The sequence below is a fragment of the Mirounga angustirostris genome, unplaced genomic scaffold (genome assembly GCF_029215605.1).
Source record: "Mirounga angustirostris isolate CCGP_5_RB_7025 unplaced genomic scaffold, mMirAng1.0.hap1 SCAF_15, whole genome shotgun sequence".
NCBI lineage: Eukaryota > Metazoa > Chordata > Mammalia > Carnivora > Phocidae > Mirounga > Mirounga angustirostris.
Genome location: NW_026991723.1, coordinates 45,071,140 through 45,359,497, shown reverse-complemented (window position 1 = coordinate 45,359,497; position 288,358 = coordinate 45,071,140). Strand labels below are relative to the sequence as shown.

At 41.4% G+C, this 288,358-nt stretch overlaps 1 protein-coding gene and 1 non-coding gene across 2 annotated transcripts; one reads left to right on the top strand and one right to left on the bottom strand.

Moving 5' to 3' along the window:
* Window positions 1–11,203: 11,203 nt before the first annotated feature.
* On the bottom strand, window positions 11,204–11,310 carry LOC123850393 (U6 spliceosomal RNA). Its single transcript, XR_006792329.1, has one exon. It is a non-coding gene; the product is annotated as a U6 spliceosomal RNA (small nuclear RNA).
* A 63,103-nt stretch (window positions 11,311–74,413) lies between these two features.
* SLC24A2 (solute carrier family 24 member 2) lies at window positions 74,414–279,553 on the top strand. Its single transcript, XM_064579887.1, has 7 exons — window positions 74,414–75,343; window positions 221,075–221,113; window positions 223,692–223,800; window positions 275,679–275,777; window positions 278,717–278,835; window positions 279,236–279,242; window positions 279,501–279,553. The coding sequence occupies exons 1-7, from the start codon at window positions 74,414–74,416 to the stop codon at window positions 279,551–279,553; spliced, it is 1,356 nt and encodes a 451-aa protein (XP_064435957.1).
* Window positions 279,554–288,358: the final 8,805 nt, after the last annotated feature.

The window sequence follows — 288,358 nt, the reverse complement described above, 5'->3', positions numbered from 1 at the left end:
CTGAAGTGTCAGCCAGGCATTGGTCATCTTTCATGACATCATTTGGGACAAGATAGAGAAATAAACACTGGATAAAATTCAGCTGGGAGGATTATCAATCAGGCAATGAAGAAACCCAAAGGGATATAATGCAAAGGAAACTCTAATGTAAGCTGAAAGGCTCTAATGCAGTCTCGTCTTTGTGAACTTTTTATAAACTGTGTGGATGTAAACAAGAATGATTTATTTATCCAATTTATGAATAGCACAAAGGTGGAAAGAATCACAAGAAACTAGTGTGGCAGGGTGAGGGTCCTACCTGAATTCAGTGGAAAAGAGGAGGATAACTTGGCAACTTACTGAAGCCCTTGATTTCCAACCCACACCTCAGTCAAATTCCTGCTGATGGGATGGAAACAGAAAATTCACATTTGTAACCCTTTCTCCAGGACATACTGCTTCCCAGCACTGTCCATGGAACACTGAGAACACTGACTTAAACCTCTAATGGGTTTGGTTTCTGAATCTGTAAAGTGAGAGTTCAACAAAAAATCCCTAAGGTCTTTTCCAGCTAGAACATTTGCATCTGTGCACATGTAAGGAGGATGTGGATTTCCACAGAGGGTTTACCCAACATCTAACTGCTGCCCTCAGTCCTTGCACTGGGCGTTTGAATACCTTCATGACACCCTATAGTAAGCATTCCCATTCTGTGATCAATCCTCATTCTGTGAAGCTATGTGGTAGTTTTCAAAGGATGCTTAAAATGTAAATACACATTTATATAAAATTAATTGGATAAATGGACAAATATAACCTTAGGTCTCAGACACTGAAAGGCTCAATGGCATGTTACACACATGGTTTCTTTCTCAAATTTAGCCTTATCTGTGTACCTAACTCCCAAATTCACCCTTAAATGTCTGATTTTATTCTCAACGGAAAGAGAAACCAGTGTGCTGGGATATGATCTAGGCAGGAATTAAAAACAAGTGATAATGAATGTGCATCATGAGTGTTTTTCTTAGAGCCATGGGTGAAGTACATTTCCCACCATAAGACAGGCTTAATGAAGCAGTGAGTGGAAGGCTAAGGTAGGGCCATTAACATCTCATCTCTCGGTGGAGATGCTGGTTATCCAAAGACACTATGCAATAAAACCAGTTAGGACTAAGTTCCATGTCTATAGTCCCGGGAATCTCATCCAGTGATGGAAAAGCGCAGATCATGCCTCATTCCACAAATATTTACTGAGCTCCTACTATGCTCCAAACACTTTTCTGAAGAACCTCAAAGCTTGGTGAGAAAGACGGAATGAGTAGTTATAAGATAATAGCATAGTGATTCTAACTGTAGTGATACATACAACCACTATGGGAGCATAGAGGAAGGACCCCCATCCCTCCCTTCAGGAAGAGGAAAAACCAGGACGCCTGGGTGGCTCAGTTGGTTAAGCGCCTGCCTTAGGCTTAGATCATGTCCCAGAGTCCTGGGATCAAACCCCGTGTCGGGTTCCCTGCTCAGTGGAGAGCCTACTTCTCCTTTTCCCTCTGCCTGCCACTCCCCCTGCATGTGCTCTCTCTCTCTGTCAAATAAATTTTAAAAATCTTAAAAAAAAAAAAAAAAAAAGGAAGGGGGAAAAACCTGGAAAGACTTTTTAGAGTAGACAGCAAGAAGCCAAAAAGCCAAAACTTGAAAAATGAGGCTAGGAAACACAGCCAGGTGTCCATGGGCAAAAAGAGCCCAAGAAAGGATGTTCTTGGCAGTTATGAGCTTAAGCAGTTACACACACTGAACATGCTGTATGCGGAAGCTGCAAGGACAGAGAACAAATCAGGGAGGGGAGTTTAGTGATGAAGGCAATGACAAAAGTGTGAGGCCCCACTGGGGAATTTGGACTTTATCCTATAGGAAATGGAGAGTCTCTGAGGGGTCAAAAGCATCGGAGTGACCTTTATAGCTGACATCTGGAGGAGGGATCTAATGGAGCTGAAACCAGAGGCAAGAGGACCAGTTATAATGACCACTGATGAGCAAGAGATGATCGCGGCCAATCTAGAAACCTGACGGTAGGGATGGAAAAAGGGAATTATTAAAAAAAAATATTTAGGGGCACCTGGGTGGCTCAGTCGGTTGAACATCTGCCTTCACCTCCGGTCATGATCTCAGGGTCCTGGGATGGAGCCCCACGTCAGGCTCCACGCTGAGCGTGGAGTCTGCTTGTCCCTCTCCCTCTGCTCCTCCCCCTGCTTGCACGCACGCACACTCTCTCTCTCTCTCAAAGAAACGAATAAATCTTAAAAAAAAAAAAAAAAAAAGGAAATGAGATTGGACAACAGACTATACATTTCAGGAGGACAAGGACTGTATCTGCATTATTCACCCACAATGTCCTCAACACCTAGATCAGTGTCTGTGCTTGTAAACCCTGAATAAATATTATTTTGAATGAATGTGGAAGGGCCACTAGAAGGATGGATCCTTAGATGAGAAAGATTTGAGCATGTTTACAAGCAGAGAGGAATAAGCAACTGGGGAAGGAAGTGAAGTTATAACATTGGAAAGGTACGCTTGATACAGTGAAGAGATCCAAATACGCCACCCCCAAAGAGGCCAGGTTGGCATAAGGATTATTTCAAGCTGACAGCAACTGAGAATCAACAGATGCAGGAAGAGTTCTCTGCCCTCTTCTTATCGGCCTAAAAAACAGGGCATAAATTTCTCTTTGTGAAGCTGCCCCCATCACCATCAGGAAGAAAAGAGCAATTCTTACCATCAGAGATAGACAATCAATAGCAAGATGAGTTTTCATAAACAAACTTTACTAAAATAACCTTTATATTCTATTAGTTTCCCCCATAGATTTCATTCCTTGACGCTCAATCTTCTCTTGATGCTCAAACCTCCTTTCCTTCATTAAAATGGTATATAAGCCCCCAGTAGAGTCCAATAGCTTTCTTGAATTTCAATTCTTTTCCACGAACGCTTGTGCAAATAAATATTCATAAAATATTGTGCCTTACTCCTGTTAATTTGTCTTTTGTTAGTTTATTTTGCATGCCTCCAGACCCGAACCCAAGAGGGGTAAAGGCAAGGTTGTTCCTCCCCAACAACAGCCAAGCCCCTAAAGAGGGTGAGAAGGGATAGGGTCAAGGGCGAAGGTCATTTCACAAAAGGTGCAACATCACATGCCTTGAGACAAGAGAAAAGTTGCTGAGGATGGGTAATAAATAAAAGTGTTTATGGAGAAAATACTGGGAAGTTGAAGGAGGTTATGCCTGATGGGCTCTCATATCTTTGAACTGGTAAGAGGCGGTCTGAGAAATACTCCTCACCTCTGATCCTGCATTACTCTCCTTGAACCAACTGAGCCAGAAAGGCTGGGCTTTGCTTTCCCTCTCTGTCAGATCCTGGGTTGTGCCCCTCTAAGTATAATTGAGACCCACAAGCCTGGCACTTTGTGTGTGTGTATATGTGTAATAGTTTATTTTAACATTAAATAATTCATGCATATGGCTAAAAATAAAAGACACAGAATGATATAAAATAATGAATAAAGTAGTCACCAAATGTGTTGCAAAACAAGGGTGTGCATGCTTGGAGGGAGATGAGTCGGATATACATACAACTAGTTTTTCAAACAAGTCTTAACTCAAAACTTTATTTGAGGCCTGGCACTTTATTGAATAAAATGTTGAAAAAGTTCAGAAACTGTTTTACCAAAAAAGCGTAATTCAAGACTTGCTATATATACTATGAAACTCAGTGCTCCTTTTGTCCTTTACTTCTACTCTTTTCCCTTAAGATGAATTCTCTATTATGAGGATTTTTAGTTCCTCAAATAAATAGAGTCCTGCTAGTCTTCTCTAGCAGTTGTGCAGAAATGTCCAGGCTTGACTGAATCTCAGGGCAGGGGGAAAAAAAAACAAAAACTGGCTTTAAGCGGGGTCTCCTATTATGCAAATTTACAAAAATATTTCACATCATAGACCCATCGATTCACTCATGTAGAGGGGAGTCAAAAAAGTTTAAATGCACAAAAGATTATAAAAGGAAGTGAGCAATATGAAACAGCAAATGAGAAACCACACAATGTGTACATTATTCATCTGGTCTGGGTGAGAAAGAATCATGACTAATAAAAAAAATGAACACCATTACCCTCAAAAGGTGCTGATCAAAGAAAATGTAGTTCTGTTATTTTTCTACTGCTGATTTAACCTTAGGGGACCAGTTTTGGTCCAACCCAGGAAACTTGACCCAATTCAGGAACTCAGAGAGTCTCTTCAGATAACTGAGTCTATTTTGGATAATGCTGAGTCTTTCGCATTTTCTCCCCCTTCTTTTGCTCTTCCCTAAGACAGCACATGGCTGTAGAGGGTGACTGTGCTATATACATCTCATGGTGGATTGTAAAGGAGAGGCAGAGCCCTTGGATTCACCCAACGTCTTCTAGATCAAGGCTTCTGGAACTTAAATGTGATGTGAATAATCTGTGTACCTTGTTACGGTACAGATTCTCATTCACAGAGTCTGGGGTGATAACCCAAGACTCTGCACATCTGACAAGATCCCAGGTAATATTGATGCTGCTGGTCTTTGGATACATTTCAAGTACTGAGGTCCTAGATCCTTGCAGGTCTCCGATGTCACATGTCTGGTCTGCTTAGCCTCCAGGCCAGCAACCCCTGAGGTATGACCCAGTAGACATTTTGAGATGACATGCTGCCTCTCACAAATGATACCCAAAGTCTCAGCCATCTTCCTTCAGTTACAAAGTCTTGGCATAGGGGCTTCTTTGACCCTGCACAGCTCTGGGGCTCTCTCAGAACATGCGCACCTACTCACTAAGACGTGAGGGAACGTCTGGGTTCCCTGAACGCCAGACAAGTCATGGAGCACCTCACAGAGTACAACTTCACACTCCTCAATCACCTTCCACCACTCTGTGTCATAGTGGAAGAGGTCACACATGAGATCTCTTCAGGCTCACAGCTTTCCTCTAGCATCACGTCGGAAGCCATTGTAGGGGAGGAAAAATTCCTTTTCTTTCTACCCTGCTGGGTTCTCCCTCTGAGGCCATGTAAATTGGTTGACAAAAGACAGATTAATGAAAGAAAAGCATACACATTTATTTAATATAAATTTTATGTAACACCGGAGCCTTCATAAGGAAATGAAGACCCAAAGGAACAGTGAAACTTGTGCATGTTTATATGAGGGAAGATGTAATAGGACAAAAGGGTATGAGCTAAAGGTAGTAAGCTGTGGGGGAAACTTAGCAAATTCTGTTCATCCAGATTCTTCTCATCACCCCTCGTCTGCAGAGACAAGCTTGCTGCTTTCCTCCCGGCATAGGGAAGACACCTCTCACATGAGGGTTTAAGGACCTGCTTGGGTAGAGACGCGGCAGGTCTGAGAGTCCTTCCTGCTTCTGCCATTTCTCAAGCTGCTTCATCTGGAAATGTTCATTATGCCCAGGCACCACATTTCGGCGTGACATATTCTGACCTGCATCACTGGCCACCTCTAACTCCCATAATTCTCCCATACCTAGCTGGACATTTCTGAGGTCCCCTATCAGAGTGCAGCTTTAAGAAGGGAAAACGGAATCATAACATGCCTCCACCTGGCTCCATCTCTGCCTCCCTCCCGTTGCAGCCCACCTGAGCAAGAAGGGCTGGACGTTTTGTTTCCTCTCCATCACATCCTGAGTAACGCCTCCCTGTGACGGTGAAGCCCTAGATTCATATGTTGAATCCCTAATCTCCAATGGGATGGTACTCACTGGGGCCTTTGGTAGGTAATTAGGTTTCAATGAGGTCAGATGCCATTAGGGCCTTATACAGAGGTGAAGCCTCCAGAGCTCACTCTCCCCCGTGTGAGGATACAGCAAGGAGGAAGTGGGCTGTGAACCAGGAGGAGGGCCCTCACCAAGAAGCCGACCATGAAGGCATCCTGATCTCAGACTTCCCATCTTCAGAACTATGAGAAATGAATGTTTTTTGCTGAAGCCATTCAGGCTATAGTATTCTGCGATAACAGCCCAAACTGACTAAGAAACCCCCTAAGCAGAATCAAGTCTCAGGAGGCTTGACACTTGATCTGTTGAATGGGAGTTTAAGAAATTTAGAAACTCCCCTATTTGTATTTATTATTTATTTTGCAAGAACAAATATTTCAATTTGTTTAATAAATGCCTAAGTTTTTTCTGTGCAAATAAGCATATCATAAATAAACTAAAATCACACTTCTCTACAAATATAGATCATTAGGCATCTGAAATTTTATGCATTCCATTCCATTTTTTTAAATTGAGGTATAATTGACATATAACTTATATTCGTTTCAGCTGTATAACATGATTCAATATTTGTAAACACTGAGAAATCATCACCACAGTAAGTCTAGTTACCAACCATCACCACAGACAATTATAGAAAAAAATTTTTTTCTTGTTATGAGAACTTTTAGATTTCATTCTCTTGGCAACTTTCAAGTATACACTATGATATTATTGACTATAGTCACCATGCTGTATATTACATCCTCATGACTTATTTATTTTATAATTGGAAGTTTGTACCTCTTGACCCCTTCACCCATTTTGCCTACCGTCCAACTGCCCTCCCCTCTAACAACCACTGTTCTGTTCTCCTTCTCTATGACAGAAACATTTTTATTTAGAAAAAGTCTTATTTTCAAGGCTTGCTATAGACTTTGAAACTCAATGGCTCTTTTTCCTAGGTAGGATTTGTTCTGTCTTCTAAAGCAGTGAGCCTTAAGGTTTAGCCATGGAGGCAAAAGACTGTACAGGAACATGACTTAGGGAGGAAATACAACTATACTGGTTTACTATATCGGATACATTATAACTATACTCATACATCTCATAAATACTAATTCACATAGCCCGTTTCTGTTCCTCCTTCCCTTCTGACTTAATTGTAACAGAGTGATTACCTTACCTTACACTCTTGTCCTATTTTTGAATTCTAGACCTTTCTAGAGACCCAGCTCACCAGTATAAAGTTGATTGGTATTATGATATTTACAACAGGAGTGTGACAGGTCCAGGGACCAAGGCAAGTGACCTCATCAATATTCTCTTCCAGAGTGAGCCTTCATTCTGTAGAGAGAGCACCTGTTCTGCCCAGACCAGATCCTGTGAACTGACACTTAACAGCTCTGGTGGTACTCTGGTCATTGTCACTGCCGCTGCCCTGGATGATAAGGAGCTTTTTGTTGTTAAAGGCTTTATCCATTAAAAAATAGCTGGGTATTGATTACCTAGGCCCTCTGATTTCTGTAAGGTCAGGATTAATCTGTTGTAAGGGGAAAGTCTTTTCTCCTTGTCTAGAATGTCCTTTCCCCACTGTCTGCCTTGAAAATTCCTACTCAGTTTTTAAAACCCAGCTGTAATGTTACCGACTCTGTGCGGCCTTCTCTGAGTCCTTCCCTGCACCCAGAAAGACTAAAGTTCTCTGTTACGTGCCATTGCTCTAGCTTGTAAGCACCCTTATTGTCACACCATTCACGGTGAGTCAGGAGTATTTGCCCCCACATCGGTCTCCCTTACAGAATTTTCTGTATTGTTCACACCAGTCCACAGTCTGGCACAGAGATGATCAATAAGCATTTGTTGACTGAGTGACTGGTTGAAAGAATAAGTGAGTGGGTCTCAAGTTCCAGTGCCCAAGGCCCCATAGGTAGTAAAAAGTAATGCTGGAATTCTACGATGGACTGGGACCCTCAGGCCCAGTTTGGCCTGCCGCCACACTGCCTTGCACTTTTGGACTTTCAGATTGAGGAAGCTTGTCATCTACTTACGATAAATAGGAGGGAACTTGAGCCTTCCATATTTTTCCAGTCCTCTCTCTCCTCCCTGCCCCCCCTTTGGTGAAGAGTAGACTTCCCAGAATTGCCACTGGAACTTAGTTTTTGGGTGTTAGCAAAATAACACAATGAACTATCATCAGGTTGAGCCCTAAAGAGTCAAGAGCAGGAAAGAACTTTCCTTGAAGTCTTCTTTTAAGAATCACTGGCATTTCTCCTATGTCTATTGTGTGCTTGACATATTGGTAAGATTTTGCATACTTTCATTTAATCATGACAACTATCCTTTGAGAGAAGCCTTCCTGGTATGGGGAACTGAGACTCCTGAGATCATGCTAACTGCCCAAGGCCACAGTGGTTTTAGCAGTAGCCAAACTGGGACCCAAGCCTGTACAGGCATGCCTGATGTCAAAATCTACTCTCTTAAGGTCATGGAGTCCACATGGAATATGCCAGTAAGGAAGAGGAAAGGGGAATGAATTAGGAATCGGTATGTATTAGGGTAATGGATACCTGTCAGGCTTTGTGGCCACCCAACATCTTTGAACACCTTTCCCGTATTTGGGTAATTTTCCACATGAAGAGTCCCGCCCTCCCAAAGGTGGAAACCGACATTTGCACTGGTGCAAAAAGGGAAAATGCCACTCAACACACACACAAGGACTGACTGAATAAGTGAATAGACCTCACAAAAATAGAAGCAGGTGCGTGTTCACTGGTCCCTATTACCCACTGCATTCTGTTAAACTCATTAAACAAGGAGGCCAATAGAGAGGAGTGACTCTAACACCCTGGCGGCCAACATAAGCAGACCAAAATCTACACCTTAACCTTCACAAATGCCTCAAGGTTATGAAATCAAAATACTAAAGACAGCCAACCATAAACAGCCAAACAGGCTTTAAGCTATAGCCAATCACATAATTTCTACACTTTCTCTATTAAGTGTTTCCGCTGGTCTCTGTGGGCAGAGTGCTCCTCACCACTTCCCATTTGGCACGGCCCAGTTCAAATCAATTCTTGCTCAAGGAAACTCTTAAACATGTTGCATATACCTCAGTTTGTTTTTCAGCAGTTCTAAGGCATTTGCACAAGATTAACAAGGCCAGACAGGAGAATCCCAGAGAGTGACCTTAATCTTGGGCCATGGGGCTTTATGAGGTACACGATTAGAAAAGCACTGGCCGCTCTCATCAGGTAATTAGGGGTCAGTGGACCGTAGTAACATGGCATGGTAGAAAACTGGCTCCAGCCCTACCCTCATCTTTCATGGCTTTGGGGAACATCAGGCCTTCCTCTGGTATAATGCGGAAGCTGGGGACCAAGGCTCACAGTTGTAGTTGTAGGATATGGTGAACTATTGCCTGAACCCCAGCAACCAAGCAGCATTCAAGACTGCAGAAGTACCAGCCCTTCCCTGGGTATGATCAGAGTGCTAGCGTCTGAGCTCATGGCTGGCCAGAGTTGACTGCCTTAAGCCACTGGGCTATAGCCAGTTTCCAGCAAGTTTCCAGGGGAGGAACTCATGGTGTAGAAGGCAATCTGCAGAGAGCGTCAGTCTTAGACAAATTACCCCTTTCTCTCCCTTGCTTTCCCAGCCTCCCTTGCAGTAAGGGCACAGCTGTGTGATCCAGGCTCTGCTGGGCAGACACGCCCATGTGAGATTTGATTTAGAAGAGGGCAGGGTGAGCATACAGGAGCATGAAACACATTTCCTGCGGTGGCCAATAACACAGGCCTCTGTTTCTGGGAACAACGGGGGTGGCAATTCTGGAATCCAGGGCCCAACATCAGCTTTGCTTGTTATGATATGTGCCTATGATATGTGCCTATGATATGTGCCTAGAAAAGGCTGCAAGAGGGCAGCCTCTGATACAAACTCATGGGTAGTTTGATATTGTTTCTGTCCATGTGCCCTCCAGTGGATCCAGCCCTCCCAGAAATTCTCTAAGCTACCTAATGACGTGCAATAAATTCATCCTCTGCTTCAACGAGCTGAAGCAGGTGCTGTTGTTTACAACCCAGAAGTAGAATGATCACTGATCATCTGTTTTGTGCCAGGCACTGTGCTCAGCACTGTCCCATTCTTCATCCCATTGGATTCTGACACACAACCTACAGGACAAATACAATTTGAAGAGCTAAAGAAAAAGGGGGTAAAGCTTGGGCTGAGGCTGACAAGATCGACCCTCCAGAGATCATGAGGGCTCCTGTCTGTCAGCTGTTCAGTGTGCCTTCCCCCGTAAGCATGCTATAATACACACCCCAAGTTGTAGGTGAGATGAGCACCACGTACCTGGCTGCAGATGTGGGGGTGACAGCTTCCACAGACCCTTCCACGAGGTTATTCTCTGCAATCCCACGCTGGCAGCCAGACGCACAAAGTGTTTTAGATTCTCCCACAAGCTCTGACTTACCGTGTGTATTAACAGTGCTTCCGAGAAAGTGCCTAGAGATTGTTTTCTGACCCTGGGACCACCCTCCCCTGGCCTCCACCTAGGCCTTCCTTTGCAACTCCCCACAGTCATGCAAGCTCTAATCCCTCAACCAAAGTCATGATTTCCAAAATACACAGCTCCTCTTCCCCTGCCTGGACTGTGACTGATATGATCGGTACAATGAGAAGTGGGATGGGAAATACCGTGTATGGTAAAGATAAATCTCAAATGCATTTTGTTCAAAGCAAACTAGAATAATGGAAAAACCCTGAGCTTCAGGAATCATAAAGAGTCGGGTTATAATCTCAGCTTTGCCTCTTGGAGCTCTATAATATTCAGTAAATTAATTACTAAACATCTCTGAGCCTCCATTGTCTCATTTCAAAATGGGCATGATATTTGCTTCATGGGCTTGGTGATGATTAAATAAGAATGTTTTAAAGTGTTGAGAACATAATAGATTCAAATCTCAGGCCCTTTCCATTTTGTGACCAATGTTTAGAAATCAAATATAATGAGGATGTGTGTTTGTTGCCCATTTTAACTGAGAATTCTTGGGTTTTTTAAAGATTTATTTATTTATTTGGGAGAGAGAGAGGGCACACATGAGTGGGGGGAGGGGCAGAGGGGGAAGGAGAAAGAGAATCTCAAGCAGACTCCAAGCCAAGTATGGAGCCTGACATGGGGCTCGATCTCATGACCGTGAGATCATGACCTGAGCCAAAGCCAAGAGTCGGACACTTAACCGACTGAGCCATACAGGCACCCCAAGAATTCTTGTTTTTAATAGTTATTTATAGGACTTGCAAGGAAAATGAATACCTTTATAAAACCCAAAGCTTTAAATAATGTATATCAAAACAGAATTGTGATCACTCTAGATTTGCTCTCAAATTGGTTTTTAAAAGTATTCTGTATTATGTTTCTTTTATTTTTTATTGATTTATTTTTTAAATACGGAATGCTTCACAAATTTGTGTGTCATCCTTGTGCAGGGACCATGCTAATCTTCTCTGTATCATTCCAATTTTAGTGTATGTGCTGCTGAAGCAAGCACTGTACTATGTGTCTTTTAATATACTTCAGAGAAAAGGGTAAGTTTTCATAGGCTATGGGTTTTAAGTTTTCAGAAAGTAAAAATTTCATTTTTCACATTTATAAATAGGAAAAATGTTAGACATAGCATATATTTGATTGATAACTCATTGTTGGTGGCACATTTAAACAATAAAATAAAAGAAAAGGAGCTAAGAGTTCATTGTACTCACATGGAAAGGCTCATCAGTAGCTTTGAAAATAGTTTCACCAAGGGCATGGTTCTCCCAGTCTACGACCCCAAGGATGGCTTGGCTCTTTGGGTCTCAGTTTCCTCATCAGTTACTACAAAGGCGGCTTCCTGTGGAGTCTTCCAAGTTCTAGCATTCTGGAACCATGAATGTGAGCTCTGTTGGCAATAAATAACATTTACTCAGTTATTCCTCCTCCTCACCAAATGAGAAAAGCAGGTGATAATTAGATTCTTCCCAACCCTCGAATGTGATAATTTAAAAGAATAATAATAGCATGGTATGCGGAATAAGGCATTTTTATATCCAGTATATAATTCAATCCTCACAATCCCAATAACACAAAATTATTCTTGTTCCCTTTTGCAGACCAGGAAATTGAGGCAGAGAAAGAGCTAAGTAACCCTCAAATTGGCACCCAGTTAGAAGGACAAAAGCTGAGGGAGTGCTGACGAGTGGTAAAGGATATTGGCTCTGGGAGTCAGACTGACCTGGGTTCAAATCCTGACTTTACCTTCTTTGTGGTTTAGGGGCAAATTACTTAGTTCCTTCAATCCTCCGTTTTTGTTATCTGTTAAATGGTGATAACACCAGTTTTGTACTTCCCTCCAAGGATTAAATGAAATCATTTTTTAGTGTTCAACAAGTGAGAACTATGCTAGAGATGATAATGATTTATATTACCTCCCAAAGTATTTCCTTTTAACAACACCCAGTATCTTGAGCAAACTGGCATTTCAAAACCCAAGCACCGTGCACTAATGTTAGACAAATGTTAACCTTTTCACCAATTAGAAAGACTAATGCAACACAACTCGCTAAGCTGTTTCACATTTCATTTGTACTCAGAGACAAAGTCCAAAAAATTATGACAGTTTGCTGCACATCATATTACAGACCTATTTCCCACTATTCATAGGAAGGGACTAGGCAATCCAGAAGGAATTTTTCAACATGCTAATTAATGCAGATAATGTATCTTCCCTGCAATCAAAAAGGTCAGAGGAATGTTATTAGTTCCCTGTTTCATTGATTAAAAAATATTTGCATCCTCTTTTGACCTTCCCCTTATTTTACCCAAAAGAACTCACGATGACCACCCAGGAATTATTGGATAATCCTCCACCCCATTGCCTAATGGCGAGGAACATCTTGACGCCTTTGGGCTCAGCTGTGCTCATTAGGTACAGAAATGCCCTGAGAATACAGCGAACTTATTCAGATTTTTGTTTGTCGGCAGTTTGATGTAATAGTGTTTTATTTTTGGCCCCCAATTGCTCAGCAAAAAAAAAAAAAAAACAAACCTTGGTTAAGCTGCTGATTTCCTCTAAATCGCTGAGCACAGGGATTGTAGCTTGATAAAGTCATTTAGTTGCTAGATGTTTATATTCAGACCATGCCAATGGCTCTTGCTGGAGTTTTTCATGAGGAATGTGATGATGTTTACTTCTTTATGGGGTTGAAATAACCGTGAATTTACCAATACTACCTCGTAGGGAATTTTTAAAAATTTATTTCATCTTTAGGGCTTTGAAATATAAAATTTTATGTAGTGAAGAAGATGTCACAAGCGAAAGTATGTATGCCTTCACTGAACAAAATTAGTTGCGACTTCCCCAAATATTCCTAAATTCTGAAACATTAATACATTGGCCATTCAGGCTTGAATGTGGCATCCTCAAGACATTTCCCAGGACATATTATCAAGGTCCACTTGAATAGAAAAATTCATAATTGTGGCATCAATACTAAAGTGAGTGAAGGAAGTAGGGAATGAGAGAAGTTGTATAAGTATACCTCGTCTCCTTTTCCTGTTTTCTTTTTTCTTTTCTCTCTCTTCTCCCAGCCCTGAAGGCAAAGGGCTTAGCTGAGCGTGTGGACTGTACTTATCTAAAATAAGAAAAAATGTTGAATTAGGAAAGCTGTTGATTCTCCATCCATCCATCCATCCATCCACCCATCCATCCATCCATCCCTCCATCCATTCGTCCATGTATCTGTTGAATATCTGTAAAAGGCCAGACAATGTGCTAGACATACAGAAACAAAATTGTGTTGTTCATTTAGTCAGTTATTCATGTAATAAACATTACCAATTAGCCCATGTTTGATTCATGAAAACTGAAAACAAGTAATTATAACATATGAGATGGGTATATAAAAGTATTCAAGGGGCGCCTGGCTGGCTCAGTCAGTAAAGCTTGTGACTCTTGATCTTGGGGTTGTGAGTTCAAGCCCCACATTGAGCATAGAGCTTACTTAAATAAAAAGGCATTCAAAATCCTGAGGGAGCAAGAAGCTGAGGAAATAACCCAGCCCTCACCTGTAGCATATGTGACAGAGGCTGAGTTTCAGGGGCACACGGGCTGCTACAGGATACATGGTAAAGTGTCTCTGGAACCCTCAGTCACTAAGGTATTCAGAGGCAGAGTGTGGGATGACAGAAAGGTTGTGATCTCAAGAACCACACAGCCCTAGGTTTGCATCCCTATTGTGGCAGACTACATTTCCGGTCTCCCTTGCAGCTGTGCAAGGCTTTGGCGATTAAGTTCTAGTCAGTGGTTGCAATAGATCAAATGTTTGTGTCTTCTCAATTCACATGTTAAAATCCCAACCCACAATGTGTATTAGGAGGTGGGGACTTTGGGAGGTGATTAGTTCAGCAAGGGTGAAGCCCTCCTGAATAGGATTAGGGCCCCTATAAAAGAGACCGCAGAGAGCTCCCTGCCTCTTCTGCTACATAAGGACACAGCTGTCTATGAACCAGGAAGAGGGCTCTCACCAGACAACAGATTTGCTGGGACCTTGATCTTAGTCTTCCCAGTTCGCAGAACTGTGAGAAATATTGTTTATAAGCCACACTGTTTATGGTTAAGTTGCTAGAGCCGCCTGATGGACTAAGTCAGGTAGTGTAACTTCCAAGAACTGTCCTTAAGAGGTTTCTCTCCCCCCCTCTCTTTTTGCTTTCTGCCAACAGAAAGCTGATGCTAGAGCAACCATCTTTGACCATCAGATGGAAACACTGTGTGGAGGACAGAGAGCAACATGAGCCACAGAGTCGGATGGAGATGAAGCCACTGTACTAGCCCCATGTGGCCTGTGGGAGGAAAATAAAGCTGACGTGTTTTAGTCACTACTGTCACTTGTGTTGAACTTAATCCTAGGTGCTACCAACAATGAGACCTTAATTAAATACAACCTTCATGAAACCCTCTCAGACTCAGTTTCCTCATCTACAAAATGAGGATAATAGTACCTATTTTTATAATTGTTGGAAGGACTACATTAAAAGAGTAAATAAATTTAATTCACCTAGAATAATGCCAGGTATCCAGTAGTATTTTTATAAATAGTAGCTATTATTCTAGTAATGTTCTTTGTCTTTCCAAAGCTCATGCTCCACAAATCTCTAAAACTTGAACAGAATCAGAACTCCCATTCCCTGACAGGTGCATCCACTGTCATCAAGGTCAAGCACCAGATGAAATCCAGGATGTTTATTTGAGCAGTGGGGGATGTTAGGGTAGGAGATGATGGGAAAGGAAGGCAGAGTTGGGAGAAACCAATAGTACTTCTTTAGATAAGTGAAGTTTGAGATGCTTATCAGACATCTAAGTGGAAATAGAAATAGAGTAAGCAATTGGATATATAATTCTAGAGCTTTTCAGAAAGGTACTGGAGCACCACAGATTTGAGACTTCTCAGCACCTAGATGGGATTCAAAGCTATGGGGTAGAATGAGATCACTAAGAATGTGGATATCAAAATTAGAAGGCTAAGGGAAGAGCCTTCAGGCATTCTAATATTTAGAGGTCAGTAGAGAAGAAGTCATTAATGAGGAAAACCCAACCAATATGCTGTCTCGGAAACCTAGAGACTCAATGTCTTATGGAAGAGGTAATCAGCTGTATCAAATGCCACTGAGAGGTTCAGTGAGCAGAGGACAGAAAATTGCCTGTTGGTATTGGTAAGAAATGGGTCGCTGGCAACTTGGATGTGGTAGGCAGCCTCTAAGATGGCCCCCTGTGAGTCTTTCCTCCTGGTATCCATGCTCTTGTGCAGTCCCCCCCGCCCCCTTGACCATGGACTGGACTTACTGAAATGCATTCATTCATTTAATGAAATACCACAAGAATCAAAAATAAAAAGCTTACAGATAAAACTAGTGCCACTAAGACTGAATCACTCTAAACTGAGACAGTCACATTACATACTCAAGGCTGGAGACATTGAATGATATAGAAGACAAAACTGAGCTGCTTAATGCATGCTCCTCATTCACTTTAGGTTTTGTCAGTGAGCAAGAAAGATCAAGACATTGGGAGTCTGTAGAAGGAAAAATAGCAAATTTGGGCGAAGGGAATGAAGGAAGGTTATGAGTAGACATTTTAAGACATTTGCACCTGCTTAGGAATGAACTTTAATGATTTATTTATTTATTTGAGAGAGAGAGCAGGGGGAGGGGCAGAGAGAGAGGGAGAGAGAATCTCTCTCCACACTGAGCGCAGAGCCCGACATGGGGCTCGATACCATGACCCTGAAATCACGACCTGAGCCAAACCAAGAGTTAGACACTGTGCCACCTAGGTACCCCAGGAATGAACTTTAAAAGAAATACTATTTTGTTATACAAACATTTTTCAGAAATATTAAAACACAATGGAACCACATTTGTCTACAGGGTGACAATGCAAAAAGCCCACTTAAAGTTTGGAAGATACTTTTAAATTATGTTAACTATTAATTAAGCACTTAATCACCACTACAACACATGCGAGCTGGACTCTGAGCTTGTTTTCACATCTGTAAAATGGGAATAGTAACCAAATTTCATGGGATTTCTGTGAGAATCAACAGACATGGTGTATGTGAAAGTGTTTTATAAATTGTAAAGTTCTCTACACATAAAAATATCTTCATCATCATCTACAGGAAACTGATTATCATGTGAACATCCATTATTTGTGTCTACCCAGGCCCCTACCCTCCTTCCAGTAATAACATAGCTTCCCTTCCACTGAAGAACTGTTCTTCCTTATTATGGAGGAAGTGCCCACTCCCCATCCTGACCAAGCGATTCACCGCACCCCATGCAGCTGGCCCTAGTGATGGGTCAGGACAGCCGTGTCCTTTAAGTCAGTCCAATCACAGTTCTTCTTGGCTTCTTCTGTCTTTTCTTGCCAAGAACTATAAGAATATGTCCCCAGAGACACTGGCGACCATATCCTCCCCTATTCCCCGCAGGATAAAGTTGACATGTAGAAAGAACGAGAAGTGAGAGACAGAGTACTGAAAGAATTTCCATCATCCTATATGGCTAGCCCCAGCCCTGTCTATCCCATAATTTCCTTGCATGAACTTTATGCACACACACACACACACACTCACACACACACATATATGTAAGCATTTGAGTTGCATTTTAATCACTTCCAACAAAGAGTCTGGCTAACATAGGTTGCACAATAACAAACTTTCAAATTAAAAAACGTGGAGAGAGGAGAACTTGCTCATTATCTCCTTTTCAAACTATAGATAGTGTTCAGAATAATGAAAACACAGAACATATATATGTATAGCCTCAGCATAGTGTACACGGAATGAGAGGCTATTCATCCTCCAATATCATCAGGTGGCAATAATAACTACAACATTTTGTAGTATGTGGTAGAGGAAACAAGCCTCTTAAGGAATATTGTTCATAAACACTGAATTCCTTAAAAAGAAATTTGTCAGTTTTGGTCAGCTATTCTAAACTAATACACGTTGTTGCCATAAAGTCCTAAGTAAAAAAGACCATTACAGATAAATTTCTAAATTAGGTGCATTGACCATCCCAGACTTTTTCTAGAATAAGTGGTCCACTTTACAGAGGATAGCTCTAACAAGGCCAATTTCTGTCTATCCGTAGTACTTATGAACCCCTGAGTGGGAGTAGCCTTAGAGATACATCTAGAATGATGTAAAGACACATCATTTTACAGATGAGGGAACTGAGCGCCCCAAATATGAAGCAACTTGAGCAAGTTCACAGTTTGCCAATAAATTAGGTAAGGACTGTTTGCTCATAAAATAGTTCTTTGTGGGGTACCTGGGTGGCTCAGTCAGTTGAGTGTCCCATTCTTGATTTTGGCTCAGATCATGATTTCACAGTCCTGAGATCAAGCCCCGCATTCAGTGGGGAGTCTTCTTGGGTTTCTCTCTCCCTCTCCCTCTGCCCTTTCCCCCAACTCACATGTGAGCAAGGCATGTACTCTCTCTCTAAAAATAAATAAATAAATCTTTAAATAAAATAAAATAGTTCTTTGCTTTACGAAACACTACATTATATTTTTCATTTTAATTGATGGTTACAATATAAATTTCCTAATCTATGACCATGTTTAAAAAAACTCTATTAAATTTGTAAAACTTTGATTTGTACACAACTCAGGAAAGCATTTATTGCATCTATATATAATTCCAGTCTGGACACACTATTTATGATATCAGAAATTCAGAGTCATTTCCATGAGTCAGCACTGGGATAGATAAAAAGTTTAGATTGGCAAATCCCAATATCTTGAAGAAGTAGAGACAATTGCTTGGTGAAACATGATACTCCTATTAAATGTTCCGGTGGTTCTTAAAGCAATTGATGAAATCCTTATTGCTGTAATTCTTGTCTTATGTAATTTTAATCATTTCATGTTCTAAGTCACAACTGTTTAACCAGTTTCTCTTAGAGCGCAATTATTTTCATCAATCTTTCTGTATATCTAATGGAACTGAGGGAGCCCCAACAGGAATCATATATCAGCTGCCTCCGTGAACTATCCTTTTCGTTCAATGAAGCGCAGCTCAAAATAGGATTTTCAAGGGTGTCATTTTTCAGATGTTATTCAGTGTTGTTTGCTGTTTGCTTTTATTTGAACTACTGAGGTCAATGTTCCAATCTATGGGTTGGCTTTTTGTATATCTTTACAATGTGTATATCTTCTTACATACTATTCTACACTATGTATTTTCTTACATGTCTTCTTATATACTATAACATATATAACTTATATATCTTTACTTTTGCCCAAGAAGGACTGGGTGGAAGCTGATTCTCAATTTTTTGCTACCTCCTATCCCCCGTCGCTGTCAAGTCCCAGAAGGTTCCTACAGAGGGACCAAACCTCTAGTGGGTTAAAACTGACAGTGGGCAATATTGAGTCTTCTACTAAACTCAGAACTATGATTTATGTATGCTTTCTTATGCCAACTTTTTTCTCCCTTGCTTTTTCAGGGGACTAAGGAAAGTGTAGGGGATAGATGTAGTGCTGGTCTTAAAAGCTACCAGTCACGAGGAAGAGATGTCATACTAATATCAAGATAACATATAATCATAGATGCCAAAAACCAAAGAGGTGCAAAGGAACAGAAACATAAAAGCCTCAGAAGAAAAAAATGCAATGCTTACTGAGCAAATAAAGACATTAACCTTCAGGCTGAAAATTAAAACAGCATCGAGATACCTTTTTTCGCTAATAAAAACAGCAATGACCTATACATGTATGTTCAATACTGGCCAGAGTGTGCTGGGATGGGCACGCTCTCTCTGTTGGCATATCTTATAACCGTATAATATTTCTGGAAAGCTATTTAACGGCATATCGAGAGTCTTTAGAATATTCACACTTTATCCCACTTTCGAGAACCACCACCCCCTACGAGAAAATAATCAGAGCAAAGGCAAAGATTAATGCGGGACAGATTATTTTGGTGGTGCTTGCAGCAATTAAAAAATGTAAACATCATCAACGTGCAAAAGAAGAACAGTTAAATGAATTATGGAACAGTCATGGGTTGAATTATTAAATGGTTATTAAAAATGATGTTTCTGAAAATGTGCCAAACATGGAGAAATTCTCATGATTTCACACCATGAAGAAAGGAGGGCACGCGACAAATGTACTGTGGAAGAATCTGTGAAACTGAAAGTACCCGCTACTCCCCAACCTCCATTTGAGGAAACCACCCTGAGCGGTTGCTTATGCCGAATGTTGCCTTAGCTTGCGAGAATAGTGGTATCACAGCATTTAACTTGTGCAAATTTAATTCTATGACCCCAGCAAAAAATAAAATGAGAAAAATAAGTTCTGAAATGGCGCTGGCAATTTCCACTCGATAAGTGTGTGCCCCCTAAGTGAGCATGGCATGGGAATTAGGAATTTGCTGTTCCCTCAGAAATTTCAGTCTTTATGGAGCGGTCATAGTGGGGGCATCTTGCCAAAATGTGTGTAAATCTGGAGTATAAAGATACAATTCTACATTCTCCTTTGCATATGAGCTCTTTATTGCTCTGGTCGGCATAGCTCCTATAATGTTCCCTAGGGTCTCTATGTTGCCAAACTCAGCAGGTTGTTCTCAGGCTTCATCTTATTAAACTTCTCAATAGCACTTGATACATTTATCTGCTTCCTTCTAGAAAAGGTTCACTTGACTTCTGGCAACATTATTCTCTCTTCCTTCTCATCCTATTCACTTTTCAGTCTGTTCCACTGATCCCTTTTCCTCTTCCTTCAGTCTATGAAGATTGTAGTGTCTCAGGTCTCAGTCTTTCAACATCTTCTCTGGCTAGACTCGGGTGATCTCATTGAGAACCATGGCTGTAAATATCAACTGTAGTCATATGATATTAATAAGACTAATGACTGACACCACTACTTTGTGCTCCATTCTAAATATATTACATATATTAATCAACCCTCACAATGGTGCTATGAGATGGCTCATATTATTATCACCATCTTAAGAGAAAAACTGAGGCACAGAGAAATTAAATAATTTGCCCAGAGTCACAGCTAATAGAAGATGGAGGCAAGACTTGAACCCAGGCATTCTGGCTGCAACTTGCCTGCTCTTAAGTACTATCCTATGTTATACTACACCACCTCCTCAGTGATTCCTAAGTTATACCTCTACCTGTTACCTCTCTCTAAAACCTAAGATTTGTACATTGGACATCTTTGGTTTGATGTTTAATGTAAACTTCAAACTTAACATATCCAAAATAGTATTCTTATTCCCCTTCAAATCTCTTCCTCCTGTAGCTATTCCAATTGCTCAAGCCATCCTTGACTTTCCTTCTTCTCATTTCCCATATTCACTTAAATACTGTTGGCTCTGTCTCCTAAATAAATCAAGAATTTTTTTTTTATTTTTCATATTTTTCATAGCTACCACCCTAAAGCACATCAACTTTTCTCACTGGACTCCTATATAACCTAATCTCTACATAAATTGAGAATATACTATGTGCTAAGGGAAGTCAGCCCCACCACCCTAGCCATGACATACAGGTCCAGGGATCAGTGTCTAAGCCGGTGTTAACTATACAGAAGTGGCCATAAGGAAGGTTAAACCTCTTTAGCCCAGAAGGATGCTCCATACGAGTGGCGGCTCACCAACCCAATCAGATGATAACTTTGGGGGATACATGATGTAAGTTTGTAAGCCGGCCAGCGCTGAGTTATTGCCCTGGTTCTCTGAGGCCTGTTATGTAAGTCTAGTCTTGGAAGCCTGGAATCCCTGCATGCAGACTAAGAAGAAAACGTCTCACCACGTCGCACATTTGCCATATGTGCTCCTTTAAAAAAGTAATCCCATTATAATAGCTCCTTTATAATTTTAAATAGGAAAATGTGCATGGGAAAAAAGCAGAAGAAAATAAATCAAATCACAATTAGTATTCACTCAACTCTAGGCACTCTTCATATGGGGTTTTGTTGTTGTTGTTTTGCTTTTTTTTTTTTCCTCTATTTTTCAGAACGATATTTTATCTTGATAATCAAGGAAAACAATGTTAAGAGCCAGGTGTAAGAGGGACTGTGGAGAGAGCACGTTCATATTCAAAAAGAATGGGATAAGGTAATTGTGAAGTCTATTATTATTTATTCACCATTATTATTTTAAAAATTCACTCATTCCTCTATACAAATACTTGAATCCTGAAAGCAGAGAAGAATATAAAAATTTCAAATGCTGACCTTTGAATCCATATTTGAAATACTTCTTACGCCTAAGGAAATTTTAAAAAAAGAAAGAAAAAAGGAAAAGCAGTAGACTCAAGTCACTTAGTTCTAATCCATGCGCCCTCTGCTGGCTGTCTCTTGGCTTTCTACTATTGCATTTTTAGTTTTGGGGGAATGTTTTTCTGATACTACTATAAGACAAAAAAATAAAAAACATAACTATTCAGATACACAAAACTAGGAACATTTTAACATTCAAGAAGTCTTTGTAACAAGGCTCTGTTGGGCCCCAAACAACTTGTTATTTCCTTTAAAACAAAAGTAATAATGACTGCACGAGGCATTTATATGATGTTCTCAGTAGATGTACTTCAACTCATAGCTATTTGACTTATCGTGATTTCACCTTACCAGGATTCACATGTACAGCACTCAGCTGTAAAATACTCCTTTGCAGACTGCATACAAATTACTTCGCCCCAAGCAACCTCCTCTCTGGGCTCCAACTCATTTCCTTGACCCCCAGCTGGTCCTATCTCACAGCCCCCTTTCCCAGCACCTCCCCTTCTATGCCAGTACCAGCCCCAGCATGGCCTCTCAAGATGTTACTGCTGCTTGTGTAGAAAACAAGGAAGAGACAGAAGAAGGAAAGAGTGCATTCAACAGGAAAAAGAGAGGCAAGAAGGAATAAAGATCAGCAGCCTGAGAGAGCATGTCCAGTTGGCATAAAATAATGATGATTTTGTTCTGTGCTCAATAAAGGGCTTTGGAGGTGGTTTCCAAAGAGAAGTCCACGCATGTACTGAATTATGGAGACACTGTTGCCTGCAGTCTCTAAAGAGCACTACTTCAAAGGACAGTATTCTTTTTGGTAGTATGATTCAGGTTTTTGGGGAGTGGGGTGGAGGGGATATTGTCAGTATGACTATATTTTTATTTTATTTTATTTTATTATTTTAGGGATAGAGAGAAAGAGGAGGGGAGGGCAGAGGGGGGGGGAGAGAGAGAGAGAGAGAATCTTAAGCGGGCTCCACACTTAGCGTGCAGCCTGATTCAGGGCTCCATCTCACAACCCTGAGATCATGACCTGAACCTAAATGAAGAGTCGGATGCCTAACCAACTGAGCCACCCAGGCGCCCTTATTATTTTATTTTTTAGTTAATTTTTATATCCTGCTTTCCTCCAAAAGGGACTTAAGATAATTTCCAAAGATATTGTAGAGTAACGAGGAGGATTAATTTTTAAAAATTCAGGTGCTCCTCCTGGATTACCAGATGGTGAGCTGGCTGGAACTGCCCCTCCTCCCTCTCCCAGTGGGAAACTTGCATCCAACTCCAACTTCCCCTTGCAGCAGGGCCTCAGACTTCCCACTGGTCTCCAGGTCTCCAGGTGATATGCAGATGTATTCCCAGGGCTGCTGCAAAAGCAGGCACCTAAACGCTGGCAGCCTGGCAACAAGGAGTCCCCACCACTGACAAGGGCACTCGCATGCTCACTCATAAAGGGGAGAGCAAGAAATGCTGTTCTCGCTTCCCTGGAGCACTCCAGATCTGCCCATCCCAAGGTGCCTCTGCACAGGGTGGTGGCACATCCGTTGCCTCTCTGACCATGAGTTCTAGCCAACGCCATCCACCCCTGCTGGTGTTATTCACAAGACTCAGTACAATATAGATTCACAACACAGAAAAATTAAGTACATACATAAATTTATAGGAGTAATTAAAAAAAATAAGGATAAGATGGAACTAGGGTTGATGACATACACTGAGTGCATGCCATGAAGTGCTACGCTCTTGTATGCTACAAGTCACAGTGACTTCAGCACTTGTGTGTCCTTATTCCCTGTAATACCCAAAGCAAGAGTCCAAGTGCCCACTCCATGGGACCACAGGCAGTCCACTCTTTCTCTAGGTTCCATTCACTGAGTGTATCTAGAGCCCTGCAGAAAGCCTCCATAATGCCACAATCCTGTCTTGGTAGTCATGGTCACGTGGTGACTATCTCTCAACCTGCCATCTTACTTTATCTTTAATTTTCTTAAAGATTTTATTTATTTATTTGAGAGAGAGAGAGAGAGAGTGTGTGTGAGCAGGGGGAGGGGCAGAGAGAGAAGCAGTCTCCTTATGGAGCAGGGAGCTTGATGTAGGGCTCAATCCCAGGACCCCCAAGATCATGACCTGAGTCAAAGACAGACGCTTAACTGACTGAGCCACCCAAGTTCTCCAGCCTGCCATCTTACTTTAGCAGGTCACTTCTGGCCATCTCAGAACCATCCTCATGCGAAGACCTCTGCTATTTTCCCCGTACTCCTTCCCTCCAAACACTCGGCAATTCCACACTAGAGGCTAATTTCTAGAATATATAAGACTTTACTAAAAGTAAAGGAAATATCACAAGAGAATTTCTATACAGAAAAGGTAAACTAATTAGATATTACAATGGTCACAACTTCTAGAATCCATAGGCCAAACCTAATGCAGTTACTCCCTTATCCTTTGCCCCAGACTTGGTCTAGTGGCAGGTTCCAGCTTATCACCCACAAAGGAATATTTTTTTTAAGATTTATTTATTTGAGAGAGAGAGAGAGAGAGAGAGAGAGAGAGCACGAGTGGGGGGGGCAGGAGGAGAGAGAATCTCAAGCAGACTCTGCTCGGAGCATGGGGCCCATGGGGGGCTCAGTCGTACCACCCTGAGATCATGACCTGAGCCAAAACCAAGAGTCGGATGCCTAATCAACTGTGCCAGCCAGGTGCCGTGCAACCCTGCCCCCCTTTTTTTTAAAGATTTATTTATTTACCACAAACGAATTTTTGACTCTGACTTCCCTATTGAAAGTGCAGGACCCCAACTTTCACTGGGGCCTGATAATAGGGAAGAAAATCATGTTCCCCCCACCCCTCCGTGTCAGGCCCTTTTTCCAGACAATAGCATAAAAATCTGCACAGATATGAATACCCTAAAGAAGGTCAATTTCAATTTCACATTCAGAGATACTTAGTTCCCATAGTGTCCAAAGTTCTCTGAAATAAGATTTTGGCTTTACCTTTGCAGAAGAGAAATGAAAATATTTTTCTTAACATAGAAAATAGTCCGGGCGCCTGGGTGGCTCAGTTGGTTAGGCGACTGCCTTCAGCTCAGGTCATGATCCTGGAGTCCCGGGATCGAGTCCCGCATCGGGCTCCCTGCTCGGCGGGGAGTCTGCTTCTCCCTCTGACCCTCCCCCCTCTCATGTGCTCTTTCTCTCTCATTCTCTGTCTCAAATAAATAAATAAAATCTTTAAAAAAAAAAAAAACATAGAAAATAGTCCTTCTCAAAAATGAATCAGAAAACAGCTGTTTAAAATAGCAGCTCAAACTGACTTAGTGCCATCAAGATTTCAGAAGTACTGACTCAGTATTTTTGGTGGACCACAAACATGGTTCTAAATCTTGAAAGCACTGTGGAGGGAAACATGACTCGCTCTGTGTTTCAAGATAACAATGAACTTTCCTTGTGGCTACCGCAGAGAGAGAGAGGGAATTGTGCAGGGGCGCCAGGGTGGCTCCACTGGTTAAGCGTCTGACTCTTGGTTTCGGCTCAGGTCACGATCTCAGAGTCTTGAGACTGAGCCCTGAGTCGGGCTCTAAGCTCAGCAGGAAGTCTGCTTGGGATTCTCTCCTTCTCCCTCTGCCCCTCCCCCTGTTCATACACGCTCTCTCTCTTTCTCAAAGAAATAAATCTTTAAAAAAAATACACTTTAGGGCGCCTGGGTGGCTCAGTTGGTTAGGCGACTGCCTTCAGTTCAGGTCATGATCCTGGAGTCCCGGGATCAAGTCCCGCATCGGGCTCCCTGCTCAGCGGGGAGTCTGCTTCTCCCTCTGACCCTCCTCCCTCTCATGCTCTCTGTCTCTCATTCTCTCTCTCTCAAATAAATAAATAAATAAATAAAATCTTTAAAATAAAAAAAAAATAAATAAAAAAAATACACTTTAATGTCAATCTATAAGTCGAGATACTGATTCATTCTAAATAAATGCGAGTGAACATGCTCTGGCAATTATGGTTACAGACATCTTTCTACATTTATGAGCACTCTGGCCTAAACTGGAAAATATTCAAGAAAAAGAAGTATAGTAACACTAATGTGTCCTTTTTTTTTTTAATTTTTTATTGTTATGTTAATCCCCGTACATTACATCATTAGATTTAGATGCAGTGTTCCATGATCTAATGTGTCCTTTGAGTTGGCTTTCATAAATTAAGTTTGTAAGTAAGAGAAACCTCTCCCCTAGCCAAAGAGTGAGGATTGTTGTTGTGGGGGTTTTTTTTGTAAGAAAAAAGTTGGGATTCAACTAAATCTTGAAATTTTTCCAAACACAAAACCTTGTTTTGAGGCACTGAATAAAGTTGTTTATCATTTACCAGGCACAACTGGAGAAGCTTTTTGGTGAATCCATGTGTCTTGGGAAACAGTCACGCTAGGATGTCACTTGAAACAGAGGAAGAAATCTGAGGCAGTGTCTTATTCAAGTGACATAATCCACCCCCAATTCTCCTATTTCTAAGCCCATCTTAGAAGACTTGGCAGCTATTCGTCCTTTTTCTTTCAACATGCCAGTGGCTGAGACCCCTACATTTCTCACTGCATTCCACACTGCCGTTTAGCTGCTGGGGGGCAGGCCTCTACTTCAAAGAAGAATTCCCTTTCCTGAGCCCTGGTCTGAAACTTCAAAGGCCCTCGCTGTCTCCGAAATGGTGACAACTTTCCTTGCCAAGAAAACATCCCCATGAGGATAATCTTGATATTCTGGGCACAGATGGAGTCCTTGCAGGACTTGGTAACACATCTGGTTTGTGGCTTTGATGAACAAAGAGGCTCCGTATGTCATCATGACTCATCGCTGTCCTCATCAGCATGCATTTCGCTCAGAGACTCTGCCAACAGACTTGACAGAAGTTTTGTCATCATCTACTTAAAGCAAGTCCTCCATTCCATCAGAGCCTTGGCTTTCTTTCACCTCATTTTAAAATGACTGTGTTAAGAAAGGAGAGCAACATAGAAATGTTGTCTACTAAATAGAAGATCACTGGCTTTCTTAAGTGTTTTTGAAGAGTTGATTGAAACATCATGGGGAAATTTCAGCTTCCTGAGAGAGAAAAGGAAAACCTCCTCAGTGTAAACTGACAGGAAGGTATTCATTCATGAGGTGATTTTCTTGGCAATACTTGTGGCCATGGGCAAGAGTAAAATCTTTCCATTCAAAACTTCAGTCACCAGTAGAGATGCTGGCAAAAACAAAACAAAACAAAAACTATTTTGGAAAAGCTTTTTTTTTTTTTTTTCTATTCCGGAAGATAAAATTGGACATCGAAAGCTGAGCTAACTTTTAAAGCCAGAGGAAGTGCTTCTGTAAACAGAGGAGAGAGGATAAAGCCTTAGAGTTTGGTGTAGGCAGAAATCTGAAGACACAATCAAACATGGCAGAAAAATACTTCTGCTCAGGTTATTTGCTTAACATTTTGAAACGCAGATTCAGAAGACATCCTTTCCTTGATGAGAGAGGTAGCCTCAATGATACAGATGAGACAGGGACACAGAAGGGACCCCATGAGGGAAAAAGCTGCATTTTTCCCCCTTTGCTTCTCTTCTGGCTTCTATTCTTACTAGAATATGAACCCATACCCCACTTTACACATGCCTGGTCATGCAAATAGCCTACATCCTCCTTGTAAGGGACAAGGAGTTAGTGATTCTCTAGGATAAATAACATTTAAGGAAGCACCAGGTGACAGTGACCCAGAGGAAGCTATCCTATGTGCATTCCAGACCACTGGAGCTAGACATCTCCATGCCAAGACCCCCTGACTCCAAAGAATAACACCTGGGCCCTTGTCTTTGTTCTAACTGGTTCTTGGATGCCTGAGAGGACACATATACCAGACCACTGTCCTCAATAAGAACAGCCAGACCCCAAACAAAGATAAGACTCACGCTCTTTTCCTTTCCAAGTCTCCCGGACATTCCGTCAGTAGCTCTCTCTCTCTCTCTCTCTCTCTCTCTCATATACGTTGTATCTTCAATAAACTCTGCTTTCCCCCCCTGCTGGGTCATGCTTGATTTCCATCCTGCATGAAGCCAAGGACCCTCTTGGCTGGTCCCACGGGACCCCCTACCTTTGGGTCCTCTGACCTTGCCTGCAGGCATCACAGACACAGACAAAGCTGACCTCACTGACTAAGGACAAAGAAGGTGATACAATGTGAATTCAACTGGAAGAGGGAATTCAAGCACCCAGAAATAAGTCTGTCCTTGTGTGGCAAAGGGAGCTACTGATACCATCTACATTTCTAAAAATTTTCGGCTATTCATGTAAAACGTTAGAAAGCATCTGGGTCAAACTCATACATATTCAAGAACATTACACCATTTCCAAGTTCTCGAACAGACCAAAGACAACCTCCTTGATCCTGAAATAAACTATTAGAATTAAATTCTACTTTTAATTTTGTTTGCATGTTTTAACATTTTTTTAAAGCAAGGATTCAATTATATTTATATGAAAAATGAGAATGGAAGATATAATTTTTTCGGGGAAACATTTTTCTATTCTAGGTGAAGGAAATCAATTTCCAGTGCAATAAATTATATTAACTGAAAAACAATGTATGCACAAGTTTATAGAATTTTTGTCTGGAGTTGGAGTCTACAGTTTTTGGCAAATGTTCAAAGTAGTTCATGACTCCAGAAAGTTTTAGAATTGCTGATCTAGAGAAACAGTTGCAGTAGTTACCCTTAAGGCAGGCAATAAATATTATCCTTGAACCAGGACGTTGATGGACATTGGAGGCAGTGATTGGGGTACTGGGCAAGTGCATGGTGTCCAGTCAGACTATTCTGCAGCTTGAATCCTGCATTATATCCTTTACCTCTCAGCATTACTAAGTAGAATTAAAATCCTCATAATAGAACTGAGTTGCCTCCAAGAATTTGTACCTGATAAATGCCATTCCTCCTCCTATCAGGTAAAGATTCTCTTCTGAATGTAATTTGGGTTAACTTGACTGCCAAGAGCAATGGGTACTTAAAGCCCCAAGTTCCACATCATAGAATACAATAATTTCAACTGGGAAAAAATTTTATGGTTTTCCATTTAAAAAAAAATAGAGTAAATCTCTCTCTATCACAGAGACTAAAACAGAGAGTCTAAGAACTCGTGAGGATTAGGAAAAAAGTCAGCTTTCTATGACCTTTTGAGTTTGTCTACCTTGAAAATTAACACTTAGAAGCTTTTAAAAACTGAAATGTGAGATTGTGGTCAAGTTCAAAGGAAGGAAAATGAAATTCAAGGAAGGGTTGATTTTTCTGTGGGAAATGCCAGTTCAGTCTGCATAACCTCCAGGTGTTAGATGAGGCCCTGGTACAAGTGGGAATAAAATAAAAAATAAGGTTGAGATGGTTTACTTGGTGTTGAGAGCTACATGTGTGTTATTTCATCAATAAATACTTCTTAAATAAAACCACAGCTATCTGATTCCACCATCCAAATCTTCCCACTAGGAACATACTATCACTTGAAGCTTTCTGATTCCAAACAACTTTATTTTTGTTTTGTTTTTTAAGATTTTATGTATTTGCTTGAGAGAGAGAGAGCACAAGCAGGGTGAAGGGCAGAGGGAGAAGCAGACTCCCCGCTGAGCAGGGAGCCCGATGTGGACTCCATCCTAGGACTCTGGGATCATGACCTGAGCGGAAGGCAGACGCTCAACCAACTGAGCTACCCAGGCACCCATCAAACAACTTTGTTTGCCCTGACTCATTCCAGGTCTCTGCATTACTCATCAAAGGGGTCTTCTCCCCAGACAGCAGTGGGCGGGAGTGAGAGCCCAGGCGCTTCCAGAGCCAACTACCTGCCGGGATCTCCCGACAGTCCCTGTTCCTATATGTGCCAGGGTTTGATTTGCCTTCCTGTTGCCACATACTGAGTTTCTCCACCCGGTCCCAGCCATCAGATTCTACAAATGGGCCTGTCGCTCAGGGAACCGCACCAGGGAACTGCCACCACCTTGACATTAGTCCAGTAAGATTGATTTCGGACTTCTTGCCTCCAGAACCGTAAGATAATATGTTTGTGTTGTTTTAAGCCACGCAGCTTGTGGTCATTTGTTACAACAGCAGTGAGAAGACACTTGTTAAGATGACAATCTTCCAGGGGCGCCTGGGTGGCTCAGTTGTTAAGCGTCTGCCTTTGGCTCAGGTCATAATCCCAGGGTCCTGGGATCGAGCCCCGCATTGGGCTCCCTGCTCTGCGGGAAGCCTGCTTCTCTCTCTTTCCCACTCCCCCTGCTTGTGTTGTCTCTCTCTGTCAAATAAATAAATAAAATCTTTAAAAAAAAAAAAAAAAAGATGACAATCTTCCTAAATTGATTTTCAGATTCAACAAAATCCCAACATGATTTTTTTTTTTTTAAGAAACTGACAAGCTGATCCTAAAATTTACATAGAAATGCAAAGGAGCTTGAACACACTAAAAATGGCTAAAGGGACTTTGGGGAGAATGATGGATATGTTTTAAAACTGGATTTTGGTCATGGCTGCACAATTTATAAATGGCTAAAAATCATTGACTTGCACTCTTAACACAGGTGAATTTTATGATACGTAAATTATACCTTAATAAAGGTGTAAATAAAATGTATGCATACTTACAAGGAGGTGTAATTGCTTGTACATAATGCTTTTTACATTTAAAAACTGTTGACTCTAGATGATGAATGAATCTAAAAGAGTTCAGATGATCTACTTCCTCAATTTTTCTTTGTTTTTAAAAATGTTCTCAGTACAAGAATTCTTTGGATTTGTCATTTATTGCAATATAAACTAAATTATGGAGAAAGAAGATGAGATCACTGAATAATACCTTATACTACTATATCATATTAAATATAATTTTAAACCATTACTCTGATGCCTGCCTAACCGATTTTTAATAATTTAAAAGTCTTCATAATGTACAAGCATTTATTTATATAATCTCGGTAGAACATTCTTATAAGGAATTGAGAACCAGGCCCTTACTCAGAAACATAACCCTATATTATAATTTTGATCCTATGAGAGAAGCAGGTTTTATTAAGATTTAGATTTGGGGCCTCTTCTCTGAGAAAATAACCTGCTGGGAAGTTTAGCCAACTGCTTTTAAAATTTGTTCACATGCATCAGCTCTTCTTTTCCCCCACAACAATCCTTTAAGAATTTTGTGTGGCTAAATCCATTATAGAAACATTCACTTTAAATATCCTTGATTGTTGATGAAATATCACATCAGTGTTTTGGTCTTCACAGTTTAGACTGGTGCCTGCTATGTTTACATCTTCTTAGAGTCATAACATTCCAGACATAGAAGGATAAAGATGTTTGCGTGGTTGCATGACAGAAAGTCTAGAGCCCAAAAATAGACACATTTTTATGCTATAGGCTATACATTGGTGAGTACATTTTATTGTCACTCATATTCACAACTATTTCATAATGAATTCCATTTTAAGAACAGACATAAATCGGGGCACCTGGGTAGCTGAGTTAGTTAAGCAGCCAACTCTTGATTTTGGCTCAGGTCATGATCTCGGGGTCCTGGGATGGAGCCCCAAGTCAGGCAGGCTCCGCACTCAGCAGGGAGTCTACTTCAGGATTCTCTCTCCCTCTCCCTCTGCCCCTCCCCCCACTCTCGGGCACACACGCGCTCTCGCTGTCATTAAAATAAATAAATAAAAAAGAATAGACATAAATCTTTTTTTTCCAATGTTGCTTTACCTTTCTAATGAAACATTTGCAAACTACTGTTATAAATGTAATAATAGTGCAATGTTCATTAGCCAATGTGAACAGAATCTCATCATATGCACATTTAAATTAACTGAATTTAATGTTATAACCTCAGCAAGATAACACTTTTTTAAGCTAAAATACTGCAAAATATTGCTTGTATACTTACTATTATATACTTTACATTAACAGAGACATTTCACAGGTACACAGATGTGTATCTGTACAGAATTTATTCTATACATACTTAATGGGCAATTAAGAGATTTTTTTTTAACGGTACTCTGGCCCTAATACTAGTTCAGTTTTTTCTTGCCTTACTTGCTGACTTTAGTACCTAATCCCCAAACAGAGCAGATGCAAGACTGCACTACCTGGAAAACCTCCTCTGATATCCACCCTGCCCCTGGGGTCTCAGCGCCCACTTGATGCCCGCTAGGCCCCTACACATTTTTACACACGCTACTTGGCTAGGGATGCAGCTGTCTCTTTCCACGTCTGCCTTCCCCACTAGATTGTGCTTCCCTTGCATGCAGAATCCATGTTTTATTCATCTTTGTATCCCCAGTGCCTGAGACATCCTTGGCACTCAAATAAATATAGTCTTTGAATAGCTGCTAGTCAGAATGCAGATTATTCAGGTCAACGTTTATTAAACATCTGCTGATCGATAAGTGCTCTGGTCAAGTAGGGAACACAAGAATGAGTGGATCTGATTCTGTGGACTGTAAGAACTTGAAGCATATCACAATTTAAAGAATCTTTTGTGGTTAGAAGACTTTTACATTTTTTTGATCTCACCTACTGCCCTTTAAGTGAAAGTGTATGTAACATATTTAGAAAAGTGTTTAAAATATTTGTCATTCTTATTATCTATAATTATATCTCTATAGTTCTTAAATATTAATAATAGATAACTCTCCCTGGGGCCATTATAAGTGCTTTACATACAATACTGTATATCATTTACACTCAATACTTCATATACATTATGTATATATAAATAATTTATATACAATATTTTATCTACATTACAATATATCATTTATTCTCCACCCAATTACTCCCATTTTGCCCATTCTATAGACGAAGAAACAGAAGCACAGAGAAGCTAAATAACTTGCACAAGTCATTTAACATAGAATATGGAAGAGCCAAAATTTTAACCTGCTCATTTTCTCCCCTGAGTTTTAGCATAACATTTTCAGCAAATCTACAATTTAAACCTCCTCCTCTGTACACACAAAAAATTTAGTGTTATCAAGTTAACTTACATCTAAATTCAGAAAAGTCCCTTTGTTCTGAATAATTTAAATAACAATGCCAGGGATTATAACACAATCTGATCCCACACAAGAACGGCTGTCACAAGGGAATCGCTGATAGCTGACAAATTTGAACCGCAGCTTCCCATTGAAAAACAGAAGTCTTTGGAAATCCAATTGAAAGCTGGGATCAAGCCTTGCAGGCAACCCAGGTTGGGAGCTCCTTCCATCCAAACATAAAATGACCAAATAATTAGTGCAGGCCCCATGAATTCACTATCTCTCTGTTCTAAGCAAAGTAGGCTACTTGTTTACTGGCATGAAGTGAAAAAAGGAATTACTCAAAATAAATTAATGGGGATTAGGATGGTGTGCAAGGGCTGACATGGGACTAGCAAAATATGTGTTGTGCTTGCCTGCTGTGTAAGCTCCGAGCTTCTCTGCCACTATGGGTCATTCTACTCATTGGGGATGTATTTATTATTTTTGTAATTGAGACCTCAAAAACACATACATGTAAGGGCAGTTTTTTAAAAATCTGAAAAGAGAGTAAGTCAGAGAGAGGTGGAAGAGATTTATATCAGCAACCACTGAGAAAGATAGGTTAACGCGACCTACTGACCTACCGAGTTACATTTAGCACACTGAACTTCTTGGCAGCCAAGGCTAAAAGAGAAAGAGTATAAATTATGTGATTCACATTATCTGATACAAGATAGCAGTTTGTTCTTTTGGGCACACAAAATTTTTCCTAACATTCAATTCTACAAGAAACTTCTCTCAGGGATATAAAAGCAATAGGCAGTATTAAAGGAACAGATGGGACAGCAGTTTCGTAAAAGAGGCAGAAAGTTCTATTGTTTCTTATCTTCTGAATCATTCTCTGTTTTCTCACATCTCTGTTTACTTGCAGCTGTGTAGCATTAGCCCCTTCCCCCCAAATAATCCAATGTAACAATTGTGTAATGTCAAATAATTAGAAAAGCCATTTCTCCCCCACTAAATTATCTTAAAATCATATGAACAGAACCCAAGCCAGATCTGCGCTTCTGTTCCAACATTTAATACAAGTGGAAATTTCTGAACAAGAATTTAGGATGCCATGAACTCTTCAAGGGCAAGGACTCAGTGATTAGTGAAGTCCCAAATGAATAAACACATATTAAACCACAATTCTCCAAAAGACATTGCACTAAGAGCTATGTACACTATTTTTTTTAGACTTTGGGGTTTTATGGAGGACTATAATCCTTCATGTCTGGGGGTACAGATATAGAGCTCCTGATTTTGCAAATTTTATCAAAGAAAGATTTCAGAAAACCCTACATCTATTATTACTATAATTTTTAAAAAGATGGAGCATATTAACACAAGTATAGTATAAAGGGCATAACTTCAACATAAAGGACGGTCCTCTAGCTTGAATATATTAGCTTTGTAAAAACCTGGCTACATAATTCCTATTTTTTCCTCTTTGCTGCAGACTGGTGACAGCAGCTACGTATCTCTTCCTCAAACTTCCCTATCACTAATATTCTAATCCTATTCAGTGTCCTTTATTGACAAAGCTTTAGTGTGAGCTGGCAAAATATATCATATATATATCATATATCATATATATATATATGTAGGACCCAGATCTAATTTCACAGAGCAGGCAAAAAAGGTGAATTCAGAGCTGAGAGGCAATGGGTTGATAGCTGACATAAAATCCTCCATATAAACCCTTTTCACAACCTGTCATCTCTCCCTGACCCTGCAAAGCTGTCTTGGCCTATGCACATTGAACAAACCAGGGACACCTCAAGAGCTTTGCCTTGCTCTTCTTTCACCTGGAATGCTCTTCCCCCAGAGAGCCAGACAACTGCCCCTCACCTCATCCAGGTCTTTGCTCAAATGCCCCCCTCTCAGTGATGGCTTCCTTGGCGACTCCAACACCCCATACCCCTTCTCTGCCTTATTTTACTCCATGACACTTATTGACATATACTGTAATGTACATATTTTACTTATTTATCATGCTTATATTTAATGTCCTTGCCAGAAAATGACCTCTGCAAGAACAGAGATTTTGTCTGTTTTGCTCACTGTTGTATCCTCAGCACTTAGCACACTGCCTGTCTTCAGAATGGGCACTTGCTAAATATATGTTTAATAAATGGTCTTAAGTAAAACTTAAATGTTTATATATATTTAAGTCAAGGGTAATGAAAAAGTATATGGTTCCCAAAAAATTAAAACATACACCCATGAAAAGACTTGTACAAGAATGTTTGTTGCTTTATTCACAAGAGCCAAACACTGTAAACCATTCATCTGTCCATCAACGAGGGAACTGATGTATATTCTTACAATGGAATGTACTCATCAACAAAAACGAATTAACTACTCATACACCAACAACATGGATAATTCTCGAAAACATATTGAGCAAAAGAACCCAGTTACTTTTAAAATGTACATACTGTATGAGTACTTTTATATGAAGTTCTAAAATTGGTAAAACTAATCTATAGTAATAAAAATCAGAGTAGTATTTGTCTAGAAAGAGGGGAAAGGAATACAAGGGTACTTTCTGGGATGATAGAATGTTCTATATCTCAGTTGTGGTGGAGGTTACCAGGAATACACACTTATCAAAACTCAGTGAATGACAAACTTAAAATGAGTGCATTTCATCCTATGTAAATTTTACCTTAGTGAAAAACTCAGTCATAATCTGATTCAAAATAAGCACAAAAACAATCTGTAATCTCAATTTGATGATAATCTGTTAATTAAACAAGGACAATGCATAGATTCTTTTATCCTAAGTTTACCAAGAAAAAACAATTACAATTTGAATGGCATATCTTGGCCCTAAATGGCTTATTTGGGAATTAATAATTTTATTTCAGAAGGAAGATAAGTATTTGGCATATTGATGGTTTGAGATTTTTTCCTCACTACTGGAAGTTTTTGTATTATAAACAACTTTCTTTTCTTTGTATTATGAACAACTGGATAAATTTTAAGATAATACTATGTCTGCCAAATTAAAAATCATTTTTAAAATTCATTTGGGGAAATAAAAGGTCTATGAATCCAATGTAATTGAGAATCCAGTGACATTTGCAGCACTGCAATTGTTCAGACTGATTTGATTTCAAATTTATTTGGGAAAATGCTTTAAAAACATATGCTTTTTTTCGAGTTTCAAAATACCTCATAAGTGGTTCTACTTTATGAATTAGTAGAGAGGAGAGATGGAAGACACAGTAAGAGTGGTGGATGAGTTTTAAAAGAGGCATAGAAAACAATGGACTTGACAGCCTCTTAACTATAGGAAACAAACTAAGGGTTGCTGGAGGGGAGGTAGGTGGGGGGGGTGTGGGGAAACTGGGTGAGGGGCATTAAGGAAGGCACTTGATGTACTGAGCACTGGGTGTTATATGCAACTGATGAATCACTGAATTCTACCCCTGAAACTAATAATACACTATATATTAGCTAAATTGAATTTAAATAAAAAATTTTTTAAAAAGAAAACAATGGACTTGATTTTTACTCAGACTGCTTGAGATATGACAAGGAGAACTTGAATGGTCTTCTCTCTGGGCAGCCAGACTAAAATACATAAATGTACTTGATATAGCTGGTGACCGGAATTCATATTATCAGGCATATGCCAGCCATTTAATGTCCTTTGCTTTGTTCTTTGGCTCATGGGTCAATGCCAAGGTCCTCAGAGTCCCTATAATGTCCAGTTAGGGAAGGGTAGGAGTCTGAAGTCCACTGGGTCTAGATGATTCACCGCATTGCAGAATTGCTCAGGTGAACCTTACAGGGCCTTACTGGGTCCTAGAAGAAACAGAAGGCTCTTTGGAGAGTCCATCTGTTTCATTCCACCTGAGAGATCCTAATGTAGTTGGGGGGGGGGGTGAAGTTTCAATTGGATGTTTCAGGGCCCAGCTCTTACTGTGTAATGGAGTGTAAATTATTTAACTTTTCTAAGAGTTGGCATCCTGGTTTGTAAAATGCAGCTACTAATAATACTTACCTCACAGCGTTGTGGTGAGAATCTAATGAACTATTGCATATCAAAATCCAGCACAATGCCTCATGACAAGTAAATACATAAAGTGTTATTGTAAATATATGTTAATTAATTTTAAAGATCTTGGATTCCTGAGGGATTCCCCAAAATAACTTACTTTTTCTGGTGCAAGAATGTCCTGGCATACTTGAAGCAAACACAGTATCTAGCAAATTTCTTTTAGCCATAAAACCCAATATTTAAGATAGAGCATGTTTGTAGGCTGTGCTCACAGCAGTCTCAAGGCCTCCATGGCAGTCCTGGGAGGTGCCTTGGCACTCTGTTGGAAAACTACTAAAAGACTTCTATCTCCATCACAGACCTGCTACCTCATCACTCATTGACTCCTCCTACTGGGTGGTCAAGGAAGCCAATTAGGTCAAAAATATCCTAGATTGTGGTAACAAAGCAAATTAAAAAAAAAAAAATTGACCCTGGAAAATCCAGATACAATAAAACTCCAAACTTTAAGTAGTAAAAAGAAAAAGGAAAAGATTATATTCAAAGAATTAAAGAAAAAAAGTTATAATTTTATAAGAGAGAAGAAAGAAAAAGGAAGGAAGGAAGGAAGGAAGGAAGGAAGGAGAAGGAAAGAAGGAAGAAAGGCAGTCCCTGAGCTTTCTAACAGCCAAGGCAAAGTGGGAAAAACTGAAGATTTCTTAAGTTCCATTCTCCGCTTAAAATACATTGACCAAATTGTAGAAGAGACAAGCATTTTCCTGCTCTCATTCTCTGAGATTCATTTCTCAGGTAAATGTCAAAATAAGAAATATTAAGCAACATGATACGTCCTCAGTATCAAGTTTGAAGTGATTTTTTTTCAATGAAATGATATTCTATATTGCACATATGGCCCATTTTTGTCCCTACTCAGTCCTCATTAAAAACAAATGACACCGGGCACCTGGGTGGCTCAGTTGGTTAAGCAACTGCCTTCGACTCAGGTCATGATCCTGGAGTCCAGGGATCGAGTCCCGCATCGGGCTCCCTGCTCGGCGGGGAGTCTGCTTCTCCCTCTGACCCTCCTCCCTCTCATGCTCTCTGTCTCTCATTCTCTCTGTCTCAAATAAATAAATAAAATCTTTAAAAAAAAAAAAACAACATGACACCATCATAAGTGATAATTCTATACATCTAGTGTTGCAGAGAGGTGGTTCAAGTCTACATGGAGATAGTCAAAAAAAAGAGCTGAAGTTCAAGGTTCTGTAGATGAAGCTGTTCAAGATGAAGGTAATTAAGATAGAGGATAATAAAGAATTGTGAAGGCAAGAAATCAGAAGGGCCATTAATTTAGATGAAATTGAAATGCCTTACCAGTTTGTGATCCAGATGATAAAATCTAGTTCTCAGAAATGAAAAGACTTTCTAAGAATTGTGCAGACGGCAGAATCAAGAATGGGGATGGCGGGGGGGGGGGGGGGTGCTAAGAAAGTGACCTGAAGAAATATATGGAGTGCTTGCAAAGGCCAGGCCCTCTACTAGATGCTCTTCACAGTGAATCATGGACTCCTCACAAACACTCAGCATGGTCTTACAGTGTCTGAGAAGTGGAGGCAGGTGTCAAGCACATTTATGCTCCAAACTGTGCTTTCGGCATCCCTCCATGTGAGCCATGGAAATGACGCTATGGGTCACTGAGGAGAAGGGGGGAGGGGAGAGGGGAGTGAGACAGACACCCACAGAGAAAGAGAGAGAGAGAGAGAGCATGAGCTAAAAAGTGGCACAGAGGACCAAAAACTATGCAAACCCTCACATCCTGTGAGTTTCAGGTACATCAAGACAGTTTGGTCTCTACAACGAGAGCTTTACTGGGAAAGTTGGGTATCAGTCCTTCTTGTGTAGAGACCCAAAAAAGTGAGAAAAGAGTTGAAGATGAAAAGGAAGGGTAAGAAAAAGAGTTTGGGGAGAGGACAGCAGGCAGTGTGGGAACTAGCTGGTAGAGAAAAGGGCTGCTGAAGGTCCATCAGTGATCCGGAAGAAAAATTGTTGACTCCATTAAAATGACTCCACGCAGACAGTAAATAGAATGTTGGCAGAATCAGGGCATTTCTGGTCCTGAGCAGCAGACCCTCCCCTTTTTAATCCTCCCCTCAGCCCCCTCCTACCTTCAGCAAAGCAGCTGGTGCTGGGTTACCTACCAACATCCTCTCCCCTCCACATACCCACCCCCTCAGGCAATGTGTTCTTTTATGACACCTGATCACTTTTAAAATTCCTTGCCATCTGTCCAATCTTATACACTTCCACTAGATCTTACCAGTTTTTAAAACTTGGGGGGGGGGGGCAGGGATTAAATGCAGGGATAAGACATGATTTGCCCAATTTCCATGTGAATCTAGATATGAGCCCCTCTCATTCATGAATTTACACTCACAATTCTCGGAAAACAACTTCATTTCCTGTTTTTTTTTAATATTCATATTCTGCTTTATGGAGGTTAAATAAAGCCATCTACCAAACAAAGTGCCTGTACTTCTGCTTGTAATTGAATCATAAGACCATTTGTACATAAGAAAATAATAATACCAACCATCATAAAAAGCAAGCTGGGGTTGTTAAAAATTAATCCCTTGCTGCTATCATGAAGGACAGTGAGGACGGTTGGACAGCAAAAGGACATGCACATGTGGACACTGTTCAGATGAGACTTGGTTTGCAGAGAAAAGGGCGTCGGCTGACAGAAATAGTCTAGACATGTCTTTATAGATGGGTGATTCCAGAGTTCATAGAATCCTCTAAGGAAGGATGTTTAACCCGCAATAGGAAATTTTAAGTAGATGACTTCTCTTCACACAGCTAATAAGCAGAAGGGGTATCTCCAGGGGACAGGAATGAGGAACTAGAAAATATGACCCTATTCCCTTGATAGTAAGACAACAATTTAATAAGAGCTTTTGGCTTGTTTGTTGGATATGGGGGAGGGAGGAGGAAGAAAGCAGAGGGAAGGAAAACAAAGAGACACTACTTAAACATGCCTGTTGAATATAAGCCATATTCCCATTTCAGAAATGTCAAAATACATGAAAATGTGCATCTTAAAATCAAGAAAATATGTTAATAAAGCTAATAATATCTTTTGTAAAAAGTACTTTTTGTAAACGGTAAGTATTTGCTCTTTCTTCATGGTCATTTGAATGTCCCTGTTAATCTTGTAAAGTCCCTATTAAAGTACATACTTTGAAATATAGGTTAAAATTTAGAGACTTGGTGGAAACATAATTTCATTTATTACATAATCAATCTCTTACCTTTGATAATCGAGTCTTAATTATAATACGAAATGGCAAAAGGGTTATTTTATTCTTTTAAGATTCATTTATTTATTTTGGGGGGCAGAGGGAGAGAGAGAATCTCAATCAGACTCCCCACTGAGTGCAGAGCCCAATGCAGGGCTCCATCTCACAACTTTGAGATCATGACCCTGAGATCATGACCCGAGCCAAAATCAAGAGTTGGACGCTTAACCAACTGAGCCACCCAGGCACCCCAAAAGGGTTCTTTCAAACAGGCAAACCATGTAATTACAGTTTCCTGAGGTATTCTATATATGCCAAATTTCATATGTATAATAATACTTCATATGGCCGTTATAAAAATTAATATATATAAAGTGTGTGTATATATATATAAAGTGAACATATTATACATGTATAAATTCACTCATTGGGAACAGGTTTGCTCAAAGATCTTCACCTAATGATCAGTTGAACCCACTTTTGATTGGCTATTTATCTGTTCTTTTTTTGGGGGGGGGAGAGGGGGAAGCAGGCTTCCCACTGAGCGGGGAGCCCGATGTGGGACTCGATCCCAGGACCCTGGGATCATGACCTGAGCCAAAGGCAGACGCCCAAAGACTGAGCCACCCAGGCGCCCATTATACTCTCTTTTGGCTCTTTTGGGCAATTAACCTCTTAGTGCAGTTTGAAATGGCCAAGATAAAACCAATTCTGGTTGGGTTCTCGGCATAATTCACTACAGTTGCTTCTTCTATTTCTATTGATGCATTTGTGGAGTGATACAAACCAACAGACTGAACCGAAGATCTAAGAGTGAAGCTACCCTAATCTGGGTGCACTCTAACATAGTAAGCCCGAGAAAGCGCAGTCTTTCCTGGATTATTACTTTGAGCATGTAAATTGGGCATCTACACCATAACGGAGCTGCTGCTTCTCCAAACCCTGTACACCAGATGTGAAATTGTTATGTTACTACTCATCACAAACAAATACATTCATTCTACAAATATTTATTGAGTGCCTACTATTGGTTTGCATTATGTTTGATGCCAGTGGTACACAATAGTGTGGCAGAGATAAGTAGATGCCACCAAAACTTCATGCTCCCTCTTCTAGTGTTGAGGTGCTCCTACAAAGAAGTTATATGTCCCCAAACCCCCTTGCACCTTAGGTGCGGCCATGGGAGCAGTTCTTATCATCAGAGTACATTTGCAAGTGATACATGTCACTTCTAGGTCAAGGTGATTTTTTTTTTTAATTTTATTTATTTATTTGAGGGAGAGATCACAAGCAGGTAAAGGGTTAGAGGGAGAGGCAGATTCCCCATTGAGCAGGGAACCCGATGTGGGGTTCGATTCCAGGACCCTGGGATCATGACTTGAACCAAAGGCAGATGCTTAACCAACTGAGCCACCTGGGCACCCCTGGGTCAAGGTGATTTTAAATGGGTGCTTTCTCTATCCTCTATTCTCCCTCATGGAAGCAGAGGACTCTGAGGTCCTAGAGGACAGTAGAGCTGTAAGATGGAAAAAGCCTGGGTCCCTAATAAACACGTGAGGGAAGCCACTCACCAACCAGCTGGGAATAAGGAGAATTTAACTATGCAAAAAAGAGAAAGAACAGCAGAGAGAAAAGCATGTATAAGGTTTCCCTCGTAGGAAAGTACATATGTGAGGGACTAAAACAGACCAGAATGTCCCTGCTAATACCAGCAACTGGTTGCCAAATACCATGTAAGTCATTGGTGCGGCGGGGGGGGGGGGGGGGGGGGGTGTAACCTTCGGGGCCATCAAAAAACAAAAAATTCTGATTAAGGTTAAAAAAACAGGGCGCCTGGGTGGCTCAGTTGGTTAAGCCACTGCCTTCGGCTCAGGTCATGATCCTGGAGTCCCGGGATCGAGTCCCGCATCGGGCTCCCTGCTCGGCGGGGAGTCTGCTTCTCCCTCTGACCCTCCCCTGTCTCATGCTCTCTCTCTCTATCTCATTCTCTCTCTCAAATAAATAAATAAAATCTTTAAAAAAAATAAAAATAAAAAAACAGAGCGAAAAACGAATGGATAATAACATCTGTCCCAACACGGAAGTCTTTGGTACTAGTTCTGCTCTATTACCCATTACACTGGCTGCCATTGTGTGTACAGATCCTTATGTTTTATAATTCAGTATGATATTATGAACTTGAGACGTTGAATGTTCAGAAGGGGGATACCAAAGAACCTATTTGTTCAGAAAATGTTCAAAATCTGATAAATACATATTAGAAAAAAATCTAAATATGTTATATTTCCTTTAATTTGGAAGATAAAAATTAGTCTTTGCATGGGCTCCAAGGAGTCTATAAATCTCCTGAAACTGCAAGCAAAAGTCTATGGGTTTTGTGCAGAGACGCCTTTTTCTAGGGATAGGTTCCACACACATATCTGATTTTACAAGATTAGAAGTAAATGGATTAGTGTCTGAAATATTTAGAAGTAAGGCAGAGAATCAAACAGTCCAAATGATGCCAAGAAAAAATTAATGAAGTGCTGAATTTTAAGTGACTAGTAATTAGGCGAGAACAGGGTTTAGGGAAATTGGCCCAGGGCCCATCCAATGAACTAAGCAACCTTCCAGTTATTATTTCATTGGTATAACCAATATATCCTCAGAGGCCATATTTTATTTTCTGCAACAAATTGGAAAAGGAAAAAATCAGAGTTAGAAATATTAAGTGCCTTTTTCAGAATTTGCAGGAGAATCCCAGGCCCCCTCTAGTTACTGCTTTTTGCTCTTAACTGGCTGATTATTCCCATAAAATTGAAATGGGTGCCAAGAGAGCTCTTACCCTCAAAATTTAGATGTCATCTCTGTGTTAGAGCCCAATGTTTGCAGTGATTAACTTAATAGGGAAGTTCTCTCACATTAGCCAAAATCTATATTCTGCTCTACCTTGAAAAAGAATGAACATTTTTCAATGTTCATTCAAATTGCAGACCAATCAGTGTGAAAGATGATCTTTTAGAATTCTCTGAGTTTTCTTTTCACCACATTTCAGGACTACATTGTCCAACTGCATATCTGACATAATTAGGAAACAGTTTTCAGACATGATTTTTCCAGTGTTCATCACAGTTATGCTTCATCTCTGTTTTGGAAACTTAGATATCATTTGCAAGATCTTTCTAAATAGAGGATTCATTTTTTTATTCCACATACAGGACCTGCTGCTAAACTTACAAAGAGATGCCTAATGTCTAAATGGTGATAGTACTTTAGTAAGTACTTTAGTAAGAGGGCCATAAAAATGGTCAAATTCTGGCATGGGTGTGTTCCGGAAACCCACTGCCCCTCATGTGGGAAGACCACTCCCCACAACCCACCCCAGAACTATAACTGACTTCCACTATCCACTTTGGAATACAGCACAAGTTGTTGACCCTGATACCCATTCTTCCTATCTTTCCTAAGAATGGCATCTTGATTTTTAGTTAGGCATATTATTACTCAAAACTTTTTAAATTACCTTTTACTATGTAGAATGTGACCATATGATAAGTCTGAACAAGATATTGATGGGTATGATGGAATGGCTTATAACATAGCAACATTCCCACTAAGAACGAATTAGCACAAAATAAGCAAACAACAAATATGTTTAAAGTCATTAAAGGACTGCTAAAGCAACCAGAATTAGAGGGACTAAGATTTTGGAGAGCAAGCAACAATGGAGAGGTGAATTGAGCATCTGCAACTGCTTTTTCTCTGAGGGTATATGTCCATTTGGAGCTAGGGCAAGAGGCTGAGAACCTAGGCTTTGCACACACAGAGGGCTGCTGAGGGCCGATAGAGAAACAAGTAAAGATTTTGGTGGTTTCATGGGGCCAGCAAGTCAAAATTAGAGACATCATAAGACAAAACAGAGTGTGTGTTGGGAGGGGAGTGGGTACAGAGAAGTAAGCCTGACATGCGGCTGGTTTATTCCTTTAACTAATTATCAAATTCTGAAACTACACAGTGCAAGAGGCTAAGAAGCTAAGCAGAAAGAAAGCCTCTGGAAAACAGAACAGAGTTTTAGCTAAAGGTCAAGGATTAGAGTTCAGGACCTTCTGGAAAGAAAGGCCCAGAGAACAGGTCAGGCCCTGAAGGGCTAATTATAGCTTAAGAGCAGAGGAGAATATAGGTAGGTAGGGACTTACTAAAACTACAGAGCTCAGTGCCTAAATGAAGTGAGATAATCAGACCCAATTCTTTTTCCCTAGAAAGGAAAATGGTGAATACTTTCTGGAAGGAGCTAAAATCATCTGGGGGCTATATAGTAATAAACGATGTTTGGCATTCAATAAAAATTATTACACATGCCAAGAGACAGTACAATATGACTTAAAATTAAGGGAAAAAATGAGGTAACAGATGCAGGACCACAGGTGGCTCTTATACTGGAGTTACCAAAGATTTTAAAATAGCAGTGACTAATACGTTAGACAAAACAGATGAAAAACATGGAGAATTTCATCACAGAATGATAATAAAAAGAATCATTGTTAGGGATGTTCCCTATAAGCATGTTTTACTTTTGAGTTTAAAAGAAGAAAAATGGGGGCGCCTGAGTGGCTCAGGAAATTCTAGGACTGAAAAGCCCAATACTTGCAAACTCAGGTTTACCAGCCAATTAGAGATAGCAATAAAGAGGATTACTGAGGTGGAAGAGAGCTTGCTAGGAGATATCTAGAGGGAAGCACTAAGAAAAAAAAAGGATTAAAAATTTACAAGAGTATAATACACACATAATAAAAAACCAAATGTAAATATAATTGCATTTCCAGAAGGAGAGAAGAAAAAATATGAGAAAGAAAAAAAAAGAGATCATGGGCAACTGATTTTTTTACAAATCAGCTAAGGAAAAAAAAAAGCATATTACCTTCAAAAACAAAATCAGAACTTAAGTCAGAAGATAACAAGATGACATCTTGAAAGTGATGAAAGGAAATAACTTTTTTTTTTTAAGATTTTATTTATTTATTCATGAGAGACAGAGAGAGAGACAGAGGTAGAGGGAGAAGCAGGCTTGCCGCGGAGCAGGGAGCCCGATGCGGGACTCGATCCCAGGACCCTGGGATCATGATCTGAGCCGAAGGCAGACGCTTAACCGACTGAGCCACCCAGGCGTCCCGAAAGGAAATAACTTTAACGAAGGGCACAACACAGGGAATATAGCAATGGTACTGTAAAAGCATTGTATGATGACAGATGGGAGCTACCCTTACAAGCACAGCATAATGTATAGACTTACACACCTGACACTAATGTAACATTGTGTGTCAATGATATTTTAATAAAAATAAGAGAAAAAAATGGAAATAAGTTTAAAACTAAAATTCTATATTTAGTAAAATTATCCTTCAAAAATTAAGGCAAAATAAGGAAGTTTTCAAACAAACGAAATGTAATTTTTACCAGAAAACGTGTACTAATGGAAGTTTTCCAGACCAAAAAAAAAAAAAAAAAATTATCCCAGAATGAAACACAAAAATGCAAGAAGTAAGGGAGAACAATGGAAAGGATAAATAAAACTACTGAGAATACAAAACAATGTCTTTCAGGGTTTTAAAATAAGGTTAATAGAGGGATAATTGAGTTAAGATGATCTAAAGGTTTTAATATTAGGAAAGTGGTAGAAGATAATCCATATTAGACTATAATAAATCAGGACTTCATTATGAAATCTCATAACTTCTAAAGAAATAGTGAAAGGATAGACAAATAACAGTTGATAAAGGGGAAAATGGAATGATAAAAATTGATTACTCCAAAAGAAGTCCAGAAAAAAAGAGAAAAAGAGAAATAGACCAGTCAAATAGAAGTCTGACATATATTAAAACCAAATATATTAGTAATCAGAGCATATGCAAATGAACCCATTGCAAATTTAAGTTTGTGATGTAGATGAACCAAATGCTCCAAATATTTGGGAAGATATGCAGCAAACTGCTAACTCTGGCACCTCTGCGGAGTGAAAACTGGGGAAAAATAAGGAGACTGATTTTATTTTCCAAAATGTTGATTGTTAGGAATGTTCCCTATTAGCATGTTTTACTTTTGAGTTTAAAAGAAGAAAAATAGGGGCGCCTGAGTGGCTCAGTCGGTTAAGCGTCTGCCTCCGGCTCAGGTCATGATCCCAGGGTCCTGGGATAGAGCCCCCCATCGGGCTCTCTGCTCAGTGGGGAGCCTGCTTCTCCCTCTCCCTCTGTATACTGCTCTGCCTACTTGTGCTCTCTCTGTCAAATAAATAAATAAAATCTTTAAAAAAAAAAAAAAAAGAAAGAAGAAATATGTGGGCGCCTGGGTGGCTCAGCAGGTTAAACGACTGCTTTTGGCTCAGGTTATGATCCTGGAGTCGTGGGATCGAGTCCCACATCAGGCTCCCGGCTCAGTGGGGAGCCTGCTTCTCCCTCTGACCTTCTCTCCTCTCATGCTATTTCTCTCTCTCTCTCTCTCTCAAATAAATAAACCTTTTTTTAAAATTAAAAAATAAATAAAAGAACAATGTGATATTTTATATACCTATTTAGCCAAATATTCTATAAGTTTTATCCATTTCTTCCTGTGGACCTCACACATTTCTTGCTAAGGTTATCCTTAACATTGCCTATTATATGGTTTAAAAAATTATTGTGGTGAGATCTCAATGTCCATTTTGTTTTCTAACAAGTTACTGGTTATATAAAATAGAGCTATGAATTTTATCATGGTTTTTCTTAGAACCAGCTACCTTACTGGATTCATTAACTGAATTAACACTCCTCTTTCAAATATTAGGATATTCTATCATCTTGGGATACACAAGTACTCCCTCCTTCTACTTTATTATGAATGTGTATAATTCTAACAAACTTTGAAACCCATTGCCTCCTGCGACCATTAAAGCTGATCAGTTCTTCATGTTCTCAATATAGTTCCTAGTTTTTCTTCCCTATTTATACATTTTTTTAAAAAACATCTAGTCTTTATAGACAGACACTTTATTAATAGATTAGATAAAATGCCTACAAATATGAACTTCATCTGCTCCACCAGATGCTCACCCTCACACACTGAGTCCCCTCTACTCTGGATATCCATGCTCCCAAGATTTGTACCTGGTCTCATGGGACTGTGCCTTGCCTAGCTACAAGGGCTCTTGGAGGAGGTGGGACAATCCTGGTTCCAAGCCAATGTCCCCTCATCCTCAGAACCTCCTATCTGCAATTCAGGCCTTCCTTACGGTGCCCTACTCACTCAGGGCTAAATTTCTCTTTGTTGCTTCTTAGGATCCCAGCCACAGTCTGGTTTTTTATGGCCCAGGGGCATAAAATCAGAGTTTCCCAAAGTGTGAAATATTCTGGAGGCTGTTGATTAGCATGCCGAGGAAATAATTTTTTTGCCAGGTACATGTTTTCAAAATCCTTAAAATTTTAAAGTTTTTATTTCTTTGTATTCTGTTATATCTCAGAGCATTTAACCTGTTCCTGTGTAATAGAAAAATCCAACAGGGTTTGGTGTCATTTTAAAATTCATTGTTGATGGATTTCTTTTTTTTTTAACATAAGCATAAAGAAGGAAACCAAAAACTAGCCAATCACTCTATCCCCCAGATAACTCCTGTGAACATTAAAGAAAAAAAACAAAAACTGTATATAATTGGAAAGTAAGTAACAGAAGAATGAAACAAAAGGTGAAGAGTATACTCATTAGCTAATTTATTTGCAGATATGTAACTAGTGGTCCTGAGGGAACCAGAAGTAAAACTCAGATGTTGCAGTCTTTGGAGGTCCAGCCCCTCTTCAATAAGCCCTCTCTGTGGTCTGGATAGTGTTAAAAAAAAAAAAAAAAAAAAAGACAAAAGACCCCAAATGGAGTCACTTGGGCTAAGCCCCTATCACCAAGCCAAGACTTACTACCTAACTTAATTATATTCAACCTCTCCCAGGAGTGGAAATTTATACCAGTCAATCTGGAATTACCTGATCAGCACTAGTAGGGTAATCTGCCTGATAGACCCCTGCCATCCCCCAAAAGAAGATGACCTTGCCTGAAACCATCTGTGTTTTGTTTTTATAATTCCTTTCTGCCCTCTTGTGTCTGTAAGTCTTTCATTTTGTGCAGCTCTTCGCAGCTCCTTTCTATTTGCTAGATGGGATGCTACCCAATTCATGAATTGCTGAATAAAGCCAGTAAGACTTATAAAATTTACTCAGTTGAATTTTGTTTTTTAACAGTAGAAAAACCTTCTTAAATAATCTTGGAATGTTCACTTTCCACGTTGTATCAGAAAACTCTTGTTTTAGAGATGTTAGTCATTATTCTAAAGACAAGGAGTTCTGTGGTCAAATACTCTTTATGTAAATGTCATCCATTTCTTTCATGGGTGTTCCAGTTTCATTACTCACATGCCTTTTAAAACAGATTGCATGTGTGTCCTTCAGACTTACCAGAGATGGGAGAGAATACTGCAGTAGTTTCACAAACATCTGTCTAATCTGGTAATGCTGACACTATCGTGGTGGTTTTATTTCAGGCACCTTCCAGCACCATCTATATTTAACTGTAAAAAAAAGAAAAAGAAAGAAACTATTTCTTTTAGGAGTCTGAAACAAGATCTAGAAAGAACCCAAAAAGATTACTCAGTATAATTCCCCATCTATAGGGAGTCCTTAGGTAGCAGAACCCAAATTTATCTACCTGCATGTCCCCCATAGTTCCTTCTATTTAGAATTTGCTCTATAAATGTTCTCTGAATTGACTGGGAGTCCTATCCATTCAGAATGGATGACTATGCATTAATGATTTTTCAGGTGGTCATGCTGTTCATCACAAAAAAAAGGTCCTGAGGCCCTGACTCTGAACAAATGAGGAATCAGAGTCACGATGTTGGAATGGGTATAAAGTAGCCCTTATGCAAGGAACTCCAAGTACTTTACAGTGTCACAGGGCAGTCATTTTTGTTTAAAGCAGAGGCCTCTGGGAAACAATCTGAGGGTTTCGGAGGGGAGGGGGGTGGGAGATGGGGCAGCCAGGTGATGGGCATTAAGAAGGGCACGTGTTGTGATGAGCACTGGGTGTTATATGCAACTACTGAATCACTGAACACTACATCAAAAACTAATGATGTACTATACAGTGGCTAACTGAACATAATAAAAAAATAAAATAAAATAAAAAATAAAGCAGAGGCCTTTCAGTAGCCATAGAATCAGAGGAGGTGGGGGCCCTGTCTGCAGTTTGAAATGGCAGATTTCCTCCAATTACAATCAGCTTTTAAAATACTTTCATATCCAGTTTTATTCAAATATGCCACCTTTGTAGTTATAGTAACCCTGTTATATTTAGATTTGGTTGCAGCTACTAGTCTACTTGAGCCATTCATTTTATGCTCCCTCCTAAATGCACCAGGTTTCTCTCCCCTTTGTTCTTTCTAATAGAATCCACTGTTGCGCTCTTTTCTTCTAACATGTTGGTTCACCCTAAAGGATGTGAGAAAAGCAAAATAAAATATCATATTGAATAACAAAATTAAGAAACAGCTTCCTAGACTAACAGGAAAGGCAAGATGATGTCACTGTGTTCAGATATATGGCAGGAGCTAAGTTCTTACATATATTTCAAACCTATAACATTCCTTTTGTCCCTTGTTACCATAAAGATATGCCACTTAACTGACTTAAATTCCTGAGATTATAAATGGTCCCATTTGGGTTATAAAATTCAAGGGTCAGAGCAGTAAGATTGTTTCCAAAAGAGAAGAGAATCCAAATGCTAGAGAGACTTTAAGTCCATTTTCTGTTTGTTTGTTTGTTTTTTAATTTATAAAAGAAAAATTTCAAATGAGATAGAAGACATCATGTAAAATTAGCATTTTCCCCTGTATTTCTGTTTTAGGATCTGTTTTGACATCTGATTTTATGTTTACAGAAACGGATTTTCGAATCCATTCTATTTAGAAACAGGCATCAAAATTCAGAGCAGAAGAAACCTCAGTTTATCTCATCCAGAGCCTTTATTTTGCAGGTGAGAAAACTGAAGCTACAAAGAAATGAGGGACCTAATCAGGGTCATACATCTAGATAATGGCTCAAGTCAAGCCCCCTACTCCTGATTTGTGTGTTCTTCCCATGACATGCCCAATCTTCACACCATGCTGATTCTACCACATTCCTTAAAACTTTAAATTTCAGAATTTTATATCTTGCTATGATTTTTCCAGATAAGTAAATTTTAAAATAAAATTAAATAATACTCTTCAGCTTAAATTATCCTAATATCAATAAACAGCACACCCTTTCTAATTTCATCTAGTTTAGCAATCAAAGATAGAATGAAATGAGGCAAAGAAAAAGTTTTGATTTAGTTTTTAGGAGGAAAAAATGGCATGCATGCATTCATTCATTCATTATACAAGCATCAATTCATTGTGACATTTTAGATAAGACAATTTACTGGAAAGCTAATACATCTTAAGCCTCAGGGACCCACATTTGCCCAGGCCTCATCTAAGATCCTATGACTAAAAAAAAAAAAAAAAAAAAAAAAAAAATCCTATGACTAAGTTTATATTCTTTTTCTTAGGTCTATGAAAGTGTTTGAACTTCAGGCTACACAATACCTGGATCTAACAGTGGAAAAAAAATTCTCAAGCTCATAATTTGGATGCATTTGAAGGCAATCATTGACCAAGAACTAATCATGGTATCCTAATTTCTTTTCCTTTTTTGATTGCTTACTAGGTTAGTACAAGAGATTGAAATCACTCACTCATGTAACGTGATTATTAAGATCCTTCTGTGTGTCAGGATCTGTTCAAGGGTTTGGGGATAACACAGTAACAAAGTAACTGTCCTCACAGAGCACACAGTACAATGAAATTAACCATATATATTTTTATTTTGAATAAGCTTCCTAAGATGTATTTTTGAATAAGATGAAGTTATGTGCTCTTCATGATAACATTACTGGGTAGATTTCATTAAAAACATTAAAGAATTGATTAATGGATTCATGTACACTTGGACAGCAGTCTCTAAAAGAATAGCACAGGGGATGTCAGTCAATGGCATTGCTTTATTCAATTATTTTACCAACAATCCAAAATGTAAAACACAAGCATCCTTATTAAATGTACAGCCAAAGAGTGTAAGTCAATATGAGGAATGACAAAATCAAGACTTGTCAATATTTTCCATGAAACGTAGGCTATTCCATTATCAACAGCATTATGTCCCTTTATCACATTATGTTGACAGGTGTCAAGAATAATATGTTTGTATGTATTCAATCACTGTGATAGTTTGCCAAATTAATATGTCAGTTTTAATAACTGAAACATTTCTTTCTTATAAAGTTCAAGAAAGTACTGACATCTCTATTACAATGTTATTTATTAAAATGAAATCTCCAAACATCTGACAATAATTAATGTAATATACCATATCAACAGAATAAAGGACAAAAACTACATGATCATCTTAATAGATGCAGGAAAAGCATTTGACAAAATCCAATACCTCTTCATGATAAAAAACACTCAGTAAACTAAAATAGAACAGAACTTTCTCAACCTGATAAAGCCCATCTGTGAAAAACCCACAGCCTGCATATAGTCAATGGTGAAAGACTGAACACCTCCCCCTGAGGTCAGGAAAAGACAGCTCTTGCCACTTCTATTCAACATAGTCCTGGAGGTTCTAACCAAGATAATTAGGAAAGAAAATGAAATAAAAGACATCTTGATTGGAAAGGAGGAAGTGAAACTCTCTATTTCCAAATGATATGATCTTGTATATAAGCTATTCCAAGGACCCACTAAAAGACTGTTAGAACTAATACACAAGTTCAGCAAGGTTGCTGGATATAAGATAATATACAAAAATCAGTTGTATTTCTATACAGTAGTGAAGGACAATCCCAAAATAAAATTAAGAAAACAATTCCATTCATAATAGCTTTGAAAAAAATTAAATACTTGGATTAAATGTAACTAAAGAGACATAAAACATGTACTCTGAAAAGCTACAAAAAAATGTTGAAACAAATTAAAGAAATTAAAGAAGACCTAAATAAATGGAGAGAATTCCCATGTTCATGGATTGAAGGACTTAATATTGTTAAGATAGCAACACTCCCCAAATTAGACTACAAATTCAACACAATCCCTATCAAAATCCTAGGTGACCTCCTTGTAGGAATTCATATGGAAGTGCAAAGGAGAGCACCTGGGTGGCTCAGATGGTTAAGCGTCTGCTTTCGGCTCAGGTCATGATCCCAGAGTCCTGGGATCAAGTCCCGCATCGGGCTCCCTGCTCAGCAGGGAGCCTGCTTCTCCCTCTGCCTCTGCCTCTCCCTCTCTCTCCCTCTCTCTCTCTCTCTCCGTCTCTCATGAATAAATAAATAAAATCTTAAAAAAAAAAAAAAAAAAAGGAAGTGCAAAGGACCCAGAATAGCCAAAACAATACTGAAAAAAAACACTGTTGTAGGACCCACACGTCCTTATTTTTCCACAACATCAGATGTTCTAGACCACCATTCATTGTCAGTATCATTTCTTCTTCACTAAATAAAATTCTTCCTCGCTAAAAACAACTGTACATTTTTAAAATATAAATTTAATGGTATGTGTGTTACATCTCAATAAAGATGTGTTAAAAACCCTAGTTCTCCAATTCATTCCAAATGAATTTTTTTCATTTCTCAAATATTTAACTACCCCCTTTCACAATTTCTAATAATGGCATAATTCCCAAACTATTTTTTAGCTCTAGCACTACAAGCTGCCAACTGAGGTGCAAATATTTTTCTAATTTTCATTATTTCATTTCCCTTATCTTACAAAATATTGGCTAATTCTCTCTGATGTTTTTTGATGAACAGTAGTAAATATAAAGTTATCAAGAATATATATATTTTGAGGGGAGGAGCAAGATGGCGGAGGAGTAGGAGACCTGGATTTCGTCTGCTCTCAGGAATTCAGCTGGATAGGGATCAAACCATTCTGAACACCTACAAACTCAACAGGAGATCGAAAAAAAGAATAGCAACAACTCTCTGAACAGAAAAGTGACCACTTTCTGGAAAGTAGGACATGCGGAGAAGTGAATCCCAGGTGATATTCAGGAGGACAGACAGTGGGGGAGGGGGCCTCTGTTGGCCGCTTCTGGCAAGTGATAAAGCCACAGAGCACAAAATCGGAACTTCTAGAGGTTGGCTCCTCTGAGGGAGGTAGCTTCAGTGGCTAAACGGGGGGTGGGGGGGTGGAACCCTCGCGGGACAGTGTGGTCTCAGGACCCTAGGGGTCACAGAAAGACCAGGAGTGCCTGAGTGTGGCAGAGCTCCCAAGTATCTGAGCAGGGAAGCTGGCTGCAGAGACAGAGCCAAGGTGTGGGCTCTCAGCTCAGGGTTGCCATAAACTGTAATCCGCAGCACAGTCGGGCCACTGCTCCTCCAGCAGGGACCCAACAGGCGGCAGATCCGGGGAGACTCACCTTCCTCCCCTGGGAGGAGTGGCGCAGGAGCGCACTGCAGGGATCTGCTGGGTTTGGAGACTCCACCCGGGGTCGGGTGCCAGAGATAGAAACGCTCGGTCACAGGCCAGGTGAGCACGGAGTGCGGCCAGAGACGGGGAGACGGGAGTGACTGCTATTCTCTGGGAGCACACTGAGGAGGGGGGCCCCGAGTTCTCGGCTCCTTCGGGGTGGAGATTGGGAGGCCGCCATTTGCACTCTCGTCTTCCAAAGCTGTACCAAAGCTTGCAGGGAACAAAAGCTCCCGAGAGCAAACCCCAACAGATTACTTAGCCAGCAAGGGCAGGGCAATTCTGCCTCCGGCAAAGACATTTGGGAACCACGGCAACAGTCCCCTCCCCCAGAAGATCAGCAAGAACAGCCAGCCAAGACCAAGTTTACCAATCAATGAGAATGGTGGAACTCCAGTGTTAGGGGAATACTGCGCATAGAATCCATGGCTTTTTTACCATGATTCTTTAGTCTTTCAAAGTTAATTTTTTTTAACTGTCTTTTTTTTTTTAATTTTTCTTATTCCCTTTTTCAACCAACATCTTATCAATCCCTTTTTAAAAAATCTTTTTTATTTTTCATTTTTAGAGTCGTATTCTATCCCTTCATAGTAGTTAACCTTATTTTTGGTATATATATATAAGTTGTTCTCTCTTTAAAATTTTGGGATACAGTTTCTTCTAACAAACAAAAATATACCCTAAATCTCTAGTATATGGCTTTGTTCTAGTCTCCTGCCTGATCACATTCTCTCCCTTTTTTTTTTTAAATCCTCTTCTTTCTTTTTCCAACCAACTCCTTATCTTATCAATTCCTTTTATAAAATCTTTTATAATTTTCATCTTTACAGTCATAGGCCATCCCTTCATCATATTTACCTTTATTTTTGTACATATATAAGCTTCTCTTTCTTTAAAATTTTGGGAGTCACTTTCTTCTAACAGACCAAAATACACCCAAAATCTAGTGTGGGGCACTGATCTATGCACCAGCCTGATCATATTTGATCATATTCTGGTTTTGTTTTGTTTTTTATCATTTTCTTTTTTTTTTTTTTTCTTTTTTCTTTCTTTCCCTTTCTTTTCCCCCGGTTTCAGGTCTCTTCTGATTTGTTTAGTGTATATTTTTCTGGGGTCGTTGTTACCCTGTTAGCATTTTGTTCTCTCATTCATCTATTCTCCTCTGGACAAAATGACAAGACAGAAAAAATCACCTCAAAAAAAAGAACAAGAGGCAGTACCGACTGCCATGGACCTAATCAATACAGACATTAGCAAGATATTGGAAATAGAGTTCAGAATGATAATTTTAAAGATACTAGCTGAGCTTGAAAAAAGCATAGAAGATATTAGAGAAGCCCCTTCTGGAGAAATAAAAGAACTAAAATCTAACCAAGTCGAAATCTTTAAAAAGGCTATTAGTGAGGTGCAATCAAAAATGGGAGTCTCTAACTGCTAGGATAAATGAGGCAGAAGAAAGAATTAGTGATATAGAAGACCAAATGATGGAAAATAAAGAAGCTGAGAAAAAGAGAGATAAACAACTACTGGATCACGAGGGCAGAATTCGAGAGATAAGTGATACCATAAGATGAAACAATATTAGAATAATTGGAATCCCAGAAGAAGAAGAAAGAGAGACAGGGGCAGAAGGTATATTGGAGCAAATTATAGCAGAGAACTTCCCTAATTTGGGGAAGGAAACAGGCATCAAAATCCAGGAGGCACAGAGAACCCCCCTCAAAATCAATAAAAATAGGTCAACACCCCGATATCTAATAGTAAAACTTACGAGTCTCAGAGACAAAGAGAAAATCCTGAAAGCAGCTCAGGACAAGAGATCTGTAACCTACAATGGTAGAAACATTAGATTGGCAACAGACTTATCCACAGAGACCTAGCAGGCCAGAAAGGACTGGCATGATATATTCAGAGCACTAAATGAGAAAAATATGCAGCCAAGAATACTGTATCCAGCTAGGCTGTCATTGAAAATAGAAGGAGAGATAAAAAGTTTCCAGGACAAACAAAAACTAAAGGAATTTGCAAACATGAAACCAGCCCTACAAGAAATCTTGAAAGGGGTCCTCTAAGCAAAGAGAGAGTCTAAAAGTAACATAGACCAGAAAGGAACACAGACAATATACAGCAACAGTCACCTTACAAGCAATACAATGGCACTAAATTCATATCTTTCAATAGTTACCCTGAATGTAAATGGGCTCAATGCCCCAATCAAAAGACACAGGGTCAGATGGGATAAAAAAAAAAACAAGACCCACTGATACGCTGTCTGCAAGAGACCCATTTTAGACCCAAAGACACCCCCAGATAGAAAGTGAGGGGGTGGAAAACCATTTACCATGCTAATGGACACCAAAAGAAAGCTAGGGTGGCAATCCTTATATCAAATTAGATTTTAAACCAAAGACTTTTAATAAGAGACGAAGAAGGACACTATATCATACTTAAAGGGTCTATCCAACAAGAAGATCTAACAATTGTAAATATCTATGCCCCTAACATGGGAGCAGCCAATTATATAAGCCAATTAATAACAAAATCAAAGAAACACATCGACAACAATACAATAATAGTGGGGGACTTTAACACCCCCCTCACTGAAATGAACAGATCATCTAAGCAAAAGATCAACAAGGAAATAAAGACTTTAAATGACACACTGGACCAAATGGACTTCACAGACATATTCAGAACATTCCATCCCAAAGCAATGGAATACACATTCTTCTCTAGTGCCCATGGAACATTATCCAGAATAGATCACATCCTAGGTCACAAATCAGGTCTCAACCGAAACCAAAAGATTGGGATCAGTCCCTGCCTATTTTCAGACCACAATGCTTTGAAACTAGAACTCAATCACAAGAGGAACGTTGGAAAGAACTCAAATACATGGAGGCTAAAGAGCATCCTACTAAAGAATGAAAGGGTCAACCAGGAAATTAAAGAAGAATTAAAAAAATTAATGGAAACCAATTAAAATGAAAACACAACTGTTCAAAATCTCGGGGATGCAGCAAAGGCAGTCCTAAGAGGAAAGTATATAGCAATACAAGCCTTTCTCAAGAAACAAGAAAGGTCCCAAGTACACAACCTAACCCTACACCTAAAGGAGCTGGAGAAAGAACAGCAAATAAAGCCTAAACCCAGCAGGAGAAGAGAAATAATAAAGATCAGAGCAGAAATCAATGAAATAGAAACCAAAAGAACAGTAGAACAGATCAACGAAACTAGGAGCTGGTTCTTTGAAAGAATTAACAAGATGGATAAACCCCTGGCCAGACTTATCAAAAAGAAAAGAGAAAGGACCCAAATAAATAAAATCATGAATGAAAGAGGAGAGATTGTAACCAACACCAAAGAAATACAAACAATTATAAGAACATATTATGAGCAACTCTATGCCAGCAAATTAGATAACCTAGAAGAAATGGATGCATTCCTAGAGATGTATCAACTACCAAAACTGAACCAGGAAGAAAGAGAAAACCTGAACAGACCTATAACCACTAAGGAAATTGAAGCAGTCATCAAAAATCTCCCAACAAACAAAAGCCCAGGGCTAGATGGCTTCCCAGGGGAATTCTACCAAACATTTCAAGAAGAATTAATACCTATTCTTCTGAAACTGTTCCAAAAAATAGAAATGGAAGGAAAACTTCCAAACTCATTTTAGGAGGCCACCATTACCTTGATCCCAAAACCAGACAAAGACCCCGTCAAAAAGGAGAATTACAGACCAATATCCCTGATGAACATGGATGCAAAAATTCTCACCAAATTACTAGCACATAGGCTCCAACAGTACATTAAAAGGATTATTCACCACGACCAAGTGGGATTTATCCCTGGGCTGCAAGGTTGGTTCAACATCCGCAGATCAATCAATGTGATACAAGACATTAATAAAAGAAAGAACAAGAACCATATGATCCTCTCAATAGATGCAGAAAAAGCATTTGACAAAGTACAGCATCCTTTCTTGATCAAAACTCTTCAGAGTAGGGCACCTGGGTGGCTCAGTTGGTTAAGCGACTGCCTTCGGCTCAGGTCATGATCCTGGAGTCCCGGGATCGAGTCCCACATCGGGCTCCCTGCTCAGCGGGGAGTCTGCTTCTCCCTCTGACCCTCCCCCCTCTCATGCTCTCTCTCTCTCATTCTCTCTCTCAAATAAATAAATAAAATCTTAAAAAAAAAACAAAATCCTCTTCAGAGTATAGGGATAGAGGGTACATACCTCAATATCATAAAAGCCATCTATGAAAAACCTACAGCGAATATCATTCTAAATGGGGAAAAACTGAGAACTTTACCCCTAAGGTCAGGAATGCGGCAGGTATGTCCACTCTCACCACTGCTATTCAACATAGTATTAGAAGTCCTAGCCACAGCAATCAGACAACAAAAAGAAATAAAAGGCATCTGAATCAGCAAAGAAGAAGTCAAACTCTCACTCTTTGCAGATGACATGATACTTTATGTGGAAAACCCAAAAGACTCCACCCCAAAACTGCTAGAACTCATACAGGAATTCAGTAAAGTGGCAGGATATAAAATCAATGCACAGAAATCAGTGGCATTCCTATACACCAACAACAAGACAGAAGAAAGAGAAATTAAGGAGTCGATCCCATTTACAATTGCACCCAAAACCATAAGATATCTAGGAATAAATCTAACCAAAGAGGCAAAGAATCTGTACTCAGAAAACTATAAAATACTCATGAAAGCAATTGAGGAAGACACAAAGAAATGGAAAATCGTTCCATCCTCATGGATTGGAAGAACAAATATTGTGAAGATGTCAATGCTACCTAGAGCAATCTACACATTTAATGCAATCCCTATCAAAACACCATCCACTTTTTTCAAAGAAATGGAACAAATAATCCTAAAATTTGTATGGAACCAGAAAAGACCCCGAATAGCCAGAGGAATGTTGAAAAAGAAAAGCAAAGCTGGTGGCATCACAATTCCAGACTTCCAGCTCTATTACAAAGCTGTCATCATCAAGACAGTATGGTACTGGCACAAAAACAGACACATACATCAATGGAACAGAATAGAAAGCCCAGAAATGGACCCTCAACTCTATGGTCAACTCATCTTCGACAAAGCAGGAAAGAATGTCCAATGAAAAAAAGACAGTCTCTTCAACAAATAGTGTTGGGAAAATTGGACAGCCACGTGCAGAAGAATGAAACTGGACCATTTCCTTACATCACACACAAAAATAGACTCCAAATGATTGAAAGACCTCAATGTGAGACAGGAGTCCATCAAAATCCTAAAGGAGAACACAGGCAGCAACTTCTTTGACCTCAGCCGCAGCAACTTCTTCCTAGAAACATCGCCAAAGGCAAGGGAAGCAAGGGCAAAAATGAACTATTGGGACCTCATCAAGATAAAAAGCTTTTGCATAGCAAAAGAAACAGTCAACAAAACCAAAAGACAACCAACAGAATGGGAGAAGATATTTGCAAATGACATATCAGATAAAGGGCTAGTATCCAAAATCTATAAAGAACTTATCAAATTCAACACCCAAAGAACAAATGATCCAATCAAGAAATGGGCAGAAGACATGAACAGACATTTCTGCAAAGAAGACATCCAAATGGCCAGCAGACACATGAAAAAGTGCTCAACATCGCTCGGCATCAGGGAAGTCCAAATCAAAACCTCAATGAGATACCACCTCACACCAGTCAGAATGGCTAAAATTAACAAGTCAGGAAATGACAGATGTTGGCGGGGATGCGGAGAAAGGGGAACCCTCCTACACTGTTGGTGGGAATGCAAGCTGGTGCAGCCACTCTGGAAAACAGTATGGAGGTTCCTCAAAAATTTGAAAATAGAGCTACCATATGACCCAGCAATTGCAATACTGGGTATTTACCACAAAGATACAAATGTAGGGATCCGAAGGGGTACGTGCACCCCGATGTTTATAGTAGCAATGTCCACAATAGCCAAACTATGGAAAGAGCCAAGATGCCCATCGACAGATGAATGGATAAAGAAGAGGTGGTATATATATACAATGGAGTATTATGCAGCCATCAAAAGGAATGAAATCTTGCCATTTGCAATGACATGGATGGAACTGGAGGGTATTATGCTGAACAAAATAAGTCAATCAGAGAAATACATGTCTCATATGATCTCACTGATATGAGGAATTCTTAATCTCAGGAAACAAACTGAGGGTTGCTGGAGTGGTGGGGGGTGGGAGGGATGGGGTGCCTAGGTGATAGACATTGGGGAGGGTATATGCTATGGTGAGCTCTGTGAATTGTGTAAGACTGTTGAATCACAGACCTGTACCTCTGAAACAAATAATACATTATATGTTAAAAAAAAAGATAGCAGGAAGGGAAAAATGAAGGGGGGGGAATCAGAGGGGGAGATGAACCATGAGAGACTATGGACTCTGAGAAACAAACTGAGGGTTCTAGAGGGGAGGGGGGTGGTGGGATGGGTTAGCCTGGTGACCAGTATTAAAGAGGGCACGTACTGAATGGAGCACTGGGTGTTATAGGCAAACAATGAATCATGGAACACTACATCAAAAACTAATGATGTAATGTATGGTGATTAACATAAAATAATAAAAAAAAGAATATATATATTTTATATCTTTAGTTGTCATCCAGATATTATTGAATATGGTGGTTAATATCAAATTAAAATATCCAGAAAAATTTTAAATCATGGTTAAAACTCCAAATTTTCTCTTTAACATTACACTAGCACATCTGTATAAAGTTCAGTAGAGTGTTTGTGTCAACATATTTCACTGAAATCATTTCTTTCTGGCACCACCAACAAAAACTTTTTATAGCATTTCAGATCTTATTTATGTCAGCTCTTTATAACATATTTATATTAGCTTATTAGATCAATATTGAAAAGAAAAAAACAATTTCTAAATTTCTCCAAGGGGCTGAATTTTTCATTTAAAGGAAATTATTCTGTGTTTACATAAAGCAATTGAAACGTCAATACTAATTGAAATTTTACTCTTGATTTATGTTTTCCAAAATGTAGTGTTCTTTTCCAAAGGTTACAAAAATACAGATTTGAAGGGATACATGCACCCCAATGTTTATAGTAGCATTATCAAAAATAGCCAAACAATGGAGAGAGCCCAAATGTCCATTGACTGATGAATGGATAAAGAAGAGGTGGTACATATATACAATGGAATATTGCTCAGCCATCAGAAAGAATGAAATCTTGCCATTTGCAATGACATGGATGGAGCTGGAGTGTATTATGCTAAGTGAAATAAGTCAGTCAGAGAAAGACAAGTATCATGTGATCTCACTCATATATGGAATTTAAGAAAGGAAACAGATGAACATTGGGAAGGGGGAAAAGAAGAAAGGGAAATAAGCCATAAGAGATTCTTAATGATAGAGAACAAACTGAGAGTTAATGGAGGGAGGTGGGTGGGGGATGGGCTAGATGGATGATGGGTATAAAGGAGGGCATTTGTTATGGTGAGCACTGGGAGTTGTATGTAAGTGACAGATCACTGAATTCTACCCTGGAAACTGTACCTAAAATTTAAATTAAAAAGTTTTAAAAAAAGTAGTGTTCTATTATCAGTAAACATATATTTTTTAAGGATTTATTTATTTATTTATTTGAGAGAGAGAGAGAGCATGCACATGCACATGAACGAGGAAAGGAAAGGAAGGAGGGGCAGAGGGACAGAGAAGGAGAGAGGCAGACTCCCCACTGAGCACAGAGCCCAATGATGCAGGGCTCAATCTCATGACTCTGAGATCATGACCTGAGTCAAAATCAAGAGTCGGATGCTTAACCAACAAAGCCACCCAGGCACTCCAGTAAACCTATGCTTTCAACAAGCCAGAACTAAAAATATAGATTATAATTATGTATTTATATTGATATTATTTTTTCACAGTTCTATTAAATATTCATGCCTAAAAATGTCCATTCTTTTTAAGGGTTTTCAAGTAACTTCATTTATTTTCTCAAGAATTTGACTTAAATTTTTGAAATTTTTATTGAATTTTTATTGAACTTCTGAATTTTTATTATTTCACTCACTCTTGATATTTTAAAATTTTTTCCTTAATGATGATCATAAATTTCTTATGCTTAAATCATAAGATTTAACAAAACATGATTCCTTTTATTTATTTCTTTGTTATTTGTCTTTTTTAAATTTTTTTTATTATGTTATGTTAGTCACCATACAGTACGTCATTAGTTTTTGATGTAGTGTTCCATGATTCATTGAGTGCGTATAACACCCAGTGCTCCATGCAATACGTGCCCTCATTAATACCAATCACCTGATTCCTATTCTAATAAAATGTTTAACATTTTTACCTTTTAATAATATAATTTTGATGTCATTTCTTCTTTATACTCCCACAGATTCAAATTATTCCTGTTGATTATATTTAACAGAAATATTGAGAAACATATCCAAACTTTGCTGTCCTTTCATTCTAGGTATTTCTATTCAACATTTCATTATAAATACTTACATTCCAAAACATTAAAATATATACTTACACAAGAATTACAACATAGTAACTATAAGAGACAAATAAAAAACACTATTTAGATTCAATAGCAACTATAATTCCAGGATGAAGATAAACTGGTCATTCTCCTAAATCACAGGCAGTTTTATAAAGAACACACAATCTATCTGCACTGTTTACTGGACTTTGGCCAACTAACTATAGAGCTATCACTATTTCTCAGATGTTTTTATGACAGGTGGCCATTTATCAAGGGTTGCTGATATATCCTACAATATTTCACTAGAACTGATGAGTTTATATTATGAATGAACTTCACTGTTGCTATAATAACATTTACCAAGAGGTATAGAAATATTTCAGTATTTTAATAACCAGTCTGGCCACTAACTATCAGTCCTAAGTCTGCATGGACAGCTCCGTGTAAGGATCAAGAAAATTACTCTTATTAAACGATGTTCAGGGTGCCAGGGTGGCTCAGTTGGTAAAGCAACTGCCTTCGGCTCAGGTCATGATCCCAGGGTCCTGGGATCGAGCCCCGCATTGGGCTCCCTGCTCGGCAGGAGGCCTGCTTCTCCCTCTCCCACTTCCCCTGCTTGTGTTCCCTCTCTCGCTGTCTCTCTGTCAAATAAATAAAAATAATCTTTAAAAAAATAAAAAATATAAAGGATGTTCTCTGTTATAGTCTGATGTGTGCCTAGTATGGAAAACTGTCAGGACAGGAAGTATTTGAGGGAAAATAGTGACCCTTCCCTAATACTTTTGCTAAGGACTTGGCCAAATCAAGACTGGAAGTTCACTGGTCCTCTTAGTAGAATAAATTACAAGGCAAATTACCACTGGTTATTGGGGGGAAGTAGAGATATCCAGGGAAGAGCATTAGCAGAGAAGATTCATCCTTGTCAACCCATTCATGAGAGAAAGACACATCTGACTTCCCAGAGTTCCCAATAGCAAGAAACATACATCAATATAAACAATAGGGTCTTTCCACACTGAGGTAAATATATAACAATGTCCATTGCAGTGCTATTTATAATTGGAAAACAATAGGTTAATTGGGGAATTGTTAAATAAACTGTGATCCACCTATAAGATATTATATAATAAAAAAAGTAGTCTTTCAGTAAAGGTAGTATATTAATGTATGTCTTCATTTGCCTCACTGAATGCCTCCAAATCAACAAAACTAAACTATATAGTAAAGGGAGTCCCATCTACATTGAGCCCAGGATATGGCTCTATTCCAAACTACCAATAATAAGGAATTCTGTAAAATATAGTGATATTTGGGAAAATTAAGTAAGAATTCCAAAAAAAAAAAAATAACAGATAATGTTCCAGTAATACAGCTCAATGATATTCCCTCAAGATCAGTGATGGGCATGAGAAATCTAATCTCTTGCTTGAAACAATAATTAAAGTAGGCTAAGCGAGGGGAGAATATACCTTAGTGTCACAGGTTCAAGTCATAGATTGGCAAGGCTGGAGTGGTCAGAATGTGGGCTAGCCTTATTGTTTTCTTGGACTTGGACTCTAACTACACATGTTTTGGGTTGAATACACCCACCCCACCAGCAAATTCATGTCTGCCTGAAACTTCAGAATGTGATTGTTTTTGGAAATAGGGTCCTTGTAAATGATAGTAGCTAAAGAACTCAAGAGGAAATCATCACAGATTTCAAGTGGGTCCTAAAACCAATGACTGATGTTTTTATAAGGAGGGGAGAGGATATAGAGAGACACACAAGGGAAAAGGCCATTTGAAGAAAAAGGCAGAGAATGGAGGGATGCAGCTACTGATCAGAGAATGCCAAGGGTTGCTGGGACCCACCAGAAAAGGTAGAAGAGGTAAATAAGGAAGGATCCTGCCCTGGAGCCTTCAGAGGGAGCATAGTCCTGCCATCTCCTTGATTTCAGACTTCTAGCATCCAGAACTGTAAGAGAATACATTTCTGTTGTTTTAAGCTACAAAGTTTGTGGTAATTTGCTCTGGCAGCCAGAGGAAACTAATATACCACATAAATAAACTGGAGTGTGATGAAGGAGAGAGGGAGGGAGTATCAAGCAGATTTGCAGTGCTGACCAAAGTGGATTGAATAGAAACAAACACCAAATGGCTAAATACAAAACGTCTGTGATCTATTAGCCTTCATTATGAACCACAAAAAAAGACTGAACACTGTCTCCAGCTGACATCCAGCAAGGAAATCAAGACTTTAGTCCTACAAGTGCACGGAACAGAATCCTCCCAATACCTGAATGAGCAGGAAACAGATTTCCCTTTGAGCCTCCAGAAAAACGGCCTTGTTGACACCGTAATTTTTAGTCCAGTGAGACTATACTGGACTTCTGACCTACAGAACTGCTTTCAGTTTAAATTTTAAGACACTGAGGTTGTGTTGTTTATTTTTTTTAATAGCAGCAATAGAAAACTAATTGAGCAAGGATACAGGATAGGCCCCGAAGACAGAAATCTTTGTTGAAAGTCTTAAAGAAGCAATCACATCTCCAAAGATCCTTCCCCATCCTGTGTAGTTAGGAGATGGCCCTTCTCACTCATTGTTCTAGGTGTTGAACACAAAGTAATGAACAAGGCAGGAAAAGTCCATGGCCTTATGAGGCTTTATTATCTAAGCAAGGGAAGAGAAGCTGCTAGACCTAAGGACTAAAAACAGAGAATCAGTATATAGAAAAGAAACAAAGAACAAGATAGAGCTTTTAAAAATTAAAAATATAACAAGTGGCCTTTTTTAATACTAGAAGGGTTAAATGATAAAGCTGAAAATCTTCTGAGAGAAATAGAATGGAGAAGAAAAAAAAACGCCTTAATTAGAGGATCAGGCAAAGAAGGTAGCAGGAGTGATGTCTCCTGGGGGGGAACCACACAACAGGCAGATCAACTGAGACATTTGAAAATACTGAGGGAAGAATGAACAGTGCCATCAGAGAGTTTGGGGTGAATTCGTATACTAGACAGCTCAACTGATGATTATATTTGCATAATTCAAAGGATGTATTATTGATTAAAGATATGAATATTAATTTATTCAAAATGGCGACATAACTGTGGAAAGGATGGGGAAAGGATTATGTTGAGATGAGGGCTTCAGGGAGTGAGTGTGGGGACACTGTAAGAGGAAGAAATCCTTTTCTTTCATAATAGGAATTTAATAGCTAACATCCCCATAGGAAAAATTAAGAGATAAAAAAATAAGCCTACTACTCTGAAACATAATGATAAGGACTAGGGAAGAACAAACAAACAGCTAAAACCTTCAAAAATGATACATCTGGGGACAAGGAAGCAGGAGTTGTGGGGAGAAAAAGCTGCAGTTTTTTTAAATAAGCCTCGTAGTACTATTTGCAGTATTTGATATTACCTGTTGTCCATCTCGATTCTGAACAAATTGAGAAATAAGCAAAACTCTAACACCTAACACAATAAGGTATCACTCTTATTCCGATAAAAGCTAATTTGGGGAGGTGATGAGTAGGAGCACCAGACAGACTTATTAACTGAGTCCCAGTGTTGGGCCAGGGGTGGCCTGCTCCCAAGGTATCAGGACCCCCAAACGTACCACCACACACATATCCATTATTTGGAGGGGGAGGGGTGTTGCTGAACTGAACAGCCTGAGACCCCTGAACTGGAAAAATGATTAGTGATGCATTCATTTTACTTTCATGAGTTGAATCAAACAAGGATCTTATTTCAGTGTTCAAACCAAAGATCCAGTAGCACATTCCTGCTGGCTTGCCCTACATTAAACTAGAAAAGAAGTCAAAGCGTATGGAAGAGAAGTTGATGCTCAAGACCAGAAATTCTGAGCCAGAGATAGGTAAAGAGAGAATGTAGTTTAAGAAGGAAGGTAGCAGGTGTACACTTTTTTTGAGCTGTTAGAAAGAAGTGCTCCTTGTTTGCCCGCCCAGTGGACTGTTCTGACTCTGCCTTTTGCCCAGCAGGTCTCCTTTTACCAGTATTATTTATCCTTCTTTCCTTGCGACAGTGAAGTTGCAAGGAAAAGAAGCCCCTAAGTGACAGGGGCACCCTGGAGGTCACTCAGGAAGTCCCTGCTAGAATCAGGAAGACAGCCAGGGTTTTAGACTCTAGGTCCATTGGTGGAATCAATAGGCCATGCTCCTGCCCTCGTCTAAGCCTTGCCTCAGCACTGTGCCTACCTTGGTGCCCAGGAGGCCTGAGCTGAGCTGGTGTTGCAAAGAGAAACTCAATTTTTGTGCTTCCTGAGCATTTAAGCCTGGAAAAATTCCTGTCCCTAATGTCAGAATCACAGGCATTCATCATTTCTCATTTCCTAAATAGATGAACAAGAAAAAAGAGCAATAACTTGGGTGTGTTGCTTTAAGTGCTATTGCAAAAACCACTGTCAAAAGCAAAGAAGTCTGTACTTACCCTCAACCCCACAGATAATTTTTTCTGCTTTTATGGTTCTTATTGAACTGGAAGGGGAGAGCCACTGGCCAAAAAAAGAGCCAAACGCAAAGGAAAACAAAGTTGGCCCAAAGTCGGCCCAGGGTTGGGAGCCAAAGGAGGACATTTTTCAGAGAACATCAGGATTTTATTTTCGTATTTACGCCTGTGATTTTTAAATAAGCAAAAGAGATCTTCTGAAGAAGTGAAAGTTATCGTAGATTGTAGACCAGCCGGTGGTAGAAAGAAACCCACAGGCAACAGGAAAAAAATGCAACTCTTAGTTAGGCAGGGACTAAAAATCTCAGTCATGTAAAATGAGGATTAGTAGAAAGAACTTGGACGTTGGAACCAATATTGGGCAAATGAGAGCCACTTAATATTGGGCAAGCTACTTAACCTCAGTGAGCCTCAGTTTCTTCATCTGTAAAATGGGAATAATAGTGATAAAAGTCATGAGCTAGAAGAGATAAATGAAAACTTGTTCAGGGCAGCTATGCAACATATGTTAGTTCCCTTTGTTTGTTCCTGTTCTCCACTGTGGTAGCCATTAGTGCTGGCCACCAAATCTTTCCCTTCTTTCCCAAGCACATAGTGCAACTGTACCTTCTTGCTCTCTTGAAAATATGGCCAGGTGCTTTGCTTTGGCCAATGATCTCTGAACAGCAGTAATGCGTCACTTCCCAGCTAAAGCTTTAAAATCGAGTACAATGCATCTTTTTTCTCTGGTGGCAACTGGCAATGTTCCAGATAGTGACCAGCCTGGAGTCAGGAGTGAGCATGACATGGCAAAATTCACAAAGAACAGGTAGCATAAATAAGAAACAAAAACTTTTGTTTCTAGCCACTGTGAGTTTTGAGCTCTTTGTTACTGTGGCAGAACCTGTACCTCCTGATGGATTCATTCTCCTTTGAGTAACTTCATTTGCCATCAACTCATTAAATCATGCCACAGATATGTGTTGAACAAATGCCAAGCACTGTGTTAGATGCTGGGAAATGTAGGATACTGATTCTTGTCCTCAAGAAGCTCAAAGGAAGGGGTACCTGGCTGGCTCAGTTATTAAGTGTCTGCCTTCGGCTCAGGTCATGATCCCAGGACACTGGGATCGAGCCCTGCATTTGGCTCCCTACTTCCCGGAAACCTGCTTCTCCCTCTCCCACTCCCCCTGCTTGTGTTCCCTTTTTCACTGTCTCTCTCTGTCAAATAAATAAATAAAAATCTTAAAAAAAAAAAAAGAAGAAGAAGAAGAAGAAGCTCAAAGGAAGAAGGAAAGAAGAGGGGCATTGTCCGGAGTCTTTTAAAAGTATCCCTCCAAAAAAATAAAAATATCCCTCCATTGATGCTAATATTGAATGAGAGTCAAGGATGAGAATTACCACTTTTGTGCATAAGGAATCCTTCCTTTGTGCCCTGATTACCTGCAGATATTAGTAACAGAAAGGGTGGGATTTTAATGAAAAAAAGGAAGAAGGTTGTGTTTTGGGAGGAGAATGAAAAAAGAGGTGGTTAAACTGACAAAGTAAAAAGTGAGTATTTCATGTTGTCTCTTGGTTGCCCACAACTTCCTGGCTCAGCTATCTCTCTTCCACTTTCCCCTCATGAAATTTACTAGAACATTTTTCCTGTAGACTGACTATCAAGTGAAAAACAATATAGAATTGCTTATTACAACTTTAGAGCCATTTACTTTTTAAAAATTCTCAATTTATTATGGAAAAGATATGAAATAAAAAGCCCAAAACTAAATTTCTAATGGTGAAATTGTAGGCACAGTGCCAATTGGAGGTGTCATTTTGGGTGGAAGCAAGGGGAACTCACCAATCCTATCATACACCATGCCATTCTATGTTTCTATGTTTCTATCTAAACGATACGGGTGCTTAGTAAATTATTAATTAATAGCCCTTTGGCAGTTTTCATTAAGGTTTTTCTCTGAGGTTTTATCCTGTTCTTTCATTTGGAACCTATTCCTCTGCTTCTTCATTTTCCCTGACTCTCTGTGTTGGTTTCTATGCATTAGATGAAATAGCCAACTCTTCCAGTCTGGAAGGAGTGGCCTCATATAAGAGATGAACCTTATTGTTCAACCTTGTCCTAGCTCTTCCTTATCTCTCAAACCTTTGTGATTGTCCAAGCAGCCTATTTTATTTGTAGCTGTAGTTCAGGGAGTGCCAAGACCTATCAGTGTCCCAGGGGGAGGATCTCAGCCCAGAGATGCAGGCTGATTAGAAGCCAGACCCTCAGGTACCAGCTTTTAAAGTACGCAAATATATACAGTCCTACGGAGCCACAAGTGTAAGCCCCACAGACCACCAGTGCTAAGTGACCTAGACGTGTCCTTGGCAAACGTCACAAAAATCGGGGCTCCAGACAAGTGTATGAGCCTCTATGGGAGATACCTGGGAGCTGTAGCGAGGCACAGAGAGAGCACAGAGAGGGTATGCACTGGTCTAGACCCTTAGATGTATGCCAAACGTCAAGCCTGCCCCTCGGGCCAAAGCTCCAGAACAAGCAAATGAGCCTCTTGCACAGAAAGACTGAGGGTGTGTTTCAGGCTGCTGTCTGGGCAGAGCCCTGGGGTTGGGGGCGGGGAGGGGGGGCACCCCGGGGTGGGGGGAGGTGCACAGCCTGCCAAGAACCAGCTCTCTGATTGTTCCAGGCCTGTGGCAGAGGGAGCGTGTAGGGACGGCACCCAACCAGGAAAGAAAAACCAAAGAAGGAGAAGTCTAGGATTAAAAACAAACACTGGAAGAACACAAAGAAGATGGCGCGGGAGCCCTGCCGACGCAAGACAGGAGCAGAGCGAAAGAGGGCGCCTGCCAGGCTTCCACCCGGGACAGCATCCCCGTAGGCCCCCACATGTGTGTGTCAGACAGGATGCCTGCCCCTCAGGGCGAAGCTCCAGGACACGCAAGGGGGCTCCCCCACAAGAAATCCCGGCGCCCCTGAACCAGGGTTTCTGCCCTGGGCCCTGGGGCGGCTAAGTCGGAGCGAGCCCTTTAAGAGCTGCTTCTCAGGTCATCACAGCCTTGCGGGGCTCGTGGGTGCGGCCCCCACTGGTTTTCAAGGCTAAATGTTTCTGGGGGACTTGTCTCTCAGGTGCAGGTCTTTAAAGGAGGGGTGCCTTGCTAGGGGGTTTTCAAGGCTAAATGTTTCTGGGGGACTTGTCTCTCAGGTGCAGGTCTTTAAAGGAGGGGTGCCTTGCTAGGGGGTTCAAACCCCTCACCTCCTCAGGGAGAAGGCCTGGGTTTTGAGTTCCCTCCGCAAGGTCGGTCCTCCCACCCAGGGCGGGGGTCCCGGCAAGACTGTGTCCCAGCCTCTCTTACCTGACAAGTAGGAGTCTCTCAGCCAATGTTTCTGGGTACTTTTTTGTTTTTTGTTTTTTGTTTTCAGACAAAGTTGTTCCCCACGCAGCTGTAGATTCGGTGCGTTTGCGGGGGGAGGTGAGTTCAGGATCCTCTTAGGTCTCCATCTTGAACCGGAACCTGGTTCCTTTCTCCCTTTGGCAGTTTTATATTAAAAAGACCTTATTAGCTTAAGGATGATCCCGCGCTTTTTAAAATTCATTGTTGATTTTTGAATTACAAGAAGAGCTCAACATTCTTAACTGGTAATTACCAATGACTCCTATACATTCTATGTTCAAAGAAATCAGTTAATAAAAGGGAAAATATGATGCCAGCTAATGTTTATACTTATGCAGGTATCTAAAAAAAATAAAGAGTTGGTGCTTTATAGTTGTAGGAATATTAATAAAAATATATTACAATTTTCTTCTCTTAAGCAGAACCTTGTATAGAAGATCCAGTCCCCACCTCCACCCCACCCCATGTAGCCAGAGACATCCACTGCATCAGAGAATATTAGGATTGTTAGACCAGGAAAATAAAGACAAAGGCAGAGTAAAAGTATAGCCTAATTGGTTACCCTGAAGTCCATTCTGTATTTAGAAAAGGCAAAATAAATGCATGTTGTTCTCTTTTCTCTAAAACAGCTTCAAAATAATGAGCTCATTCCCTTTTATTCCTCAACAGTGACCAATCAACTGAGTTGCTTTAGAATCATTAGGACCTTAACAGATATAATCATATTTGATATGTTTGAAATAATGGCAATTATTATGAATTTTGGGTGCTCAAAATGACCCATCCTTGCCTAGTGGGAACCCATTTTGATGGATTCTTCGGTCCTTTTGACACAACCCTGGTAGTGGTTTATAGCTTCCTTGCTTTCTGTAAATATTTACAGATAAAATGTCTGCGATTTGCTTTAAAACGATGGCACAGGAAAAAGAGGTAGAGATGAAACAGGATTGGCCATGGGTTGATAATTGCCTCATGGAGGTTCCTTACACTATCCTTTTACATTTGTATATGTCTGAAATTTCCAAAATAAAAAGTAAAGATTAAAAAAGTTCAGCCTGTGACTTCCAAAATAGGACCCTGAAATCCTTAGTAAGACAGTAGTCTTAAATGCCTGGTGTTGATGGGAGAAAAAGGGCTTTGGCAGTTTCCAAGGTTTCCCTTGATTTACCAAGAAAAAGTATAGAGATCTGAAAAATAAATAAATAAATAAATAAATAAATAAATAAATAAATAAATAAATAAAAAATAAAAAATAAAAAAAAAGGGCGCCTGGGTGGCTCAGTTGGTTAAGCGACTGCCTTCGGCTCAGGTCATGATCCTGGAGTCCCTGGATCGAGTCCCGCATCGGGCTCTCTGCTCGGCAGGGAGTCTGCTTCTCCCTCTGACCCTCTTCCCTCTCGTGCTCTCTGTCTCTCATTCTCTCTCTCTCAAATAAATAAATAAAATATTTAAAAAAAAATAAAAAAATAAAAATAAAATAAAATAAAATAAAAAGTATAGAGATCTGAACCTAAGAGTTTTCCTCAAAATCAAAGGTAGTGAGTTTTCTGGATATGAGGACATTCCCCCCAGCCCCAGGAAGGCATGAAACCCCCTCTAAGTCAGAAAACAGGAGGAGGGTGGAGGGTGAAAATAGTAGAAAACGGTGAACTGAAAGCCCCAAAAGTTTTTTTTCCTGGTGGGTACCTCTTGACAGTTTTGGTCTTGGTCACAGGGCTGCCTAAAAACGGCTTCTGAGGGTAACCTGTTTGTCTCATCTTCTTCCACGCTTTAGCCCAGATTCTTGCCTCTGATCCCCAAAAAGGCTGACTCAATTTCTTGGGGTCCAGGAAATCTTGCTTTTCAAACAGGTCAGGAAAGAGCACTGGGCTGGGAGTCCAGAAGCCAGCATGTGAGCCCTGTGACTCAAAAGGACACCGTTTTGGGTCTCAGTTTCATCACCCATTAAATGAAAGTTCAGCCCGCAAGACTCAAGATCCTTCAGTGTCCCAACCTTCCAAACCCGAGATTTCAGAACTCCTGGGCCTGAACACACAGCCCTGCAGGCCTTCATGCCTTTTCACTGAACGTCTTTTCCACCATTACACATTACACAGCCTCCTAAAGAAAGAGATGACGGCTGTCACTTTTTGCAGCTAATTGGGAGATGAGGTGCCCCGCAATAGAGAAACCCCAAAGTTGGCAGCACTTTCAGGCTTTGGGAATCAGGCGCGTCACCGACCTGTATGATTTCTCCTCTCTGTCCTTGCTCGCCAGCAAATCCTGACCCCCGTCCCCACCGCGGAGAAATCTCCTAAGAGACGGCTGCCGGCGTAGCCTCTGCGCCCAGGAGGCGTGGAGCAGAGGGCGCGGGAGCTGAGCGCGCTGCGGCCACGCTCCCCGCGCAGAGACGAGAGGGAGGGGCCGGCGGGGGCCGGGCAGCACCAGGGGCGGCGCGCGGGGCTCGCCGCGGCTCAGTCTCCTCCCGAGCCCAGCCCCGCCGGCGAGAGCGGCGGCGAGCGCGAGCCGGAGCCCGAGACCGGGCCTCGGAGCAGGGAGGCGGAGGGCCAGAGAAAGCGGCGGACCCGAGTGGAGGGCCGCGCTCGGGCCCCCGCCGCGTGCGTGTCCTCCTGGCGGATCCCGGTAAGTGCGGGCGGCCGAGTCCCCGCCAGCCTCCAGGCTTGGTGGCCGCAGTGGTCGTTGTCCCCAGATCCGGTGGCTCGCATCCCGCTGCTGCACCACAGGCTCACAGGTGGCTCCGCGGTGGACGTGGGGGCCCCAGGCCCCGCAAGGAGTTGGCGAACTCTCTCCGCTCAGGGTCGCGGTTTCCGAGCCCCCGGCTTCTTCCACCCCAACCACCCTTGCTTCCGGCTCCGAGGTGGGGGGCGCGGCGGGGCAGGGCCTGCCGTCGGGGTAAGACACGCCAGAGGAAAGCTCCCCTTCCCCAAACCACGCACAAACGATTCGGGGAGATGCGGGCCAAGCGCCTTCCCCAGCTGCGTCCCTGCTTGCTCGTGGCGCGTCTGTCCTTTAGTTTTATTTTCCTATTAACCCACCAGGGAAAGTTTGGGACCACACAAGGCAAAGTTGGGGCGCGGCTGGGGGTGCACTTCTCTGGCAGAGGCAGCTCCGGTGGAGTGGAGCGGCAGGTTTGCAGGTGGAACCGGCTCGCTGGAGCTGATCCTGCGCCCTGGGAGTTGAGTCTGTCCCTGCCGGTAGCCCTGGCCAGGCATTGTGACAATCCCCGGAGCCCTGTGAGTCGCTTAATCTTTGGTGCTAAGCGTCGACATCTGCAGCCAGCCGAGAATCTCTGTGATGGGTAGCAGCATCTTAGCCTGGTTTGACTTGTGTTCCTGCTCTGCTCTGCAAACCTGAGCTGCGGCTAATCCCAGTGTTTAAATGGCGTGTGTTTAATTAGCTTATTTTACACCTGGGATGATCTCAGCGAGCCTCTAAAATGAAATCGTTGATATAAAAAGCAACAACAGTGTTTATAAAGAAAAATTTAAATAGGAACCTTCAGAATAGCCGCTGTCGTGTCTAGATATCTAGTTTTACCCATCTCTGTGGGATAGAGAATGAAAACTGCTTGAATATCTAACCTACTAGAAGAGTCCGTGTTGGGGCTATTTTTGTCAGATTTTGTGGACGGAGGTATTGCTGCAGCTTGCATATTGTTTACGAAATACACATTGAGTCTCTAGAAATAGCCTACTTGTTAGGAGTTGTTTGATTTACTATGTTGTCTATTTTACACATGACTTAAGGTTGTTTTTAAAAATAAGCTTTAGCTGAAAACAATATCTAGATGTTTAGGGAAGACAGTCCATGTCACCAGAACATTCTTTTGTGAACTTAAAATTTTAAAGGGCTATTTTTCTGCATCAGACATAGGAGAAGCTTTTCATGAAAAATAAGATGCTGAGGTCTTTATGTGTATAGGAAAAGAGTGCTATCTCCTCCGACATTCAGTGCTTTCAAATGATAGATTAGATCAGAAAAGCGTGCCTTTCACTGGAATTACATAATTGGGCTGAAAGAAAACGCAATGAGTAATTATTGGTTGTCAAGTACTTAGTTCTAAAAGAAGTGGTACCTTTTATCACTGGGCAGTTATTTGTTACATGATTAAAGGTGGGATAAACTGATAGATTTTCATCTACAAATTTTTTTATATTTAACACACACATCTACATAGTCTAACCAACATTGGATTTACCAAAATGTTTGAGTTTATAAATACATGATTGTTATTAAGTGCTTACTAGGTGCCACATCTTATTCTAAGTGTCTCATCCTCAAAGCAGTCCTTGGTGGCAGGTGCTGTAATTGTTCTTATTTCTGAGATGGGGAAACAGAGGCACAGAGAAGTTACATAACTTACCCAAGGTCAAACACAGGATGGGACTTTATCATACCCACAGAGTTCTTTTTGTAGAGAAGACATGTGATTTTGTCATTTACCTCTCCTTGTTTTAATTTTCCTTTAAGCGTAAATGTCGAAAATATTTCCTGTGAAGCATAAAAACCCCTGATTGTGGAAGGCCCCACAGGCACCATTGACCGTAAAGTGAAGAAAAGCATGACAGAACCGTCTGGTTGAATCTACAATCGGAAGACCACCACATCCACCAGAAGACCCAGGATGGATCTGCACCAAAGCACTGCCATCCCTTTCCTCGAGAAATGGTGTTTGGAGAAGTCACTGTCTGGCTTCAGGAGACATTATAATGTCAGGAAAAAACTGAAGTTAGTTCGAATCTTGGGCCTTCTCATGGGCCTAGTAGCCATTAGCACTGTCCCATTTTCAATCAGTGCCTTTTCTGAGACAGAGACACAGAGCACAGAAGAGGTTGTTGGTGCAAGTGGCCCCAGCACGGCACATGGTCACCGTCAGAGAACTCTCTTAGATTTAAATGACAAGATTCTGGATTATACTCCACAGCCACCCCTTTCTCAGGAAGGCACGTCTGAGAACACTACAGATCACGCCCAAGGAGACTACCCAAGAGACATCTTCTCCCTCGAGGAGCGAAGAAAAGGCGCCATCGTTCTGCATGTCATTGGAATGATCTATATGTTCATAGCCTTAGCCATTGTCTGCGATGAGTTCTTTGTCCCTTCTTTGACTGTCATCACTGAGAAATTGGGCATCTCTGACGATGTGGCCGGAGCCACCTTCATGGCTGCGGGGGGCTCAGCCCCAGAACTTTTCACATCTCTCATAGGGGTATTTATTGCTCACAGCAATGTTGGAATAGGCACAATCGTGGGCTCAGCAGTGTTCAACATCCTCTTTGTTATTGGCATGTGTGCTCTGTTTTCTAGAGAAATCTTAAACCTGACATGGTGGCCACTCTTTCGGGATGTGTCCTTCTACATCATTGACTTGATCATGCTGATCATATTTTTCCTGGATAATGTTATCATGTGGTGGGAAAGCTTGCTTCTCTTAACAGCTTACTTCGGCTACGTGGTTTTCATGAAATTCAACGTCCAAGTAGAAAGATGGGTGAAGCAAATGATAAATCGCAATAAAGTCGTCAAGGTGACAGCACCAGAGACCCAAGCAAAGGTTGGTGGTGGCGGTTGTTTATTTAATGTTCTGAATAATTGTGTTTTCGAGATCTGCCACTTTTTTTAATGGGATGGTGTTTGGGGCTAGTGTGGATAGCGGATTGCTTTGGGGCAGTGGGAAAACATAATTTGGGGATATTCTGGTGGTTTTCTCCTAAGTTCTCAAGCTCCTGGCTTCAGAGTAAAACACTGATAAATATAGGTTATGTAAGTATCCCAGAGTGGACTCAACAGTTATTTACATCTGGAAGTAGGCATAATGATTTTGTGAGCCATTGAATTTTCATGGGAGAGTGTGTGTATGTGTAGTTTAGCAAATTGCAGGTATTTTTTTTTAAGTAGGCACATGACAATGGTCAAGAATCATCTCTTTAAAGATGTTTAAGGAAGAAAGTTTGTTTGTGTCACCAGAGCTGTACCTTTAAGTCAGCAGCAGGGCCCAGAAGGACTGGTCATTGGAATGGTCACGGCCATTTTTCTTGATCCACATGATGATCTTCAGACCACTTGACCAGGAGCTGATGGAGATCCATGAGAAGGAGTCATTGCCAAGCCCTGCTGTCTGTCTCCATGGCTTGATGACCCATTTTGCATGCCATGATAAACATCAGCCAAGATAATTTTACAGTAGAATTTCAGGGAGTTTTCATGAGAAGAGTGGCCATCCTTCCACTTAGGTGGTGAGCAAATTGGTATAGCGCTGAGAATAAATTGATCTGCTAAAACGTAAAGTAATTTTTTTAAATAATGGATAAAAAACACCAATAAAATCTTATGTTAAGTATAGTAATGAAGTTCTGATTCATATCCTAACATTGGAATGTTGTCTCTGAATGTAATTTTAAACAGAAAACCAAAATACATATGCAGATTTTTCATACTAGCATCTGGGAAAAATCTCATGTATGCAAAAAACAGATGTTGAGTGGAGGGTGAGATATTTTATCAAAAAAATAAAAGATATTAACCTAGCATAATTCCTTTATGTTCAGGTTGGATGACCACCCATCATTTTTGTAGCAACCATGACATGGAAGCAAAAAACCCCCAAAACACCAGTAATATTGCTGTTTATTATGTGTAAAAGAAAAATGTTTTCTACTATATTTTTTTCTGACATTTCACTCAGTGTATGGTTGTTTGTTAGAAACTGTAGTAAAAAAAAAAAAAAAGTCATTTAGCAGTAGACATGGCAAGTAAGCATTCAGATGTTAGAACTGAATACATATCCTTGAGGGCATCGTTGGACCCCTCTCCCTGCTCTAATTTTGTAGCCAAAATGATGATCCCTCAAGCCTGATTGCTAGTTTGAGCAGTTCACATTAATAATCTATGTGTTTATTTCAGTTAGAGTACTTAATAATTGCCAAGGGAAAGACATATTTTTTTTAGAGTCAAGGAAACAATTTGGTGTCTTATAAATATCCTGGGCACATCAAGGGTAAAAAGTCTTTTCAAGGGCTTAGTATATTTTTGTTTTGTTACACAACAGTGGAACTTCACTAACTTAATCATAGATTCTGCTGAAGGTTATACTGACAACATTTGTGATAAAGAATTTGCAGAGCAATCTGATGGTGTATTTAAGATTTAGGGGGATTTTATATTCTGATTTGAGGAGGAGCTGATTTTGTGCATTTGGGAGTAACTTTTTAAATACAGTTTACAGGCAATATTTAATCAGTTGTAAACCATTCATTAAAGTAGCTCTGGCAGGATCTTTACCTACTACAGTAGGTGACTGTCGTGTCAATTTTATGATATTTAAAAGTCAGCAGCTTAGGTTGACAATCCTTAACAGTAGTTATTCAAATCCATAATTTAGTGCTATGCTTAATATTGTGCAGTTTTTAAATTTGGAAGTTCTGGATTTACCTAATTAAAAAAGAAAGTAGATTAGATTCATGTCTATTTCTCCTGTTTCTTATTTTCCCCCCCAAATATGTTCATTGTATTATTTCCCTTGTTAGCACTGAATAGCTTTAATTTATTCCTTTTAATCGTTTTTATTTTTTTTGGCATTCAGTAACTAAATTGAACTATAAATTATCACAGGAATAGAATTTTTTTAAGCATAGCTATGTCTTGTTTGGTGTTCCTCAAAAATGCTAGAACACATTTTTAGGAGGAACAGTGTATAATGATAGGTGATTTCCTTCAGGAAATTTCACCTTGCCAGTTTCACTTTTGAAGTATTGTTGGGGGAAAAAAATTTGTTTCAGCAGTTAGTCTTTATCATATGCCTGATTTCAGAATATTATGACCAAGCACTGAACATAATGTGTCCCAAAGAGGGATGAGTCCTTGAATGTGGCCATCTAGTTCTCTAACCGGCAGAGTAGATTTCTGATTACATACCCCACCGTCCTACAGAAACCAGTGATTCTGATATCATCAAACCTTGCAGGAAAGAGACCCTAACCCAAGTGCAGCCCTCAACGAAGTCTTCATGGAGAGGAATGTGCTGTAGAAGAATTTAGGAAGCAAAATACTCAGCATGTTTTTGTGTTCGTCTTTGTACAACTATGGAGAATGGGAGCTTGGGAAACTAGAGGAAACATATTTTAGATGTTCTTGTACAAATCATCTGTGATTCTTGCTAAAAAATCATCACCTCTGCTGGGCTTTGGGCAGTGAACTGTTTTGGAAACTATTTGCTTCATAGACAAGTTGAAAATTCTAATTTGTTTCCATTATTGAGGATATATATCACGGGGCAATTGGGAAACATGGAAAAATGTGAGCTGCGTTTTGTTTATAGTGATGGTAATAGTTTCTCATCTCATTTAATTTTTACACCCTGTGTGTGGTTTTTATTTGTCATTACTATTATTTCTTTTAGTGATAATAATATCCTTTTTAAAAAGTTGTGTGGTGTCGGGGCGCCTGGGTGGCTCAGTCAGTTAAGCGTCTGCCTTCGGCTCAGGTCATGATCCCAGGGTCCTGGGATCGAGCCCCACATCGGGCTCCCTGCTCGGTGGGAAGCCTGCTTCTCCCTCTCCCACCTCCCCTGATTATGTTCCCTCTCTCGCTGTGTCTCTCTCTGTCAAATAAATAAAATCTTTTTAAAAAAATAAAAAAATAAAAAGTTGTGTGGTGTCATGACAGGGTAAATAGATCTGGGGTTTTGACTCAGGGTAAAAAAAGATTTTGACCTCAGTGTGTAAACAGCCTGGTGATCTCAGAAGTTATATAAATTCTCTGAGCCTCGGTCTCCTAATTTGAACATGAAAATAGTAATGCCTACTTCATGGAGCTAGGAAAACTATTAAATGAAGAAATGAACGCTAAGCAGCTAACATGGTCCTTGGCAAATGTGGGTTGTTCAATAAATGTTAGTTCTTTTCCTTTTATCGTCTGTTCTTAAATGAAAAGTGAGTCAAAATAAAATTTTTTTTAAGATTTATTTATTTACTTGAGAGAGAGAGTGTGCATGTGAGCGGTAGGAGGGGCGGAGGGAGAGGGAAAGAGAGACTCTCAAGCAAACTCCATGCTGAGCACAGAGCCTGATGTGGGGCTCCATCCCACAACCCTGAGACCATGACCTGAGCTGAAATCAAGAGTCCAACGCTCAACCAACTGAGCTACCCAAGCATCCCTAAAATACATTATTTTAAATTCAAGAATTTCACATTTTTAAAAACTGGAATTCATGCCAGTGAATCACTGAGTTAAGCAGATCATTGTCTCCCTTAGGGGCATAGGCTATTTGTCATAGTATGATATTTATAAGCCCTCGTTCACATACAGTGAATATATGCAGACCAGCTATTATCATAAACTCTAAGGAAACCTCCAAATGCATTTATTGTCCTGAAATTTTATTGTGTAGACTTTTGCTTGAAATAAGTAGGCCATTAACTGGGGTTAAGAAATATCGATGCTGAGCAGAGATTTTTGTTTTCAGGGTATTCTTATTTATAAATGATTGGGACTCTCTTCTAAAAACTTCTCCATGGCTGGTCAGGAATAACTGAATCCTGCAGGATGTGAAGCAGTGGAATCTCAGGGCATCCAGAGCATTTTGCTGTGCTTCTGGCCTGGTTGCTGAAGGTCCCTTGATCTGTTCCGTGCTAGGCCATCATTGGCCTAGAAAGCAGCTGTCCATGGTATTTAACTTCTTCTTAGATTTGGCATTATAATCTGACAGCAAGTCAGCCCAGTTCTAATGAAGGAATGGTCTAAATAAAGAGGCTTAAGACTGGATCGTTGAAGAGTAGGCCACTTAGTAATTTAGGTGTGCTTTGCTTTATTCGGTTTGTATGTTCCTGAAAAGTTGTTTGTAAATAGAGTTTTGTGGTTCAAATTGTTATTAATGTTCATGAGAAAAACAAAATAAAAACAATACTATAAATATTCCTCACAAGGTGAAGTCATTCTTATAAGGTGCTAAACCATCAATAATTTTATTAGTACAAATGTGTAGGTCCAAGCTTGCTTATGGCACAGAAGATACTATATATTCAATTTTTGTTTCCCCTCCTAATAAATAAATGAGTAAAATGAATGTACAAACTTCAAGGAAGGTAAAGTAAGATCATCCTTCTAATAAATAAAAGGATAGGATTACTTCATAGACTTGGAAACTCTCTGTCCTCTCAAGAAAGAAAATTTAGGCGTTAAAATTCTTAACTGACTAGATGTCTGTGAATGTAGTATGTTTATCTAGGGATACAGAATGGTGCTCTTTTCCTTGCTTTGTTTCCTTCTACTTATATTAAAAGCAAACCCTTTAGTTACTGCATGTGATTCAGAGAGTGAAAAGGCATTGCAACAGACCCAGAAAGCCCAGCAGATTTTAATACACAGAAGTCAGATTAGCTGTGGCTTTCCATCCTTGCTTCTCTGATTTCTCCAGCAAGAGAGGACCTAAACTTTATGAATCCAGGCAATCTTGAGAGCAAGGATTTACCACCATTTCCCTTCCTTCCTCCCTTCTTCCTTTGTCTATTTTTCCTACCCCCCCAATTCCTTTCTTCCCCTTTTCTTTCCTTTTCTCTGTCTGTCTCTCTTTCTGGTAGAACCAGATTATTTGTATTTTAACTTTAACAAGGAATGGGATTGCTATGTTAAACTGTTCTTTGGCTGGGGCGCCTGGGTGGCTCAGTTGTTAAGGTCTGCCTTCAGCTCAGGTCATGATCCCCGGGCCCTGGGATCGAGCCCCGCATCAAGCCCCACATCGAGCCCCTCATCGAGCCCTTCATCAAGCCCCGTATTGGGCTCCCTGCTCTGTGGGAAGCCTGCTTCTCCCTCTCCCACTACCCCTGCTTGTGTTCCCTCTCTCGCTGTGTCTCTCTGTCAAATTAAATAAAATCTTAAAAACAAAAAAAAACAAACAAAAAAACCTGTTCTTTGGCTGTTGGGGAGGCAAGTACATCTTCAGTGTGGATGGTTTCATTTTTTCATTCTTTTATTTTCAACCTTCTTTTGTTTTAAATAAGTCCCTAGTAAGCAGAATATAGCAAGCAGAATATAGTAAGCAGAATATAGCTACATTTTGCTTAATTCAGTTTGACAATCATTATCTTTTAACTGGAAAGTTTAGTGTATTTACATTGATTGTCATTATTGTTACATTTGGATTCTTTCTATGATGCTACTTTATACTTTCTATCCGTTCTGATCTGTTTCTTTTTTTTTTTTTGGAGAAGGAGGAGCATTGAATTTTTTTCCCTAAATTTCTTTTTCCCTTAATAGTGTGGGATTTATACACTCTATTTCTATTCTTTTAGTGTTGGCCCATAAATTTTAATATGTATAGCTAACTTAACATAGTATAGGTTAATTACACTCCTGACAAACAACCTAAGGACCTTAGAACATTTTAACCCTATCACCTCTCCCCTGCTATATATGATTTGAAGTCCATGATTTAAGTTCTACCTTCATGTTTTATAACAGCTTTATTGAGGTATAACTTCACTTTTTTAACCCTACAAATTAGACATTGTCATCATGTCATCAGTGTTTTTAGATTTAACCATTTTTTACCAGCTTTTCCCCTCCTCATTCTTTTCCCCATTTCAGACATTTTTCTATGAGTTTTTTTCCTCTACTGACTTACATTTTTTATAAGTTCCTTTAGCAAGAATCTGTTAATAGTAAATGCTCCTGTTTGTATTTGCTTAGAGATGTATTTCACTTTTAATCCTGAAAGACAGTGTGGGTAGAAAATTATTTTCTCATTTGACTTTGAAAATTATATTCCATTATCTCTGACTTCCATTTTTGCTGTTGAAAAAAACTGGTGTCAATGTAAATGTTGGTCCTTTGTGAGAAATCTGTCTTTTCTTTTTGACTACATTTAGGGTTTTCTCTTTGTTTCTGGTGGTTAGCATTTTCCTTATGCCATGTCAGGCATTGTTTTCTTACTTATTTATCCCCTACTTGTGATTCAGTAGACTTCCTGAATTTGCAGATTGGTGTATTCCACCAATTTCAACTCTACTTCATTCTTCCTATGGTCTTCTAGAATTCTGATTAAACAGATGCCCCATCTCAACCCATTCACCACATCTTGTAAGTGCTCCTCTTTCTCGGTCTCTGTTCCTCATTCTGCTCCTTTCTTTATGTGAACCTCTTAGTTTCTAATTTTCTCTTCAATTTTGTCTAATCTGCTCTCAAGCTTATCCATTAAGTTTCTAATATTATTATAGTTTTCATTTCCAGAAGTTTTTTTGTGGCTCTTTCATATCTGTCAGGTGGACTTTCATTGTTTCTTATTCCTTAATCATTTATTGACTTATTTCATTAGAAATGTTAAATTCATTTCTATTTCATAATCAATATTCCTAGTGACAATATCCTTGCAGGTCTAGTGTTGCTGTTTTATTGATTCTCGATCATGTAGTTGCTTTCTTACATATGTAGTGACTTAAAAACAAAACAAACAAACAAACAAAAACGTTGAATTCCTATTCCTTGGAACTTTACCCATGGGAAGTCATTGAGGCCTGGGTTTTAACTGTGTTCCTCTGAATAGGACTGTATTTGTTCTTCAGGCAAGTGCCTGATAGCACAACCAGACTGGCATCATTCTAACCTAAATGTTTGACTTTTTTTTCTACCCAGGTAGTGTGAATTCAGACTCCAAACCATGTGAGTGAGCCAGTGGTAGAAATTCTTAAAGGAGACTCCTCTCTCTCTCTCTTTTTTTTTCAATATCACTTAAAACCAAGACCAAAATAGGCACAGCCTACTGTTTCCCATTGCTAGGCAGGTTTTTTTTTCCCCCTTATTCACCTGCTAAGAGTATCAACCCTTCATTTTTAGTTTACTGGGAGTGGAGGTCTCTGAATTACCTCCTCCCTACTACTAGGCCCTTGTTGTAGCTTCTAAAAACCTAGTCTTTGGCCACTGGAGAATGGCAAGTACTTTGAGGGCAAAGCAATACAGACCCCCCTGGATTTGCTAACTTGGTGTTGTTGGTTCTAAGAAACCCCTGACTCCTCACTAACATAGTTAAATAATTTAAAAAAATATACAATATCCTGGGCTCCTGGGTGGCTCAGTTGGTTAAGTGACTGCCTTCGGCTCAGGTCATGATCCTGGAGTCCCGGGATCGAGTCCCGCATCGGGCTACCTGCTCAGCAGGGAGTCTGCTTCTCCCTCTCCCGCTCCCCCCTCTTGTGCTCTTTCTCTCTCTCACTCTCTCTCTCAAATAAATAAATAAAATCTTTAAAAATAAAAAATAAATAAATAAATAAAAATAAAAAAATAAAAAATATACAATATCCAACATTTTGGGGTATGATATACTAAGAATGGTTTCTCTGAATATTTGGTCCATTATATTGCCAGAAATATATGTTTCAGACTATAGATTTGTCAAAAGATAATGCATATAACAAGAGATACTGATACGGAATTTTAATTGAGTGCTCTTAGATTGTACTGAGAGTGTAGCCTAACAATCTCAATAAAGCTTCTCATCAACAAAAATCCTACCAATGGCAAATTTTGAGTCAAATCTAAGAGGCAATTCTAACAGTTATTTGGGGCCACTTTAAATTTACCTTTTAAATAATATTTGTATCAGATACTGAAAGTAATATATTCATTGTACAGGATTATAAAAACACATCAAAATATAAAAAGATTTAAAAGAGCCCATCATCTCTTCATTGCACCATCCAAAAATAATTCTGCATATTTGCATGTATTCTTCCAGACTTTTCTCACATACACATATACACACACGTATATTCACATATATATCTAAGTATTTAGATAAATTGGAATGATACTGGACATGCATAACCCTAAACTTGAGTGTATAACATTTTAGTTTTTTATTTATTTGAGAGAGAGAGAGGCACGTGCATAAGCAGGGGGAGAGGCAGATGGAGAAGCAGACTCCTCACTGAGTGGGGAAGCCCAACTCAGGGTTCCATCCCAGGACCCCGGAATCATGAACTGAGCTGAAGGCAGATGCTTAGCCAACTGAACCACACAAGTTCCCCACATTTTAGTTTTTTTTTTTTTTAACTTGACTATGAGCATTTCCTCGTATCATTAAATGTAATTCATTGTTTAGTATTATTGTAAAATAAAAAGTCATTTTCATATTATAAAATGTTGCAAATATGTCACTACTATAAAAAAATGCTATAACAAATAGCCTTATACACACATTTCTGATTTCAGAGAAACAGAAATTCTGGATGAAAGTTTATGAGCTTTTTAAACGTTCTGTTATATTGTGACATACTTCGTAGTGTAGACTAGTATGATTTTTAATGTTTTTATGTTTTCACAGTGAAACAGCATTTCGTTGTTTTAATTTGCATTTCTTTGATTAACTGGGAGGTTGAGTATGGAAAAATATGTTTATTGAGAATTAATTTTTTAATAGGTTGCCAGTTTGCTGTATATCCTTTGTGTCATTTTTAAAGTTTTCTGTGATGACTCAAAGATCTCTTACAAGTATATGTTGAGAATCACAAACGTTAGTTTTCATCCCTCCCCATGATTTCCACACCCAGATAAAGCCAGGAGGTTTTTGTGTTTTTTGTTTTAAAGGATGAATTATTTTGAAGGAGGCCTTGTGACTCAGGAGTTGGGAGATGAAGTTCCCAGGGACTGGCCATGCAACCTTGGGTAGGGGGGAGTCTGTACCACCTAAGACCCTATTTTCTCATCTGGAAAATGGGAGACTTGACCTAGACGACCTAAAACGTTGCTTCCAGCTTATCATGTCTGTCCTTGGAAACTCTAGTGTATACTACATGGAGTACTCTAACTGTGTCAAAGTAATAACTTAATACATTTACCTAAAACAGAAGACCAGACTCTAACCACACCCATACCACAAAACTGTTTCTAAATTGGCTTACCTGCACTATTTTCACACAAACGACTTATTGGCTTGGCTTGGGCGTGTGGTGGGAGGTAGTTCTTCCAGTCACAAGAACGACTTGCATGGGAGAAAGTCGTTTAAAGTTTACGGCGGGATTCTAGACCTGCTCAGCATTTGTGGCTTCTAGCTGGGAGAACTCACCTTGGCAGCTGCATGTGCATCCCTGGGATGCTTGTCTCACAGTCAAGAGAAGAGAGAGGTCTCAAAACTGGTCATGTGCTTCAAAAGAGGTCCTTACTCCACCAACACCCTGAAATAGAGATCATCTCCACCTGTACGTCAGAAACCTGAGGGTCAGGAAACATAAGTGATTGCCTGAGGTCCCAATTGAGTGGTATTAAACGGCATTTGAACTTGGGTCTGACTCCTAAATGTCTGCTCCTTCTCCTGGTGCTTCTTACTAGACAGTTGGGGATAAACACAAAGCAAACCTCCAAATTAGATTCATATTACATATTAGGCTCCGTTCAGTTAGTGACTTCCAAATATTTTTTACCGTGACCTCCACTAAGAAATCCATTTTCCATTCTAACCCATCATGTTACAGAGCATAGCACATGCTCTGTAACATAGGCTTACATACACATATAAAAATAAAATCTATGATGCATTTTTCATCGCTTAAATTTTCTATATTATCAAAAATACCACTTTCAACCCTCTAAAGTAATGTCATGACCCACGAATGAGTTGTCACCTGAGTTTTAAAAAATAGTATAATGTTAAGAAATTTCTCTTTTCGGGTGCCTGGGTGGCTCAGTTGGTTAAGCGACTGCCTTTGGCTCAGGTCATGATCCTGGAATCCCTGGATCAAGTCCCGCATCAGGCTCCCTGCTCGGCAGGGAGTCTGCTTCGTCCTCTGACCCTATCCCCTCTCATGTGTTCTCTCTCTCTCATTCTCTCTCTCTCAAATAAATAAAATCTTAAAAAAAAAAAAAGAAAAGAAATTTCTCTTTTCTCCTCTTCCTCCTTGCAGGGCTGCCCTGCAAAGCTGTGCTAGTTTACTGCACAAGGGCATCTTTCTGATCAAGGGCATGAATAGGGACAGAAATTCAGACATCACTCTGCTGGATAAGCTGTGTGCATTGGTCTGGAACTGTGGTTGCCCAGACAAAGGGGTGCCTTTTCTTCATTCAACCAAAGTACCCTTTGAGCTGCTGGTGGCTTTGCCTCACACCTTCAACTTCTCCTTTTTATAATTGACTATTTAGAGTTTCAGAGCTATGAATCCACAGGGACCCTTATGTGGATGTAAACCCATGCTGATTTTCATGGTTGGGACTGTTTCAGCCACGTAAATCCATGCTGATTTTCGTGGTTGGGACGGTTTCAGCCATTAATCCACATGTTATCTTGGCTTCCTCTCCAAGCACACACACTGTCCGTGTTCAGCTGGGTCACTTCAGCCCTCTGACCAGTGCAGATTTCTGCAGAGTCCTAAAATGCCGGCATCTACCAAGTTGTGTCTTGCTCTCTGGCTCTGACATAGACTGATTGCAGGGGAAACAAGGGGCAGATCAAAGCATGATATGCTCCCTGAGCCTCGACTCATCCTTGTTTCCCAGTGAGCTTGTCATTGGGTAGAAAAGAAATGTGGATGAAACAGGGAGATGAAATCAGAGGAAAGCAGAACCTTGGCAAGAAGACCAAAGCTGCATTTCAATTAGGTTGGTTTCCTTTTTTTTTTCAAAGGCTGGATTTGTAAGCAAAATGATGCAAACATGGTTCCCGTGCTGGTAAAAGCTAGTGGGTTTGGAAAGGGTGTGGGCACCAGGCGGTAGTAAAGCCATGCTTACAGCTTTAAAGGATACACTCAGAATCCACATTGGCTGGAACCAAGCCTCGTGAGATGATGTCCTTTTCATCCCACACTGTGGTGGTCTAACCCCGGTCCAGGCACTTTTGCGCCAAACGTCTCCTCTTTGACAATAAAGAGGCCAGTTTATCTCCTAGATCCCCACCAGTTCTGATAACTCCGTGCTTTTCTATTTCTTTTTTAAAGATTTTATTTATCCATTTGAGAGAGAGAGAGAGCAAATGAGTGGGCAGAGGGAGAGGGAGAAGCAGGCTCCTCACTGAGCAGGGAGCCCGACAACGGGGCTCGATTCGAGGATCACAACCCGAGCCCAAGGCCAGTGCTTAACCGACTGAGCCACCCAGGCGCCCCTGTGCTTCTTGATGAATGGGAAAGAAACAAGTATATGCCTGTAATTATGGACTGGCCAATAGAGGAGGTGATCAGGTAATGAAGCCCTGAACTTGCCTCCTTCCAAGGGCTTTTCCAATTAAGGAACCCAATTGGAGCAGATTAGTTCCTTTGGAGGGGTAATGAGGGCTTCTTTACCCATCTGTAGGAGCTTCCCGGAAAGGGCCGAGTTTCCCGTGCGTGGTAAGTCCCTTTCTCTCTTACTGTTTGATGGACGTTGAGCTGAGCAAGCAGGCTGCTGGTAGAAACACAGGTTTCACCTTTAGCAACCATCTTTCTCCCACTTAAAACTGCTCATCTGTTGCCCTAACCCCTCAAGTCGGCTGAGTTGGTTTCATTTTTCCATGCCACCTGATAGCAGTTAAATACATGTCGAACCACTTCTGTTATTTTAGGCCTGTGGTAGACCCGAGCATTGGTGTGTTCCAGAAACTTGGGACTTTGTTTTCTGAGATGAAGTATGACAGTGAAGGTTTAACACGATGGAATTATTATTTAAGTCTGGGATAGAGTGTGACCATCCTAGCTGGACAATCTTGGGCAAGTTACTTAACCTCTCTGGACTTACTTTACTTATCTATAAATTCGGGAAAATAATAGAATTTTCTTCATAGAGAGGCTGTGAATTTTGATGAGACTGCACAGGAAAAGTGCTTAGCAGAATACTGCCCCACCTGCCTACCCAAAGATGCCCTACTTCTGGCCTCTTTTCCTCTGAGTCCCTTCCCTGTGCTACTAGCCTGCTGTCCCTAAGTCCAGTGTCTGTACCCGCACTCCCAGCTCCCCAGCGTGTTTTCCTCCTGTCATTTCAGGACCTTGCCGCCATGCCTCCCATGCAGCCATATCAAGGGGCAGTTGCCCCAACTAATCCCTAAGTAATAGCCAAATCCTTGGTGTTCAGACTTGAACCTGCTTTCCCTCTGTTCTTGCAGAGGATTAAGAGAGGAGCAGTTTCCCTACCTATGAAACTGAACCTCACTCAGCTGTGAAAATCTCCTGAGCCCTCCTGTCACTGCCCTATAAATGCATTTACTCTTTTCTTATGTGCACCATCAATATTTCATCTTAGCTTGTCATGTCTCCATCCGGTCACGGCTATACCTGATGTTGGTTTGTCAGCATCTGTGTTTTCTGTCTTGGATTTAGTCACTGCCCTGACTCAGGGACTAACCAATCCCATTTGTAGTATTTGTTCCCAGGCTCATAGGTAAGAGTGCAAAGGGCACCTAATGCCCTGTGAGAGATGTTGGGAATGGTAGTGATGAGTGTTTGTGATAAAAAGTCTGGGTCTGGAAAAAAAAATTGTACCATAAATGGCTTATGTATTAAAGTCAAGTGGCAAACAACAAATTTCCAACTTAGGAAATAGCAGTCATTTGAAATTCCCCAGTCCCCTTAAGTTGCAAGTATGGGTATCAGGATGGATAAGGGCCCCCAGTTCTAAAAGTCAGATCACTCCAGCTGTAGCTTTAAGCAGCTTTTTTTTTTTTTGAGATATAATTGATTATAGAATTTATTTATAAATAAATAAAATATTTATTTATTATATAGAATTCTAATTTACCATCGGATTTACCCTAAGCGTACAATTCAGTGGTTCTTAGTATATTCACAGAATTGTAAAACCAGCATCACTATCTAATTTTAGAACATTTTCATCACCCCAAAAAAGAAACCCTATGCCTATTAGTAGTGATTCCTCCTTTTCTCTCTCCCCATAGATTAGTAGCCACCAATCTACTTTCTGTTGTTTTAGATTTGTCTGTTCTGGACATTTCATAGAAATGGAATCATGTGATATGTGGCCTTTGGTGTCTGACTTCTTTCACTTAGCATACTGTTTTTGAGGTTCATCCATGTTGTAGCCTTTTTATGGCTGAATATTCCCCCGCAGAGCTAGACCACATTTTGCTTATCCATTCATCAGTTTATGAACACTGAGTTTATTTACACGTGGGGGGTCATCATGAATAATGTTGCTATGAACATTTACGTACAAGTTTTTTGTGGATGTATATTTTCAGTTCTCTTTGGTCTATACTTAGGAGTGGAATTGCTGGGTCATATGTTCACTCTATGTTTAACATTTTCAGGAACTGCTAAACTGTTTTCCAAAGTGGCCGCACCATTTTGCATGCCTACCAGCAATGCAATCAATGTATGTTCCAATTTCTCTTTGCCAGCTATTATGTCTTTTTGATTATACCCATCCTAGTGGATGTGAAATAGTACCTTATTATGATTTTGATTTGCATTTCCTTGAAGGATGATGATGTTGAACATCTTTTCATGAGCTTATCAGCCATTTGTATGTCTTTTCTGGAGAAATGTCTATTCAAATATTTTGCCCCTTTTTAAATTGGGTTATTTGCCTTATCGTTGAGTTTAAGAGGTCTTCATGTATTCTGGATACAAGTTCCTTACCATATATATGATTTGCAAATATTTTCTCCTATTGTGTGGGTTGTTAAGGAATGTGCTCCATAGATGGGGCAACTCCTGGACTGGGGACCCTTGGATCTCCAAGCTATTCTACCCAGACTTATATCTAGAGTGATTTGGGTCCCTTGGGTCCAACCTTAAAGCTGCCTCTTCCGTTGAGTTGGTCTTGAGAAAAGATTGATCCCCTTGAAGTTAAGGACTGGAGGAGGATTCGAGTTTGTGTGGGGTCCAGGGCTTCCTGATTATGGAGATCGTGAGAATGTGTGAGTCTACTTGAACGTTGGTCCCCAGATGTTTGTGGTCTGCTGGCTGCCTCACCCCTCCTTACCTACTCCTAACTCTTCTCTGTATTATCTAAGAGAGTTTCTTGTCATCAAATTCCCTTCCCTACATCTTACCCAGAAGCCCTGTCAGGAAAGCAGTTGGGCCACAGGCCTTCACTTCCAGATGAGAGGCTAGTCCACTATGCCATCTGGACCTTGGCACTTAGCTTTACATATCTTGGTTGTGGGCCAGTCCTGTCCATTTCCCCCTCTCCCCTCAATATAAACCTTCCCATTCCAGGATCTAGGAACATTTGCCTTCATCTTAAACAAAATTTTGTAAGTGTATGGAGCAGCATACCGTAAATAATAACAATATGGTAATGATCTTAAATCCATCATTGTCTACCATGAGCAGTAATTGGATGAACCTGATTAATGAGCATGCTCTGAGAATAAAGAGAACTTCTCCAAGCAATCATGCTTGGTACAAAAATGCACAATTGTTTCAAAGCTCCAGCAGTTTCCAAGGGGCTTAGGAAACATCTTCTTTCTTGCTTCTAGCTTGTTTAAGCTACACAGTGACTGGTGGCATGGTGGATGGAGTTTTGTGGCCCTGAACAAGAGGCTGATTTATTTAAATAGGTTCAGATGCGCCAGGCTGCTCTCTTGATGCTTATTTTGAAGGACCGTTACAAATCTGCTGTTTTCGGCTGCCTTTTATTTTAAGTCCAATTAAGTGGCTAGCCTCAAATAGCTCTGACCTTGAAAGTCTAAATGAAGGTGAGGTGGGAGAACAGGCTCAGGAAGCATATGTTTTGGCATGTTAGCACTCTGCAAGTCATACACACTTAAGGAAAATAAATAGAACAAGACAAGATAATGTTGTGCTTTAGGAGGAAGAAGTAGCACCACATGCTTCACTGGTGGATAATCATAAACTGTGCTAAAAATGAATCCAACTCTATCTCACTTCACTGGGGCTCTGGGAGACAGGCCCCAAATGCGTGGTAATGTCAGTGACATTCAGCGCTTCGTCACCTTGGATCGGTATGTCTGCTGTATGTCAATGCTGAGCTATGCTCTCAGCAGTCCCGGCGCATGATTTCTATTATTTATTTGTAGTAAAACAGCGCTTAGAGTACCATACCACCATTTCAGTTTCTTGCAAATGTGGATCACAGGAAGACCCTTCTGTAGTTGAATAGCTCATTTTAAGAATATTATCAGCATGGGGTCTCTTATTAAGATTCTTAAAGTCTTAGAGTTGGGTTATAGAGGTTTACAGATTTTTTTTTAGCCATCTTTACAAAAATAATATGAAGTATTTTGTGATGTGCTGTGAGATGCTCTTTGCTCTTCCTACCCTTAACCTCACAAGTCTAGGGGCAAAAATGCTTGTTCAAGAATTTCACTGACTCCCTGAATGGCTGTTCTGAAACAGTTTTGGTTTCTGTGCCCCTATTTTAAAATATATTTTTTAAAGATTTTATTTATTTATTTGACAAAGAGAGACACTGCGAGAGAGGGAACACAAGCAGGGGGAGTGGGAGAGGGAGGAGGGAAGCAGGCTTCGTGCTAAGCGGGGAGCCCGATGCAGGGCTCCATCCCACGACTCTGGGATTACGACCTGAGCCGAAGGCAGACGCTTAACGACTGAGCCACCCAGGCACCCCTATTTTAAAATATTTTTGTGTTCTTACTACCTCATTAAATGCTCCAACATTTCATGAGTTACATATGTGTCTATCTGTCCCCGGTTTTCTACATCAAGAAATGGGGGCAGATGGCTTTCCCCTTGTCTCGTGGGATAGTGCTATAATTAACAAGGTGATAGGAATGGATCACTGTCTGTCTGAGCCCACAGGCGGATGGGACTGCAGAAACAAAGAGACAGTGGCAGGCACTGAATGAGAATACTAGGACATAGGACCAGAAGGATTTTGAGCACATTTTCCTGTAAGGTTCACATACATTGTCTTTATGGAAAGGACCACTCTAAGGTGAATATCCTGAAAAATTGCTCACGTAGTCATCTTGGGAGAATAATAAACCACTGTCTGGCAGTCTATATTTACGGATTGTAATCTCATAAACTTCCATTTTTCTGGAAGTCCTGTGTCTGGATGATCAGAGCAGAACCAAGATCCAAGGCCAAGAGGACTTTTGAGAGCCAAATAGATGCCAGAAGATGAGTGCTCTAAATTTCAGGCCCTTAATTGTGCAACAACTGCATAAGGCTCTTTATAAGATTCTTTTGATATGTCTTCCCATAGACAAAATTCAAACAAGTTAGGTTGCCTGGCTTCCCAGCGCATAAAGAAATTAGAAGCAACCAACATCGTCTTTATGGGTCAGGGGAGACTCCTCTGTCCATGCACACAGATAGCCAGGCCTGCCACTGACCTATTCACTGTCTTTAAGCAGATTTTAAAAGGCTCCCTGCTCTAACCAGACCAATTAGAAAAGGCACAACCCCACTCCTCCCCTAGCTATAGACAGCTTTATAGGTGCGGGATGTGATGAGCAGAAGGCATCTTTGTGCAGAGAGAAAGGTGCCATCTCCTCGAGGTGGGCAAATACAGTGCCCACCAGGACTCATGTCTTGGCGCGAAACACAGGCTTTGCTCCCCCCCCAGCCGTACACCTCAGGGCAGTGCACATGTACAAAGGCACACACATCTGCAGATACACGTCACATCAGAAAGACAGCCAGTGGCAACAAGAATCTGAAACCTGTAAGACGGCACAAAGATATGTCTGGGGTAAGTGCAGGTTCAAACCAGAGTACTGCATCTTTTTATGGTACCAGCAGGCATGAAAGTCATATAATAACTAATATTGATAATCCCACAGAAGCACTGAGAGAGTCTGAATTCTGTTGAGTCTAGCTTGTGTCAATGGTACTACAGAGTGGGAGCTCAGTGACCCCCATGTTCATGTAAATGGTGCCATGGTCCAGGTGGATGATGATGGTGGCCTGGCCAGGTTGGTAACAACAGAGGCAGTGAGAGGTGGCCAAATTCTGGACATTTCTTGAAGGCAGAGCCAAGAGCATTTGCTGATGGATCAGGTACGGGCATGACAAAGAAAGAAAGAAAGGCAGGGTGATGCCAAGATTTGGGGCCTGAGTAACGGGAAGAGTGGAATTGCCATTAACTGAGATGGGGCAGACTTCAGGAGGAGCAGGTCTCAGGTGGAAGACAGGGGCTCCATTTTCAGTTGCAGTTTTGAGACCTAAATGGTTAAGTTTAACATCGAAACAGGGATGTTGAGTAGGCAGTTAGAGGTGCTCCTGGAATTCAGATTAGAAATACAAGTTCAGAAATCCTGAGACTCTCGGTAGCGCGTAAAGCCAAGGGACTGAATAAAATCCCCCGCGAGTGAGCCTAGACGAAGACGTGAAGAGGCCAAAGGCCTGAGTCCTGAGGTTTCCAGTATGGGGATGGGAGGGAAAGGAGGAGGAGGGGGTAGAGGAGCTGGAGAAGAGGCAGCTATGGAGGAAGGAAGAATACCTGCAAAATGAGGAAGTCGGATGCAGAAAGTATCTCAAGACAAGAGAGTGATTATGTCAGGTGGTCACCTGGTAGGACGAGGACAGAGAATGAGATCTATTTAGCAGTAAGGAGGTCCTTGGTGACTTGCTGAGACCAGTTTTGATGGAGTGGGTCTGGGAAATGGGAGCATGGGAATTAGAGATAGGTGTACAGGCAAACAGACGGGGGACAAGCTGGGAGAAGACGTAGGGCCAGGAGATGTTTTTCAGGTGGGAAGAACCCTAGCACATGGGCGAAGTCATGGGCGTGACACAGGCAAGTGAGAAGATTCAATGAAGCTAAGAGGGGAGAGTTGCGGGAGCAGCGCCTCCTTGAGTAAGTGGGGAAAGGGAGGGGAGATCCTGGGCCAAACATGTTGCTTGGGGTGAGCAGCACTAAGTAAGAGGTCCGCCGAGGGACTGCAAGGCTGTGGGGAACAGGCAAACATGTTCTAAGACTTGTGCAAGGTCTCTCTTTGTTTCTGTTTTCTCAACGGATTTCCGAAATCTGATTGAAAAATGCTTTGATGAGTAATCAAATCTGCCGATCACAGCAACATTCAATAAAATCAGGTTGTGTGGTTCAGATTGAGTTACAGAAATCTGTACTCCTTGGGAAGCCAAGAAGCAGAGTGATAAACATTAACCTGTCTTCTTTTAAAAGACCGCATTATTTTTTTTTTGACAACAGGATGTAGCAGGGTGCTTACGTGTAGTTCAGTGGGCCTACCGGGTGGTGTTCTCACTCTCTTGGGAGCCCCAGGTAGGCCAGGACATGGTTTCCCATAGAAACGTAGAAGTCGGTTGAAATACAAGCTTCGTTAGGGCAGGAATTTATTTTGCTCACACGTGAGTCCTTAGAAGAGTGCCTGGCAAATAGCAAATGCTCAGTAAACAATTATTGAATGAATGATCAATGCCAAACCAAGGGCAACCAGAGTATTTTTTTACTGAAAAGGGTAGTTACCAATGATTTTAAGTGATCTGTTTCTACACGCTCAATTTTTCATCATTCAAGTGAGAGTGTCCATATGCCTACATTGCTGCCTTTTTTCCCTCCAAATGCTTTATTCTTCAGAACTGGCTGAAGACTATTGCTTATAGCTCTGTTTTTATGGGATAATTTCAGAGGCTTTTAATCCATAAAGTCACTTTGCTGTCAAAAAGCTGGCAGAATCTCTGTGCAGAATGAAAATCTGCTCCCTGATCTTATCAGGTCCAATCTCATTATGAAATGGTTATGGAGATCATAGCGTTTAATGGGTACAATGCTGGGTACCATCTGTTGGTGAGTTGGACACCTACACTGATCAACCAGATATGGTTGTGGAATTTCAGAACAAGGTCCTCTGATACTTAAGTGATGCCAACTTGCTACCATATGGCAGGCCTGATAAGAATTGGAAGCTAAGTAGAAGGGCTACACTTTGTATTCCCGTCCTTGGTGCCTTTGGTCTTTCATTTGCTTTTCTTTGTAAACAGTAGGATCTCTGAGTAAGCTAATTGTTCTTTATTTCCCTTTGCTTGGCAAGATGAGTGTCTTCACAAAAATCAATAGGCTGCCTACTGATTGCGGGGCAGTCTTGCCACAAAACAACTGTGCAAGCATTTTTTGCAGTCAGTCCCAGAAGCCTCAGAGGAAAGGTAAGTTGCAGTGTGGGGTAAGCTATGGAGTCAAGGAGAACAGATGATTTCATATTAGTAGAAGAGAAGGGTATTTTAGCTCCAGCGTGTCCAGTTAGCAGGAATGATTGACAGACACTAGTGATTAGTAGGGAGGAAAACAACTTTCTTGAGGTATTGGGTTGCCATGCTCTTTAAGGGGGAGTCATCTTCCTTACTAAAAACAAACCAAATCTCACAAGGGTCTCCCCTCCCCTTGGGCCCCCTCATGGGCACAAGGCAATCCCACTGAATGACCTTTAAGATGTACAGCACTCCTATGGGACTTTCTGGTTCCAAGAGCCAACAGAAGGAAACCATGCTCTCTTGTTCTTTTTGAGCAAGTAGAATTTATTTTCCAAATAATGTTAGAGTCTAACTCTTGGGTTTGTTTGTTTTTTTGATTAAAGACCTAATGGACACAAACAAGGGAAGGTGAGAATTCTGTATGAAATGGTCCCAATTGCGAAGTGCAGTACAACGTTCTGACCCTGCCAACAGGTTATTGGTGGTTGATCCTTCCCTCTCTCTTCCAGAGGAGGGCTCAAGTAGTAATCATGTGGACAAGCAAATGATGATGGGAACTGGGACTTGTGGGCCCTTTCTGTGTCTGTCTTCTTCACCAACTTGGTTCAGGCAAAAGTATGGACTTTGTGTCTGTTGGTGGGTCATAGGCTATTTTCTTTCATGCTCTGGAAACTGGCTCTTCCTGTTTGACATTGAAATGAGTCAGTGGTAGGATCTCTTAACTTTCCATGTTGGTTTGTCTAGATCATTGTCAAGATCTTTAGTGGGTTGTTGTGATTTTAGAAGCCTAGGAAATCCCATTGGCCTATTAGGGTATTTGAGCTTTGCCTTTTCCTCAAGCCATTTTTTTTAGAGGCAGGGAGGAGCAGAGGGAGAGGGAAAGAGAGAATATCAAGCAGGCTCCATGCCCAGCACAGAGCCTGAATTGGGATTTGATCTCACAACCCTGAGTTCATGACCTGATTGAAATCAAGAGTCAGACACTTAACCTACTGAGCCACCCAGGTGCCCCCCCTCCCCCTGTGCACCATTTTTTAACTACCAAGGGGATATTTCTGTTTTACATCTTTGTCAACAAATAAAAGAATAACCTTTTCCAATTTTAAGTGAGTATTCCTTAAAACAAGAAGAGGAAGGAAGAGGAGAAGGAAAATAAACAAAAGAAATTGCTTTACATTTTTTTCTATCCTTCTTTGCAACCAAATTTATGAACCAGTGAAGTCTTCTAAGGATTGATCATTTTTTAAGATCCTGCTGTGTTTAGCCTTATCTAAAACTCTCAAATGTGGGGCGCCTGGGTGGCTCAGTCGTTAAGCATCTGCCTTTGGCTCAGGTCAGGATCCCAGGGTCCTGGGATCGAGCCCCGCATCGGGCTCCCTGCTCGGCGGGAAGCCTGCTTCTCCCTCTCCCACTCCCCCTGCTTTGTTCCCTCTCTCACTGTGTCTCTCTCTGTCAAATAAATAAATAAAATCTTTAAAAAAAATAAAATAAAACTCTCAAATGTATCAAACACATGGTGTGCTCAATGTAGGGCAGGCCCCATGCTCGGCACGTTGGGTACAGAGATAAAGATGGAGCCTTGCCTTCCCAGAATTGACAGTGTCATCATTTGGCCAATCAGTTGTTTCAGTTGTAAGTGGGCAGACTGACTCTGGAATTTTGAGGTCAGCATTTCTGTTGTTAAGAGGCTGTAGCAGAAGCCTGGAGCATGGATTCCAAGCTCTAGTTTTATACATTTCTGGTGCTATAGACTTCTCCCCACAAAATCTTCTCTAAGCCTGAGCATTTGCCGGGAGGACTACAGCAACGTGGTATTTTTCTGAGTAAAGTGACCAAACTTATGGCAAGACCTCTTTCAAAGAACCCCATCTGAGGGCGCCTGGGTGGCTCAGTTGGTTGAGCGACTGCCTTCGGCTCAGGTCATGATCCTGGAGTCCCTGGATCGAGTCCCGCATCGGGCTCCCTGCTCAGCGGGGAGCCTGCTTCTCCCTCTGACCCTCCCCCCTCTCATGTGCTCTCTCTCTCTCATTCTCTCTGTCTCAAATAAATAAATAAAATCTTTAAAAAAAAAAAAAGAACCCCATCTGAAATAGAATCAGATAACATCTGGTTTTCTAGTTCCAGAATAATCTGGAAGGCTTCTGGCTTCTGGAACGCTACTGTAATCTTTAGTGCCTCCCAAAGGTGAATTAGTTGTCACATAATAACATGATTGCCCAAGCAGAGTCATGCTGTACCCAGAATTTTGACCTACAGAAATTGCAAGACAATAAATGGATGCTGTTTTAAGTTTCAGAATTTGTGGCAATTTATTAGACAGCAATAAAGAAGTAAGGCACCCATGATAACAACATTGTATAAAAAGCTATCCAGGGGAGCCCGGGTGGCGCAGTCAGTAGAGCGTCCTGCTCTTGGTTTTGGCTCAGGTTGTGATCTCAGGGTCATGAGCTCAACCCCATATCAGGCTTCACACTCAAAGCATAGAGGCTTAAGACTCTCTCTCTACCCCCCTCCCTCTGCCCCTTCCCCACCTGCGCATGCACACATTCTTTCTCTCTCTAAAATAAATAAATAAATCTTCAAAAATGAAAACAAAAAAGCTATGCAAAAATGTTGGAATACCAATAGCTAAGCTTTGAGTATTTTCAAAGAATCACCATAGAATATTAAAGCTCATGATTCTCCTTTTCTTGGAGTCCCTCTGGAATTGTTTTCTTTTTCTCTTGGTTTCTATAGTTAAAAAAAATGACAACAATAACAAAAAACTCCTCTGCAGAAAGACACATTCATTTGTTTATGGATTCGTGCATCAAGTATTTATTACGTATCAACTATGTATGTGCCTGGTGCTCAGTTGGGCATTTGGAAGTAAAGTCTGACTAGTGCATGGTCATTGTGCACCAGGAGCTCAGACAAGAAAGTAGATCATTGCATCCAGTTTGGATGCTCACGCTTGAAGATTATGGCTGATTACATAGGGCACTGGAAGCAGGTGGCATTTACCTTGGTGAATTTGCCATGCTCAGGAGCCTGGTTGTCAGCCCAGTGGGCTCATAAACCTGATTGTGATGGTGCATTGCAAAGGGATTGTCTCTCAGAGGTGGACTCATATTGCCCAAGCTCATTATGACTGCTGTCTATTAATACAAATCCAATTAGAGCCCATTAAAATACAATGAGAGCTACATCTCTAAAACCAAACGGAAAGCTCGAATCAGAAAATCAGTGCCTTATTATCCCCCAGTAGGCAAGTACATGGAAAACAAAATTATAATAATCAGAGTGACAATCTATTAATTTGCAATGAGGAATTAAACTGTCAAGTTGACTGATCTGACCAACACATTGGCTCTGCAGAGATAACAAAATGTGAAGCCAGATCATGGCATCATGATGGATTTAAGAAGTGTTGCTTTGCTAAAATGCTTGACAGACTCTCACAACAGTCAGGATGACCTTACACTTGCTCAGCCAAGATTTCCTCTACCCTTGAGAGCCCTTGGACAGGCCTGGACAACTCTGTCTCATGTGATGCTTCCTGCTCTTTGCTGTGCTTCCGAAACACAGGGCCACCTGTTCATAACCCAGCACATAACACAGTACAATATAGACAATTATGTTTCCAGGTAATCAGTTAGAAGTAGTTTTCAGTTCTCCTTCTTTAAGTTTATTCCTTGATTGGAATTTGGGATATTCCTATGCTCTTTACTCCCATGTTATACACGGTCCCTTTGGGTTTGTATTCACAGAGGGCTAATCAATACAATGTGATAAGTTCTATAACAGAAGTGTACAGAGGGCCCCATGGGAACTTGGGATAAAAAGAAACATTTATTGAATTCCTTCTAGGGACCTAGTACTGTGGCCAGCTTTCTACATGTATTACTCATGTAATCCATAATAACCCCTTCATGTGGGAACTGGACATTAAGAAACTTGCCCTGTAATTACAAAGTGAGTAAGAGACAGGACCAGGGTTAAAAACCAGGCCATGTGAGCCCAAGACTATGTTCTCAACTGCTGTGCTTCCTTTGGTCTTTTAGTCGTCTCACTCACCCTGAAGGATGGAGAAGTGTGTCAGCCTCGGCTCAGTTGCAGAAATTGGAAACCACCCTATTGTTTTTTGTTTTTTTTTAAGATTATTTATTTATTTATTTGACAGAGAGAGATCACAAGTAGGCAGACAGGCAGGTAGGCAGAGGGAGAGGGAGAAGCAGCGATGCAGAGCTCGATCCCAGGACACTGGGATCATGACCTGACCCGAAGGTAGATGCTTAACCAACTGAGCCACCCAGTTGCCCCATTGTTTTAAAGAGAGCAAGGGTTTTAACATAGGAGCGGAGTGCTTGCAAAATCACTGGGAGGGCTGGGTCTCCAGGCGTGACTCCAGAACCACACAGTAGGCCTGGCCTGCCCCAAAGAGATATTGCTTCTGCCTCCATCAGGAAGGGCAGGAATCAGGAAGCTGCCCCTGGGACTGTTGTGTCTGGAACAAGCCACCAGTGCCCTGCCTCTCGGCATTATGATCCTCGTCACTAAACACCACAGGCTAATAAGAGAAATCCTCTCTGTGATTGCCAAGGGAAAGAGCAGAAGTAGCAGAAGCAGAGCGTGTATCTCACTTTCCCTTCCTAAATCGAGTTTGAGAGTCTCCAATCAACTAAACCTCCATGAACCCTACACCACAGCCACAAGGGAGGCTGGGACATGTCGTTGCCAGATTGATCAACCTCTGCAGTTCAGGAAGGCATACCAGGAGGAAGGTGGGCCAGATGCTGAGCACCAGACCTGTGTCACTGAGGAGTCCCACACTCAGAGGTGAACATGCCCGAGGTCATACAGTGAGTGATAGGTGGGCTGGGTGCTCTCACAGAATGGGTCACACTCTAAGCTCTGTGTTCCCATTCCTCTCCATGGCCTAACTCCACCCAGTTGGGAAAGGAGCATTTCCAGAGACAACTTCATGGAGAAATTGAATCTCGAAGGAGGGGTGGACTGGATCCTGGGAAGGCAGTGGGTAGGGTAGGGCCTGCAGGGGCAAGGGCATCCTCCCTCTTCCTCTGGTACAGAGGTTGTGACCCCTTCTTCAGAGTCTCTGAGGAATCGATACAGTGGCTTACCTCCATGAAAGTGAAATAGTGAGCGTTCTTACCTCCATAATGTAATTTAAATTGTTAGGGTTGTGGAAAAGTTTGGGGCCTTTAGTTTTTCCTTTATTTGGTTTTTTGAAGGGTATGTCTCTTGCACGCGTGTTCAAATATATGATTTAATAATTTACATACCTTTCCTGCTAGAAAGACTGCTTGGTTCTCTCAGAGAAGCTTGGTGGTTGATGTAGGTGGGAGATTCTGGCAGATGTCGATTGTGGGAGGCAGAGGAGGCTTGTGGGGTACATCTCCTGCCCCTGCAGTGACAGAGAGAAGTCTGGGGAGACTGAGTCACTCTCCCCATCTAATCCACAGTCAGATGCTATAGGATCCCTGTCCAGTCCTCAGTTTGGTTTTCTACTAGTGCATACCTGTGGTGGGACAGTAGTTTTGAAGGAATATCTTATTCTAAGTAGGTGACTGAGTAAGCAAATACTGAGCTTGGTGGACAAAAATGAGAACATACCAAAACAAAGAAGTACTAAAAGGTCTTTGAAACTTGGAGGTTCGGATATTACAGTTCACAGTGGTGTAATCTAATTCATTCCTTAGAAGTTAGAGGTGAACATTATACTATGGGAAGATGGCAGTTTAAAAATAAAGATTGGTTGTGTGCCAGTCTGACTGATAAGCACCCAATTGCACAGGAAATGGACAAACTATTTGGGGATGTTCATAGTTGAGGGTCATTAATTTTTTTCCCATGTTTTTAGCTCTGCTCATCAGCACTTAGAACTCTCCAGAATAAGAGCCATCTCTGTTCTTAAAAGCTTTATTGATTGTCAACCCAGATAAAATTCAGGGTTTCAAAAATGCTGGGACTTTGGGGGGGGGGTGCGACCAGTTGAGAGATGTGGTTAGATGAGAAATGACTCAGCTGTGTGTTCCTCTCCTCTCTGTCTGCTGAGTCAGGGGAGCTGTTGGTGATCTGAGGCCATCAAAGGGGGCCTTTTGTGTCTCCATACGAGGCTCTTCAGCCAGCCAGAGCATGCAAAGAAAAGGATCTGATAAAGAGGGAGTCTAGATCTAAATCCTGCTCCTGGTACCTGAGGGATCCGGGGACTCCCTCTTTGGAAGCTGTCACTTAGGAATCCTGGCATTTCCATTTTTCATACCTCTGACATTTGTCCTTATTCTGTCTGCTAATACATATAGAGAATTTTGAGCATAGTGTAGCAGTTAGGAGCTTAGACTCCGGTGTCAGATTGCCTTGGTTCAAAATCTGGCTTGGCCACATATTATCTGTATGACCTTGGGGAAGTCACCTAATTTCTCTGTTCCTCCGTTTCCTCATCTGTGAAATGGGCATGATAATAGTACCCACTTCCTAGGACTGTTGTGAGGATTAGGTAAATAGATTACTTACACACATACACCCTCTATAAAAACTAGCTCTTATTGTTGGTGTGGATTCTTTGTTTCTTCCTCCCCACAACCCTATGAGGTAGATCTTTAGTAAGACTATTAAACATAGGTAGAAACCGAGGCTCTGTGAGTTTAAGGAGTTTGCTCAAAGTGACAGAACTTACAAGGGGTTGAGCCAGGGTCCAAATGCCCAGGACTGAGTGACTGCAGAGCCTGTGCTAAAAGGCATCTTCATCCGCCGTGATGATCGCGTTTAACTCTGGAAGAGACAAGATGTTCTTTATTCAGCCACAAGGAATCCTTTGCTCACTAGGAGGCAGCTTTAACCTCTCGGTTTCTGGGTTTCTCCTTCATGTTATGAACCCCGTCTTTGTCCCACGTTTGGTTCCTACTAACACTTCTGAAGTCACGCACCTCTCCTAGGTCTTTTCTGTCTGCCCAAAAAAATCGCCTGCCCTCTTATCCCCATCCTGGATCAAGGCCTCATTCTTTCTGCACCTAGTTTCTCCAGGGTTTGTTCTTCCTCGTTTCTTCCCTGGGAAGCATCTAGTGCCGACGTCACATAACCAAATACCTGTCAGGCTCTCATCAAATGAACAGTTTTAAGGTCAAATTCTGCCTTCTGACAGCTTCTCGACTACAGAGAAAGTGGTTAGCGCATTGCACATTCTAATTTTGGCCAAGGAATGATTTCTCTGCAGAGATGCTGCTGGGGCACAGAGAGGGACAGGACCGGTCCTGGCTTTGGAGCAGATGAGGCGGAATCATGGTGCATGTGCTCAGAAATGTCTAATTCAGTCACTTCTTCCCTCATGGCCTGGTAAAGTGCTCTCTCAGGTTGGAAGGGAGCTGTCTGCATCCCCCTTCCCACTCCTGATCTAAAGTCATGCACGTACTAAAGAAAGAACTGTGGTCCTCTCTGCAATTCTGGGGAAGGATGCAGAGCAACATGTCGGGTGGGCCCGGCGCTTCACTCATCTATAGGAGTCTAATGCTTGATGGGAGACTTAGGGGCATGCTGGCAGAGCCATGGAACTCTCGGTGGCCAGTGTCTGAGTCCCTTTTCCCCCTAAAAATCGTCCGACTCCTCTCTCCCCAACATTGGTCGCATTTTCTTCAGATGAAGCGGGTAGCTCGGTGATGCTCAAAGCTGGCTGCCCATTAGAATCAACTGGGAAGTTTGAACAAGCTCCTCCAGGTCCCAGGACATCAGAGATTCTGATTCAGTGGTTCCTGAGTGGGCATGAGCATCAGTATTCCTAGAAGGTTTCCCAGGTGCTTCTGCTTTGCAGCTGAGTTGAAGCTGCCAGTGAACAAGCCATGGCACGTCGGCCAGCCCTTGACATCTTTGTTTCTTCTACCAAATAAAGATAACAATAGCATTGGTCCCATAGGGTTGTTGACAGGATTAAAGGGTTAAAATACAGAAAGAGCCCCGGAATGAAGGCAGGCACAATGTGCTATGTGGGCACAGACTAGGGAACCAGAGAAACCTCTCTCCAGCGGTAAGGGGCTTACCAGAAGCAGGCCTACCCCTTGAGCAGGGTCTAGAAGGACCGATTTGCTGGACACCAGCAGGGTGGGCAGAGGACACCCCAGGTAAAGGAACAGTCTTTACAAAGTCATCTTAACATGCAAGAGCATCAGATGGCAGACAACTGGCCGTAGTGTGCCACCATCTGTTGTTGGGGGACAGTGACGGTTGAGAGGCTGAAAACAAAGACTAATGCCAACGCTTGAAGGACCTGCGTGCCGGCCCGGAGGCAATTGGATTTTACCCTACAGGCACGAAAAGCCGCATCAGTTTTTAAGAAATGGAGAAACATCCTCAAAATCGCATTTTAGCAAGTTACCTCCTAGCAATGAGGAGAGGAGACGAAAAGAGGAAATGGCTGGTGGGGAGGGGGCTCTGTGAAGACCCTCTTGCTGATGGTTGAGGTGAGGGATGCTGACAGCTGACCCCCTTGAACTAAGGGAGAGGCAGGGGGCGGGACTCGGGAGGCGGCCTCCCCAGATGTGACAATTGATTGATTGAGGTGTAAGGAGGTAGTGGCATGGAGGTTGGGGGGGCGGGGGACAAGGAGGCTGACAGCCTGGGGCTGTTGCAGCCTTGCTGTGCGGTCTACACTTGAGACAGGAATTCTAGGAGGACAAGCGGGTTTGGAGAAGAAGAGAGTGAATTAAGCGTTGGCGTGTTGAGAGTGAGAGCCTTCTGGGATATCCAGGTGGAGGACATTTAAGTAGAAGTTCTTCAGCAGGAAGCTGTGAAGAAAGAGAGAGATTGTCACACCCCTATGCCTTTCCAGTCGTCCCAGTAAATCTTCCCGTACCCTGGGCCTCTGGGAAAACTTTATCCTCCAATCAGCTTCACAAGCCAGAAGTCAGAATCCCCTTCAAAGATTTGCTGTTCTTGAACCACAACACCAACAGCAATCTACACCAGCGGCATCCAACAGATCCTCCTTGTCCAGGAGGCCCTGGTAACCGCGATCCCTTTTGTCTTGGCTTGAGTTCTAGAGAGTCTAGGAGCGGTGTGCATGGCTCCCCAATTTGGTATATTTCACCAGGCTTGATCACAAAGGGTATTCCAGATGGAGGAATTTGGTTCATGGTCCCAGTGGCAGAATGAGCTGCAGTGTGTCAATGACTTTATGCTGTGAAATAAAAATGTTACTCAGTCCCAAGTTGTGGCACATAAACACTTGCTGCTGCATGACCCTGACCCCCACAAAGCCTCACCTCATTAGGATTACTAGGTAAAATACAGGGCAACTGATTAAGTTTGAATTTTAGGTAAACAAGGAATCATTTCTTAGTATAAGTATGTCCCGAATCTTGCACGGGACAAACTTATACTAAAAGTGATTGCTAGTTTACCTGCAATACAAATTTAACTGAGCATCTTGGGTTTTTATTTGCTAAACCTGGCCACCTGGAACATTTCTTGTCTTGCCTAGAACTCTTCTAATAAGAAATAAATGCTCCTTTTGCCTTTAGCACAAGATCAGCTGAACTCAGTTCTGGAATGACATGGCCGTGGTTCTCTCTTATCCCCCACCCAATAAATTATCTTTGTAGGTTGTTTGTTCATTTGTTTTGTTTTAGATCTCTGGTGGTCTTTGTTTTATTCTTTGAACACACACCTTAAAAAAAAAAAAAAAAAACAAAACAGGTACCCAACCAAATATAAAAAGAGAGCCAAAAAAGAGATCCTGGTTGGTTTAATAAAATTCAGAGGGGGGGACATCAGCCAAAAGAAATGAAATGCTATTTCCCTATCTCCTTTAAACAGAATTAGCGAATACCTGCGTTTTGCTGAGGATGCTGGAGATCTGTATTGCATGCCTTTTTGTTATTTATTTTAACCTCTCTCCCCTGAGTAACCTGAGCCCAGGGCAAGAAGAGAGGTGACTTGGGTCAGTATCTGGAATGCTCACATCAGTCTTGCTGATTCATGAAACTCTTCGGGGCTTATTGATGGCATCTGGAAATAGTTCTGGAAGCTGGTTGTGCCGATCCAATCGGATGTGTTTTATCCTGCACCACAAGGTCGAGAGAGAGAAATTGTACAATCTGGTGCAGCAACCTGTTCAAGATAGGAGGAGGTTCTTGTTTCTAATTTAACACAAACCCACTTCCTCTTGCACTCTCTCCATTTGAAATGAAGTGTTGCTTATCACCCTCCCCTGAGGTTGAGCTGTATCCTGTGGTTCTTCCATCCTTCTGCACCTAGGGATGCTTTACCCTTCTGGTCAGGCCAATGCTATCAGAAAGCCGAGAAGATGTTTGAGCTGTGTTCTTTAAAAACCCCAAACAAAAAAGGAACAACAGAAACAATTGTAAATTGTAAATAGTAAAGGGGCTGACCAGTATTGCCCCATACTTGACACCAACCTGCCACATCTGGCCACCATCCTACCAAATCCTTACTGTTTAGCTGTGACTACACATTTGATTAAACATGCTCAGAAAGTGCCTCAGTAATTTTTTTTTTCTGCCATGTACCCCGCCACATCAGTAGAAGGCCAGTCTTAAAAATTCCTGTGTCATTCCTTGGTGTAATTTCAGAGGGAAGAGAATAATGTTTTGTTACTTTGTTGAGCATAAAGAAACCAGTGTCTCATGGTAAAGGGGGAATTGTGCCTGCTTGTTTATGAGTACTGGTGGGAGCCAGGGAACCGAAACCTCAGATCTGCTCTCCTGCACAACATATTTATATCTGCCTCAATTCAGCTGAGTGTGAACCCCCGTCAAATGCTAATGGCTTTGGGTATTTGTTTTTTGTAAATAATTCAACAAATCCCCCGGGAGGCTCGTAGGCCGTTTGCTGTTGCAGATCTCTTTTGTGAACGTGCACCTTTTGCAAAACCAGAAAACAGAGAAATCTGGATGGGCTGAGAGGTCGAGATGGAGCCAGGTGTCAGCCCTGAGCACAGGCTTGCATTTAGCATCCTGCAGTGGCACATTTCCTACCTTTGTGATCCCCAGCAATTTATTAGCCTCCATGTGCCTCTGTTTCCTCACCTGCAAAATGCACGGAGTTGTGTGGGTAAAATGGCTTAAAGCAGGGCAGTCGCAGTCGGTCCCTGCGCATAGTCCTTGTGTGTGTGGCGTGTGTCTGTGCAGTCGTGAGTGAGTTCCAGCAGTCTACAGTGCTCCCTCCATCTGATCTGTTCTTAGGTCATGTGAGTGTATGGAGGACGTTCATAGTAAAAGTTAATTTCCAAGAAAAGGCAAGAAGAATTTGCTCTGGCTGATCTCAGGAAAGACTGCTTGGTATGTCAGATAATAATAAAAATTTTGTAATTAACTTCTGTCAGTTGCCTATTACGGGCTGGACACCATGCTAATCACTTTACCAGACTCATGTAGTCTTCTGGTAGGTAGGCTTATTGTCCCTGTTTGACAGCTACAGAAATTGAGGTTAAGGATATGTGTATCAAGTTATATAATGTGGGGCAAAAAAAGCAAGTTGCTCATGTATATTATGAAACCAGTTACAGAAATGTTTTCGAGATACATACATATGCATATATGTATATAAGAGAGAGAAAGTAAAGGTATAAAAAGTGCATGGGAATGATAAATAGCAAATCGGGGTTAGGAAAAGGAGAGGAGGAATGGGCCAGGAAGGGAGGACAGAGAGCTTCAACTTGACCTGTCACACCTTCTTTCCAGGAAGTGTCAATAGGGCAATATGTTAAAATCTGAATAAGTCAGGCAGTGGATTCACAGGTGATTGGTATCTTCTCTGTACCTTTCTGAATGTTTAAAATATTTCAGAATTTTAGGAAGAGATTCTATCACAGCGATCTGGAGAGGGTCAGCACCGCAGGGGCGCACATAGATGCACGACAAACGGGATTGTTCTTGGAGTTGGCTTTTCTCCCCCCATAAGTATTACTATGAAGTAACGGTGCTGACTCCACGTTGGAATTCCATTCCACAGCAAAGATGCAGCAGTTAGGAAGTTTTATATGAATCCCCAAAAGGCACTCAGAACACCTTTGGGAATGTTCTTATAGTGGTCACATACACCAACAACATAAGCAAGTGTGACTAATAATACATATCTTCAAGTGCACAAAATAAATCTTCCTTGTCAGAAATAGCACTTAGCTTAGCCTCCCCATGGATCCTCTGTAGGCTTTTTGGCCTTCATTTTTTAAATATACGAGTTAAAGAAATAAGGTAGGGAGTACTATTTTGAGAATAATACCAGAATCAGGGGAAAATAATTCTCTGGGTCATTCAAAAATTAAAAGCTTCCCATTGCATGCCCTTGGGTGTATTTCATACTTTTCGGCTGATTGCAGAAGCAGTATCAATTTTATTGACACTAGACTGTTATGGTAATGGAGTTTTTTTTATTATTGAATTTCATTACACTTAGTCACAGTAAGCCTACGCACACTATCTGCAGTTGGAGTCGCCTCGGGCACTCCTCTAATAGCATAGAGATATTGAATATTTTCATATCAGGATTAGCAATTTCCCCTGTCTGTCATGGCTGCTAGAAAAATCAGCACTGCTGATTTCATTCCATTTAGATTTTGCTTCTACTTTCGGAGTGACTTCTGACTTTGATGCACAGAAACTAAATAAAATATTTGAATGTTTCACTGATGAGCCTACTAGAAGGTTGCCATAGGCTCTGAAAACAAGGGAGCTGCTTATCTCCCAACGATATCGTGTAGTTGAAAAGAGGATTGCACTCGCCCACGTGTGCACTCATGCATTTAAAAAAGAAAAAAGAAAATGCACACTAGGAGGAGTTACAAAAATGGAAGCAGAGGTAGGAGGAGCCTAGAACCAGCAGCCAATGAACATGGGTAGCCTTTAGAAGCCAGAAAAGGTAAGAAAATGAGTTCTCCCCTCCAGGCTCCAGAAGGAATGCAGTCCTGTAAACCCATTTTAGATATCTGACCTCCAGAACTTTCTTGTTTAGCCAGGTATCAATGGGTGACCTGACCACCCATGTGCTTTGAAGGACATAATCCAGAAGGTTCCTGCACATGCTTATATCCTTGCTAAGAGACAATGTGGCTCAAGCGGAAATTGAGGGCACCAGCCCATACCTTTCCAAGGACAGAATCACCTGGCAGGAGAACTAGCCTCAAGGAAGTTTCTGGAAGCTTGAGGCAACCTCCAGGACGACAACAAAACTCTAACCCAGCTGTACCAGGAATACTAGTCAGAGGAAGAAGGAGATGGTATCAAGGACACAAGGGGGAGAGTTGGTTTGGGGAAGGAATGAGAACATCTGTCTCCCCAAAGTGGAAAGGAAGAAAAGAGAAAAGATGGAAATGAAGGAGTGGCGTTTGTTTTCCAGTTTTATTTAGAAATAGTTGACATACATCCCTGTATAAGTTTACATGGACAGCATGATGGTTTGATTTACATATATTGTGAACTGACTCCAACAGGTTAACATCTGTCATTTCCCGGAGATACAATAAAAAGCAAAGAAAAACAATTCTTGTGATGAGAACTCTTAGGATCTACTCTCTTAGCAAGGAAGTGTTCTTTTGAATTGAAGACCATGGTCTTGGCCTTCGCAGTGACATAGACAAGATCCTCTTCTGAATCTGAGGGAGGGGGCTTGTTGTCCTTGGGAAAAGAAGAGGTTTGGCTGCAGAATGTGCCAGAGAGTGGACATGAGGTAATAAAACAGCACAGAGCAGCTCTGCAAGCCCATCTGAAATGAAATAGACTGTGGATCTTCTCCTCCAGCAACACTGTGCAGCATGGCAGTGAAGGTGAAGGACCCAGGACAGATGATCCAGTACTGAATGAGGTGAAGCCATTTTTCATTTTAAACCACTGACTAATCAAATAAGCACAACTCTCCAGTTTAGAGGTGAGTTAATAAGAAGCATCCTCCTCACCCGCAACCTCACTAAAACATCAGTCCATTCATGCTGTTGGCCTGTGTGCCCTGTGCAGTTTCTAGAACACCAGGAACTGCATCTAAATCTCCATGCTTTTTGAATCCGGAAAGGCAGTAGCATGCCTCAGGATGAACAGAGCCCTAGAATCGGAGATAATTTTACTGCTAGATATTTTAGAAGGGGGCAGCACTTAAATAATTTACCTAGTAAGTAATTTGGAACATTTATATATTATGCAAACAAGAACAGATTGTGGAATGCAAAATCTCTCTATCTTTGTTGGATATAACACAGATTTCCAAGAAATTAGACTGTAATTTACAGCAACCACTTTGGGCCACAGGCCTCTGCCCAGCGCCCATCGACACCCACCCTCTGTCGTCTGCTCTGGGACAATGGCAAAGTCCGAGAAATGTCACTGAAGGAAAACACTTCATTCTTCCACGTTGTACTTATAGTACAGTAAATGATCATTGTTTAAAAAATGTAGAAAATCAGTGTCACCTGTATTTCAAATACTGTTTCCCTAAAAAGCAGCTGATTAAAATTCTGTATAATTTATAAGGAGAATTACAAATCAGTGTATGATCAGCTTCTCATGAACAGAAGTGAAAAACTGATTGACCCCTGTGACATAACCTCAGACATAATTATCCAGCTCAGCTCTAATGGCCTTCTTGGGCTAATACTGATTTTGAATTTTGAATTTTTACATACTGCGATTTTGTAAGAGATGTTAAACACTGAATTTCCCTACTTTTCAAAATAACAGGTTTTTCTCAGACTTATGAAAAATTCAAAGACATTTTAAAATTGTTTAAGTCTTTCATCGAAACACAAAAGAGTTCTCTGGTTTTAATTAGAAATTCCCATGTCCTTGGGGGTGGGGGAATGGGTTAGCCTGGTGATGGGTATTAAAGAGGGCATGTATTGAATGGAGCACTGGGTGTTATACGCAAACAATGAATCATGGAACACTACATCAAAAACTAATGATGTAATGTATGGTGATTAACATAACATAAAAAAAAAAGCCTAAAAAAAAAATTCCCATGTCCCATTGGGATTGCCATCTGTTGATAAAGGGTCCCAGTAGTTTCCCTCCAAACGCCACAATATGGTGCCATGAAGCTGTCATCCATTCCAAAGGGAGGGCTGCTTTCTCACCATTAGGAGTACATTTGTAGTCCATAGACACCAACTGACTCAGTGTCCTGTTAGGGGATAGTCCTAAGGATAGGTACGTGTGTCAAAAGGGGTGAGAGGTTAAGGTCTTTGATTCCTTTCACAGGTCAGTTCTTAGTTTGCCTTATTCTTGAAAGGAGACATGTTCTAATACTGGTCAGAGTGCTTTTAGAAAAGGCAGACCAGGCTACAAATCATATAGCAGGATCTAGCCCCTCTTTAGCCACTTGTCCTACATTTGAATTAAGGAAAGTTTCGAACCTCCCTGTACTTAAAAAAAATTTTTAGACTGGATATAGGGGATGAAGCACAGAGAGGAGAATGATAATACCAGCTCTACTCCGTAAGACAATTGTTAGAATTCAATGCAGTCATGCTAATGAAAATGCTCTTTGGGGATGGCTGTTGTTAATACAAATATTGAAGATTATTAAATAGAACACCAACGATGGCTGTGTTCAGGATATGTCTCAGAAATTTGCTCAGAGGAGATTGCTTTACACACAAATATTGATTGGCTACAACTACGAGGTGGTCTAACAAAAATGGAAAACAGAAAATTTCCTAATTTAGGGGAATATCAATCTCTTGATTTAAGAAGGCTCTATAACTTCTATACTATTGAGGGCTTTATTTCCTGCTTTCACGCCTTCTGAAAAGATGGGCAACAAAGAACAAAGGCTAATAGGAAATAGACGAGCCACCAGTTTCTTGTCTTTTATTTTTAGCTAGTCTAGTCCAGGTGAATTCATTAGTGTTTCTGGCTTGTTTTCCTTAAGATAATACCTGTCCATCTTCCCACAGCTTATTTTGACTACACTTGCAATCAGTTGTTCTCTGGTTTTGGTGATACCCATTCATATAACATGCAACTTTCCTCTCATCTGCTTTTATTTTTATTTTTTAATATTTTATTTATTTAATTTGTCAGAGAGAAAGTGAGAGAGCACAAGAAGGGGGAGCAGCAGAGGGAGAGGGAGAAGCAGGCTCCCCGCTGATCAGGGAGCCTGATGCAGGACTCGATCCCAGGATCCCAATATCATGACCTGAGCCGAAGGCAGATGCTTAACAGACTGAGCCACCCAGGTGTCCCTCTCTCATCTGCTTTGAAATAAGCACCTACCTTGTAGCTCTCACATGTTTACGACATCGGTGCCTTGATGGTGATTGCTTCTGAGATGGAATTTGGCTCTTTTGCCTCTGAATTGCAGTATTGCCATATCAATCTCATTCATAATGGGAGCCTCCAAGAGACATAATGTAAACATGTGAGAGATGTGTGGCTGATAGCTCAGATACAATTCGTCCAAAATTATTCCAGTGGACACCATGCTAATCACAGCATTGTTAAGCCAAAACTTGTTTAATGGTCCTTTAAAAAAAAAAAATAAGAATGGAGATAGCTGAATATTCAAATAGTTGAAATTGTTCTTGTCTGTTTACCTGGGGTGGGAAGAAGAGGCGTTTGATACTTTATACAAACGTGTGCTCAGTAAGAGAAAATAATCCATAGCTTTAGGTCAAGCCCAGATTATAATTTTTGAAGGTTGTATCGGTGGGGATCCAGTGAGGAGGCAGGAATCTCACTTGTTACTTGAACAGGGTGAGCTTAACCTAAAGAATGGTTATCTCCCTATAAAGTTACCTAAAGTGTAAGAGAACCGTAAGGTACCAGGGAGGTAGAAATGCAGGAAGCAGCTGAAGTGGAGAAACAGGGAAGAGGCTAGAGTTTTTAAAACTTAGAAACCTGGAGGAGGAGGCTGCTCAATGATGCCCTGGTCTTTGAGCAGAGGGCTATGAGCCCGACTCTACAAGAAACAGCATGCTGGCTTTAGCTGCTGCCAAGGGAAAGTACTGCCACCCCTGGGGTGAAACTCAAAGAATCAGGAAACAGACTGGAAGGCGCGGGAAGTACAAAGGAAGGAGCAAGTCGCTTCTTCCTCCTACACACTTCCGGTCTCCCTCTAGCTCCCCTTTCCGGAGAACCACAGGGTCAGCTGGCAAATCAGAAACCTAGTTGGCAGGGCGGCATCCCCAGTTTCAGAAAGCCAGGATATGTAAGGGTAGGTTTGGATCCTAAGAGGATCTGATTTCATCACTGGCACAAAAGTTTTCAGACAAGAAGGCTAGTGGATGGCGGCAGAAGAAGCCAAACCTATTAGCTCTTAGGAAGAGTCAGGCAGCCCTTGGGATGGCAGGAAAGGCATACAAAATGTAGCATCATCTTAATGATTGTCCTCAAATGACAGTCAGCTTTAACAGTGTTTATTAACCTTCAAATAAAGCCAGTAAAACTGGGATTCAGTCATAGAGGACAGTAAACCATCATGAGGCTGTTGTAAGTCTCTGCAAATAATTTATTTTTACTGTGGAAAATTTCAAATGTACCTAAGTACAAAGAATAATACAATGAACCCCCAATGTACCCAGCACCCAACTATAACAATCATAAGCATTTGGCTACTCATGTTTTATTTATCCCCTCACACTGCCTTTCTATTCCTCCAGCTTCGCATTGAACTATGTAATTTTATTCCTAAACAATTCAATATGTTTAGTTACAGCTTCCTGACTTTCCACAAATTAAACATGCTCATGTAAACCCCACCTAGATCAGGAAAAAGAATGTTCCAAACCACTCAGGGCCCCTGTATAGTTCTTTTCCAGGTCCTCTCCCCAATATTTCCCTAAAGAATGACTACTATCACCTGTTTTGAATTTTGAATATATGGACTTATATAGTATGTACATTTTTGAGTTTGGCTTCTTTTGTTCAATGTTGTTAGTGCAATGTAAGTATGTTGTTGCATGTAGCCATAGTTCATTTATGTTCATTGTCCTGAGCTAATTCACTGTAGGGTAATACCACAATTTATTCGTTCATTCTGCCATTGATATACAATTGTTTCCAGCTTTTGGCTATTACAAAAATGTTGCTACAAACAATCTTTATACATTCCCATTGGGTATAGGTCAAGAAAGGAATTGTGGGATCTTAGAATATGCACATGTCCAACTTCAATAAATCCTGTCTAACAGTTTTCAAAGTGGTTACACCAATTTACCTCCCACTAGTTCGTGTTGCTCCATATCCTTGTCAACACTTGGCATTGTCTGTATTTTTTCATTTTAAACATTCTGATAGGTGTGTCATGGTATCTCACTATAATTTTAAGTTGTGTTTCCATGATGAGCACATTTTCTTTTTTTTTTTTTTAAAGATTTTATTTATTTATTTGAGAGAGAGAGAATGAAAGAGCACATGAGAGGGGGGAGGGTCAGAGGGAGAAGCAGGCTCCCCGCTGAGCAGGGAGCCCGATGCGGGACTCGATCCCAGGACTCCAGGATCATGACCTGAGCTGAAGGCAGTCGCTTAACCAACTGAGCCACCCAGGCGCCCGATGAGCACATTTTCTAATGCTTGGTTCTTTGGATATATTTTATAAGGAGTCTGTTCGAGTATTTTACATGCTTTTACTGGGTCATCTATTTTTTTTTCTTACTGATTTGTAGGAGCTCTTCCTATATTCTGTATCTGAGTCTTTGTTGGACATAAACATTGCATGTATCTTCTCCCACTGTAGCTCACCTTTTCATTCTCTTAATGGTGTCTTTAATAATAAAAGTTCTTAATTTTGTTGTAGTCCAATTTATTAGACTTTTTCTTTATAGTTAGTGCTTATCGTGTTCTTGTTTAGGAAGCTTTTACCTATTCCAGTGTGATAGAGATATTCTCTTGTGTTATATTCTAGAAGCTTTTTTTTCCCCCAACCTTTCACATTTAGGTCTATAATCCACCTGCAACTGAAATTTGTTCATGATGTAAGATACAGAACAAGGTCTTTTTTTTCCCCCCTCATATGGATATACAATTCACCTGCCCCATTTCTTAAAAAGATTATTATTTCCTCACTGCACTGCAGTTTTACCTGTCATAAATCAAGTGATGGTATGAGTCTGTTTATGGTTTCTCTATTTGTATATCCTTGTGTGGATACCATGTAATTTTGATTGTAATAAGGATTGAGACATCTAATGGTATACATTCTTGAAGTTTGTTCTTCAGAACTTTCATAGCTATTCTTGCCTTTTTTTTTTAATTTCTATGTAAATTTTAAATTGGCTTATCAATTTCTAAACCACCTGAATGAATTTTGACCAGAATTGTATTCAATCTGTAATTTAACTTGAATAGAAATGACTTATTTGCAAAATGGAATCTTTTACCCTTAATCATATTGTAAGTTTACATTGATTTAGACTTTTTAAATTTCTCTAAGTAATGTTGTTTTTTTTTTTTTGTAGAGGCTTTGCATATATTTATTTCATTGGATTTATTCCTAGATGTATGAGCTTCATAGGTTTATGCTATTTTAAATGGTTAATTTTTTACATTTTTTATTTTCTGTGTTTTGCTTGTATATGGAAATCTAATTGGTCTGCTAAATTCAGTTATTCAAAATTCAAATAGTTTATGTGAAAATAATTTGATTTTTTTTCTGTGTATACAATCATGTTGTCTGTAAATAATGCTAACACTTTATTTCTTCCTTTCTAATCTTTATACCTTTTTTTTTGTTTGTTTGTTTATTGCACTGTTAGGAGCAATACCACTTTTAGACCAGCATATCACAAATACACATTGAACATAATACATTTATTTTAAAAAGACATGGGCTCCTCTTTCACATGGGATGTTACCCTAAATATCCACTTTAACCCTAACACCATCCAATGCCCCCCAAAAGTGGGTCTCCGCATCTCTTTCATTGTCTTTGAAACAAAGGTGATGGTGTCCAGATTCCACGACAATTTGTGAGTTCTCTTGTGTTGATAGTAGGGACAAACACTGCTTTGCTTTGCAGTGAGGGGAGGTTGGAGTGGCAGAAGCACTTAATGTAAAAGGCGGATTAATTAACCTGACACATCTCTCCTCCTAGCTAGCGTGAATGCATAAATTCCTTGAATAATGAAGCATTGTTTCCCACTAGTTTTGGCTTCTGTGTTCTCTTTATGCTCTTATTTGTGGTCCCAGGGATTGACAGGTTTGCATAAATCAACATTTTTGCAGTCGTTGTACATCCCAGTTGAGGAGCATTTTTCCAGAAGAAAACAACTTATGTTACTCTGAAATTTGTATTTAACTCTAGATCTAATGTATGTGATGCTTCATACTGATTCTTTTCATTGGCATATAGAAGAACATTGAATGCTAGAATTGAAAATGTTTTAAATTTATAACAATATTTAATTAAATTTATTAAATTTTCAAAAACATAAAATATCAAGTTTCTTTAAATTTGATTTAAAAATTTTGAGACTCACTAATTTGTTTGCATCCTGCCTTTAGTTTTAATATATAATTTTGAGGATTTTAGGAGAAAAGTGGCATTTTTGAAATCAAAAAACTTTTGATATTTTACATTTTCTTTATTATAAAAACATTAAAATTTATATACTTTGAATGCAATCATATTTTTTAAGCCTTTAAATCATTACTTTCAATGTTACCTATTCTATGAAAATCTTAACCCATGACAACATGAGAAATTTCCAACATAAAGTTATAGAAATAATCTTATGCAATGAATATGTAATAATTGATGAATTATTTATGCATTCCTTGTATGACTTATGCAAACATGGCCAGTCCATCAACAAGACAATCAGATATGTACCATAATAATTAAATTTAATCATCTTTGATACTTCGTCAATTTTAAGTCCTATAAAAATATTAGTTTTCTACTTTTTTATTTTGTCCTCATAAAGGTAAACTTCTCAAGGTTGGAGGATAGAATGTGGCCTCCATTTGTCTTCTTACCCTTGTCCTTGCAAATGACCTTGGGTGAGTCTGGCTAGGACTTTGGGTTCAGTGCTGTATAGAGGAAGAGATAGTCAGCATCCTTGTTTATCACAATCTTCAAATGTTCAGTTAGTTCAATATCGATTTTTTTTTTTTTGGTCTGCTCTTTCTATCAATTTCAGGGAGAAGTACATTGAGATTTCTCACTATGTTTGTAGATTTGTCTATTTTTCTATTAGTTTTGCTTTGTATATTTTGAAGCTATGTTATTAGACACATAAATTGCACATTCTTATTTAATTACGTTGAGGTAACCTGTTTATTCTTCTGAAATGGCCCTCTTGATCTCTTGTAACTCTTCTGGCTTTAAAGCCTGTTTTGTCTCATTTTAATATAGCCATATGAGCCTTTTTTGGTTAATTTCTGTCTGGAATTTTTTACTCTTCCAATCTTTCCATACCCATATATTCAAAGTGTGTCTCTTGTAAGCTACATGCCTTGCGATTTTATTTGCAATCATTTGTTTACAATCTTTGTCTCCTAATTAGAGTGTTTAGTCAATTCATACTTGCTGTAATTACGGATATATTTGGGCTTAAATCCATCATCTTATTTATTTTCTTTATGTCTTACCAACATTCTCAGTTCTCTTTTTCTCTTGTTATTTTGCTACTTTCTAGATTATTATTATTACATTTTGTTAACTTCCTCTGTTTTATTATTTTATTAAAACTGTAATTACATCACACAGGCTTAACTTACTGGAGCCCGATATAAATAAGTACTTTTACCACTTTCTGGACAATGTGTATTAAGAATCTTAGTATATGTTAGTTCCATTTAATCCCCTCCCACTTTCTGTGTTACTGTTGTCAAGTATTTTATTTCTAAAGATGTGTTTGCCTGGCTCAAACTGCTCTGTCCATTTTTGTCCATCATTGCTCAAATGTCACTTCCTCAGAGAGCCTTGCCTGCGTGATCCTAATTCAAACAACCTCACCTCATGCCTTTCTTCTGCATTCCTTTGTTTTTTGTGTTTCGTCATGGACTTACCACATGAAATGAAGTATTTGTCTGTTTTCTGTCTTTCTCATTAGAATGTAAACTTCATAAAGGCAGGGGCTGTCTGTCTTCTTCACCAGGACTTGGTCCAATAAATGTATGTTGACTCACCAGTGTAGGTCAGAGGTTCCCAGCAGAGACCACAGCCTCTAACTCTCAGCAATGAAGAAAGCAGAGGCCCACTGGGCATTGGAGAACTGCTGCAAACCACAAGTCAGAGATTTTATATCAGGAAAACTTGGGTGGGATACTAGGATCACTCCAGAAATAAAACAGTGGGCATATTTCCTCTTTTCATGTTTTCCATTCATTCAACATTTCCTGAACACCTGTTCAAATCTGGGCACCAAGCTAGGGGCTGAGTACTGTGCTAGACTCCATGCTATGTGTGGTAAGCAGCATTCTCTACAAAATCCCTTCATAGATCATCCTGGGAAACAAGGCCTGGCTAAAGACAACAATGTAACAGAAAGAAACAGATTGTTCTGGGGGTGCCCGGGTGGCTCAGTGGCTCAGTGGCTCAGTTGGTTAAGTGGCTGCCTTTGGCTCAGATCATGATCCCAGAGTCCTGGGATCGAGCCCCACGTCAGGCTCCCTGCTCAGCAGGAAAGCCTGCTTCTCCCCTCCCTCTGCCTGCTCTGCCTACTTGTGCTCTCTATCTCTCTGTCAAATAAATAAACAAAATCTTAAAAAAGAAAACCTAATTTAAAAAAAAAAAGAAACAGATTGTTCTGCTGGTGAGGTGTTCTTGGGCTGAAGGAAATCAAGAGCTTTGATCCTGATACCCTTAGGTCAGCTATGTTGAAACATGATGCAAAAGAGTATTCACACATAAAGGTACTGAGAGCTGATCCAAGAAAATTCTAAATCCAGAGCCCCCTGGAGGTACAGTGCCCTGTTTTCCTCCTTGCTGAGACTCAAGAACCAAAGGCCATCAGGCCTGGAAACTTGGACCAGGGTCCCATCCATAGAGCAGCTTAGATACCAAACGTTAGCTTGGACCCATATTAGCCTTTTTTGTTTTTATTTTTTTACTCACCAGTCACATGTGAAGACTTCTGAAATGTTCTATCCTTATGTGGTTTTATGGTCACCATTTTCTTCCCTTGTAAGCAGTTGGGCCTGACGTGGTGTGAGGGATACTTGCCTCTGGCTTTTGCCCGTTTCTTCAATTAAAAAAAAAAAAAAGGTTATGGGCTAATTCCTAGGTTGTACTCACAGAATGGCTAATGTAAAAAAAAAAAAAAATCAGCATTTTTTTAAATAGTTGGGGCTATCTTATTTTCACATTTTCAGCTCTCAGCCTTTTCTCCAGCCTGACAGGCAGACGGGAAGGCAGCTGGGCCTGTAATAGAGAGTGATCCTAGCAGCCAGGCTCTCCATTTCACGGTCAGCCCTGGGTTCTGCATGTGGAATGCAGTTGGCATTTGCAGGCGGGTACCTGCAGAGAAAGAACCGGCACGGCCGTGGAGGAGAGGTAGTTCTCAGGTGTGATATTAGGATCTCATCCTGAGGTGCACTCTACATTGCTGGAACACTTGACAGACCACCAGCCCTGAAGAACTCACGTGACTGGATGTGCTCCTGCCATTACACAGCCAGTGTTTCTAGTATTTCCACAAGTGCTGGTCTTGCAGGGCCCTGTCAGTCCAAACCACTAATCAGGGGTTTTTTTGCTGTTGGTTTTTTTCTGGAAGCCAATTGAACTATGTGGAGATTATCCCCCCAACCTCTGCCTCTTCCATGCCAGCCAGTGGAGCTAAACTACCTGGAATATTTGTTTGGGCGGCAGACATAACTAGGTACCCACTGGGGATCAGGCCCTGGGCTTAGTGTAACTAGACAGGTGTCTCTGCACCTGCCCCTTTTCAGATACATCCAAGTCTTCATGATTTTTCTTAACCCTGCAAGCAACTCTTTAAGGTTTTGTATTGGACATCCAAAAAACATGGCAAGAGGTATTGCTTTAGAGTCCCTACAATATGCCAACATTATCTCAGCCCTTTTCCGCCACATCCTCCAGTCCTTACAGCCCTGCAAAGTACATGTTGTTACACCCATTTCACAGACCAAGAAAATAATGCTCAAGTGGTTAAAGAAATTGACTCACAGGGAGTAGGTTGCAAAGCTGGGGTTCATATCCAGCTCAATTTGATGACACTGTGCACCTTTGGAAAATATCTGTGTTGGTGACAATTTACATCATCATTTAATTCCCCTAAATATTAAGTTATGGATGTTGGAACTGCTCTTCTTTCTCTCCATAAGCAATGGTACCATCAGGGCAAACGAATCTCTGGTTTAGCTTAGGTTGCCAGCTGCGTACAGGGATTACACCCCATTCAGAACTTCTGTCTTCTTTGTAAGCCATCACTCAATGTCAAGGTGATAATCAGTTTTCTTCTCTATAATACTCCATTCTCTTCATGGCAAGAGGTATAAAATACTAAGATCATCACTTCAGCTAAGGGATGAATTTTCAATCCTTTAGCTCCTCACCTTGAATATCCACAGTGGTTAGGGATCATGGCATCCACTTATATCAAAGCCAAAAGCAGTTTCATTTGAATGACTGATGACTATAATCAATATCTCTTTGATGATTTATTGGCATCATTATTATTGTGTATAACAGTTCTATTATTAACAGTGTGTATGTTTTTATAAATATATCTAAAATACACAGAAATGTAAGTGCAATAAATGATTATCATAATAAATATAAGTATCCAGGCAGTCCTTACTTTTCACATTTTGGGGGCGGCTGCCATGCAGAGCGAAGACAGGGTGCCAGTGTGCATGAGCTTCCACTAACAGGTTCCCGTGCAAAGTGAGAACTGCCTGTAGTCACCATTTATTCAATGTCAGCTCCATACTTGGTACTGCATTTGATGTTTTACCCAGGCTCTGTGTATTAGTCAGTTTGAGCTGCTGTAACAAAAGACCACAGACTTGGGGCTGTGACAACAGAAATTTATTTTCTCCAAGTTCTAGAGGCTAGAAGTCCAAGAGCAAGATTCTAGCCAATTGACTGTCCGGAGAGGACTTTTTCCTGGCTCACAGACTACAACTTTTTTGCTGTGTCCTCACGTGGCAGAAAGAGAGGGAAAGTGAGCTCTCTGATATCTCTTTTTATAAAGGCATCTAATTATTTTTTTATTAACATATAATGTACTATTTGTTTCGGGGATACAGGTCTGTGATTCATCAGTCTTACACAATTCACAGCACTCACCATAGCACATACCCTCCCCAGTGTCCATCACCCAGCCACCCCATCCCTCCCACCCCCCTCCACTCCAGCAACCCTCAGTTTGTTTCCTGAGAATAAGAGTCTCTTATGGTTTGTCTCCCTGTCTGATTTTGTCTTGTTTCATTTTTTCCTCCCTTCCTCTATGATCCTCTGTCTTGTTTCTCAAATCTCTCCTATCAGTGAGATCATATGATACTTGTCTTTCTCTGATTAACTTATTTCGCTTAGCATACTACCCTCTAGTTCTATCCACATCATTGCAAATGGCAAGATTTCATTTTTTGATGGCTGCATAATATTCCATTTTATATATATATATATATATATATATATATATATATATATATATACACACACACACACACACACATACACCACATCTTCTTTATCCATTCATCTGTTGATGGACATCTAGACTCTTTCCATAGTTTGGCTATTGTGGACATTGTTGCTATAAACATTGGGGTGCACGTGCCCCTTCGGATCACTACATTTGTATCTTTGGGGTAAATAAAGGCATCTAATTCTATCAGATGAGGGCCCCACACTTATGACTTCATTTAACCTTAATTACTTCCTTTTAGGCCCTGTCTTCCAAGTCCAGACACATTGGGGTTTAGATCTTCAACAAATGAATTGGGGGTGAGAGGACACCAACATTCTGTCCATAGCACTATGTATATTATCCTCACAAGAAACACATTTTATAGTAAGTCATCTTCATGGCAGAGACAGGGGTCAAACTAGGACTTGATTCTAAAATCCACATCTTTTCCCCCAGCTAGACCACTTCCTTTAAAAAATATATATATATTTATTTGACAGAGAGAGGGAGAGAGTACAAGCAGGGGGAGCAGGAGAGGGAGAAGGAGAAGGAGGCTCCCCATTGAGCAAGGAGCCTAACGTAGGGTTCAATCCCAGGACCCTGGGATCATGACCTGAGCCAAAGGCAGACGCTTAACCAACTGAGCCACCAAGGCTCCCCTAGACCACTTCCTAAACTTTATTCACTGGCTCAATATCGAGACAAAATATAAATGACAAGAATAGCTAAACTTGATTTATCGGTCATCTTATGCACAAGTTAGTTTGTTTTGTGCTGGCTTGTTTTAAAAGATGTACCTCAAGACAAATCAGTGTCACTTAGCTTTTTTTTTTTTTTAATTTTATTCTTATGTTAATCCCCATACATTACATCATTAGTTTTAGATGAAGTGTTCCATGATTCACTGTTTGTGCACAACACCCAGTGCTCCATGCAGAATGTGCCCTCCTCAATACCCACCACCAGGCTAACCCATCCTCCCACCCCCCTCCCCTCTAGAACCCTCAGTTTGTTTTTCAGAGTCTATAGTCTCTCATGGTTCGTCTACCCCTCCGATTTCCCCCGCTTCATTCTTCCCCTCCTGCTACCTTCTTCTTCTTCTTCTTCTTCTTCTTTTTTCTTAACATATATTGCATTATTTGTTTCAGAGGTACAGATCTGAGATTCAACAGTCTTGCACAATTCACAGCGCTTACCAGAGCACACACCCTCCCCAGTGTCCATCACCCAGTCACCCCATCCCTCCCACCCCACCCCCCACTCCAACAACACTCAGTTTGTTTCCTGCGATTAAGAATTCCTCATATCAGTGAGATCATATGATACATGTCTTTCTCTGTTTGACTTATTTCACTCAACATAATACCCTCCAGTTCCATCCACGTCGTTGCAAATGGCAAGATCTCATTCCTTTTGATGGCTGCATAATATTCCATTGTATATATATACCACTTCTTCTTTATCCAGTCATCTGTCGATGGACATCTTGGCTCTTTCCACAGTTTGGCTATTGTGGACATTGCTGCTATAAACATTGGGGTGCACGTAGCCCTTCAGATCCCTACTTTTGTATCTTTGGGGTAAATACCCAGTAGTGCAATTGCTGGATCATATGGTAGCTCTATTTTCAACTTTTTGAGGAACCTCCATACAGTTTTCCAGAGTGGCTGCACCAGCTTGCATTCCCACCAACAGTGTAGGAGGGTTCCCCTTTCTCCGCATCCCCGCCAACATCTGTCATTTCCTGACTTGTTAATTTTAGCCATTCTGACTGGTGTAAGGTGGTATCTCATTGAGGTTTTGATTTGGATTTCCCTGATGCTGAGCGATATTGAGCACTTTTTCATGTGTCTGTTGGCCATTTGGATGTCTTCTTTGGAAAAATGTCTGTTCATGTCTTCTGCCCATTTCTTGATTGGATTCTTTGTTCTTTGGGTATTGAGTTTGATAAGTTCTTTATAGATTTTGGATACAAACCCTTTATCTGATATGTCATTTGCAAATATCTTCTCCCATTCTGTCAGTTGTCTTTTGGTTTTGTTGACTGTTTCCTCTGCTGTGCAAAAGGTTTTTATCTTGATGAGGTCCTAATAGTTCATTTTTGCCCTTGCTTCCCTTGCCTTTGGCAATATTTCTAGGGAGAAGTTGCTGCAGCTGAGGTCAAAGAGGTTGCTGCCTGTGTTCTCTTCTAGGATTTTGATGGATTCCTATCTCATATTTAGGTCTTTCATCCATTTGGAGTCTATTTTTGTGTGTGGTGTAAGGAAATGGTCCAGTTTCATTCTTCTGCATGTGGCTGTCCAATTTTCCCAACACCATTCGTTGGAGAGACTGTCTTTTTTCCATTGGACATTCTTTCCTGCTTTGTTGAAGATGAGTTGACCATAGAGTTGAGGGTCCATTTCTGGGCTCTCTATTCTGTTCCATTGATGTATGTGTCTGTTTTTGTGCCAGTACCATACTGTCTTGATGATGACAGCTTTGTAATAGAGCTTGAAGTCCGGAATTGTGATGCCACCAGCTTTGCTTTTGTTTTTCAACATTCCTACGGCTATTCGGGGTCTTTTCTGGTTCCATACAAATTTTAGGATTATTTGTTCCATTTCTTTGAAAAAGTGGATGGTATTTTGATGGGGATTGCATTGAATATGTAGTTTGCTCTAGGTAGCATTGACATTTTCACAGTATTTGTTCTTCCAATCCATGAGCATGGAACGTTTTTCCATGTCTTTGTGTCTTCCTCAATTTCTTTCATGAGTATTCTTTAGTTTTCTGAGTACAGATTCTTTGCCTCTTTGGTTAGATTTATTCCTAGATATCTTATGGTTTTGGGTGCAATTGTAAATGATATCGACTCCTTAATTTCTCTTTCTTCTGTCTTGTTGGTGGTGTATAGAAATGCAACTGATTTCTGTGCATTGATTTTATATCCTGCCACTTTACTGAATTCCGGTATGAGTTTAGCAGTTTTGGGGTGGAGTCTTTTGGGTTTTCCACATAAAGTATCATATCATCTGCAAAGAGTGAGAATTTGACTTCTTTGCTGATTTGGATGCCTTTTATTTCTTTTTGTTGTCTGATTGTTGTGGCTAGGACTTCTAGTACTATGTTGAATAGCAGTGGTGATGGTGGACATCTCTGCCATGTTCCTGACCTTAGGGGGAAAGCTCTCAGTTTTTCCCCATTGAGAATGATATTCACTGTGGGTTTTTCATAGATGGCTTTTATGATATTGAGGTATACATATGTTTTTTTAAACAAAAATTACTCTTGGACATCATATTATGCACTTGTTTTTTTCATGTAATATATGTTAGATATATTCTCACGTTGCTGCACAGATTTGCCTCATTCTGTGAAACACTGGCCTAGCATCCCATAGTAAGGTTGGATCATCATTCACTTCACTATTTCCCTATTGGTGGACACTTAGATTGTTTCCCACAATCACAAAAATCCTACTTCTCTTTGAACATCATTGCACTTCTCTTTTTCTACACATGGGCAGATAAATCATGTAATTTCTCTGTAGGATAAATGCAATCCCTGCGTCAAAAGCATGCATAATCAAGACATTGACAGATATTGCCAAATCAAATTCAAGATTAAGTTTCACATTTAACATTTCCAAAAGCACATTCCACCTCAAGTGTGATGAAATAATGCCATAGTTTTCGCTGCATTGCCTCCCTCTCCTTTGGTGACATTTGAGCAGAGGCTTAAAGGAACTGAGGGAGATAGCCCTGCTGTTCTGGAATGTGTTAGCAAAAACAACAGTCCACTGAATTTACCTGTGGACTCCAGTGAGGTGATCGGATATTCATTCATTGAAATGGTAGTTCCTTTCTCCTTGTCATTCTTCCAGTTCATTCCACAAGCATTTATTGAGTGTTTTCTATGTGGAAGGCAAGGTGATGGGCAACTTCAGTTGTTCCAGAGATGAATAAGCCAAACAGAATCTTTCCCAGATTCATGTACTTCACCATTCTATTTTTGGTAGGCAATGATTTTGATTTGTTTTTAATTTACATATGGCAAAATTCACTCCTTTTGGTACACCACTTTGGTTTTTCATTCAAACCTCAGCTCAAACAAATAAAAACAAATTGTTGCTATTGAATTGTGCCCTTTACTATGATTTGAACGTTTACATTTCCCCCAAATTCATATGTTGAAATCCTAATGCCCAACGTGATGATATTAGGAAGTGGGGCCTTTGGGCGTATTTAAACCATGAGGGTGGAACCCTCATGAATGGAATTAGTGCTCTTATAAAAGAGACCCCACACACAGGTCCCCCAGCCCTTTCCACAAGGAGAAATCTGTGACCTGAAGGGGACCCCTCACCTGATCACGCTGGCACTCTGACCTCAGACTTCCAGCTTCCAGAACTGTGAGAAATAAATTCTATATTACAAGCCACCCTATGGCATTTTGTTATATCAGCCCAGATGGACTAAGACATCTTTATTTTGTCAGTGAATAAAAGCAGCTAGCCTAGAGTTCTTTGGGCTTCTATTTAGGAGCCTTCCAATATGCACAGTTTCCTACATCAAAGGTCTGTTCAGTTAAACTTTCTTTTAAAGTAAAATGTGGGTTACAGCTGTTTTTGTTTTGTTTTGTTTGACATAAGCATGATGTAGCCTTTGAATTTTATGCCTGCCTTTTCTGAGCCTTTCTTCCGGCCAGAGTTGAGAACCTTCTATAATCATTACATGTGACAACTTAAGACTTTTTTCATTACAACAAAGCAGAATGAATAAAAGGTGTAGTCTTTTGAGCTGAAACCGCATTACCAACCTGACATTCTGGAAAATGCTAATACTCCGTATATTAAAAGGACAGCCAACTTAGCCTTCTTAATGCCCATTTGTCTGAATTTATCAGATATCATTCTTTTCAGTGGGGTATTTTTAAAATTATCCAGCTAGGAATGAGTCAATAATTTTTTGTCACTAATTCATTAAAAATGCCAGTCATACCAATCAACTCAAGTGAGACCATCTGCCTTTCAGAAAACATTAAATACCCAAAGAGCAAATGGGACCGTATTCTTTGGACCTGAGCTGGGACTGATGCACTTAGAAAGGCACAGGTTCCAAACCCAGGACACCTAACCCTGCTGCAACTCCCCACTTCCTTACCTGACCAGCAGTTGAACTGTTTGGGACCTTGTCTGTTTCACTTGAGAAGGCCTGATGAGGTTGGCATCCCAGAGCTGTTTAGGCCCTTAAGATTAACCTTTCTTTCCCTTTTATGAACTTCTGGGGGTGTGCTGTGGAGAATGGAAGCAACCCGTTTACCCACTGAGAAAGAATTGAGAATAATCTTAGTTTATGATTTCTGGTTTCAGTAGTGACCCTGTTTTCAAATAAATATAAAACTGATCTGATCTTAGAGAGAGATAGGGTAAACTCTTATAGGGTAGTTTTTTGGATAGAGTCATCTTTTTCAATACTTAGGATAAATGAATTTTTAAAAAATATTTCTTCTAGAAAAGGGTCTACAGTGAAATTATTTGAAGACCTTAAAAAAAGACAAAGAATGAAAGATGTGGTATTCATTCATCCAGCAAATAGTTACAAGTGTCCACCACATGCTAGCCACTGTTCTAAGTGCTTAGGCACCTGCAGGGAACAAAGTTGGCCCAAATCCCTGCCCTCTTGGAGATGACCTTCTTGAAGGGGGAGGTGGGAGCAGATAATATCAAATAAATAAGTAAATGATGTAGTGTGGGGGAGGATGCAAGGTGCTATGGAAAAATATAATTAGGGAAGAAGGGGGAATTATATTGTCAAATTCTTAATGCAAAAAAGAGATGTGATTATGAGCTAAGCATGTGATACAAGTTATTTAAGGCCACTTTTCATAATCTGGATTGTATCTGAAGCATTCTTTTTTGTTTGGTTTTTTTTTTTAAGATTTTATTTATTTATTTGACAGAGAGAGACACAGCAAGAGAGGGAACACAAGCAGGGCGAGTGGGAGAGGGAGAAGCAGGCTTCCCACCGAGCAGGGAGCCTGATGCGGGGCTCAATCCCAGGACCCTGGGATCATGATCTGAGCCGAAGGCAGACGCTTAGCCACTGAGCCACCCAGGCGCCCCTCTTTTTTGTTTCTTGAGATAAAAAAAATGTCACTGTATAAAGATCTCCCTCTTCTCTGAGTCTATCCCAGAAAAATGTCTAGTATTTGTGCCAACTCAAGTTAGGATGGCATAGCATTAAAATCTCAGCAGATTTCCTTGATAAGAAGAACCAGGTATGGTAAAGCTTACAGATACAGAATTGCTGTTTTTACTTTCCTTACAAAGAAGATGACATGATCTTTGCTTCTTTAGTAGTGAAAAAATTTCATCCCCAATTATTTCCATGACTGAATGAAGTGGGTACAAGTAATAAGTCTGGCATTGACTTCACGGAGGCATCCAGCAGGATGATGATCCGCCCTGGACTGCCAATCAGTAGATACAATACAGTCTTTCTGATGTGAAGGAAAAAATCCAAATGGACACAGAGCATTCATTTTAACTTTAAAGTTAATCGAAAAGTTTCCTTGGTTTAAAAGAAAAGAAAGGCTCTATAGATCCAGTTGACTTTGCCTTGGGGTAAACAGATCAATTCTACAGGATAGAAAGTATTCTATAGAACAGTTGGTAAACTGCAGATGAATTTCACTAAGTTAACCATATGTGAATAATGCTATCCAGTGATTTTAAGTGAGTCATCTGCATGACAACTAGAGGATATTTAATGCTAACTAGTTTTATTAGCCAACGGGAATTGAGTAATCATTCTGAAGAGAGCAAAATCACATTTCGCACTCTGTTCAGTTTGGAGAAGGTGGTTGAGGTCTCCGAGCACCGATCACAGCCTTCTCTTCCAACTACCTTCCTGTTTTGGGGGGAACGCTCTGCCTTCTGATTGCTGTTTGGAAGTAATAACCACACTGCCATTTATTTGCTTTCATATTCTAACAAAACAAGACTGATAAACAAACACAATGGAAGTGAGAATAATGCACTAATGACACAGAAAGATTGTACTATTGTTTATGGAACGAGATTTTTGCCCTCTCCTTTTACCTTTTGGGTTGGACATAAGACACTCTTGAAGTTTCATTTTCTTGCAGGCCATTAGAATATTGTACTGCCAGTTGAAAGGAAGTGTAATCCTATACCATGTTTAATGTGAAATGCTTGTCTGCATAATGGAAGGTCTTGCCAAGAGGTGACTCCTGGGAGATTAGTTTTTGAAGTCCTATAAAGCTGGAGGCAAAACCTTAATCAGGGCACATAGGCCTTGACTCTGCTTTCTTTCCTTGGTGAGGATATGGCCTCCCTAGAGATGAGTTTGCTTCAAGAATCAAGAGATCACAGTGTTAATGATGTAATGTATGGTGATTAACATAACATAATAAAATAAAACAGAATAAAACCGTGCTTAACCAAAAAAAAAAAAAGAGAGAGAGAGAGAGATCACAGTGTTTGTAAATATGCCTTGCTGAACAGAAGCCCATACAGACCTAAAGCATAAGTTTCTTCCCGATACCATGTAAGTCTACCTATAAAAGGCCCACACATAGCAAGAATTGGATTTTTCTTTCAAATCTGGCATAACTCTGCCCCAGAGGGGACTGTGAGCAACTGTTGGGTATTCTGGGAGTAGAGGAAAAACTCTCAATGATATGCCTCATCTAATGCTGAACTGTGGACCCACACCCATTCAGTTCTGTGTCTTTTGGAACATGGAGAAGGAGTGCATATAAGCTGTTTTCCCAAACCCTCACCCCTGAAATATCACAGTAACAGTGGCCTTCATGTGTATTTTTAATGCTATAATCTTCAGACACCATCTCATTTTCTTGTTTATATTTTCCTTAAAATGACAAAAATTAATGTGCACATAATATAAAATGTTGTAAAAAAAATAATAAAATACAATGCTGTAATAGGTATAAATGAAGCCCTAGGAAGATAGCTTGTTTTGTAGACTGTTTGCCTCCAAATCTGAAAGCTTTTATCAAAACATTCAACAGAGTTTGCACACATTTCATCCTAAGCCAAAATAGAGTAAAAATAAAACGTTGAGCCAAATTCTCTTACCTAAACTCCTTGCTTATTCTGAAGGAGGCATGTCTGGATTGGCATTAGCTCCTTTAGCTACTAAAGAAACAACTGACTGAGTTATATGTAATTAACAACATGCAGTATGAAATTAACCACTTATCAGATGTACAGTGTGCAGGGTATACTCCAGGGCTTCTCAGCCCGGACACTATTGACATTTTGGGCTGGATACTTCTGTGCTGTAGGGTATTGTGCTCGGCACAGAAGGAGGTTTAACAGCATCCCTCACTTCTGCCCCCTAGATACCAATAGCGCCCCCCCCCACACACACTTGTTAGTTGAGACAAATATGTCTCCAGATATTGCAAAAATGCCCTTGAGGTGAAGAGTCACCCACTGGTATATACTATAGTGGATAAAAATAATGACATTATAAGACAAAGGTTCTGAATGGTGCAGACCACACCCTTAAGACTTGTGAAGGGGGTGGGAGGTGGTTTCCAGGGGGAAAGGTTGGGGAGGCTACAGGAAGAGGTGAGATTTAAGTGGCTCTTGAAGCTTGTGTATGATTTTGGTTAAACTGTGGCTTGGTTATTGGTTTACCTTTAATGGTATCTTTTCCAACTGGTGTTTATATTTGAAATATGCCCTATTGGTTTCAAAGCTGCTTAAATTTCTAAATACGCCAAAATTATAATTTGTGCATGAATTAAAACTTGAGAGAATTTAAGTAATTTTTATTTTCTTTTTAAAACTAAGACTGAATTATTTCTGAACTTAATAATGTGGCTTTTTTGGAATTGGAGCATCTGAGGGGAATTGGATTGTATATAAACTTGCTGTTCTCCATTTATAAATGCCACCCAAAAAAAGCCACTTGGCATTACTTTACTGAAAGGGAAGTAATATAGCTGGCCTTGTATCAATAATGTTACCTTTTGGCAGGACCTCCTCCCAACTCCCCCTACCAAGAAAAAGCAAAATCCATGTCAACTACTTTAGACATTTTATCCTGTATCCAGTGCATCTTGTCCAGATCAAAATTGTGCATGGTTGACTCAAATATTTGTTGACTCTTCAATGTAGCTTTAACTTTGAAGGCATCACCTTTCTCAAAGGAAATGACTTGTTGAAAATTGTGTCATGTGTGAAAAGCAGATGTTATTGCATTCTGGTGTATTGAAATGTCATTCTTTTCCTGGTACCATGCCTCATTAAGTCTGAGCAATAATCAGCCATGCACTTAACCAAGTGTGTGTGATTAATCATGAGTCTGTGTTCACCAAACTTTGTAGCTCTGAGTTATCCAAAACAGAAGTCTTCTGGGATGACTTGCTCTTAAATTCTTCTTCAAATGAATTATTATTCTCTTCCAGGTATAATAATTGTGTCACTATCAATATCACTGTATAACAAATTAAATTGTAGGATTATGGCAGAAGGTGTGTTTGGATAGAAATGTTACTATCCATGTACCACAAATCATATCATAACATGAGTTAGATCACTTCATAAATCAAAGACATCTCAATAACTTAATGCATTCAACCAATGTAAATTTATGAATTGCAACTACTCAATATGGCAAAATGTTCATATTATAGGAGATATACCTTGTACAGGACCCAGTATGTAAGTTCTCAAAAAGTGTTTGAAATAGGCTCTTTGTGATAATAGCTGTCCTGAAGTATGATGTAGAGAAGACTTTCCCAGTTGTGAATTTTGCTTCAATGATTTCTCTCACTTTGACTCTGGCCCTGAACTTCTGTTATTAATTATTAACAGAAATTCTCTTGAAATTATCTTTCAAGGAGAGATCTATGAATAGGACAGTAAATGATCTGTCTCTATCTGACTCAGCTATACTGGAAGGCAGGGTAATAGCCCTAATATTTTTTAGGATCCCTTCTAGTGCTATAATCAGTACTGAAGTCATATGGCAAAAATTGCTTGTTTCAGAGAATCTATGCCAAAGTCACTATGAAAGATTCAGGTAGTGACTTTAGATAAAGTTTAAGGGGAGGAAATTTTGTCTGTAAGTTAAATGGAAGGTAATAGAATGTTTGGAGTGGAAACACCTGTATTAAATATGATTTTTAATGGGGAAGAAGTGCCAGATGTTCTGTGGGCTCCTCCTTTTTTGCTGCATCTTATTTTTCTTTGTCGTTAGCAAAAATATGAAATAAATTAAAGCTCTTTCACATCTCTGCAACAGAAATAGAAAAAGAGAACAAATGACACGACTGCTAGATAAAGCAGCACCTAAAATAATTGCCATAAGCTACTTGGAGATTTATTGTGAATTAGATTGCAGGAATGTGCCTGATAAATGTGGCATCTGTTGTTTTAAAACAATATAGTAATTTATTTTAAAATGGACCCGTGTGCACTGCTTAGATTGACAGGTTTTTAAATTTTGATGATAATTTTATCACTACCACCCCAAGCCCCAGTATTTTATGTGCCGTTTGCTTTGGGATTTTCCTTGAATTAAAAATTGAAAAATCTTATTGCAGTGCAGAGAGGATTTCATTACTTTCAGAGGTGACCTTCCAGATTCTATTAGGACAGGAAAATAGCCTTTAACAATGTCACTCAAAACCTGTCTTTCCAACCTGGCTTCACTTCATTCTAGCACCTTCAAATATTCTGTAAAGTCTCTCCTTCCCTCTCTGCCCTTCCTATCTGGAGTCAGTAATAGATATGTGTTAAGTTTGTTTGGAAGTCTTCTTTATCATTTTTGTGTGATTCTACCACTTGAATTTTTGTTGCCTCAGCCCTTCCGGCTGAAAGTTAGTACTTTGAAGGCAGGAATTGAATATCCTATTCCTTTGTAACTGCCAAGAGAGTGTAATTCAGATCCCTGTACCTAATGGGCATCTGATATTATTAACTGGTTCTTTCTGATTAAATATCCCATTATTCCTTTAAAGAGTGTTTTGATTTATCATGCATTTTTTTTCTTTTGCTGTTCATAAGAACGACAAATATTAATCAACTCTTCTCAGCTTCCCTGTTGAAGATGTAATAGTGCCAGAGGAGGGGAAGTTTTATTCATTTTACTATATAGCAAGTCATAATATTATTTTTTATTTTAAAGTGATACCAAAATATGTATCCAACCCAGTATTCTCAGCTCAGCCCAATTAACTTCATATTTTTTTATTGCTTCAATAGAATTTCTAATCTCACAAACTTTCTGAGGCAACATTCTTGACGATGGTGTCAGATTTCATCTGCTCTCGGATTCCTTAATCCAGTTTTTTTAAAAAAAAGATTTTATTTATTTATTTGTCAGAGAGAGAGAGCATGCAAGCACAAAGAGGGGAAACAGCAGGCAGAGGGAGAAGCAGGCTCCCCACTGAGCAAAGAGCCCAATGCAGAGACTTGATCTCAGGACCCAGGATCATGACCTGAGCCGAAGGCAGATGCTTAACCAACTGAGCCACCCAGGCGTCCCAATCCAGTTTTTTTTCACCTCAATAAATCTATTTGCACCCACCTACTACTATGCATGAAACTACTTACTGTTTTCTATAACTTCCATTTAAAATTAAGCAAGACCATGAAAATAGCATATGCTAAAAATATAATAGCAGTTTCTCCTCTTAGGAGGGATTGTATAACCAATGGGATATGAGAAATTTGGAGAAGCACCATGGAAAATAACTTTATACTAGAAAATGGAGAGAAAAAGGTATACAAAATAAGGTTGAAGAAATGAGGTCTATTATCTGAAAAAGAGCAATAAGCCACACTAATTTGGTAACTGCTTTCAGTTATATAAAGAATAATGACCAGTGTTTTCTCCATGAATATACAGATAGACTTTAAAAAAAAAAAAGAAATAAGCTTTAGATGGCAAAGATTAAGGTTAGATTGGATGAAAATATTCCCCAAGTGAAGGGTGTTATGTGTTAGAATGATTTATTTATAAGGACTATGGAATTGTTTCATTAGGAAGTCATAAGAATGAGGAAGACACATAAGTGTCTGAAATGATGGGAACTAAATGATATTTTAAAGAGGCTCCTATTTTAATGGTTTTTAAGATTCACTTTCATTTATTATTTAATTTCTTTATTAACTTCCCTGATTCCGTCAGATTTATCATCATCTCATGATTAAAGGTTTTTTAAATCTTCATTACAAAGGAAGGGAGAACACTTCCATGTTCAGTTATTTTATTGGAATACATATTTTTTTCCCTTTTCTTCTTCTATTGTTTTTCTTCTTTTATTGTTGTCACTCCAAGGCAAATCAGTAGCTCCAAAATAAAGAAATAATCCAGATTTGCCCAAGAACTCCTCTAGCCTGTATCAACATAGGGTCAACATTTAAGAATATTTATAAAGGAAAAGAATGACTGTTGCTGAAATCCAGCAGAGATCATCTTGCTCTGGGTCTTCATGAACATGCAGAATTGATGTTTTGATTTCAAAACAAACCAAGTGAGTTGTATTTTAAAAGTGAGGTATTCAGAGTGGAAAATTTCTGAATTAGATGCTGTTTTTTAACCTCTGTATGTGTATGTGTGTTGTGAAAATTTTTAAATTCCCATCACTTCGGGACAACAGTGATTTTTCTTAAATTTATAAAAGGGAATAGTTACCAAGAAGTGAAACTTGTAAGAAGAAGGGTCAGAAATTGACATTTCTATATCACAGAACTACACACTCCAGGTCAGAATTACTGGGACTTTGTATAAATGATCACTTGTATCAAGCATTATCTTTGGAACTTAGAGAATAAAATCAAGATAATATTAACATCATGGAGATATGTAGAAGCTTTCAGAGGAATCACACACACACACACACACACACACACGCATACATGTACCAACTACCATACATACACAAATTGTTTCAGGACTACGGAAAGGAAATTGAGGACATGAATTTCCACTTACGTGTTTGCTATTGAGTTAAGTCAAGAATACATCAGATTCTCTTGCCCAGACTGAGGTGGTTTGATGTTTTGTTGGGGCTTTTTTTTGGTGTTTGTTTGTTTGTTTTAACATGCAATATGTTCAGTATAAAGTATTCCCATACCTCAGATTCTAGCTTTATGGAGAATTCTTAAGCACCATGGACAGCTGCAGCTTTCTTCCTGCAGTTCTGTAGTTTACTAACACTCAGTGACCAGTGATGAACAAATTCGGGGCTCATAATCCACATGTTTACTGTGAAATTTCACCCTTGCATTTTCAGACAAGGCTGTCTCAGGTGAGCACTTCCATTTTCAAAAGGGCCTTTCCCACTCAATTGTTGAACAGTTTGTGTACTGTCTTCTACAAGTCCTTTTGTAGTGTCTGCTAAATTATGGTAGATTCTCAGAAAGAGTCAAATTGATGTCCCCAAAATTAAACTCAGCCTCCTTCAGCTTTGTTTGGCACACAGAGAGATATCAAATAGCAAGTCAAGGATTTTTAAGATACAACATAGCAAGGCAAGCATTGCTTGTGTTGGTTGACCACAAAACTAGCAACATACCCTGGCCCCTGTAGGAATTTTATTTTGTGAACCATATCATAGAGCTCCAATAGAATTTCGAGGGACTTTAGAGTTGTCTCAAATAAAGACTAAGACCCTGAAAGATCGTGTGGCTTGCTTGAAATCACATAACATTGTATATGTTATATATATTGCTAAACATTATTTCCAGGTGTGATGAACTCTATGATGTACATTAATGGAAACCCAGAGAGAGAATAATCCAGAAAGGTAGATAATAACATGAGACAAAACATTGTGAGTCATTGAGATAAAGTTACATGAAGTTTGTTTAGGTTTGAAATCCATTTTTTCTTGGTCAGTGAACTTGCTCACTTCTTATAAATACTGAAGATTTTACCTTAATCAAAAATGAAACTTTTCATAAATTCCTAAATTCAACCCATGCTGATGCCTGTCTTTTTCAGCTCTGCTTTTCATTTTCTGGACCCTTTCTCTTCTGCCACTAGTGGGGGGGGGGGGTTAAATGCAAATCCTCCAGTGGTTGGATTCCCTTCATTTTTCAACATCAACTCTTACCCTGTACAACAAAGGTCTAGGAACCAAGATGGTGAAGGCATCTTGAGAGCACTGAGCATCATCTAAGAGCATTGTTAAGAACTCAGATAAAACAACAACAGAAAAAGTTATGTAGAATAGTCTAGGTCAGATATGAAACAATAATAGTGCTTACAGAGATTAGAACTGGATAACTCATCACCTACCAGGTTTTAAGATGGTAGCCATGCTTCCTTCCCCACTAATTTGATGATAAAGGTGTTGTGATAGGTCCCTTGAGGAATAGTGAGACTCTTTTGACCCAAAGCATGATGCTGATAACCAAGGAATAGAAAGTCTTGTGACTGTGAGCACCAGGATGAGAAGCTATGCCTCAGAAAATGTCAAACAATAAAGACTTAGCAGTACATGCCCAGAAGGAAGATTCATCAGGAATCCTGGCATTTGCGATATTATATGAAGTGGAAGTGGAAGGGAGCTGGTGAGACTCACTTTGCAGAGGACTTACTGCTTTATGCCAATATTCTGTTTGACAGCTTCTTGCAGATGGGTTCCTCTTTCTCATACAAGTGAAATGTGTCAAGGGAAATGTGTCCCAATTTCTCAGACCAGCTCTGAAATTTCAAAAGGCAAGATTCCAGTATAATTTAAGAGAGAGTCATGAGGGAAATAAGTTGACACCACGCTTTAAAGTTCCAAAAGTTGAAGAGGAGTGAAAATGGGTCATCTTTTAATGAGATAATAGAAAGGCATTCCCACAGTGGGAACTGTTGATTCGAGTATTTGAACATGCATGAGGATTCATCTCCCATTCGTGATGTTCAGTATCCATGACATGGTGACCATAACCCTGACTATCAAGAAGGGCCAGAGGTGCCAGTGTAAGTAGCCCAGTGATGCTATCACAGTGCTAAGTCACCCAGTTGTCATCATTGTCTTCATATATCCCAATCCTAACATATGCAGGCATGGTCTTCCTCTAAGGTTTTGAATTTTCAGGTAGTTGAGGCATCAAAAAACTAATTCTTGACCCTTTTATTGGAAAGCCTAATTCAGTATAATCACTGCAAGAAGCTTCAAATAATTTTCATCCTAGAAAAAGAGAAGATGCTGTAGAGAACAACTAAGAAAATAAATTAAAAGCCAGGTTAAAAATACAGAATCTCAAGCAATATATTGGGCCCATATCAGGTGAAGTAGATATTATGTAACTTTATTGTTTATCAGTTTAACTTTCAAATTTAAACGAATTTATATAGACTTCCATTTTTCTAGAACCCTAAAAAAAATCAAATAGGTTGTTGTTATTGTTGCTGTTACTGTTTAAATGTTCTTAATGACCTCTGAGGCAAATATTTTGGCAGCATCTTTTTATTAAGTGCATTCATCCTCATTCTGTGAAAATTAGAAATCCATATATTGTGCATATGGCAATTCTTGGTTAATCAAAGAGTTAAGTTGACTTAACCATTTCATTCTACCACCATTTCCAAATAAACTGGAGTGTGCTGGGCTATTTATGAGGCACCTTTCTCCCATGGAACCTTAGTGTAGGTCTCATTCTGATCTAACATTCCCTTTTTTTTTTTTTTCTGAAAATGAGAACCAGTGAGTCAGCACAGTATGTTCAAGGTTGCAGAGAAATATATGGCAAAGCTTAGAGCCCTTCGGCCTGTTTCCAGGGTGCTATTCGTTAGCTTTTACCTTCTAATTCTGCCTCTACATTTTGTCAAATGATGTGAGTGTACCTGGTGTCTCCGGAAAAGCTCTCACTGTTTCTGGCAAAGTGAACTGCAGTAGTTCATCCATTATGCAGAACTCAGATGTCCGATTACAAACAATTTCAAGCATCTGAAATAGCACCAAACAAACCAGGTTTGATGAGAGAGAGAGGAATTGCTGGAGACAGATAAATATGTGTTTGAAAGGATCCTTTGTCCAGACTTTGAGCAGACAAAAGTAACAATGGTAATCAAGAAGACTTGGAAACCTAGAGATTATATAGTACCATGGACTGACCAGACTGGAAGCATGAATACACACGCATGAAGACGTGACCAAAGCAAAAGAAAGAAGCTAACAGAAGCAGAGAATAGATGACAAACAACAGAGGGGTAGGAAAAGGAAGAGGTTTTTGGATGAGAGGGATGATGGTGGCTATAAGATATAAACACTGGGAGCCTGTGAGAAAGAAGGGATCAACTCGAGGAGGCCAGCAGAAGGGCTTATCAAAACATTATTATAGATTTCAGCAGTCCCACAATACATGATTGGTCCAAAAACAACTATCAGACATTAGCCCTAGGATAACACTGCTGTCTAGGGTGGGGAGGGTCATATTTCAGATAAGGATAAATCAGATACTCCCCAGAGATCACACAAGGGTGTCACTGCATATCAAGTTTATTGAAAGCCTTCAGACATGTCATTCAATAGTGGCTAATGACCATGAGTCTAAAGACCTTTGTCTATCACTGGGACTCGCACATTGCCTGGCATATAGTACTCCACAATATGTATGCTGAATGAAATAATGAATGAACCATCGTCATTGTCATCTGGTAGAGTCTTTGGCTGTAGAATAAAGGAAACATGCAGTTGGATTGGAAGTGAGCATGTTGTAGACAGTACCCTGCTATGGACTGGGAAAAGCAAAGGGAAATAGGAAGAGAAAATGGAACCCAAGGGTACTTGAAATGAGCAAGCCTGGACAAGTATGTTATTCATTTTTCTTTGTTGTATAACTTGGTTAGAAAGAGATGCACTTCATAAGCTTTCTGATTTTATGTTGTATGTTCTGTTGATGTATAAGCTGCTATGCTTGGCTGAATGGAGGTACCTCTTCTATTTGAGTATTTCTCAGTGAAAAGAGAAAATACCTTTCCCTTCCCCTCCCCCACAATGACTCGCAACTCAAAACAATGTGAAAAGACATATTTTAAAGAGCAAATTAAAAAAACAACAGATTCTTAGTTGGCTAAGGCATTGGGTATTTTCTGCTAGGTACTTTGACTGGTTTTAACTTTTTTAAATAGCCACTATATAATGGTGTGTATACATATATGTATATCTATAATGCAGCTGTTTATTCCTTTCATATAACTCATTTGTAAATAGTCCCCCACCCTTGGAGTAACACATAATAGTGTGCTTTGGTCACATTTGCCAGATTCGCTGTGGTCTGTCCCTGGTTTTTTTGTTTTTTTTTTTAAAGATTTTATTTATTTATTTATTTGACAGAGAGAGACAGTGAGAGAGGGAACACAAGCAGGCAGAGTAGGAGAGGGAGAAGCAGGCTCCCAAGGAGCAGAGAGCCCGATGCGGGGCTCGATCCCAGGACTCTGGGATCATGACCTGAGCCGAAGGCAGACGCTTAATGACTGAGCCACCCAGGCGCCCCTGTCCCTGGTTTTTAAACAAAATGAGGACAGGTTGACCAAAACCGCAGGGGCTAGTCTTATAGACTCCTAGAAAATAAAATCTTTACCTTGTAGGGAAAAAAAATCTTTAGTACAGAGCTTTCAAAGGAGTCACAGTATTGATTCCAGAGGACAGGCTAATGCATAGATGGATGAAGAATACTTCCCAAGAGGTTCCATCATTTTTAGTACCTTCAGGGAAAGATTATTTCAAGTCTGAGTCTTACTTGAGGATACTTCAGCTATGCTCCAGCTAGGCAATTATGGCTTTAACCTTGAGGAGGCAGGACTACTATCTTAGATTATTTTCCTTCCTGCCCATGTATCAACTGGGATATTATTTAGAAAGAAAATAAAAGAAACATTTGATATGTTCTACAAATATTACACAAAACATCCAAACTTATTGTCCACTAAATGCGTTTTGTAGGCATCTAGAATTCTTTTCAAAGTCAAACATTGGGGAATGCTTCAAGAAAAATAGAGTCTGGTATTAAATCTCTGGATGTGTTCATTTTCCGATGATGCTAACGGAGTTAAAGAAAATGAGGCACTTTAGGAGGAGGTTTTCCCCACTTCTTCTCACATACATTCGTGGGCTCATAGTGAGGAATCCTCCTCCTCCACACAAGGGAAATAGATGAGTGATGTGAGTTGCCAAGAGGGCTGACTGAAGAGATCACAAACAAGCTTTGGAAGGTTACTGAGAAGCTAATGAGACTCTAAAAAGAGCAAAGAAGTGTGTGTGTGTGTGTGTGTGTGTGTTTGTTTGTTTTGATCAAGAGAACCCCAGAAGGGAAAGGCTACTTTCAGTCTTGGATTCAGCAATCTATTTTGGAAAAGGCAGGCTTTTTATATTGCCATCATGGTTCTGGACATGCTGCCCTTCACCTATGAGAGAAGTAAATTCTAGGACTACTCCTGAGGTCCCAACCCTGAGACCTGAACCCCCACTAGCTTAATGCATATGCACAGTTTCACAAAAGAGCTACTGTTCATAAGGATGAGCATAGGTCATTAACATGTGGGCACGCACACACGCACACACATACGGGGGCGTGTGCGCGCACACCCACACATACACACAGTTACAGATATTCTATTTTAAAAGAGAAGGAAGAATTGTGACATTGTGTGTTTCAGCAAGATTTTAATTAGTGAAAACTTGGAAATTATGAAAGAATTACTTAATTTTTGGAAGTTCTACTTAATGTATTCAGAAGTTATTTCCTAGAGATTCTCAGGAGATGGAGTTTTATGGAACTGCACTTAATAGCTGGCTAGAATCAAATTCTGTGAGAGTATTCTGACCATTCATATGAATCTACCAGCAGTCAGGAGATATCTTTACCTCCTCCAGAATGTGCGATTTTTTTAGCACTTGTAATTTCTCTTGGATACTTGTAGTTCTTTCCAGAAGAAAGTCAGCATCTTAGAAATTAGTTTAATATGTCTTAAGGAATTCAGAAAGAATATAACAAATTTTCCAAAAAAAAAATACATTCAATCTTATAATTAAGTAAGGACTTCAGTACATGAATAAACTTACTAGGGCTGGAGACTGGGTAATACCCACTAAACTGATAGGCCTAGCATTACAGTAATGCTAATAAAAACCTCTTAGAAACACATTTTCAACTTATAGGTCTTTAATCAGAGACTTTTGTAATTTTGAGGATGCTTTTCGCTCAATGGCAGGCAGATATCGATATTTATAATGGGTGAGAACATAGTTTCTTGATATGAAATGACTGATTGTAGGTCTCAAAAGCCCATGCTACTCATAAATGTGGTTGACAAATACATTTAAAATGTTTTATTTCTGCATTAAAAGCATCCTTTTAGAGAAGGTGAGTAAAAGTGTGCCCATTATTAGAAAATTTCTTAAAACCTGGCAATTGTTATATGTAACCATCAAAACAGATTTCAGTAACTACATAGAATTGAAGCCTTCCCATTGGTGGCATGTCTCCATTCCCCTAAAATGAGATTTTTTTCTTCCAACTATGTAAGGGGAACCCTCCTCCTTCCTTCCTTCATTCAACAGATTTTGCAAAGCATCTACCATTGTCTGGGTACTAGGTGTTAGGGCTACAACAGTATACAAAACATTGAAGACAGACAATAAGAACTATCTGATACAAGGTTAGCTAGTGATAAGTTACTATGAGGAAAGATAAAACAGAAAAAGGGGACAGAGAGAGGGGGTTTCTGTTTTAGCCTGGGTTCTAAAAAAGGTTCCCTAGAGGTAACATTTGAGTACAGAGCTCAATTAAGTGGAGTGAATCATGCAGATATCTAGGGCAGTGATTCCTAACTGGGGGCAATTTGTCTGCTCATGGGATATTTGGCATCTGGAGATGTTTTTGGTTGTCACAACCTGGTCTGGGGGTGGGAGGGTGCTACTGGCATCTAGAGACTAGAGGCCAGAGATGCAAACATCCTACAATGCATAGGACAACCCCCATAACAAAGAATTATTCAGCTCAAAATGTTCATAGGACTGAGGTTAAGAAACCCTCATCTAAGGCAAGAACATTCCAGGCTAAATTAATACACAACTGGACCCAAGATGGCAACTTGTTTGGCACATTTGAGGAAAACCAAGGGGTTTGTGTGGCTGGAACTCAGTGACAAAGCATGTTTACTGGGAAAAGAATTTAAAAGAGAGCTTACAGCCAGGTCCCATGGGGTAACAGTCAAGACCTCTGCTTCTGTGTTCTCTGCCCCTGCTTCCCACTCTACTAAACTCCTATTCCACAACTCTCCTACGAGAACTAGCCAGCTTTGCTAGCAGATGTCCTAGGAAGCTGACTCTGGGTTTTGTGAAAGAAAAAGCCTTCACCTACTTGTCTACCTAAGGAGTGAGTTCTCCTCAGCTATGTTACCCAGCAATGGGGGATCTTCAAGTTGGCTCTCCAGAGATCTGGAAGAGCAGTCCACTGAAGTTCTAGAATGGAGCTTTCTAATATGGTAGTTACTAGTTGCATGTGGCTATTTGAATTTAAATTAATAGAAATGAAATAAAATTAATTCAGTTCCTCCGATGAGCTAGCCACATTACAAGCATTCAACAGCCACGTGTGACTATGGCTGTCATACTGGACAGCTCAGACATGGAGCATTTAATCATTGTTTTATTGGGCAATACTGTTCTCAAATAAATATTAATAATATAAGGAACCTTTGAATTGAGCACTTATTTTTGTGTGTGTGTGAGCTATAAGGAAACTAGAACCAAGAAAGGTTAACTGATATACACAAGGTAATTGTGTCAGTTAATTTTTGCCCCATAAAAAACCACCCCAAAACTTAGCATCTTAAAACAGAAATCATTTATTTAGTTTACACTTCTGTGGGCCAGAGTTTGGTCTAGACTGGGTATGGCAGTTCCGGTTTGGGCTGGGTTTACTCATGACTGCTGTGTCAGCTACTGAGTTGGCTGGGAGTTGTTGATCTAGGCTAGCCTCAGCCATGATGCTCACTGTCCTCTCTAGTAGACAACTGTGGTCTGGTGCACATGGTGGTGGCGGCAGGGATCATAAGAACAAGACCATAGCCTGGGTTTGCAACTCACATCATCACTTCTGCTTCATTATAATGGCCAAAGCAAATCATCTCATGAGTCCACACTCAAAGGATAGAGACGTTGATTTTTTTTTTTATGTTATGTTAATCACCATACATTACATCATTAGTTTTTGATGTAGTGTTCCATGATTCATTGTTTGTGTATAACACCCAGTGCTCCATTCAGTACGTGCCCTCTTTAATACCCATCACCAGGCTAACCCCTCCCCCCACCCCCTCCCCTCTAGAACCCTCAGTTTGTTTCTCAGAGTCCATAGTCTCTCATGGTTCGTCTCCCCCTCCATCCCCCTCTTCATTTTTCCCTTCCTGCTACCTTCTTCTTTTTTTTTTTAACATATAATGTATTATTTGTTTCAGAGGTACAGGTCTGTCATCAGTCTTACACAATTCACAGCGCTCACCATAGCACATACCCTCCCCAATGAGATGTTGATTCTTGATGGAAGGAGCTGCAAAGAATTTTGGCCATTTTTAAAAACTTACTACCATCCCACAGGTAATAAGTTGAAAGTTGGAATGCAAACCCAAGTCTTGTATGTCTAGTGATGTTACTCTAAATTTCTCAGGGTTTTCCTGTCGCCTTTCTCTCACACCTTCCAAGTCCTGTTCCATTAGCACTTGTTTTTGATTTCCCATACATTTAGAAATTAAAAAACAAAACAAAACAAGAGCCTTGGATTCTAACAAATGGGATACTCAATTAGTATTCAATTCATTCTCTCATATTACCTGATATAGGAAAATGACAGATAATTTTAAGTAAATAATTAAAGAACAGAATTTATTTTGTAAAATAAACAGGAAGAATTTTGAGAAGATATTTCAAAACTTGGATGTAAATGGTGGCCAAAGAAGTGATGATCTTAAAGCACAAGCCTAATTTTGGAAATGGAGACACATTGAGGGCAATCTGGGAAAAGAAGCTGGAGCACAGGGGAGCCTCAGAGCGGGGACAGAATAGGAATGTAGGGTCAGCTGCTGTGGTGGGTGGAAGAAGACTGTAAAAGATGAGCCCAGGTATACAGTGCAGGTCTTAAGTGGACTCATCCAACATGGCTAGGGTCCATGCTTTCTTGTATTATTAATCCTTTAAAAATCATATTGAAATCCTTCTATGAAAATTTGAACAACCTTTATTGAAAGTAGGTTGGCAGAATGCACTAAAAGATTTTAAAATGTTGCTACAGTTTTCTCAGAATTTCCATTTCAAGGAGTTTATCTCAACAAGTGCTCAGATATACTCTCAGCAAGAAGTGTCCATGAATGTTAATTGCAATGATGGTTATTAATGTGAAAAATTAGTAGTAATCTAATTGAGCAACAACAAAGCAATCAGTAAATCATTATGCTAATCATTAAAAATTGAGTTCTTAATATACTTTTTTCATTAAACAGCAAAATCTTTAGGCTACAAGGTTAAATGGTATAAAATGCTCAAATTTGTGTACATAGGTTTATTCTAATTTTAAATAACTATTTTTCATGTTTTCTTTTATTTTCTACAGTCAAGCATGAATTGTTTTTACAATCAGAAAAAAGGTTTTTAAAATTTATTTCCTATAATATAAAACATTTGGAAACCATTCACTTCTGAGCAGCATTAGATTCAAATGCTATTGTCTTTAGGCAAAAGGCCCAAAATTGACAGAGGAATAAATAAATCCAAAATAATTCATGAATTTATTTAAATCCTTCCTGCAGTACCTGTTAAGGATGATAAGTTGATAAGATGTTTTATTTGCTAAATAGAGCTCTATGTAATTTTTTTAAAAAGCAGAAGATATTTTAAATCAGCCTGTTTCAGAAATTTCTGGGACAGCCGTCCCTTCAGATCATGACCTGATCTGAAGTCAAGAGTCAGATGCTTAACTGACTGAGCCACCCCAGGGGCCCTCCCTTAATTTTTTAAAGGAATGGTCCATAGGGGATCCTGAAGTCTTTTCAGTGATGGAAACTTTTGAGTGTGGAGCTCCTGGTTTTCTGAGTCTAGTTGCGCATCTTTTCTCCTCACTGTTATTTTCCACATGCCCACACTGCAGCTTCTATTTTGCTTTTCTGCCCACCCACCAGAGAGCTTGCTCTCAGCTATGAGTATTACTAAGTGATTCTGTTTTCTAACTTTAAAAACTAGTTTCAAGAACGAAGTATCTTCAGAATCGCAGATAGAGATCTCATATTTCTACTCAGTAAACTGTATGTCATGTGCTTCAATGTCTTGAGTTAGGTGGCATCCTTAAATCCCAGGTATTATCCTTATGCTGTACAAAAAATAGCTCTGATTTGAAAGGACAACAAACCTCAGATAAGGATTAGGCTCTACAGTCAGTAGAGTTAACTCTCACTCATAACTTTGCTGCGCCCTTGGGAGTGCATGCCTCTAAGATGTTCTTTAATTGCATATAGTAGTGGCTCTCACATTTTGGGGTCTCAGGTCCCCCTTTACACTCTTAAAAATTAGTGGGGACCCCAAAGAGCTTTTGTTGATTTTCTATATTTACCATCTTTCAAAATTAAAACTGAGAAAACTTGAAAGCCCAAGACAATCTAAGCACATGTAATGATATCCATGACAGCAAATGCATCACAACCAACATTTAGCCTCCAGAAAATTCCATTGTATGCTTTGAGAGAATGAGAGCGAAAAAGGCAAACAGTGTCTTAGTATTAATATGAAATAGTTTTGACCTCACAGCCCCCCTAACTGGAAATTCAGTGACCCTCAAGAATGCCTAGACCTCACTTTGAGAACTGCTAGCCTGTTGTATAAACCTGAAACAGTTACTCCTTAAGGAGAACCAGGTATTATGTGACCAGGGAATATTTTTTCTCTTGCTGCTGAGTTAATCTTCCCCTGGCCCAAAGTAGCCAGTAGATCTCTATGGAGAGGGCAGGAAGGAAAAAAAAACATTTTTAGGTACATTCTCACTGCTTCTTCCATCAACCCCGACTTCCAGTTAATCCCCAATCTCACTCCATTTGCAATCATCCACTTCCACTGACATTGGCCTAGTTCAGAGTAGGCTCATCTCTCACCTGCATTAATGCAGCAAACTCCTAGCTGGTCTCCAATTCTCCTGCCTTGCCTCCAGTCCTCTCTGTGGCCAGAGCATTCTGCCAAAAACCCCAGACAGACCATGACTGACCCTGACAATGTTCATTGTCCTTTGGGTGAAGTTAAACTTCTTCTACATGGCTCCCAAGGCCCCTTCACAACTGGTTTCTACTGACCCCTCCAATATCACCTCCCTTCTTGCCACTGGCCCCACCCTCTACCCCAAATTAATATTCTCACCCTTTTAGTCTGCTGAGCACCTGAACTCGGGTGGTCTTTCTCACATTTGAGCCTTGAAATGTGGTATTCCCACTGTCTAAAACATTCCAGCCTTTCTTGGCTAAGACCTACTGGTCCATCAGCTCTCCATTAAATGTCATTTCCTCCAGGAAGACTTCCTCAACATCCCCACCCCTGTGGTTGGGTTAGGGGCACCTCTTATTTTTTCCCATGATAGATGGCCCTCTCCCTGTTGTTCAGTTGTTACACTGTGGAGTAACTGTGTTTCCTTGAGTATATCCCTGAGCTTGGAAGCATTCTGAGGTAAGGGAAAATGTCTAGGATCATGCACATCTTCTGCCGTCAGAGCAGTTTCGGGCATATGGTGAACACACAATACATAGTTGTTGATGATGAACCAGTCAGTCAATTCTTTAAGCATATCCTAATGCCCCATAATAAATGCTTTGCATGCATTATTTCATTTAGTTCTCTTGACCGAAGTAGAAACTATTTCCCCCAATTTTGTGTAAAGGGATGTGGGCCCTTTACTTTTGTTGCCTAAATGTCCCAGCAGCTAGGAAATTGCGAACCTAGGATTTGAGTCCTTTTCCTACCACAATGTGCTGAAATAAAGGGGTCACCAAAATGGTAAACAACTGGTAGAAAGGAATGAAGTTTAAGGTAAATTTTCCAAGAGAGAATGCAGGCTAACAATCATTTTAACAAAGCCCCTAGGTCCTCTTTCAGCTTCCAGCCAACACCGTTGGAATCTATCTTCCCAACCGGGAGTCAGAATAAAGCCATGGAAAATGCTTGTTAAGGGAAATTGATCTGTTTCATCATAAAAATACTTTCCCAGTGGGCAGTCTTAAAAATGTCTATGCTCCTATAGCTTCATGGCCTTGTTTTGTTTTGTTTTTTAAGTTGTTTGTTTTTGGGGTGTTCCCAAGAGCTCCAAGGACTATAGTATAGAGGTTACACAGCTTCATTTCACACCTACTGGAAAGTTCTTACCTTCTAAGTCTTTCTTCTGACAGCGTCATGTTACATGGATGAAATCCCTGTGGGTGGTTTTTCTTTCAGTTCAGCCTATTGGTTCATGTTTATTTTTCCAGAAAGAGCTGAGTGGGATTCTGAAAACAGAAAAGGAATTAAAAAGAGAGTTGTATTGTTTTTATTTTTTAAAGAGGCGTGTTCATAATAGCAAATACAGATAAGTCAACAAGAAAGAAAACCTACATCTCCTTAATTCTGCCACTGTTGGGATTTGGGTATATATTCTTATCTGTCTTGCTGTCTCTCTGTCTCTCTTTCTGTCTCTTTCTGTGTATATCTGTCTGTCTCTTATGTAAAAATTGTACATACTTTTAAAAACTTACCAGTGTCCTATTCATAATTTGCATGAAATAGAGTTGTTTAATTGACCATTTAATTGCAAATATCTTTCCGTGCCACTGATCATCTACCTCAGTGCTTCTCAAACTTGAATGCATGTGTGAACTGCTGGGAGCTTGGTAGAAATGCAGAACCTCAGAGCCGGCTCCAGACCTGCTAAATCAGAAACTGCATTTTAAGAAGTTTCAGATGAAGGTGATGATATTAGTCCAAGAGCCACAATTCAGTAGCGCAAGTGAACACCCATCGTGAAGAGAGCTGTGTCCCCAGTGTCCGTGTGTCAAAGTTGATGTAACTAAGCCCCATCTTGTCAGACATCAGAGTTATTTCCAATTTCCTTGTCAATGAGGCATACCTTTATAAATATTTGTACGCACCCATCATTCTTTCTTTAGGAAAAAAAGCCCTATAAGTAGCTTACTGGATCATACATATTGTTAAGGGAAATAATGTATTTGTAAAGAGACCAAAATCATAATGAAGTCCACCTCACGGCACATAAGACCAAAATGTAGCCACAGTACTTCCTGTCACGTCTGCATTTTCCCCTAGCTGCAGTGAACCAAGACAGAGCTTTCTGTGATATTTTGGGTAATTGTGATCACCATGTTGTTTTTATTAAAATGCCTTTCTTTGTCTTCAGTCCTCTAATTTTATCCTCCCTTTCACGTGCTGTTCTCATCTCACTTCCTCCAGAAAGTCTTCCCTCTCAATCCCACTTATGGTGAGCTCACTGGCTAAGTATTTTCACCATTACTCTCTGAGTCACTTATCTGAAAGCACACTTACTTTCTCTGATGTCATTTGAATATGCCATTTGGCATCTCTCAGCTCTGTAGCTAGCTAATGAAATGCTGGAGGGAATGGATTTTCAGTGTGCTTCATCCAAGCCCTCTGCACCCCCTCTCCTGGGGGTTTACTCCCCAGAGGGTTTTGCTGCAGAAGGGAGAGCACACCATCTGAAATGAGCAGGCCTATTTCTGAGGCCCAGCTCTGTTATTTACCATCGGTGGAATCAAGGCATAAATCACGTGACTTCTGAGCCCTGGTTTTGTCATCTGTAAAATGGGAATAATACCTGTGCAGCTTACTTAACAAATAACGAGGTGGTTGTGCAAATTAAGACTATAACCCATTAGACCATTTCCCCGAATCTAAATAACTCATGGAGTCTCAATTTGGAGTTTATTTGTCTCTGAACTCAAAGATGCAACTCTTTCTTTCACTCCCCCACCCTTCACCAAAAAAAAAAGATGATCTCATGCTCAGGGACCTTTGCCTGACACAGTGTCTAACAGGCATGAAGAAGTGTCATTTTGTTTCCATTGCATTTATTTACTTTCTATTTATGGCAAGCATTATTGGTTTTGCTAGTTATGGTAGTGATATGAAGTTCATTTTTTAAATGAGCTTATTTAAGTTTAAAAAAGGCAAGACAATTTAAAGTAAAATGGTAAATAGTAGAGCGTAAGTTATGAAAATATAGCAAAAGATCGTGTTGATGTCAGAAAGTGACTGAAGCTTAAGAAATATCTAACTGTAGAAAGCCGCCTTCCAACTATAAGGCAATACATGGATGTCAATTTTTATTTTAGCTGTTATTATGGAAACTACTGGAAGATCAGTTCTGGGGTTTGTTCTCCAACAGAACTGTAGACATAATAGATTCTCAGTGAAAACTACCCATGTGTGATTAAAGATAGACCAAAAAGTCAAGTGTTCTGTTATTTGACAAATGACTATCCATTGTTTCAGTTTGCAGAAGTATCCAAAGAGCATAGAAAAGCTAGTTTGTTTCTGATTTAAAAAAAAGTCAGATATAAATGTAGTGAAGGGAGTTGATCAAAGTAACTGAGATGGCTCAACACATAGCAGTACAATTAGGACAAACTGGAGAGTATGTTAACTTGGCAGTGAGCCATTTCTTTTCATTATCAAAAATAATAAATATTTGAGGAACACCGATTGTACAGAGGATACTTTACTGGGAAAGATTTGACTGAAACCTGCATTCATGGAAAAAAACAAAAACAAAAGATTTACTATGCTCTGCTATTGTATTAGAACTCAAAACAAGTTCACTTAGAATTTTCCAGGTAATGCTGTGACATCTCTCAAAGAAGGGGCAGATCTTCTTAATTCTATCTCTACCTAAAGAAATGAAATCAGTCAAGAGAGATTAAATGATTTGACTAAGATCATGCAGTTATTTATAGCCAGAATGAAAACTAAGAGATTCTGGCTCTGCGGATCTTATACTTTCATCCCTGATTTCTCTCCGGGGCTGACTTCTGGGAGGCTACATCTTCCTGCTGGTCCGGGGAGGATCAGATGATTCAGTTCAATGGTTTGAGACCTGGATTGTGCAGTAGTGGGGTTAAATTAAATTAAGTGGGATTAAGATGAGGACCAGTGTGATTGGTTTGAGGAGAACAGACAGAAATGATCTTCTCTGAGAACAGACAGAAATCTTCAGTATGAAGGATCCTGCCCAAACTCGTGATGCAAGTAGACCAAATCGTGGGCAGCTTATTTTCATAAGACCTGAAGGAGGCTTTTGAATTCCTCTTCTCCATATAACCAAAACCAATGCAGGAGAATACAGTGATTAAAGTCTCAGGCTCTGGAGCTGAACCTGTTTAGTTTTAAATCCTGCTTTGACCATTATCCGTAGTCTCTTGGACAAGTTACTTAATGTCTCTGATCTTTAGTTCAACTACAAAATGGGAAGAATAATAGTACTTACCGCCTATGCTTGTAACAAGGATTTAATGTGGTTTAAAAAAAAAAATGTGTTTAGGGACACCTGGGTGGCTCAGTCGGTTAAGCGGCTGCCTTCGGCCCAGGTCATGATCCCAGGGTCCTGGGATCGAGTCCCACATCGGGCTCCTTGCTCAGCAGGGAACCTGCTTCTCCCTCTTTCTCCCTCTGCTTGTGCTCTCTCTGTCAAATAAATAAAATCTTAAAAAAAAAAAAAATGTGTTTAGAACAGTGCCTGCCTGTGGTATAGAAAGTACTAATAAGATTAAAAATATTTCTGGGCACCTGGGTGGCTCAGTTGGTTAAGCGACTGCCTTCGGCTCAGGTCATGGTCCTGGAGTCCCGAGATCGAGTCCCGCATCGGGCTCCCTGCTCGGCGGGGAGTCTGCTTCTCCTTCTGCCCCTCCCCCCTCTCATGTGCTCTCTCTCATTCTCTCTCTCTCAAATAAATAAATAAAATCTTAAAAAAAAAAAAGATTAAAAATATTTCTAAAAGGGAAAGCGTGAGCCAGTGTTTTAGACATTTCAGGCCCCGCTGGGGTGGAAGTTATTCTCCTTACTTCAGATGATGCCAATGCCCTTTGGGTCTCTTATTTGTTTCATTAACAAGTTGTTATCAAAAAAGTCTTTAAGCACAACATTTTCTATCCTGTCTCAAGGACTTTACCTCATAGAAGACATTCTATTCCTTTAATATTTCCACGTTGTCATCCTGATGTCACCCCAACTAAAACAGAACTCGGTATCTTCTTCTCAAACTCAGATGCCCTTCTGACTCCCCAGACTTAACATTCTCCCATAATGGCCCAGTTCACCTTCCTTGACTCTTCCTTCTGTTTACCATAAGCTTCTGCCTTTGCAATTTTGGTTTAAGTTTGGGTTCCCCTGGAAGCAGACCCCAAGACAAGGCTTGGAGTGCAAGTAGTTTACTTGGGAGGTCCAGAAAACACCAAGAGTAGGGAGAGCGATAGGAGAGGTAGGAAGTAAGCAGGGAAGGGAAAGCAGACAAATATGGTGCATTATAAAGCCACCACCACTGGGGGTGATTAGAGCTTATTCCTCAGGAGGAAATTGGGGGACAGTGTAAAACACACCTGTGGTAGCCCAAATAATGCCACCCCCAACCAATGGCCATGTCCTAATCCCCAGATCCTGTGAATATGTTGCCTTATATGGTAAAAGAGACTGCATATATGACTAAATTAAGGCTCTTGAGATGGGGAGATTACCCTAGACCATCCAGATAGGCCCAAAGTAATCTCAAGGCTCCTTATAAGAGGGAGGCGGCAGGGTCCAGAGTCAAAAAGAGATTTGAAGATGCTAAGCTGTTGGCTTTGAAGATGGAGGAAGGGGCCAAGAGACAAAGAATGAGGGCAGCATCTAGAAGCTGGAAAGCAAGGAAATAGATTCTCTCCTGGAGTCGCTGGAAGTAACCCAGCTCTACTGATACCTTGATTTTTAGCCCATTTTGGACCCATTTTGGAGTTCTGACCACCAGAACTATTAGATAATGAATTTGTGTTGCTTTGAGCCTCTGAGTTGTGGTCATTTTTTTACAGCAGTAATAGGCAATAAATATAACACACCACAGAATTCTTCCACCCAGAGGGTAAAGGAATTGGGATGTTTGTGTATTAACCCCTGTCAGTTATTTGGCTGAGTGCATGGAAGTGTGAATCCTTCAGTTCACTGGTAAAGGGGGGTAGACACTGATCCCAAACCAGCCAGAACATGCTAACGTGCTCAGACTCCAGGGAAATGGACAGGACACCAACAGTCCATCCTAATGTGTCCTTCATCGGCTCGTCCTGTCTAATCTGCCTCCTGGATCACCTCCCTTTTGGATCAGCCCTACCAGAAAATACCCCAGCATCTTACAGATTAATTTTTCCAGAACAGGGAGGACCTTAACGTGAGTTGCCCCCTTTCTCAAAAATCTTCAATGCTTCCATAAGGAAAGATTCTTGCAAAAGGAAGCCCAGAGGTCAAAAAAATAAAACTTAGGGCTGGATCCCCTGATACTTTAATCTCACCCTTGAACTTCTAAATTTGGTTGTGCAGAAGAGACCGATGATGTGCTTAGGTATCTATTTGTGTACAGAGTTCCAGGCTGGGCATATGAACATTTAGAGCCTTGAGATGTGGATCCCTTAGGTCTGCATTCCTTAGAATAGCAGTAACACCAGGAGGAAGTGAGAAAATTGATTTGAAAATGCAGGTTAATTAAAAGAAACATTTGAGATGTGCACTTGTCAATTGACACTGGAGAAGCCGAGCCTGAGAAAGTCTGAGTTCTGCACATTTACAGAATGTCACACGTATATTGAGATAAGCCCTGAATCTAAGGAGACATAATAGGCTGAAATAACTTCCACGCACAAAAGCAGGGACATTCACCCTTCCTACTCCGCCTGCCCTAATGGGAAGCACTGCAAACTTCAGAGCCTTTGTGTGGCCAACTTCAGGGCCTTTGTGTGGCCAACTTCAGGCTTGCGTGACTCCCTTAGACTCTGTCCACATCCTCACCTTGACTTTCCCAAGCTGCACTGACTCTGGGCTACTGGTCCAGACCATTAAGGGGCAGGAAAAGGGGAAAAAAGAGTCTATACATTTTTAACACACCAAAAATAAATATGCTGTAAAGTTAGAGCAGAAGGTGCTTGATGCTGGAGGGGTTTTGGTTTGGGTTTTGGTTTATCCTTGTTTCAGAGTAAGGGTGCAACAGTGAAAGACATAGCCTAAGAAAGGAAGGAATGGAGACTGCACTGAGCATCTCACAGGGGTTTGGTTCTCACTGACCCCTGGAGAAGGCATTGATCGCTCACTTTACAAACGCTGAGGCGAAGGTTCGAAGAGGTTACATAATTTGACGGATGCCATGGAACTAGAAGTTGATCAGATGCGATACGGGCCTCAGTCTGATTCTAGCATCTGTACTCTCTTGTCTTTCTCTCTTGGAAGGTGTCATTTGCATCTATAGAATGCTTTTCAAAAACATTTCCTTGGGCGTCTGGGTGGCTCCAGTTGGCTAAGCGTCTGACTCTTGATTTTAGTTCTGGTCATGAACTCAGGGTCGTGAGATCGAGCCCCGTGTCCTGCTCTGCGCTCAGCGTGGAGTCTGCTTAAGATTCTCTCTCTCCCTCTGCCCCTGTCTCCCTCATGTGCTCACATGCTCACTCGCTCTCTCTGAAAATAAAAAAGGCATTTTCTTATGTTCTCTTTAAATTTCATCTGTGGGCAGACATCAACTGCCACATTTAATGGCTAAAATTACAAAGGTTCAGAACTGTTTTTCCCAAAGACATCCAGCTAGGAAACAGTAAAACAGGTCTGGTTTATAGGGCTCGGGTCTCATGGTCTTTTCAGTCCATCATTGTGTCCAGACCAGAAGGGGCTGAGTCATGGTGGCCTGAAACGAGTTAGTAGCAGGCAGTCCATTTCAGAGAATCAATCTGGTCCGAAAAAATTTAACTTGAGACTTAATTGTTCTCTTAGTTATTAAATTAATGGGCTCTGCGTACAGAAAATTTGGACAACATAGAAAAAAAAGAATAGAAAAATTACTTGTCATATCAACACCCAGAAATGATCACAAGTATTAGTTTGATACATTTCCTTCCAGTGCTTATAATGCAGGTATGCATGCATATTGGGTTTTTTTTTTTTTAAGATTTTTATTTATTTATTTGACAGAGAGAGACACAGCGAGAGAGGGAACACAAGCAGGGGGAGTGGGAGAGGGAGAAGCAGGCTTCCCGCCGAGCAGGGAGTCCGATGTGGGGCTCGATCCCAGGACCCTGAGATCATGACCTGAGCCGAAGGCAGACACTTAACAACTGAGCCACCCAGGCACCCCTGGGTTTTTTTTAAGTAAGATCATGTTGTATAGAGTTTAATACCCAGGCTTTCTAATTAACATTAGAGGATGAGTAGTTCCCCAGGTCATTAACTAATCTTAAGTAACTGTCTCACATACCATAATATTGCAAGAACATAATCTTAATTTATTTAAACATTCACTTACTGGTGAACATAGAAATCATTCTTGGTTGTAAACTATTAGACATGATGCTGCAATTTTGGTATCTAAATGTAAAATTTACATCTCCAATAGCAGTGGACGAGAGGGGGGATTTCTCCATCTTGCGTGTTGTTATTTTAAAACCTTTGCAAGATTGATAGAGGAAAAAAAAAACTTCTAATTGGCATCATACAAATGACAGCCAAGCTGAACTTGCTTCTGCATGTGTATTTTATCAGGGGTTCTGATCCACATACGATACCACCATCCTCAGAGACCCAGCAGTGGGTACCAAGACAATCAAATATTAAAATATTCCCAGAACTCCCACGTCGAGCCAGTGCCTGCGTGAGAGCACAAACACCTCTGGGCAGGAACTGGGTCTTATTCATCTTTCTTGTCCCCAGTTCCTGGCTCTGAGCCAGACATGTGCCAGGTTCTCAATACATTTGTTGAAAACATTACAAAAGAACTTATGTTCTAATTTTAGCCTTCTGACTTGCTTTGTGACTTTCAATGAGTTAGGTCCCCTCTCTGTGCCTCCATGTCTCTGACTATAAATGAATGGAAACACGATGTGATATGCTGCACGGACAAAGGCCACAGAAATGCTGTAGCTTCCATACAAAAGTCTCTGTGTACGAGCACGTGTCACCTGGATAGGGTGCCTGTCCTTCTCCTGCAGAGTGTGGAGAAGTCCATGTATAGTAGAGACTCAGGCTTACAGTTCATTCCCCCTTCTCATGCTGATGTCCTGTGGCTAGAGCCCATTTCATGTGGTTTCTCTCTCTATTCTCAGAGTCTAGCACAGTGCATGGCACACAGGATATATCAGGAAGGGAGGCAGGGAAGGAGGGGTCATTCATGATGAGAGGATGAGGGAATGAACTGTTAGCGCTGGAAGAGATCTTACAGATCTCGTTTTAGAGGGCATCTTCTCGGTCACTGTTTTATTTTTGTAAACGTAGCTATGCTAGCATCCTCACCTTATAGGCACTTGCTAGAATAAATTTAAATAACTAGCTGGGGAAATTAAATTGGATACAAATCTTCCATATTAAAACACTTTGGGCCCTTTGTGTTTTGCTTTGTTTTGTCAATGGTCATGGTCTTAATATGTATTTACTAATCCATAAAGCATAGAGTTTTCACTTTTAGAGGAAGCACACTATGTATAAAGCAATGATTAGATTACAAATGAATTTTAAAGATGAACTTTACAATCATATCCAAAAGTGGTGAAGTCACTTCAGTTTCCAAAGCCAATTTAAATGAATACTTATGAAGCCAATGAAAACTGGAAAGTACAAATTGTATCTTCTTTGAGGCTCTTTTTTCTTCCTAAATAATGAAACATGTTTATTTTAACCTGCTAAATATGTTTATCCTTAAATGTTTCATTCCTTGGTGTACAATATTTTAAAATAGACAAGGTTTCTAAAATGACAATTAAAATGACAATTTTAGCTAAGCTGGAAAAGGAAATTAAAACTAATCCACTCACAACTTTCATCATTTATTTATACAATTAAAAATGACAGACTTTTATGCTTTTCTCAATTCCCAAATGATTTCTCTAGTTAGAACAAATTAGTGCCAAAGAAAAAGGCATTTGTTATGTAATGGCAGAAGTTGTTATTACAATTTTAAAAGCCTTTGATGCAGTCACTTAGCTGAGGGACTGAATTCATTGATGAGATTTTAAACATTGATAAACATGTTGTTTTTTAATTTCTTAGAGTTTCTATATTGGACTGTGACTGCTAAATGCCTAAAATATAATCAGTTTCTCTTCTGTAGCAATTCATCATTTTCCCCAATACTTAGCATAGAGAACATCTAAAAGAAAATGACCGTACATGGCAGTATGACCTATTGGGACTAATCTATAGAACTTTCCAAACAGGTACACGACTCAGTTATATACTGTTATTAGAAAAGAAAAACTCAATTTGTTCTAGAATGATGTCACTGGGGTTAAATTTAAATTATGTATTTGAAATTTAACTACAGAGATTTTTAAAGAAAGCCTACACATTTTCATTTTAGATTTTAAAGCATGGGATAAGTTGACTACCCAGTAAATTTTTCTTACAACTGTGATTTTAGAAATTAATTCCTACTTCATGAATGAGACTCAGTACATTTTATTGGATGCCATATTTTCTTTTTATCTTTCTGAAGATACTAAAAAACAGTTTTTATACCATATAATCTAAATTATACCAAAAATATAAAGGGATAGTACAATGAGCAATGTAATAAATGAACCATTATAAAGTCACAATTCTCCACCTGCCCCTCCCAGTCACGCTTCCTTCCCACCCAACTTCTGGAGGTAACCTCCATCCTGAATCTGGTAAATAGCTAAAATGCATGGCCTTACAGATTTAGTAGACAGGTACAAATCCTTAAGGATACATAGTAAAGTTGTACATATTTCTAACTTTAGGTAAATAGTATCTCAATGAATATGGTCTACTGCAGTTGGCTTTTCTTAAGCCAACATTAGATTTGTGAGATTTGCCTGTATTGAAATAGAGTATTCATTTGAAGTGGTTTACGGTATAGAGTTATATGAACAGACTGCAATTAATCTCTTCATTCTCTTCTTGGTGAACAAAAAGAATGTTTCTACTAACAAGCAATGCTGCCATAGATAATCTGTGCACCTGACCTAGCACCCTGCACAGGAGTTCCTCTGAGAAAAATCCCTGCGATAGGAAATGCTGGGTCACAGTTGGTTCACTTGCAAATTTGCTAGATGTTGCCAAATTGCATGTTAGGCTCAGTTGTACCAATTACAGTTTTTCTTTTTAAGTGTTTTGCATGGTCTCTGTTTCCTCCGATCCTTTGTTCATACTAGGTTGTTTTTCTTATTAGGTTGGTGTTTGTTTTCAGCTCTGACTTTCACTGTGGGGCTTTCTTCAAATGTGTGGTGAAGGGTCAGCCGTTCATACTTAAGGACAAAGTCTGAAAGAGCCAGTTGAGGGCCTGCATGAGTGATGGGAACAGGGGACCAAGCATGACCCATGAGCTTCCCTTGAAGACAGGGTTCCTCAGCAGCAGCACCACTGACATTTGGGGCTGGACAATTCACTGTGGGGTGGCTGTTCTCTGCAGTGTAGGATGCCTAGTCATGTCCTGGGCCTCTCCCCATGAGAGGTCAGTAGCACCACACGCCTCTCTCTGGTTATGACAATCAGAGATGTCTTCACATGTTCCCTGCTCTAGGATGAATAAGGGGCTGGCTGGCCCTTGTATTTCCTCCAAAATTAAGTCCCTCAGAGAACTTCTCTGGGGTCATCCACTTTCTCCAGAAGGGCTCTTCCAGTGTCCAATTCCTGGTGGAGGAGAAGCGGAGAAAGCAACCTGGTGAAGAACTGGGTCAGCCTTTTCCTTTGTCCTCCATTTTCTCCTGGTACTCCATGCCGGCACTTGGTGCGGTCTGGTATCCCTCCATTGTCTCCCAGATTAAATTTCCTGACATTCAGCCTCCTGGCTCCATAAGGGAGTCTCACCTGCCTGAAAAGTGTGGGGAACAAGGATCTGCAAATTTTTACCTCTATAACCAACATTGGCATCATTATCCTCGCATAGCAAATCTTTGTGCATATCTGAATTCTTTATGATAAATTCCCAGAAGTGGTATTAAAAAATACACGCAGTTTTTTTTTTTAATGTAGGCTCCACACCCAGCATGGAGCCCAACTCGGGCCTTGAACTCATAACCCCTGAGACTAAGACCTGAGATCAAGAGTCAGGTGCTTAACTGACTTAGCCACCCAGGTGCCCCAAAATATGTGCAACTTAAAATGCACTTCTGGGCCTATGCATTTTCAACCCTTGATACGTACTAACTCTGCATATTCATCTAATCAGTTCTTTTCTTTCCTTTGTGGTCAGCATTCATCTTTAGAAAGTCTTTAGCCTGTTACTTTTCCTGTAGGCTTCTCTTTGTCTGCGACTATAAGTAAAATAAATCGTAAATCTTCAATCAAACAAGTATTAGAAAAAATATCTTGTTGGGGCACCTGGGTGGCTCAGTCGGTTGAGCATCCAACTCTTGATTTTGACTCAGGTCGTAATCTCCGGTTTGTGAGATCGAGCCCTATATAGGGCTTCGTGCTGGATGTGGAGCCTACTTAAGATTCTCTCTCTCCCTCCCTCCCCCTCTGCCCTCCCTGCTCTCCCTCTCTCTCTCTCAAAAAAGAAAAATATATATATATATATATTTATATGTATAAATATATGAAATAAAAATATATGAAATAGATATATGAAAAAATATTTGTATAAATACAGATTTATATATATGTTATATATATGTTATATATTTTATATATATATACTTTGTTTTTCCCTCTGCATAACAAATCAGTTCTTAAAGAAGATATAAAGTGGAAGGAAAATTCTCCATTGCTGGGGAGAATAAATGCTTAGGTAAATGTAATCTGTAAAATTCTCGTCGCCCTTCCTCATATAAGATATCTCTAGAGGCATTTAAACTGGGTGGGAAAATAATTGCTAAGACAGTAGTCTATAAGAATACCTCTAACCTGTCAGTTGCAATTCCATCATTTATTATTTTCCTATGCAAATAGGCCATTATTTTTCTAATGTTTGAAAAATGTATTTATTTAGAATAGACATTGTAATGATTCACGGTCTTTGTAGAGCATACCATTTGACCACGTTTGAACATGCAACTCTGTTATAGTTCAACCAGTTCATTTTGCCTTCATGGTGAAAATCCTAATTTGAAGAGGATTTAATGTACATTAATCTTCTGGGAAATCTTCTATGACCATTTTTTCTCCTCCCACTGATTCTATGGCCATTTTTTCCTCCTTCTGACCTACCTAGTTTTTTAGATATTTATCTTATGTGAAAACAACCAAAAAAATTTAATTCTAGTTAATGAGCAAAGACCCTTAGAAGGGTAGAAAAGAGGGAAGGAGGAAGAATGGGAAGATAGACAGGCAGAATGACTTAAAAAAGAAAGAAAGAAAAAGTGTCTTGTAAATCACCTTCCCAAAACTCAAATTCCTCCTATTTTCTGTATGTGAGATGCATCTTAAAAACAAAACTGACCTTTTAGGAGAGACAGAAAAGACTTCCGTGCTTATCCGTCTCGTAAATGTCCTGTTCTACTTTTTGCCCTCTAAATGTACTTGACTGGGGAGAACACTGTGTTTTTAAACCTCTTCATATTAGAGATACATGATGAGTAAGAGTTAAGTTATATAGAGGTAGTGCTTTCATCTATTGATTACCTGTCCTTGGTTTTGGACAGGACCACCAAGAACCAGAAAAGAAATAGTTCCGTTCTGTAGTAAAATTGATGACTGAAAAGTGAATAAACTTATAAACATTTATGGTTCACATACTATGGGGTGGATCCTGTATCATTCATACATGGATAAACACGTGGATAGATACACAGATGATAACAGAGAGGGGCCAACACCTCATGGATGTTACCTCATTTTATTCTCATAAGTGCCGCATGAGTTGATAGTGTCTCCATTTTGTAGAGAGACATAAACTGTGAGAAGTTATATGGTTAAATGACCTTAGCCAAAGCTCAAATGGCTAACAGGTGTATATTTTTCAGATCTGCTAACTGATGAGTAGAGCCTGCAAAATGAGAGGATTTGGTAATTGTATACATTTGGTCATTAATATTCATTCATCCAACAAATTTTTACTGAGCACCTTCTAGGTGCTGGGTATTTTGCTGGGTGTTGGGGAAACTACAGGAAGAAGAAAAGTCCCTGTCTTCATACATTAGACAGTCTAGGGGAGGAAAGAGACAGTAAACACAGCAAATAAGATAGTGACACATAATGACAAGCGCTAGGAAGAAAAATAAAACAGGTTGAGAGAGTAAAGAGCGATCGTTAGAAGAGAAGAGATTGCTCCATCTGAAGTCACAAAATCTATGAGGCATTTTTGTCCTACCAATTCAGAAGGAAAACCGTGTTTTATGCTTTACTACTGGCATATTTTACCCACAGAGAAGCTAAAACATGTTAATTGAAAGAATAAAAAAAGGAAAGACTTCCAGTTTCATCTTGCGATTTTGTAGTGTTGTCATCCACCATCAAGCAATGTCTACATTACAATCATGCTTTTTCAAGTATGACTAGAAGAAAATCAAAACAGGTCATTGTTAGTGTCTATAAAATTCAGATGGAAAAAAAAAAACAACCACTGTTGAAGCCCATCACTGTTGAAATCAGTCTCTTGCCAAAGTTCAGGTGGCAACTGTCTTGTGCCTTTTAAAGATAGATGGCTTATGTCTGCTTAATATTGTTCCTACTAAGCCTTGCTGGAATAAATTATGTGTACATAATTCCCATTCACTTATGACATAAGTATGTCATTTGTATCCACTGCCTCTGGAGATGGGGTCATGCAGTGAACTCCTTGGTCATTCTTTACTCCTTCCTGTGGACAGGAGATAATAGAGGAGGCAAGCCTCTTTCAAAAAGTCCCACATTTGACAGTTTTACTCTGCGTTCCGATTTTTGTATTTGCCTGTAGACCCATCCTCCCTTGGAATGTAAACCTAAGGCTTTGGAGCTGTGTCTGAGCAGAGGAGAGGAGAAAAAGAGGGGTTCGTGCAAACAGCACTGAAACGCAGGCTCCCTAGGACTACTCAGCATCTCAGGGGAAGAATGGTAGGCCCCACATGTGCTGCGTCTGACTTGGGGCGCAGTCATATAGTCATTGTTCCATAGACCATACCTTGCCATGAGTAGCATAAACACCACAGTGGCACTTGAAAGGATTTAGGTGGTATGACAAACATTTTTCATGATTATGTGCCTACTTTAATGTAAACTAGAAAAAGTATATTAACTGGCACTAAACCCCTGATTTCTCCCAAAGGCAAGGGAAGCAAGGGCAAAAATGAACTATTGGGACTTCATCAAGATAAAAAGCTTTTGCAAAGCAAAGGAAACAGTCAACAAAACCAAAAGACAACCGACAGAATGGGAGAAGATATTTGCAAATGACATCAGATAAAGGGCTAGTATCCAAAATCTATAAAGAACTCATCAAACTCAACACCCAAAGAACAAAGAATCCAATCAAGAAATGGGCAGAAGACATGAACAGACATTTTTCCAAAGAAGACATCCAAATGGCCAACAGACACATGAAAAAGTGCTCAATATCGCTCGGCATCCTAGGGAAATCCAAATCAAAACCTCAATGAGATACCACCTCACGCCAGTCAGAATGGCTAAAATTAACAAGTCAGGAAATGACAGATGTTGGCGGGGATGCAGAGAAAGGGGAACCCTCCTACACTGTTGGTGGGAATGCAAGCTGGTGCAGCCACTCTGGAAAACAGTATGGAGGTTCCTCAAAAAGTTGAAAATAGAGCTACCATATGATCCAGCAATTGCACTACTGGGTATTTACCCCAAAGATACAAAAGTAGGGATCAGAAAGGGTACGTGCACCCCGATGTTTATAGCAGCAATGTCCACAATAGCCAAACTGTGGAAAGAGCCAAGATGTCCATCGACAGATGAATGGATAAAGAAGAAGTGGTATATATATACAATGGAATATTATGCAGCCATCAAAAGGAATGAGATCTTGCCATTTGCAACGACGTGGATGGAACTGGAGGGTATTATGCTGAGTGAAATAAGTCAAACGGAGAAAGACATGTATCATATGACCTCACTGTTATGAGGAATTCTTAATCTCAGGAAACAAACTAAGGGTTGCTGGAGTAGGGGGTGGGGTGGGAGGGATGGGGTGACTGGGTGATAGACACTGGGGAGGGTATGTGCTCTGGTAAGCGCTGTGAATTGTGCAAGACTGTTGAATCTCAGATCTGTACCTCTGAAACAAATAATGCAATATATGTTAAGAAAAAAAAAAAAGAAGAAGAAGATAGCAGGAGGGGAAGAATGAAGGGGGGAAATTGGAGGGGTAGACGAACCATGAGAGATGATGGACTCTGAAAAACAAACTGAGGGTTCTAGAGGGGAGGGGGGTGGGAGGATGGGTTAGCCTGGTGGTGGGTATTGAGGAGGGCACATTCTGCATGGAGCACTGGGTGTTATGCACAAACAATGAATCATGGAACACTTCATCTAAAACTAATGATGTAATGTATGGGGATTAACATAAGAATAAAAAAATTAAAAATAAATAAATAAATAAAATCTGATTTCTCTAAATTTATTACCTAGAATCAGCGAGGAAGTAGTTAAGTAAAAGAAAAGTGAGTCCACTTAAAGAAAAGCCCTATGTTAGTAATAGTATAGGGTACACAGACGTGGAAAAACCATGACAATGGCATGAGGAGGTCTAAGGCTGAGTGAACACAACCTTCACTATGGTCGCTGGTCACCACAAGCCCTGGGAAGACGGATTCCCTGTGGTCCTTTGTTTTCTGCTCACATATCTTTGCATGCCCATAAAATATCCTCTTCCGCAGAGGTAGAAGATTCACAGCCTGGGCCTGCCTCGTAGGAACCCCACTCATGTGAGTCATGGGGGGGTTGGCAAGAAGCCACACTGAGCATCATTCCGTCCTTGGACCTCTGGCTTTTCAATGTCTCCTGTGGTTGTGTGGATAAAGGACCCCTCCAAAGTATCTCTTACAGGCAGGTGCATTCTAGGTCTGTAGGTTCCTCTCGTTCTTTCTCAGTTACCCCTTCAGGAAAGGAGTGTTACAGTGTTGCCAGTGAACCAACTTTGTGCTAGGCTTCTGGTGTCTGAAATTATCTTGGGCAGCTTCGAAGGGATTCACTATGGAACCAACTGTCAGGTGCCCCTGTTGTTTGAATGTGATGCTCTTTTATTTTTTGCCAGTGCACACACACACACTCATGCACACAGAGAAAGGAAATAGACTTGCCTTGCTGGTGACTATGCTACACCCGATTCACGCTTTTCAATCCTACCAAGATCCACTTAGCACTGGGAATATCCATTATTGAGCACCAGGGTGATAGCCGGTCAATTGCAGAGGAAGAGGATTTGGAACCAGACTGAATTCCAAGTTCACTCCTAACCAGAGTTTGAACGTGGCCTTGTTCAAATGATTTGCCTTTGCTGAGCTTCAGTGTCATGGAAAATGGGGGGAAATTACACTTCCGGGGTTAGGATAAGGATTAAGTGAGAGTATGTAAGAGCCTGGCATATGAACCAGAATCATTTGTATTTGTTAAACAACAAGTTTTAAAAAGAAAATTTCAAGCGGAATTGTCCCGTAACTTCAGGCCTGGCTGGAGCTCAGGAGGCATCAGGCCATACCATCTGGGCTTTGCCTCTGTCTGTCTCTTGTACTCCGCCTAGCTTTTCCCTGGGACAGCTTCATTCTCAGGCAGGCTCTTTGGAAACACGAGTAAGCACTAAACAAGTAAACAAGAAGCCACCAGCAGCTCTTAGCTTACATCACATCAGCTTAACACCCCATCTTAGTCTGTTTGGGCTGCTATACCAAAATATACCTGAGACTGGGTAGCTTATAAATGGATTTCTCACAGTTCCAAAGGCCTGGAAATCGAAGATCAGAGTGCTCACAGAGTCGGGGTCTGGAGAGAGCCCACTTCCTGATTCTTTGTCAGCGCCTTTTGCCCATGTCCTCACTAGGTCAGAGACGTTAGGGAACTCTGTGGGGTCTCCTCTGTGAGGAATCCTATCTAAGAGGGTAAAGCCCTCCTGACGTAAGCACTGCCCCAAACCTCACCTACTAATAGTATCACGCCAGGCATTAGGAGCTTAACATATGAATTTGGGGGTCGCCTGGGTGGCTCAGTCATTAAGTGTCTGCCTTCAGTTCAGGTCGTGATCCCAGGGTCCTGGGATCGAGCCCCGCATCAGGCTCCCTGCTCCACGGGAAAGCCTGCTTCTCCCTCTCCCACTCTCCCTGCTTGTGTCCCCTCTCTCTGTCAAATAAATAAATAAAATCTTTTTAAAAAATATGAATTTGGGGGGATGCAAATATTCAGAACCTAACAATCCCCAAAGGAAAGACAGCTCCTCTTTCCCACTAGGTCGGCCAACAATCCCAGTCTTAGACCAGCTTGCAGCCATGGCCAGGAGGTGAGATGCACTGACAGGCCTGAGTCTGAGTTCCCATGCGGTGGGGGCGGCGGGGGGGGGGGTGGGGAATCCCCACCCAAATCAAATGGACTTACAGTAGAAGAGAGAGGGGTCCTCCAAGACAGACAAGTTGCTGTTTCCGGAAAGAAGAGAAGAGGATGCTGGGCTTGAGAAGCATCAGATCTCATGTAGGGCCTGATATAATGACAGGTGGCCAGAAGTGGAAGGCTTTGCCTGTGATGAAAGTTACATTAGATGTGCCAAACTGACAAGTCCTCTCCCCTTCGTGTCAACTGGGCTGTGGCATTTACTCTTTGAAAACCGTAATAAACACGATGTCATGTGTCACATTACCATGGTAAGAGAATTGATATTCCGAACATTCGTCAGATATGTTGAAAGATCTGCTCCGTAACTCCTTAACATCCAAACCTCTCTCACTAGCTCCTCCTACTAGTAAGAATATCAAATCATCCGAGCTGGATGAATCTTATTGATTCTCAACTGAGTACACTCAGAAAGTGACCTTTGGAGAAAAGCTCAAACCTTAAAAAAAAAAAAATTGTATGATTAAGTGGCTGATTTAGTGGCTGTTTTTCCCTCCTTGGGGAGACCTAGTATAACCAGTGCAACTTCCTTCTCTGGGGAGAAGGGCCTTGGCCGAGGAGCCAGGAAAGCGGCACTGTTCATGGTTCCATCCACTTAATCAGCTACACCGAGCCTCAGTCACCTCATCTGGAAAGTGACGATGATATCGGTTTTATGAGGTTATATTGAAAATATGATGAAGTAAGAATAAGTAAAACAACTAGGAAAGGGGCAAGGGAAGTGAGCCATGAGATGACAGACTTGGAAGCTCTGAGACCCATTGAGAAGCATGGCCTGGGACACGTTGGGGTGGCTGTTTCAGACCGAGAATGCGACCAGCGTGTCAGCGCAGTGCCTAATGTATGTTCTTTCTCCTACACGTCAAGAAAACCCTCCTTCATTGTAGATGTCTAGTTTTAATAAACGTACCTTAATTTTTTCATAGAATTTAAAGTGTCAAGTTTATGTCAGAGTTGAGCCAAGCTAATTTATCTTACATCCTCAGTGATAGCTCTCACAATCTGCTGTTAACCCTATGAGGCACCGTATTTCTTCAAATTAACAAGCTAAGAGAATTTATTCTGGGAGCTCTGAGCATGGCATCAGGAGACATGCAGAATTACAGACATTTCTGCCGTTTCGAGAAAGACATGAATGTTGGGAATAGATAAGAAACCCAGAATCAGTGAAATGATTAAAAAAAAGAAATTCTACAATGCACGCCTAGTATCTTTCCTCGGTGAACCTTTCTCACCAGGAACACATTCTGATTTGCATCTTGAAAGTGAAGATAAAAACAAAGCCCATTCTAAGGAAATTTGCTTTCCAGTCAATGTAACTAAAGTGCAACTCTTTTTTGAAACCGAAAAAATCCCTGGCGATTACCCATGGACCTCAATCACTATTTTGCTTTCAAATTCAGATTTAAGGAAAATATCTCCAGCCTACCCTTAAGTGGCCAGCATCTTATCAGCAACATTCTCATGTGTTCCCTCATTTTGGTTCTGGTACAGGGCAACCAGGGAGATGTTATTCCCTCGTCTTGCATTAGAAACAGGTTCTAGAGAAGTGATAGGACTTCTATTGCCTGTGCAAAAGCCACACAGGTGCTAAGCCAGGATTATAAAAGCCTAGGTTTGGGCTACTCTCTATTCAGGGCACCTCTCCTGGAATACCAGGAACCTATTCTCAACCAAAATGGTGTTTTTGATTTTTCACATTTAATAGCACCTTTCTTCATCAAGATCTCTACAAACCGAACAAATTGATTTGCAAGTTATTTATAGAAATCATTTCACCCATCATTGAAAGCAGCCTTGGCAGAGCTTTTCAAAAGCACATGAAAATATTGCCTGGCAGTTTAATGAAATGGAAAAAATAGAGAAATTATTGGAAGTGGCAGAGTGTTTATGCGTAAACACTGGAAAGCACACGTGGGGGCATAGGAGTGACTCCCACTGAACTTCAGGGCCGAATAACACTTAAGGAACATTGGCTGTTTTAGTCATCGTCCAGGTCGTTTTAAGGGATCAGAGCTCCTGAATGGAACACTGGCCACTTAAATTACAGGGCCCCGAACTAATCCTGTAACCTGGGGTGTTAATCTTGAAACAGCCGAAAGTCACCTAAGTCAGACTCAAGGCGGAGAGCAAAGGTCAAAACCAGAGAGTTAGAACTGAAGTCATGTGGGAGGAGATCAGGGGAAAACCCCAAAAAGGAAGTGAGCCATGAGATGAAAACCTTGGAAGCTCAAAGACAAGTTGAGAAACATGGCCTGGGACACACTGGAGCAGTCGTTCCAGAATGGAGAATGTGCCCAGCGTGAGGTACTCAGAGCCCTTTTCTGTCACACTCACTGCCTGATATGTGGGATCACTGGAATGGGCTAAAGGAATTTACTTCTCTGTTTGCTTCCTCATGGATCCCACCTTCACGTCTACCACATGAACCCCTAACAGACTTTCATAATGGTTTATAAAATAAGTAATTTTAGGACTATGCACATGTGGGTAAATAATGTCCCATTTTGCACATCTCATACTTAAGACACAATGAACTGGTTAACTCGTCCAGGCTACCATGATAAAGTCGATGTGGGTTTAAACTCCACACTGCAATGCTACCATCTTGTTATCTTCTGGGATAGATTTTTCCAGGTTTCTGATTACTTTCTCTCCTAACCATTTGGCTTCCGTAAGGGGGAGAACCATATTCCAGACATCAACAAGTCTAGAAGGAACTTGCACAATGATCAAATTTATCTTCATCTGTCAAACAGACTCGGGGGTTCCTCGTCCTTAGTTCCTCAGCACTGTCACACTCAGAGTGTGGTTCTATAAAGTGCTACCCTCCGCCCCCAGCCACAAGTATTGACTGCTTGAGCAAATGGGCACCATCTCGCCTTGACCATCTTAATCAAAGGACTTCCTGGTGAAGGGTCACTCTAAGGTTGTTACCCTGATTCTAGAAGGAGACTGTGGGGGGGAGGGGTTCCTCTTCCCTTAGGGGCATCTTGATTTCCATGGGTGGGGGAGGGGAGCAATCTCTGCTTTTATCAAAAATCACACAGTTGAAGGAAGACTCTGTCTCTCTCCTGGGCCTTGGGAATTTGAGTGAAATGACCCCAAAACAGAAGGGAAAAAAAAAAAGCTTGGAGCTGATTGGCCCTTCAGGGAGACTACCCATCACTTCGTGCTACCTACACCCTCAGAGGACCTTGTTACCTGTTGTTTCTAAACCTGATTCTTGATTTTCCTTCGATCCATGACGGTGCCCCATTTCTTTCCAATAAATTCCCTTTTCTCTGTTAGCCAGAAGGTTTATTTTGCTTGGAACCATAGAATCCTAAGGGCTACCCTCCAAGAAGAGACAGCAGGGGACCAGAGATCTAGGAAGGACCTGCCAGGAAGTGAGAGAAAGCGAAGAGGTGTGGGAAGCCCTTGTGCGCAGGACTGGAGGCCCCCTACCTGGTGTCCTTGGCACCCAATTGCCAACAGCTTTCTTAAATGTCTCCCCACCCCAAATCTTTAATGCCCCATTAAAGCTGCCCTGTCTACATCTATTGCAGTTGTGTTTGTTCTCGGGCTACTTCAGAAGCTCTCATTGGAAGCTTCCAATTAATACAAGTGGGAAAATGAACTAAATGCTGTTTAATGAAGTTTGGTTGGCTGCATCTTTCATGAAAAAATTAAAAGACATTCCTTGGAGATTTAAAAAAAAAAACTTGTTCAGAGCACAACTTAGAGGCGGGACACCAACAGCTGAGTGTGTAATGCAGGTCACTTGATCAGAATGGCTGTGTACGACCAGACCAAATGGCCACCGTTTTCTCCGGACCCTTCCATTTCCAGAAGGACAGTGAACTCCTCTGCATCCTTCACAATACAACTCATGTCAGGTCACCTCCCTGAAACCTTCTCAGTTCCCTCTGCTGAGGCGATCACCCCTTGCTCTTTGCTCCAGTGATAGCCCATGAACGAAGGTGTGAAACTTCCAGACTTGTCATTGTTCATGCCCCCCCCAAGTCCCCCACTAAACTGTAAACTCCTTGCTTGAGGGGGCTTTGCTTTCTGTGATTTCACCACAGGCTTCTCGCAGTGTCTGGCATAAAGCACTCAGTATATAATTCATTGTTCTTTCAAGGGACCTGCTCTCCTCTTTTCGGCAAAAGCCCTGCATTAGAATCTTACCGCAACATTATACTAGGAGTGAGGTTTGCAAAGCAGAAGAGTCACTGTGAGTTCATGGCTTCAATGTCCCCTTAGTTAATCTGCATTTTTCTACCATAAGCCTTTTTTTGGGGGGGGGCAAACAACTGCTTTCAGTTTTGTTTTGTTTTTCAATCCATCTCCCTCCAAGACAGTACAGGAAATCAATACATATATAAAGTAAGAAGAATGGACAATGGCACATACCCTCCCCAATGTGCTATGGCGAGCGCTGTGAATTGTGTAAGACTGATGAATCACAGACCTGTACCTCCGAAACAAATAATACATTATATGTTTAAAAAAAAAAAAAAGGAGGAGAAGATAGCAGGAAGGGAAGAATGAAGGGGGGGAATCGGAGGGGGAGACGAACCATGAGAGACTATGGACTCTGAGAAACAAACTGAGGGTTCTAGAGGGGAGGGGGGTGGGAGGATCGGTTAGCCTGGTGATGGGTATTAAAGAGGGCACATACTGCATGGAGCATTGGGTGTTATACGCAAACAATGAATCATGGAACACTACATCAAAAACTAATGATGTGGGCGCCTGGGTGGCTCAGTTGGTTGAGCGACTGCCTTCGGCTCAGGTCATGATCCTGGAGTCCCTGGATCGAGTCCCACATCAGGCTCCCTGCTCGGCGGGGAGTCTGCTTCTCCCTCTGACCCTCCCCCCTCTCATGTGCTCTCTCATTCTCTCTCTCTCAAATAAATAAATAAAATCTTAAAAAAAAAATAATGATGTAATGTATGGTGATTAACATAACAATAAAATTTTAAAAATTTTTAAAAATCAAAAAAAAAAAAGAATGGACAATGGATGTCAGCCATTACTTTTTCTGGGGTTTCTCTTTGGACCCCATCTTCAAAAAGCTTCTATATCTTCCATCATTTGCTTAGAATAAGTACAGATTGGTTTCAACAGTGGTGTGGTTTAAGATCAGCTATACACGTATCTGATCCCAAATGAGAGCTGCCTTGCTATCTCTTAGGGGGCACCTGTGTGTTTACTTCTGCGGGGCTGCTGCGGGCTCGCCGGTCGGCGGCTGTGTCACACCGGATCATGTGCTGGTTACATTTTGCCATGGAAACGGGCCTTTCCTTTGGGGTTTCCTGCATACCATGGCCACAGAAATTGAGACAGTTCCACTGCTAGGGTTTGGTATTGAAGTGTTTTCCCCTTTTGACACTCTAGTGAAAAATCACAGGAGGAGAAAACAGCTATAAGAAGGAGGATTACTATCATAGGAGATGGACATCTTTATTTCTTTCAATATTCATTAGCAGTCCAGCTGAAGGTCATGTCTCTCCCATTCGGGCTTACCGAATTGTCCAGGTTTTGCACTTGGCTACCTAAATCTTGTATGCAACTATTTACTCCCAGGACCAAAAGGAGCCCTAAGTGTAATTTCACGCTTGCCTCCTGAGACCCCGAGGATCTTACTCCGGCCCAGCAAACATTTCTGGGCGTTCATCACAACTCAGCAACATTGTTAAAATTAGAATCTCACCTCTGGTAAAAGTTCACACGAAGCACATCCATGATGCAGGATAATGAGTTTCAGAGGCCCCTCTCGAGGTCCCAGTTCCAATTAACCCATGGCAGAGAGAACTGCCTGAGAAATGTCAACAGGAAAATGAAGCTGGTGGATTTGGGCAGAAGAAATAATGATAAATCACGCTGGTGGAACCCATCCATCAGTGCCTATTTCTGGCTCACCAAGGAGTTGTTTTTGCAAACTAGTGTTCTCCTCTCAATTATTCTGCAAGCATAATCTACTGTTTCCCAGACAAAGGTTGGACTGAATGAATCTCTAGAGAGGCAAAGTAAATGATGTCCCTACTCATTAATCTATAGATCCTCAGAATGTGTGTGTAATGGTCATGTTCCCTGAGAAAAACAGCCACACCTGCTGTTGGTACATTAGGGGGCCCTGTTACTGCCCACCACTTTCATGTTTATGGCTGTGCTACAAAGAAAGTGTCTCGCCTCCAAAACTTGTTTTTTAGTGGAGCAGTTTGAACCAGGGACAAAGGGAAAGATGAAATACTGAAATCCCAGTGAGACCCAGTTTCTCTGCTGGACCACACCTGGCTGGCTTTCTTCACTATACCCCAGAACCCCACTGGGTCGAGCTGGGAGATACAGCAGTGAACCAAAGAAACAATCATTCCTACCCTCTTGGAGATTACATTCCAGGGAAGGGAGCCAGGAAATTAAATAAGTAAATTAGATAGGATGCTAGCAGGTGAGAAGGGCTACAGAGACACTTGAAGCAGAAAGGGAGGGAATGCTGGAGGGCAGGGAGGCTGCAATTTGAAATAATGTGGTCAGAAAGGCCTCCTTGGAAAAAGTGATATTTGAGCAAAGACTTGAAGGAGATGATGGAGAGATCTAAGATCTATAGGATATCTGGGACTAAAAGCATTCCAGAGAGGAAAATCAAGGTCAAGACCCTGAAGTAGACCTGAGCAAGGACAGGTGAGCTCGGAGAGGTAGGGTCGGCATGGAGGGCCGTATAGATCTGGAGGGTCTCTGTAGGGGCTTTGGCTTCTGCTTTTAGATGGAATCCATTTGGAAGGTTTTCAGGAGAGGAGAGACATGTTCTGACATTTTATATGGGGTCACTCCAGCTGCTCTGCTGAGAACAGGCTAAGATGAGTAGGAGGATGGGAACAGGGAAACCCAGAAACAATTCAGATGCTATTGCACTTACCAGGTAGAAAGGGATGGACCAGGTCATGGTGGTAGGGGCTTCACGAAGGAGTCCGAGTCTAGATGCACTGTGAAACACACCCACATCTGGCGAATATTTGGAGTGTTTCAAGTCAACAGAACTTTCTGAGCATTTACCATGTCAGCCCTTGATGGGAAAGAAAGAAGTTTGTCACTAGTTGTATTTGTGAACTTCTCAACATTGTGAAATTGACAAGGGGTTTTAAAATGTTTTGAAGCCATGAATCTTTGCCTTAAAAAAGTAAATTTGGGTCATGTGAAAGACTGTAGGGGCAAGGGACCTTTATACTCTCATCAGGTTTATACTCTCATCATTTTAGCTGTGAAAGCGATACATAGAACTCTCCACATTTCCCATAACATTTAAGGAAGTTCTTCTGTGGACAGCTCCCTTCATCGTTATTCTCATCCTCAGCCTTTGGGCAGCGGGTTTGCCCAGTTGTGGGCCGCGGGAGCCATACTCTTCTCTCCATGGGCCCTGATACTCTGTGCATCCAGGTCTTTCCATATCTGAGACTTCTGGAGTGCCCAGTTCCCTGTTACTGTACAATCTTCAAACCTCAGCCCAAGAGACACTCCTTCTAGCAGGATCACATGCTTCTCCGGCAGCCTCCATTGTAGTACTTCTCAGTGTTAATAGATTTCATACAGGATCGGGGCATGACTGCCTGGTGCTCATTTGAAACTCCTTCACCTCAGGACACAGTTGTGTAAGTTTTACTACCTTTACTTTTGTGGGTTTTGTGATAGCGTCGACAGAGTAAAACAGATTATTTTTCATTAACCTCCTAATGCAGAACTGCACATTTACACAACTGGTTTTCTTTTCCCACTTATGTTATGATGGGACATTTCTGTATTCGGTACTTGGAAGAGCTAGCAATTTGTAGCATCATTTATTAGTTGATTCATGTCAATTCTGTGAATGGTGAGAAGGTACTTATTTTTTAATTTTTTTGAGGATTTTATTTATTTGTCAGAGAAAGAGAGAGAGAGAGAGCACAAGCAGAGGGAGAAGCAGGCTCGGGACTCGATCCCAGGACCCCGGGATCATGACCTGAGCCGAAGGCAGACGCTTAACCGACTGAGCCACCCAGGCATCCTGGTGAGAAGATATTTAAAAGAAATCCATGATAGCCTCTCAGAGAGGCAGTCTCCTGGCTCCAGACATTTTCATTTTTGTATGAATTTTATTTTAGTGGCAGGCAAGTATGAGCTATTTAGCAGGAATTCGTTGAAAAGGCAAAGCATCTGTATTTGTTCATGAGAAGGAGTTCTTTAGATGTCTTCTTGACCTGTTTATGGGAGTGCCTTATGGGAATGCCCTTGATTTTCTTTGGGTAAAAAGTGAAATTTAAGAAATGAGGACAAGAAAAAGGACCTTCAATGTCTATTATGTAGAGACGAAGTGTCACACTAGACAGCCAAGTTAGAGAGAAAGCAAAAGGCTAATGCTTTACTCGGTTGCCTTCATCACGTCACTGCCCGGGCCCCATGTCTCAGGACCCAGGCAGGCGGGGTGCAAGTTCCAGGAAGTCCTCCCACTGGGAAGGCAGCTGCAGAGCGGGCTGCAAATGGACATAGGAGGGCGTACTGAGAATTACATAGACTAGCACCTGCGGGTGGGGTGGTAGAAAGTACCGAATTTAGAGTCAGGATAACAATCGGAAATAGCTGCCGTTTCCTGAGTAGGGACTCTGCCGGGCCTGCTCCCTGCATCCGCTCTGGGGGTTCGTGTGCTGAGCCCAAGTGTCGCCATGAAGAAAGAGACTCAAAGAGGTGCAGTCACTTGCCTCAGGTTACTTAGCAAGTGTGACAGAGAGAGGACTTGAGACCAGCAGTGTCTGGGTGAAACCCCACAATCTTTCTGTGGCACATTGCTGTGTGGGGCCTGGTTCTTTCATCCACTGTTCACTGTTTGTACTGTGTGCTCATGCACGTGTGTTTATATTTTATGTTTATATTTGTACATATTTGTTTGCATATATTTGTGTGTTACATATAAATATTTGCTTATATAAGCATATGTTTATATGCCTATACTTATTGTATCTAGGACAATTTATAACATATAATACCATATAGTATATAGAATGTATATTATATGTAATGTAACCACATATAATTGAATACAATTTTTATAGAGATATAGTAAATACATTTGAATAGTTTTTAAAATAGAGAATATTTGATTTTAAATTTTCAAATTAATTTCAAACCTGAGAATTGAAGCTTTTATTCACCTTAATTTGAATTTTTCTAATAAAAACTTCATCGTTAAAATGTTTGTAAAGAAATCCTTTGGGTAGTTGTGAGAGCAAGCCCCTCGTCAGGCTCCATGCCTAGCATGGAGCCTGCTTAAGATTCTCTTTCTCCCTCCCTCTCTTTCTGGCCCTCTCCCCACCCCGTTCTTTCTCCCTCTCTTGAAGGGAGGAAAAGAGGAATCCCTTGGGTAGAAATTAAATATTAAATAATAAAATAATTTCTCTCCAAAGCCAAATCTGCCCTTCCTAGTATATACCTTAAAGATAGAGGTACAAAGTTTTATCAGGTTTATGTGACATTTGAATCAGAATAGGATTGTCGACTGTAAAAATAATCAAGAATTCATTATCTTGTTTTATTTGCTTCTTTCTTGGTCTTTATCTTACTAACCTAATTTCCAATAAAAAAAATTCTTTAAAAAAATGTTCCCACTATGTAAGATATACATGTGGAAAAAGTGCCTTCGTTGTGGGAAAAAATAGAAAATACAGATAAACAAAATTTACCTATAATTTTACCACCCAGAGATGACCATTGCTAATGTAAGAAGCATAGACTTCTAGGTTTCTTAAAGCAACTAATTTTTAAATGCTATTTTCACACATTCACACATTCAACAAGTCATTGGTAAGCTCTATAATTGGTAAATGCTGGTGTTTGGGGGAAACCCCTTGAAACAAAGATCTAAGGGATTCTGTATTACCAAAACTTCCTAGTAAAAAAAAAAAAAAGGAGAAAGAAAACTCCCTAGAAACACTAAACTTTTAATGATTGTAGAATTAACCCCACTCTAATCTGACTACTTTAGGTTAATTAGCTTGAGGTCTCAGCCTTGATGGCTGGATTAAGTTTTTATCAGGAATATCAGAAATGTTCCTTAGAAAGCTATAAAGTTCATCTGGTGCAGATGAAGCAGGCTTTGCTCTACCACCTGGTGACCTAGACAGGGCAGAGTGACTTACAGAGCACACAGAACAATTAGCCTCACTCTGAGACGTACAAAAGTCTGGAAAATGTCTGCCTCTTCTTCCCCGCCCCCCCACCCACAACACATTTTTATGGGCCTGGGCATGCTCTCGAGGCTGGCAGAGCTTGGATCACAGTCTGACTGGGCTTATTAGCCATGTGCTCTTGGGCAAATAACGTAATCTCTCTATGCTTCAATTTCCTCATCTGTAAAGGGGGAGTAAATCGACAGGATTGTCATAAGAAAAAAATGAAATATGGTGCATAAAGCATCTGGCAATTTGCAATGATTAGCCATAATAATTATTGTTATTTTAAGGAACAAGTCATGCACGGGATACCATGAATTCTTTTTACTTTCTTTTTTTTAATTTTTTTTATTAACATATAATGTATTATTTGTTTCAGGGGTACAGGTCTGTGATTCATCAGTCTTACACAATTCACAGTGCTCACCATAGCACATACCCTCCCCAGTGTACATTCCCCAGCCACCCCATCCCTCCCACCCCCTTCTTTTTACTTTCGAGTTTCATAGAATATGTGACTGTTGTAGGGGGTTGAATTTCATAAGATTACATGAGTAATAAATAGTTGTAAATGTATTGTTGTGTGGTCATATTTGGAAGCTTCTAGCATTGGGACCTAGGATGTCAAAATAGCTAATAAAGCACAGGGCTAACCCAGAGTGGTGAGATAACATGCTTTCCTGTGACCTTAATTCTCACCTGAGCCTCCCATCTCCAGTTATAAAAGAGGAGGGATCCCAAAACTGAGGTCTGATACTCTTGATGGCTTCCAGTGGTACCATGAGGAATGGGAAGGAACATTGAGGCCTCTGAGAATGCAGTGATATTTCCACCAGGTGCTGAGAATTTCATGGGGTTATTTAAATTATGGAGCTCCCTGGATTCAGAGCATTTCCTGAGTGCCTGTCCTGAAGGAGACTGATCTAACTCAGAAGAGCATCACCACTGACCAACACGTGTGGGGGTTCCTCCAGGATTTCTCAGTGGGGGCTCTGTCAAGGGCAGATAGTGGCCACCTCCCAACCCCTGGCATCTGAAAATATGTTATATCACATGGCAAAGGGGAGTTAAGATTAAAGATGGAATAAAGGTTGTTAACCAGCTGGCCTTGAGATGGCGAGATTACCCTGGATTGTCCAGATGGGACTAATATAATCACAAGCATCCTTGAAAGCGGAAGAGGTCAGCAGAAGGGGAGATCAGGTGACACAGTGGGAGACAGACTCCACCCGTTATGGATGGCTTTGAAGGTAGAGGCAGGAGGCCACAAGCCTAGGAAAGTGGGTGGCCTCTAGAAGCTCGGGAAGACAAGACAGTGGATCCTCCCCTAGAGCCTCCAGACAGGTATCAGCCCTGCTGACCCTTCGATTGTAACCTAATGAGGCCTGGGTGAGATCCTGACCTACGGGAGTGTAACGGAGTAAATGTGTTGTGGGAGTTTCTGAGTTTGTGTTGTCACAACAGCAATAAAAACCTAACAGAGGCACCATAAGCATTTTGGGCAACACAGTGCACTGTGGAGGACCGCCCAGGGCATTCTGGGGCCTTGAGCATGTCAGTGGGCTCTGACCACCGATGATGCCACCATGGCCCACTCAGTGCCTTGTCCACCGCCCCCCTTCCTGCTGCACACACACATTTCCACACGAACCGTAGGGGAGCCGTGTGACCCTCCTGGCTGAGAACGGTCTCCAGAGCCAGAAATCATTCTCTCTGTCCCTCGCTTCTCCTGTACCCTCCTTCTCTCTTCTAGTTTTGGTGCTCAGGGACTCAGCACCGGATGACATATGCCTTCCCCCTTCCTATTCTCTTCTCTTTCTCTCAAATTGTGAAGAATGGTTGTACTGTGTAAGATGTAATTGTACCGTTGAGCCAAGTACATGGTAGGATACTTATTTTCAGGTTACCAGAGCAAGGATATTTCGAAAGCCCCTGTTCTCAGACAGAGAGGGACCAATGAAATAGGACGCTCATTCAGCCAAAGTTTATGAAATATCTTTCACGTGCACAGCATTGTGTGGGGTGCTGTGGCCTTACAAAGAGGGAAAAGACCCGGTCCCCGCACTGTGGCACTTTGGTTGAATGAAGGAGAAAGTCTTGCAGAAATAAGCATTGTAGGAGCTAGAAAATAACTAAGGCCATCAAAGAGAAGATGTAGGAGTGTGAGTGTGAGAGTGTGAGTGTGTGTGTGTGTGTGTGTGTGTGTGTAGATACTGTGCTTGCACAGAAGGGGAAACTTACTATTTCAAACCAGCAAGAACAGAAAATGTTTCAAAGTCAGTGGCATTTGAACTGTACCTTGAAGGGGGAATAGGAGTAGGACATCCACAGGTGGAGGAGAGGAGGGAAGGGGTTTTGAGGGAGGATGGGAAGAAGGAGAATGGACATGCAGGTGTGGAAATGTTTTATGCCTTTACAAAGTTGGTCCCAATCTACTGCTTATATTCTGGGAAGGCAGCAGAGTGCAGTGCTGGAACCTCTGGGCTCTGGTATCAAGTTTTGACTGTTACTCACTAGCAGTGCAGTCTTAAGAATGGCCTGCATGCTCTGAGCCTCACCTTCCTCATGTATCAGATGAAGATAAGATAAGAGTCAGCTAAGATTGGAAAATAAAATAGGCTAGGAGCAGGGCGCCTGGGTGGCTCAGTCAGTTAGGCGTCTAACTTCTGCTCAGGTCATTATCTCAGGGTCCTGGGATGGAGTCAGCCTCATGTGGGGCTCTCTGCTCAGCAGGGAGTCTGCTTCTCCCTTGCCCCTCCCCCCCATGTGTGCCCCTCCCCCCACTCATGCCCCTGCCCCCACTCGTACTCTCTCTCTCTCTCTCAAATAATTAAAATCTTAAAATAAAATAGGCTGGGAGGATGTAGAGTAGTAGGAGGTGATACTGAAGCAAGGTAGAATGTTGGCAATGAACAATTGGGAACATAATTCACTTCGATAGTCAATGGGTACCTCAAGTGCCCAGGCATCACGCTGATTTGCTGGGGAGGCAGAGATGAATTAGAGACCGTCTCCACATCCAAGGAGCCACCAGCGTGGCCAGGGAGATAGGGCATGTAAATTAAACCTTGACAAACACACTGTGAAATGTACAAGAATTGAATTAGGATTCAAGGTCCAAGGGGGTGCTGAGGTGGCCGTGGGTGAGAGAGAAAGGTCACAGAAGGGTTCCTGGAGGAGGTGCTATCAGAACTAGTGGTGGGTTTAAGGATAGTTCTCTAGGGTTACAAGGTGGAGGAAAACACCTCCAGGCAGAGCGAGCAACAGGCCACAAGCAGCATGGGGCAACTGGAATATCAGGGGCTGTTCGGGCGGAGGGGCTCCACAGGAGGAAGAGTTCATCACCAGCAAGCTTCCCACACCATTCCAACGAGCTGGCACTCCAGTGTCTGTAGGTCTCAGTGAAGAGCTTCACCCGGGAAGAGGGAGACGGCAATTTAAGAAGCTCCCTTGGACTGCAGTGGAGCTCCAAACCTAGAGGCAAGAAGATCCTGTAAGAGGCCATCAAGAATGTATGGTCCACAGGACAGACGGGGATGGAGAGAAGGAAGGAGGCAAAGCAGTGATTGGGAGGTCAAGTCAGGAGGATGTGGTGACCAGTCAGGCTCAAGCAGTGATCATGAAGGTTCAGGAAGGCTCCAGACCATGAATCAAGACGGAAAATGTGGGAGGAAACAAGTCTGTGGCGGGGGGTGGGGGGGGCGGGGGAGTAGAAAGGATAAATCACAGGGTGTTAACTTTTGAATATTTGTGAGACACTTGAGGAAAATACAGAGGTTAGAAGAAATGGCTTTGGCAAGATCTCTGTCCTTATTATCTTAGCACCTTCTTCCTTTAATCGTGATCCTTAAGATTTTATTTTCTCTTTTTATATGATAATTCACTTAGGTTTGTTCTTAAATAGGGAAATCAAGTTATTCTCATTTGTAGAGGCATCTAGATTTATCAGTATCTCAAGCTGAAAGAACAGACCCCAATTACACAAATATAAAAGGGCCTGCTCTTTGTTAATATGTACTGAGTGTTTTATTTATTTTAAGAGTGCAAATTATTGTTTGGGTAGCTCTGAAAATGTGCACATAAATAGCACCTGTCATGGTAGACACACTGTGCTTTATAATAGCTAAAATGTCCTGGACAAAGAACAGAGCCCCACTTATCGAGTAGTTTACTATCTGAAATCATGAAAGGCACCAAGTAATATAACCTCAGGGAAAAGGACAAGATGTCCTGCACTGAACAAAACTTAACGGTTTTTGTAGACCTTTAGAGGGGAAAAAAATCTGCTAGAGGGGAGAAAGTGCTACTTTATTACCGGTACAGGCTGTTCCCATGAATTGTTGGAAATAAATATATACTCTCTCACTGCTGGGCTTTGATTCATTTACAGTCTTTTTAAATCAAAGATTTCAAATCTCTGCACTAAGAATGATGGATACTGTATAGTTGCAGGGACAGAGAGCCAGAACATAATTTTTTTTTTCCTTGAGATGTCAGAGGGAGCTTGCCCTGGTCCTTCACCACCACAAGGTTTCCTCCCATTTTTTTCACATTTTAATTGAAGAAATAAAAACAAGATGCCCTCGGCCTCATTTGGAAATAACGAGAATTAAAAAGGCATGTCGTGAAAGGGTTCAGGAAGAAAGCATTCAGTTAATTACAAAATATTTTATAGGGGTGCCTGGGTGGCTCAGTCGTTAAGCGTCTGCCTTTGGCTCAGGTCATGATCTCCAGGTCCTGGGATCAAGCCCCGCATCGGGCTCCCTGCTCGGCGGGGAGTCTGCTTCTCCCTCTCCCTCTGCCTCTCCCCACTGCTCCTACTCTCTCTCTCTGTATCTCTCTGTCTCAAATGAATAAATTTAAAAAAAATTCTAAAAAAAAAAAATTTTATAAAAACTAACCATTTATGATTTGCTTGCTAACCATTTATGATTTGCTTACATTATCCTTTACATATACTACATTGTACCCTCATCCTTACTTTTTTTTTTTTTTAAGATTTTATTTATTTATTTGAGACAGAGAGAATGAGAGACAGAGAGCATGAGAGGGAGGAGGGTCAGAGGGAGAAGCAGACTCCCTGCCGAGCAGGGAGCCCGATGCGGGACTCGATCCTGGGACTCCAGGATCATGACCTGAGCCGAAGGCAGTCGCTTAACCAACTGAGCCACCCAGGCGCCCCATCCTTACTTTTTTTTAAGATTTATTTATTTGAGAGGGAGAGAGAGCACGCGAACGTGCGTGAGTGGAGGAGGGACAGAGGAAGAGGGAGAGAGAATCCCCAAGCAGACTCCACGCTGAGTGTGGAGCCTGACGTGGGGCTTGCTCCCAGGACCCTGCAATCAGGACCTGAGCTGAAAGCAAGAATTGGATGTTTAATGGACTGCACCACCCAGGCTCTCCCTCATTCTTTCCTTTTGCAGATCAGGAAACTAAAGCCCCATGAGGTTAAGTCTCATCTGTAGCTAATGTGTTGTCACCCCAGAGTTCATACTCACTTCTGCCTGATGCCCTTAGGGAACTCTGCACCCAATCTGTTTCATTTTCAGTCAAGATCAATCACAGCAAACTGTTCCCCTCTCCTCACTGGGGGACCACTGCTCTCCCAGTTACCCAGACCAGAAACCATGGCTTCTCAGCCAATAGCTCTCATGCCCACCCCAGATCCAATGGGTCGGTGGTCCTACAATGCTACTTTCCCAACACTTCCCGAAGCCATCCCTTCCGCAGCATCCCCACTGCTCCTATGTGAGTCCAGGCCACCTTCCTTTCTCCTTGGACAGGAGCAGCACTTCTAGAAAGCCCCCTGCATCCGTTCTGGTGCCATCTCAATCCCCTTCACCCAGGGCCGTGTTTGGAAAACTCACCTCTGATACACTGTGCTATTGCCCTGCTTGCTGCCTCTCTCTGGTTTGCCTCGGGAGCAGGCAGATCAGATATGGCAAGAGTGAGGCCTTGGGATCTCAATAAGCACACGCGCCAGGCAGCCTTGATGTTCCGTCAGGAGGATGGAGGGTTTCTACAATCAGAGAACCTGGTGTTTGAATCCCAGGTGTGGTCGTTTCCTAGGGCTGCCGTAACAAAGCACCACCAACTAGGTGCCTTCAAACAACAGGAATTTGTTATCTCACGGTTCTAGAGGCTGCAAGTCTGAAATCCAAGTGTTGGCAGAACTGTGTTCCCTCCAAAGGCTCTCAGGAAGAGTCTTCCTTGCCTCTTCCTAGCTTCTGGTGGTCGTTGGCAATCCTTGGCGTTCATTGGCTTGTAGAATTGCATCATTCCAATCTCTGCCTCCGTCATCATGTGGCTTTCCTCTGTGTGCGTGTGTGTCCTCTATGGCCAATCTCTCTCTCCTTATGAGAATATCAGTCAGGGGCACCTGGGTGGCTCAGTCAGTTAAGCATCTGCCTTCGGCTCAGGCCATGATCCCAGGGTCCTGGGATCAAACCCCACATCGGGCTCCCTGCTCAACGGGGAGTCTGCTTCTCCCTCTCCCTCTGCCCCTCCCTGCCGCTCATGCTCACTTGCTCTCTCTCTCAAATAAATAAAATCTTTAAAAAAATATATCAGTCATCAGATTTAGGGCCCACCTTAGTCCAATATGACCTCATCTTAAGCTGCTTACATGTGCAGAGACCCTATTCCAAATAAGGTCACATTCACAGGTACCAGGGATTTGGACTTCAGCCTATCTTTTCCGGGGACACGGTTCAACCCACAGCACGCTTGCCCTCTGACTTTGCACTTCTTCAAACTTTGAATTTCTCATTCATTCAGCAGGAATGACAGTATCTCATTGCCTGGGTTCCTGTGACCAGTAATGGAGATATGCTTATGAAGTGTTTATCAGAGTGCCCGTCTCATAGAGACCACTCGGGAAATGGCAGCTATGACTTATTGCCAGACTTTTTCCTTTAAAGAATTATCTGGGAGCTAACCTCCATTCTCAGTGCTCCAAGGAAACATGACATTTCAAGAAACCCTGCATCCAATCCCTTGAGAAACACAGCCGATAATGGTTACCAATTTATTTTTATTCTGATCTCTGTATATTGCATCTCCTTAGAGTAGAATACAAGGACCATTATAAAACAAATCAAAATCCAAATTCAAGTTAGGTGTACTCAAGGGTACTACTCTATGTGATGTGACTTCAGACAGAGCCTGCAGAGAAGCCTAGTGAGGAAGTCCACCCGACGTTCCTGCGGGTCACAACCCTCCAGGGGAAGGAGCCACAATGCTCAGGACGGCAGATGCTTCCAAGGGCAGCCCTGCCAATCTCTTCTGCTTCCATCTGTCCAGCTGCTTCTCAGAAGGAGAGATAGAAGATTGGGAGGGAAGCCGATCCCTGCTTGCAAATTCGGGTTCGCACTCTGGTGCTCTGCCCGTGGCTTGGGTTTGTCGCTAACAGCTTTAGCGTCCTGCTTTTGTGTCTCAGTGGCCTTGGGGATTGCCCGTGACAGCACCGACCACACTGCCGGGCATATGTACGCTTGGTTTAATCAGTGCAACTGGGGGATGTTTAGGCGGAGTCCCGTGCAGAGGGTGGCCGAAATGCGTAATGAGAGAGAAAACAAGAGCCTCTTTGGAAAACAGGGTGGGCACAGTAAAGCTGTTTCTCACGCTCAAAAGCTGGAGTTGATCCCTGTCCCCTGACAGCCCGACTGCCTGGGGGATGTAGACCCAGGGCCTTTCCTGCTGATCCGATCCATCCCTGTGTCTCCGGGAATCTCTTCTGCTGCCAAATCTGGAAGTATCTTCTGTCACTACGTTTTATGTTTGCCTGAGTGGAGAGGAGAGCAGGTTATCTTAGTCGGGGGGATGGAGATAGAAGAGATGCCTGGCTCTGCATTGTACTTTTCTCCATTATCTGTTAAAAAAAAAAAAAAGGTACCCCTGAGCTAGGGTTTGTTTGAAATGATCAGAAGGCAACTGTTCTAGAACTTTGTTGTAATTGGAGCACTGGTACAAAGATCAGCTTCAGAGACAGACCTGGATCACATCTCCTCTTTGGGCACTCACTACCTCTGTGGCCTTGGTCAAGTTTCTTGACCTCTCTGAACTTAGGTTTCCTCTTCTGTCAAACAGGGGTAATGATATTTCCCTTGTGGGCTTATCGTGAGAGTTCAATGAGATGGCATAGGTGACTAAAAAGCACTTGGTGAATGTTGGATCCCATCTTTCCTTTTACTTTTCCAGGGCGTGAACTTACCATTACTGAACACTTAGCCATTGACCTGCCTTGCAGGTGATAAATGCAGAGTGTATCTTCAGTCAGAAACCTATTTTCTTTCAAAATTATATAGATAAATTAATATTTTATTAGCATATCCTATATGCTATATATATCCAATATACTGTTGCTGCATTAATTTTATAGGGGTGGTGTTTGATATTAGTGATCTAAAACCCATAAGACAGGGAATACACATACATGTATACACACACAAACACACACAACTCGTAAGGCAATGAATGAGACCAATAAGCAAATTAATTGTGAAAGTACCACCTAAATTCCTGATAAAAGATGTTCAGAAAATAGGCATTAAGTCAAACTGAAAAGCGTCAGCAGACAAGATTCTTTTTTTGAGAGCAGATGTTACTTTTTTAAAGGAGAACTGGAAGTGGGGCGCCTGGGTGGCTCAGTTGGTTAAGCGACTGCCTTCGGCTCAGGTCATGATCCTGGAGTCCCAGGATCGAGTCCCGCATCGGGCTCCCTGCTCTGCAGGGAGTCTGCTTCTCCCTCTGACCCTCCCCCCTCTCATGCTCTCTCTCTCTCTCAGTCTCTCTCTCAAATAAATAAATAAAATCTTAAAAAAAAAAAAAAAAAAGATTTAAAGGAGAACTGGAAGGAACATTCTGGGCAGAAGCGAAAACATGTACCAAGACAAGGAGATGTGGATGGGAACTCCAGGCTTAGGGACCACAGGTAGCTCAATATGCTCTGTGGAAGCATCAAAGTGTAATCCTGGGTCTCTGCCCAAGAGCTTGAAAATTAGTTGAGGGGATATGTGCATGTCTTGGAGGGTTACTAATACAGGGCATGATGATCATTGCACACTGAGCACAAAGACATGGGTGTGACCAAAATGAGAACTTCAAGCAACGAGCATTTGGTTCAACCCTTGTCCTCGAGGATGGTACAATCTTGAGCTACAATGCCCAGTACATGCCAGGACTGAGCCTCTGAAATGTGGCTAGTCCAATTGGGATGTACTGTAGGTATAAAATATACTCTGGTCTATATTATATCCCATTATTAATTTTTATATTGATTACATGTTGAGATTATACTAATACAGATACATTGGGTTAAGTAAAATCTATGATTACAACTAGTTTTACCTGTTTCTCTTTTTTTAATTTATTATTGAAGTATAACATTAGTTTCAGTGTAAATCATAGTCATTTGACAATTCTGTACATTACTCAGTGCTCACCACACCAGTAAGTATAGTCACCGTCTGTCACCGTACAACAGTATTATAATATTATCGACTCTATTCCCTATGCTGTATTTTTCATCTCCATGATTTATTTATTTTATAAATGGAAGTTTGCTCCTCTTAATGCCCTTCATCAATTTCACCCCTCCCCCACCCATCTCCTATCTGGTAACCATCAGTTTGTTCTCTATATTTAAGAGATTTTGTCTCTTTTTTTCTTTATTCATTTGTTTTGTTTCTTAAATTCCACATATAAGTGGAATCATATGGTACTTGTTTTTCTCTGGTTAACTTACTTCGCTCATCTAGATCTATCCATGCTGTTGCAAATGGCAAGATTTTATTCTTTTTTATAGCTGAGTAATAATCCATTGTGTGTGTGAGTATGTATGTGTATATATGTGTGTGTGTATGTGTTTACATATGTGTGTGTGTGTGTGTCTGTGTGTCACATCTTCTTTATCCATTCATCTATCGCTGGACACTTGGGCTGCTTCTATAATTTAGCTATTACTACAATAAATATAGAGGTGCATGTATCTTTTCACATGAGTGTTTTTGTATTCTTTGGGTAAATACCCAGTAGTGGAATTACTGGGTCACGTAGTAATTCAATTTTTAATTTTTTGAGGAACCTCCATACTGTTTTCCACAGTGGCTGTACCAGTTTGCATTCCCACCAACAGTGCATGAGGGTTCCTTTTTCTCCACATCCTCACCAACACTTGTTGTTTCTTGTGTTTCTGATTTTGGCCATTCTGACAGGTGTGGGGTGATATCTCATTGTGATTTTGATTTGTATTTCCCTGATGATTAGTGATGTTGAGCATCTTTTCATGTATCTGTTGGTTGTCCGTAGGTCTTCTTTGGAAAACTGTTCAGGTCTTCCACTCATTTTTTAATTGTATTATTTTGTGTGTGTGTGTTGAGTTCTATCAGTTCTTTATATATTTTGGATACTAACCCTGTATCAGATATGTCATTTGCAAATACCTTCTCTCATTCAGTAGATTGTCTTTTAGTTTTGTTGATTGTTTCCTTTGCTGTGAAGAAGCTTTTTATTTTGATGTAGTCCCAATAGTTTACTTTTGCTTTTGTTTTCCTTGCCTCAAGAGACATATCTAGAAAGATGTTGCTATGGCTGATGTCAGAGAAATTATTACCTGTGTTCTTTTCTAGGATTTTTATGGCTTCAGGTCTCGCATTTAGATCTTTAGTCCATTTTGAGCTTATTTTTGTGAATGGTGTAAGAAAGTGGTCCAGTTTTGTTCTTTTGCATGTAGCTGTCCGGTTTTCCCAGCACCATTTATTGAAGAGACTGTCTTTTTCCCATTGCATATTCTTGCCTCCTTTATCGAAGACCATATATCATGGGCTCTCTATTCTGTTCCATTGATCTGTGTGTCTGTTTTGTGCCAGTACCATGCTGTTTTGATTACTACAGCTTTGTAGTATATCTTGAAATCTAGGATTGTGATACCTCCAGCTTTGTTTTTTTTCAAGATTGCTTTGGCTATTTAAGATCTTTTGTGGTCGTTACTTTTTAAATGTGGTTACTAGAAATTTTACAGTGGTATATGTAGCTCATTATATTTCTATTGGACAGTGCTGGTCTTGAGATTGAAAAGTCTTGGCCTGGGATGACAGGGAAGGACATGGAACTTGAACACTGCTGTGGAGAATCAGTAGGGATCAGGTACATATAAAGGAAGAGGAAGGATTTTCCAAAAGCAGAGTGATGAGTGTGTAAGCACCAAGGTAGAAAGTGCAAGACCCATTTAGGGAATCATGAGTAGACTGGATGGAACAGGTGAAAAACTCTCAGTGGTGTTTTGATAAAATGATGCATGTTGCGCATTCACACTCAGATATGTTGATAGGCTTCATGTGCATGAGAAATAGGAAGAAATGTCCATCTCTGGCAGTAACAATGGAAAATTACAGAGAGGCTTCCTAATGTTTCACTTTGGATGGTAGTTAAGGGTTACCCTAGAGAACATTAAAATATTATCTCATGATTAGTTCTGGAAAAAATGAAAGTGTTAATGAGTCTTGTCATGCCCTTTCTTTGAACTTCTCAACACTGTGACTTCTTAAAGCTATATGGATGAAGGCACAGGTGACAGACCCCTGCATGAGGATCTTCACAGGGAGCCTGCTTCTCCCTCTCATTCTGCCCCTGCCCCTGCTTGTGCTTTCTGGCTCTATCTCTCTGTCAAATAAATAAAATCTTTTAAAAAAAGAAAAGAAAAAAAAATTGTGAGCTGAATTGATCCAACATGGTATTTTATTCTTGAATTTAAAGAACTTAAAAGAAAAGTGTCCTGGACATGATGATTTTACAGTAATTGCTGACTTTTCTTAATGCAAGGGATACTAAAGCAAGATCCTGCCTTGATACTGTGTTGGGTACTTTATCTAGTGGTTTATACAGTAATGTTCATGGCATATAGGGATTCATATACACCATGGCAAGGTAGTAATTAGGGCTAATGTCAGTTAAATATACAAAAATACGTGGATATGAAATATACAAGCCATGGGTAAATTACTCTGTTGTGTTGGATGAGGGGGAATACAAGAAAGTTTATTTAACCAAAGTGCTCATAATGGCAAGAATTTTACCATTTCTCCTCCCAGCAAACCCACAGAATCACCTAGATGGAGCTTCTCCTGCCTGGGGAAGGCAATTAATCCCATGTGGGGAGTTCTGCCAAAATGTTCAAGGACTAGCTCTTGAGTAGGCTGGTTACTTGGTAGATTCTTATGTACCAATGACACCCCAGTGGGCCACAATTACTGCATGTCACAGCTCAGGCAGACCTGAGTTCCAAGCCTGGCTTTGGCATTTATTGGTGTGTTACCTTTAGGAAATTACAAAACCCTTCTAAGCCTTAGCTTCCTTATCTGTCATATGGGATGGTAACCCTGTCTGTCTCATACCACTCTCTGTGTCCTAAGGATTACATGAGATAAAGTGTGTAAAGGGTTTGTAAGCTTTGTGGTGGTGGTGGTTGTCCTGGGGGTTCTAATATAAGCTTGCTTTTACAAGAGGAATCAGGAAGCTGCCTTTTTTAGTGTGAAGCGCTTTTAAAGCCCCAGGAATTCTAAATCTTCCAGTTCCTGACACACAGTTTTCCCAGCTACTCCATAGCAAAACATAAGGCATTCTGAAGTAGGATTTCTTCAGTCTTTCTTTCCACTTGGCTGTTCCATCCCCTGTGCCCCTTCTCAGGAAGCTTAGAGCCACTTCCTCTTTTTTGCTCTCACTTCTAGTTACAGAGGTTTTTGAGAACTTTCTCATTTCTCAGATATCTGGGTTGAGAACAGTTTAAATTATTTCAAAGGAGGATTTATGTGTTTTCACTGGTGCCCTGAATCAAAGGAATCAAGTCAAGAGGAGGGATAAAGTAGGAGGATAAATATAAAAACACCTAGACACAAAGGTTAAGTCATCATGAAAAGCCTCCCCCCACCAGGGCACGCACTTATATGAATGAGTCACTTCTAAAAATGGCGACATCCTTAAGGAGAAATGGTAGAGCAGTAATGACTCAGAGCACAGCTTCCTCTACCTGCTTCCTTGGGGCAGGAACTGGGGTAAGTAAAGACAGAGGCCTCGAGATGGTCCAGAGGGTGGAACAATCAGAGGGATCCTCTGTGACAAAGGCAAACTTTCAGATCTGTACCTTTCATCTGCTTGCTTTTTAGTTATTTTTCGTCTGGAAGAATTGCAGCCAACTAGCCAGCCTATTTGCATTTAAAAGGGGCCTGGCCCCCTTCACAATTCCAATGTTCTGCCTCTTCACCTTAAAAAATGGAGATCCTGCCCTTTTGTTTTAGGTTTTGATGCTAATGGAGGTCGGGGCCTGAGCTACTTGCCTGGCTCTCCTCCTAATGGTATTCATGAGAAGCTCCTGAGCATATTTGAAAATCCTGACCCCCAGGGACCCTGGCTTCCACTTGTCCCATTCCGAGGGTATTTGCTCCTCTTCAGGAAATCAGCTTCTCAAGAGCTTATTCTTCATCAGAGCTCTGCCAGTTAACGTGGACACAGCTGGTCTGATAGCAGAAAAATCAGGCATGTCATCAATGATGAATGTACACTCTGCAACACTGTGTTCAGGCCGAATGGCTTTAAGGGAGTTAATATAAGCACTGTGTAAGTTTCACCCACAAGGTTATTAGAATTATTATGGAGGATAAGCACCTGAGTTTTGCCATCAGAGCCCTGGGTCCAGTTCCTAGTTTTCACCTTAGGAAAGTCAGGGACCCAGGAGAAACATAGCACACTCAAAATAAGTAATTGAAGAGAATTTAACGAAGGGACTGTTGTCAAAGGTACAAGCGGCTGCATTCTGAGGGCTGCTGTAACAAAGCTTCACAGACTGAACGGAGTAAAACAACAGAAAGCTAGCATCCCATGGTTCTGGAGGCTAGAAGTCGGAAATCAAGGTATTGGCGGAGTTAGGCTCCCTCTGATTCCTGGGGAATCCTCCCTCATCTCTCTTGAGCTGCTGGTGGTGGCCAGCAGGCTCTGGTGCTCTGTGGCTTGTAGCCATCTAAGTCCCAACTCTGCCATCCTTCCCTGTCCCCTTTGTCTTCACATGGCTGTTGTCTTATAAGGACCCCAGTCATATTAGATCAGGATCCCCCTACTTTTATGCTAACCAATTACATCTGCAATGACCCTAGTTCCAAATAAGGTCACATTCTAAAGTACTGGGGGTTAGAATTTCAACAACTCTTTTGTGGGGATACAATTCAACCCAACACAAGTAAGGTTCAGGGAAGCCCCCATGTGTCTCTGAAGCACCTGGATTCATCTCTTGCCTGAAAGTGCAAAGGACAGGGGATTTCTAGAAGCTTCTGCTACCCATGGTTGTAGAAAAGGATGCCTGACTGGAACTGTGGCCTTGGGGAGGGAATTGCAGCACCTGGCAGTGGGCAGCCAGGCAGGAAGGCGGGGGAGTTGGGGAAATAAACATTCTGACCTCTTTCTCCTCCCAACCTCCGATCTCCTGGATCTCTTGCTGGCACCTCCCACTGCTTGAGTCCAACAGGAAGCCCAAGGACAGCAGCCCATGGATGCAGTTCCTAAAAGTTGGCATCCTGGAGCATGGAGCAGGATGAAGTGGGTGAAGACTGGATGAGGAGGAGCGAAGAGAAACTAATTAGCATCATTTTTCTCAGCAACCTTCTCTGATGTTTTGAGTCATAAACCCAAGTGAATGTTCTTCAACACCTGGGACCCATGCAGGCCAGAGAGCAGCTTGGGCGAAGGCTGAGGTAATTTCCATGATGGAGGCAGGACCAGTCCTGTACCCCAAGTACGTTTTTTGGAGGCAATCCTGTGGCTGGTGCCCTCAAGAGTTCAGAGTCTAGTAGGACTCAGATAACTGTGTTTAAATCAGTGAGGGTTTAAAACTGATAAGAATACTGATAGTTCTGCAGTGGGGAATCTGAGAGGATTTGTGGAAAGGATAGCATTTAGGTTGGAGCTTAAAAAAGTAGAGTTGGGGCACATGGAGATTGGGGGACAGGGGAAACAGGACTACACAAAGATCACAGAGGACATGAACAGATCTGGTGACATAAATGAGAAAGTAGAAGGTAAGGTACAAGACAACAGATAGGATTATAGAGGAATGGGACTAAAAACACTAATAATGGTGAAGGACCTAGAGTGCTTGGCTAAGTTTCCACTGAAAACATAGCACTCGTGACGACACAGAGACTGCCAAGATTATAGCAGTAGGTCTCTCCTGTTGTGAAAGTAAACTGGTTCTTCTTCCCTCCCCGGGCTGGCCCTGTTTAAATCTCTATGACTCTTTCAAGTTTCTTCTGAGATTGAGTTGAGACTATTGTCTGTAGTTGAAGTAGACATCTTCCAGAAGCCAGAGGTGGGCAGTTATTTGACCACTGCAAAGGTAGGATACCCAGAGCTACCAGTCAACAAACTGTCACCATACAGAAGGCAGCACCCAGGAGTTTTAGGAGGACCAGAGGGAGAGATGCCCTGGTGGAGGGCAGCTGGGTCACGGGCCTCCACTGCAGGTGTGGGTGGGTGTGGGGGTGAGATCCTTGAGGAAGTGGGAGGGATAGATGCCGTACACCAGGGAAGGGATTCAGCTTCACCAGGAGGGTGAGAGGTCCCAGGGACTAAACCCAAGGATGTAGGGTTTAGCAGGTGGAAAAAGAGAAATCAAGGCATTTCAACCACAAGTGGGAGGAGAAGAGGGGTGGGAAGTGCAAAGAGACCCCAGCTGCACATCAGATTTCAAAAAGAGGCAAAGGAGCTGGAAAGAAGATGCCAAGAGCTGAGAACGAGGAACATGGGAGTAGTGTGAGTCTGCTCTGTGGGCTCCGAAGGTGGGAATTAAAAATGGGAATCTTCCAAATGGGAAAAGTGAGAATCTGGGAAAGAAAAGGCACATCAGTGCATGAGGTGGGCGGGGAGACAACGAAAGGGATTTCAGAGAGGGTATCTGGCATCAAGTAGTAATAAGAGAGACTTGAGATGGGCAATGAGACCCTACAGATTTTAGACTGGTCACAACTAAGAGAAGATCATCCTAGAGTTCTGCAGACCAAAAGAGCAGGTTCTGTTATCCACAAACAGAGATGACATCAGACCAGTGGAAGGGCGACAGAATTCACCACACAGAGCAATCCTGACTTCCCACGGATAAGTTTTTAGTATTTCTATTTTCATTTTTCATATTGGTTGTAGTCTTGGCAACCACAAAGACTTTACATTCTGTTCATTGTGGCATCTTACATCTCAATTTGACTTAAATGGAAGTGCTGTCTATGGAAACGATCCATTCCCTGGTCTCGGAGAAACACACAAGCTAGCCCACAGCATTGAAGCTGATGATCTGAGGGCTTGCACAAACAGTCTGGAAGGGCTCACTTGTCGTAATCGCAGATGGTGCTTCAGAAATCCATGTAGGAGAAAGTGATTGGGGCTCTGCATGGGGCAGTTAGAACTCAGGGCCTCCCGTGATCCTATTCACAATCAACTGTGACACCCTCAGGTTGGAATGTTAAACATGAGGTGGGGTTTCAAGCCCCCGTGCCCTCCTCCTATGCCCACGGAAGACATCATGAGTCTATGCCAGTGCCCTCTCCCAGCCAGCCCAGCCAGGTATGAACTATGAATTGTCCTCACCACAGCTCTCCAGACAACCTCCACCCACCAACTATAACTGGTAGGGGAGTTGAGACCCATTTGCCACTGGACCTTAGAGAGTCTTTCTTAGAAGAACTTTGTGTGGCTGGAATTTGTACCACTGGGGAAGTCTCTAAATCTGTAGTGAAGAAAATCCTTCACCAATTAATGTAATAACACCTAGTTATCCCGCCTCATCACTGAACAAGGGCTATGAACAAATATGGAGACGTGAAGCCTGTTCGCTTCAAGTGCCATTTCTGATGGAAACCTTTCTAGGGAGCACTCACCACGCTCTTCCTTGCTTAAGAAATAGAGTCTATTAGATGACATTTGATCTTTTCTTCTTAGCCTTTCATTTTTTGAATGTATTTTAAAGTATTTTGTGCACTTCTAGAGATAGCTCAGAAGATATTTTCCTCTCTTTTGATTAGCTTCTATGTCTTTAGAATACAGTTTGGGTCAGCTTCTGGTGGTCTTATCACCGTCCAGTTTTCTGTATGAGGCTACTTAGGCAGTATGAGAGGCTATCACAAAGACCCGGGGGAACTAAGAATGTTAAATCATTAACCTATTTTCCATATATTACTAAAGCAAGGTAGATGGGCTTGGTAAGGAATCTTTCCCCTCTGCGGTGACCGATACTTCTTTTACATACTTCTGAATTTGAGGCTGTGTTACATATGTGTGAGGCCCTGGAATTTAAATTTCAAGATTAATGGACTATTTGGACATTCCCTGAGAATTATTTTCTTTTGTTTTGTCTACATTACTTGTTTTGTCTAGAACAAACTAATATGAATCACAGGTTATAACTAAGTCACAGACCATCAGCCATGAATATTCATCAGGAGAATGGCTTTGCTGAACTTGGGCCTGAGAAAATGAGGGAATGATCACTCATGTGTGTGTTGCAGACTTGGCCCAAGATCCCTTCCATTGTCTCCAAAGTGAATACTCATCCTTACAGGGCAGTGGTGAATATGAGAGAGTACTGGAAATGGGTAGAACCATGGAACTGGGATGATAAACTGAGTTGAGGATGGGGGGCAAGAACAAAGGTTGTCCATAGGCTAATGAGAAAGGATCTCTACCCTCAAGTTGCTCACAAAGAATTGCAGATGGTGCATGGTTCTCAGACCTGCCAGACAAACATTTTTAAAACAATCTCTTACACCATATTTTGCAATGCCCCCTTTCTTTGCCCAGAAAGAAACTCATGGGTAATATGTCTAAGGGAGAGAGAAGATGGAAGATAATCTCCCAGTTCCTCACTGGGGCAAGGAGTAGACAGAGAAAGGGGGCCACTAACTAAGTGAGGAGAAGGGCAGGCTCTCCATGTGGTTGGAAATTGGGGGTCTGTCATGTGGAGAAAAGGCCACGATTTCAGACCCCTCAGCTTCCTGGGAGCACATGGTGCTGGAGGACAGGCAGCCAGGCCAAATGTCAGGAATACACCAAGTGCCGAATACACCCAGACAAGACAGAAGATAAACTCATATATATGGATGCATGCAGCAGAATGGATGAATCTCAGAAACATGGGAAAGAGCCAGATGTAAAAGACTATATTCTGTATGATTTCATTTATAGAAGAGGCAAAACTCTAATAACTGAAAACGCAAAAGCAGTTGCATGCGACCAGGGATTGGGAAGGGGATTAACTGCTAAGGGGCATGAAGAAACTTTTGAGAAGATGGAAACGTTCTGTATCATGAGTGTAGTGGTGATTCATGACATTGACATTTGCCAACACTCATCACGTTGTACATGTAAAGTGGATGAATTGTATGTACCTTATGCCTCAATGAAGCTGTTCTTCAAAAATCAGGCGTATAGTCTGGCAGAGAGGTGGAATCACAGAACACCTTGACATTGAAGCAGCAACTCCAAGGACCAGCAGATGAGACTGGGCATGAGGCATTAGAGAGATGCTAGCACAGATGTAACCTGGCCAGACCACTGTAGGATTGGGACATTTATTCCACGAACATGTATCGCACACCTACTATGTGCCAGGCACTGTTCTAGGCCCCAAGGATGTAATGATGACAGAGGAATCACAAAGTTAACTCCAAAGTTGACGCCAAGTTCAACATTCTGCTGATATTTGGACTATTTTATATCAAGCTTGTCAACATGGCTATTTGGGTAACTTTGGGAGGTTAAACTTTTTAGCTAGAAACAATGCCTTCAGAATGAAGAATATTAATCAGGGTTGATAAATAGTGAGGCAGGAGTAGTTATCCACGATGAGTGCTAGCTTGTCGTTTTGTTCATTCAGCACATTTCTTGAGCACCTACCATGTGTCAGACACTGAAGAAGATACACATATGAATGGGTCCCTACGCTAGAAGAAGAGAGAAGGCAATCTAACTACTCCGATCATAATCAAAGATGGCGCGTGATCAAGTATCCTAAGAAAACGTCAGTGTGCTATGGTGCTCAGGAGAGTGTGCCCTCACTTCTTGCCAGGATGCTGAAGGATACCTCAGAGATAAATCTTGTTTGCTCTTGACCCTTTGTTATCTGGGCCTGGGCCCAGGCCCTGAGGGTGAAAGGCCTCTGTCCTCAAGGGAGGCAGGTTCGCTTAGCCGAATGTGTCCAAGGATTGAGGGGTGGGCAGTAGGCAGCCTGAGGTGGGCTGAATTTATCGTAAGTCGGTGTCAAGGTCCCAAATTGGAACAGTGAGAGTGAACAAAAGCCAGGTGTGTTGGTGTGTACGACTAGTTGATTTTTCCCTGGCACGCAATGGATAGAGGGCATAGAAGGTGGAAGGAATGGCATGGGTATATGCAGGAAAAAGACAGGGCATGTTCTTGTGTTCACGATATCACAGTGCTGGTGCATAACAGGGGCTCTGTAAATATTAGGTGAGCGCAATGAATGGATGAATGAATCATTGAATCTGGTGGGACAAACTACAAAGAGGAAGGGTTGAAAGCAAGGACACTAGTTTTGAGCAGGCCTGAGGATCTGAACAAGTATGGTTGTTTTAGATTCGTAAGGCTGCTGAAACAAAGTACCACAAATGTTATGACTTAAAACAACACACATTTATTATGTTAGAGTTCTGGAGGTCACAATTCTAAGACTGAGGTGTTGGCAGGGCTGCGTTCATTCTGGAGGCATCAGAGGAGAACGCATTTCTTTGCCTTTTCAAGCTTCTAGAAGCCAAAGTACATTCCTTGGTGTATGGCACCTTCCTCCATCTCCAGTGCCTCACTCCTACCTCTGGCTCTGTAGTCTTTTTTTTTTTTTCTCTAAATCTAACTCTATTGCCTCTCTTTTACAAGGACATCTACAAAGTCCCTTTTGCCATAAAAAGTAACACATTCACAGATTCCTGGGGTTAGGACAGGGCATGGACATCTTGGGGGGCATTATTTAGCCTACCATGGTAATATCTAATTCCAAATCTTTTCTTTCACGGAACAAAAAGCCAGGAACTAGAGGAAGTATACTACCTCCAAAACAAAAGAAAGGTGAGAAGATAATAATCAATAACCTTTAATCACATACAGATTAAATAGAAGGTGCTACTAATTAGTTTAGCAGTAGAGGTTCAAAAAGATTTGAAATTTCTCTCCAAGCACAAGGACGTTTAGTGAGCATCACCTTAGGGAACAAATTAGCATGGGTGTCTCCAGCAATCAGGCAGTCTACTTGAGTAAGAATTTGCTGGAACCAGCTCACAGAGGACTGCCCACATGGAAGGGAAGCACCAAGATCTGCAGGGGGAGGAAAACTGGCTTGTCTCTGAGGGAAGTAACTATGGTCAGGGTTGAAAACTGAGTTGTGAGGAAGTGGCTGGAGTCCCTGGAGAACTTCGTCGGGAAACCTGGAAGATTAGGAAGGAGTGGGTCTTATTACAGTGTACAGTGGCATTAACTTGATGATCCCAGTCATGTTTTAGGGCCACTAGCTTGATCTCTCAGTCTCCTCATTTGCAAAATAAAGGCACTGATTAGATAAGACAACTCTGTGATTTACTCTTAACCTAATTGTACAAAACAGTGATAGTTTGCTTGATAGCCCTCATAAAGTAACACTCTAGGGGAGAGGGAAAAAGGAGAGAGAAACATGAAGATGAGCGGGGAGGATGTCCCACTGGCAAGCTGTATGTTCCTTAGAGACTGATGTCATCTTTCATCCGTCCCAGGAGGGCCCATTGGCTACCAAGGGCAGTGGTGGTGAAATCATGGCTTCTAAGTTAGACTGCCTGGGTCTAAATCCTGACTCAACTCACCATAGGACCTTGACCAGGTTCCCTAATTTCTCTCTGCTTCATATTCTTTGTCTGTAAGATAGAAATAACAATACCACCTTTGTCATTGGGTTGTTCCAAGAATTAAACTAGCCAACACATGCTAAGGTGCCTGAAACAGTAAGTAGTGTTGTAAGTGCTTGCATTATTATTAAGTGCAATTACTGTTGACCCAGCCCCTAGTTGGGGTATTGAAGCTTTACAAAGAATGTTTGTTTCACATCACACTGTAAAAGCAAATGAGGTCACCAGGGCTTTGGATCCGTACTGTCTTTAATACTGTTAGATCCACATCTGAGCTGTTAGAGTCTGAAGAAGTACTCGTTCCTCGGTTTTTAAATTTTGGAAAGCACACACTATCTCTGAGGCAGGTGGATGTCCTATCAATTCAGGTTGACCACTTAGCTATGAGTTCTCTTCAAATGTAACTTACAGCATGGTTCTCCACTTCAGAAGCATTTCAACCCTGCCAACAGAACTGACTTCATAGAAGGCTACTGATGCTGGCACCGGAAGAAAAACAGAAGCCGATTTGTAAAAATACCTGTGACTTAATTTCTAGTTTGGTTGTAAATCTTGTTTGTTGTTTGCTTTTGTGTTTTTATTTGTGTATGCCTGTGTGTTTGTGTGTATGTGTGCACTGCCATGTTTTGTTTTCTCTGCAGATGGCTTAGCTGTCTGGGAAAAACTGATCTATTCGTGGACATTGCTGACTCTTTTTAATGAGGCCAAGGTCATGGTTTCAGTTCCCATTTGGCCAGTTAGCTTTGCTCTCTGCTTTCTTTCATAGCCACAGGCTTCTCCCTAATCACATCTAAGCTGTCTTGTGGGATGTGAGGATGGGGGGCAGGGAGCCAGATTATTGGGGCCAATCCACAGTTGCAGGTCAAGCTTATGGTAAACCAGAGACTTCCAGAAATGTTAGCTATGATCACTCGTCAGGTTGTTCTTCTTTGTCCTCATGTGATGACCACTTCTTAATTTTCCCTGGGTTGGGCCCCTGCAGAAATCTGTTTCAGGCTCTGTTTCTCTTAACCAGTAGATTAGATCATTTCAGCATCCATCCTCTTTACTGCCAGAGTAGACTCCTGGGACCCAATTAGTACCACTATTTTTCTGTCCTCTGGACATCTTTAGTTTCTTAAATTTTCAGCTCTTGAGTCTATTTTCAAAGAATCTGCTAATAAGAACTAATATTTATTAAGCACTTAGTTACCAGATGCCAAGACCTTCTCCGTGAATTACCTCCTCTAATTCTCAAAATAGCCTATGAGGTAGAACATAATATTCCTTTTTTCCAGTGAGGATGGAGGTGTAGAACAATTCCACTGCCAGGTATACACAGAGTGAGGATTTAAACTCTTGCAGCTATTTCCAGATCCTTCACTCCTTAGCCACTGTGCTAGGACATTTCCCTGCAAATGTGCACTCTGGACAGAAGAACTAGCAACTGGGTGATCACTGCAAATTCACACTACACTGAATTGCTTTCTGATTTGGGGGATGCTCTTATATTGTGTCACCATTGCTGGAGTTAGATCAAGATGACCACCTGGCAAACTGAGCCAACTGGACAAACTATTATGTGTCAGCTATTAAATCTTATTCCTGTGCACCATCCATATTTCCTAGTTGAATCACATGTCACTGGGGGACTATTGCCTGCACCTCAGAAATACTTTACTGTACCTCAGAAATACTCTGTTATTGAACAGAGATGCTTAAACATGCTAGTATTTGGGACCAAATGAAACCTGCATTTGGGGGATCCTTTGATCCAGACATGCTCTCTCCAAATGTCAGTGTGTACTAGACCATATTTTTTGAAGTGATTTTTCAAATGTTGAAAAGAAACCCCACATTAAAGTCCAAACATAGTATTCTTACTGACCTCCCCAACCCTGACTCTTAACATGAAGAATAAGTTAAGAAACTGAATGGTATAACATCAGTGCTTTCTTTTTAAATGCACTAGTATTTCACGTCTTCCTGTCGATTTTGAAATACCCAACACATTTTTGTGCAAGACAATGCAAGCTGCAGATCAACAAGTATTATCTTTTAAAAAATGAAAGCTTCATACTTTTCAATGCTTATCATAAACGTAAATACAAAATGCCTACTGCCTTAACTCAAGAAGCAAAAGTTTTGTATACCTTAATTCTCAAAGCTATTTAGCTATATCTCCAAACCTCCAAACACTTACAGTGTTTACAAGTTGGGTAATATTTGGCACTGATTCCTGTCTAGTATTTAAATGGGTCTGACTGATCCCTGATCTGGACATTTTCTAGATGGTTTCTACATTTCCCATCATCTACATCTTCTAAAGAATTGTGGCGGGAGGGGAAAGGGTAATTTGTTCATGATCGACAATGGTGAAACTCACTAAGCCTTCTTATTTTGAAATGAGTAACTTTAGGCCCAGACAATTTGAGCAAAACCAGTTTTATTAAATAACTTTGAATCATTTCCTTCCTGTTCTAGCCTTCCCAGTCTGCCAACACATGTGGGTGGTACAGAGTCTGTGAAACTGAATACAAATTGACCCTTTTTGTGGATTGTTTTATAAACACAAAACTCAGTAACCAACCCGAACCCCTTAATCTTAAAAGTGTCCTGTTTGGTTAGATATCTCCCCTTGTCAGCAATTCAGTGTCTACCTGGTTCCCTTCTGCCGAATAGAATTAATGCTTTCCCTATTCCAAATAATGCTTATAAACTGTCTCCCATTTGGGGCTTTCTTCCTACAGGTGAATTTTACTTCCTTCACTTCTCCTGAAATGATCTGGTTTAATTTCCGAGTTTTGTAGCATTATCTTATGTTGGTGCAGGTTCTAGTTTTAGCCAATTTGATTCTTTATCTTACTTTCACTTTTTCTCTTATGTACTGTAATTCTTTCCACCAGTGACATCCAACTCCTTTGGGTGCTTGGTTTCTTTGTTTCTTGGTTTTTGGTTTTCAGTGTCAGCATCTCATCTCTTGCTACTCCTCTGAATCCATTAAGCCTAATATTTTTGAAAGGTATTATCCTTGTTTGACATATTCTCCTTCTTTATTAGAATCAGACAGACGTGACAATAACACTTATTAATTGGATGGTCTTAGAATGACTTGCTTAACTTTGCTGCCCATCTGGAGAATGAAGACAATAATAACCACCTTACATGGATGTCATATCTATTATTTGAACTAATGTCTGCCCACTGCCTAATACAGTTTATGGTACTTCAGTTAATGTTTGCACCATTTTTATTTATGAGAACTAGTTAATAGGGCTGTCTTGGCTAGTTAGCTTTTTGTCTTTTATCCTCCTTTCTTGCTTTTCACAAATCCCCCCTACCACTACCACCAATAGATTGAGAAGGAAGGCGGTTCAAACTCAGGGTTCACAATCCTCATGTGGATATCCACTATAAAATAGATGTTGGCTAACTCAAGTAAGACCCCTATAACCTCGTTTATCACAAGCTTTCTCTTTGTGCTGCTTGTGAAATCAAGCATTTTCCCATCTACTGAGAGAAGTTAATGATTCTTGTAAAGGTGAGAACTTATATTCACTTAAAGGATTGGGGTTAACAACAGAAACATAAATGGTCCCCTACTGATGAATTTCATAAGCATTCTTTCTTGCTGATAATAAATCTTGTTTATTTCCCCCTTCCATCTTAATCCAGAAATGTTCTTTTGGATAGGTTTATGTTGTCCTACCCTTAAATTATTTTTAATGCCCCAATTCCCTGACCCCTTGATGACATTCCTAAACCAGTTCTGAGCGGTGCATGCTGCCCCATCTCATCTCTGTCACATGAAAACAGAGCCATCCTTCCCACTGCTCCTTCTCTAATTGTAGAGATCTGCTCGTGGTCTTGTCCTCTTCAGCCAAAATTTGCAATAAAGAAGATTTAGAAAACCCCAACACAGACCATCTATAAGTTCCCTGAGATAAAAGGACAACTTTAAAGAGTTTTGACAGGGAAATGTTCTTATAAATATCTTTGCTAACACCTTAGTTTCTCCTGGAGAGACATAGATAACTAACTTCTCCTTGTCAAGGAAGGGTTCACAACATAGGAAGGAAACAAATAAAATAGACCACTAAAGGCAGGCTGCGAATACCGCTATAACTGAGGAATCCTCAGGGTAAGAAGGAAAAGGAAATTAATTTTATCTGGAAAATCTTGGAAGCCTTCATTGAAGAGGTGAACGTTAAAGGATAGAGAGAAATCCAGCAAACTTCCACAGGGGGGAGGGCCAAGGATGGTATTCCAGACAAGAGGTACAACTAAAGAACTTGCAGCTCTTTTACGTGTGTGTGTGTGTGTGTACATATGTGTTTGAGGATGAGGGAAGGAATTCTAGTGGGAAGTGCTTGCCAGGGAAAATTGGCTGCAGCCATATTTTTAGGTCCATAAAAGCTACAAAAACCTCTTTTTACTCTAAACATGCCCAACGAGATAATAGCAGGGAGGGACCAGATTGGCAAACGGTGTCTTTATGTCTTGTTCCTGTCTGATTAGCACACCCTTGAAACAGAAAAGCTTGTTCTCTATAAAAATCGTTCTGCCTGTCAATCTTATCCCACCCAATTTGAGGCCCCGCACACAGGTCCATTCTCACAGCCGTGACCTTTCTTTAAAAGGCAAACCTGGCCTGACATCGTTGATGTTTTGAATTCAGCATTCAAAGCTTTAGAGGCATTTCTTTCTGAAAGAAAGAAAGTGCCCTAAAGTGACAGCTCCCCTGCTTGCTTCCTAGGAGGATACAGGTTTTTTTGTTTTGTTTTGTTTTGTTCTGTTTTTTATAATCAGTGGCAAGGGCAATTTCAGAGAAGAGAAATGATCTGTTGGTGAAAATACAGTCTCTCTTCAAATCTTCTTCAAGGGGAGCCTGAGAACAAGCGAGAAACTCAAATGGTTTATATTTTACTTTGTGAGAAAAAGAAACGTATGAGATGATATACCAAAATATACCTGTTTTTTGGCCCTTGGTTTTACAGAATGGCTAGAAGTCTTTGCATTTTGGCTCAAATTCAGATCCTACAGAACTGTGCCTGAAGTGGGTTACGTGATAGCAAAGGTTGTATTGTATGGCTTTACATCATTTCCAAGGGAATTTCATATACATCACTCCAAGGAAGGCCTATCATCGTGTTATAGTTGGGGAAACTGGAGCCACAGAGGCTGGTGACATTCCCAAAATCACATGGTGGGAAGATGCGGGACCATCACTTCAAGTGGGCCATCTGACCCGGGCCCAGTGCTCTTTGCATTTCAAACACAGCCATTTCTCTAGGGATTGGTTTCTTCTTCTTTAAAAAGAGAGAAAGGACAATTCCCTCAGAGGTTCCTTGCAGACCTGGAAAATTTATATTTGTGATTCATCGTGAAAAAATTGTGCCAAGTCTTCTTTCTTGCAGAACCAATGTAGGAAATCCAAAATCGAGGTGTGGAGTGGGCCAGAGTCTTTGGGAGCTTGGGCTACTGGAGATATCCCCTCCCTTACCGCCACCATCACCCAACCCCATGCTGATCGTGACTGCAGACCCACTGTCATTGGGACCTACCTAAAAAATGTTCATAATTTCCACGTTTTGTCCTGAGTCCCATTTCTTCCACACCCTTCTTTGCCATCATGTTTTAAAAGCACACATTTTTTTTGCCACCATGTTTAAAACACGCATCGTGTTTGTTACATGTGGAGAATTTACTCCAAAATACAGAATATGTCCTTACTTTTCTTTTATACCCATAAGCTCTCAAACTAAATTAGGCTAAATAGTCCTAAATAAATCATTGTAATAATGCAGCATACTCTATAAGGAGCAAAGAAATTTTAAGTAAAATAATAATAATGTCAATTTTATAGTATGAGATATTCCTAAAATGATGAAAATTCCCGTCATCTTTGTCTTTACAAATGAACATGAATAGAAATTATATTAATAACAGTAGCTAATCTCTGGGAGTTGGATATATTATAACATTCAGATATTTGTTATGTTCTTGCTAATGTGTCCCTTCTGTCTATATGTTTATAGTATATAGCTTGAATACTAAAATTATTATTATCCTTTGTGTGGATGAGGAGCATCTAACCTATACAAAATAGAATATAATAGAATAAGATGTTTTTTTCTCATCTTCAAGTACTATAGATTTCCTATTCTACTTCTTTAGTTTTATGCTTATTCCAAATTTGTTCTAGAAGTTCCAATTCATGGTTAGTTCATGAAAGAGACCCTTTTTAATACTTTTCTTAGAGATCTTAGAGCTCACAGAATGATTATACTAAGATAGTCATTCACTTACAAAATTTTCAGTGCAAACAAGTAACATTGATGATGACAAATACTCCTTATGAAGAATCCTATTTTCAGTTATTTACAAGTATCCACTAAGCAGAACATGAAAAATGCCATGATTAGTTTTTTTAAAACATAAACATGAACTCTTTATGTTTCAAGCAGATTACTTATGTAAAAATGTAGAGAAAATATGCATAAGCCAAGGTCAGGTGAGGAAAACAGGACTGTCATTTAAAATTAAGTGAGCTTAAATTGAGATAGAGTAGCATGGTGGTCAAGGGCACAGACGTTGGGTCTAGACTGCCTGGGTTTCTCAATGTTCCTGTTCCATAAGTTAGGAATGAAAACAGAACTTTTCTCACAGCCGGTTATAAAGATTCACTGAGTAAATCATAGACCCTTCCTGGTATAGGAAGCATACAATAAGTGTTACCTTAAAAAATGACAACCATGTCCATTTAGGCTGAATGTCATAATCCCTCAGAAGCCAGTCTTCCTCCTACCTTCGTTTGAATCACTGAATCATTTCCACCATTGCCTTGTCTAACACCACACCTTATTCTCACTTTACATAAATCTTTGATCTTTAGATGAGAGATGCCATTCCTCACGAAGCTCTAAGTTTACAACTGCAGCGTTGAGTGGGACGAGTATGTTTTCAGGTGTGAGGTGTGTCATAGGTGGTTATTATGACTATAATGACTAACGTACCCCAGTTCGTAAATTTACTCTCACCAATTAGAGTGGTCTCAAGGTTTTCATGACAACCTCAGCCCTGCTCTGCTGAGCTCCAACAAGCTTCCACAAGCGGGATGGATGCAAAGATACAAAATCTGGGCAGTCCTATACTCTGTGGATTAAGCATGGCTTAATCCATGGCTGGGCAGGTGCCAGCACTCAGTGTCATCTTCATGTGGTGCAGAAAAAAAATGTAATGCTGACAATGGTGATCCTAAGCAGTATATTGATCATGACATATTGCAAGTGCTTTGCAAACAGGAAAGGCATACACGGGTACTTGTAGTTATTTTTGGCAAATAGATGTTACAGAGAGGAGGCTCAGACAGGACAAGGCTGCTCCTTCCAAAGTAGCAAGAGTATGTGGGGCTCTTGTCCTGGGACATGGCGTCTGTGCCAACAAGCCCCTCTCAACCATTCTCTGGAGCATATCCTCACTGGGCTCCTTGCTGGCCCCTTAGTAGCAAACACTCCACATACAGAGAAATATACCCAAAAACTCTATGCTCAATTTGCTACCATTTTAGGGTTATTTGCACCCGTTGTTCAAATTTAATGGCAGTAGCAAAGTGTGAAGTACCAGAGACATGTCAAAAACTAAGCTAGAAGTATTTCAGAGAAATAAGATTAGTGAAAAACGTAACATCTGGCCTGAAAATGGGTCCTTTGATCTCTGCAAATAGACATTTCAGCAGGAAAGAGACAATAAGCCTAAGAGTTTTAGACTATAGAGGCCGCTGAGTTTAGGAAAATGCAGGTATAAGTAAAGCAGGTACTCATGATTTTTTCAATATTTAACATTAAGATAAAAATTCTTCATCTTAATATGGTCAGACAGCTTACATTGGATATGCAAAGAGCACTTAAAATCAGTAGTTTCTAAATCAGATCCACTAATTTTTGTAAGTGGGTAGTTGATGGATAAACTCATTCAGATCTGTAAAAAAAAAATGAATGCCATCTCTAGAAGCAGGATCTTGCAATTACAAAACATGAGAAGTCACAGCCCTCTTTAAGCAACCATCAGAGCTAAATCAACCAACAACAAAGCAAGCAAGCAAACTTCATTTGGTCTATGTGAGCAGGACCCGTAAGCATAGCTGCTCGTTTAGTGGCCTCTTCTTTAGCGAACTTGGCTCCCGGAGGAGGATACTCTGAGCTTGGAAAGTGCCACCTGGTGTCACCCCTGTGCCAAGGCAATGGATTCTGAGCCATTCAAGCTAAGCTCTGCTGAGCATTGTTGCCAACCCCGCCTCCTTGAGCAACCTCCCAGATGATGACTAGACACATTTTCGTTAAAATCACCCTACTCCCTCCAAGACCAACCAGCTGCTGGAGTATTCCTTCCTCTGGTTCCAGATCCAGATGTGTGGACCTGGCATGGGATATGAGAGGGTGTGTGTGATAGGCCTAAACTTGGGACAACTTCTAGCCTCTGTTCTACCAGAAGAGACCCAGGTGCATCAAGAACCAGTTCTCTCCAGCCTGTGTCTTCTGCCTTCCAAAAGCCAGTCCAGTCTACCTCTCTACAGCCTGTCCTGGGAATTCAACAATCCTCTTCACACTCTCTTACCCCTTGTCACCCCAGCTTCTTCCATCTGGAGCAGTCCCTACCTTAACTATGTGGGAGCTATGTCCTTACTAGACCCACTGAGGTTGGTGATGATTTTATTAAAAGAAAAATGGGGACACATTTTGGCAATAGAATTCATGGTATTTGCCAGCAGACTGAATGTAGGACAAAAGGGCAAGGGAAAAATTAAGAAAGATTCCTAAGTTGGGGGGTCTGGACAGTTGGGTAGATGGTGGTGCCATCCTCTATGAAAAGGTAGATGGAAGATTAACAGGTTGGGGAGTGGAAATAAAAATTTCTAGTAAGCATGTGTTGCTTTCATAGTCCAAATGCATACACGTTATTTTAAGTGTTAAAAAAAATGCTTAAACAACCTAAAATAAACCAAAGAAATATAGAGATGTTTTATAACATCTAAGTGTATGATTGGACTGATTTCAACAGTACAGAGAGAAAGACATTAATACCTATAAAAGTGAACTTGGTCTAGTGGGCGTAACAGACTTCACACAGCCAATGAATAGAGGTGGCTAAGTGGCAGATGGATATGCATGTTCAGAGGGGACAAAGGCAGGACTGGACGGGTCTCTTGATGGTGTGTAAGGCCAAGGGATTGAGAACAGAAGAGAGCAGAGTTGGTGAGGTAGAAGGAAAGCCTCAAGGAGAGAATGACAGAAGTTAGACACATGCTGACATGGCCCATGAGCTATAAGGACAGGAGGGAGCCACTGTCTTCACCTCAGAGTGGTTTGGTGACTTGGACAAGAATAGAATCACTGGACTAGGACATCAGCTTCCTAACTAATCGCCCACTCTCCACACTTGACCTCCCTCCAATCTCTACAGCAACCAGAGCCATCTTTTTAAACCTTAAGTTCCATCAGTCACTTGCTTGAAAACCTTCATTGGCTTGCCATTTGCACTTAGAACAAAATCCAAACTCGCAGGGCTGGAACGAGGGCAAGGTGAGCGAGGCCCAAAATTGAAGGGGGCGCCCAAAATCTCTCTCTTAGCTTCTCCCCCCTCTTCCCTCATCATGACGCCTTATGTTGTGAAGGTTGATTTGGTTCCTCTGTGAGTAACTGGATAAGTGGATTTAGCAGGACCTAAAAGCTATTGACTCTCGGTGCAGTGCTAATATAGGAGATGTGTCTATCTCAGTTTCCCTATTTGAGATTTGAGAATCCACTAATGCAAAATGCTGTCATCATTACCACTGGAAATTGGTTATCCAGAAATTGCCAACATGAACCACATGTCCAAACGAGATCATTGGTGAGAAAAACACAGGAGTGTGTCCCACGTACATACACGTCCCTAAAGTACTTGCCTCACTGCTCAGCTGTAATGTCTGTCATCGGGATGATGTCTGGCATGACATCTAGCAGGGGACGGCTAGCAGGCTAGCCACCTGGACACATGGCGGCTGGGCAGGATTCCAAAGGAACATCTAGATGCATGCACGGTCCCTGGAGGTCTAGGCTGGAAATCGGCACGCTGTCACTTCTACCACATTCAATTGGCCAAAGCAACTCACAAGACTAGCTCAGATCAAGGGGAAGGGAAATAGACTCCACCTCCTGATGGGGGGGGGCACCACAAAGTCACTGTTGCAAACGTACCTGGGAGGAGAATAATTGTAACCATTTTGCAAACAAACTACCACAATTAATAAAATGGGGAAAACCCACTCGTTTCCCTGTAGTATAGTGGCTTCACCTGGTGATTTTTTCACAAGGATATTATGGGAGAGGGGTGGATGAAGAGCTGTGGGAGAGAATCTTCATGTTGGTAGAATCACCTGCAAAGGCAAAATGGTGATTGTTTGATGAGAAAATGGAAAAATCGTAGCAGATTCCATTCCCGTCTGGCTGGGATGACAAGGACTGCCTTGCCCCTTCTCCATGGTTCTATGAAGTTGCAATTCTTGGCCAAAGCTTCTGAGAGATTCAGTGTTTGTTCAAAGACAGGATTCCAACCTGATTGCCATCTTCTGAGTTTACATATATCTAATTGTTCCATTGATAGATTCTTGTGATTTTCTCTTCTCCTATGTTTATTAAGTGCCAGTAGGGATCCAGGAATTTTACATGTATCATCTTATTTAATTTGGTAATTAAACAGCCCTCTGAGATAGCTGTCATCTACATATTACAGTGTAGGAACTCAGGTTTCCAGCCCCCTAGGAACTAGCTAGAGGCCACAGAACTAATAATTGGCAGAGCCAGGGCTATTTAAAACACCTTCATTATTCTGTAGTGTCATTCCATAGCTTTATCCTCTTGAATCATACCCTGTGTTAACCATAAAAATAAAAACTCCCAGTTATTTTACCAGCAAAAGATGGGTTTATCCGGAAATAAACAAGCATTGCAATCTGGGAGAAACAAGCTGCAGCAAAATAGTAGACAAGTCCGAGGAACAAAGGAGAGGTACGCTTTTTTGTGGAGAAAAAGGGGTAAGTTGGGAAAGCTATTATAAACTAAAAGTCCATTGGAGTAAACTGGGAGTTCAAAGTATGGTGGCTTTTCATTGGCTGAGCTCTTGGGGGAAGGGGGGTAGGTGGGGGGAGGACAGGAGAGTGTCCCTTCCTCCAGCTGGAATAGTAGAGTAGTATCCATGGGCAAGGTCAAGTCCATGTAAGGTCAAGTTCATCTCTTCCTGTTGGGTCATCAACTGACTACAAGTGGTAGGGCATGAGAGCTCCCCCTGCCTACTTCCTGACTCCATTTTAGTGAGCTTTCCCATTACTTATTTTCCTAATCATTGTTGTTCTTAATACTTAATGTTAGAATACAAATGTCAAAATCTAACTCATTGGGAAATAATTATCCATTATCAAAAAATAAACAAAACAGAGATTCCTTTAGATATCCTAAAATGTTTAAATACTTATTTGTGGATCTCCAATGTGGGTAAACAGGAAGTATTAGAATCATCTGCCTAGGGGCACCTGGGTGGCTCAGTCATTAGGCGTCTGCCTTCGGCTCAGGTCATGATCCCAGGGTCCTGGGATCTAGCCCCGCATCAGGCTCCCTGCTCAGTGGGAAGCCTGTTTCTCCCTCTTCTACTCCCCCTGCTTGTGCTTCCTCTCTCTCTCTCTCTCTCTCTCTGTTAAATAAATAAATAAAATATTAAAAAAAAAAAACTTCTGCCTAATGAATATCCATTGGCAGTAAAAAGAAATTCAATTTACTAAAACTCAGTTTTCCAAAAAACTTCTCAAGAATGTGTTTGTTGGATAAAACAAGGGTTCATTTGGGAAAAAAAAAAAAGTAACCTTTTCTCATTCAACTACATGCTTTCTGGTGGCCTAAAAGTCTGTGCCCTCCCAGGTATTAACACATGTCCTGATCCCACCTGGTCCATCGCCTCAAGACTACAGAGAACAAGTTTCTGGGCCAGTCTTAAACATGAACCTCAACTTTATCAAATACTACATCCATGGCCTTAGGCTCTTTACTCAGCCTCTCCAGGCTACTTTCTCAGCAGTAAAATAGGATTGGTAGTGCTTATGGAGCTATAATATTAAATGGGATAATGCATTTAAAGCAAATGGTTCAAATGCTAAGTGCTATTGATTTGTCTCTCACCATGCATTTTCAACAGAAGCTAGCTCAAAATAAAGCACAGTAAGCAAATGACCCCACAGTATAAGCTGACTTCACTTGTTTATTGTTCTTTCTCATTGTGTATTCCATACCAATCCTCCCCTACCGAGTGAATATTTATAAAACAACAAAATGTGATGGGAAATGGCATTCAACAGAGGCGGGTTCCAACCCCAGCTCACTGAGTAACTAGCTATCCTTATCCCACCCAATTGCTCCATTCCTTCCAGCTATAAACAAAGATGCTAAGGGAGATACTGCTAATTCTGCTAATACTATGAGACAGCCATGAAAGAACTCCTAACACAGTGCCTGGTACTTCCCAGTGATTCCCTGGTCTTTTTCCCTTTGGCATTTGCAAGAAAGTGTGCCCATTTTTAAAATGTCCAGGTATCTGGAGACTCCTTTCCTTTTTCTCACTTGTTTATTTGGGGTTTTTCTGCTCCCCCTTCTGTGTTTCTTCAAGGTGAGCTCAGTCACGGTTGTAAACCGCCCTACAGGCTGTCAAAGCCTACTGAGGGGTGACGTTTGGAACAAACATAGTCTGGACGAGATGGGTACCTCATCCCTGGAGCGGACCTCTGGCGCTCTGCCTGGCCTCTGCCCACTGAAGAGAGTTAGACCATCTGCAGTAACATTCAGATCGTTTTCCTAGACTTTGAACTAATTGGGAACTTGTCAGAGTGTGTAATCTGCTTCGTGCTGCCTTCTGCTCCAGCACTCTGCCAGGACCCAGCTCAGTGGCACCAGGCTGTCAGTTGGATAGAATAGATGAGTCTTTCTGGAATACCTCCTTTCTGTCAGTTAGCAGTTGATAATTTATGCCCTTTGTAATTATATCTCCCAGCTTCCAAAGGGTAAGCACTTTGAAGGCACTAAATCAATGGTTCTTAACCTTCTTAGGGTTGCACTTTCGAGAATCTCATGGAAGTTATGGATGTTCTTCCTCCTACCCCTGAAAACTTATACATATGCAAAATTTTACATTATCAAGATTTCCCACATTCCTCCCCTAAATCCAGACTGTGGACCCCAAATTCCAGCATTAAATAGTGTTTGCATTTATGGAGGTCTATATGCTTAGTATTGTTCATCAATAAGCTAATACCCAACAGCAGGCAGGAAATGAGTACTGGTGTCTGGAGCAACATTTTTTTTTTAATGAACCAAATGATTGGTGACCTGCTCTCATGGTGGGATAGATAGAGAAGGGAGGAAGTAAAATGGATATTTTTAAATTAAGTTTTTATCTTAATTCCCATATAGTTATCCTACAGTGCTATATTAGTTTCAGGTAACAATACAGTGATTCAACACTTCCACGAATCACCCAGTGCTCACTGGGACAAGTGCCCTCCTTAATCCCCATCACCTATTTCAACCCACGCCCCACCCACCCCCCCTCTGGTCGCCACCAGTTTGTTCTCTATTGTTAAGAATCTGTTTTTAGGCGTGTGTATGTGTGTGTATCTCTCTCTCTCTTTTTTCCTTTGCTAACTTGTTTTGTTTCTTAAATTCCACATATGAGTGAAATCATATGGTATTTGTCTCTCTCTGACTTATAAAAAGGATATTTTGTTTTATGTATACTTAACTAACTTAGGAGACAAAAGTGTAAATAGAAACATATTTGATCATGTTGTCAAAAAAAAACAACACATTGAGTAGTGTTATTCTGCCAATGCGACATCACCTATGACGTGCATACAAAATGCACACATACGGTCTTATTATGTAGGATAATGCCCAGATCCTCAGAAGATCGCATGTGAAATGTGTAGGGGTGAAGATTGCATGACATCTTCAGCTTATTTTAGAATGATCCAGAAAAAAATATATAGAGACATATATTGATAAAGCAAATACAGAAAATGTTAATAGTTACTGAATCTAAGCAGTAGGAATATGGCTTTTCGTTGTATTTTTCTTAAAACTTTTCTTTTGTTTGAAATCTTTTGTTATAAAAACATAGTGAATAGATACATTATTTGGAGAAAAATTTTAGTAAAAGCACAGTCTTTCACTTTCAGAGTGGATTTTCTTCCATCAGTTGATGAGCATCATTTTCTCTTCAGTCCAGTATATTTTTCATTGTGGTTTAGAATCCTGCCCAGAGATGTCCAGTGTTTCTACTATAATTTAGTAAATAATAAACTTCCAATGATAATTTATCATACTTTATACAGCATTATGTGATTATTATGAGCAGTTAAGAAGCTCTCCAGGCAGTAACTCGTGTAGTAGAACCTGCTACAAAATGACGTGTGTAGAACTATTTTGAGAAGTTCCTAATGGTTAAAACCAAGGCTTCAGAGCCAGCAGTAGTTACAAAGAAAGCTGCTTCTACAAGATATTCCCCATGTCATCATTCCCTAATTCTGCAACAGATTTTTAATTCCAGCGCTGAAAATAGTGCTGAATATTTGGCCAAGAAGATGGTACTAATCATAGTATCCATACCTCCTGGCTCCATTTGACTGTAATGCAGTTAGGATTCCCAGAGCCTATCTTTTCCATTTCTGTTGCAGCAAGGCTACATCTGTTTTCAATAGTACACAATTTCCGCTATGCTATTGACAGATAACAGATAAGATATGCCCTAGGAGACCACAGCCACTATCTGGAACCAGAAATTTTATTTTAAGGCCTGAACCTTCCAACATCATTAGTCCATTACTATTTCACCAGCAAAAATAGAGCGCTGTCTTCCCTTAATGGCAGACCTCAGTTTCATCTCTCTTTTTCTGTTTATACTTTGTTTTTATGTGATTAGAAGGATGCATGATGTTTGAAAATACTTTTAAAACCATGTACTTTTTGTTCAAAGAAAAGTTAATGATTAAAGCTCTCGATTTCCCTAAAAAGTTTTATGAAGATTAGATGGCTTCCACTTACTGAATAAATTTCCTTCTATCCTGCCTGGAAGGTGAATTCAGAGGGTGTTTTATGTTTACTTAGAGAATGCAAAGGGAGTAGTGCCTTGGACCCAGGCAAGTAAGTACATGAAAAATGTTCAACACCATTAACCGTTAGAGAAATGCACATTAAAATCACAATGAGATATCATTGTGCCTCTTAGAATGGCTAAAATAAATAATGACAATACCAAATGCTGACAAGAAAGCAAAAGAGCTGGATCATTCATACGTTGTCGGTGAGAATATAAAATGGTATAGCCACTCGGGAAAATAGTTTGGCAGTTTTTTTCTAAAACTAAAAATGGTCTTATGACCCGGAAATTGTATTCTTGGGCATGTATCCCAGAGAAATGAAACTTATTTTTATGCAGACATTTGTACATCAGTGTTGGTAGTTTTTTTTTTTTTTTAAGATTTTATTTATTCATTCATTAGAGACAGAGAGAGAGAGGCAGAGGGAGAAGCAGGCTCCCAAGGAGCAGGGAGCCCGATGCGGTATTTCATCCCAGGACCCTGAGATCACATGACCCGAGCCGAAGGCAGACGCTTAACCGTCTGTGCCACCCAGGCGCCCCAGTGTTCGTAGTTTTATTCACAATGGCCCCAAACTGGAAACTATCCAAAGGTCCTTCAATGGGAGGATGTGATACGTCCATACCATAGAATACAACTCAACAGTAAAAAAGGAACAAACTCTTGATACATGCAGCAGCTTGGATGAACTTCAAGGAAGTTGTACCGAGTGGGAAAAGCCAGTCTCAAAAAGATACATTCTGCATGATCCCACTTATATAAAATCATGAAATAATTTAGATGAATAACAGATCAGTGGTTAGGGATGAGGAGAGGGGGTGGGTAGAGATATAAAGGGGTAGCACAAGGCAAGCTATGGTAATGATATAGTTAACTATCTCAGTTGCATCAGTGGTTACATGAAGCTACACATGTGATTAAATTGCATAGGGTGACACACACACCATACACAATCACAAGGAAATGCACATATAACAGGTGAAATCTGAATGAACTCTATTGATTATACCAACGTCAACTTCTTGGCTGTGATATTGAACTATAGTTAATATGAGATATTATCTCGGCCGGGGAGGGGGGGAGACTAGTTAAGCATGCATAGGACTGCCCTGTACATTTTTTTTTTTTTGCAACTACAATCGGTTGTGTTAATCTGTAATTATCTGTTAATCTGTAATTATTTCAAAGTGAAAAGTTTGTTTTTTTTTTTTAAGTGCTTCCTTTAGTTTCTACCTGGGATTGTGATGAAGATGAGCATTTAGCACAGTATCTCAGCGTAGTTAATGCTCAGCAAAAGTCAGCAGGGGTTTTATATATGAACTCTGCTGTTGCTACTTAATTGGAAGACTATGTTTGAGAAGAGAGATTTAAACTAGAATATAAGTTCCACAAGAGCAAGGATTTGGGCTGTTTGATTCCCTGTTGTATCCCCATACATAGAACAGTTCAGCACATAAAAGTAAGGTGCTCATTAAGTTGTGTTGGAGACTGAATGAGTGATTTTGAAGATGCCATGAAGGAAAATATGTGGCAAATGGAGCAAGAGGGAATAACTTGGACACAAATAAAAGAGCTAAAATGGCAATTTGCCAGGTCTGCCTTCTGGATAGGAAAGGTAAGTGAGCCAAGAAGATATTGAGGATAAATTTGAACCTCAATGTGACTCTCACTTCCCTCGATTTCAATAGTCTTAGGGGGACAATTTAGAATTTAACCATCTTCATGTCAAGCCCATTGGTGACTTCTAGTCCTCACCATGCACTCTACTTTTCTGGGGTGCCCAGGTATATCATGGTCCTTGCCCAATGGATCTGTTCCTTAATGCCTTGTTCTATTTAGTGCTTCCACCAGCTAAAAGATCACTACTCCCGCACTCTCCTCTGCCATTAGTAGGACAGGTGCACCTGTATTGGACCACCAAAAGGAAGACTGGCTCTCTCAGGTTAAAGGACCCATGCAATAGTGACTGGGCACATGGTCCCAGGGACTAAGCCAAAGAATTTTTAGCTGATACCACTCTCTATTAGTCAAAATAGTTTCTGCTGACCCTGGTCTTAGCCCCAACACTGGATCCAGGCCCCTCAACTCTTTTTCCTCTCAGAATGAGTTTCCTGCCTATTTGATCATCCTCCTTCCTTGCAAAGCCCTAGACCCACCTCTTTGTAACTGTTAATCAAGACATCAGTGTTCAGTGTTGCAAAGATACCTATGTTCAAGAGGTTGACAATCCCAGCCAAGCAAACAAAATGGCAAACACCGGCAATCAGGAATAAGTGTGAAATGCCAATTTTAAAATAGGAGTTCAAAGAAGGGAGGTTTTATATTGTTACATTTTCACAAGAATGAGGAAATAGAGGCCTGGTCAGTGTATACATCTCAGATACATGGGAGGAAAATAAATCAAGAAACAGTGGGTCATTAGCAGTATCAAATGGTAAGAGAACAGTGACATAGTTCCATGTTGGGCTGAAAAGAAGCCATTTGCCTCCAACTTTGTTATATTTGAGCATATAGGCTCATTAAAAAATATATCTAATTTCACTTATTTATTTATTTATTTTTATTTTATTATGTTATGTTAATCACCATACATTACATTATTAGTTTTTGATGTAGTGTTCCATGATTCATCGTTTGCATATAACACCCAGTGCTCCATGCAGAATGTGCCCGCTTTAATACCCATCACCAGGCTTATTTATTTTTAAATATGCATCTAGCACCACTGCACTAGGTACTATGAAATAATATAAAATGGGGAAAAATGGTCTCTGCCCTCAGAAGGGTGTTCAGTAATGGGAAAGAGAGAAATGAGACAAATAATATAAAAGAACGAACTAGGAAGCAAATAGGGAGATACAGTGAGTGTGAATAAAATATGGATGTAGCCAAGCAGTGTCCCAAATGAATGCCATTACTGTCCCATCTCTGTGACATGAATGATCTTAGTTCCCTCCTGGGCTCTCTTGGGAACAAGAGAGCAGATCAAGAAATGGGACCAATTCTCAATATCAGTACATTTTTGACAGGAAATGTTGTATGCTTCATATTTGTGCCCTTTATTGTTTTACCCAAAGTTTAATTACATTTTCATTTGTATTATTAAATATTTAAGTTGGGTTTACGTGATACACATTTGCTTCCTGGGAATTCCAAAACCAAGGTCAGCAAATCTGGCATCTCTCATTTTCTGCACACGTGGAAATTGTATCACGTCCCGTAGGAGCCAAGTGCTGGTATGGTGAAAGTGAACTTTCTAGATCACAAGTTAAAATGTGGTGGAGAATTACTGCGTATTTACCCCAAAGATACAAAAGTAGGGATCCGAAGGGGTACGTGCACCCCGATGTTTATAGCAGCAACGTCCACAATAGCCAAACTGTGGAAAGAGCCAAGATGTCCATCGACAGATGAATGGATAAAGAAGAAGTGGTATATATATACAATGGAATATTATGCAGCCATCAAAAGGAATGAGATCTTGCCATTTGCAACGACATGGATGGAACTGGAGGGTATTATGCTGAGCAAAATAAGTCAATCAGAGAAATACATGTCTCATATGATCTCACTGATATGAGGAATTCTTAATCTCAGGAAACAAACTGAGGGTTGCTGGAGTGGTGGGGGGTAGGAGGGATGGGGTGCCTGGGTGATAGACACTGGGGAGGGTATGTGCTCTGGTAAGCGCTGTGAATTGTTCAAGACTGTTGAATCTCAGATCTGTACCTCTGAAACAAATAATGCAATATATGTTAAGAAAAAAAAAAAGAAGAAGAAGGTAGCTGGTGGGGAAGAATGAAGCGGGGGAAATCGGAGGGGTAGATGAACCATGAGAGACGATGGACTCTGAAAAACAAACAGGGTTCTAGAGGGGAGGGGGGTGGGAGGATGGGTTAGCCTGGTGATGGGTATTGAGGAGGGCACATTCTGCATGGAGCACTGGGTGTTATGCACAAACAATGAATCATGGAACACTTCATCTAAAACTAATGATGTAATGTATGGGGATTAACATAAGAATAAAAAAAATGTGGTGGAGAATCAATATGTTATATTAATGAGGTTACACTGTATCTAGGAGATCATAAAAGTGAAAAGTTACATATACCAAAATCATAAAGTTACATTCAAATTACAGCCTTTTGTTCTCCTTGGAGTTCAGAGTTTCTTTTTTTTTAGTCTTAAAAATGTGAAAGTTCTTGGGCGCCTGGGTGGCTCAGTTGGTTAAGCGACTGCCTTTGGCTCAGGTCATGATCCTGGAGTCCCTGGATCAAGTCCCACATTGGGCTCCCTGCTCGGCAGGGAGTGTGCTTCTCCCTCTGACCCTCCCCCCTCTCATGTGCTCTCTCTCATTCTCTCTCTCTCAAATAAATAAATAAAACCTTTTTAAAAAATGTGAAAGTTCTTTTACAAAGTTTATTGCCAATAATATTGCCAAAAATTAATCACACTTCCAATTTTATCACTTTCAAGATGCACTTTAAATATTTAGCACCCTTTTCTATATGTTGGGTTTATAATTCTATAGACAGAATCATGTTCTTTATATTCTTCATAGCCTTTGCCAGCTTCTCTTCAAACCAGAGTGGATGTTTAATGTGTGATTGATAAATTAATCATAAAGTTGTTTATAAAGGTTATGGTTAGGCCACAGTTGATTCACTTAAGTACATCCTTAAATATAACACTTAATGTTAAGTGATCTAACTACTATCCTTTCTGTCTAGTTAATTTTACAATAATAGTATATTCTGGGATGTGAGCTCTGCGAGGACACAGATTTTTTACAGTTTTGGTCACATATGTATCCCTAGAACCTGGAAGAATGCCTGGCATATAGTAAGTGTCCAGTAAATATTATCAAATAAGTATTTTTAAATGACTAAATTTTTTAATTCAAAACTTCCTATTCAGAGTCTCTCACTGATGCTTCAGACACTGAAAATGTCATTTAAATTTTTTTTGAGCTGTTCTTTCCTTGAAACAAAGAAACCGCAGTAGTCCTTCAAGTGACAGAAATAAATTGAAGACTGGGCACAACTTGCTTCCAAGTCAACTAAATATAGACTAATATCATACATCCACAGTGATAAATGGGACCACAAGAGGGCCCCACTTTTCCCACCTACTGCTGAGCTATAAACTCCTTCATACAGGTCAACCTGATACATGGATAATCTAATTTGCAGAGTTACTTGAACTTATGCCATTGTGAAGGTCATAAAAAGTGCCTCCATGACCTTCAAGAGATAGAACCAATAATGAAAATTCATGATAATTATAGGTGAGTCTAAATAATAATGCTGGGAGAGACAGAGAAAATAACCTCTATTCTTGCTGCATTCCCAGGCATCCACTTTTTGTACCAAACACAAATAAAACCTGTCATTTTTCGTTCACATCAGTCACTTAGCAATACCATTTTCTGGCCTCTATTGGAAGTTAGAGCTCATAAATAGCTTTTAATGTATACAAACTTTTTATTGTATTTGGAGTCTAGTGCCTCCAGGCTCCTTCCCACAGGCCACTGCAAGGAAAATTCCACTTCCTCATTTCTCTGATGCTTGGGCTCTGGAGCCCAGCTGTCTGAATTCATATCCCAACTCTGCCACTGACTAGCTACATGGCCTTGAACAAATTGTCCAACTTCCATCAGCCTCAGGGTCCTTATGTATTAAAGGTGGCAGGAGCGGTTATAATACCTATTTTGAGGGTACAGTGAGCTATTTATATACAAAGCACTTGGCACATAGTGAACTTGCAGTAAATGTTATCCATTATGACTGGAATCTATTTGATTTGCGGCAAATCGGTCTGTGGTTTGTCCAGCACCAGCATTTGTTGGAGTTTTCTTTAAAACTCACATCCTCTTAGACACTATTCCTTCAAAGAAGCAAGGCAATCCAGACTTAATATGTGAGTGCATTTGGGATTCTTTGCTAGTCAAAGGAAATTTGTGTAACTATAGCCAGAATACCACTAGCACTTTGTGTTTGATTGGCATATCAAAACGGTTCATTAGCAATTGTGAGGATTGCTCAAGCAATACAACAAAATATATTAACAACATCTGGATTTTGGGGGGGAGATGACAGATGACAGTGATAGTTGGGTTGTTAATTCCTAAATTAAGTGAATTAACAGAGGAGCTTAGTATCCTGAGTACAGAAACAGGCTGAGGCACATCCCACTTCTTTCTCTCCATTTATATAAAGAGGATTACTGTTTTTCTGTGTACCAACTTAAGTATTATTTTCTTAAAAAGAGAGAGGAGAGGGGCGCCTGGGTGGCACAGTCAGTTAAGCGTCCAACTCTTGGGTTTCAGCCTAGGTCATGATCTCTGGGTCGTGGGATGGAGCCCCATGTGGGGCTCCTCACTCAGTGCTGACTCTGCTTGGATTCTCTCTCTCTCTCTCCTCCTCATCCCCCCAAATCTCTCTCTCTCTCAAAAATAAATAAATAAATCTTTTAAAATAGAGAGAGAGAAGAAATTAGCCATTGCTACACTTTTTACTTAATTTCCACCCTTTCTTTCCATTCCAGCGTGTTTCTTTATTTCTTATTTTTTCCAATGTGTTTATTTTTTTTTTAATTTATTTATTTATTTGACAGAGAGAGAGAGATCAGAAGTAGGCAGAGCGGCAGGTAGAGGGAGAGAGAGAAGCAGTCTCCCCGATGAGCAGAGAGCCTGATGCGAGACTTGATCCTAGAACCCTGGGATCATGACCTGAGCCAAAGGCAGACGCTTAACCGACTGAGCCACCCAGGTGCCCCCCAAGGTGTTTCTTTAAACCAGGGTTGCGAAGTGGGTATTCCTGCATCCTGGGCTGCCACCTCCAGTCCTTCATTAATCTTTGAGACTCTCACTTTCTTAACGGGCAGAGATAGTGGGATAATTACCCAGCAACCAGCAACCAGTGGTAAAAGTCATTTGAACTTACATCTCTTAGTATTACTTCTTTAGGAATTTATTTAATCCCTCCCCCCTCAATGTTTTAGAGTCTGCTAAGACCAAAAAGAGAGGGAGACAGTGATGATTTTGCATCTGATTAAGTGGTAAGATTTCTTTCCTTTTAGATTTTCAGGCTTGAGGCTTTTGTACCTTCTAGTCTTCCCATAGACTTTGAGGTTTATTCATCTCTTTCCAGGACAGATGTTTTGAAAGTTATTGTTTGCTACAGCTAAGTGTATTGAAAGAAAAAGGAGACATCATTTCATACAACCTTGTTAATTTCTTAAGCGAAAATCCATCATTCCCCTCCACCCAACCTTTCTAAATTCCAGGACGCCATAATAGTGTCAGTTAAATATTGGATTAACATTTCTAATCACTGGCATATATGTTTTAGGTCACATTTCTGACAAAATAATGATACTTTTAAATTTGTTTTTATAGACTTTGTACAGTGCTTCTGAGTCCTTGGCAAATAAATTCTGGTGCATTTCACAGATCTAGTGAGAGATTATAGTGGCAGAAGTTGATGGATGTTCCTTGACTGTTGTAATTGCTTATCTCTGATGCCATGCCACTGTCCAGTTGTCTTTTGGTACATGACATCTTCCAGGGACCCATTCGATTATGTGATTTGCGGGTGGGCAGTTACTGGTCAGAGTGAAACAAGGACTGTGTGGTCATGATAAAGTTACACTGTGTCATATTTGCCTAATGTTGATGTGTCTGAGGTGGAAGTGGGGGCCTGTATGTGAGGTAAAGTTCTGTATAAGGTCAGATCACTTTGTAGTCACGGAAATCATTGCTCAACCAGTGGTTTCTGAGGTCAAAGGAAGAGAGACAATTTAAGGGTTTATGAATGGTTCATAGTGTTAAAAATGCTTTCTGAATGGCCTATGGGTTTTTTAATGGGTGTGGGGCACTTCCGAACCACGTAGCAAATAGGTAGCAAAATTCCTATATAGAACTGGGGTTTCTACCAGGGAGAACAACAGATATTAATGGCATCCTTCCAGTTGCTCAATTTCTCGATTACTTGCAGTGATGAGGGAGGAGGCCAGTTTAAGCTAAATAAAAGGTTGAATTACAATATTTTCTTTTAAGTAGAAGATGTATTCCTTATAGCCTGGCCTTGTAGATGTCCTGCTTTCATGAATGAAGAGGAGGGTCTGTGTTGATACACCAACCTGGGACCCTTGGGGATGCATTTTATGAATTCTTTTAAATATTCCTCAAGAATTTCCATGTATGTTCCCAGTTGGCTTAACAAATTTTTCCTGTAGGCGGTACAGCCTTTCAACTGACCACCAGGAATTGGGTTTTCAAATTAGTACAGCCCAAATGTGTGATATTTGGGGGGGGTTTAAAATCAAAGGCATTTAAACACAAAATGCATAAGAAGAATGCCAGGATTAATCCTTAAAATCCCATTAGCCTTCTTTTGAAGAAGCTGTCCTCTGTAGTGTACAGTGGATGAAAATGAACTTGCCACCTGTTCAGTGGCCCTGAAAATAAATTCACAACACTGAGGCCAACCCCAAACCCAGATAGTTAGCTAAATAATTCAGTGGTTAGAAATACTACAGGCCTATAAGTATCGACTATACACATCTGGATCTTTTCTTTGCTATCTTCACTAGTTACTTCCAGTGTAATTAATACCCATTTGAAGTTGAATTCCTGACATAATAAGCATCCCATCACTAGGACTGCGAAGCAGCTTCACCCCATCCGTTAAGGTGAAACTGAGTCCGATGAGCATGAGGAATTATCAGTAGATGTGGGTGAGCCTCCAAAAATGAGCAATTATGACCATATGGCACACTTCTCATTTCGTTTGCAACAGGGCTATGTAAAAGGAAAGTGGAGGGGTATCTTAATGACCCCAGTTGCCATTTATGTATATAACGAAATATACATGTTATAATCTGATACATATTCATGTCTGCAAGTTACACTTGAAAGAAAACTAATGATGTCAACTTCTGCTGACATAAAACAGTGGGAGATTTTGTAAAGGAGTCCAGACCTTGCTCTGCACTCACTTTTTTCTTTGTAGAATCTATGCACAAGGCCTTTTCCTTCCATTTATTGTGTCTTAGGATCCATCTTGCTTGTGAGAGAAAAAGGAAGTCAATGGGGCAGATCTTTTTTTCTCCCCTGCAGACCAAAAGACAGGTTTGATTTTTTTTCCTTCCTCACATATTTTCTTTAAATATATATTTTTTTAAATCCAAACTCGTGGCTGGTTACCGTTTTGCTCTCATAAAGACCACTCAGTTCTTTCCTCCTTTTCATCCTGTACCTTCATGTTCTGTAGAGCCATTGGGGTATCAATCCCAGCTCCTAATTATTTGTCTCCCATTTAGCCACAAGGTGTAAATTTGCTAACTGAAAAGGCGTGCTCTGACAGCTAATCTCGTTGTATGTCCAAAGGCTGAGCTTGCTGCACTGGATAACTTCCCTGGGGGATTGTTCTGTAAAATGTGGGACCATTTGTTGAGCTGTCTGATGTAGAAGAAGAGAAAATGAAAGGACCTGCCAGAGGGAAGTGGGGTCATACAGTGCCTTCAGAGCAAAAAAGAGAAATCAAAGAACAATTTCAGGTCCACTTCAGTCTCCAAGCACGTTCCTGGGAACTAGGGAATCAGCGATATTTTCTTATTCGTGTTTTTAGGGAAGTCTCTGAGAGAGAGCCCCAAATCAGGGGAATGGCGAATTTAGAATGCCCAAGGGCTGTGCTTAGAGATTACCACCAGTGCAGGGGTGCGTGGGTGGCTCAGTCCGTTAAGCATCTGACTCTTGATTTCTGCTCAGGTCACAATCTCAAGGTCGTGAGATCCAGCCCCTTGTCGGGCTCTGCGCTGGGCGTGAAGCCTGCTTGGGATTCTCTCCCTCTCTCTCCTCTGCCCCTCCCCCACCTCTCTCCCTCTCTAAAAAAAAAAAAATTTACAGCCAGTGCAGAACACTTCTGTCTGGGCCTGAGACTTACAAGCTCTTCAAGGGCCCATAAAAATGTTTGGAACCAGAAGAAAAAATATATGTTGATATTGACTCTAAAATCTAAAAAAGGTACTCACAAGATTATTAAATGTTTAACTGAATGTCTACAAATATTTAATATCAACTTCATTAAGTATGAGATTTAGTCTTCTTAAAAGTTACAATATATGTGAAAACAAATTATGGATTCAGTTTCTCATGTTCCAAGATCTCAAGCATGCCAGTCATAATTAAATGAATTGCATGTAGCCAATAATTTGAAATAAAAATCATAAAAGGATTATAAGAATCCTTTCCATTTCTGTACACGGAAATGTATATTTTAGGTGGGATATGGGAGCAACTCAACATTCTTATATAAAGACGTGTGGTAGGACTGAAAAAGAGAGCCTGGGTTCATGAAGGTTCTAAAACAGCTCTGCACCATGTACTCATCTCCATATGGGATTGATTATTCCTGAAGACACTGATCACCAAAGACACTAATGGGGAGGACGAGAGGCAAGCTGGGAGCAGGGTTCCAGTTTGTTCTTGCTGTATGAACCCTTAGTGGAGGGGTAGTGACAAAGGCAGTGTGGTCTGAGCATGAGGAAAGTCACAAGGTACCTGCAAATCATTGGAAAGATAACAGGATGGTGCCCTGGTTCTGCCGAAGGAGGATGCATATTAAGTTGACAAAGCAAAGCCAGCTGGGTGGGTCATGTTGGTAGAACTCCTGTGTCCCTTTTTCAGTGTTCTCTCCTAACAGATAACCAGGCCCTCAAGTGCCCTGGTGTTTTAGTCAACCTTTCTCTACTTGACAGATATTTCCATTTTTAGAATGGAAAACTTGAAGTGGTAGAGGCAGAAAAGGTGTGTTATCTGAATTCTGCATGTGATGATCTTAGTCTTCAATTCAGGGGTCCACATTCTTCAGGATTTATTTTATTCACTTTATTTATTTATTTATTTATTTATTTATTTATTTATTTATTTATTTATTTATGGGGTGGTGAATGTGGACGCCCTCCAAAATACTTAGAAGATGATACTTCCTTGTAATCCCAGCCCCCAACAATAACCACTAATAACGGTTTGGTGTTGATTCTTGCAGAATTTTTTCTTTACATATACTAAAGCTTTGTTCATTTATTTTCTTCGATAAAATGACATGACAAATAAGACCTTAATTTTTTTTTAATTTTTTTATTGTTATGTTAATCCCCATACATTCCATCATTAGTTTTAGATGTAGTGTTCCATGATTCATTGTTTGTGCATAACACCCAGTGCTCCATGCAGAACGTGCCCTCCTCAATACCCATCACCAGGCTAACCCATCCTCCCACCCCCCTCCCCTCTAGAACCCTCAGTTTGTTTCTCAGAAGGACCTTAATTTTTGTCACTTGAACAGTATATCTTAGATACTTTTGCATGTCAGTACATGTGTACTTACCTCATTTATTTTAATGACCCCATGGGATTCCACTGCATGGATGGGCCATAGTGGATTGAACTGCCCTCCATTGCTGGGCATTTGGGATGACCATTCAACTTTTTGAGTGTCCAGGAGAATGTACCATGGGCCTAAATAAACCATTATATATTGGTTAGTAATCTATACCGTTGGCCCCCTGTGTTGGTTCCTCCCTGCCCAGAAGCAGAAAGAACCAAATCTTTCCTTATACTGATGCTTGTTATTAAATGTAAAACTGACATGGGACTTGTTGTTTATTTATTTCTTTGTCTTCTGTTTTTGCCTTTTTCTCTTCTGCAGTCATCTACAGCCAGGGACAAGGATGAGCAGGCTCTACCGGTAGGAAGAAGTGGCTCTGTCTATACCTGTTCGTGTGCCTGTGGAGAGTGTGGGACAGGGGTGGGAGGAGGAGGGCTCATGTGCTCAACAAACCATCCTCCCCCTTGGGATACTGAAACGGCTCAATCTACTGGTATATATGTATACTCAGTCCTATAATTAGTGTCAACTGTGTTCTGATATTCACTGATACTCAAATTATTTCTGGGACTAGATTTCAAAAAGTTTGCCTTCTCTCTTTCATTTGGCATAAACTTTAATGTGAGTTGAAAGAAGGAAATATTTCCAAACTGCATCCCATGGGATGTTGAGCTGATATTTGGGGACAGTGTGGGATCTAATGCTTGATATCTATTTTTTATGTATCTGCATGCCCTTAATTTCTGGTTGGAAATTTCTTTTGGTTCCATCAAAAGAAATGCTGCATGAGACGTATGTGTTTAATATATAACTAATACCCAAAAGAATACCCAAATAGATATCATCCTTTGCCAATGAAGATCTCCACAACAAAGTTCTTCCAGTTTCCTAGAATGAGCATAGTAACAGTGATTATGACAAATTATTAACAACAAACACATTTTCCAGTTCCTATCCAGTTAACATCACATTCTGTAATGTGCAAGATGGCAAGGAAATGACCTTCAGAGTTTTTTGTGTTCAGCTATCAAACAGTGATTACATTTCAACTCTAGTCAAGTCTCCTAAACTTGCCCCTAAAATATTTTGAAACTTAATCATCTGAATCAAATACTACAATGCATTAAAAATGTTACAGATTTAAAACTGAAGAGACTAGTAATAAAGATACATATGACCCCATCCATCCTCCTGTAGTGCTCAGAGCAAAGACTCAGGACATTCATTGAGAGCCCATCAGATATGTCAGATCTGGTACTGGGCTAGGGATACAGACCCAATCTCTTGCTTTGAGGAACTCATGATCAGTTTCACAATATCCTCTGATTCTTCTTCCGTCAGAGTTAGGAGTATGATTTCCGACAGCATATCAATGATAATAAAATCACACTAAGAAATTCAGATTTCTCCATGTATCTCATACTGGCATTTTGCCCATACTTCAAGTTACCATGGCTTTCACCTTTGTCCCCAAATGTGTGGACCACGATTGTTAATAAGTATTCTACAAAATAAGAGACCTTGGGGCACTGTCCAAGTTAACCAAGTTAACCAGATTTCTTTAGTGTTACACTCAGTGGTCTAATGTGTATCTTAAAATGCTAAAGGTGGGTTGGTCTAGGATGTAGCGCTTGCCAAATATATATGGTTGTGAAGTCTCTTGGGGGACTCTTCTTGGGAAGCCCCTTTGTGGGTCTTGACTGTGATTGGATATATTGGAAAGCCCTGTAATGTAGATAGTTGGGAGACTTCATGGAAAATCATATTTTATTTTTACCTGGCCCCAGAAAAATTGTATGTCGAGATTTTGGATCGAAAGTTCAATAAGCAATTAATTCCTTCGCATTACCTTACCTTGCTCCCTCTTAAATCTGGCTGTCTGTAAAGCTTGGCTGCTTCTGAAGCCTCTTCCCCTGTGAGAACTAGCACAAAATCTACCAAAGTGAGAGGAAGCAGTTCCTAGTCAGGATAAAAATCCATCAAATCCTGAGGGTGTAGGGTGTCTTTTTTTAGCTTATTTGCTTTTGAAGATCGCCATAAAAAGAGTTTGTTGGTAACTTATCCCTAGAAGTTCTTTCTTCCTCTCTTACCTGTGAGTTTCACCTCATTGGCTACCACCAGTCACACCAGTAGTTTATACAAAAGGAGCCCCCCTCCCCCCAGCATGGAAGTCAAGAGGTTTTTCAGTGGATTCTTAATAGGAGGTTTTTTCCCTTTAGATCTCTCTTAATATAGACCATAGTGCTTCATGAATTAGAACTGTGGTCCCCAGAGTAGAGATGAGGTCCCCAGGAGATACACAAGCTGTTCTTTTGGGGAGCAAGGAGAAAATATTAGCACCTCTATCATTTACTTTCTATATTATTCTTCATAATTTCTCCTTTCACAAATGTTTTATCATAGCTATGCTCATATTTTGGTATGTGTGGATATAGAGACAGAGATAGATACATATATGCATATTCAAAACTTTTATAGATAGGGTGCACAATCTAAACATTTTAGAGACCATCCACCAGTTCAGATAACAAACTTTGAGAGAAGCAAACTTGAGATCCATTTCTCTATCCTCCATTTTTCATCTCATTTCACTTCTCTGAGACAGTGTCCTTATCTGTCTAAAGGGAATGATGACCACGTCTAGTTCAGAGGGCTCATTGTGAGATTGAGATAAACAGTGGGAGTGAAGTATATAGTACATTGACTAGCATTTAGTAAGCTCAAAAAAAAAAAAAAAAGGTGGCAATGAATTCATTTAGGATGTGAGAAGGCCATTCCTTGGCAGGATTTGAAATGCACTTTGAACATCTTTCTTACAATAGCATGTCATCATGTGACAGAAATGAGTGACCACCAGACTAAGTGAGAGCATATCTGCAATACACTTGCCTATGGTTTCCGAGAACTAACAGCGTTTTTGTCTGGTTTCTCTGCTCAGACTAAGCCACGTCTCCAGCGAGGTGGAAGTTCTGCTTCTCTCCACAACAGTCTCATGAGGAATAGCATCTTCCAGCTCATGATTCACACCCTTGACCCACTCGCTGAAGGTAAATATCAGGCGTTAGCTGGGGAGCTTGTGCCGGGGGGCGGGGGGGGGCGGTGATAGAGGATGTTTACGATGCTGCCATCACACAAAGCTGCCACTATCCTCGTGGGGAGCATCTGCCAGAGGAAACCCTGGGCCCTTGACGTGCTTTATCTGCAGCAGCTCAGTTCACAGTTGGAGAGTGTTGTGCCAGGAGTAGGACCTGAGGTCTTGTGTACTGATTCTGTCTTTTGATGCTTCCAGCATAAAGAGTTGGTGATGAGGCAGAGAAGGCAAAAAGGTTTCTCTCCCTCCCAGCTGGGGTGACAGCTCTCTTTCATCCTCCCTCCTCAGTTCCAAAATGAGGTTGTAGATGGAGATTAATTGTGCATTTTTAAAAAAAGAGAGAAGAGAACCCCATGACTTAGGGCCTTGAATAATTTGGGGAATGATGTTCACTGTAGAACATTGATATTGTCCTGATTCTTTGGCAGTTGGAGGGCGGTGGGTGAGCTAAGCATCCAAGGAGACTTCTCGGAGGTAACTGCTTAGGATCAGTCTCAAAAGGCCTGGTTCACCTCCTAGGGTAATCCTATGAACCATCACAAAGAATCCGGTGTTATGTTCTTTAAGTTTTACTGATTCACAGATTCATCCTGTTTCTTAACTTGCATAACTATCCTAAAAATTTAATTTTCCAGTAGGTAGATATCTTATGTGTCAAATAAATATCAGAGTTAGGCTGCTAGCAAGGGGTGCAAATGTAAGCTAGTATATTCTCCCTTCATCTCTGGACCTTGTAATTGGGCCTGATGTTACATGGGGGCTAACAGAGATCATTGGAAGAGCATGGCCTGGGACACGTGGGATGAGATTGTCAAATCATGTCACATAAATCAGAGCTCTTACCCAATATAAACCTTTGCTGAATAATTTCACGGGTACAGGTCATCAGGAGATTCAGAAGAAAGAAAGAACATTTGGGGACCTCAAGAACGGCTCCCCAGGTCCTGTCTTCCCTCACTAAATACTCAGCTCTGACCCAGAATAATAGATGAGGATCATGGGGTCACCTCTCACTACAGAACATTTTGATTATGAAATGTCTCCATTTTATACCCCAGAGAGTTCTATAGCTGACATGATATTCTCCAAGGAACCCCGCCTCATAGATCGTGAGTCCTGTTTACTAGAGGTAGTCTTTAGCCAGGGGCGTCCTGAGTGTCATTACTCTCTTCACTCAGAGGCCCACTAGACGAGGGAATTACACCTGGTCACTAGCCTTCTTCTAATTCCCCTGGGTCCCCCCACCAACACCATCACCCCAAAGAGGAGTGAAGGGATGGCAGACCAACTTCCTCCCAGCCACTAAGGAGTTGTGTGACTTTGGGCAAGTTGGAGTCTCTCTAGTACTTGGTTTCTTCATTTGTAGTAAGAGTTACCTTTGTCCAGTGCTTTACGGTTGACAAAGCATTTTCACACCTGTGAACTTACGCTCCATAGTTACTCTTCATAGTCAACATTATTATTCTAATCGCATAAAATATCATACCACCCAAGGAGATCTCAAACCGACCTCCTCCCTTGGCCAGCTGTTTATTCCGAGCCATCCCCATCACTTGCCTGGATTCCTGTGGGGCCTTCCTAACTGGTTTCTCACTGCCTCCTTGCCTCCTCCTCTGCGTGTTTTTCACACGGCACCCCAAGTAGTCCTCTTCAAAAGTAAATCAGATTGTGTCACTCCTACTGATAACCTACAGTGGCTTCCCATGGCTCTTGGAAAAATTGTGAGATAGTTCTCATGGTGTATATCATCTGCCTCTTTCTCCAGACTCAGTTCGACTCACTTTGCTTAAGCCACAGAGGCCTTTCTGTCTTCAGACAGGTGCTTCTTTCCTGCCTCATGGTCTTTGCATGGGCTATGACCCCCACCCAGAATCCTTTTCGTTCTTCCGCCCTCTTCCACTTCCCTTGCCCATTCTTTTTTTTTTTTTTTAAGATTTTATTTATTTGACAGAGAGAGACACAGCGAGAAAGGGAACACAAGCAGGGGGAGCGTGAGAGGGAGAAGCAGGCTTCCTGCAGAGCAGGGAGCCCGATGCGGGGCTCGATCCCAGGACCCTGGGATCATGACCTGAGCCGAAGGCAGACGCTTAACTACTGAGCCACCCAGGTGCCCCCCCCCAGCCCAATCTTCAGCCGGCTGTCGACAGGACATTTCCCGGCCACCCAGTATAAATCAGGGCCCCAATCCTCATCTCTCCAGGCCCCCTTTCATTTGTCCTTATTGCTCGCATTGTAATTTGTGTGATTATTTGTTTACTGCCTGTCTCCCTGAGGATGCAGTAAATCTCCAGAGAGCAGGAACTCTATTTTATTCACTAGTTTCACCCAAATTCTAGCAGAGTACCTGGCACAGAGTAGCTGCTAAAACTCAAGAAAGATTAAGCAGTGTGGCCAATGTCAAGCTTTTGACCTGATATTCACAGAATTTCAAAGCTCTCTAAAGCCACGTGGATTGTATCTTGGGTTGTTTTGAGCCATCATCTTTTCCACCCCATCACCCTAAAGGGCCATGTAAGAAGAAAAGAACCATTTTATCTGTCCCAATGTGATTATGAGCAGGCAACTGATTATGTTTATTTTTTTGCAAGGCAGTATTATGTAGTAATTAAGAGGACAGATTCCAGAGCCAAACTCTCTGGGTCTAGATCTCAGCTCTGCATTTACTAGCTGTGTGACCTTGGCCAAGTTTCCTAACCTCTCTGTACCTCAGTTTCCTCATCTATAAAATCAGGATGCTTACTTCATAAGGTTGTTGTAAGGATTAAAGGAATGAATATACATAAAGCATTTAACACACTGCCTAGCAGATCATAAGTATCATATACAGGTTTGGAATTATTCTGTTTCATTATTTTGAAAAATAATGCATCATGTGATTTTTTTTTTAGATTTTATTTATTTATTTATTTATTTGAGAGAGTGTATGTGTGTGTGTGTGTGTGAGCCAGGAGAAGAGTAGAGGGAGTGGGACAAGCAGACTCTCTTCTGAGCACAGAGCCCGACACGGAGCTCCATCTCACAACCCTGAGATCATGACCTGAGACAAAATCAAGAGTCGGCCTTAACCAGTTGAGTCCCCCAGGCACCCCTGATTCTTTTTAATTTAAAACATTCAAAAGGCTATGATAAAAAAATAAGTCTCCCCCTGCCATTAAACTCCCAATTTTTTCCAGCCCCCCAGTTCTCCCTAGAGAAAACCACACAGCAACCAATTATCAGGGCTCATTCCAGAGATATTCCATGTATATACAACTGTGTGCATGCATGCATGCGTGCGTGTCCATGCCCACAAGTCCCCAAAGTCTAAATTTCTCTCATGTTTGTTTGGGAGAGTTGACTTTCTGGTAGCGCTTTTCATTCTTCCTGTTTCGTGGGGAAGGTTATGCTTTGTTTCTGTGAGATAAGAAAAAGTGAATCTGGGTTTGTCTCTGAGTCGAGCCATCAGTGATTTTCCGAAACACCTGGCCCTTATGGGGCTGTGTGCAATTAAAGTGTTTGTTCCCACTGTAGCAAGATGTGCCTTCCGAATCTGGTGCCTGCTTTCAAGGTGAAACCTCCCCCTGAAAGACGGGCAGCGCTCTGGTGGTGTGAATCTGAGAGATGCGGAGAGCCGTAATCAGTTCTGGACTTGAGTGATTAGAAAATATGGAAAGCACTTCAATGCTTTAAAATTGCTCCGTAGCACGCGGCCAAGAAAACAGATTGCTCGGGTATTTTTCCCCCAAAATTCACGATCATTTTCCATTCCAGGAACAGCCAAAAAATTAACCCACGGCTCTCAGAAATAGTCGTCTCTCTTTTAGTTTGCATCTAATCACTTGAATTCACACGTCCTCGTGCCAAACTGTCACCTTTTAACAATATAGAGCGTGCCGCTTCCATCACCAGTGGATGGCTTGCACGCTGCGGCAGCTTCCCCGTTACACTGAAGGGCGGCTCCCCGATGCTCCTGGCGGCCACCTCGGTGGACACTGGCCCCACGGGGCATAGAGTCAGTGTGCACAAAGGCAAGTTTTCAGCTTCATCTGGAAATGTCATCTAGGACTGATGGCTTACGAAAAGACCTTTGTCCCTTGGTCTCATTTTCTTGAAACAAGGGCTTCTGTCTTCCACGATGTAGTGACTGAGCCGTTGCCTTAACTGGTGGTCGGTTTGGCCTCTGAGCCTGAGTCACAGATCCAGCAGTTACATATCTTTTGTTGTGTATGTAACAAAGCACCCAAGGAGCAGGTGGCTTAAAAGCCCCACCATATTATTGCTCCTGATTTCCTGGATCAGGAACCTGTGCAGGGATCGGCGGGGTGATTCTTCCATTCCCTGTGGTATTGATGAAGGTCATTTGGTGTTATTCAGCTAGTAGATGAGCTGGTTAGAAGGCCCGAAAGGGCCTCACACTCACATCTGGCACTTTTTTTTTTTTTAAGATTTAATTCATTTATTTGAGAGAGACAGAGGGGCAGAAGGAGAGGGAGAAGCAGGCTCCCCGATGAGCAGGGAACCTGACATGGGGCTCAATCCCAGGGCCCTGGGATCATGACCTGAGCTGAAGGCAGATGCTTAACCAACTGAGCCACCCAGGCGCCCCACATCTGGCACCTTTGAAGGCACAGCTGGAAGGCTGGGCTCAGCTGGACCCCTCTGACTCTCCATGTTTTCTCAGGGCCTTTCCACGTGGTTGGACGCAGTGGCTCAGGGTTCTGAGAACAAATCTTCCAAGAGGCTCAGGGATAAGCAGCAAGGATTCCAGTGACCTGGCCTGGGAAGTCCCCGAATGTCACTTCGGCATGCTACCAATCAAGCAGTCACAAAGCCCAGCCCAGACTCTAGAATGAGAGAAGGAGATTCCTCTCAATGGAAAGACCCCAAAGAATTTGAAACTACCTTTAATCGAACCCAGTCTATTTCAGGGACACATCTCATTGATCATTGATTAGTTTGTGTGTTCATTGGTGTGCTCTGGACAGACCATGCTGTGGGGAAGGGACAAAGCCATAGTCAGCCTGCCTTGGATGAAGGTTTAGTCCAGAACAAGATGGAGCAGTGCCCTTCCAAGGGCCACAAAATGAACAGGATATTGTTCATGAAAGAAAGGAATCTGCTTATAGCTCACATAAATGGTTGGAATAAGGAATTTGTTTCTTTCATAAGAAAGCCCTAGAAAGCTGGCATTATTAATTGCGGGGGGTCACAGTATGGCTGTCTGAATTGATCTTTCTAATACATTCAGTGTCTCATATTGATTTTAACATTTCCTCGAAACAAGCCATTATATTTACCCAGATACACATCTTTATGAACCTAAAATAAGGATGCTGGATGTAGCGCTTTGGGATTGGATAGCTTCTCCTATCAATCTGTCTAAATGATAATACCGCTAACTAATATTTACAGAGTGCTTACTGTGAGACGGGCACCCTGTGGAGTGGTCTACATAATCCATCTCCTGTAACCCTGACGTTAGCCCTACTCCCTCATTCAGAGAAGGACACCAAAGTGTAAAGAGGCTGCGTCTTGCCTCACCAAGCGATACAGGCAACAAATGGCAGAGCCACAGTCTGAACTTACATCTGCCTGCCTCACGGTCTGTGTTTAAGCTTCTTGTGTTACTCTGCTGCCTCGTGTAAGCTCATGTCCGACTCTGTTCCCTGTTGTCATAGTGTAGATGCCAGCCTAAACAGCAGGCCCCCTGACCTATCCCTGGACCAGTTATACGCTTGGTTCATAAGATGTGAATTTCCCACATACATGCCTTTGCAGCAAGGCCACTCTTGGCCTTGAATCCTCCCATCATAGCCCCACGCCTTGAGTGCCAGCCACTCTTGGGGGCCCTCAGTGCACCTTGCTCTCCTAACTCAGCTGCTTCTCAATGCATGAATTACTGTTGACATCTCTGTCCAGGATGACATGGGTACCACCCTACACAGGAAAAGGGACCCTGTAACTAACTCTGCAACTGCACGAGAGCCCAATGACTGGGTGATGGAATGGGGAGCCTGATGTGGGGACAAGGTATGTGGAATGCCATTAGAGTTTGGCTATGTAGCAGCGACGTCAGCCTGTGGTCCAAGAGTCAGACTGCCTGGGTTCAAATCCTGGCTCAGCCTCTTGCTCTGAGACCCTGAGCAAGCTTCTCAAGCTCACTGGACCTCAGTTTTCCCACTTTTAAAATGGGATAATGATAGCATCACCAGCATATGTGTATGATTAGCATTGCTCCGCCATTTAGGACCTTGGTTTCTTCTCCTGTAAAAGGGAATGATAGCTTCACTAATAAAAGCTTATGGTGAGCATTCATTACAATAGTACCCCCCAATCATTAAATTAGTGCTCAGTGAGTGTTGGCAGTGATTTTCCAGTTAAAATTATGTTCAGTGTCATGTAATAGAATCTAACTGCCATGGCTTAATGTAAGAGGTTTCTCTAAGACTTTATTTTTTTTGGAGAAGTTTTCAGTTTACAACATAATTGAGAGGAAGGTAAGAGATTTCCCATATACCACTTACTCCTACACAGGAATATCCTCCCTCATTATCAACGCCACTTACTAGAATGGTACATTTGTTACCAAGGATGAACCTACACTGACATCATAACCACCCAAAGTCCATAGTTCACCTTGGGGTTCCCTCTTGGTGCTGTATATTGTATGGGTTTAGGCAAATGTACAATGACATATATCCATCATTATAATATCAAACAGTATTTTCTTGCCCTAAAAGCCCTCTGTGCTTTGCCTGTTCATGCTTCTCATGTGCACTCACACACACCCCTGTCAACCACTGGTCTTTTCACTGTCTCCATAGTTTTTGCCTCTTCTAGAATGTCACAGAGTTGGAATTGTACAGTATATTATATATAGCCTTTCCAGGTTGGTCTTAATAGCTTTTTAGGGTTCCATTTCTCTTATTTAACCAGAAGCCCAATAGGAAGCAGTCCAAGGCTGGTCATACAGCTCCCCTCTGCCATGAAGAACAGAGTGTCCTTCTGTTCATTCTTCAGTCTAGAGCTTGTTTCTCCCATCCTCATCCTCAGAGGAAGACAGCTGCTCCCCTCCAACGCCCCTCCCCTGCCATTTTATCTGTATTCTGGGAAGAAGACCATGCAGCTGTCTTTTTTTAATCAGAAAAACCTGAGTGTTCCCAGAAGTAGACTTCCACTTCCATCACACAGGTCACAACAGAGCTGTGTGACTGCCCCAGCTTACAAAGGAGACAGAACGGGGCACTCTGCCTCCCCCAACATGGATCTCCATGTAGATCCCAGCAAAGGTCAAATGTGTTCCCCTTCTTCTTCCTATCCCTGGTAACCTTAATCCTGTCTTCTCAGGTTCCTGATTTACAGAGAGGAAAGGTGACGTTTCCCTTCTTTCTCCCTTTAAAGAGCTCTCTGTTGGCCCACAAGTCCAACTTTTATCCAGTGGCCCTGGATCCTCCTCCAGAAAAGGCATGCCCCTAAACCTGGCATCTAAGAAGCCTGGTTCCCTGAAAGCTTAAGTTAAATCATGCCCAACCTCTGCTCAACCATCTCACCAACGACAAATCTCTAGTGCTTACAGTGGCCTTAAGGCCCCCTGGGCCCTGCCTGTCTTCCCTCCTCCCTTCCTCTGTGCCCTTCTCTGCTGTCCTCCCCACTCCTCCCCTTCTCTCCTCCTCTCTCAGCCCTTCTCCCCCTTCTCACTTCTATGGCTGCCCACCAGCTTCTTCTCACAAACTCCAAGCACACTTCCACCTTAGGGCATGGACACATATTCCTTCTTCCCCCAAACATCCAAATGGCCCCTGCTTGCCCTTCCTTCCAATCAGCCTTCCCATGTCACCTGACCAGAGAGGCCTTATTCATTCAGCCTTAGAAAAGTAGCAACACCAAAACAATGATAATAAAGCAGAGTTTTGGATCTTCCTTGACACGCTTTATTATTTCTCTGTAACACTCATCACCATGAATGTATTTATTTGTTGTTTGCTGCCTGTGTCTCCCTGATATCTCGGACAGGACAGGACATGGGGCAGGCCGTATCTCCAGGGCCCAGCACACATATGGACCCCACTATGTATTTGTTGAATGCAGTAAATGAGTACTTGCCTTTATGACTTTCCTGCTGGAGAGCTCTATGCCTGTAGCCATGTAGACTGTCTTAGCCCATGCCCTGTCAAAGGGCTCTTTTTGGTCGTGATGACAAAGTCCTCGTCAGTTGAGGGCTGTCTCTACAGTAGTGAACAGCAGTCGTTTCTGCCGTTGACCACCGTTGTCTCCCCTGCCTTTCACATGACACTGGTGTGAGGTAGATGCTCAGTCAGTATTTGCTGGATGATTGAATCAATCTCCCTCTAGTTCTGATGGGATTGCCGCAGTAGGAAATGTTTGCTGTCTGTCTCACCCTCTTGGTGAGATGTCCTGTCCACTTCTTCTGCTTTTCTTTCCTGACTCTTGGTTCTCCTATTTCATTTCCTCTTCTTCCCCTTGATATACCTTTGGTTCTTTTATTTATTGCATTCCAGGGGCCTAATTTTATACAGTCAAAGAATTACCACCACTATGAAATCCTAAAAAGTTTGTCTGAGTCTTTCATTCATTTTACCACATCAAACACCTATAAAATAGCATCTACCCCATAATTGTGTGTGAAATTGTGTGTGAGAAGAAAATTGCAAACGAAAAAGCTACTTGTTCCATCTCCGTGGGTTCTGGGGTTATCTTCTACAATCCCAGTAATGTCTCCTACCTTGTGGAATTTTAAAATTTGATTTACATTTTTTTGTTACAAAAACAATTTTATTATTTTTTTTTAATTTTTTTGTTATGTTAATCCCCATACATTACATCATTAGTTTTAGATGTAGTGTTCCATGATTCATTGTTTGTGCATAACACCCAGTGCTCCATGCAGAACGTGCCCTCCTCAATACCCACCATCAGGCTAACCCATCCTCCCACCCCCCTCCCCTCTAGAACCCTCAGTTTGTTTTTCAGAGTCCGTCGTCTCTCATGGTTCGTCTACCCCTCCAATTTCCCCCCCTTCATTCTTCCCCTCCTGCTATCTTCTTGTTTTTTTTTTTTTCCTTAACATATATTGCATTATTTGTTTCAGAGGTACAGATCTGAGATTCAACAGTCTTGCACAATTCACAGCGCTTACCAGAGCACATACCCTCCCCAGTGTCTATCACCCAGTCACCCCATCCCTCCCACCCCACCCCCTACTCCAGCAACCCTCAGTTTGTTTCCTGAGATTAAGAATTCCTCATATCAGTGAGGTCATATGATACATGTCTTTCTCTGTTTGACTTATTTCGCTCAGCATAATACCCTCCAGTTCCATCCACGTCATTGCAAATGGCAAGATCTCATTCCTTTTGATGGCTGCATAATATTCCATTGTATATATATACCACTTCTTCTTTATCCAGTCATCTGTCGATGGACATCTTGGCTGTTTCCATAGTTTGGCAATTGTGGACATTGCTGCTATAAACATCGGGGTGCACGTACCCTTTCAGATCCCTACTTTTGTATCTTTGGGGTAAATACCCAGTAGTGCAATTGCTGGATCATATGATAGCTCTATTTTCAACTTTTTGAGGAACTTCCATACTGTTTTCCAGAGTGGCTGCACCAGCTTGCCTTCCCACCAACAGTGTAGGAGGGTTCCCCTTTCTCCGCACCCCTGCCAACATCTGTCATTTCCTGACTTGTTAATTTTAGCCATTCTGACTGGTGTGAGGTGGTATCTCACTGAGGTTTTGATTTGGATTTCCCTGATGCCGAGCGATACTGAGCACTTTTTCATGTGTCTGTTGGCCATTTGGATGTCTTCTTTGGAAAAATGTCTGTTCATGTCTTCTGCCCATTTCTTGATTGGATTATTTGTTCTTTGGGTGTTGAGTTTGATAAGTTCTTTATAGATTTTGGATACTAGCCCTTTATCTGATATGTCATTTGCAAATACCTTCTCCCATTCTGTCAGTTGTCTTTTGGTTTTGTTGACTGTTTCCTTTTCTTTGCAAAAGCTTTTTATCTTGATGAAGTCCCAATAGTTCATTTTTGCCCTTGCTTCCCTTGCCTTTGGCAATGTTTCTAGGAAGAAGTTGCTTCAGCTGAGGTCAAAGAGGTTGCTGCCTGTTTTCTCCTTTAGGATTTTGATGGACTCCTGTCTCACATTGAGGTCTTTCAACCATTTGGAGTCTATTTTTGTGTGTGGTGTAAGGAAATGGTCCAGTTTCATTCTTCTGCATGTGGCTGTCCAATTTTCCCAACACCATTCGTTGGAGAGACTGTCTTTTTTCCATTGGATATTCTTTCCTGCTTTGTCGAAGATGAGTTGACCATAGAGTTGAGGGTCCATTTCTGGGCTCTCTATTCTGTTCCATTGATCTATGTGTCTGTTTTTGTGCCAGTACCATACTGTCTTGATGATGACAGCTTTGTAATAGAGCTTGAAGTCCGGAATTGTGATGCCACCAGCTTTGCTTTTGTTTTTCAACATTCCTACGGCTATTCGGGGTCTTTTCTGGTTCCATACAAATTTTAGGATTATTTGTTCCATTTCTTTGAAAAAAGTGGATGGTATTTTGATGGGGATTGCATTGAATGTGTAGATTGCTCTAGGTAGCATTGACATCTTCACAATATTTGTTCTTCCAATCCATGAGCATGGAACGTTTTTCCATTTCTTTGTGTCTTCCTCAATTTCTTTCATGAGTATTTTATAGTTTTCTGAGTACAGATCCTTTGCCTCTTTGGTTAGATTTATGCCGAGGTATCTTATGGTTTTGGGTGCAATTGTAAATGGGATCGACTCCTTAATTTCTCTTTCTTCTGTCTTGTTGTTGGTGTATAGGAATGCCACTGACTTCTGTGCATTGATTTTATATCCTGCCACTTGACTGAATTCCGGTATGAGTTCTAGCAGTTTTGGGGTGGAGTCTTTGGGGTTTTCCACATAAAGTATCATATCATCTGCAAAGAGTGAGAGTTTGACTTCCTCTTTGCTGATTTGGATACCTTTGATTTCTTTTTGTTGTCTGATTGCTGTGGCTAGGACTTCTAATACTATGTTAAATAGCAGTGGTGATAGTGGACATCCCTGCTGCGTTCCTGACCTTAGGGGGAGAGCTCTCAGTTTTTCCCCATTTAGAATGATATTCGCTGTAGGTTTTTCATAGATGGCTTTTATGATATTGACGTATGTACCCTGTCTATACTCTGTCTATGCTCTGAAGAGTTTTGATCAAGAAAGGATGCTGTACTTTGTCAAATGCTTTTTCTGCAACTATTGAGAGGATCATATGATTCTTGTTCTTTCTTTTGTTAATGTATTGTATCACGTTGATTGATTTGTGGATGTTGAACCAACCTTGCAGCCCAGGGATAAATCCCACTTGGTCCTGGTGAATAATCCTTTTAATGTACTGTTGGATCCTATTGGCTAGTATTTTGGTGAGAATTTTTGCATCCATGTTCATCAGGGATATTGGTCTGTAATTCTCCTTTTTGATGGGGTCTTTGTCTGGTTCGGGGATCAAGGTAATGGTGGCCTCCTAAAATGAGTTTGGAAGTTTTCCTTCTATTTCCTTTCTATTTTTTGGAACAGTTTCAGAAGAATAGGTATTAATTCTTCTTGAAATGTTTGGTAGAATTCCCCTGGGAAGCCATCTGGCCCTGGGCTTTTGTTTTTTGGGAGATTTTTGATGACTGCTTCAATTTCCTTAGTGGTTATAGGACTGTTCAGGTTTTCTATTTCTTCCTGGTTCAGTTTTGGTAGTTGGTACATCTCTAGGAATGCATCCATTTCTTCCAGGTTATCTAATTTGCTGGCATAGAGTTGCTCATAATATGTTCTTATAATTGTTTGTATTTCTTTGGTGTTGGTTGTGATCTCTCCTCTTTCATTCATGATTTTGTTGATTTGGGTCATTTCTCTTTTCTTTTTGATAAGTCTGGCCAAGGGTTTATCAATCTTGTTAATTCTTTCAAAGAACCAGCTCCTAGTTTCGTTGATCTGTTCTACTGTTCTTTTGGTTTCTATTTCATTGATTTCTGCTCTGATCTTTATTATTTCTCTTCTCCTGCTGGGTTTAGGCTTTATTTGCTGTTCTTTCTCCAGCTCCTTTAGGTGTAGGGTTAGGTTGTGTACTTGAGACCTTTCTTGTTTCTTGAGAAAGGCTTGTATTGCTATATACTTTCCTCTTAGGACTGCCTTTGCTGCATCCCAGAGATTTTGAACAGTTGTGTTTTCATTTTCATTGGTTTCCATGAGTTTTTTAAATTCTTCTTTAATTTCCTGGTTGACCCATTCATTCTTCAGTAGGATGCTCTTTAGCCTCCATGTACTTGAGTTCTTTCCGACTTTCCTCTTGTGATTGAGTTGTAGTTTCAAAGCATTGTGGTCTGAAAATAGGCAGGGACTGATCCTAATCTTTTGGTACCAGTTGAGACCTGATTTATGACCTAGGATGTGATCGATTCTGGAGAATGCTCCATGGGCACTAGAGAAGAATGTGTATTCCATTGCTTTGGGATGGAATGTTCTAAATATGTCTGTGAAGTCCATTTGGTCCAGTGTGTCATTTAAAGTCTTTATTTCCTTGTTGATCTTTTGCTTAGACAATCTGTCCATTTCAGTGAGGGGGTTGTTAAAGTCCCCCATTATTATTGTATTGTTGTTGATGTGTTTCTTTGCTTTTGTTATTAATTGCCTTATATAATTGGCTGCTCCCATGTTAGGGGCATAGATATTTACAATTGTTAGATCTTCTTGTTGGATAGACCCTTTAAGTAGGATATAGTGTCCTTCCTCATCTCTAATTACAGTCTTTGGTTTAAAATCTAATTTGTCTGATAGAAGGATTGCCACCCCAGCTTTCTTTTGGTGTCCATTAGCATGGTAAATGGTTTTCCACCCCCTTACTTTCTATCTGGGGGTGTTTTTGGTTCTAAAATGAGTCTCTTGCAGACAGCATATCGATGGGTCTTGTTTTTTAATCCAATCTGATAGCCTGTGTCTTTTGATTGGGGCATTTAGCCCATTTACATTCAGGGTAACTATTGAAAGATAGGAATTTAGTGCCATTGTATTGCCTGTAAGGTGACTGTTACTGTATATTGTCTGTGTTCCTTTCTGGTCTATGTTGCTTTTAGGCTCTCTCTTTGCTTAGAGGACCCCTTTCAAGATTTCTTGTAGGCCTGGTATTGTGTTTGCAAATTCCTTTAGGTTTTGTTTGTCCTGGAAGCTTTTTATCTCTCCTTCTATTTTCAATGACAGCCTAGCTGGATAGAGTATTCTTGGCTGCCTATTTTTCTCATTTAGTGCTCTGAATATATCCTGCCAGTCCTTCCTGGCCTGCCAGGTCTCTGTGGATAGGGCTGTTGCCAATCTAATGTTTCTAACATTGTAGGTTACAGATCTCTTCTCCCGAGCTGCTTTCGGGATTTTCTCTTTGTCTCTGAGACTCGTAAGTTTTACTATTAGATGTCGGGGTGTTGACCTATTTTTATTGATTTTGAGAGGGGTTCTCTGTGCTTCCTGGATTTTGATGCCTGTTTCCTTCCCCAAATTAGGGAAGTTCTCTGCTATAATTTGCTCCATTATACCTTCTGCCCCTCTCTCTCTTTCTTCCTCTTCTGGGATCCCAATTATTCTAATGTTGTTTCGTCTTATGGTATCGCTTATCTCTCGAATTCTGCCCTCGTGATCCAGTAGTTGTTTATCTCTCTTTTTCTCAGCTTCTTTATTTTCCATCATTTGGTCTTCTATATCACTGATTCTCTCTTCTGCCTCATTTATTCTTGCAGTTAGTGCCCCCATATTTGATTGCACCTCATTAATAGCCTTTTTGATTTCTACTTGGTTAGATTTTAGTTCTTTTATTTCTCCAGAAAGGGTTTCTCTAATAACTTCCATGCTTTTTTCAAGCCCAGCTAGTATCTTTAAAGTGATGATTCTGAACTCTAGATCTGACATCATACTAATGTCCATATTGAGTAGGTCCCTGGCAGTTGGTACTACCTCTTGTTCTTTTTGTTGAGGTGATTTTTTCTGTCTTGTCATTTTGTCCAGAGGAGAATAGATTAATGAGAGAACAAAATGCTAACAGGCTAACAATGTTCCAAGAAAATATACTCTAAACAAATCAGAAAAGACCTGAAGCAGTGGGAAAAGAAAAGGAAAGAGAGAAAAAAGGAAAAGACAAAAAAAGAAAAAGATAAAAATAAACAAAAACAGAACCAAACCAAAAAAAAAAAACCAGAATGTGATCAAATATGATCAGGCTGGTATATAGATCAGTGCCACACACTAGATTTTGGTTGTATTTTGGTCTGTTAGAAGAAAGTGCCTCCCAAAATTTTAAAGAAAGAAAAACTTATATATGTACAAAAATAAGGGTTGATATGATGAAGGGATGGAATATGACTGTAAAGATAGAAATTCGAAAAAATTTTATAAAAGGAATTGATAAGAAGTTGTTTGAAAAAAGAAAGAAGAGGATTTAAAAAAAAAAGAAAAAAAAGGCAGAGAATGTGATCGGGCAGGGGAGTAGAAAAAAACCATACACTAGAGATTTAGGGTATATTTTGATCTGTTAGAAGAAACTATCTCAAAATTTTAAAGAGAGAACAACTTATATATATATGCCCAAACTACGGGTAACTACTATGAAGGGATAGAATATGACTCTAAAAATGAAAAATAAAAATGTTTTTTAAAAAAGGGATTGATAAGATGTTGGTTGAAAAAGGAAAAAAGAAAAATTCAAAAAAAAAAAAAAGACAAAAAAAATTAACTTTGAAAGACTAAAGAATCATGGTAAAAAAGCCATGGATTCTATGTGCATTACTCCCCTAGCACTGGAGTTCTGCCGTTCTCATTGATGGGTAAACTTGGTCTTGGCTGGCTGTTCTTGCTGATCTGCTGGGGAGGGGCCTGTTGCCGTGGTTCCCAAATGTCTTTGCCCCCTCCCAGCTAAGTAATCTGCTCGGGTTGCTCTCCAGAGCTTTTGTTCCCTGCGAACTTTCCCTACAGCTTTGGAGGCGGAGAGTGAAAATGGCGGCCTCCCAATCTCCGCCCCAGAGGAGCCAAGAACTCGGGGCCCTGCTCCTCAGTGAGCCCCCAGAGAAAAGCTGTCAGTCACTCCCGTCTCCCAGTCTCCGGCCCCACTTCGTGCTCACCCGGCCTGTGACCAAGCGTTTCTATCTGTGGCACCTGACTCGGTGTGGAGTCTCCAAACCCAGCAGATCCCTGTGATGCGCTCCTGTGCCACTCCTCCCAGGGGAGGAAGTTGAGTCTCCCCGGATCTGCCACTTGTTGGGTCCCTGCAGGAGGAGCAGTGGCCCGACTGTGCCGTGGATCACGGTTTATGACAACCCTGAGCTGAGAGCCCGCACCTGGGCTCCATCTCTGCAGCCAGCTTCCCTGCTCCGATACCTGGGAGCTCTGCCGCACTCAGGCACCCCCGGTCTTTCTGTGACCCCGAGGGTCCTGAGACCACACCGTCCCGTGAGGGTTCCACCCCCAGCTTAGCCACCTGAGTGACGTCCCTCAGCGGAGCAGACTTCTAAAAGTTCCGATTTTGTGCTCTGCGGCTCTATCACTTGCCAGAAGCAGCCAACAGAGGCCCCTCCCCCGCCGTCTATCCTCCAGAATATTGCCTCGGATTCACTTCTCCGCACGTCCTACCTTCCAGAAAGTGGTCGCTTTTCTGTTCAGAGAGTTATAGCTCTTCTTTTCTTCGATCTCCTGTTGAGTTCGTGGGTGTTCAGAATGGTTTGATCCCTATAACAATTTTATTATGAATAACAAGATCTAACAGATGAGTGCCCCTGATACCTTGGCAATACAAAAGCAGAAATAATACTTGCCCAGTGGGCTATCATGGAACTGAAGGATGATTTCACGATGGTGCTTGAGGCAGTTTGGGATAGTGGGTCCCCATGCCTGCTGTGAAATTCCCCTCAGGCTGTTTTTCGTGACAAAATCTTCAGAATCCTGTAAGGAGATGTCTGAAAATGACACTGTGCTCCTACCTACCTTACTTGCTGTTAGAAAGACAGACACATTTTCCCATTGTAAATTCACTTCACGTTATCAGGGCCAGTGTCACTGTTGTGACTCTCCAGCCAACACATTCACGTTACCTTCATTCAGACCGGTTGGGGGAGCCTCCTGGGAGCCTTGCTGCTGCCTTCCTGCAGGACAGCTTTGCTCCCTCCTTTCCCCCTCCAGGACCTAGTGTGACATCCCTGGGCCATCTGTCCTGTGCTCTATCGGTCTGGCTCAGGCAGTGGGAGGTGAGCGGGCGGCTTTGGTGACCTGAATTCCAGGACATCTCAATTGTAAAAGCCTCACAAATGAGTAGCAAATATCTAATTTTTTTCACCCTCTTCCCCCATGGGTTTTCAAACTTATAAAAAAAAATTAACAGTAGAAACTTTGCTCAAAAGAATTCCCACAGGGAAGAGTAAAAAAATGTTTTAAACTGTTAGAACTGTTAAGAGTTCACTCAGGACAAATCCTTTAGCAATGTGCCTGATTCAGTAGCCTTCCTCTAGATCAGTGAAAATCAACATAAAAGCATTCAAGATACCACTTATAAATGCAACAAAGCCATCAAGTACCAAACATTAACCCAAAGGAAATGTTTAAGAACTTTATAACAAAAACAATAAGTAATCATTTCTGGAGAACATAGAAAATCTAAATAAATGTTGATACATTAGAATGATATCGGTTCTCCCCAAATTAAACTCTAAATGCGACCCAACCCTAATTGAAATCCCGAAAAAGATATTTCATGGGACTTCATCACTTGGTTTGTAAATTTATATAGAATAAGTAAGAAGAGCAAAGACACTTTTCACGAAGAAGAACAAAAAGGGAAAATAGGCCCATCAGAGATCAAAATGCAGCTTTTAGATGCTCTGGTTGAAGTACTTGGCAGGAAGGAGAAGATGCTGGACCTGAGGCAGCTGGGGTCTCCCCAGGGGGCAGCCCCTAAGGAACAGCAATAAGGTGTGAGAGCCACTGTCCCATGGAATCTGTTCATCGCTCTAGGTGAAGCACTCTGGGGGATAGGAGAGGGGCTTCCTGGAGCACTAGAACCATTTATTTGAAGGAACAAGGCCCTCAATCCTGAAGCCATGAAAGCACACATTTATGGAAGCAACATCATGTGATGACAAGGGCAGATTCGTGAACCAAATGGGGAAGCCATATTGGGGCACATAGAGCGCCGAGCACAGCAGTGGGCAGAGTAGACACTCAGCGTGGGTGAATTCGGCTCACCAGATCTTGAGGAAGGTCATCTTGGGGAGTGAGCTTTGAATCCAAGTGTAGGACTAGCAAAGGGTCTCAAAGATGGTGAAGAAGGAAAACATGGGAGTGGAATTTATAAGTGCCCCTTGGGTGCCACACAGCTGATAGTCCTCTCAGGCAATGCCCTCCACAGTGGCTATGGGAATTTTTTGTGTGTTTTAGGTCTGACTAAGCTGAGGTGCAGAGTGATATTACTTGCTCATAGTCACTTAGCTCCTAAGTTTGTCCTCAGAGCCTGAATGCTTTCCACGCTGCTGGGATTCCCATCTCGCCACGCATGTCCATCTCTCAGACACAGAGCCAAACATCTATTCTGTGAAATCATTTCAATTCCTTACCATATACATTTAGTGACACTAAGCTTAACTGACACTAAGCTGACACTAAGATTAAAAACGTTCACTTGCTTGCTGGGTTTTCCTTTTTTTTCTCACCAAACAGTAGAACTTGTTATTTCCCTAGCTTCTATTTTTAAAAACAGCTTCAATATGAGTTTTCATAAGTTGTCATTTGATCCCAGAAGCAAGTCATTTGCAGGCCTATTTCATTCCAAATGTGGGGAAGTTGGCCCAGAGAGGCAGTATTGTAACCTTTCGCTTTATCCCAAGTCATAGATCTGTTTAAATTAGCAAGAAAAATGTTTGCATGCAGCCTCGGCTGGTAAGTGAATAGGCAACAGGAGTGAACATCTTTGTTGGAGAAGAATAAAAGCCAATCTACTGGCGGTGTTTTTAATAAGATGACAGTAGTTTAAATGCCTGGATAGAGGAAGACAGACTATTCATGCCTCTCACAGAGCAAACGCACAGACAAGTCAAATAGCTCCTCACTTTGGGGAATAGTAAAGCATTACTCTTGGATTTGAACAGCCAAGATGGTTGAAATTGAATCTTTCTTTGGGTTGTACACGTTATAAATAAGTTTCATTTGGGGCACGTAGGGAATGTGAATGGCCTTATTGAAATCAATTACTTTGAGTATGGAAAGGGGTTCTCTCTCTCTCTCTCTCTCTCTCTCTCTCTCAAGAAGATTTGCTTTGAAATAAAGGCCACAAAGGAATGTGGCCAAAAACCCGATTTTGATGGCACTTGCGCTTATACATAGCACAAAGAAGGAAAAAGACACACAAATGTCCATAATCTTACAGCTTCATCTCTGTGCTCTTGAACTTATCACATGCTCAGCAGATGCAGTGAGAACTCCTTCAGAGCGAAGGACTCAGAATTCCACAGATAGCAAGCAGCTGTCACAGGCATGATTATGTGGAGGACCAAAGGACGGGGGCAACGGCTTAAAATACGCTTTGATTTTACCGACGACAGCCCGTTCAAAATGGGTGTTGATACATAAATACCATCTGGGATATGAGAGCATTCAAAGGTGTTTTCTTCCAAATGAAACATTAAAGACACCTCTGCTGGCTTTATGAACAGCAGGGCTTCACTTAATGGAGAGCAGGTTGGATGACTCGCGTTCAGTTAGGAGACAGTTTGCTGTGATAGGAGCCAAAACTCTGCCCAGTTTGACTCTCGCGTCTGGAATGTGCACTGTGTGGTGTGCTCACCTCTGGAGGTTGATCATGTTGGAAACACACATCCTCAAGTTGCTGTCAGTGTCTGTTTCTCTGTGACCCCACGATATCAGGTCCCCCAAACTTGTCCTCCTAGCCTGGGCCATTACAAAGAGTTCCCTCACCCCACACCCAACTGTCCTTTACAGGTTGTCTAGGGGCTCGAATGAGACTATATGATACACATGCACACGTGTGTGCATGCACACACACTCACACATTCACACACACATCAAGAATCAGGTAAGCTTGTTCTTTATGTAAAGCTTATGGGTCCACATCATCAGATGGATTGCTTATTTGTGTGGGGATTCGTGTATTCATTCACTCATTGGTGCACAAAACATGTTCCTATTGCAAGCTGATGTGAGTGGTTGCTCCGTTGGGAAAGATTTTTCTTTACAAGCCCCCACTAGAGATAAGTCTCTGGGGGAACGGTAGCCAGTGCTCATCCCAGACTAGTCAACTTCCTGAAAACCAGTTTAAACGATGTTGCTGCATCTGAGGTTCGGAATGCAGCTATGGTAACCCCACATGGCTACTTCTGGGGTGGTGATTTCTCTCTTTGACTTCCCAGGGCGGCAGCAACTTAATCCCAAATAACGGTTAGCAAGGGCAGCTTGGTTTCAACGCGATGGCCTTTAGACCAGAACAACCATCATCACCAGGGGTTAAAAATCATCATGAGTCAGTTTCATTCCAGAAAACTCTTTGTGATGAAAATACTCCTCTGCCATTTCTGAAAAGACTTTATCCAGTGATTCACCTTCCTTTCTATGCACCACATTTCCATTCATGACGCGATAGGTCATGCAGCATTTCCTTGCTAGAAAAAGTTACAAACTGTTTTCTAGACCTCAGGAGTGTACACCATCTTCTTAATGCTAGTGAGGATTCGAAAATGAGGCGCCAACCCTTGGAGCGTAAAGGTAGCATCATACACTATGCCTATTGAGATGGGTTCTCTCCCCTGCTGGGCGCATTTATGGGAGCCTTTTCCCAGCCAACTCATGGGAGGAGGCGCGTCCTGTAGTTGTTAGACCCGTTGTGAAGCCAGCCACCTTGGTCCCAACCCCAGCTCGGCCACTTACTTGCTGCATGACTCTGGGCACATTATTTAACTTCTCTCTAGCTTGGCTTCTTCTTTTGTAAAACAGGGAAGATAGTAATATCTGTCTCTTCGGCCTATTAAGTATACTGACTACAGTGCTATTCATAGAGCACGCAGAACATTGCCTGGCACATCATTAGTCCCACGTAGATATTTATCAAATAAATTGCTTTCAGTTGTTCTTTTTTTTTCCCTTGCAATCATCATATTTTCAGATACTTTTTGGTAATTCAGTAGTAAGTTGTTGAATTATCTTTTCCAGATTTTCCCTTAAAAAGAAGCCTATTTGCTATGTGCCAGTTTTTTAGATACCGTTATACCTATCTAGAATATCACATGGGAACTATTCTTTTTCGCAGTCGGGTCTTTAGTGGAGCAAGTTATCCTGAGGCTGTATGGTTGTAGTTTATGTGTTTACGAAGTCCTCCTATCCATTGTACAACAAGAAGGAAATCGTGTGACATGGTACTTAATTCATTTCCTTCCAGAAAGTCCTGATTTCATCTGGGGTTCATAGCTTTCAGATGTTCAGTAGACTAAAAAAAAAAAAAATTCCTCTTTCTAACATATTGATAAAAACTTGGAAAAGCAATTACTAATTTTTTCATCCTGCAGAGACGTCGTTAGGTCATCATTTATATACATGGGGATTAGAGGCTGCCTTGGCTGGCCTCATCTGACATCATCAGATCTGGTTCACTGGCAGGCATTTGCTATTTGATCTAAAGTGTATAATGGACTGTTTATGAAACATGTCTTAATCTCCCACCCCACCTTCACCTCTGGATGTTAAACTCACTTGTAGAGTCCCACGTTATACAATATGGCATTTAAGTAGGAATAATGGTAAATGGATTTACACGTAATGACATTTAAAGGATTGCATGCCAATTCTTTCTACTTTAAATTTGATCCTTTAAGTTCTTCATAATTTGGGATGATTGTTTCTGTTGTGGTAAGGATCCAAGTAATCAGTAAAATGACAACCTGGACAAGACTGAAGCACAAGATACATAATCAGAAGGATAGTTTTTACTTTTAATTTCCTTCCACATTAGCGGCATTAATTTCTCACAGTCTTTTTTTCCCTTCTTTTTCATTCTGTTCTCAAATTCTTTTAACTTCTCAGATTTCTCTCTTATCCCTTGCCTTTTATCCACCTCCCCCCCAGATGGCTGGAGTGTTTTGTTTTGTTTTGTTTTGCTTTTTCATTTTATTGCTTTTCCTCTCTTTGCCTAGGATGCTTTTCTTGTGTGCTTTTCTGATACTGTTTGATGCTCAGTACATCATAGGGTAGAAACTCAGCTGTGCTGACCCAGTGGCTGGATATAATTTAGCACCGATTCTCTCTGCCTGGCGAATACCACTGCATCTAGCCAGGCTACAAGATGGGATCCAGGAGAACATCCAAGTTGTTCCATAGCCAGCATGCAGCATCCATTCTCTGTACCAGTGTTCTTTTCCACCTCCATTTCCAAGACATTGCCGCCATTTTGTCTTCTGTGTGCCAAGGACTCTACTGATGGGGTTTGCGCATGACGTAAATCCTCCTACTTTATAGAGGCAATGAAAAGGATTCCAAGAGTTGAGGCCACAGACATCTTCCTCCCTGAAGAGACACTAGAAACAGAATAGTTGAAACTGCAGGGTTAGAATACTAAAATGGAAGGAACCATAGGCATCAGTACCAAAGCAACTAGACTGAAGATCAACAGTGCACTATTAAATAGAGATCTAATTCAATTCAGCAGCATTTGAACACCTACAGAGTGCCAGGAACTCTGCTGGGTGCTGAAATTAACAAAATGAGTAGGGTGATTCTTTGCCCTCTAGGGCAAAAAGCAAATCGGTTAGGGTGCATTTGATGAGCATACAACAAAAGTATGTACTTGGAACAGACACACAGGAGGACCTGACTCCCACTAGGGATGGGAGCCATTCAGGGATGCTGCCTGCAGGAGGGAATGTCAGAACTGGGTTCTGAAGGATCGAATAAACTAGGAGACCTAATAAAAGTCCAACACAAAAAGTTCAGGTTTCAGAGCTATCATATTTGGATTTTGTGTTTTGAAAGCTTTACCCTGGAAAGTGTGAAAGATAGGTGAGAGGTGCTGGGAGTAGACAGTAGGAGGTGAGAAAGATCAGGAATTGAGAGTTCAAATAAGACTATGGCAAGAGCCTTGGACTAAGGTGGGGGCAGTGGGAATGGTGCAGAAAAGACAGAATTGAGGATGTTTAGGGGTAGAACTGATAGGGCTTCCTGACTGGTTGGGATGTGGGTATGGCTTAGGATATAGAAACATCAGCACCATCTGGGGCCCCACCTTATGGATCTTGGTCACATGTAATAGAGCCAAGCTCCTATGTCTACAAAAGAAAATGGTGGGCCTATCTAGACATACGACCTCCTAAGTCCTTTTTTTTAAAAAGGAGTCTGGGGGAAGGAAGAAGACAGGAAAAAGGAATGGAATGTTTTGCCACTTTAAGGAGTGAGTAATATATGTGTCAGTATCCTGCACCCCAAATTTGATAAGGCTTCATCAGAAAGTACATTTTGCTTGATTTTGTAAACATAATCTTTCAATTTCCAGAAATACAAAAATGTGCCCAAGATGTTAGAAGATGTCATGAGTGAAAATGTTAGCTTCCTAACCCCTTACCCACACAGAAAAAAACTTATCAAAACCATGTTTTAGATACCTTGCTATTAGAAGAGGTCAGACAGAATTTCTGAAAATAAGAAATAAATTCCAAATGTTAAACAGATGGTACCTGATACGCTGTGCTCTTTGTTATTCAAACTATAGTCTTTCACTCTCTTTGACAGTATCATTTTCTCCCTGGAGACTGCAGCTAAAAAAGAAGACACCAGAAAAAGTATTGAATATTCAGCCAAAACTCTGAATAGATGCCCACAGAGACAACTATAATGACAATCACTGGAATAACTAATGTTTATTGAATACTTACTATATGGCAGACACTGTGTTAAGCATTTTATATAAATTAACTCATTTAATTTTCACATCAACGCTATGAGATAGGAACTTCTATTATAACCATTTTACAGATGAAGACCCTGAAAGTTAGGGCAGTTAAATAATTTGCCTAAGGACACAAGAGAAGCAATGGATGGAGCCATGTTCAAATCCAGATTTGTTGGACCTCAGAACTCACTCTCTTAACCATTGGACAATACCCACTTTCCTAAGCAGTTGAAGTCCCTTTTGAGCTTTCCTTTTGAAAATCAAAACTTAAAAGATGACTATATTTTCTCTTTCCCCAAGTTGTACTTTCTTTAAATAATGCCAACAGTCTCCATGTACTTGATGTCAGATTATACAAAAGAATATGACATTCATAGACTTCCTTTGTCATGATGTAATTGGTCATTATTTTTGTCATTCTCCTCCTTTTACCTGTTTCTCCTCCAATATAAGCTTGCAAAAGGATGATAGAACAAGTTTCTAATGCTAGGTCACTTATCGTGACTTACTGTGTTAGCCTGGATACTCATCACTCACTGGGCTTTGGCGCAATCATAGAATGATGGCTCCCATTGATGAAGCACTTCCAATGTTCCAGGCATCGAGTGAAGCCCCTTACAACAATGCAATAGGGAGTACTATAATTAGCCCCATTACAGATGAGTAAACTAAGGAGTATCTTATTACAAAGTCACATATCTAATAAGAGTTAAAGTCTGGATTAGAACCCATATCCATTGACTCTAAAACTTATACTGTGCTACAAGATCTCCATGTTCTGCATCCTGGTGTGGTCTCTTGATACCAGGTTCACTCTGATTTTGTAAAGATCAGAAGAATGCTACCCATTTGAAGGAAAACCAATAGATGCCTTAAAGCCATAATAACACCTACCATATGTTTAATGAACACTATGTGTCAGTTATGTGTTAAGGACCTGCAGTCCTCACCACAACCCTACAAGACAACCATTATTGTTCCCATTTTATAGAAGTGTAGGAACAAGAGTATCGGAGAGGTTAAGTAGTATGCCCAGGGTCTCATGGCTAGTACACAGCAGACCCAGTTGTCAAGTCAAGGTCTGTAGGGCTCCAAACTCGAAATGATACAGCTATTATGCTCTATCATCACTTGCTTTTCTCTATCCCTTTGGGGAGAAAAACATTCTGGCAGAGTGTCAGTACTTCAAGTTATGTTAAGGTTGGTATTGAGATTTTTAATTACACAATTAAAAGGATATCCTAAAGCCCAGGAAATCTTTTTTTAGCCTCACTGTTTTGGGTCGATTCTCCTGCCTAGGTTGCTTACTGTTTTTCTTTAAAAATCCTTCCCAGAAACCTGCTTGCTCTGTCCTGTACTCTCTCCTGCCCCCAACCCACCTCAAAAGGAAAGCAACAGAACAGCACATCCAAGTCCCGTTTTTCTTGCTTGATCATCAAGAGCATGTAAATTACAGTGAAATATGGCCTGAGTCAGCTCCTCACAGGACAGAAATCAGTAATCATTGATATTGCTAAGCAACACCACAGAGGAGCAAGGCTGCAAATTAGGTGGCAAATTTATAAGAAGTCAGAGTATCTGGGGACTCACTTGGGCATTTCATTATGAACCATCTGGATGATCCACAGTGATGACCACACATTTTTGTTCACTGTTCGTGGATGATAATTCCCATGTAATTATACGGCACCTCCCTCTGTGCTCCTAACTTACCTCTCAGAACCTTCCACTGGATTTTTCATAATCCAGATAGTTCCTTATAAGATCATTGGGAACAGTTACACCTAATGGTCAGCTTTCATTCCTTCCCAAAATAAGATTTGAAACAAAACAAAACAAAACCACTCCATTGGCTTGTGTGAAGGCAGAGCTGGCTGGGCAAGAACACGCATAAGGAGGGAGTTAGTCACAGGATCCTAGCAGCTCGTGGGCCTGATATGGGCTCCACCTTGGTGGTCCCAGAGGAGCCTGAGGCAATTAGATTCAATTGGTTCTAAGCCAGAGATGAGCAGACTGCGGTACTTACACCAGGTGAAATCTATGAGCTTGGAGAGAGACAAAGAAGTGAGCCCGAGTCCTTGACCCTCTGGAGAAGGATTGCCTAGGAAGGATCCCTCCCAGTTCGAATAATCAAGCTGGTCTCATTTGTTCACTCATTCATCCAACTAATATTTATAAGAAAGTTAGACCAAGCAACCTGATTTTAAACCAAGGATTACAAATCGATGAGCCAAATATGATCCAGGTGGTGTTTTGTTTTGTCATTGTTTTTTTTCTTAGAGAGAGCAGGAGTGGGGGAGGGGGATGGAATCTCAAGCAGACTCCCCACCCAGCAAAGAGTCTGATGCGGAGCTCTATCTCACGACCCTGAGATCATGACCTGAGCTGATATCAAGATTCAGACACTTGACTGACTGAGCCACCCAGGCACCCCTCCGGGTGGTGTTTTTTAATTTGGTATCCATTGCCAACATTTAAAAAGCAGACATAAAAAGCCAGATATCTGGCTTCCCTTGAATAATCAGCAGGCCTCTCAACACTGTACCCACATTTCCTCGTGGAGCTGGAGGTCACTGCCCATTTAGGCATGCACTGTCCAGGTGTCCCTAATCACGCCTCTCTCTGTCCTTGTCTCCAGCCCACTCTGCTCACCTCCCTACCTGGTGCCAGTGCTTCATTCATGCTTTGTCAGAATGCCTTCTGTGCCCCAGACACTGGGCCAGATGCTGGGGACCGATCTGACTCCGGATTTGGCCGGTGATGTAACATCAGTGTTTTGCTGGGAGCTGGGGCCCCAGAATGATGTCAGCAGGTGGACATAAACAAGGAAAGGGAGAGTGGGGGCAACAGAAATATTAGCAATGACTAACCAATGGGTCCAGGTTTGTGGGGAGCCTGAAAAGGAAGAGTATTTCACGAAGGGGCGAGATTCAGAGGGCATGAAAATCAGGTGATAAATTTCTGAGCGGTCTATTCGGAAATCCTTCTTGAAGCTCAATAGCTGATGGAAGACGATGCACCAGCTGAGCCCTTTGTTTTCATTTGCACAGTTCTTGCCTGGCGTCCAAAAGCCTAAGTAAGTGAGAAGTTTTCATCTTGCAGAAGAAAAAGAAGTACAGATTAGCATAGAAAGGGAAGAGTCAGATGTGAAAGAACTCCATGGAGCAAAAGCCTCTCTGGTAACCCCTTGCATGTGACATCTATGTCTGGCCACATGTAGTGGACAGCTGTCCTTGGGCAAGCGTGCACACATTAGGAGCCTCTTAGGGAAGCTTAACACGTGAACATCATCTCCCCCCCCCCCCCCCCACAACAGAATGGTAAGCAGAAGCTTTGGCAGTGAGTCAGTACTTTGAAAGCTTCTTTTGAGTGAGAATTTGAAGGTTAAAATATTCCTTTCCTTCTGACTTGAATAGGAAGTGAGGACTTATGGTTGTTTCCTCGTTTAACCTCAGTCTCTCCAAGATCATTTTTAAGTTAAAGAAGTTACTGGCATTGGTATGAATTTGATATAAAAGAATAATGACCAAAGAAAGCCTTTTAATGGGAAGCAATTAATTGTGGCGGCTCGTGCAGCCTTTTTTGAGGCGACGTGAGACCAAAAGCTTTACGCTGGGCTGTATTGGAAAATACCTTTTAACTCAGAATTCGTGCTTATTGTGACGCAAGTTTTCCACATGAGGCAAAGACAAGAGAGAAAAGATAAGGCTGGATATGCTGCAAGAAAATTAAAAATTATATAAATCTGCAACTGTAAATGCTACATTTATCTTGGGGAGTGGGATGGGAGATTACAGATACTCAACTGTCATACTCCCCTCCCCCATTCCCAACATTTCAATAATAGAAATAAATTCACAAATTAAAAAAAAAAAAACACCCTCGGGCTAAAACTGCAACACATGGTTCTGGAAGTTAACCAGGGCAGCCTTTCACTAAACGGAAAGTTTTTTCTTTAGATGGTTTTCCTTGTGTTTAAGGGAAGAAGCCTGGGTTGGGGGGCGGGAGCAGGGTGTTGTTGACTTGCACATGGCAAGTACAGACATTGACATTGGTGCCCACCTGCAGAGATAATCAGAGTTTGAATAGGATTCAACCTATTAGCAACCTCCTGCTAAGTTGAGTTGATGTTCATTTTGGACCTTTGGCAGACAATGAGGAGGGGGGTACCAGGTACTAAGGATGTCTACACCATCCCAGTGCAAAGCGCTTTATATACTTGGCCTCATCTGATCCTCCAAAAACCCTCCTGAGAAGAGGTACTTATTGTTCCTGTCCCCACTTTATTTTTTTTAAGATTTATTTATTTATTTTAGAGCGAGAAGACAGAGCATGAGCAGGGTGGGGGAGGGGGCAGGGGGAGAGGGAGAGAGAATCCTCAAGCAGACTCCCCACAGAGCATGGAGCCTGACGTGGGGCTCCATCCCAGGACCCCGGGATGATGATCTGAGCCAAAATCAAGAGTCAGACGCTCAGCTGACTGAGCCACCCAGGCGCCCTTGTTCTTGTCCCCATTTTAACTGAAGAAGAGACTGAGGCTCAGAGATGACCACCCAGCTCATAATTAGTAGAGCCGCTACTCTGAATCAGCCATCTTGTCCATCTCACTCAGAAGCATTCTTAACCTTGATAATGATGTCAAGAAGTTTCAGGCATCGGTGCCTGCCTTCCTAACTTCAGCTTCTAGGGAAGTTTAACAAACCACAGCAACCTAAACCTCACTGTCATTTGGGAGCTGTGCATTTATGTACTTGAAGAAATGTGAGGAGAGCATGTGATAAGAGGAAAGCACTGTTCTGGGTTCTGTTGGAAGAGATCTAAGAGGAAGAGGGTCTCTGCCTTCAACATGTGGATAACCTGGTTGGAGAGACAGGGTTTTGTGCAAAATTAGAAAGGCAGGTGCCTAGGTCCCGAATGGAACACTGGTGTTTTTTAGATGGATGAAGTGTCACGTGCTATCCCAATGGTTACAGTCCACGTTGTGACCTTCCCCATAGATCTGAGAGTAGGAGAGGACTGATGAAGACATTTCTTTTCCATGCTGGCCCCGATGGGGCACGATAGCCTTTATTGTTGAGCAACAAATATGGATTTAAAACCTCTTTAAGTAGTGTTGAATTTGCTTTAACAAACGTGTGTAAAATACCAAATTCTCTCACTGCTCTGCTCCATGTCCCATGGGTTCTCCTTCATGCTACTTGGTGGTGCTTGCAGTAGTGAAGCTGCCCCTTACTGACGGCTTAGTGGGTGTTATTATTCATCTATTCTTTACCACAGCTTTATGGGATTGGTACAGTTATGCTCCTTGCAGCTGAGGACACCGAGGCTTAGAGAGGCCAAACAGTTTGCTCGAAGTCACACAGCTAATAAGTGGTAGACCATGGATTCAAGCCTACACTCTGGTTTCAAAGCCCATGTCCTTAACTTCCACTTGCTACTGAAAATAATTCTTCATGGGTTGATATAATCCAGTATCTGTACACACCTTCTTGACAGGTAAGGCAACTGTACTGAGAGACTATCTTTTGTATTGAGAAAGCCTTAATTTTTAGGTCTTCCACATTGAGTTCAAACTAATACCAAAAATGAAGAAGCTCTTTGACTTAAAAAATGAACAAGTAATCATTTTGTTTTCCTATCAGCTAACACTTAAGTAATAAATACTTGTTCTCCCTGATTTCTCTCCCTCTGTTTTTCATTCCAATATTATGAACCCAGCATAGATGCTGCTCTTGGCTTTTGGTTTTATATATCAGAATTTTGAGGCCCAAAAGGTGAGAAGTCCCTTTTCTCCTGCTCCTATCTGGGGAGATTGGCTGAAAAGGGGGTTGAGAAAGCCAGAGGCCTCAAAAGTGGAGCTGAGAAAGTCAGTGTTGGAAAGGAGAAATCTGTATCCATGCCGTTCTGAAGAGAGGAGATTAGGAGCCCAAAACACTAGCTCTTATTTACTGATTCTTTGAGACTGAAGGTAAGACCCTTCCCTTGACTTGTCAGTGAGGAAGTATGGACAGGAATAGGGAGGCACCTTAAAGCAGGCCATTATGTTGCAAGACCTGGAAAGAAGAAGACGGAGGAACTGACAAAAGGCTCTATCAGTCCTAGAGATCTGGGAGCATGGATGCCTGTGGCCGCAACTGTCCAAGTAGCGTGAAAGCAGGTGTGGTCACCATGACAGGCGGCGTTCACGATCGCCCTGCAGGCTCAACTCCAACACCAACCACTGGGTTCTGGAATTTTTTCTTAGGCTGTGTGGGCTTCTTAGAGAAATGTTACAGTGAAGAGACACCAGGTGGTACCCAGGATGATATTCACTGGTGATTCATCCCTCTTCTGATCCTAGCTGTCTCTTGCTCAGTTGATATAATGGGTGTTGCTAGTTGGGATGAAACAGCCCTCTCTTGAACTCCCTCACTTCTCCTATCCCAAGGAAACTCAGCTTGGCTGAGGCCCAGTTGGAATCCTAATCCAATGGTGTAATGGTACCTTGGTTAGTCTCTGTGGGGAGTGTGCTGACTGGAGGCCATTTCCCCTTGCCCATGAGTTTTCATTCATGCCTCTCAGGCCCTCTCAGGCCACAGTGGCTGAGACCACTCTCCATGAGGCATCCGTGGTCTGTGGGACACCAGCCAGTTGTGTTACGTGCTCTGGCTGACATGTGCATGTCGTGTTCATCCTTGTCACCTGTCCCACCCCTCTTCCTGCATCCCCTGAGGCCCTGGTTCAGGAATGAGAGCCTCCAGCTCTTGGAGATGCACCCCACTGACCCCAGGATGCTGCCCTGACCACCTGAGAGCATGGGAAGCCTGAGCCCAGCATCTCACTATCTTGTCGCAGTGTGTGTTAAAGACGATTCTAGCAGGCTGGTCTCCTTCCCTTTCTTTTCTGTCTTTGCTTTAGTATGCAATGAACAGGATTCCTTCACCTGGGCAAGATGCTCTTCCCTTGTCCTCCTTCCTCCCTGTGCTTTGAGTTGCTATGTCACCTGTTGTTACTTGGCTTTTCACTACTCATATTCCCTCTCTTGCACCATCTTAGCCTCATTTTTGATCTGTTCCATTCAGTTCTTATCCTCTGTCCCATTCATCCAAGGAAGCAGCTAAGAAACAATCTGGACGTTGCTGCAGCAGCAACCGTGTGTGAGCCTTGTCAGACATGAACGGTTCCAATTTCGACTGTGTAAAAATAGAACAATTGAAGAATATGTTTGTATTTATTTATACCTGATCCCACAAGAGATGGGGTAAAAAAATAATCACACCTGCCACAAGCAGATGTTTGACAGTTTGTAATTGATCCATGAAAACAGGTGTGTCTATGGAGAGGTTTCATCTAAAAAGACAGATCCATAAGAATTGCAATGGTGTATCTTTCCTGTATAGAATATGGTTTACACCCCACTTTGCAAAACCCAGAGCCACCCACGTTCTGTTTCCTGAGCAAATAGTTGAGAATAACAGCTGCTTACGCTACCACTTCACCTCAGGGGAAGAGTAAAGGCTACAAAAAAATGAGTTGGCTGATATAATTCATGAACTTACTATAAGATTTTACATGCACACACACACACACACGCATATATTATGTGTAAAGCCACCATGAACATGTGTTTAATATTTATGAAGGTATTTAGATCATTTAAGAATTCCAAGCTTGTGCAATGTCATATGTATAAAAGACTACTGTTCTTAAAATACCCAGAAAAAAATTGTATTCCACTGAAGGCAATCCCCAGGAGTCATTAAAAAGACTTTCTTGTTATTTACACAAAATTCAATTTCTTACTGAAGTAGTTACGCCTTTTGTCATGTATCTAACAAAACCGGAGTAGGCAGGTTTTTGCAGAAAGATAAGGATGAGGTGATTTTTCTCCTCAAGGCATAATTTTGCATCGGTGTGTTAAAATAGCTTTAGTAAAATTTTAGGCAGGATGGAAAAAGAATATATATAACGTGTGTATGTGTGTGTACATATACACATTATATATATAACATATTTATAATGTATAATACAAATATAAAAGGGAAGAATATTTATTATTGTCTTTTAAGCTATATCCTTCATCTTGTTCACAAAACCTATCAATTATTAGTTGATTCGTATGTGGATTTTCACTGGCTTCCCAAGTTAATGAGCCAGGGAGGCGTTCGGCACAATCACAGGAATATCTCTCGACTCTCATTAATTTCTTGAGGTTTATTGGGAGAGTGTTGTTATGACTAGGAAAAATATTTTTAACCCACTCGTCATGTTGCTTAAAACAATCTGGAATTTTCAGATGACCAAGAATAAAAGTTTCTATTTTAGAACTGATGTAAGAAAACAGACACGGTGCATCCCAGCCTCCTCTCTTTCCAACCCCAGCTGACTCAGCCCAGCTGCGCTTCCTGCGGTGGGGTCCATGATCACGGAGCCCTTGCCGATCCCTGCACTTGGAGGGGCTGCTCGTAGCCTCCCGCCCCCTGCCGTCTAAGGAGCAGCAGGTGACTGTGCCTCAGTCTGGGAGACGTGATTCCTCTGTCACCTGCCTGAGCCAGGTGTCTTCCCTTTTCCTCCCAGAGCACTCTGCACCTTTTGCAGCTCTTCTCAGCAGGCTGAACTCCTGGTATTCACTGTTTTCTGTCGAAAATATGAACTAAAAGTCAAAGGAGAGTTTAGAAGTTGGTTTTGCATTTTGGGTTTTCCCAAGTGGCCTCCTTAATCTCTAGGAAGTGGTTCTGTTGCAGAGGAACCATGAAAGGAAGCTCTGGGCCCGAGGCTCCCTGGCCAGGAATGCCAGGCTGCAAGCCCCACGGGGCCCCGGACATTGTCCTTGATCAACCCTTTCTCTTACAGCATCACCTCTATACAAATGACAGGGCCAAGCCTAGACCCGGTATGAAGTTCTCTTGCCAAGTACTCTGTTTCGTCAGATGTTAAAATAACTGTGTCCTCTTCTGTCATGCAGGGCACATCCTACCCCCAGTAGAATAATATATTTCAAGTGATTTCTGAAAATGGGCCGTGAAAGCTGTCTGCCACATGGGCCCATGTTTGCACATCTCTATATAGTTACGATTGCGGAATTTGACAGTATAACTCTGAATTTGATTAATTAAGAATGTGTAAAAACAAAGTTGTTGCATTACAGCTCGTTCCTTATCTTTGTGTCTTTTACTGTGATGTTGTAGAACTTGGATCATATGGAAAACTAAAATATTATGACACAATGACTGAAGAAGGTAAGAATGATTTTAGAATTGTATGCATTGGCTTTTTTTTTTCCATTTATGGTGTCTGGTGCTTGCCCATTTTTTTTTTTTTCATCTTCTTTTCCTCTTTGCATGACTTCAGTGACATTATGTGATTTATTACTCTTTCCATATTTTCGTCTAGTTTTTGCCATCGTGTTTATTTGGGATTGGAGACGTGCAATACCATGGGTAATCATGTTATTCCATTCAGAGACTCCAAACCATCTCAATTGCGTAACACACTCAGAGAAATGGTGTCAGCAACGTAAGCACAAACACACACCCACTGGGTCAGCATTATTTCCTACATGTGCTCACAACACCACACAGAAACATACCCAGTCAACACTCTTCTTTTAATATGCCCTGTTATGCCTTCCGATCTATGCAAAGGAATGAGTGATCTAAAGTAACTCCTCCACCCCAAACCAGCTGGGGACCTGTTTCTGATGCAGAGGGCTGTGGGCTCATCGTGGAACTGAATTCACTGGGGTTCACACTCTGTGAGATTGAGCATATCATTTTAGCCATTTCCCCCTGAGTGGTAAATGAAACCTGGCAGAGATTTACTTTAAAATGAATTTACTAATGAACTCTAGGCACTATCCCAGAGCACCGTCTTGATCCAGTGAAAATCACTTCTCTTGAAATAAGTTCACCATGGAAGAACGATTTGAAAATTCTACTTTCTTGTGAAGGGAGTTATCCTATGGCCCCAGCCCCTATTTCACCCCACACGTACCTCCACCTTGTGAATAAGAAACAATATTTGTGACGCCAAAGAAAACATTTGGGGTTTTCTTACACTGATTCTGACAAGTAATCCAAAGGTAGCCTAGAAGGAGAATCAGCTAATTTTATCTTTTAACATGAGAGAAACTCCCAAATGTGTTGCATATCCTGTTTTCAGCATCTAGTATTTCTAAGTTGCCTTAGCTTGCCAAAGATCTCCTAGTTGCTTTGCATCCGAGAAGTGAACATCTGACAGCCCTTGGTAAGATAAAGCCCTTCTCCTCCCCTCACAACTCTGGCTTCAGCACAACCCCCAGGCCCTCCTCTGTTGCTCTTGCTGTGCTCTCAGTTAACCACTGTGATGGTTTCTAAAGCATCAGGCCATGAAGGGGATCTCAGACTGGGTCCTCTTATGGCCCAGGACCCTCCCAAGAACCTGGGGAATTGAGAGCCCTGGGGGACAGAAAGCTGCCATGGGAATGCGTGTCCTACCACCAAGAGGATAGAAAGACCAATCCAGAATATAAAGGAAGGCTCTTGTCCGAACTCTAATTTTAATCCGTGTCTTCAGACCACTTGGAGTTTCACTGGTGGTTGGCTTGAGAAGCCAAAGCTTTGGGACTCGCTGACTCTATAGTTTGACGGCTCCTCCCAGGCATCTCACTAGCCCCCAGCTTCCATTTCGTGGCTCAGGTGGCAGGTGGGTCTGTTGGCTTCCACCAGACCCATCACAACCCTCTACTTTCTCTCTTTACTCTTCCTGTCCTCTGTCTTCCACCCTTACCTTCCCATTGTCAGGGCAGCTTCTGCCTCCCTGTTGCCTTAAGCACCCCATTTCCTCCCTTACTCTGCTCTTTTCCTGCCTCTTTCCACATCCATTTGAGCAAAGGTTGCCACCCGAGCGCTCCCTTTCTCAGACCCCCTAAACCAGATCAAGTTCACAGTTCAAGATCACGTGAAGATGCACAAAGGCTACTTGCAATCTGATGAGTCCACTTGATAACAACTGGGCTTTCTAGGCAGGAAAACAAAGGCAAAATCATGTCTGGAAGGAAGATCATGGCTAGCCCTTAGCAAGGCTGGGAAATTGTTTAGCGCCCCCCCCTTCCCGGGCCTCCATTCACATTTCTTGTACTTCCCTTTCCCATCCCTTCTTGCATATGGAAGAAGGGATTTCTTGTACTTCCCTTTCCCATCCCTTTGTGTTCCTAGCTGAACATTCATCCCTCATACAGTAAGAGCGAATCGTAGCAAAGGCAGCATTTTTAAATCGTGTTCTATGATGTACTGGTTATATTCATATGATGTCACTAGGAATTTTGCAACAACCCAGAAAAAAAAAGAAAAAAAAGCAAGCAAGCAAGTCTGATTTCATAGTTTACTAAGTGGAAGAGCTTCTGAGTTTAGTTTTTTTTCCCATGTGATATATTCTGCTATATGCGGCAACGCAGAGGAAGTCAGAAAGAGGGATGCAGTTCGCAGTATTTCCCAGACTTCTTAGATCAGAGAACTCTTTCTTCCATGGAGCCTCTTGCGGGACTGTTTTGGAAATGCTGAGGAAGGGTCCTCTCCTCCTCCTGGAATAGGAACCTCTGAAAGATTAAAAATAAACATTCTCCACACGTAGCCATCCCTCAAAGGTACTCACAGAAGGGATACTTTGGAAGAGGAGGTCTTCCTCGAGCCACATCAGATCACCCCCTCTGGCAGCCGCCTCCACGAAAGGCCAGGCCCGGCTTAGCCCTAACTCTGGGATTCTGTCTAAAAGGCTCAAAGCCAGCTCAGTAACTTCAGACCACGCCACAGCCACGTGTGACTTCTTCAAACCCTCGAGGGCCTTTCCCCTCCCATCAGAAATAAGAACCGTGACTGGTGCCTCTTCCATGTCGTACAACTGAAGGAAGTGTCCTACAGACGAAGATGTTCGGGGCAGTAAGCGTGGGCTAGCTGGCCTTCAGGAAATAGCCCGCTCCGTGTTAAGCATCTCTTTTCATAGTTTTCAAGATGTGACTAGCTCTGGAGCAGGGCTTTATTATAATTGCCCATACAACTAGTCATCCTCTGTAGCCCTTTCCAGGAAATTCTGTGGATGGGACATGAGGTCAGCTACTTTAAATGAGGTTTAAATGAGGGCTTGTTTTTTTTTCCCCTCAAGTGGAGCAAATGGAAAGATGGATTCTCTATGCCACCCCATCTCTTAAGAGGAATTGAGTGATGATTTCCTAAATATAAGAATTATCCTGCACATCTTCAGCTCCTGATTTTAAGCACCTGCTATATGCAAATTATTTTGCCAGGTGCTTTGGGGAAATACAAGATTAAAAGGTGAGCAATTTGCCCCCACAGAATTTATAGACAGGGAGAGAAATAAGCACTGAGCCACCAGGAAGAAAGTGGTAAGTACCATAGGTATTTGGAAGAAGATGGCAGGCTACACAGGAAGAGGAAGGATTGCTTTCAATCGGGGGGAAGATTAGTGGAGAAAGTGAATTGGACCCCAAGGACCAGTCAATATTGGGCATACTGGGAAAGGAGGAGTGGTAAGTTCTGACCTACCAGGCTGAGAAAGGGATCAAAGAATGGGAGTACACCAGCCTTTACTGGGTGTTTCCCACCTGCCGGGTACAGTGCTGTGGGCTTTATATATTCTATGTCATTTAATCCTTACAATGACCACACAAGGTAGATTTTATTGAAGATGAGAAAGCCAAAGCTCAAAGACATATTTTATTAGATGAGAAAACTAAGACTCAGAAAAGCAAAGTATTTGGCTCTGGGACTCAGGGGTAGGAAGTGGTGACTTGGGACCTGGACTCGGGACTGTGGCATGCCCAAGCTCTGCCCTCTTGGCACCACCGTGGTTTGCTGTACCAGGTGGGTATGAGGAGCTAGACAGTTCAAGATGGTGTCAGTATAGGGAGCAGGAAGAAATGCTTGATGGAAACCAATCGTGGGAAAGATTTAAACCACAGACTTAGAATGAGGACATCATAAAGTGAGCAACAAGGAGTTACTGAATAAAACATGCCCTTACTTGAACACTCCACCATAAAAAAGTTATTTTAGTAAAACAATATACTCACTCTCAGACCCTGGACAAAATCATGACATTTTTAAAAATGTGTCCTTGACCTCAGAGCCCTTCCCCCTCCCCCATCTTCAGTGACTTAAGACCTAAACTGGAAGGAACAGCTCCCTGGGCCACACTCAACCTCCTCCCCACCCCAAGCTAATCAGAATCTTTTTTTTTTTTTTAAGATTTTATTTATTTATTTGAGAGCGAGAATGAGACAGAGAGCATGAGAGAGGGGAGGGTCAGAGGGAGAAGCAGACTCCCTGCCGAGCAAGGAGCCCGATGCGGGACTCAATCCCGGCACTCCAGGATCATGACCTGAGCCGAAGGCAGCCGCTTAACCAACTGAGCCACCCAGGCGCCCCACTAATCAGAATCTTATTCACTCCCGCATTCATTCCTTAATGCATTGACTCAACAACACTTAGTATGTACCAGACACTAGACTGGATGCAGGGCTAATTAAAGACAACCCTTCTCCCAAAGAATTCACACTCTAGTGGAGGACAGAGGCCAAGAGATGAGTGGTGTGATGGACAGAACTAAGGTGAGGGGGATCCCAGCAGAAGGCATCATGTTCAGCCTTGGGAAATGAGGGCAGATTTCTCAGGTGATATCTCCATTGCCTCATTCCTGCATCCCAAGATGACAACAGTCTTACTGGCCACCTGATACTAATGTGTTCACTGAATAATAATGGAGCACCCACTCTGTATGACACATTTGGCTAGACTTGCTAGATTAGTAAGCCTTACTCCTCCCAAGGGTTGTATTTCCTTCTATAAAAAGATGTTTCCAGGGATATGAACAAATTACTCTAGAAGTGGTCTTTTGATGACCTCAGATCCCTCTACATGATTGGCCATCCTCTTATCTCCTCATGCAGTAAGACTACATATTCTTGGAAGGGCGGTCTCCAACTTTTACTTAAAGCTAATAACCCATAGTTTCTTTCTTATCTGCAGATACCCAAATTACATACCAATCTCATTCGGGAAAATTCTCAATAAATTGAACTTGACTTCCGTACTAAAATTACTCTAAATGAAAACGTAGAAAGCTAGTTCAAAAGAAAACAAACTTACATGATAGAACAGATGAATTAAAAAGAGAAGTGACCTTTCCACCAATCACATTATATAGAACTATTAATTTTTACTCTTTGGAAATAAACATTTATAGAGGTATGTAGATGGATAGGTAGACAGAAATCCTGACTAATATTTTGCAAAGAAGTAATGTATGGGGAAACCTACCTGCAATGTACTGTCCTATAGTCATTGCCACTTAAGAATAGCCATTTCCAGGAAAAATAATTTCTCCATCATTTAAAAAGTCTTTGTTTGCTTGCCTAAGAAAAAAAAAGATATAAAAAGTTGTTGCAATGTCAAGGGCAAAAGATTACAATGACCTTTTCCTTAGTGAAATTAAGGATACAGCTTCATGGCAACCAAGAGCCCCTTTACCAAGCTGAGAAACTAATATCTTACCTGAATCATGGGGTCCTAAATTAGGCATGTGGCTGAGTTTTGAAAACCCCCATTATCTCAAAGAAACAAAAGCACCTGAAGGTCACATAGTCTAACCAGTCATTTGATGTTCTTAATTGCAGTGAAACAGTTCAGTTCTTTTTCAAGGAGAAATTGAATTTTGGAATATCATTTAACAGTGTTTTCCACTGCCCAAGATGTATCCTCTGAAAATGTAGTCTTACCACAGGTCTTTGGTGTTATCTGTGGCCTTCACGTTATATTTTAATCCTTGCCTAAATGGATAAGACTCTGTTATATACACTCAGATATCAAGCAGGATAAGTTCAGCTATATATAGTAGAAAATCCAAATTAATAGTCGCTTAAGTCAGATGGACATTAATTTCCCTCTCAAGTAAAAGAGGTCCAGAGGTAGGCTGTACATGGCAGATATGGAAGCTCTACAGGAATCCAAGCCCCAGGCTCCTTCCATCTCCTGCTTCGCAATCCTAATATATGACTTTTAACCTCAAGGGCACCTCATGGTCCAAGATGGCTGCTGCTAGAGCTCCAGCCATCATGCCTATATTCCAGGAATGGAGGAAGAGCCAACATGATTTTCCCTGGCTGTTTTACCTTTTTAAGGAGGCTTGCCTTTTTTTTTTTTTTTAAGATTTGATTTATTTGACAGAGAGAGCACAAGCAGAGGAAGCTGCAGGCAGAGGAAGAGGGAGAAGCAGGCTCCCCGCTGAGCAGGGAGCCCTATATGGGACTCGATCCCAGGACCCTGGGATCATGACCTGAGCCGAAGGCAGACACTTAATCGACTGAGCCACCCAGGCGTCCCAGGAGGCTTCCCTTTACACCCTCCCAGTAAAACTGCCCAAAACTCAGTTATATGGCTATACCTGGTTTCAAGGAAGCTTGGAGATGTAATTTATTAAACCAGGTGATTTGCTGTCCCAAATAATTTAGGTATTATATCATTAGGAAATGAAAAGGGAATCGATATCAGATAGGCAACATGCAATCCCTCCACAAAAGAGAAATATCACTTTTGTATAATTGTGTGTTGATGGGGAGGATGGAGAACAGAGCAAGCTATAGGAGCGATGTTGGAAACTCATGTAAAGTTTGTAATGCCGATGAGACATCCTAAATGGAGATGTGGGGGAAGCAATGGAGATGGAGTCTGGATCTTGGGAGAAAGGTCAAGGCTATGAATACAGATATGGGAATCCTACTATAGGTGTTCTTTAAGGCCACAGAACTGGTAAGAATACCTAACTAATCAATAGGGAAGAGGAGGTCAGGTTTGACCCCGGGGGACTCCAAAGTTTAGAGTCTGGGAAGAAGGTGGAGACCCAGCAAAGAAGACTGGGGTGGGCAGAGAACCAGGAGAATGGCATCCCAGAAGTCAAGGAATTGTGCCACAGGAAGGCAATGAAAAGGTGATAGCCTCGATGAATTGACCAATGAAATCAGAGATTGTTGTAGTACAAAGATAGGAGTGGTGAACACAAAGTGAGGTGCTTCAAATCAGGAGTTTGGAAGTGAGGCGGTTATTGCTAATGATGGAGCTTAGGGTCGAGCCACAGGATTGGGCAGATAAGGTGAGTTGGAGGGAAGAGGAGCTGGAGGTGAGCAGGTTGGGTGGTGAGGAGCCAAGTGTTGCAGGGCTTTCCGATAAAGTCACCAAGGCTGGTGACAGGAGCCATGGTGTAAATCAATATGAATTGCATTCTGGTCTCTGCAGGAATGAGGGAAAGGGGATGAGGAAGCCATTTGCAGTGGAGGTGGTAGTGGTGACCTGTGCCTCAAAGGAGGGAGGAGAAACGGTCTAGAAGTAGTGGGGGGGGGGCTGGAGTGTGGGGCATTTGGAGAGACAAGTAGCTGCCCCTTTCAAGGGACCTTCAGGAGAGAAAAGGGACCTTCAGGAAGCAGCCGAGTTCCAGCTAAAACAGAAAGGCAAAGAGAATATTCAGAGCAGAGGTTAAGGACGTAGAGACAGATATACTGATGGCAGAGGTGGGGGACTGAGTCAGGTCAGGCATTTTCAAAGCCACACAGAGATGAGGGCATTCTGGACGGTGCTAGAGGCCCCAGAGGCTCTGCTGAATTGAACAAGGATGTAGGATAGAATGGGAACAGCCTACCAATGTGCTAGAAGTTCTAACTTGGGATTGGCCCCACGGACAGCTTGCAGTGACAAAGTAGGGTCTATCTTTCCAGGAGAGGAGAGCTCTGGGGGACCCCCTTACGTCCAGCTGGGGGGTGAGGAAGGTTAAGGAAGGAGCCCTCCTCAATTCAGAGAGAGAGAGAGTTCAGCCCAGCCTGGGAAGACCTTTCCTACAGACATGGCCAAAGATGCAATAGCCTGCCTCAAAAGGCAGTGAGCCCCCCTCCTCGGGAGAAGCCAAGGAAACCTACATCTCACAAGAGTGTTCAGATAATGGACACCTTGATGCCCCTTCCAGTCCCATGTCCAAGATTCTGCCCTGGTGCCTTTTACTAAATGTGATGGCAGACGTTGGTTTAGAGTTTACTTTTAAGATTAAATCTTTTGAAAAACTTGATCCTCCATTTTGGTTAAGCCGCCACGAGAACTGTGGGTAGGTAGGCTCTTGGGACTCAGCTGCTGAAATAGAAGGCTTGGGTACTATGTGATCCAGTTCAGAGATAAACTGTTGATTAATGTGGCTACATATATAGCAAATAGGACATTACATAGTTCCTGTGAAATAGACCTTTAAAAGAACAGCAACTATCTTCCCTTTTAGTTGCAGATACGAACTTTTAGCACAGTAGAAAGTGTAACTGCAAAGTAATTTTAATTATTCCTTTTTATGATAAAAAACATTACACGCACACAGAGGTAAAAAGTAAACACTACTTAAGGAAAGGCAATAAAAGGGAGTCTTCCTTTTACCCCAGATTCCACTCATTCCTTAGAGTGAACCACTCTTACTGGTTTTCTAACGTAGGCTCTTTTCGTCTATACCCTGCTCTCTAACCTGGCTTTTCTTTATTAGCATATAGTGGAGACCTTTCCATATCAGCGCTGCCCTCATTCCTTTTAGTAGCTGCATAGTATTCCACTGCTTGGCTCTTCCATGGTAGGTTCGTTCCATCAGTCCCCTGTTGATGGACATTTATGATATTTCCATTTTTGTGGATTTATCCAGTTATTAGAACACGACATGAGCATCTTCTTTGCCCACAGAGCAAACTCTACTGAGTAGGGAATGTATACATATAAAATAAGTCCCTAGAAATAGAAATACCAGATCAAAGCATATGCACATTTCAAATCTTGAAAGGTACTGCCCAATTGCCCTCCAAAGCAACTGCACCCGGTTGTGCTCCCACCAACAGTGAATGAGAGATCCTCCAACAAATTTAACTAAGTCCTTTGAACATGGATTCATAACTGACTTCTGTACAAAGCAGATCAGCATTTGTATTATAACTACCTTCTACTTTACTTGTTTTAGAAACCTGAATTGTTTTTTTACCCAAGGTGAATTAAAGCCAGGGTATAGTTATGATGGAAGACTTCCCTCTGTAAATTACATGACAAGGCTCTTCCTCCCACACAGAATATCCAATTTCCACCGCAGCATATACCCTTCTTACCACAAGACTGTCGACATCCCTGAGAATGTCTGGGAAGTACACTGCAAGTTAACTTTCTGCCTTCCAATTACCAAAGTGGGGAGCCCCCGTTGTGCACAGACACCATTTCCAATACCATGTTATGTTTCATTCATTCCAGGTTTATGGTTTAACTCATTCAGTCCAACCTTCCATAACCAGAGGATATCTCGAGGCACTTGACCAGATGCTCTCTGTAAGGCTCTGCCTTACCTCTCCCCACCGAAAAAATGTATTGACTCACCAGTTATTAACCACATTACTTTTTTAGAGATGTATTCTTACAAGTATCTCCCTGGGGCTGGATCTTAGGAAGACAGCAGCCTAGTAAGTGTGTATAACAAACTACCCAGCTAGTAACCTATATCAGATCTGTCAGAAAGACCAAACCAGCTGTGTGGGTAAATCCACGGTCTTCCTGAAAACCAGGACCAAGGAAGTCTAATTAGAATACATCCAGTTTTTCAAACTTCATTGCATCTTATTTTCATGATCTAAACCGTTCAGCAGTAAAAGCAGAAAGATTGGACCTGGCAAGTAAAGGCAGATTTTGTCACATTGCATATGTAGAACGTGTTAAGTTGCAGCAGAAGGCAAATTGTGGATGCTGCTTTTTGTCTATTTCTGACATCCCTAGAGCTGAAAATGTTAAGTTGCCTTCATTAGTCAAACTTGAATACTATTATTATAAGTTAATGATATAATTTCCCACCCCCATGAAGCTTTCTCTTAAAAAAAAAAAAGTGGGAATCGGTAACACCAGGAGGCTGGCATATTCAATTAAGCATGGTAAGTTTCTCTTTTGATTAAATCTGAAATGAACTGAATCATCTCATTTTGGTCATGGACCACTAAGCCCTCAGGAGCAGTTAGTTAAGAATGCTCAGCATGTGCCGGGCACTTCTGTTGCAAACCCGTGCTTCCAAATGAAATTTACAGACACCAGTTTACAATGTAACACTGAGGATTCAATAAACTAAGAAGTAGGAATTCAAATTAATTGACAGTTCCCAGACACATGAAATCCAGGTGACAGGAGATGATGCATGTACATGATCTAGGGGCTGCTACTGAATGAATGTCAGCCAAATCTAAAGTCTTTCACTTTACATCAAGATAAATAATTGGATAATATATAGGCTCATCGTGAGAAAGAACTGTTTAAGCTTGGTTTTTTATATACAAGTCAGAGTAACCATTCAATACACATTTATTGAACACCCACTCTTTGTCAGGTGCTGTGAGCAAATCAAAACTTTGCCCAGATGAGTACATTGATGTCACAACCCACTTGCAGAGACGTACCCAAGATAGGGGCTTTGAAAAGTGACTCTGCAGAGATCTTTTGCATGCCTCAGGTGGTAGTGGGGCTGGATGTTGGCAAGTCTTGAGATCTGAGGCCTGCCTAGTAAAGTGATTCTTTAGTCATTTATCTCTTAGATATCTGCAGGGTGCAAAGGATGGGAACAAGAGGAAGACATTCAAACCTTCCATCCAGCAACCCCTACCTGGCTCAGAACTCCAAAGCTGAGATCAGAGAACCCCCTTTGAGAATTCTGTGTGTGAGCCATTTGTATCTCTGTCTATGAGATAGAAATTTACAGAAAATTAAGTTCCTAAAATAATAAAGCAGGTGACCTAAAATGATAAAGAACATTAGCTCTCCAGCAGTGTCAACTTCAGCTAAGGTCAGTAAATTGGCTCTTTTCCTGAAACACCGTATTCTGCCATTAGTCTCCGTTGCAAGTTTTTTGGTTTGTAAAATTCTAATTTTGCCTGAACTTGATTGGATTATATATATATATATTAAAAGAGTCTTGAAATAGACAAATACTAACTGTAAACACTATTAGACTTTAGAGGCTTAATCACTGCATTAACCAAGAAAAGCGCCTGGTGAGTTTTCTGCACTGTGCTTCTGATCCTTCCTTTTTTCTCTGCCCCAGAAGGAACATAAACTATGAATAGATTTTGATATAACAAGCACTGTAAACACCTCACACACACACACACACACACACACTCCCTTTGTCATTTGTGTTAATGTTGTTATATTCATAAACACTAAGGACAGCTGAAGCAGTAGGCACTGGGGGGCGGATGAGAAATGGCATCCCTACCCTTGAGGGGCCCACAGCTCGCTGGAGAGAGGTTGGTAAAATGCCTCTGCGGGTCTATGATAATGGGTATGATAGGACGGGTATCAGTGCTGTGATAGAGAAAAGTACCAGGGTGCCCTGCCAGCCCAGGAAAGGGACTCAGGGAAAGCTTCCTGAAAGATGAGATGCATTAAAGCAGCCTTAAAAAGGAGTAAGACAAGCAAATAACAAGTGTGGGGCATTCCAAACCACTAGAAGTGTAACTTACAAACTGGGACAGCAGCTAAGAGACTGTAATCAACATCCAGGCTGGAAATGTTAGACCTAAAGTGTTCAAAGGTAGACTCAGAAGGAGTTGGCAACTCGTTGAATGTGGGGTGTGAGGGGGATCTCTAAGATGGCTGGAAAACACTGGGAGTGAGGAAATCACCAATAGAAAATGCAAGGAGACAGGCGCATTCTCAGGAAAAAGATGATGTGTGGGAGTGTGGGGCATATTGAGTTTAACTGTCGGCGGGGGGGTGGGGGGGGCTTCCAAGTGAAGTGTTCAGAAGTCCATTGGATAAGAGGATCAGAGCCAGAGATCTGACTTGGGAATCACCGATATTCAGGTGGAAGTCCATTGGGTTCTCTGGGAGAATGTGGGGCATGGGGGACAGGGAGCAAGGAGGGAGCCTAGGGAATAGCGGCTTAAGGGTCACTCTCAGGAGTCCTGGAAAACCAGTTTGGACTTCAAGGACAGGGGTGAAGAATATCAGATGCCCTGAGAGACCCAGTCATGTGGAGGCAAAAAGTGGCCAAGGGAAGGTTCAGTGGAGTGATGCTGCCAAGGCCAGATGCAGAGTGAAAAAGTGACCGAAGGAGCCCTAAGGATTCTGAGGCTCCAGCATAGACTGACCTTTCCAGAGGCTTGGCTGTGAAGGGAAGGCAAGAGAGGGCAGTGCCAGCAGGAAACCTGAAGTCAAGAGAAAGGTTCCCAGTGGAGAGACTTAACGAAGGATTGAAGGTTCAAGATGAGTGAGTAGGCAAAGTCCCTGCAGTCGCGAGAAATTGGAATAAAGGACAAAGTATCAATCTTTAAGATAGCAAATTTTGAAAAGCATTGGAAGTCTTCCAAAATATTTATGAGAGCACTCCACATTTCCAATAATAAGGTGACCCTGCCAGGGGAGATGATAGAATCAATTCACATGCGGACAGATCCACTCTTTATGGGTGATTCTGAAGGTCATTCTTAGGGAAATTATTTTTTAAAGCCTTAATAAGGAAATCTGGCTGCTTCATTTCATTACATGATGACCACCAGTTGAGATACAATTATGTATGTATTCTCATTAATTACAGAAGCTAGTCCTATGATTATGTCTATACAAATACAATTAAATTATGTTGATTACCCTTATTATATGGTTCATTCACAGAATATTTACTAAAGACATTTTACAAAACATTACAATGCTGGTTTAATTTCCATTAATATCAATGTAGTCATAATTGGTTTTACATGATGCTTCACAAAAATTAGAAAAATAGTTTAGAGGTTGTCTTCAAAAATAAATATAGGAATAAATACACTCTATGGTCTTGGCGTTTTTGCTTAAGGTGAAAATTTTTGCAATGTTTTGCTTGTAAGAATAAAAATCAGGGGGCACCTGGCTGGCTCAGTCAGGAGAGCATGCGATTATTGATCTTAGGGTCATGAGTTCAAGTCCCATTTTGGGCATAGAACTTACTTATAACAACAACAAAAAAAAACAATAAAAGTCAGACCAGATCCTATTAGATGAAGAAGCTGCCCCATGAGGACAGTTTATAGAATGAAGAGGAGTTTATTCCTTCAAGCTGCTAAGTGATATCTTGTATCTTGGAACATTCCCTATTCTGAGTTTCCATACCCATCTGAGAAGGCCCCCATCGTCATGAATCTTAAGTCCTTGCTTTTTGTCTCTCTGGCTCTCGGCGGTGACTCTACAGGGCACCAGCTAGCTCTACCTTGTTCGCCAAACACTGCCTGGTACACAGCGCAGGTTTGGTTAATACTTGCAGAGCGGAAGATTGTTCATGACTTGCACCCACTTAAGCTCACACTTCCGAAGAGAGCTGACGTAGGGAGAACTTCACTAGAATTCAGTGAGTGCCCATGATGTGCCAAGCACTATTCTAAGATGCTTGTTGAAGGACACAAGATGGTGAGAGAAGGTCCCTTCCCCAGAGAAGCCTGCTGTCTGATGGGAAAGCAGATATGTGGGCAGCAAACTGGAATCAGGGCTGTGACGAGGTATAATCAAAGTGCTATTGGAGTGATGGATTTCCACTTGGGAAGGAGGGCTGCAAGGACAGGGGTGAAGTATCATTAAAGAAACCGTCAGGTCGGGCCTTCAGTTAGGTCTTGATGAGAAGCATCTTAATAATGAAGGAGAAGCCAAAGCCCTGCTTTCCCTTCTCTGCCCCCTACTGTGCTCTCTGCACCTCCCCTGTCACAAAGACCCCTCTCAGCACCCACCTTGTCAGCCCCCACAATGTGCAGGAAGGGGATGACTGACACACCCTGTCTTCCATCTCTGGGCTGTGGACACCTAGCCACCCCATTTTCTCCTGTTTACCTCAGGAAGTTCTTGGGGTTCCACAGGTAGGGCTCAGCCCCACTGGGGCCTTGGGTTTGGGTAGACGTGAAAGGATTTACTTTAGGTCATTAGCCAACAAGAAGCCTACTAAGGAGTGATTGCCTCATCTACTTGCCTGGAAACCCAAACAGAGGGGTTTATTAAGCCCTATGGGGCTCTGAGGATACCACAGAAAACAAGACCCATGGAAATCCCTACCCTCGTGGAGCTTGGCTGCTAACAGAAAGCAACAGATAATCAATATGTATGTTAGATGGTGACGAATGTTAGAGAAAACAAGCTGGGGATAGGAAATACTGGAGAAAGAGAGGCTACAATTTTAAATGGGCTCCTCAGAGAAGCCTCAGTGAGAAGGTGACATTTGAACAAATACTCGAAGGAGCTGAGAGAGTGAACACAATGGATCTCTGGGGGAGGAACATTCCAGGTAGAGGGACCAGTAAATGCCATGGCCCTGAGGTGGGACAACAAGGGGACCAGCATGGCTGGAGCAGAGTGAGCCTGGAGAGAGGGAAAGGATGAGGCAGGGCAGCCTCGGTGGCTAAACCCCCCTTACAGGTCCTAGTAATGACCTTGGCTTTCACTTTGACCTGGGGAGTCACTGTAGGATTTTGCCCAGAGGAGTGACATGATCTGATTGATCACTAAGGATACTGGGATGAGACCAGCCTGGGAGACAGAGGTAAAGGTGGAAGGGGAGACTGGTGAGTAGACCAGCAGGACGGTTGCTGGGCGTGGGAGGGAGGAAGGAGAAGAGGTCAGCTTCTGAAATATTTTGGAAGCAGAGGTACCAGGTTTGCTGATGGATAGCATGTGGGCTGTGAGAGAAAGAGAGGAGCCCAAGCTGACCCCAAGGGCAGTGTTTGCTTATGGCCCCATCAATTTCATTGCGTGCCTTCTCAGTGATGATGGCCTCTCTAACTTGAGTCTCTGCTTCCAGGAAAAAAAAAAAAAAAAAAAAAGGCAATGAATAAACAAGAGGAACATCCAGCTGCACTTTTGCTTTCTAAGCTACCTGCCAAATCCTAAACTTCAAAGACAGAGACGGGAAAGGCAGAACTGAAAACACAAAAATAGATGTAAAAGCACTATGTTCAAGTTTTCCCTTCTGTTTCATTTTTTCTTTTCTTCTCCCAAACCAAGGTCTGTTCACTGAGGTGTGCTCCCCTTTGCATCTATATATCTCTTTTGTCCCTTTTCTGCATTGCTGAGGCTCAGAATGTTCTGCAGCAGCTAGGAGTTAATCTGATCACCAACCCAAAGAGTTCCTTTGTAATACTGCCTGTTTACAGGCTTGGTGGGAAAGAGGTGAAGGAATTTCCAGGGACTGGTTTAATTAATTAACAGCAGAACAGAAACAAAATTCATTCCCTTTGCGTGAACAGACCCCCTGAAGGTTATTTTGCTGTGCAGCTTGGGGCTTCTCTTTTATGTCTGGGTGATAGGGTCAAGGATTTTGATTCCTGATTGTTTCTCAAAATTTGTTCTTAGTCACATTAGGTCCTTATGCTTTGATCTTTCATTCTGCTCTTCCCTACCACCCCCTCAACACACGCTCCCCTGAGGACACTCAGCTGGTATTCTTTTGCAAATTTCAGAACAAGCTAAACTATATTAAAACTGTGTACTAGGTTTTGACGTAGGTGCCTCACGATTTGAGCAGAGTTTGCTATTTCCGAGATTTTAAGTATACAAATATCTGTCGCTATGTAAAAATACAACACTTTAAGTCTTCGCACCACAACAGAGTATATATTTTTTAAGGTTGCCTTAAAACATGTTAAAAATCGCTGCTTCCCTCACTTTGAAAAGTACCCCAAAATGTCTTCATCCTTTATCCCCAGGCACAGAGCTACAGTCGTTTCTGAAATCTGCCCCTCTGTGTCAGCCCTTAATGCCAACATGGAGTCCATGCCTAAAATAGTTTATGGAAGCAGGCCCTTTCCTGCCAAGGTCTCCCCCACCTGAGGTGGCTAAACAGTAATCCTGTTGTGAATATTAATCTTTGTACTTTCAACACTTCATGGGAAGGACGTCCTGAGCACTTAATGTAGGTCAGAGGCCATGTGTACTATTAACCTGATGTCTGTTAACCCATTGAGCCTTCCAACAGCTGTATGAGAAGGGTGTATGAGCCCCGTTTTAAAATTCTGAGCCTGAGACACAGAGGAGTTAAAACCCCTGGTACATCAGGAAGTTCTTTGGAGCCCAGAGATCATGGTGCAGCAGTAATTCCTTGCCTCAACTCTGTCCTCCCAGGTGATGGGGAAAAGCTGATCACCATCTCTCCATTTTCAGATCACAAAGGTATCAATGTTTAAAACACAGAATGGCAGCTCTATCACCTTGACCTCTCAATTTTAGGAAGATGCAAAGTGATCCTTTTCCTAATCGGTTTTGGAACTGACTTCGGAGGGCTCACTAAAACCCGAACACCGGTCCCACTAGGCTTAAACCGCTGGGTCGGGGTGTAGCTAATTCTCCAGGCTTGCATGTTTGCATTGAGAGAAGAGAAGATGCCAACAATTCTCCTAAGGCAACTCGGGGCCATGTCACCCTTGCCTCTGTGGTTTTCGTTAGTTTGTTTTTCTTTTTCCTCTTATTTACAGACTTCTTCCAATGCCAGGTGTTGTGATAAGCCCCTTGCACACATTTTCTCACTTAAGCCTTGCATCTAACTCATGAGCCAATGCCATTGGAATCCCTGTTAAACAGATGGCAAAACTGAAGCTCAGGGATATTCAAGAACTTAACCAAAACTCGCCCAGTGGTCATTGAAAGAGATAGGGCTTCAACCCAGATCTACCTGCCTTTAAGTCACGTCCAAAATTTAACCACAATACTGTGCTGTCCCCAACACACATACAGCCTACTTGGTGTTCTCACCGGTTTGTGGCATCAGGCTGCATAGGTCCTGAAGGTGCCTTTCCTTCCTACCCCAAGGCACAGAGAGGGTCACTTTGAGAATCACAGGTTCTGTGCTGGCTTCTGCCCCGGGGACCACATGCCTACTCTTGTCTGCTCAGCCATCCTCACAACTCTTCTCAGGAGGCACCCTGTGGCGATCCCTGGGGTGTCCATTGGGCTGAAAGGAGCTGCCTTACTTTGTCAGGCTCTGCCTCACCACCCTCGAGGAGCACACCTGAGTGCTGAATTCTGAAGGTGGCATTTCAACTGCTGCTTTTCTAGAAACTCATCTTTAAAAAAAAAAAAATCCTTTTAGGCTGCGGAGGAATGCAGAATGGTAATCAGGTCATGCTAACTGGGACAAAGGTTGAATTAAAGAAGTTGAAGAAGTGAGTAGAAAGGAGAGGTCTCAGCCAGCCTCCCAGCATTGCCTGGCTGCCCCCAGGGCTAAACCCCGAGAGAAAACAAAGAGAGCCAACCCCTCCCACCTTTCAGCAGCTTAGAAAATCTCAAGTGTTGCTGCAGTGGGAAGAGTCGGAACATGCTATCTAGAAAGCCCTCGCTGACCTGTGAAAATGTTTGAGAACCTACGAAATCCCAAGTCTAGAATCATCTCCTATCCTATGTTCCCAGCCTGCCTTTAGAGGATTTGGGAAAGCCAGCCCATGAGTGGCAGGACCCTTCCATGCTTTGGGGTGCCTTTTCTCATCATTTCCCTCTGGTCTACATCTAAGCCCTGAAAATACTCCTGTGACCGCACACAGTAGGCGATCAGCGGTTTCCTGTCAAATATTTTCTCTGCCGTGATTCCGGACTTTGGGGCATTCCTTAGATTAGGTTACCTCAGGTTGTTTCCACAGGTTTATTTGTCTGGCCTTCTGAATGCTTTCCTGCTTTATTATCATTTTTATGTAATTGTTAAATGGCAATTATTGCCCATCTTCACAGAGCTTTAGAAGGTTCTAAGTTCAAACAGTGACCCTGAGACCACTGAAGAGTTTTATTGGTAGAAGCACCATCTTCTATGTTTCAGAACTTCTTTCTCTGTCTTCTGGGCTTTTTAGCCAACGATGTGAGGACCTCTTGGAAGTGTCTTCCACAAGAAGTACCCCTCTTCGGGGCTTATGGCTGCGGAGTATGGAGAAGCAGATAAGACTAGGTTCGGCAGCCAAGAGAGAGGTTGGCACCCACCCTGCCAACTGCAAGCAGTCACAACCCCCTCCCTCCCTCCTCCTTCCTTGAACTCCTTCTTTTTCTCTTCATTTTCTGGCCTTTCTTATTCCCTTTCACCTCCTCCTCCTAATCCCCAGGCTTTCTTTTCTCTCCCCCTTTCTTCCCAGAGTTTTCCTCAGAAATTAAATAAAAACAGCTGAATTCAAAATACCTTTCAGCATGGTATGAGAATCTCAAGCCACCAGACCACAGATGAAAGGTTTGCCTTGGACCTCCTCCCTCCCTTCCGCTTGCTTACAAAATAAAGGAAGCTGCCCCCAGCGCTAAACCCCAAGAGACCTTTTCTCTGAACTTCCAAGCTCCCTCAGAGACCTTCAACGCTGACCTTCAAGCTCCCTCAGAGATGGACATCGCGCCTGTCACCTCATCCTTCTTCCTCATTCCTCATGAAGCCCGAGCCCCATGCCAGCCTACTTTGCTCTGTGTTACATTTCCTTTCCTGTTTCCTTCGAGAATGTGCATTCTGGTGCACGTTCATTGCCTACACCGAGGCGCTCTCGTTCCAGAGGCCGCCTTTGTGGTAGCAAGGTGTCTGGGCTTAGGACTGTTGGAGCTGGGATGCAGAAAGGGCTCCATCTGGGGTCACCTTCACCATTGGAACCAGCTGATCCCACTCTAGCTTCCAGCTTCTGTCACCCCCACCCAGTCACGAAAGTCACTGCTATGACCACACCCCATGACTTCCATCCATGAGTGGGAGGTAGCTAAGCGGATGTCAACCTACCATGTCCCATCCTAAGAAAAGAGACCCTCCAAGAGAAAGTATGGGTTTTGGTTTGGTTTGGTTCCGTTTGGGTCTAACTAGAAAGGTAAAATGAGCTCCCACGTTAGTACGCTGCTAGAGAATCCAGCCAACACAAATCCCTACTGAGAACATTGTAGAGCTTGTGGTGCACTGAAGGGCTCATCCTATGTGAATCTAGGCAAGAACCAGTCCGTTTAAAATGAGGCTCCTTTGTACCTTGAATGTTCCTGGGTGGGGGAGGGGAGGTGCAGAGGGGATCAAGGATTAAAAAAGAAAGCAAAATGGGCTATGTTTCACTAATTTCTACATTTTTGCATGCTTTTTATTTTCCTGTGCTTGTTGCATGCATGTAACCATTAATTATGTCAATAATGGAGAAGAAATTAAGTGTCTTACTTGTGGTATAGCTGTTTGAAATGATGATTTTGAGAATTTGGAGTATTTTTCCAGCACCTTCCCCTAAGTGGCTCATCACCAACAGACTTTACTTGCTGTGCTCAGTTGATCATTCTTTGCCCTAAATCGCCAGGTGGAAGCAGATGCCTCCTTGATGCTTTAATTGCCGCTGACTCAGCTATTCGGAGAGCTGGGATGCATCCTCCCAGCTCGTTTAGAAACTTCAGTGTTGATTAAGATAGATGTTTGGAAACCGAAGTCAACTCAAAGGACCCCTGGGCTTGGCTTTCCATGGTCGAAAGCCAGTTCTGGGATGGACATTTAATTCCAGAGAAACGGCTGTCTCCAGAGCAGCACCGTATCTTTAGACATGTTTTGGATCTCAGCAGGAGAGGGGGCTTTAGTGATGACTAGCGCCTTCCTTTATTTTGTAAGCAAGCGGGAGGGAGGGAGGAGGTCCAAGGCAAACCTTTCATCTGTGGTCTGGTGGCTTGAGATTCTCAACAGAGATTTGGGCTAAAGAATCCACAAAGGTAAGAACGTACCCCTTGTGCAGGGCACAGGGTGTTTGGGTTGAGCAGAAAGTTGTGCAAGCCACGTGCCTGTTGGGCCAGTGCCTCGCATTTTCCGAGAGCCCCTCTCTTTATCGTCCTCCTCATTGTGTCTCCTTTTCCACTGCTTTCTCTTGCTTCAGGGAGGTTCAGAGAAAAGGCTTCTATTCTCCATAAGATTGCCAAGAAGAAATGCCAGGTGGATGAGAACGAGAGGCAGAACGGGGCTGCCAATCACGTGGGTGAGTGCAGAGAAACTTGCATCCATCCCATGCCTTTCCCGGAGCACTCGGAGGGGCGTGGGGAGGCAGGACCCAGCGTGGGCCCCTTGACTCGGTGCAGACCCGCAACCCTGCGGCTCAGCCCGTTCCTGGGTTTCCGCAAGAGCCCATTTTCCCTGGGGGGCACAGGGCATAAATGGATACACTATGTCACCTACTCTAGGGGAACTCCAAGAAGAGTAAAATGATTCTCTGAGGAACCTAAAGTAAAACCAGCTTCTAACCAGGCATTTCCCTTGAAGAGTAGAAAATCATTTCATTTCAGGAATTCTACAGAAGGACGACCCACACATACACCTGTCTTTTTTAATGTTTAACAAAATGTGAGAGTATCCTTTCTGAGATTCTTGCCTGGTAACCAGATACTGACATGCTATACTTGGGACATGGCCCATGCCACACCCACTAAGTTACCAGACAGTTCACTTGGTCACTCCTGAACTGAGTGACGGGGTCCTTGCGAGGTGACACCACCTCTCCTTTCTCAAGAATTCAGCAATAGCAGCCCAGGTCTCTTTGGGCTGACTTTTTCTGAGTTCCCGTGTGAACCAGATCGTGACATTCAGACATCTTATTTTAACTCGGAACATGATGTTCCTCCTCTCCTGTCTGCAACTATAATATAACCCACTAATCCTAAATTCAGACTAAATTTAACCTAATCTGGATCTCTGCTACAAACGATGCCGTTGCCCAAGAAACTGCAATGATCTGCAGACAAAATGCTGCAGCGTTGCACTCAAAATACGGGACACTCCTTAGGAGAGTTTCTGCCTCTCCTGTTAGCCTGACTTCTGGCTCCCGGACAACCTTTGGCCAAGGAACAGTCAAGATTCTATTGGGTATGAAAAGAAAAACCTGAGGGGAATAAGCTGAGATGTTAAATATTGTGTGCAGGGGCTGTTTCTTCTCATCAGTTCACCTCTGTTCTCGAACATCTTAATTCCACTTTGGGACCTGATCATCCTGTGTTGGTAGGGTCAGGTTTGGCCATCGTGGGCTGATCTCAATGTTGTCTCACTTCAGCCAGTAGACACCCCAAAACCCAGTTTTAATATCTCCCCAGGTACTTGGTGTTTGGTATTTTTCATGACTGGACCAAGCGTATTAGGAATAGTTGGTAGAGCCACATAAAGCAGAACACCACATACATGACACTGCTGCTGTGAAAAACATGGAAAGATAAAATACATTTGAGCTTCTGTGGCTTTTTGTATTTAAATATACTTATGCATCTGTATCCCACCACTAAATACATGAGTAAACAGAAACATTTCCCTGTGATTTCCAAAATGTGGCCACTTCAAGCCCAATCATTTTTATGTAACTCTCAAAATATTTTCCAGTGATAAAAATGTGTCGTCCTTTGGAAGTTACTAGAAACAAACATTCTGACACTCTATGAGTGGCCCAATACAGCTCGTATCTGAGACCAAGGAGCATGACGATGCCCTCGGCAGGCCTGACACAGACCCCCACGGCTTCATTGTCTCCTGAAATCCAAGAAGATTGGGACATGGCCCATGCCACACCCACTAAGTTACCAGACAGTTCACTTGGTCACTCCTAAACTGAGTGGCGGGGTCCCAGCAGAGCCAGAAGGTCTAAGCACCTTTCTATTTTGCTCCCACTGAAGTCGTGGCAGACCTTGGTGGTGCTGATCACTGATCACGTGAGGTGCTCCTCTGAGCCCCCAAAAGAAATCGTCTAGTGCCAGGCAGTGACTATAATAATGATCAGAATAGTTTGTTGCTTGCTTGTTTGCTCTGTCCCAGCTCTGTGCCACGTGCTTTATATGCATGTTCTTATTTCGCAGGCATACCCTTTGATTGTATCGTTGTTAGTGGTATTAGCACATCACCCCATTTTCACAGATGAGGAAGCTAAATCTCAGAGAAGTTAAATTACTTGCTAGGCGTCCCACAGCATAAGCAGTAGAACCACAGTATGAGCCCAGGCTGGTCTGGGATGCCCAGTGTCAGAGAGTCCCAGGGCTTCACCATGACCCTGGAGGCACTTCTAACTCCCAGAGAAAAACTGGAATTTGTACCTGCTGACCTGTGGCTTCATGCTAGGCAGATGTTATCTCGCACTTAGGAATGACAGATGTTTCCCTCTGTTACTTGTTCAGCTTCCCCTCGCCTTGCTTGCCATAGGATGCCCAGGTGTAGAATGTGCAGAAGAGCATTCTCCAGGCATTTTGAGAAGGCCAGGCTCTAGAGCCTGCCCCCACCACCCAGACATTGGCAGGCTTGTGCACGCAACGCACCTAGAGAATTAGGGCTGGAAGCAGTGGGCCTTAAGGTCAACCAGTTGAACCCCCTCATTTCACAGATAAGGTTCCTGAAACCCACAGAAAGGAGATTTGCCTGAAGTGACAGCCTGATAATGGCAGAGCAAAGTCTTGGACCCAAGTCTCCTGGGTCCCTAGCCAATAAATATCCTTTCCAGAATGTTGTATAAAAGAAAAGATCCTGCTGTAAAAAAAAAAAAAAAAAAAAAAAATCCAAGGGGTGTGGTCCTGGATATAATATTAGTGTACAGATTGAGCATGGTTTTGGTGAAAAAATGTTTGTGGTCATGTTCTTGAATGGCTACTTGGTGACTTTGCCTGGCATAGAGAATGTGCGCCAGGGGAGCTGAATGGGGACTCAAGATATCAGCCCAGAGTGAGAGAGCCAGAGAGCTATTAAAGAGAGGAGGAGGACTGAAAACGCTGAGAGGTATTGGGAAGAATGCTAAAAATCCTTTGCCATTTGGCACCACCCCAGCCCTGGGCCTTAACCCCTCTGAGACCACTGTCTTCTTTGGCCCAACATTTTAGGACATTCCTTCCAACATGGCTCTTACCCCCATTGACTCCATTTGCTTTCTCTGTGTGTATCTACATTGTACCACAGAAAAAATCGAGCTCCCAAACAGCACCAGCACGGAGGTTGAAATGACACCACCCAGTGATGCTTCGGAACCCGTACAAAATGGAAATCTCTCCCACACCATCGAAGCTGCGGAAGCCCAGGTATGGCTTTTCCCCCTTGTTCTTGATGTCCTAACACAGCTTCCCTTCTCCTCGGAGACCCACGCTCCCAGGCAGGGCAGACATGGGGGAGAGTGGGTTCTCTTCATGTCTGTTGCTCAGTACCAGCAAAGGCCCCCACGTGTGTCAAGCTCTTTGTGTACTGAATGAATTCACACATTTTCTAAGCCACTGTTTCTCAGAGTGAGATCGGTGGCCTCATCCATTTCATCTCCCCGAGATCAAAATACAGATCCCTGGGCCATACTCCAGACCTGATGAAACAGAATCTTGGGTTAACAGCTTCCAGATATCAACATTTTAAACTCGCTTCCCGGTGATTCTTAGTAAATGATAAAGTTTGATGGCTGTTGCAGTCTAATCCTTTCTCTGTGTCTTTAAGATCAAGGGTAAGTAACCAAGAAACTACAGCCATCACACCCTGGTTAACCCCCCTTGGCCTTCCCTGGCTCCGCAATTGAAATTAATCAATACTGTGGCCCATTCTGCCATCCAGTGGTGCAACCAATAGACAACTGTTTGATTTAATAGTTGTAATACTTAACCTTCCACGTGCTCTATGCCACGGACTTGGTACTGGGCACTTTACATATATTGCCTTTAAACCTCACAGCTGAAGGCGTAGGCCTTTCCTTTCTCCATTTTAGAGTTGAGGAAGCTCAAGTGTGACAAGATGAAGTGCTTAATCAGGATTACCTAGCTGGTAGGTAGCAGAGCTGTGATTCAATCCCCGATCCATCTAAATGCAGTGCCTGGACTATTTCCAGCACACAGCACTGCCTCTGGACCACAGCTGCTCACAAAAGGAAGCAGAACCACCCAAAAGTAGGTGATGCTTGCCACATTTCTGGATCTCCTCCTTACCAAGTGTATCAGGATTTCTAAGGCATAGGGCCCCAACTCACATTCTCATCAGGCACCCTCAGTCCATGTTTCTCAAACTCGAATGTGCTTACAAAGCTCCTGGGGGATCATGTTAAAATTCAGAATTGGATATGTCAGGTCTGGAGTGGGTCCCAGAATCTGCAAAGCTAGCGAGCCCCCAGATGGTTCTGCCGCTGCTGGTCCAAGGACCTCACTTTGAATAGCACTGCTGTAAAGTTTGTGACCTACTTCTCTAGACAGAATTTTCCCAATGAGCTGAAAAGTTACACGTGCCCACAAACAGAAGCCAGACTACAACAAATCTATTCCAGGACCTTCTTCTTCTTTATTCCAGGATACACTCTGCAATGGAGCCTGCACTTCTTAGGGGAAAAAAAAAACATGCTAGTTTTGCCAGTTGCCCTTATTCCCTGAAAGAATAGGCAAGAAAAGTCTCTTCACTTAAAGGAAAGGGTAAAGATATTGAGCACCTTTTCATGTACCTGTTGGTCATTTGCATATCTTCTTTGGAAAAATACCTATTCGGGTATTTTGCCCATATTTTAATCAGGTTATTTTTTTATTTTGCTATTGCGTTGTAGGGGTTCCTTATATAGTTTGGATATTAACCCCTTATCAGATATATGGCTTGGCAAATGTTTTCTCTCATTCCATGGATTGCCTTTCATTTTGACGAGGGTTTCCTTTGCTGTGCTTTTCATATATATACATACATATAAAGATATATATATATATGTATGTATGTATATATATACACCAAATGACTGTGTTGTACACCTTAAATAGATATGATTTGTATTTGTCCATTACACATCAGTAAAGCTGGAAAAGAATTAACGAAAGGAAATGATAAAGAAAGGGAGCTCCTTCTGCCCTGTCTCCTCTGCCTTCTAGGCTCTCGCCCTTCTGCCCAGAGCCCTGTGGTCCCATCACATTAGCTCAAGTGTAAGCTGGCAGAGCCACTTATGTCCACATGGCTAAACAGCATGTGGCAACAGGAGGTGGGCCCCAAGGACATCTGGCTGCCCTTGGGGATGACACAGTCACAGGTGTGCAGAGGGCAGCGTCCTCATCGTGCCTCTCCATCTGGCTGGCAGAGGGACATCTGTGCCCCCCACAAGGGAGGACCTTACTGCAGGGGAGTGAGAGAGCCTCACCTGACCCCTCTCTGAGCAGAGCTGTGCCCCCCTGGTCTCACACAGGGAAACAGGACAGATTTGTGCACCACCTCAAGAGCAAAGAGGAGGCACCCCAAGGAGCCTCGCGCGCTGGCCGCCGGACGGCCTGGTAGGGAATGGTGGATCCACCCGGAGCGAGTTACCTAATCTCGCTTCAGGCTCCCCATTGACAAATTATAGATAATAATGGTGCTGCCCTCGTTTGGGTTATTAGGAGAGTTACATGAGAAAATGTATGGAAAGCACTTAGCACAGAGCTAAATGCTGCTATTTATATTATTCTGTGCCCACACTTACCGTATAAATCCCAGCCAAGGTGTTCCTTCCCTGAAGGAGCTTGTTTAGGTAAAATGAAAATGTAATACATATAGATAGATAGAGATGCTATAGGTGGACACACACACATAAACAGATAAGAAAATACTTATTCATATACATATGTATATATATATATATATATATAATGTCTGGGGGTATTCAGGATATAATAAATAAACAAACATTTGTGGTAAGTAAATAATTATAGCCCAGAGTGACCACGGGGCTCTGTGCAAAGTGCTCTGGGAGCCTGACAGAGGAAGAAGTTGACACAAGAGAAAGTGTAAAGGTAGAGGTAACATTTGACTGGGTGCTGATGGGTGAGTAGGAGTTCGTTGCTCAGAGAAGGAGATGACAAGTGCAAAGGTGTAAAACCTTAAGAAGGAAGTTCATGTTTAGTGGTGGGTGAGAAGGCCAGTGGACCCAGAGACTGAAGCAGAAGGCGAGGAGTGAAGAGAGATCCACTAGGAAAGGTAAACGGGGCTGAAACTCTTCAACTGTTCAATCAGAAAAATTTTAAGTGTTCATCTAATATGTGTCAGGCACCGGGCTGGGCCCTGGAGACACCCACACATTCCAGCCAAGCAAAGAATTTGCAGATACAAACCAAGATATAGATGACCACAAGGGCCAAGAAGGAAATTCAGCATGGTGGTGTGGCGAGGACTTGTGGAGGGCCCTTGTAGGTTGGGAACTGCGGGGAGGCCTCACTAAGGAAGTGGCATTTGAACTGAGGCTGAACTCCAAGGAGGCAGCCAAGGAAACAGCACCCACAGAGGCAGAAACGAGTTAGGCTTCCTCAAGGAACAGAACAGTCAGTGTGGCTGGTGGATGGGGAGCAGAGGGAGGGAGGATGGTGACAATGAGGTGGGACAGGAGGGCCAAGCAGAGCTGGCTCACCTTGTAGACCATGATAAAGAAGTTGACTTCCTTCTAGGGTAGCAACAAGCCACTGGAGGTTCCCGGATATGATCTGTTCTTCTAAAAAATCCCTAGGGCTGCGCTGCCATGTGGAGAGTGAATTTGGGGCAGGGGGGCTGCATACCAATAGCGGGGCAAAGGGGCCACTGTAGGAGTTGAGGTTGAGAGCTGATGGTGGCATGCACCAGTGCAGTAGACCTGAAGGTATGGAAAAATACATGGATCGTGAAGGGCATTGTCGGCTCCACCAAGCAGTCTGGACTTTACCCTGTCAGGAGTGGGGAGCCAAAGAGGGTTTAGAGGAAGCCCTGTCAGTGTCAGATTTGGAAGAGAGGAGCATAGTGCTTTCAGGACGCTCAAGAAGGGCCCAGAGTGAGGGAAGACTAGATGCAGGGCATCAAGGGAAGAGCCTCTCGGCTCAAGGGTCAGCAAACTATGATCCATGGCCAAATCTGGCCTGCAGACTATTTTAATTCAACCCGTGAGACAAGAATGTTTTTACATTTTTAAAGGTTTTAAAAAAAAACACTAGCAGCATATGTGACAGAGACCATATGGACCACAAAGCCTAAAATATTTACTATCTGGCCCTTTACAGGAAAAGGTTTGCCCACCCCTAGACCATCTGCAGTCTTTAAAAAAAAGAGAGAGAGAGAGAAAGAAAGAAAAAGAATAAGGAAGCTCTTCATGTATTGATACGGAATGATCTTCAATATATGTTCAATGAAAAAGGCATACTGCCAAATTGTACCCAGTCTAGGATATTTGTATGAGGGGAGAAAACGGGGGGAAATGACATATATATTTGCTTGGGATGCTACTGAAAAAACTGGTCATGCTGACTACCTCCTGAACCAGGGTCTGGGTGATGGGGAACCAGAGTGGCAAAGGGTCTTTTCAGTATGCAGCTTTCTGTAGCTTTTAAATTTTGAACCAGGTACCTGTATTCCCTATTCCAAAAAATGCAACAACAATAAAAATAATAATGGGTTAAATTAAAACAGAATCAGTATGTTTTAGTGGTTTAAGATCAGAGACTCTGGAGACAGACCACAAGAATCCAAGTCCCAGATCCGCCACTTACCTGCTCTGTGACATTGGCCGCCTTACTTAACCTCTCTGTTCTCCATTTTCCTTCTCTGTGAAACGTGGATAAAATCCTATTTCATAGCATTGCCATGAGAATAGTCTCTTAGAATAGTTCTTGGCACATAGAAAACACTGCCTGGGTGTTTGCTATTATTAGTGGTACTTAGTAAAACTTAAAAAATGGTTATCTATCAAGTAGCCCAGGTGACAAGGCCTTAGACCAAGTATTGGCTGTGACATGGATAGCCAATGGTTGGATCTGAGAGCCGTGTCTGAGGTGGCCTTGAGCAGATCTGGACCTGGAGAGGGAACAGGAAGTGAAGGTGTAGGTGATCCTGAGGTTGCCAGGCTGAGGACACTGGGTGATGGGGTACATTAGGGCTAGGACTCCAGAATCAGAATAAAGATGTGAAATCAGAACACTCAGCCCCTTCCTCCCCCCACCCCCCAAAGCACAGCTTCCCCAGAAATGATTCAGTACCTTTATGGTGTTAGTTTCATCTCTTTCCCAGTTGTATGTTTATCATGCTACATGAAGAAAAAGGTGTGCATCCTGACTTTATTAATGGAAATTCTGAGCCCCATGCAACACACACACATATTGCTGGTATTCTCTGGAGACTTGAGCCTGTCTCATGTAATTAACCTGCTGTCTCAAAATCCCTATTTACAAGGGAACTAATTTAACATTGACACCTCGTCTCTGAGAGCTTTCTCCAGTACAGACTTGACACCGGCAATGAAGAACATTTTAAAATAGTCTCTTTCACAGAGGGAGCCCCTTTGCAGGTTTTTTGCTTCATTGGTACGTTCTCTGGAGAACCAAGAAATAATCTGACTTGTAAACGGCTTAGTGCTAATTATCCCTTCCCAGTGACTGCGGACACAATGCAGTCATTTTAACGCAGAACAGATTCCAGCTGCCACAGAGAAGTCGCCTCCAAATTTGTAGTGTTGGGACTTTATCCAGGTTCGGAAGACAATTGAAAGAAACAGTTCCACCCAGAACCCAGCATTTTCGTACACTTTCCTTCTGCTGATTAGACAACAACCGGGTGATGGCACTTGGGCGGCTTGCTGCATGAAGCTGCCCAACCTCGATGCATCGAGGCGGTCGATGCGAGACACGGCAGAACCCTGTAAATACACATTCACGGTGACAGGGCGGAAGGGGCAATGCCTTGCAAACGTCTTAGATTCTGCCATCTGAAAGTCTGACTTCTTTTTTATTGTGTCCTACGTGTCCATGTATTGGGAACTGGTTTTTTATATGTTGCAGCTTTTATTTCATTTTGCCTCTAAGATTTCGCTCTGTCCTTAGGGAAATCAGAATTGTCCTTGCTTTGGTGAAAAGTTACACAGGGGCACCAGTGGGCAAACAGATTTATATAAGGAAATCACTTTCCTAGGGAAAAAAAGATAAACAGAATGAGAATGTATAAAATGCATGCTTCTTTTCTTACTTGCTTTCTGTACACTTAAACATCACTTTAGTGTGGTAAGCCCTTCCTTTCTCCTTTTGAGAACTCAGTCCTGATTTATTTCTCCCCAGTCTAGCATTGACCTTTACCTAAGCTCAGGAGAGTTTTTAAGGTCTGCTTTCATAAAGCCTCATAGTGCTGATAAAAATGTTTCAGTATTATGTGACTAAGAGTGAGTAGAGAAAGATGATGAAAGCGAGTTGATTTTAGATTTCCCTAAAAAAAAAAAAAAAAAGATAAAATGCATAAAAATATCTCCTTTCCATTAAATTTGGATCTCTGAGGGTGGTTAAAAAAAAAAAAAAAAAAGCCAGCATCATTAACAAGGTAGCAGTTTATTACAGGTTGTTCTGTTGTTCTTTGGTTTTGGAGCTCCTTCGGGAGACTTCATAATAAATTTTGGTCAAAAATGTTAGCTCTGATAGGGATTTCCAAGATTATTGAAGCAGATGGTACCTAGAATCCCCATGATGTCTTCCTAAAATATTACCCTTAGTTAGCAAACGTTTATGTTCTCAGCTGTAGTGAGGTTTAACAGAGGGTTGTGAACCTCGAACCTTCCTGTTATTCAAAGAGCAGGTATCTTTCCTCAGTGACTAAGGTGTAAGAGCCAGGTTTGCCATCTTGGAAAGTTTGAAAATAGCCAAAGATCGCACTTCCCCTATTGATGGGATTATTCAACCTCTTAGAACAGGAGTGAAGCCGAATAAGAGGTTTCTGGCCCCCAAGAAATGCAGGCTTTGGTGGAAAGTGGGATGTGTCTGTGTGCCAGAGCAGAGGGCAGGGCTTGGGGGCAGGGGGGGATGCAAAGGCCTGATAGGGAAAAGAAAAGAACATCCAGAGGTTCTCCATCCGACTGGACTTTTCAAGGCCCACGCCATGTCAGAACTACGATTGCCTCAGAAAAGAAACTCATTAGTATCAGAGAAAACCCAATACAAACTATTTTTTTTTAGAAAGTAGATATTATAGGGTCTTACCTAACAGACCTTACTGCAGGAGTTCATTCCATTTCTGAAAGAGAGAACATTTGTTCTTCAAACCTATACATATATTTTTCTAAGGAAAAGTTGAGATCCAGTTTGTATATCTGATGACCTGAACAATAATTACAAACTGCTTAAGATGCACCCAAAGGCCTTTCAAACACATTTTAAAATGAAATTAAGATCAGACTCGAGTTTCTGACTAAATTTGAAATCGACAAAGAATTATATATTCACTGAGAATCTTACTGTTAATAACATCATTTGTCATTGTGCTTTCTGAAAGAGTTTGAAGAATGTCTATTAATCATGCACATAAAGTACATTAAGGGCTGACTATTAATAAAAAGGAAAAAAAAAAACTCTATTACCTCCCTGGAAAAAAAAATACTGACATTAATATTACTGTTCCTATGAGTAATTCTAATCTATTTAAAATGATGGGAATGATTTTTGAATTATTTTTTATGATTCTCCAATAGCTTTTATGTTGACAAATCTTTTATGATTTGTATGAGCAAGATTTACGAAACCCATGGAAACGATACAAAAAAACAATCTACAACAGCAACACAGAAAGCAATCCATCTTGTCCGTAGGTTGCACCTCGGAATTATTTGGGCAAAATGCAAAGTGAAGAAAAGCAATTGCATTCCACCAGACTCTTCAGATGCCATTTTATATTGCAATAAAATGGTTTCTTGGCTTTCAGAGAACTTAGGTCCAGACAGCTCCATCACTCACAGCAAGATCCTTTGAAAACTTGATTTCAATTCAAAGCTATGTAGAAGCAGATTATGCCTTTTTCAGGTTGCCATTGCTGAGTGAAACCTTATTTTGTTTTTAATATGTTAAATTCTTGATGTTTGGGGTTTTTTTTTATTTTTCCATCTATATATAAAACAAACCATATGATGGTATTATAAGGGGAGTAAAATATTTCATACCACTAGGTGGGCAGAGATTTATCACTTTTTAAAAATTTGTTTGCTACTTAAATGTTAACTCTGTTGGTTCAGGATGTCCACGCAGGAGGCAGTATAAATGTCTTAGATGGTGCATCCTTCCAAAAAGAAGATGCTTTTGACTTACCTCTTTTCGACTTATCTCTTAGAAAAAAGTGATAGAAACATAGAAGATAAAAAACAGAGTGGAAAGAATGAGGTATATTGGTAAAAATATATATAAAAATGCAATGACATTGAGAAACTAAGAGAACAAAAGTAAGGGAATTTTTCAAAGACTCAAAGAATGAGTAAAAAAAAAAAAAAAGGTGATTTCAAAATAAATTACAGCAAGTGAACACAATGATTTATTTCAAAGCCAAAAAAAAAACTACTGAAAAAATGAGATATTTTTAAAAGATAAATATTCATATTGTCAGTGTGTGTAAGGCTGCTTGGGCTACCATAAAATACCATAGACTGGATGGCTAAAACCACAGAAATCTATTTTCTCACAGTTCTGAAGTCTCTAAGTTCAAGATCAAGGTTCTGGCCAATTCACTTCCTGGCAAGGGCTCTCTTCCTGGCTTGCAGGTGGCTGCCTTCTCTCTAAGTCCTCATATGGCCTTCCTTGTACACATAAGGCAGGGTGGGGGGCACCCTCTGATGTCTCTTCTTACAAGAACATTAATGCTGTCGGATCAGGGACCCACTCCTTTGACCTCACTTAACTTTAAGTACTTCCTTCGAGGTCCCATCTGCAAATACAGTCAAACTAGGAGTTAGGGCTTCAACGTATGAATTTTGGAAGGACGCAAACATTCTGTCCATTATTAACAGTCACTAAGGACTCAGAGTTGAGTAAATAACAACTTTTTCCAAATGCAGCTCTCTGGTTTTCCATCATTGGGATCTAACAGTTTTTCTTCTTCCAGACTGTCCTGTTTTCCTTCCCTCTTCAGAGAGAAAAATTGAGCAAATGACAAATGAGGTTTCCCTTAGCCATTAGAGCCCTTAGATGACCCGTCCCAGAACTCTGAGTTTGCTTTCAAAATAAATCACAACACAACTTACTTGGCAAATCCTGAACTATGGCTCTGGTGTCCCCAAATTTATTTTTTCTTGTGCCACTTAGAGATTTTGAGTACAGATTTTTTGGTCTGTGAGACCAAAATGATCCACAACCCAGTAGTGAATATTTTTATAGGTCAATCTTTTTCATATGCCTATTTCAAGCATGATGTTCTATTTCTGTCATAGATGCAATGAAGGCCACTGGTATGTTGACCCCACTAATTGACCAATCAATTTAGGGAAAAATGGAGAAGAGAATCACGTACCATCCATCCCTAAGCCAGCTGGTACTTATGGGTGTGAGTTTATCATAAATTTTTAATGCTATTTCTACTTCTATTTAAGCTACCTAGTCTATGGCATTTTGTTACATCAGCCCAAGCAGACTAATACACTAACCATATGGATATTTATCTTTTTAAATATCTCATTCTTTAAATTTTTTTATTTATTTATTTTGGGGGGCAGGGGAGAGGCAGAGAGAGAGAGGGAGAAAACAGACTCCCTGCTGAGCGCAGAGCCCGAGGCGGGACTCAGTCCCACAACCCTAAGATCGTGACCTGAGCCTAAATCTAGAGTCGGATGCTCAACCAATGGAGGCACCCAGGCACCCCTAAATATCTCCTTTT

Excerpts from the sequence above, each read along its gene's own strand:
- SLC24A2 (XM_064579887.1), top strand. The coding sequence starts at position 74,414 with ATGGATCTGCACCAAAGCACTGCCATCCCTTTCCTCGAGAAATGGTGT. Across the intron at positions 221,114-223,691 it reads AGGATGAGCAGGCTCTACCG|ACTAAGCCACGTCTCCAGCG; the intron begins GTAGGAAGAAGT and ends TTCTCTGCTCAG. Across the intron at positions 275,778-278,716 it reads CGGGGCTGCCAATCACGTGG|AAAAAATCGAGCTCCCAAAC; the intron begins GTGAGTGCAGAG and ends ATTGTACCACAG.